The 279,815-nt window shown below is 53.9% G+C and overlaps 6 protein-coding genes and 1 long non-coding RNA gene across 31 annotated transcripts in view; 3 read left to right on the forward strand and 4 right to left on the reverse strand.

Moving 5' to 3' along the window:
* Positions 1-433: 433 nt before the first annotated feature.
* On the reverse strand, positions 434-36,305 carry PML (PML nuclear body scaffold). 13 transcript variants are annotated; one of them, XM_010977908.3, is made up of 9 exons: positions 36,063-36,305; positions 33,886-34,352; positions 20,446-21,026; positions 19,343-19,413; positions 14,338-14,457; positions 13,693-13,951; positions 12,614-12,666; positions 3,995-4,145; positions 434-2,996 (listed from the first exon to the last, which is right to left on the reverse strand). In XM_010977908.3, the coding sequence occupies exons 1-9, from the start codon at positions 36,201-36,203 to the stop codon at positions 2,212-2,214; spliced, it is 2,628 nt and encodes an 875-aa protein (XP_010976210.2). In that variant the 5' UTR covers positions 36,204-36,305; the 3' UTR covers positions 434-2,211. The 13 variants fall into 13 exon arrangements, with proteins under 13 accessions (XP_010976210.2, XP_031296714.1, XP_031296718.1 ...); XM_031440854.2 differs by having other exon boundaries at positions 2,848-2,991; positions 36,063-36,303; XM_031440858.2 differs by lacking the exon at positions 434-2,996 and having other exon boundaries at positions 4,006-4,145; positions 13,697-13,951; positions 36,063-36,302.
* A 103-nt stretch (positions 36,306-36,408) lies between these two features.
* STOML1 (stomatin like 1) lies at positions 36,409-47,370 on the forward strand. 6 transcript variants are annotated; one of them, XM_064480716.1, is made up of 7 exons: positions 36,409-36,427; positions 40,207-40,313; positions 41,377-41,526; positions 41,806-42,009; positions 45,087-45,282; positions 45,744-45,953; positions 46,465-47,370. In XM_064480716.1, exons 2-7 carry the CDS (start codon positions 40,275-40,277, stop codon positions 46,656-46,658), a joined length of 993 nt encoding a protein of 330 aa, XP_064336786.1. In that variant the 5' UTR covers positions 36,409-36,427; positions 40,207-40,274; the 3' UTR covers positions 46,659-47,370. The 6 variants fall into 6 exon arrangements, with proteins under 6 accessions (XP_064336786.1, XP_010976211.1, XP_031296723.1 ...); XM_010977909.3 differs by lacking the exon at positions 36,409-36,427 and adding an exon at positions 38,412-38,626; XM_031440863.2 differs by lacking the exon at positions 36,409-36,427 and adding an exon at positions 38,412-38,626 and having other exon boundaries at positions 45,747-45,953.
* A 15,013-nt stretch (positions 47,371-62,383) lies between these two features.
* LOXL1 (lysyl oxidase like 1) lies at positions 62,384-85,817 on the reverse strand. Its single transcript, XM_031440862.2, has 7 exons — positions 84,306-85,817; positions 70,600-70,708; positions 67,609-67,746; positions 67,016-67,172; positions 66,451-66,546; positions 64,754-64,869; positions 62,384-62,721 (listed from the first exon to the last, which is right to left on the reverse strand). The coding sequence occupies exons 1-7, from the start codon at positions 85,483-85,485 to the stop codon at positions 62,715-62,717; spliced, it is 1,803 nt and encodes a 600-aa protein (XP_031296722.2). The 5' UTR covers positions 85,486-85,817; the 3' UTR covers positions 62,384-62,714.
* On the forward strand, positions 84,351-199,351 carry LOC135319576 (uncharacterized). 7 transcript variants are annotated; one of them, XR_010378322.1, is made up of 9 exons: positions 84,351-84,414; positions 166,969-167,101; positions 177,986-178,015; positions 179,719-179,767; positions 179,973-180,121; positions 181,020-181,198; positions 182,720-184,229; positions 197,387-197,498; positions 199,225-199,351. It is a non-coding gene; the product is annotated as an uncharacterized LOC135319576 (long non-coding RNA). The 7 variants fall into 7 exon arrangements; XR_010378323.1 differs by lacking the exons at positions 197,387-197,498; positions 199,225-199,351 and adding an exon at positions 185,260-185,868 and having other exon boundaries at positions 182,720-183,435; positions 184,047-184,229; XR_010378325.1 differs by lacking the exons at positions 197,387-197,498; positions 199,225-199,351 and adding an exon at positions 185,260-185,868 and having other exon boundaries at positions 84,352-84,414; positions 182,720-182,802; positions 184,047-184,229.
* On the reverse strand, positions 114,020-125,943 carry TBC1D21 (TBC1 domain family member 21). The gene is made up of 10 exons (XM_010977912.2): positions 125,768-125,943; positions 119,815-119,922; positions 119,591-119,694; positions 118,608-118,702; positions 117,780-117,880; positions 116,785-116,881; positions 116,366-116,466; positions 115,292-115,408; positions 114,540-114,623; positions 114,020-114,166 (listed from the first exon to the last, which is right to left on the reverse strand). The coding sequence occupies exons 1-10, from the start codon at positions 125,825-125,827 to the stop codon at positions 114,134-114,136; spliced, it is 900 nt and encodes a 299-aa protein (XP_010976214.1). The 5' UTR covers positions 125,828-125,943; the 3' UTR covers positions 114,020-114,133.
* Positions 199,352-223,422: 24,071 nt separating the features above from the next.
* INSYN1 (inhibitory synaptic factor 1) lies at positions 223,423-235,524 on the forward strand. The gene is made up of 3 exons (XM_010977913.3): positions 223,423-224,358; positions 224,771-225,477; positions 234,741-235,524. The coding sequence occupies exons 2-3, from the start codon at positions 225,322-225,324 to the stop codon at positions 235,458-235,460; spliced, it is 876 nt and encodes a 291-aa protein (XP_010976215.1). The 5' UTR covers positions 223,423-224,358; positions 224,771-225,321; the 3' UTR covers positions 235,461-235,524.
* An 18,250-nt stretch (positions 235,525-253,774) lies between these two features.
* The window catches only part of CD276 (CD276 molecule), a 28,994-nt gene continuing 2,953 nt past the window's right edge, over positions 253,775-279,815 (reverse strand). Inside the window, exons 1-10 of one of the 2 annotated variants that reach the window (XM_064480717.1) lie at positions 267,472-268,549; positions 267,107-267,234; positions 263,883-264,221; positions 263,392-263,706; positions 262,450-262,788; positions 261,977-262,273; positions 258,176-258,310; positions 257,516-257,557; positions 256,094-256,129; positions 253,775-254,219 (exon numbers count right to left, since the gene is read on the reverse strand). In XM_064480717.1, the coding sequence (XP_064336787.1) occupies positions 254,197-254,219; positions 256,094-256,129; positions 257,516-257,557; positions 258,176-258,310; positions 261,977-262,273; positions 262,450-262,788; positions 263,392-263,706; positions 263,883-264,221; positions 267,107-267,179 (1,599 nt within the window). In that variant the 5' untranslated portion in view covers positions 267,180-267,234; positions 267,472-268,549 and the 3' untranslated portion in view covers positions 253,775-254,196. Of the gene's footprint in view, positions 254,220-256,093; positions 256,130-257,515; positions 257,558-258,175; positions 258,311-261,976; positions 262,274-262,449; positions 262,789-263,391; positions 263,707-263,882; positions 264,222-267,106; positions 267,235-267,471; positions 268,550-279,815 lie in introns of those variants that run through there. The other variant, XM_031440869.2, reaches the window with a different exon arrangement.

Genomic DNA, 279,815 nt, shown 5'->3' on the forward strand with positions numbered 1-279,815 from the left:
CTGGCTCTCCACCCAGGCCAGGGTTGAAGAGAGGAACTTATTTCCACACTGCCCGTGCCAAGGGAGCCTCTGCAGGTACCAATGAGAATTCCATCTGTGACACCCAGGGTACAAGATTACCCAGCCGGGGTTAGAGGTAAAGTTCCTACAGACCCTGGTCTCTGGTCCCTGACTCCCTCTAGGAGGTAATTCTTGAAGCTGTGCTTCTTTCCCTTTGGGGATGATCCCAGGCAGGCCCACCTTGTTCTCCCCACTCAGAGTGGGGGTTCACATCCTTGAGGCCCTCAGCACTGAGCAACGAGGGGCTCTCAGCTCTGCCGAGTCCTGAAGACTCCCACAGAGAACAGCTGTGCCGGCAGGTGCCCGCTGTCCAAGAGGCCGCTCCGTGGCGCCTGGTGTGGGCCAAGCCGAGTTTGTGATTGGCGCATCAAGCTTTGAAGATTCACATCTTTATTAAAGGCTGCGACAGTGAAGAGAGGGCAGAACAGCCCTTTGCTGTACAGCCTGGGATCAACTCCATCTGAGGATAGCAAGCATCGTGGGGCTGGGCTTGGAGCTGGAAGTCAGCGGGCACTGCTCAGTCCTGGGGCGGGGCTGCTGAGGGGAAGATGCTGTGAGAAGCGGCCCAAGCGCTGCCCTGCTGCTGCCTAGATGGTCATCACATCCAAGCTGGGGCTCCAGCCTCTTCCTCCCCTCGCCCTCCAGCCTGCTTTTGACGAACTTCAGAACCAGCGCCTGCTTTAAATCAGAATCTTATTTTAAATGCGTCAGAGTTCACTGTGAGAGCCAGCACTCTCCTGTCCCATCAAGTGTCTCCAGGGCACCCACTGGAGGAGCAGACTTAACCCGCGTGGAAGCCAAGGCCATGGAGGCGGGAGGCCTGGGAGGCATCTGGGAAGCATCCCAGGATCAGGGAGCCACGGGAGAGCGATGCGAGGGGGAATGGGAAAGGGACACTGGTTCGGCCAGTCAGATGAGACCCACCTGCCCTGCCTGAGTTCTGCTGCTGACCTCTAGTGTGGCCACAGAGTTGGAGACCTTAGCTTAGGGCTGGGACCAGGGGTTCAAGGATGAAAACCTCCTTGACCACAGCCTCAGAGGCCTGCTGTTCTTCCTAAAACCCCAGAATGGCAAAGCTGGGTGACAGCTCTGGGACCAACCAGCCCATTTTACAGGTGGGGATGTGGAGGCTCAGGAAGGGGCCCTTTCCTAGATTCCACTCAGTGCACACAGTCAGGGCCAGGGCCAGAACTCTCTCTGCTGCTCCTCGGAGGAGAAGCCATCTATCAGAGCAATGGTTCTGAAATTTGGTGGGCATCAGTCATCTGGGGAACCTGCTACAACAGCTTGCTGGGCCCTGCCCCCGAGACTCTGATGCTGTGGGTCCCTGAACTCCAGAGAAAGCAGCGCTGGGTTTGAGGACACTCCTCAGCGGGGCTGGGGAGGGGGAGCGGGGCCATGTTGAGAGGGGTTGGTGCCTGAGGACCAAAGGCAAAGTCTTGACTGAGGGGAGGCGTCTTTGCGGCCAGGAGGGAGGCAGGCTTGGAAGGGTCAGAAAGTGGAAGCAGGGACAGGAAATGGAGCAGCAGCCCCTGTCTCCAATGACAGGAGGCCCTTTGGGGATGAAAATGCTCCAAAGGGGAGGTGAACAGAGCCGGTCTCCAGGCAGGCAGAGGCTGGGAGAACCCAAATCCACGAGGGACGGTTTGGTTTGAAAGGCACTTTGATACCCATAGGGCTGCAGTCATTGCAGGCAGTGTCTGTGAGAGCTGTCAGCAGGTCCCCTGGGGCTGTGGCGGGGGTGGGGGTTGTCAGGGAAGAGCAGCAAGGACTTGGGTGGGAGTGGTAAGTCAGGCGGCCGGGGCACGATGGGGGCCACTTCAAGAACTCAGCGCCATGCCTCCTTCACTGGGGGCCTCCCTAGTTCTGGCTCCTGGAGGGGAGGGGCCTGGGGTCTGGTGAGCTCACTCATAGGTGCTCCCAGGGCCTGTACGGGGATCTGGTGGCCCCTGGCAGGTGGCTGCTTGGCCTTGAACTTTCTCTGTGGGATTTTTAGAGAAGGGGAATTTGGTCCCAGAGAAGAACTGATCCTGGACCTAACGACAAAGCACTGGGGACCTAGACCTGGGAATGCTGTGATGGGCAGGGCCTGGCCCAGGGACCCTGATCCTTCTCTGTCCCCACAGAGGCCAAGCCAGTCGTCCCCTCCTCTCAGCTCTCCTGGGGGGCCCTTTCTGCCAAGCTGCGGCCAGCAAGACGGGTAGCGATGCCTTCTGACTGTGCCAAGGCCGGCTCCTCCAGCAGGCCTTCAAAGTAGGTGCCCAGAGCCTGCACGTTGAGAACAGACTGGGTGAGGGGCGACGAGGGGGTCTGTGGGCTCAGGAAGTGGTTGTATTTCTTCAAGCCCCCCTGCGGGTCATGGCGGTGTGCGGTCAGCAGCTCCATGAAGCTGACCTTGTGGAGGGCCAGCAGGCGGGCCTGGGCCCGGGGCAGGAGGGCCGCCCGCACCAGGGGCTGCAGCGACGCGAAGCACTGCAGGCTGCTGAAGGGGTAGATGTGCGGGGCCAGCCGGGGGCCCGGAGACACCTCGAGGAGGCGGCACAGGTCACGCATGGCCAGCACGGCGGCCAGGGCACTGCGCTCGTTCACGTTTCTCGCCAGGTAGGTCCTGGCCAGACTCTTGAGTTTGAAGCTGCTGGCCCCGGGCACGCACTCCTGGATGAGGGGCAGGGCGGCCAGGAAGCCCGAGATGGCCTTCTGGAACTCCGACAGCCTATTCATGTCCTCCAGGGCCTGGAAGAAGCTGGGGAGGCTGGGCCCCCACAGCTGATAGCAGGCCAGCACAGGGCGGTGCAGGCCGTCCAGGAAGCGCAGGAAGTGCTGCAGGCCCACCTCCAGGGAGACGGCCTTGGAGTAGATGCCGAAGGCCTCGGGCTGGATCAGCGCCCGGAACTGGCTTTCCTGGTTCACAGCCGCCAGCTGGCTAATCTTCTGGGCTGGGCGGGAGAGAAGGGCAACGTGAGGCCCCAGAGGCACTGGCAAGGGACACTGTCCAGGTACAGGGGGTCATCTAGGGTTCCCGACCCACTGCCCAGAGGTCCCACGTTGGGGCCCGCTGGCAGGAACCCAGCATTAGCCTCAGGTGCGGCTCTGACCCTGGCTCTGATGGGGACAGGGTCAGAAGGGGAGGGGGCTGCCCTCCAAGCACCCCTTGCTCCCCTTTTGCTCTGCCACCTGCCCCAGTTCGCCGAACTCTTTCGCTCCAGGTCCCTCCTGTCTTCTGCCAGCCTCCACCCACCCACACTTGAGCTCCCTCACTGTTTCTGCCTAGGCCCCCTGGCCTCCAACCCCATCAGTCACTTAGCTAAGCCATCAGCGCCCTGGGTCAGACAGCACACCTGCTCAGTCCACTCCACTCAGAGCGCGGCCCCGAATCGCCCAGCGAGGTCTGCAAATTGCTCCCCTGTCCACTGTAAACACCTGCTGCTGTCTGCCTGGGCTGGCCCCATGCTAAGTCCAGGCCACAGGGCAGGGCCTGGCCTTCTGCAGGACCAGGGCAACCACCGTGGAGCTGAGGGAGAAGGGGTCATATCTCTCTGTGGCCTGGGCTCTGCTGGCCTCCCTGTGGAACAAACGGGCTCTGTACTCAGCAGTGTGCAGTCCCAGCCTAAGGCCATGCTTGGATTGTTGGTCTCACAGCAGCGAGTTTCACATTGTGTTTCGGTTTAGAAATGTGCTCCCTAAGAGAAGCGCTGGTCAGGAGGAACCCAGGGAGGCTCTCGTCCCACACCTCAGGCACTGATCAAAGCAAACATCCTCATTCAAACAACCAAGTTCAGACAGCTGGGAGGCCAGTGCTCAGCGGCACCCTCTGGCTGCAGCCACCGGCCAGAGCCCCAGGCTCTCCTGGGCTCACAGGCGGCTCTGCCTGTGCTTATCTTGGGGACACAGGGACTAAGCTAGAAAGGGGTGGGGTGGTCACTGGAGAACCCACTTTCATTGTCAATCTTGAGGTCGAAGAAAACCAGGGGTCTGTCTTCTGCTTGAGACTCAGCAAGGCTTTTGTCCAGGACCCCGAGGGAGCTGGGCCCCTCCAGCTGGAGGTCACCAGACTCACTGCTGCTGTCGTCCGGCTCTTGGGAGGGCTGAAACACAGAAAACCAACAGGTCAGGGGTCTGGAGGGTGGGAGGGAGCTCAGTGGCCATGTGAGCACATGCCCGTGAGCAGGTGTGCGTGCATGAGTGTAAGTGTGCATGGGAACACAAGCACGTGGGTATGGTGGGGGCATCTGTGTGCACATGAGGGAGGACATGTTACTGGGAAAGGGAAGGCGGGCTTCCGAGCCAGTGCATGGACGGACGTGAGTGTGCACGTGCAGGTGTGAGGGTGGTGTGTGTGAACCAGGGCATGTGCCTTAGTGAGTGAGTCGGATGAGATCACGTGGGCAAGTGTGAGTGTGGGTGAAAGCACATGTGGAAATGAATGCAGGTGTGTGTGTGTGTGTGTGTGCATCTGGGTGTGCATGAGGGGCTGTGGACTTGGGGACCTGTGTTGGCACAGTGGGTGTGAAAGTGTGAGGCCACGTGGGTGAGTGTGTGCACGGGCGAGCAGGGCTAGGTGTGGAGGTGCAGGGCCGGAGGTGTCTGCTCCTCGCTTCGTCTCTCTGGGCAGACTCAGAAGAAACATGAACCTGGGACAGGGGGAAGCAGCCTCATCTAGAACCCCAGGTGTTTCCCTGGAAGAGGTCAGATGCCTGGCTTTTCTTGTCCACCAAGCCAGCCAAGATCCCAGTGTCCTGCACAAAGGGGAGGCGAGGGCTGCTTGGCCTCAGAGGCCACATCTGGGGGACACACAGAACTTGGCTGTGAGAGCAGTGGCGAGAAGCCTCAGAACCTGGGGGCCCTCCATCATTTGGCATCCAGGAACTGGCCGCTTAGGGAAATCTGAGGCCAGGGGTCCTCTAGGCTGGGCCCCTGAGGCTGTGTTCTCTCCAGCACCAAGGCAAGAACACAGTTTGAAAGACCTCCGAGGTGGGGGAAGGGCTCTGGCTCAGAGTTTCACCAGGAGCTGGGGCTGCAGTGGGAGGTGGAGCCTTTCATAATATACTGTTAATTGGTCATCATTTGTACACCTACCAAAGCCAGATGTTCAGTCTTTGGTGGCCTGCTCAGAAGCTCCTGTGAATGCCACTGAGGACACTAACCAGAGACCCGGAGGAAGGGCCATGGCCAGTGTCATGGGGCCGGCTGGGGGCACTGCTGGGACAAAGTCCAGAGCAGGCCTCGGGCCTTTCCCCCTTACGGCTGCCCCTGCAGGCTGATGGAGTCAGCCTCGGGGCCGACAGGCCTCGCTGAACTGCAGCCTCTGGCTGATGTCCCTGGTCTGGGACAGAATTAGCAAACTCTCTTGGGCACTTCCACTCTCCAGGTGAAACATTTGACCAAAACTTCAGCCAAGAGCAAAGTTTTACTAACCACAATTAACAAGTGCTGGATTTTCCTGGGAGTGGCTGATTTTCACCTTATTTGCATTCCATAGCCTCCTCCGGGCTCACCAACTTCCTCCTAGTCACTGATATAGAAACAGACATTTGCTGTGAATCCATCTAGAGCTGCTTTTGCTGAGAGAAACCCGTGAGTTCTGGGACGTTATCCCTGAGGCTCTAATTTGTCAGAAGACTTTGTCAAAGGCCTTGCATCCTCGGCTGGGCCACGCATCAAAGCCTGCTTTGGCGTGTCGTGCTCTGAATCTGTCTCGCTGTCACTGATCCTCTGCCTCCCTGGAAGGAGCCTTCTCCAGGTGTCTTCCTTGAAGTTGGCAGCAGGTGGATGGGAGGGTCCAGCTGTTTCCTATCTCCAGTCTTCCAGGGCTGTTCTGTTCACGAGGCCGGGGTGCTCTCACACTGGGGCTGGTGGAAAGATCTGGGCTCTCCTTGCTATGTCCTCCCCTGGGCCTCGGCTGAAGAGCCGTCCCCTCGGCCGAGTCCTCTTTGCCGCCCACTGACATGGCATCCTGGGCTTTCCCTTCTTCCGTCTCCTCTTCGCTCCAAACGCAGCTGCAGAGGCGCTGGCAGCGGCCCCGAGCGCTTCCACCTGTCTTCCTTCTGGCAGCGTCCCTTCGGGCTGTAAGGCCAGAGTCTTCTCTTTGGACATTCTCTTCCAAGAGCTGAGCTCCCTGGAGGGGGGCACAGCTGCATCCTTGGGCCAACGCCCCCACCTTCGTAGCAGAGTCACTTATGAATGGTCATGAGAACTCATTCTTTAGAGCCCCCCATGGTCCCTGGGGTCATTTTCTCTATGATAGTGATGGAATTGTCCTTGTCCTGAGTGTACTGAAGGCCCTGCTGACTCCCTCAGGTAAACGACGGCCCTTTCGGCTGAGCTTGCCAGGGAAGGGAAGGCTGGATCTTCCAGCCCTGACTCCCCTTCCTCCCAGATTCCTCTTCCCTTTGGGGATTTCCATAAAGAATGGCTACCCCTGGGGCTGGTCTTACTGGAATGCCTTCCACTGAACTCCACCCAGCAGTAAACGAAATTCCCCTTCGCTGCCTTAAATCCCAGCAACACAGCTGGGAAGTACTGACCCGTTTCCAAAAGACTTTCCTAAGACCCAGAGTTAACAGAAGCAGCACACAGACGCCTTTCTGGCCCTGCTCACTAAGGGAAACCCTCATGTCCCACCCCCCACACCACCCTCCCCGACCTTACTCCGCACTCAGGATGACGGAGGGGGCATCGAGAGGGACAGTGGTGGAAACCAGGAGCCAAGCTTCCAGGAGAGGGCCTTTTACTGGAAAGGGCTGTGATGTGCTGGGAAGGGAAAAGAATGGCGGCAGCAGGAGCAGGAGTGGGGAAGAGACCAGAGCCCACGTGCGAGGACTGGAAAGTGAGAAGTCGGAAAACGCTCAGAGGGCCAGGGAGTGGAAGATGACGAGGGCTGGAGGGACGGGCAGAGGATGTAGGGAGTGCGGCTCTGAGGTATGAGCTGGAGCGGACTAGCTGGCTAGCGGACTGTTTCTTTGACCGCAAAGCTGTGCTCAGACTCAGCCACGGGGGACCCAGGGCTCTTTCAGGACACCCAGGCAACCAGGACACGCACGCAGCCGGGCTCACGAGCGGTATTTCACCTATTTTCATCACAGTCAACTTAACAGATCAGCCGCATCCCAACTCAACAAGGCCGGTGCAGTGGCTGTACCAAGGGTGCTCGTAGGAAGCACGGGGGTGACGTCCTATCACCTTCCAAAAGCCTAGGAAGTTCATCTGGGAAGATCCGGCGCCTCCTCTCCCCACCTGGATCATGTCCCGGCATGTCCACGTCACCTCTGTTCAAGGCTGATACACACACGAATTGGCATTTCTCTGACACAGATAAGCAACTGAATCCCCCCAGTTTAGTGCTTCTCTACTTTGGTTGTGCATGAGCAGCTGAAAAGAATCTTGCTGTCCAGGCTGCACCTCAGACCAAGTCAGTTAGAATCTCAGGGGGTGGGACTCAGGAATCTGTCCTTGGTAGCCCACCCCCCTCCAACTAGTGATTCCAGTGTGCAGCCAGGGTTGAGAACGACTGCCCTAATTATGGATTCATTTCACATTCGGGCATCAGCAAATCAGAGGGGCCAGACTCTTTGATACGCAGCATCATCACCCGAAGGTACCTATCCAGCGTCCGACGTAAATGCTATCAATGCAATCAAGAGTCCCCAGCTCCCGAGGAACTTTCTGATCACCTGAGCTTAAGCAACAGCTGGGATCAGTTTGGCAAGACACAAGCACGGCTGTATTTTGCAGACACAGAACCCCAGCTCTTGCAACGTCTGAAGGCGCCAGAGATGCCTCACATGTTATCTGTGAACTGAACCATCTCGTTAGCCAGCCCGTGGCCCCTCGGCAGGCTGCTGCCGCCCATCGGAGGGCACGGCTCCCAGCTTCTCAGCCAAGCAGCTGCTTCTTTTTCTGATACACACACTCACCAGCATCACGGCCCCTCCCCTGGATCAGCTGCTCCTCACAGGCCTCCTTTCCACTGCCGGTCACCATGGCCACTTCTGCCAGGGGCTCTCCCCTCCCCCGGCTAGGCCCCCTCCTGCTTCCACTGGGTCCTGTTGCTGCCGGACACTGGGGCGAGTCATCTGTCGCAAAAGCAGGTGAGAACATCTACCTTTTCCTGCTCCGGACCCTACCACAGGGCGCGCAGTGTTTTTTTAGGCACAGTCTGCACCCCAGGTCTCCACTGTCAGACCTGGGCCTCGCCCCTCCACATGACTACTGTCCCGCTGGCTCTCCAGCAGGGGCGAGCTCTCCTACAGAGCACCCCTGCTGCTCAAGCAGCCTCTCCCCGAGCCCCGCCCACCAGGCCAGGTCTGTGCCAGAGCCCCCAGACACGTCTGGGTTCCAGCCACTGCACCCTGAGCGGGGGTCCTACGCGGCCTGAGACACGTGGAAAACGTGGTGTCTTAGCAGGCCAGTATTCCACAAGTCTCACGCGCTGGCAGCTCAGGTAAAGGCCACAGAGGGGAGGACATGGTTGCCTCGGGCGCCTGCAAATGTCACCCTGCGCCCTCCCTCTAAGGGACTCTGGGAACACCAGAGGTCTGGAAGGGGGCGTGGAAGGTGGGTGAGAGATGTACCTAATTGGGGGGGGGGTCTAACCTTTCTTTTTAAATACTTTATTCCAGTAAGTATTGCACTCCTGAAATGGTTAATTTTAAAAACGTGGGTCTGAAGAACACCTGCACAAAGGCAGTGACCCTCTGGCTCCTTCGCCTCCAGGCCTGGTCTCTAAAGGTGAGCAGCTGCTTCTAATCATTTAACTCTTTGTAACCTGCAATGCACTTCTCCCTCCTGAGTTGATCGACCTCCGACGTCACCTAGTGGCTCCCTGACGCCCCTCCCCCAACACTGCTGATTTCCATGCCTCCACCTGACTCTCCTGATGTCCGGCGGGACCAGTGGCAGCCCAGTCCTGTCCTTCCCAGGCTTCTAGTTCTACCCAGGGCCAATTTGTTTTATTTTTCTCAAGATTATGGGAGTGAAAGAAGTGCCCAGATTTCAGAGGAATTTAGAACATGGAAAGAAAAGACTCAAAAATTGATTGGCTGTGAAGAATAATAAAAAAGAGGGGGGCGTCCCAGGCAGCTCTGGGGTCTTGGCTCCTATAACTGGGCAGATAGTGCGGTTTACCAAGAAGGGAGGAGAGAGTGGAGTTGATTCTATGGGGCATCCGAGTGGGCAAGTCGGGAGGCCACTGGCTGTGCTGGCCTGGCGGGCAGGAGGGAGCCCATGGTGAAGCCATGGGCTTGGCTAGATCACGGAGAGAATGTCCAGACTAAAGAGAAGAGGGCCCAGAACCTGAGCTGGACGAACAACACTTAAAAGAACAAAGAGACTTGAAGGGAGAGTGAGGAGGAGCAGCGAGTGCGGGAGGAGCCGTCCCGAAGCCGAGGGCGGCAGTCTTTCAGGGAGTCAGGACTGAAGGTGACCGCTGCACTTGGAGGCATGGGGGTGTCCCCTGGTGCTGGTGGCAGGGCTCACTGGCCTGGCGGGGAAGGGCAGGGGGGTGGGGTGAGGCAGGAGCGCCGAGGGGGTGAAGGCTGAAGGGTAAATGCGGGGCGGGAGTTGGCAAGATGGGAAAGACTTTCTTCAGGGTGCTGAGCTGCAGCTCAGAGGAAGCACCTGAAGATGCGGATGAGGATAGGGAGGTGGAGGGAGGCCCCCAAGGAGGCAGGAGGGCTGGGCCAGGAGGAGGGAGAGTGAATCCTCCAGGGAGGTGGCTGTCTTCATCACCCTAACAGAAGGGATGAGGGGGAAGGAGGAAGGATGTGATGGGGTCAGGTCAGTCTGTCATCAGAGTGAGATGTGGGCCACTCCACAGCACCTGTCCTACTGTCCTCCTAGGGCAGAAGGTGAAGCCACCTGCTGTGAGCGAGGGTAGGGATAAGGGACCAGCGCTAGGAAGTGGAGGTGTGGGGAGCCGCTGTGGAGGAGGGGCATGCTGAGGCAGGAGTGCCAAGGAGCCCCAGACCTTCATTTGAAGCTCTCCTCCTCCCCTTGACTTTTCTCCCACAGAAGATGGCCTCCAGGTGGCAGTGCAGAGGAGCGACGCTACCAAATCCTTCCAGGTCTGTCTTTGGAGGGTAGCTTACCCGAGGCCAGGGGCGGGGGGCAGGGGGTGTGGGGTGGGTGCTGAGACCCTCGTGGCTGAAATGGTGGACTCTGCTGGCTGCTGGGTAGAGGTTTAGGCAGGAGGAGCTGGAAGGGAGAGAGTGGAGGTCCCGAAAGTAAGTGACTGAGAGCTTGAGGAACAGGAGGCTGTGGTCAGAGTGGAGTGGGCCAGCTGAGAGATGGAAAGTTCTCAGTGATGGTGAGGTCCAGGGGAGGGGGTGGGGATGGGGCTGGTAGCTGCAGGGGAACAGGCTGAAGATCCCTGAAAGGTCACGGAGAGGAGAGGCCAGGGTGGTGGATGCTGAAGTCACCCAGGAAGGCGGCCAGACTTGGGTGGGGAGAGGAACCCTAGAGGCAGGTGCCTGAGTCTCCCTACAGCAGGGGGGTTGGGAGGATGTCTGACACGAGCTGGGTAAAGCAGGTTCAGCTGGAGAGCTGGAACCTCAAAGGCACAGAGGGCCTGGACCCCACCTCTGATACTCACAGGATGGGGGAAAGAGGGATATGTTGTTCCACAAGTGAACCAAGTGTCAGCGCAGGGAGGAGACAAAAACCACCTGCAGGGAAGGGCTAAGCCCAGCGGGGAATCTGATGGTTACGGAAGGAGGTTTGCAAGGGCGATGGTTCAACAAGTGTTTATTGAGCAGCCCACACCTGCCAGGGCCTGGGATCGACACAGGCCCTGCCCTCGTCGGCTTACATCCTGGCAGAGACCCAGTGGAAAGGCATGGGGTCGGGATGGAGGCAGTGGGAGGTGCAAAGCATGAGAGAAGCTTCCTTTTCTTGGGCAAAGAGGCCCGAGGATGCGAGGAACGATGGCCTGAATCTCAGTCACGCCCTCCTGGCTGGGGAGGATCTCAGTCTCTCTGCCCAGAGTTCCACGGTGCCGTTCATTGTCTGGCTCACTCCCTGACCAGATGGACTGGACGCCTACTGTGTGCAGAGCCTTCAGGTGTGCAGGCTGGGCTGGGCTGGGCAGCAGGACGGAGGGGGCTTGGGGAGCAGGGAGTGGGTGCTGGCCTAGGAAGGTGACCAGGCTCAGGGTTCAGAGTGTGAGCCGGGTTGGGGCTGTAGAGGAGGGAGGCAGCTGGGGCTCTCAGAGGCTTGTCTCGGGGAGCCTGCGCTGGTGGGAGGCCTCTGCGGGGCGTGCGGCGGTGGGAGTGCATTTGGAGGGACTTCCAGTGGCAGCTGGACTGGGGGTTTCTCCCTGGGAGCTCTGCCAGAATCCCCAGGGGAGATTCCTGCCCCAAGAGTTGGGGTTGTGCCTCTCCCTACACCCCGGCTGAGAGAGGCATCGAGCTGGGGAGTCAGAGAGGAGAAAGGAAGGGCGAAGAAGTTGTTGAGCCACTGGGTTACTTGGGGTAAGCCCCGGAGGGAGCGGCTGCGGGATCGCGCTGGCCCTCGCGCCCGGTGGGGCTGGCTGTTGGCCCTTTGGAGGCGGGCAGGAGACTCCTGGAGACTGGCAGGATGGCTGGCAGGCGCTGTGGTGGCAGGGGCGGAGGCTTGGACCGTGGTGGTGGGTAGACAAGTCCACATCGGGGTACAACACGCTTTGGGGGGCTGGCGGAAGGCATGGTGAAGGCGCGTGGTTCTTTGTGCTCCGCGTGACAGCAGGTTGATCCCGCGGTGGACGGCAGCTGGCTCCTGGTGACCGGCGGGATGGCTGGGATACTCGGCTTCGGGCTCGGCACCTTGCTGGGCGGGATGGTGGGGAGGCCAAGCCGGGGAGCGGCATGTGCCGTAGGGCAGACGGGAGGCCCGGCAGGGGCGGGACAGTCGGCGAGCTCTCGGTGGGGGGTGGACTGGCGAGGAGGGTGGTGGCACCATGGTCTCCGTACGCTTTCCAACACAGAACCTCAGACTGAGCGCTGGAAGGGACCTCAGGGGCCACCCAGTCCAACCTTCCACTCTATTCCGATCCCTTTTTCCCCTGAATGAGTGACAGCCCAGCCTCCATTAACAAACCTCCAGGGACAGGAGGGCCACACCCTATAAGGCCACTTGGTCCATGGTGGGATGGCTTTAGAGTCACAGCTTGCATGTCTGGGCCCTGTCGGTGCTGCTCTGCGCCCTCACACCCCTGCACTGGCCCTCCCTAGCTGCAAGTAACCAAGGAGTGGGTTCTTGTCCGCCCTCTTCTTTGAGGACTTAGGAGGGTGGAAAATGCATGAGGAAGCTCCAGACAGGGGCACTGGCTAGTCCAGAAAGGAGACAGGGCTCTAGAAGGAAGCCCTCTCTCCGCTTTTCAGAAGAGCACATATGGTCACTGAAGGCCCCTGCCCTGGGACAGAGGGAGGGCTGGTATCCTCTGGACAGCCTACAACTCATGCCTCGCTGGTAAATGCCCCTGCTGCAAGGGAAGTCTGAGAGTCACCTGCTGTGGCTGTGACCCCTGGGACCTGGAATGGGGGCAGGCAGGAGTCCTGGGCCAAATTTCCGGGCCACTCACCGAGTTTTCAGCATCTGAGTCTTCCGAGCTGCTGATCACCACGATGCGTTCCTCTGAAAGGGGGCAGGGGATTCAGTGTTAGGCCCTGCCAGGGGTGCTCACCCAGGGGGCCTGGGGTGTTCTCCAGTGGGAATCCCTGAAGGCCGGCGGACTGGGCAGGTGGCGTGTGCCCTGCAAGGGGGCAGCGTGGACCTGCTTGTGTAGAGGGCTTATTCCAGGTGGCTTTCCATCACCACCTGCTGTCCCTTGTCTGTGAACACTTAATTCAGCTGTTGGCCCTGGATTCAGAATCTATTACCTGTAGGAGGGAGTGACAAGCACCACTTGGTTCGGAATCTTTTGCCATCCTAATGCAGTACACTGGTTTGTTCCAATTCTCAGCCTCATGAGATGAGATGTTTGAGTTAAAAGGTACTTTATCTAGGTTAATCAAAACCTTTTGATTACCAATAGCATTTGTGAGTAAAGACTGTCAGGGCTGAGTATGTGAGCAGGGTCAGGGCTCCGTCTGAGACCTAGAATGAAAATAAAGCTGGACTCTGGGTATGACAGATCCAGGAAGAACTGTCTTGAACATTCCAGAATTCTGTAGGTTGACCTCAACTCATGTAAAAGGACTCCCTGTAGCCATAAAAGGTATCCTGGACAAATGAGGTACCTTAGGTGGTTGGCCTTTGCAGAAAAATCTGGGAACTGCTGGATGTGGACTTTACCCACATCCTCTCTGGGTACATGCTAGGCACCTCACAGCAAACATTTCTTTGGGAGACCCGCCCTGTGCAGGGGCTGGGTTCTGTGAGTATGTTAGGGGACGGAGCTAAGGAACTGGGGTCTTCAGCCCTTCATGCTCCCTCCCCACACTGGCATCCCAGCAAAGCACTTGGAAGACTATCCACTCTCACCCCCAGACAAACCTTGGGCCTTCCCTTCCCCATTTGGTCGGGGCTGAGGGCAAGACACACTAGGAATGCTACCGGCTTTGGGCTTCCTGAGTGGGGCCAGGATGCAGAAGAGGGCCCCACCCAGCCCCGAAGGACAGCCTACAGGCCTCAGCCCCTGCGGCCTACCCACCTCCCTACCTGCCTCCCCAGGGTCGCTGGTCGCATGGTTGCTGTCAGGCAGGAAGGTCTCATTTCTTATGATGGGGCTCTCGGGGGTGGGGGGCCCGTCCAGGCGGGGCGGCGAGACGGCCGCGGAGGTGCTGGGCCTGGGCTGCTCGGGGGAGCTCCGAGCCAACCTTGCCTCCTTCTCCTCCTCAGACTCCATCTTGATAACCTTCCTGGGGTACTCGGTCTGGCAGGACTTCCTCTTCTGTGGTGTGGCTGTGTTGGAGACCTCCTGCGCAGTAGGGAGTCACAGGGCAGGGTCAGGGGCCTCCAAGGCACTGGGGTGGTGGGCGGCAGGGACCAGTGCGCCCCCGTGCCCTTTGCTCCTGCCCTGCCCTCTGCTATCTGCTGTGCAGGTCATGCCTCTCTCTACACAGGATGCCCTCTCAGGCCGCCATGCACACTGGCCCTGCCTGCTGACCTCGGGCCTCTGCTAGCCTCTGCCTGCCCTGGGAGTGGCTCATGCTCGGAGTGGGGCTTCGTGACAGGGAACCAGGAGCCAGGAGGGCGTAGAGTAGGTGCTGGTTGAGGACTGGATTCTTACTCCAGCTCCACCTCTCTCTGCCTGGTGGGATGTGGGCCCTCGGGAGGGGAGGTGGGGGCTGGGGAGAGCCTTACCTCTCTGCAGGAGGGGTCCTTCATGGAGTAGGCGTACACTGGCACTGGGTGTGCCCCTGGCACCGGCTGTACTGCAGCCAGTCCCGAGGCCTGCACCTGGGCCCTCTGCGCCACCTCTGGCTGCGAAGTCAGGAAACAAGGGTAGTCAGAAATGATGGGCTACAGCAGGACGAGGGCCGGGACCTCAGCCTGGGGTCAGCCCAATCCCCAGGGCCTCACCCAGACACAGGTGCAGGCTGGCCGGCCCGAAGCTCAGAGCCCCTAGGGACCAGGAGTCCTCCCCACGGCCCCCATGACTTCACCCCTCTGTGAGCCTGAGGTGCTGGTGTCCAGGGACCACTTCAGTTCCTGTGCATCCTAACGGGGCTGGAAGGTGACCTCAGGGACCACACCACCCAATGACCCCTCCAGGCTCGCTTGATAATCAGGCCCGCCTAGACAAGTCCAGGGACAAAACAGTCGCTCCTAATGGAAGCAGCTCCTCTGCGGCTGCAGAGCTGTAGCAGGGAGGAAGTCTTCCCTGAGCTGACGCTGGCCTCCCTGCCACCTTCACTCTGCCTGGGGACTTAATTCCCCCCGGGTCAGAAGAGCAACTGCACACATAGGACAAATCACTCAGAACTCCCCGGGCCTCAGTCCCCTCTGTGAAATGGGAATAATAGTAACATCCCCGTCACAGGGTAATGTGGACGAAATGTGACCACAGGCAAAGTGTTTAGAAGAGCACCTGGCGCTTGGTGAGCGCCACTGATGATGCTGTCCTCTGTGCCATGCAGTGCTGAGTGCCTGTCCCAGAATGAAACGCGGGCAGATCCTCAGAAAGTTCAACACAGAACTTCCATATGATCCAACAGTTTGACTTCTAGGTATATACCCAAAGGAACTGAAAACAGATGTTCCAACAAAACCTGGCATGTGAATATTCCAGCAGCACTCCTCACCACAGCCAAAAGGTGGGAACCACCCAAAGGTCCACCCACTGATGAATGGATAAACTCAATGTGGGACTGCCACCCAGGGGACCGTTATTCAGCCATAAAAAGGAATGAAGTTTGGCACACACGACATGGAAGGACTTGGAACACATGAAAAGCAACCAGCCATGAAAGGATACATACTGTATGATTCCATCTATGTGAAATATCCAGTTTCTAAACGCACAGAGAGCAGGTGGGTGGTTGCCACGGGGTGGGAGAGACGGAAACGAGTGACTGCTTCTTGAGTATGGGGTTTCCTTTTGGGGTAATGAAAATATTCTGTCTCAGAGAAGGAAACCGAGGCACAGAGAGAGGAAGTGATGTCCTCAGGTCACGGACCCAGTAAGGGCCTGGACTAGGGTGTGAATCCAGCGATATCAAAATGGAACTTCCTTTCCTGTCCCCGTGGGTGCCCCCCTTTCTTTACTCACTGTCTCCTTCATGTCCCTCCACACCATCTTTCTCTATCCTGTGAAACTGAAGAGTAAGCCGGACCTCTTGCTGAAACCAAGTGGGTGATGCGGGAAGCGTCCCTCTGAAAGGGGTGGCACAGACTCGGGGGCTCAGTCCAGAGGCCCTGGCCTGCCACTCCTGCCTCCCATCCTGACCCCCTGGTGCCCCACACTCCGCGCGCGCTCAGGGGACGACCATTCATCAGGAGCCTGTAGTCTGTCCACCCAGTGACGGAAAGGGATTCCGACACAGCTGGAGGAAGCACTCCGTCAAGCAGAGCTGCATCGGGAAAGCAAGGCACCGGGCAGGGAGAGGACGGGGCCAGGGACAAGCTCTGTCCCTCCTGTGTGGTGGGAGCTGTGGGCAAGCTCTCTCTCTCTCAGGGGGGACACCAGGGATTACCTGGCCAAGCCCGGGCTGGGAAGGCAGGAGAAGCCCAGCAAGATGGGGCACGCGCTGGAAATCAGGACCCCGAGGTGGGGCTCTTCTTGGTGTCAAAGGCTTTCATGTGAAATGTGGGCTCCCAAATCACTCGCTATGGTGGCCTGGCTTCTTTTCTCCTCCCTCCTGGGTGGGAGGAGAGCTGTCTCTCTGGATGAGGGTGGACGTGGTGGTGGTGGGGGCGGGAAGGGATGGTCTCCCAGGGTCATCTTCTCCCAGGCTTCCAGAAGAAGCACACAATCTCCACTGCCAGTGTTTTTGAAACCACAGCCTGTGACCCATTAGTGAATCATGAAAGCAACGTCATGACTGGCATTTTTTGGTACGACATAGACTAGGATAGAATAGAAAGTATCAGAGTACCTCCCACATTTATAAGCGTAATTTGTTTTGCAAAATTGTCTTAGCTACAGGTATGTGTGTGTGTGTATGCTGTAGGTTAGATGTAAAATATTTTTTATAGCGGGTGGTTGTCAAAAAAGTTCCAACCACCTCACACTCATTAAGATGGTCACGTTATTTTAAAAAAGCGTGAATTAGAATGTGGAGAAATTGGAGCCGCTGTGCACCGTCGTGGGGAGTGCAAATTGGTGCAGCCATTGTGGATACTTGAATGGTAGTCCCTTAAAAACTAAAAACAGAATTACCATATGATCCAGCAATTCCAATTCTAGACAAATTTTATATGTATTGGATCACCATTAAAAATTAAGGGGAAAAAAAAGGTTTAAAAAGATCCTAGTCTATTCTTCCTTGTGTGGCTCTGCAACTGCTGGTATGTAAGGGAACCTCCTCCCAAGTGGGCTGGGAACTCCCCGAAGGCAGGGTTGAGCTCTTCTCCGCTTCTGTCCCATCCTCTCTGACCCCCACACCATGTTAATGAAGCGGGGAACACACATGAGGGCTCAGAAAAGAAAAAAAACAATGATGACTGATTTATAGTTGTTCTACGACTTTAAATTTTTAAATTTTTTTCATTTAAGTATTGTGACGTCATTGCAAAAAGAGCCTCTGAGAAGTAGAGGAGGGAAAATGCCCCAGCTGCTGTCCCACCCAAACACTCCCAGTTAAGCCTGGTGGTGTGTTTCTCACCCTCTTCGCCTAGGCACACAGTTTCAGGAGGGATGAGTGCTGGCCAGCTCCTAGCTCCAAAGGCAGGAACATGGGTCTAAGAGTTGCCTTTCTCCTGGCACAGCTGATGGACAGGACTTTCTCCTGGGACAGCCAGACCATGCCTGCCTCCCTCAAGTGGCCACACCTGTCCTTTGCACTCACAGTGTGTGACCACTTCCATCCCCCAGTTCTATCTACCCCTGCCCCCAAGCCTACTACCAAAGTGAAAGCAAGAGACTTTGCACAGAGAGCATTCTTCCGATGCTTCAAGTTCAAACTGCCTAGTACCTCGGGATTGAGAGGACACAAGGCAGAGACCTGGCAAAATGCCTTGACCTCATTCACACAAGCCAGTACAGGCTCTCTTGCTGTTCATTAAACAGCAACGAGCACCTGGAAGACAGCCAAGCTCTGTGGACCCAGGGCACTTTCCACTATCAGTCACATGATTTCTTTGGGGACATCATTCATTCTACAATATCAGAACACCTAAATATGCATCAACAAGGAACTGGCTATTAAAGCATGCTACATCCATTCAAGGTACCACTATGCAGATGCAAAAAGGCATTAGGAAGCTCCCAGCCTACTGATAGGGTAAGAATTCCTGAACACTATTGTGTATATTTGGTACTGTACCAAAAGAAAAAAAAAAAAAGGAAAGGAAAGCAAACATATATAATCATATTTGCTTGTAGTTACATAAAGAAGTTCTAGAAGGATATGTAAGAAATTAAGACAGATAGATATATGGGCATAAGAACTGGACACAGAGGACGAAGTGGGAGTGAGACATTATCACTTTTTTTGTTTTTACTTCCGACCATGTGATTGTATCACGTATCACCAGATTTTTACTTTTGTATATGTGTACAAGGTAATGCACTACCCAAGGCAGTTAGAATTGGCTTCGAGTTCTGTCCCTAGCTTGCTGTATGGCCTCAGGTTAAGTCACACCCCTCTCTCTTCATCCTCCATGAGAGGAGGTGAGATTCCAAGCTCTCTCCTAGCTCTAAAACTCCCAGATCCTAAGTTCAGCCTCCTCCAAGAAGCCTCTCCTGATTGCCTCAGCCTGTAGCAATTTCTCTCTCCTACAGACCAGAGCAAAGCTGGGAAGGCTGACTGCCCTCACCATAAGACCTGCTTTCCATGGGGGACTAGTCAGTCCTGGGCCCAGATCCTTGACAGGCAGGCACACCTGGATGACCAGGATGGGGAGGAGCCCAGAGGCCAGGTCCAGGAAGGAAATGAAGCAGCTTATCCTGGCGGAGAGGAGCCATGCATGCAAGCACTAAGGGGGCAAGTTAAAGGGATGCCAGTGCACTTGCACCCGGGGAAGCACTCTACGGCAGAGCAGTCCAGAGATGGGGTGGCTGCCTCGAGAGTACGCAAGCTCCCTGTCCCTGGAGGTGTGTGCATGGAGCTGGACAGCCACGGGTCATGGTGTGGCAGAGGGAATGCCGACATTAGAGGGAGTGTGGGTTCCTCACAACCCTGAAAACTATGGTTCTTGGAGCTATGCTGGCCCTGAAATCACACCGATGGAAGAAAACAGGCTGCTGCGATCAAGGTCTGACTCTTGGACCCATTCTCCATTCCTCTCCAAGAACCACATGTTGGGGAAGACGATGAGAACGTCCACATGTTGCCCCAGGGAAAGGCTCACATATCTGGGGTGGGGCACGTGGAGAGGAGAGTCATCTGCCTCATCCATCAGGGCTGCTTAGCAATGACCACCTCCTTCCCCACCCGTCCATCCCTGGGTCTGACCTCTCCTGAACCTGTCAAGAGCTTACTTTGGCATTTAGGAGCCCGGAGCTAGCTGGCCAGCCCTTCCTTTGCTCCCTCCCACTGAAGGCTCCAGTCCAGCTCCACTGCCCTTCCCTCATGTGCCCTCGCTCTTCTGCTGCCTGCAGACACACAGACAGCAAGACTCAGTTTCCTTCCTGACACGGGGGAACTCCTAACTGCCTGACCTGCTGGACATACCGCCTCCCCTTCAGACCTCAAGCCCATCTCACCAGGTCAATGTCAAGAGGGTCTCTGGGAGAGCTGGCAGCTGCTGGGCTGGCTTTCTTGGATGGAGCTGCATCTGGAGAACACAGAGAAGGTCACAGGCAGGTCAAGGACATCCCTGGTGAGAAGCATCCTGGCTTGCGACAGTGACAGAGGGAAAATCCCTGTTGCTTTTCCTAGAGACCCATTCTCCCTGGGGCAGCTCCAGAGGAGCTATAGTTGGAAAGAAAGGTCCCTGACTTCAATGGGCATGAACTCAGCCAGAAGGAAGAGAGGGGTGGCATTAGAGAGTGCTTGCCTTTGGCTCCACACCCCAAGCGCAGCTCTCTTCATCCCTGGGCTACTATCAAGGCGGACAATCCTAATGGCGTTACTGCTCAGACTTCTCTGCACGCAGTGAGAGCCCATGATATTCTTCTGACCTGCAGCTTGTTTTTATTAAGATTCAGATTGCAGAGCCAGGCATTGACTCATTCTCCAGCTGCGTCATGTGCCACAGCCTTGTCTCCCAGTTGGACTGGACAACTCCAGGTCAGAAACTGGTCTGCTGTCTCCCCACTTCCCAAGAGCCCAATACCGGGCAGGACCCGCAAAGCTTGGCAGCTGGTCCAGATGGCAGGCCATCCTAGGGGCAAAAGATCTCTTCCACTGAGCCCTAGCATGGTTTTGGGTAAGCATGCCACCACCCCAGGGGTTCTTTTCATCCCCACCGTAACCTCATGTTCCAGCTGACTTCTCTAATGTTGGACACAGGTGGTTTAAGAGAGCCTCCTGGAGTGGTTGGTCTCTCAGGAGCTAAAATGATATGGGGTCTGGTTCTCAGCTTTGTAGCTTCTTAAACTTCCCCCAAAGTTACAAGATTGCATCTAATCCATAGGGTCTTGTAAATCAGTCAAACGTGACCCTTCCAGGTGGCTGCCACCTTGTGTCAGTGCCTCCTCTCCCCCAGATTTATCCTGTGCCCTAGAACAGGATGTGATCAAACCTAAGAGACTTATAAAAAACCCGTTTCCTTTTCTGTCACACCGAACTGATCTTTTCTACCCCGCCTTCCTCAAGGGGCACAAGCCCTTAAATGGTAAACAGACCAGCCATGAGGGTGGCTTACCTGTGCCTTGGGTGATGCAAGAGACGAGGTCCTGCAGGCGCATCTTGAATTCGTCGAAGCTGTCGGTGCGCGTGGCGGCTTGCAGGTTCTGGGGCTCCTCCTGGCGCAGATGGTGGAGTGCCTTGCATAGGAAGCCATGCATGTCCAGCACCTCCTGGTCGGAGGCGTAGCGCTTCATCCTCTGCACCAGCACGCTGCCCGTGCGGATGCGCTGCAGCACAGCGTCCAGGCGGCCCAGCTGGCCCGCTATCTCCTCGTAGTTGCGCTGGTACCGCGCATTCACCCCGGCCAGCAGCTCCTGCTCCTGCGCCAGCACGTGCGCGACCACCTGCTGCACCCGCTGCCGGATCAGCTCCTCTGTGCAGCTGCGCACGCGGCCCAGCTGGCTGACTGCCGAGCGCATCTGCGCCTGCGCCGCGCCGAAGACGCTGTCTTGCTCCTGCAGCGCCTGCGTCATGGCGTCCAGCTCCTGCTGCCGCTGCTGGATCTCCGCGCTGATGTCGCACTTGAGCTCGCTGTGGCCCCGATCCAGGAGCGCGCAGGAGCAGCACAGCGGCTTGGAGCAGCCTCGGCAGTAGATGCTGTGGACACGCAAGGCGGGCCTGATTTAGGGCTCTCCCGCTTTTTTCCCCCCTTTAAATGTTCGTTATTAAATTCCTCTTCAAAAATTACAAAACTCTGAATCATGGTATGTTTCTGCGTTCGTGCTTTTCCCAGTTCAGTTTGTGGTTATGGTAATAATATCCAAACTACCAATAAAACATTGTAACATAAAAAGTTTCTTAAGTAACAACAGCCAGCCTCCACCCGTGAAACAATGCAAAGATGTACAAAAAGAAAGTTAATCATCTCTTCCCACGGCTTCTGAATTTCCTTTCCCCACTTCAAGGTGACCAGGTGAGCACCCTGGGTGCATCCTTCACACCTTCCTCTACTCAAACCACTACAGAAATATCCAGACTGCAGCTGCTTGCGAGATTCTAAGGACTTGATACATTTCATCCCATTTAAGCTAGCAAGAGTTTCTTAGGCGAGAAGTATTGTTATCCTCATTTCACAGATGAAGAAACTGAGGCATTCAGAGGTTAAATGATTGGCTCAAATATCTACAACAATTTTGGGGGGGTTGATGTTCTTAAAAAAAAAAAAAAGAACATCGTGCTAAACCATTAGTTTGTAACATCTTCCTCTAATTTAACTTCTCTTCAGGACACTCCTCTAGGTCTATCAGCATGGACTTAGGTATTCTATTTAATAGCTCCATTCCATTCCATAAGGACCACACTGATTCAGTCATTCTGTTAATGGACATTCCAGCAATGGACAATGCTTTATGTAACCTAATGCATGGACCCTTTGGTTTCTGTGAAATAGATGACAAAATAATGGGATTGCTATTGCTAGATCAAAGAGTGTGTATATTTTTATTTACTTAATGTATTTTAGCCAGCAGACACTTCCATAGCGTTTACTCTGTGTCACTACTAAAAGCATTTGAGAAATATCAACTTATTTAACCCTCCTAATAATCCTATGGAGTAGGAATTATTATTATCCCCATTTTAAGGATGGGGAAACTGAATAAGAGATACAATAATTTGTCCAAGGTCACACACAATTAGTAAGTGGTAGAGTTCAGATGTAAATTGTAGTAGGTGGAATAATGGCCCCATCCAAGCTCCAATGCCGGGAACCTCAGTGTGTTACCTATACGGCAAAAAAGACTTTGTTGGTGTGATAAAATTAAGGCTCTTGAGATGGGAAGATTATCCTGAATTATCTGGGTGGAGCCAGTGTAATCACAAGAGACCTTATAAAAGAAAGTGGGGGAGGTAGGAGAGAGAGAGAAGGAAGATGTAATGCTGGAAGCAGAGGTCAGAGTGACGCTATCCTACAAGGAGGCTTTGAAGATGGAAGGGGATCATGGAACCCGCAATGCACGCAGCCTCTAGAAGCTGGAAAAGGCAAGGAGATGGATTCTCCTCAAGAGTCTGCAGAAGGAACAGAGCCCTCCTGACATCTTGATTTTATCTCAGTGAGATGCATATCAGACTTCCGACCTCCAGAGCTACATAACAATAAATCTGTAATGGTTTAGGCCCCTAAATTTGTGCTAATTTGTTACAGCAGCAATAGGAAACTCATACAGAAACCTAAGCAGTCTGGCTTAGAGTCCACGCTCTGAAACGTGGCAGTGAAGCCTCTTCAAATGTTACCTGGAAAAGCATTAGTTACTTCCCTAGAAATATGGCTGTAATTTACTCTTATCAGCCATGATGATAAGTCAGCCCACCTGAGGCCAGGAGAAAGCATCTTAGCTGGGGTCACTTTGGCCTCAATTACTGAGATCAACGTGTCCCACAACTGCCAACAGAGAGCCTGCTGGCCAACGCAGTTCCAAAATCTTGGCACCAGGTACCAGTCCTCAGCTTTGCGGGCTTTCAACCTTTCCAAGTCACCCAAGGTGGTCAGGTCCCAGGTCTTGATCCTCCCACTCAAACACAGGAGACTTATTCCACGCTAGCAAAAGTTTTCTGCAGAGCCTAGCATGCGGGAAAGGGAAATGGGGGTTGCCACTCAGTCATGAGCCTTCAGCTCCTCCAGCCTTGGGAAATCTGACCTAAGTAACAGAGACCTATCCCCCAGAGGCTGGGCCAGTGCCTGAGGTAAGTGGCAGGTAGAGCAGAGGAAAAAGTTGGGCAGATGTGGGTCTGACCTCAGCTCTGTGCCTTTCCTTGGCAGGCCACTTAACCTCTCTGCACCTCAGTTTTCTTGTCTGTAAAACAGGGATAATTCCCATCTCATATGGGAATGCTGCAGAGGATCAAATGAGATTAAGTCTACATAAATGTTTTTAACAAAGACTGATTATAATTGACAGAAATATTAGTGCTCACCAATGACATTATTAATGAGAAGTGCTAAGCAATTACGAAAAGAATGAGTAACTCTACAGAGGGCAATTTGGCAGTAGTCATCAAAATTTAAATATACTTATCCTTTGGCACAGCACTCCCCCTTCTAGATATCTATTCTGCAGCTCTAGCTCCACATACAAAGTAACATCTTCAATGTAACACAGACCATCACAGCAAAGAATAGAAACAACCTTAGGGCCCATCACTAGGCAATGAGTTACATAAATGATGATGCACCTGTACAGTGGAGTACTATGCAGCTGTGAAAATGGGAGGAAGTTCAGTATATGGAAAAATCTCCCTGGCAAAATAAGGATAATAGGAGTATTAAGAGGATTAAATGAGTTTACATATATATATATGTATATGTGTATGTGTATGTATATATATATAGTTAGAATAATGACTAGTGTATAATAAGTGTTCATATTTATATTACAACATATATTTTAAGTAAAAAAATCAAAGTGCAGAAATATAGGCACAGGATGCTACCTTCTATGTCAGGATGGAGAAAAATAAGAATATATTCATATTAGACTGCATTTGAATAAAGAAACTGGAAAAGGGCACAAATTACTAAAAGCAGTTACGGGATGGGGCAGTGCAAAGTTGGAGCAAGACATTTCACTGTATGCCTTTTAGGTTGCTTTCATCTTTGAACCTTGTGAATGTGTTCCCTACATTTTTAATTAAAGAACAGAATTCTATTAGATGTGAGCAGCTAGACAGTGTAAGAAATAAAGGGAGAAGCAGAACCAGTTGTCATTTTCCCTGCTTTGGATCCATAGGAGAGGGGCTGAGTCCGAGGTGGGCTTCCCTTCCTTAGAAAGAGTGCTCCACGCCTGGGAAGGGAGCTCCTTGGGCGGCCTGCCTGGAGGGACGGCAAGACTTGCTGGGTGGACCACAGTCTTTGCTGAGTCCTGTTCTTAAGCCCCTTCTGCCCTAAATGGAGTCTCCCCAGGGAAACCAGCCCCCACTCCCCCTCTAGATGGAAGCAGACAATTGGCAGCAGGTCTCTGTGAGCTGGCTGGCCTGAATGAGTCCCCCTGGGTCTCAAAGCCCCCAACTTTCTGTTAAATTGAGGGGCAGACCCTGAATCAGAATGACCCATCATGGGGCTGCCACCCAAGACCAGGAATGACTTCCTTGGCCTAGGGTTCCGTCACCCTCACTGAGCACCCACTGTGTGCACTTTCGGGGGAGGCAGAGGTGAGGTGGACACCTGCCCACATGGAGCTCCATGACAAGGACCAAGACTTAACAGAGACAGAGAGGTGCAGCTCTGGAAAGGAGCTCCTGGAACACTTGAAGGGATGAACTAAAACACCACAGAATCAATTAGAAGTTGCTTAGAAAAGTGGCTGGATTACATCAGAATTAAGAAAGTAGCTCAATTCTGTCCCAGCAAAACAAGTGAAAAGAAATATGGAAAACTTTTCCATGTTTTCATTCACTACAGCAATTTTTTAAATGCTAAAACAAAACAAAACAAAACAAAAAAAACCCTAACCATAATCCTAATAAGAAAATGTAGAACTCATATGGAGAAAAGGATAAAAATCCACTGAAAAAGTCTAAAAAACAGAAAAGTGTAGCAAGGTCCTGACTGGAGAGACAAAATATAATAATAATTTTCCTCAACTTAATATAAAGGTTTAAAGCAATTTGAGTTGAATTACAAAATGAGATTTTGAAACTTAACCAACTGATTCTAAATTTCACATGAAGGGGTAAATACATCAAATAGCTAAGGAATTTTTTGAAAAATCAGTGTAAGGAAGGGGATTTTCTCTACCAGATAATAACATTATAGAACTACCATTATTAAAAGTGTGACACTAGTCTAACAGTCAAGAGAAAGATCAGCATAACAAACCACATAGTCCGAAAAGAGGCCCTGGCATCTATCAGAATGTAATAATTTATGTAATAAAGCATCCCAGACTAATGGACCTTAAAGGAGTTTTCAACAATTGGATCAGGAAAACTGGCTACAGGGGAAAAAAAAATCAGGTTAGAGCTTTGCTTCATACACTACACCAAGATAAACTTTTGATGAATCAGAGTTAAATGTGAAAAATACTACCATGGAGATATAATAGTTGACTATTTACTCTCATGACAGTAAAGACCTTATAACCACTGAAGAAACGGAAAAAATCATACAATCAACAGATGCAGTGGCCTAAAAATTCAAAACTATCTGTTTTTTAAGAAAGACACTCATGACCTCCCAGTATAAGAAAAGCACACTTTGTAGCATTAAGTATTGTCCATTCTGCTTTAGATGATTATCAGGGCAGCAGGAAGGAAAGGCGAAAGTCTATACTGATAGTAGTTACAGCTTCTCTTCCTCCCTCCCCGTTTTACTCATTTAGATTTTCCAAAAGTTTCCATAATCAATTCCAAACAAAGGAGTTGGAGTTTAAATGGGAAGCAATGGGGCATCCTCAAAGAACATCTCATCTGGGAATTGCGACAAAGCTCTCTCGTCTCCCTTGTGTATTGTCTGGCTCATCCCTATCCCTTATCTTGGTTCCCAAATCTGTCACATCAGTTCCCACTGCTGCTGCCTTTGCTCTTGCCTCACTATTGGCTTCTCTCCTTTAGCAAGGTCTCCTAACAGGCCTCCTTGCCTCTGGTCTCTCCAATCTGCCCTTCGCAGTGCCACTACATGGTATTTCTAAAATGTGATTATTGTCATATGCTGACGTGATTGCAACGATGCCCCTTGGAAGCACAGTCAGAATAGTATCAAGTTCAAGAAATATTTCAAGTATCACTTAAGTTATATGTTAATGAAGCAGAGTCAAATTTTGGAACAAAGTTAGATCACTTGGCAAATTCATTGAGGTTTATAATAATGCACTATAATTATATAGTGTTGGATATTCATGACTATGAACACAATTTGGATTTACAAGCCAGTAAATGTTTCAAGACAATAAGACAAAGTTTATCTCATCGATAAGTACAGTGATTATCAAGGTATTTTATTTAAATCCAACCTAATTTCAAGAAATGAAATGGCAAAAGAGATGGAAATAGCCGAAAAAATCAATTAACTAAAGCCATGAATAAGAAAAATATTTGATCATCAAGGCAACAATAAATTAACGCCGTAATTAGTTAAATATATGGCATAAAGAGGCAGCTCTTCTATTTAGTCGTACCAATCTCAAAACATCTCACCAACGCTAACAGCTTCGGCAGAACAAATCCAAATTGTAAAATACTCCAGAGCAGGAAGTTGTTACAAAATTCAATGACTACAAAGTTAATCATTAAATGTTAATCGAATCTAGAGACATAGAAAACAAGCAGTAACTCCTTATATGACACAATTTTGATATTCTCAAATACTTTTATAAAAATGTGTATAAAATGATTTTCTATGCAGCTTTGAGTGTATACTGTGGTTGTGTTCTTTGTTACTCATTCAATACTCATTAAATACATAAGTTCCCCCCAAACTGTAGTAGTACTGTTAAGATTACTAATCAGAAAAAAAATTAAATCATGAATTAAAAGTTGTAATACTAATGGTAATAGAGCAAGAGAAAACGAGGAGGGAAAGGCAGAGGAAGAAAGGAGAGAAGGAGTAATGTAAGAACATTTCATTGAAATAAACAGAACTTTCAGGCTGAAGGAGCACGCCAGGTTCCAGAATAGTTTGGTATGAAATGCTCAACACCAAGACAACTTGGTTAAATTAATAAACTTCAAGAAAAATATCTTCAGGCATTAAGACAGAAAAAGCAAATAAATTTGGCCTCAGACCTCTCCTGGTGAACATCTGATGCTGGAAGGCAATGCAGCAAAGTCTACAAAGCTCAGAGGAGAGGGTGTGACCAAGTTTATTATACCCAGCCAAGATGCCACACAAGTGTAAGAGCAACTGATAGACATTCTTGCCACCAAGAGACCCCAGGAATTCAGAACACAGAAGTCCTTCTTGAGAACAACTGCTGATTGACAACATCCATCCAACTAAGAGCTGAATCAAAACAAAGAGTCTGTGAAATGTGGTAACAGAATGAAAGGACCAGCGCTGTGCATTAGAGCCATTCTGACTTGGAACCAAGGGAGTGGACCAGCCTGATCTTTCACAGCAAAGAGCTACTACTGTCCAAAACGGAGGTGTTTCCTTAAAAAGAAACTAAAATGACTCCAGTCTCTGAATATCTTAGTAACATTTTTGCTCACTCCTAGAGAGTTCTTTTAGGAACTATTTTAGGATGAAGAAATATTTCTCTGAAGTTTAGCAAGTCCAATTTTACTTCAGTATCTTTTCTTCTGTCAAAGTCAAGGAAAATTAAATTTAACATTGCTTAAATAGCAAGCTTCCTTTGAATAATCTAATTCTAAGGGAAAATACGCTCTTAAGTTCCAAATAAGCAACTTGTAGAATCCTTTTTTGCAACTCACTCAGTTGTTAATGAAGACTGCCTGCATGTGGAGGTCGGCAGACCAGGAAAGGTGACCAGACCGGTGTGCAGTCAGGAAACCCTGCATCCTGTTCTGGCCCTGGCTCGGACAAGGTCTCCTATTTGGGGATGAGCTCCCATTAACGCTCTGGCCTCTCACCTCCTTTACACCATGGGGAACAGCTCTCTCTTCCTCAATAATCTTATAGGAGGGTTTGGGAACTAAGATAACAGCACAGGAAACACATCTCAAAAAACCGTAAAGTGTTTTATTGTGTTAAGAAGAGGTCAAATGCAACCAGAAGACCCCATTCTCTGACCATACTGAAAAAGGGAAAGTGTCCTATTGAAGGAGGCTGCCCAGGTGCCAGGGGGTCGGGGAGCTTCACTTGAGGCTGGCTTCAAACCTGTCCTCTGCACTCTGGTTTCTGCTCCAAGCATTCCACACGCCTGGAAACTTCCCCTTCTCTGCTTCCACTTGCAGTGGTTGCTGGACATTTTTCTCCCCAGCACACACAATGAAAAGGCTGGCAGCCACTGTGACCTCCAGGTCAGGCACGCCATGGCATTGTGAGACTCTGGCCGTCTCCCCACCCCTCCACCTCTGCATTCTTGCAGACCTCAACCCACCAGCCTCATGGCCTCAGCCTCCTAATGACGCTCCCTTTTCCAGGGTTCAGATTCTTTGCTTCAGTTTCCATTGGGTCATATACAGTATGGTGATAAATCTCAAATTCCTTATGGAATACGGTGAAATATAAATAAGCATGCAGCCAAAAGATAAAAACCTGGTCCCCCTGCTCCCAAACTCACCGACTTCAATCAAAGTACCAGAGTGCAGAGAGAGAATCTGATTGTCCCACTCTCTGCCTTAACACCATCAGTGGGTTTCCACCAGAGCCCCCCATAGGTCCATTCACATTGTGTTCTACAGGATATTCACTGGTAAAACAGAGTAAACTGCATGAAAAATGGGCAAGCTGAAAACATTCTGTCCTGGAAATCGTGGGATGGAATCCTAACTCCTCCAACTCCCCTGTGTCTGACCCTCGCTCACCCTTCCAGCCCCTGTCCTCCTGCACAGCCTCTACTCCCAGTCCCGGAAATGCAGCACACTTGCTAGTGCCTCTGCCTTTGCATGTGTGCCCCCCTTTCTGCTTCCTTCCACATCAGGCTAAGTGTGACACCCTCATGGAAGCCGCCTTCCCCAGCCAATCCAGGCTGGGCAGGTGGCCTTTTCTGAGATCGCCTTTGTGCCTGCCTTCCTTCTTCCTTCTGCCCTTAAATAACTGACTGAGCATACACCAGATGTCAGCCCTGTGCCGGATGGGAATACTGGCAAGGGAAAACATGAGGGGACAAACGTAAGGGCAACTATTGGCACAGAGTGACACCAGTGAGCAGGCTTCCTCGAAGCACTTTGCAGCCTTGATTGGTTTTCTCAGGTATTTTTTTTTTTTACCCATCCAAGCATAGTTGATTCAGCCTTGACTGTTAATTGCAGATCTGGCTCCTCCACCAGACTATGACTTCATGGAGGGCCAGGGTTGTACTGTTCATATTTACACCCTAGCACCTAGCACCATGGTCCCAGGGAGGACACTCCCAGGCTGAGTCCTAGGTTTAAAGCCACTGCTGATGCTGCTCCCAGTGTGAGCCCTAAGTCAGCTCACCGTCAAAGGATGGAATGGTTATTACTGACTTGTAACTGAAGGAAGTCGTGGGTTGTTTATGACACTGAGATTTTGTGCAGAAGAAACGAGTTGAGTTTTTCTAGTAACCAGTTGTGACTGGTAAATTGTGAAACAATGTGAATTGTGACTGTGTGCATACGATTTTTAAGCAACATGGTTGGGTTTTTTAAGCCATCCATCATGCTCAAGGAAAAAGAATCCTGTCCTCTTGCTGGCTGGACCACCACGTCCATTGTACCTGGGGAGAAATCCACCCCGACCCCTACACTACAAGTGATCCCCTCTGTAAGCTACCAACATTGGGGCCTCTGGGAGGGGGGCCCTGTCCTCACCGCAGGGAGGGATTAGTCAATGGCGGTTTCTACAGTGGCTGCCAGCCCATATCAGCTGCTAGAACTGTGCAGCCCAGATGTCCACATTTACATGTGTGCAGCCACCCAGAACCACAGGCCCTAAAAAGAGAATCAGCAGCCAAAATGGGGACCCACTGATTCTCAGCCCCCACTGAAAAAAAGGGTAATATAATATAAATCTTCTGAAAATTCTAAGTTTGTTTTTCAGGGAGCTTTAAGAACATACTTAGAGAAAATAAGAAAAGGCTGACAAATAGAGCATCCTGAGAAGACTGACCGTGTTTGGCAATTAGAAAAACATGATTGCTAGAGGGAAAAAAAAAAAAAACAAAACCCAAACTCAACATAGGTGATAAATAGTGGAAAGAAGCGTCTTACAAAACTGAGTTGGTGAATTAGAAAACCAATTCAAATACCTCTGAGGATCTGAAAGAAAAAAGGCAAAGTAACAGAATTTATGAAAGAAAGATAAAAGATAGGTTTGGAGTTCCAATCGTCATATAACAATAACTGTAAAAAGAAAAAATAAGCAAATGAATGGAAATCAATATACAAAAAAGTAGAAGACAATTTCTTAGAGCTAAAGAAAGACTTGAATTTTTAGTACAACAATGTCAGACAGAATTATTGAAAAAAGAAAAGATATATAGCTTGATCAATCATTTTCATGATAAAAACAAAACGATTAATTAGTAAAAAGGAAAACACTGGTATCAGTAAGCTGTAAGAGACCGAGAAGCTAGTGCTTTGAAAAGATCACTAAAATAACCACAAATATACAGCATTAGCAAGAAGAAAGAGCATACAGTGGTAAGTATAGAGGTTTTTTAATTATGAAAGATAATTCAGGGTGAACTAGAAAACTCTCCAGAAATCTGATTCAAGATCCAAAAACAAAGAAAAACAAAAACAAAAAAAACTACTTCCAAAAAATGCACCTGTCTCAAATAGTTTCTCAAGAAATTTCTGTAAGCTTGAACTGCTTCTATTCTTTAAACTGTTCCACAGCTAAGATAATAGAATTTTAATATTTACTGAGTGCTTAATATGCACCAGACACTGCTAAGCAATTTACATATATTCTCATGTTCAAAAAAGCTTCCAAACTCATTGAAAGAGGTTAGTGTAAAATGGATAATAAAACTTGACAAGGAAATCATACATATTCATAAAAATTGATCACGTGTATAAATATAGATAATCATCTAAATAAAACAGTGCTAAGTGGAATCTAGCTATAAAGTAAAATACTAGTATATTATGACCAAAGTTTTTCCTCCTGGTAATAAAAAAATGGTTCAACATCAAGAAATCTATTGATATAATTCATCATAAGGGACACCCTTATGGTCCAAAAGAACACCTATTCCTGAGTTAAAAATAACAAAATAACAGCAACAACAAAACTCTTAGTAAACTAGAAGTGGGAGGCAACTTTCTTAATGTGATTTTTAAGTTACCTAAGGAAGTCAATAATAAACATCATACTAAACAAGAAAACATAAGCTTTCTCATGAAAGATAGGTACAAGATAAAGCTGCCTTTTCTAGCCAGTTCTTCGCATTATTCAATATTGTCCTGGTAGTTCTGGCCAATGAAGCAAAGCTTCAAAGAGGTAATATGTACAAATACTAGAAAGAGAAAAGTTTTTATTATTTGTAGGCGATATGACTGTTTACCTAGAAAATCCTGAAAATCAACTGAAAAGAATAAAAGAGCTCAATCAGTTGGATAGATATAATATAAAGATACATAAATTAAGAGCATTTGAATGTTAATGATAAAACCAGTTAGAAATTATAATGGAAAAAGATTCCAGTCACAATATTATTACATAGTATACATTTAACTATAATTTAAAAGTTCAAGATGTTTGTGAATAAAACTGTAAATTCCAAAAAATATAACCAGAGATGAGGCCAATTCTTCCAAGATTAAATGCAATTTCAATCAAAATCTCAATGAGTATGTAAGTTTTGAAATGCACAAAATTGTAAGAGCAAAAGAAACTGCACAAATTGTAAAAGCAAAATTATTTTCGAAGAATGGGAATTTGTCCTTTCAAATATAAAGCTTAGAGAATTCCTTACAGCAGTAAGGATTGGTGTAGGAATAGTCAGATCATTGGTGCAGAACAGAGACTTACAAACGTAATCGTAACTACCTGGACATTTAGTACAAGATTAAAAGGGCATTTCAGATCAAAGCAAGAGTGAATTATTCATAAACTACAAGGATATATTGTACAACACTGGGAATACAGCCAATATTTTATAATAACTATAAAGGAGATATAACCTTTAAAAATTGTGAATCACTGTACTGTACACCTGTAACATATAATATCGTACAGCAACTATACTTCAATTTAAAAAACGGGAAAAACAAACAAACAAAAAGTGGATCATTCAATAAAAGTTATTGAGAATTGGCTTTCCATTTGGAGAGAAATGTGAAGTGAGGGTTCCTACCTTATACCAGGCACAAAATTAAATTCCATGGGATTAAAGATTTAATTATAAAAATAAATTACTAAAATGGAATATAAGTAAATATTTTCAACATTGGCATGGGAAAAAAATCTTTCCTAAGATGATCAAAGCCAGACACCATAAAGGAAGAGATTGACGGACTGAACTAAAGAAAACTAAAAACTTAAACACAACACCTCAATTAAATGAAATGACAAAGGTGAACATAGGAAAAAATATCTGCACTATAACAAGCTCTTACAATTAAAGACGAATTCCTCAAAGCAAATAAACAAGCAAAGGACCTCAGTAGGCAGTTCACAAATGAAGAAGCACAACGGCCGATAAACATATGAAAAGCCACCGAACCTCAACCTTAAAAAATCCAAATTCAAACAATAATAGCAGATGTCGAGGAACCTGGTAGCCCAGGTGGTAAATCTCCAAGCAAGAAGCAAGCCACAGTCAGCTTAGCATGAAGGGAGCTCTGTCTGAGTGTGTCCCCAGTGGGCAAAGAATACATTCATTTTGCAAGCAGATCCTCAAGAATCTCATACAAGCAATCTACTTGGCGGGTTTCTTAGAGCTAAAGAAAGAATTGAATTTTTAGTTCATGTAGCCGGGGAGGGTATAGCTCAAGTGGTAAAGCACGTGCTTAGCATGCATGAGGTCCTGGGTTCCATCCCCAGTCGCTCCTCTAAAGCAAATAAATAAACCTAATTACCTCCTCCCCCTCAAAAAAAGTAATAAAAAATAAAATAAAGTTTTTTTAAAAGTTCACATAGGTATGCTACCTCTTTGGTTGAAAGGGGGTAAAATAAGACCTTGTAAGATTATATACTCCTATCTGTGTATCTATTCACAAAGAAACTCTGGAAACATTCAAAACTAGTAACAATAGTTAACTGTGGATGGGGGGGTTGGGAGAAGTGGTGGGTATTAGACAGATGGGGGCAGAGTGGAATGGAGACTTTACCCTCTATAAATTGTCTGCAATTTTTGAACCATACAAATGTATTGTCTATCCAAAAAAAATAATTAAAATCCTATGCTATTTAGTAAAAATAATTATAATTGGACTTCATTTTTTTTATAGACACTCCCAGATAGCATGGTGTTCTGGTTTTGACTTTTCAGACATAAACTAACCACCTGCATGTTAACCTAGAATCTAGCTTTACCAAGACTCCACATTGGTACTCATAGAAAATTCCACTATAAGACTTTCTAAAGGGTAGTTTGGTAACATGTAACAAAATGTAAAACTTTCATACCCCTTCTCCTAGCAAAGGCATTTCTAAAAATGTATCCTGAAGAAATGACTGGATATGGGTGCAAAGATGATTCTGCAGCATTATTTCTTGTAAGGGAAAATTGGAAACTTTACTATCTATCCATTCGCATGGGACAGCGGTCATCACTACTGATCCTGCTGATCTGTGGTCCACACTTTGTTACAAGACATTAGAAGATCCTGGTCCCACGTTCCTAGCTGTCGGACTTTGGATCTCTGCTCTCCACACCCTCTACCTCGCTCTTGGCTGCGCCACCCCACCCTGGGCCAGCCTGCTCACCTAGTCAGCGTGGGGCTGCGGTGATTCGGGTTGGAGCAGAAGATGTTGTTGGACTTGCGCGTGGCATCCAGGAACTCGCTCACCGACTGGCTGCGGAGCTCCGCCAGCGGCCGGGCCTCGTGCTTGAGGAACCACTGGTGTGCCTCGACGCACTTGACGCAGAGGAGCTGCTCGCACTCGAAGCACCAGAAGTCCGCCGGCTCCTTGCAGCGGGTGCAAAGCGCCTGTGCGTCCACGATCTGCCGGTACACGGACAGGCGCCGCTGCAGGCTCTCGAAGAAGACGTTGTCCAGGGCCTCGGCGTCAGCGCCTGGGGGCCAGGGCGCCTGGCAGATGGGGCACTGCCTGCCCGACTCCTCCAGGCATCCTGAACACAGCGTGTGCAGACAAGGGAGCAGCTTGGGGCACTTGGCTTCTGCCCGGCAGCCCTGGCAGTGCAAGAACTGGAACTCTTCCTCCGTGGCTTGCTGGGGGACCAGAAAGGGAGGTGAGGCCCGAAGTCCCAGGAGTCCCCCCACCCAACGGTCTCCTGCTCCTATGGCTGGAGGCTGAGAGTGGGACTTCCTAGTCCATACCGGGCAGTCACCGGATGGTGCAATACCCAGGCTTATCAGTACCCCAATCCTCCATTTACTCAGGCCTTCCCGCCCTCACACCACAATTTATTCAATCTGCTTATCACAGGACACAGTGCTACCAGGCCCTGAACTACAAGGATGTACAGGATACATCCCTGCCTTCGAGGAACTTAAGTTTAGGAAGGAGATTCATTAAGTGTTATGTCATATAACCTCATATAAAGTGCTTAATACAGTCTGGTGGTTCCTCAAGAAGTTAGACACAGAGTTACCATACGACCCAGCAATTCCCTCCTAGATATACAACCCCAAAGAACAGAAAACAACGACCCAGAGATACTTGTACACCCGTTATTCTAGTCACCGCATCATTCATGATAGTGAAAGGGTGGAAGCAACCCAAGTGTCCATCAACAGATGACTGGATAAACAAAATGTGGTATACACATACAATGGAATATTATTCAGCTTTAAGAAGGAAGGAAATTCTGATACATACTACAACATGAATGAACCCTGAAGACATGCTAAGTAAAACAGGCCAAATACAAAGGGACAAATATTGTATGATTTCTCTTATATGAAATATCTAGACCAGGCAAATTCAGAGACAGAAAGTAGATTACAGGTTACTAGGGGCTGGGGAAAGGCAGGGAATAAGGAGCTATTGTTTACAGGGTCCTGACTTTGTATGAAAAAATTCTGGAAATAGACAGTGGTGATGGTTACACAACACTGTGAATGCACTTAATGCCACTGAACTGTACACTCAGAAATGCTAAGAATGGTACATTTTATGTTACGTATATTTTATCACAGGAAAAAAAGTGCTTAATATAATACCTGGCACATGAGAGAGACCCATTCATAAATGTTAACTAGTATTGCTAATATTATTGCTAGGAGTAATAATGCAAATAAAAGTTACTGCTATATGGTGTTATTTGTACTTTCATAAAGGGCAATAAAAAAGCTCTAGATAACATAGAGCAAGTGATCTAAGTAGTTCCTTGGGGGGTGGGCTGGGGAGTTTGTGCAGGAGATGACTAGTAAACCCCCAATAAGCCCCTTGGGGATGGGGGTTGGGGGGGGTGAGGTGTTCCTAGGGGAGAAACCACAGTAACTGTGAGGCCTTAGCCAAGACACCTCCCCCCACCCCCGTTTCCCACTTTCTGATCTGGGAACTTGGGTTCTGGTTTTCCCCCACCTGAGACATGCCCCGGGCTCCCAGGCCGGTGGAATAGGGCTCCTACCTCCATTCTCCCTAATAGTTGGTCCTTCATCTGAGGCAGGGGCTAAGAGGCAAGTTGCCAGCGTGGGCGGAAAAGTCTGGTCCCGAATGCCACTGACTCAGCGTCTTATCCCCCTACTCGTGGAGACTCGCAGCCCAAAGGAGCCCCCCTAACTCATCCTGGTCCCCTTTTCTACTTTCCGCGACCCTACCCCCCTAAGAAGGTCAAGACCGTCGTGCCTGGTCTTCCCTCTTTGGGTCTCTCTTTAAGGTATTTGGCCAAGTTATCCTGTCCCTCCCCGCAACCCCCCACCCCACCGCAGCAGATCAACAAAGCCCAAACCCCATTTCCCCAAAAGCAGTAGTACCTCTGTGGGGCTGGGGCTGGGGCTCGGGCTGGGCTGGTAGCCTTCGGAGGGGGGCTCCGGGGGAGGCATGGTGGGGGCGTAGGGCAGTGCGGGGTCCTGCTGGGGCCCGGGAGATCCGGCGGGCGCAGGTTCCTGCTGCATGGAGTCCAGCTTAGTTTCGATTCTCGGTTTTGATCCCGGAAGGCGGGAGAAGCTGAACCAGAGAAGTGCGCCAGAGGGCTGAGCTTCCCGAGCAGTCCGAAAGGGGAGGTGCCGGCTCAGGGCGCGCCTCCCGAGAGGAAGTGAGACACCAGCTGGGGGCGGTCCGAGGGGCGGGGAGGCCGACTGTGGGATTTGAAGACGCGCCCAGAGCGGGGAGGAGAGAGGTACGAGCACAGCTGGACTGGCCAGGGCTGACCGGGAGGGAGGAAGCCCTCGCCCTCGGCTTTGAAACAGTCATTCAGCTCACACTGGCGCAGCTTTGTGCCAGCCTTCGGCTGGGAGCCAGGGCTGCACGGATGAGCCACACGTGTCCCCTGTTTTGGAAGAACCCGAGATATAATGGAGAACCCCAAACGGAGATTTTCACACCGTATTGAGACTGGCAGGAAAGGCAATCCCTTAGCTGGGACTTAAAGGAAAAGTGGGAATTCGCCAGGGATTCAGAGACGGGGGCGGGGGGGGGGGGTGTGCACTTTAAACAGAGAGAACAGCATGTGCAAAGGCATGGAGGTTTGAAACAGGGGGGGTCGGTTTAGAAACTAGTTTTGGTTAGTTTTAGATTTAAGAGGGGACCCATGAGTAATGTTGGCCCAGGAATGAGCTGGGGCAAGATGGTAACTAAGGACATAAACCAGTATTGTGAACAGCAGAAAGTCCGTGAGGGATTAGGAAACAAGGAACAACGTGATCCACTGTGACAACCTAGGGGCAGGTGGCCTGGTTCAGGACAGTGGCTGTGGGACGCAAGGGAAGGACCTAAGTCAGAGACACTGGGAGGACAGTGAGTGGAGATGAGGGGAAAAGGATGATGTCTTGTGTGACAGTTGGAAAGGCTGGTGGATCGAGGCAGGAGGGAGTGAGGATGGGATGGGGAGAGGAGTGAGGAATCAGCAAGTTAGCTCTTGGCCAAAGGAGAAGCCCCAGCCCCCAGCTGGTGATGGGAGAAAGCACAACTTCAGGTGGCATCACTGGGCCGATGCCCCTGACTTCAACCTTCAAAGCATCCTAACCATTGTGCTGACTCCCGTGTACCCATTCTGTGCTCAGTTCCAGCTTGGGACAGACTAGAGGGATGGTGACAGTGCCTGGTTCTTGTAAATCTTATAGTCCGTGGGGAGAGTGATGGGGGGAGAACTAACTTCCCAGGGACAGTGTGGAGCCAGGAGCCTAGCTGACCCTCCAGCTTGCTCAGTGTCCCCAGGGCTTTAGAATCAGGCCATCAAACTAGTAAAAGCCAAAGAGGGTAAGCAGCCATCTGCACAAGGGACCTGGAAGTGGGCTATGGCTGAGGGGCATGACGGGGCAGGCCTGGCATGTGTGAGACAAGGAAAGCTTTATTTCTTTGCCTGCTTTGGAAGACAGCCTGCCCAACACCTTGGAAAGTAATGCTTCTCAAAGTAAATCCACCATTTGGACTTGGGTTTTCTCAAGCCATGGAGAAGCAAGTGACCTGTGGGTACCTGGATCAAGGGGGCGGCTGTTTCTGCCTCTGCAGGACCTAAGATCTCACCTTTGTGATGCTCTGGAGGGCTGCGCTGGGATAGCGCTGTGCAGTCCCCTCCTTCCTTACTCGGCCGTGCTCCCTGAGGTCTGCACATGAAATTTCTTTCTTTTAATGCCCAAGTTCAGGCCCTCCTGCCCCACCTTGACCCACAGTGACCTGGCTATCCCTTCATTCAACCGATAAGCCCTGAAATCCACTCTGTGCCCGGCCCTGCTTGTTGGGCTAGGGGGTGGGGGTGGGGGGATACAAAGAGGAATAATTTGCGGATCATGCCTTGGAGGAACTCTAACTCTACATAAGGGCAACCTCCCCCAAATTCCGTCCCTAGTTTGTGAGTTTGCGCTGAGAAGGCTGGTAGTATTTCCTTGATTCTGGAAAAGATTCTGCTCCTGAACAACCCCTTACAAAGTTCGACTTTCCTTCCTGCTCCTTTCCTAAGGCCAAGTGGGAGCCGGGCGTAGGAGGAGAGGACTGACGCGGGCTCCTCGGAAGGCAGACTACGGTCCCTCTTCCCACGGCGGGCCGCAGTTCGGTCCTCCGAGCGCAGGGGGCGCTGTGGAAGGGCGGGAGCCGGGCGGGGCCTGCCTCCTCCTGCGCGCGAGCCTCCGCCGCGGGCCGCGCAGGCGAAACCGGAAGCGGCGGCCGGCAGGGGCGGGGCAGTGTAGCGGCCCGCTAGTCAGGCTCTGCGCCGCGCCGGGGCGCGGGGCTTGCCCCCTGACAAAAGCCATGCTCGGCAGGTCCGGGTACCGGGCGCTGCCGTTGGGGGACTTTGACCGTTTCCAGCAGTCGAGCTTCGGCTTCCTGGGCTCGCAGAAGGGCTGCTTGTCCCCGGAGCAGGGCGGCGTGGGGCCGGGGGCCGGTGAGTGGCCGCCCAGCACAGCGGACCCGGGGGGACCGGCTGGCAGCCCCGAGCCCGAACTGTCTGCCTCTCGCGAGCCAGCCGGTCTTGCACCCTCGCACCCTAAGAGGAGGGGCCGAGAGGGGACATGACGTGGAGAAGGGCCTGGATCAGCCGCTGGGATGCTGCTGCTCATCCGCCCTTCCTAGGGCTGCATCTTCCAGGAAGCCTCGCCTCACCTCGTTTCTCCTCAGCTTTTATCAGCCCAGAGGTTTCAAGTTTCCCTTCTGCCTAGGAAGAACTACGGTCTAGGCATAGGAGGTCACCAGCACAAGGGCACTTGGCTGCAGAGAAATAGCAGAATCTTCACCCCAGGGGGCACTTCTGGACTCCCTGATCTTCGGCATCTCCCTGTTTCCTGGTTGAGATGCGCAGGCCAAAAAAAGCAGGCTCTCAAGTGCTTGTGTGCTCAGGCCCTGTCTTGCTCCAAAGCTTTGAGTGATTCCTTTGGCCCACAGACCAGATCCCACATGTCTCAGCCTGACAACCAGACCCCAGAGGATTTGGTCCCTCCCTGACCCTTCTGTAATGACAGCTGCCCCTATCCAAGGATTCCTTTCCTGCAGGGGCCACATGTGTCAGAACTAGGCTGAAAAGGAGACTTAGTATCCTGGGGCTTAGAGAGCCCAGAGGGTATGGGATTCCTGGATGGGTGGAGCAGAGGATCCTGTCTGCTTCCTGTCCAGGACTGGAAGGGGATAGAAGGCAGAGAATAACCTCATTCCAGATTCTGGGGCTTTCTCAGATTCCTGGGCTCCCATCCGGGGCACCTGGTTCACCGGGGGCCAGGACCTCTGGCTCAGATGAGTTTTCCTAGTTCCGTCTTCCTAGTTCCCCCTCTGCCACCTCCCACCTGAAGCTACTTCAGGTGAAGCATGCATTTGATGGTCCTGAGGGCATCAAAGTGGGGTAAAGAATTGTGAGCTAGGAAAGAACATCTTAGCTCTCACCTCTTTCTCCTGCTGATGAGCCATTGATGCTTCATCCCCTTAGGTTAAGGTATTATCTCCAAAAGGACTCCTTGAAAGCACATTTATGGGGCTGCTGGTAGGGGAAGTGTTATGGCAGCAGCGTTCAGTTCAACCCAGAGTGTATTTACATATGCTTAGGTGCTCCCAGTTCCGTGTGTGGGAGGCAATATAAATCAGACAAAAGGATTGACTCCTGCTCAGCCTAGTGAGGAGAGCATCACGTGATTAGCTTCTCCGCTCCACTGGCTGTTGCCTAGCAGAGAACAGGCCTTGTGAAGGTGGGACTTGGGACCGATTTGTTTTGATGCGTGGGAGGAAGGAAAAGTCCTTAAGTAGCCCCTTCCCAAAGATTAAGGAGTAGTGTTAGGCAAGGCAAGTATTTGTTGGTCCTTAAGGCACTAAAGTAGGTGAAGAACTGTGAGCTGGGAAAGAACATCTTAGCCCTGAAAAGGAAGGAGCCACTGCAAGGGGAGGTGGGCAGAAGGTACACCTGGCCGAGTTCACTCAGTGTGCGGCTGTCCTGCCAGACCCAGTTGGTATTCCTTGACTGCCTCTGCTCTCTTGTCTCAGATGCACCTCAGAGCTGGTCCTCCTGCTTCTGCCATGGCCTTATCAGTTTCCTGGGTTTCTTGTTGCTGATGATCACCTTCCCCATTTCTGGCTGGTTTGCCCTAAAGGTAAGGCTGGCTGGGTCAGCCCCCCGGGGTGGTTGGGCCACATTGAGAGCTTTGGCATTGGTGGATGGATTCCTTATCCTCTGCCCCTCCCCCTAGATATTATCACACCTCTGTGAAATGGGCTGGGCAAGAATTGTTCATTCTCACCTTTCAGATGAGGAAATTGAGGCTCAGACTTGTCCAGAGTTATACTGGGAACCAGTAAGTGGTAGAAACATGTCTTCCCAAACTCCCAAGTCTGGGGGTCTGGGCACTGGCTTTAAGGTGCACACAGATACCATTGCCAAATCTTTGTCCTTTTGGGTTAGGCTAAATTAGAAGTGAAAAACACTCGACTTGGCCCAGCAAGTGATGAATAATAGGAGTTCAGGCCTTGTTTTCAACAATGGATGGTGCAGGTGGGAAAGGATGTGCTATAGCTGAGAATCGCACCTGACAGCTGCAGTGAAGCCTCCCTTTGTGCGGCCCCAAGCAACAGTCAGCTTCTGTAGAAAGCTCGGGGTTTGGTGTGGTCTGGAAGGGAGTCCTTAGTAGGTCCTAAATCCTAGTCCTAAAGCTGCTAGTGAAACAAATATCACGTGGCTTTAGGCAAGTCACTGCCTCTCTGGGCCTTCATTCCTAATTTGGACACATTTCCTTCTTTGAGGACTCCAGGAACCTAAAGTTGGCAAAGCCCTTTGCTTGGGTTGCTGTTAGAGCAGCCCAGCTTTTCCCTTAAGTATGACAAGGGCAGACGGTTTCCTGGTTTGAGTCATGTCAAGCTTCAGACACATGGGTGAAAAGTTTTGCTGAGGATCAAGTCAATACAGTGAGGCAGGTGAGAGCATGACTTTTGGAGTCATTCAGAACTGCATTCATATCTTGCCTGTTTCACCTGGGGACTTTGTGATTTTTGAGCAAGTCACTTAACCTCTCAAAGCCGTGGTTTACTCGTATGAAAACAGAGCTAAGGATACCTGACACTGAGCAAGGCCAGGGGAGAGAACGAGGGAGGGACCTGGGCAGATGTCATTGTCAGCATCAGCTCAGCGCTTTCAACCCTTTCCCTCACTACCATGGACAGATCGTGCCCACCTATGAGCGCATGATCGTGTTTCGACTGGGCCGCATCCGCACCCCTCAGGGACCCGGCATGGTTCTGCTCCTGCCCTTCATTGACTCTTTTCAGAGGGTGGATCTGAGGACACGAGCCTTCAGTGTCCCTCCCTGCAAGGTGAGGGGCTTCTCGGCTCTCCTGGACAGAGGAGTGGGGGCTTGTGCAGGGTGCAGTATGGGTGCCAGTACCTTGGCCAATGAGTAGTCATCAGGGGCGGGGCATGGGAAAGACACCAGAAAAAGGAGGAGGGAGGCTGGGAGGACATCCTTGCTCCATATACCTAACCTGGGGACAACATTTTGCTCTTAAGAGCTAGAGACCAGGCAGGCGGGCAGGTGGGTCAAGCTGGGTGCTCTCAGCGGGCCTGGCCTCCCTCTTTCACGGCCCCCCCAATAGCTGGCCTCTAAGGACGGTGCTGTGTTGTCCGTGGGAGCCGACGTCCAGTTCCGCATCTGGGACCCAGTGCTGTCAGTGATGACGGTGAAGGACCTGAACACAGCCACGCGCATGACGGCTCAGAACGCCATGACCAAGGCCCTGCTCAAGAGGCCTCTACGGGAGATCCAGATGGAGAAGCTCAAGATCGGTGACCAGCTCCTGGTAGGCAGCTCCGCACAGGACAGAGCTGGGCGGCCGGCAGCCGGGCCCGGCTCTGCCTGCCAGGGCGCTTTGAGCAAAGCACCAGATCACTCTGGGCCTCAGTTTACCTTATGTCCCAAGTGGGCAACAACTTTTGAAGAGCCTGTGGTCTGAGTGGGACTGTTAGTTGAGAGCAGGAGGATGGGCACAGACCATAGTGACCTTGGGCAAACCTGTCCCTGAGAGGTGACGGGGCTGGGACAGGGGAGTGGCCTGGCAGAAATTATGGGGCCTCCCCCTGATTGCCCTTGCTTTTATCCTCCACTGCTGTGCAGCTGTTACCATGACAACACCACGCCTCAGAGGCACTGAGCATTCTCATGGGGGAAGCAGGTGGGTGAAAGGAGTAGGGCCCTCCTGGCCCAGTCACCCTCTAAGAAATTCCATGCTCCCCAGGACAGCATGTGCATTTTTGTGGTTTTGTGTTCTTTGTTCTGAACAGAACAAAAGGGACACGAGGACATTTGGACTTTTTTTTACTGCCTCTTCTCCATGTGTGAGCAGTTATCTGCACTGGAATTCACCTCAAATCCCTTCTGTGACTAGATGGGGTAGTAATGAACATACACGTGGCAGCGTGTCCCCAGCTCCCCACGCTCCCCGTGGTTGAAGTTTCCCCTCCTTCCCCTCAGCTCTGCTTTCCCCGGGATTAGAGGACAGCAGGGGGCAGGGGCGGTGCCAGTTCTGGTCGTTCCAGTCCCTTCAAGAAGTAAGTCAACCAACTGGGTGAAGTTCTCAGGAAGACTGTTTGCGATGGTAAGGGTCGCTCTCACGTGTGTAGCATTTTGTAGTTTAAAGAGTCCTCTTGCCTGCTTCAGTGTACCTCAGCTTTACATTTTACTGCAAGAAGGCCAGTGTTACTGTTTTATTTTGGAGGAAGGACACTGAGGCTCAGAAGTTATTTGACTTGCCTCAGAGAGCCATGGTCACGGGCAGAGCTGGAATAGCTGCCCCGCCCCCAGCCCGGTGTTCAGTCTTACACAGCTCTGATCACAAGCTGGGAACAATTTTTATTCGTGAAACCACATTTCGTTTAAATTTACCTTTAAGAAGAGAACACTGATCTCGGCCTCACTGCACATTGCTTTAGTGCAGCAAAGCCAGGAGAGGCAGTTTGGGGAGTCAGTCCCACACCAGAGCGTTAGAGTCGTGTGGGGCCATCCCCAGGCCGAGCTGGCTCCTGGTAAAGTGGGGTCAGCGCCTGGTTAAAATGGAACTTCGGGAGATCTAGCATGCTCTCTGGTTCAGGCAGACATTTCTCATTCTCACTCCCCCTTCTGCCTACTTCTCATCTGGAGAGATTGCACACTCTCCACCTCTTGCTTGCTGGGCCCTCCTTGGCCGCTTACCCACTCATGCTCCAGGCCAGCCGCTTCACCCCTCACCACCCTGGCCCAGCCGCCCCCACTGCCATCCCTACACCCCCTTCACCACAGGCCTTGCCTCTTAATCCTCAGGAGAACACTCGAGGACCAGAATTCTTTCAGCTTCCTCCAGCATCACCCCTGCAAACGCATTTACGTCTGTGCTATTTTTCCTGCCTCTCTGGAAGCATCTGCACCGGGCAGTGCTCTGGGCCCAGGACTCGGCTCCCTCCCTCCACTCATCGTCCTCCTTGCCTTTCTGCATAGACACACGCTCTCCCTTTGCCCCAGTCCCTCTCTGACTCACCCCCTCCCCCGTTTCCTTCCTCCCCCACTTCCTTCCTCCCCTCCTGTCCTTAGTCTAGTCTCCCCTCCAGGCTCCTAAGACAGACTACACTGCCAACCTCATGGTGACCTCCCTCTGGCCCACACAGAGGGCACTTCTCAGTCCTTCCCTTCCTTCCTTCACCTGGTGGCAGCCTTGGACTCCCTGCACCCATCCTTCTCTTTCTCTCGGATCCTCTGCTTCCCCGGGCTTCTGTTATTCTACACACCTGGTTATTCCTTGTTCCCAGGTTTCTATCAATGGCCTCGTCTCACCTATGACCTTCAGGGATTGCTTATCCACCCAGGACTTTCTGCTACTGCTGGACACCAATTATTCATAACAGTGATCCAGCCTGACTCTGTCCTATACCCTGAACTCACATATCCAACTGCCTATTGTCTCATAGACACCTCAAGCTTAATGTATTAAAGTCATCATCCCTTGCTACCCACCCCCAAACCTGTGCCTTCCTCTGTGTGTGGTCTCTGGGTGAACACCCACACTCACGGTCCACGCAGGGACCCACGCTGGAAACCTGACTCCTTCGACTCCTCACCACCTCCCTGTCTCTGCACGTCCGGGCAGCTACCAAGCCCAGTGGTTCTGTTTCTCTAGTGGTTCTGTTTCTCCTTCTGCAGCTTAATACTGTTTATGGAGTTATGCCCCTCCCTTGGTGTAGCTTGGCTCACAGCCGCCTCTCTGCCTGACACCAGATCTGCATCATTTCTGCCTGCAATTGGAAACATCCTACCTGATCTCCATGCCTCCACCCTCTGCCCCTCCAATCCAGTGTCCACCCCACCAGCCAAGAGGATCTTTCCAACCAGTAAGACTGCTCTGTTGCTCTCCTGTTAAACTCCCCTCTGGGGCTCTTTGTGCCTCAGAACAAATCCAAGTGAGCAGGAGCAGCCGCCTCGGGCCTCGCTGGCCCCACCTCCCAGCCCAGGTGAGGTCCAGCTAGGTGGAACTCTGGTTACTAATGCCAGTTCCCCAGGCATTCCTGGTTCTCTCTGGGCTTTTGCACATGCTGTTCCCATTGCCTGGGAGGGTCTTCCTTCCCTTTATGCCACTTCACCTGGATAGCTCCTCCTCCTCCTGGCCTCACTCTCTCCTCCCTGCTCCTCACTCTCCCAGACCTCCAGGTAGGTCAGGCCCTCTCCTGACTGCTCACTACCAACTGCCTACCACTAGGTTGTAATTGCCCCCATCCAGGCTGGGAGCTTCTCAAGGGCAGGCCTGGCACCTCATGTGCCTCATGTCCCTGTGTGGCCATACCAGCCCACCTAAAGAAGGTGTCTGGAATGATTTGTTGAATGAGTTCCATTTCTCCCCACACTGTCTTCCAGCTGGAGATCAACGATGTGACCAGGGCTTGGGGGCTGGAGGTGGACCGCATGGAGCTGGCGGTGGAGGCCGTGCTCCAGCTGCCCCAGGACAGCCCGACTGGGCCCAACCTGGACAGCACCCTGCAGCAGCTGGCCCTCCACTTCCTGGGAGGAGGCACGTCCTCAGCGGCAGGAGGTGCCCCGCACCCTGGGCCAGGTGAGGGGCCTCAGGGAAAGGGTGAAGGTGCTCTCCAGGGCGCTCAGCTTGGTGTCCAGCGCAGGCTCAGCTTTGCTGCTTGCTCCCTTAACCAGTCACCTTGTGCAGTGCTCACTCTGCCCAGCTGTTCAGCCCACTCCGATTCTAGAGCTGACTAGCGCTGAGCTGGTGAGAAGAGTCCAGGTGTCTGAGTGTGTGGAGTCCTTTGGGAGGCTCCGTGGGAGGAAGCAGCAGCATCCAGAAAAGAGTTTTGGGTTCAAGGCTGGAGGAGCTTAGAATGGGGTTTGGGTCATGGCTGAAAACTCTGTGGCAGCTTCTTAGCAGACAAGGAAGCTGAACACAGGCCTGAAGGGGATACGAGGGAACTGCTGTAAAGGTACAGAGGCCAAGGTGATCCTGACCTTGGCAGCATATTGACCTTCTCTCTGCCTCCCCGCCCCCATCCTGTTGGCCACCCCCAGCAGATACCTTGGAGATGGTGAGTGAGGTTGAGCCGCCTGCCCCTCATGGTGCCGGGCCCAGCCCCAAGCAGCCTGTGGCCGAGGGGCTGCTGACCGCTCTGAAGCCTTTCCTGTCTGAGGCCCTGGTCAGCCAGGTCGGGGCCTGCTACCAGTTCAATGTCGTCCTGCCCAGTGGCACCCAGAGCATCTACTTCCTGGACCTCACCACAGGTGCATCTGCCCTCCCTGCCCTCTCCTTCCCACCCAGGCTGCTCGTGGGCTCCCACCCACCGTGGTCCCTTTTCAGACTGGGCCCTGTTCCCGTTAATAGTCGAGGGTGAACCCATAGCAGCCAGAAGCTCAGACACAATTTGCAGACTGTGGCTCTCCAGGCCTCCGTCTCCCTGCCCTGTCCTCGTCAGCAGCACAGCTCAGGTGGCCACGCCTCCTATACCAAGAGCTCCTGCTCGTGCCAGGCTCTGTGCTCGGTGCTTTTTGTGCACCTGCTTCTCATCAGGAGCCTGTAATTTAGGGATTGTCATCATCCCTGTTTCACCAATTGGAAACTGAGGCTCTGAGTGATCACACAGCCAATGGGACTTGAAGCCAGGGTACTAGAATCTGAGCTCTTAGCCACTAGTTTCCACCCATCCCAGTGAGTCATGCTAACCCTCCCTGCCCCCGCCCCCGCCCCCAGCACAGCTGTCCCCCTACTAATGCTCAGTTTTCTCTCCCCCTACAGGGCAAGGGAGGGTGGGACACGGGGTCCCTGATGGTATCCCTGACGTGGTGGTGGAGGTGGCCGAGGCAGACCTGCGGGCCTTGTTGTGCAGGGAGCTGCGGCCCCTGGGCGCTTACATGAGCGGGCGGCTGAAGGTGAAGGGCGACCTGGCCGTGGCCATGAAGCTGGAGGCTGTCCTCAGGGCCTTGAAGTAGCAAGCTTGGCTGACTGGCCATAGCCCAGCCCTGGGCCTGGTACCGAGCCAGGGGGGCGCATCTTGGAGGAGGAGGCATTGGCACTACACCTTGGATTACTGAGGCCCTGAGAAGTTTCAGGCTCAGCGGGGGCCAGTGAGTGGGGGCTGGGAGAGGCCAAGTGAGGCGGCCCTGCCCTTCTCACCCACAGTGGTTTTCTGGACAAGCCTTTGCCCACCCTGGTCCTCTGCCCAGGGCCAGCCTGAGCTGGGTACACAGCGCGATGACAGGAGAGCCAGGCCTGTTCTGCTCTGCTGGCCACCTGACTGGAGAGGCAGGGCCAACAGAAACAGCCTGACAGCAGCCGGTTTGGAACCAGTGTGAGGGAGCAATGCATGTGGCTCAAGCTCAGAGCTCAGGGTGGGAGGGAGTAGGGAGGGTCGGAGAGGCAGCCACCTAGAAGAGGTCCCTGTGGTGGGAGGGCTCTGGCAGTTGGGCTGGGCCCACCTTGCTGATTGCAGTCCAGGCCCAGGCTAGTGGGGGGTGGGGGTGGGGAAGAGTAGGGCCTGGCCCTCCCCTGGTCCTGCTCCTGAAGGGATCTTGAGCCTTCTGCCAGCTCTGTCTTGCATGCCTGGCGGGCTGGGCCGCAGGGCAGCATGAAGAGAGCCCTGCCATTCCTGTGCTTCCTACTGGAGGTTTGAAAACATCAAATAAATGTGGCGTTTACAACTTACTGGAGAGAAGTGGGTTGTGAGGGTGGGTAAGGGCCCCCAAGGTGAAGCCCTGCTGCCAGGCCGGGGCCCCATCCCTGAAGGTTGACAAGCCCTGACACAAGCCTTGAATCACCCACAGTCCCCCTTCCTGCCAAAGGTCTTGAAGCCCCTGGGAGAAGAGCAGGGCGCGCTGTTCCTCTTTATGGTCAGGGGAGAGGTTTGCCAGGAAAGAGTAGGTGTGGGTGTGACGGAGCTGGTCTGGCAAACGTTAACCTGGTGAGGGGCAGGGCGGGGCTCCTGCCACTTTCAGGAGAGGAGTCAGGCCGGGGTCAGCTGTCCCTCCTGTTACACCTCAGGTCACTGTTTCCCCGCTGCTCCCGCCCAAGCCCCAGGCGCCCTAGAGAAGGGGGCCTTAGATGTTGAAAGTTCTAAGAAATGAATCTCACTTCCTGGAGAGGCTTGTGAAAAACCCCTGAAATATGAGCCTCGTCTTTGAGGAACAGCTTCTGGCTTGTCCTCTGGCACCAGGCCTTCCCCCTCAGGGCCTCCCCAGCTGCCTTGGCACCGGGCTCTACCCAGTTTGCCCTTTTGTTCCTGCCAGTGTCTGCTTTGTCCCTTTTCTCGTAGGTCCTCATAGTGTGGACCAAACCGCAGTTGAGTTCAGCTTTCAGCCCCAGGGCCCTTCCCTGGAGGCCAGAACCCCAGGCTGCTGCCCCCGCTCTGTCCCTTTCTCCACTTCCCTGGAGCCGCCCAGCCAGGGCTGCCTGTTCAGAAGCCTTCCCTCCAGTCCCACGGGTCACACTCCCACCGCCCATGAGCCCTAGTGGGACGTGGTCTCCTGTGCTCTCACCTGGGCTCTCCTTCTACTTTGGGACTGTCATCGTGCCCATTTCCCACTGTCTGTGTCACTGTTCTTGCAAAAGTGCCTGCCCTTCCTGCTGGACTGTGAGCTTCATGCCTGAGCCATTTGCAGCTCTTCCCTCTGCTGCTGCGGAACGCAGTGCCCCAGGTGTCAGAGGGGGAGCCCCAGGCATCTTCCTCCTGAAGGCTTAAGGAAAACCGAAACTCACGTTCTCTCTTTGGTTCAGAGGGTCTGTGTAACCAGGGGAAACTGAAACTTCTAGATGTCTGTGTGGGTGGAGAGCAGGGCCTGCCACCAGCCCGGCAGCCTTTAATACCCTCATCCTGTTGGGAGCTCATTGTTTGGTGAGGCCAGCCCTCCAGGAAAGGGAGCCCACAGGTTCAAGGCCTCTGAACAGACCTTGCAGTCCACAGCGGGTGACAAGGGGACAACCAGGCCTGGGTGTAGGGAGGGAGGGAACAAGTGTTGATCAGAGGAGGTGATGCCAAGACCGGCAGCTGTGGGGATGAGAGGAGGAGATGGCGGAAGGGCACTGGGCGGAGAGGAAAGCCCCTGCGAGGGCGAGGGCGAGGGTGCACAGGAAGAGGCAGCCCGGCCCCAGTCTGGGGAACTGGAACCTGAAGTCTGAGCGGGCCTGTGCAGGGGTTTGGGGAGAGAGGATGAGCAGTAGGTGTTACTGGTGCCGGGTGTGCCCTGCACTGCTGTAGACACTGCGTTTTTCCCTTGAGGTAACCTGATGAATGATGATAATGAAAATAGTTACCGCACGCTGTGTTGGTGTATAATATATAATGGATTATTCTGATGTCATTTTTAAAATAAGTCATTTTGAATAGGTAGTACAGTCACATGGTTGGAACGTTTTAAAAGATGAAAAAAGCACGCTGTGAAAAGTGCCCCTCATCCCCCTGACTCCACGTAGTTCCACCCTTCCTTCAAACAGGAACCCCTGGTATTAGTTTCTTGATTATTCTTCCAGAAGTTGGGTTTTTTAAAAAAAATACATTTACAAGAAAATCTAAATATTATTTTCTGGGGCTTTTTTGTTTTTTGGTTTTTTCTTTTTTACACAAATGACAACACACTGTTGATTCGTTTGCTTCCCATTACACTTGAGAATCTTTCCAGATTAGCACACCTAGACTTCCCCCGTTCAGTTTTGTAGTTACATAGGATTCCATTGTGTGGATGTATCATAATTAATTTAACATGGCTTGCGTTGATGGACATTTAGATTATTTTTTATGTTTTTCTATTTTGAACAGCGTTGCAGTAATAACCTTTCACATATGCTATTTCAGCTGTGGTTGAAGTTCACCTGTGGGATAAAGTCCTAGAAGAGAAATTTCTAGGTCAAAGTATTTAATTTAATAAATATTGTCCAAATGCCTTCTTTGGAGGTTATTCCAATTTATACTCGTGTCATCAGTGATTGAGAGTCTGTTTTTCCTCGTAGCCATGCGAACACAGTATGTTACTAAACTTTTGGATTTTTTGACAGTCTGGTAAGTGAAAAATTATATCTCAGTATAGTTTTTTTTAATTGCTCAGTTGTTTATTGCTTTTTTATTTTTAAATGTTTTTAAATGTATTTTATAAAAATTTTTTGTGAGTGGGCAAGGGTAATTAGGTTTATTTATCTTTAACAGAGGTACCGGGGATTGAACCCAGGACCTCGTGCATCCTAAGCATGCGCTCTACGACTTAAGCTGTACCCTCCCCACCTATTGTTTTTTAAGACTTGGATTTTCGGTCCCACTAAAAGCACAAGGTTTTTGCTGTCTTCCTCCAGCATTTACTTTTTTTAAACGTATAATTTAATATAATAAAATGCACCCACTTTAAATGTGCTTGATGTGTTTTGACAAATGTGAACACCGTGTAACCACCAGCCCCACCACAATCAAGATACAGAACGTTTCCATCAACTCACATGGTTCCCTGTGTCCCTTCCACGTCAGTCCTCACTGCCCGTCTGCCCCTAACCCATTCCTCCCGCCCCCGGCCCGGGTCTCCACTTTCTGTAACTGTTGATGACATTTCACTTTTCTCGAATTTCATACAAATGAAGCCAGACCATGTGGACCCTTTCTTGTCTCGCCTCTTTCTCTCCCTGGAGTGTTTTTGAGAGCCGTCTATGTTACTGTGTGTGTCTGTAGTTTGTTCCTTTGTATTGGTAGTGACACTCTCTTTATGGATAGGTGCACAATTTATTCTGCTGTTGATGGATATTTGAGTAGTTTTCAGTTTTGATTATCGAAGCTCTGAACATCTGTCTGTGCATGAGTCTTTTATGGACATACGTTTTCATTTGGGTAAATACTTAGGAGTAGAATTTCTGGGTCAAGAAGCTGCCAAACCAATTCCAGAGCGGCTGTGCCGGCACTTGGTGGCGTCGATCTTTCCCAGCAGGCGTGACGGGTGCTTTTGAGCCTCTCTTCACGTGCCCATTGGGCACGTCTTCTTTTGTCAAGTGTCTGGTCAGACATTTTTTTCTCCACTTAAAAAATGGCTTATTTATCTTATTGGCATAGTAGTGGTATTAGCTTTAAGAGTTATTAGTATCTCCTGGTTACACGTCTTTTAGCAGATAAGTGTATTTGTTTTATGTGCCCCCAGTCTGTAGCTTACCTTTCTAACTTAATGCTTTAACTTGAAAAGCAACAGCTTTTAACTTTGATGAAGTCCAGTCTGTGATTTTTTGATGGTTAGGGTTTTGTCTTGGAAAGCTCTACTCATCTTAAGGTCTTGAAAAATTTCCCCCTATGTCCTCTTCTAAAAGTTTATAGATTCAGCTCTTACTTTTAGGCCTGTGATCCATTTTGAGTTACTTTTGGTGTATGGTATGAAATAAAAGGTTGAGATGTCCCTCCTCCATGGGTATTCAGTTGTTCTCGAACTTCTTGTTGAAAAGATGTATTTTCCCTATTGAATCACCTCAAAACTTTCCAATTTTCATTTCTCTCATTTTGACTGAAGTTGAACAGTTTGTAAGACGTCGAAAAACCGTTGCGCTTCCTTCCCTGTGAACTGTTACTTCATCTACTTTGTCCACTTTTCTAGTGTTGGTTGTTCCTGTTTTTATTTTGACATCTGGGAGCTCTTTAAATATTAGGGACAGTAGATGTTTTTTGATGTGAATCGTACCTTTTTTTACCCCATTTATTTGTGTTTTGACTTTGCTCATGATATTTTTCCAGGAAATTTAACAAATGTATTTGAATTGATATATATTTGATCTTATGGCTTTTAGATTTTTAATTTCCATTCTGAGATCATACAGGAATTCCAGGTACTCCCATTATTTTGTTTTTTACATGTAGCTGTTTGACCCACTTGGGATTTAAATGAGCATAAAATATAGCTCCATGTTTTTTTCAACACCATGTATTTCTGTTTGTCTTGGGGCCTCTATCTGGGCTTTCTGTTCTGTTCCGTTGGACTAATGTTTGTCCGTGTACTGGGGCCACATGGTTTTAATTATTAAGACTCTATAAAATGTGTAGTATCTATAAGATTCTTTTCGGTGCTTGAGAACTTCTCCCTGCCTATTCTTGCTGTTTTTCAAATAAACATTAGAATTACCCAGTCTAGTTAAAAAAATTTGTATCTATTGGGATCACATTAACTGTGTGAAGTAACGCAGAAAATTGCAGTCCTTATGATACTGAGTCTTCTGATCCATGAACGTGGCTTGTTTTTGTGTCTTCTGTTCAGAAGTTTTACAGTGTTCTTCGTATTGGTCTTGAACATTTCTTATTAAGTTTATTCCCAGGCACTTTATCTTTTCTGATACTCCTATAAGTGGGGTCTTTCCTTTCATTATATTATCTGACCAGAATGCAATGTACTGCTCTGTAGGAATTCTGTACCTTACTAACTTAATTCTTCCCTTACTATTTTTATTCAGAGGGCTTCATCCTCAATATACAATCACCTGCAAATGTTGATAACGTCGCCTCCTTATTTCAGTGCTTTAAAATGCTTTCTCTTGTGTGGTTGCATCAGCTAGCATGGAGGTGGGTATTTTGAAGATGGAAGCGAGAGGGTGTGATGCTGATTCGAAAGACCTAGTAGGGAGGGTGAGAGGGAGATTCTAGAGGAAGAGAAGGGAATAGGTCCCTGAGCCCTGATGGAGGAGGGAGTAGCTGTGGACAAAAAGAGTGATATCTCACCCTGGAGAAAAAGGGAGGAAGTGAGGGTGGAGGCAAAATCCACCCTGCACACCCTGCGCAGCCTAGCACGCGGGGTGCGGCTCCGGGATCGCCATTAACTGTAACAGTTTCAAGGAAAAGAAGTGCTGCTGGTAAAGCCTTAGTCCTCGGGTCACTCACACAGGCCTTCCTGGGTTAGCCCCTCGGTGGAGCCTCCAAGCCAAAACCATGACGTGAGAGTGAAGGCCGGGGTGCCTGGGGAGATCTGGGTATCAGATGAATGGAAGCTGGAAGGAGAAAGTTTCTGGCTCCTCCTGGTGAGTGGTTCTTGATTCCCATCCTAGGCCAAGTGGAGTCCAGCTCCCCAGCCTGGACAGCAAGTCTTTTAGTGATGACCTCAGGCCAGCGTCCTCAAGACTGACAAGGAGAAGCTGGGAGTGCGAGGTGAGCCTCCAGGGCCAGGCAGAGACAGTCCTGGAGAACTGCAGGGCACAGAGCTGGAAGGGAGCTAGAGATGATCCATCCACAGGTGGAAAGACTGAGGCCCAGAGAAAACCTTCCCAGAGGGATTTGTGGGAGGGCTGGGCCCCAAACCTTTGTCTCATGGCCTCTCAGCCCATGACTCCGACAGTGCACAGTGGGGACTCTGGGGCAGTGGGATTGGCTTAGAATAAACGTCCCAAGATCCTGGGGCTTTGTGTTGCTCTGCTGAGCCCGACTCCACTGTACCGGGGTATGTGTGGACGGAGCAGGGATGGACAGAGGCACATTCTCCATCTGCTGCCCCAGGTTCTCTGCCTCTCAGCCAGGAGACAGCCCGGAGAGAGAGGATGGGAGAGGGAGGGAGGGGAAGGGGACCCGCCCACCACAGCCATCTGCTGGGAATGTCTTCTGCTGGACTGTGGCTCCTGTGTGCTTTCATTGCCTTTCTGTGTGTCAGGCACCGGCAACTGGTTTTTACCATAGACTTGTTGAATAAGATGAAGGAGCATTAGATTTGCTGAGGCAGATGGAGGTAGAGAGAGACAGACGGAGGACAGAGGGAGAGGAATGGGGTGGGGAGAGAGGAGAGGCAGAGAGATGGAGAGAGGATACAGAACAGCAGGGGAGACAGGCACAGCGAGGGAGTAGGAGCCAAACCCCTGCGCCTGCCACCGGGGTGCAAACAGAGCCCCGAGGGACACCCCAAGGGGTAGAGTCGCCCCCAGGAGCAGCAGATGCTGTGAGGAGGGCTCCCAGGGGCCTCCTGCGGTGCCTTGTCCTCCTGGTCTGAATCCCCTCTCCCTGAACAGGGGCCTTAGAAGCCCAGTCACGGGCTTGTGGCACCACCTTGTGGCGATTTGGGCGATAGCTGGCTTTCTCCTTCCAGATGCGCTCTCAGGGCTGGGAAGCATCTTAGGGGGCAGTGGGGTTCCCTCCCTGCAGAGAAGTGAAGAGCAGATCCAGGACCAGGGAACGTGCACCTTGCCTGGGGTTCCCATACTCATTCACACGTGCTCACATCCCTGCATCCTCCCCGGCCAGGGCTGGGCAGAGTGGCGATGGGGAGCTGCGCAGGGAGGGAAGTGGGGAGCAGGAAGGTGAGGATTTGGCCAGGAGAACTGGGGGAGGTTGACTAGCACAATTGGGAAACTGTAGACCCTGGATTTAAATCTGTGAAATGGGGCTAATTATACCCAAGGCCATTTTAAGACCTTCCTAGGATGAGATGCTGTTAGTTTTGGAGGTTCCTCCCCAAATCAATTATTAAAATGCACAGAATTGCTGCATTAAATATAACATATTACTGTAAAATAATATGAAGTGATTTTTGTAGGTTTATCTTGGAGATTATCTGGCTAAGAATAATTCATTCACAGTGTAATTATCTGCAAGTTCTCAGCGCTCTGTGGGCATTCATTTGCATTCTGGAAGTAGTCTGAGAGTTTAAGAATGAATCCACAAATTAATTCCAAATATAATGAAACTCTTATGAACACTGCATTTAATAATTAAAGAAGATGACACAGAATTAATGACATAAATGAACCACTGACAACATTTTGTAGATATTTGATTAAACATTTATTAATTCGGGTTATTCTATAGTTTTTGCATTTTGGAGCCAGACTTTTCTCAGGTTTTAAACATTTATCTAGGTTCCTGAGACGCTCTCAGACTCTGGGCCCTGTGTCCCTTGGGACCACCTTACCTGAACAGTAAGTGGCCCTGATAACACCTACTCTGTAAGGGGGCTATGAGGGATACAAGTGGGATGACATATGAAGGCATTTAGCACAGTGCCCAGAGCCCCAGGCACCCAACAAAAGTAGTTGATGTTATCAAATACATCTGCACACACTCATAATCACGTATTCAATCATTCGTTCTAAAACGCTGTATGGGGCACTCACTCTGCTAGACGAGGCGACATCACACGTGCTGAGTCGTGGGCAACAAACAGACCCAGGTGCCTGTCCTTGCGGAGCTGACGTTCTAGTTGGGAGAGACAGACATAAAGAAGAGGCGCTAAACATAGGAAAGTCATGCAGTACATTAGAAGGCCATCAGCGCCTTGGGAGAGGGCCTGGCATGTTCAGGAACAGCAAGGAGGCCAGTGTGGCTGGAGTGAGAGCAGGGGAGAGTGGGGGCTGAGGCTGGAGTTGACAATGGAGCCAGTTCACACGGAGCCTTGGAGCCACTGTAAGGACTCTGTGCTGTGGGCCGCCACTGGAGAGTTCTAGGAGAGGACGGCAAGGGACTGAATGTACAAGGGGACAAGGCCAGACCACCCGTAAAAATAGAGCTCTGATTCTTGACCCACAGCAGCCTGCCCGGGACACCAACCCCTTATCTACAGCAGGAGCCGCCTGCTGGAAGTCAGACTTGCAGGAAGCCAGCCTGCTACCTTGAGTGACAATCCAGGAAGCTAAAGGGTGACTTCCATAGCAATCAGCCCCAAATGGTCAGGACTCAATTAATAACTGGCAGCTTCACAATTTTTGTCCCTGCTTCCAACTTGGGACTGGGCAGAGAAAGCCAGATATGCTGCTGCCCACCCCCCACTTTCCCAGGAGGAAGATTGAAGGCAGAGCAGGAGGAGTGGGTGAGGGAAGAGACCCCCTTGTTGGCACAGACGAGCAAGAGTTGATTGGCTTCTGCTGGAAGGCGGGCTCACAACGTCATGTACTTTTCCAGAGGCAGTTCTCTCACAGCCACCGGAGGAGAGGGGTGTGGGATGAGGTGCAGTAGACTGGTCCCAGGGCTGCTGGAGGAGAGGCAGGAACTAGATCCACTGCTTCTACGATCTTGGGACATCTAAGGATAAAAGTCAACGCCCCGACTTGCCCCTGTGGGAGAAGCAGGAAACGTTCTCCTGTCCAATACCTGCCAGAGATACCAGGCGAGAGTCGGGAACACGGCCAAGGCCGACTCTCTCTGTCCCAGGTGCACAGGCTCGTGAGGGGGAGCCAGGAGGACCGAGAAACAGCAGCAGCAGTCTACCACTAGGGGGCGAGCAAGAGCCTGCAGAGGGACCCGCTCCTTGGTGGAGGCCTGCACCAACCCCCAAAAGCCAACAGCAAGAAACCCCTCTGGAACCCGAGGTAATCTACAAGAAACCCATTTTAAATATAAAGACCTGGGTAGGTTAGAAGTAAAAAGGAAAAAAGACATGCACTAAGGCAAAGCTTAAGTGTCTATATTAACACAAGACAAAGTAGACTATGGGACAGAGAACATTTCCAGGGATCCAGAGGGACAACACACAATGAACAAGAGGTCAGACTCGTCAAGAGGGATGACAACCTCAAAGTGCACACACTGGAGAGCTGCACTTCAGGACACAGACACGTGTGACTGGAGGAGCCGAAAGGAGACATAGGCAAGTCCACTTCCCTTCCAATGTTCGACAGAATGAGTGAATAGACGGAAAATCAGCCTGGACATGGATAGCTCGAACAGCACTATTAACCAGCTCACCCTGATTGGCATTTATAGGAAAGCCCACCCCACAAGAGCAGGATGCACATTCTTTTCAAGGCGTATGGAACTGCACCAAGATACACCATATGCTGAGCCGAGAAACAAATCTCAACAAATTAAAAATAATTAAAATCATGCAAGTATGTTCTCCCATCATAATAAAATTAGACTATAAATCAATAACTGAAAGATATCTGGAAAATCTCCAAATAGTTGAAAATTAAACACACACTTTTAACTAACTCATGATTCAAAGAAAAATCATGAGAGTCATTAGAAATATTTTAATTAAATGAAAGTGAAACCACAACATACCAAATTTGTGGGACACAATTTAAAGCAGGGCAGAGGGAAATTATAGCATCACATGTTTATATTAGAAAATAGAAGAGAGTATTTTTTATGATCTTGTTTAGGTAGAGATTTCTTAGATAAGATAAACAGTACAATCCACACAAGAAAAGACATGATTATATTGGCTTTCACCAAAATGAAAACCTTATGCTCCTCCAAAGGTACTAGTAAGAAAATGAAAATACAAACCACAGACTGGGAGAAAATGTTTGCAAACACGTAATCGATAAAGGGGTTGTATCCAGAATAGATGAAGAACTCTTCCAACTCAATAAGACAGATAAGCCAATTAAAAGTGGGCAAAGGATTTGAAAAGAAACTTCAGCAGACATGAGATATGATGGAAAATCTGTATGTGAACAGATGCTTGACATTACTAACATTAGGGAAATGAAAATTTAAACCACAATGAAATACCATTACATGCCTACTAGAATGACTTTAAAAAGAAAAAAGACATTACAAAGTGCTGGCAATAGCTATTTTGTGGGACAATAGCCACTTTGGAAGAGAGTTTGGCAGTTTTTTTGTACAGTTAAACATACACTTATCATATGACTCAAACCTCATTCCTAGGTATTTACCCAAGAAAAATGAAAATGTGTGTCTACTCAAAGACCTAGGTGTGAATATTGACAGCAGTTTTCCGGCCCCAAACTGAAAACAACCCAAATGTATATCTTCTGATAAATGGAAAAACAAATTATGGTCCACACAGTGGAATACAACTTAGCAATGCAAAGGAACTATAGATACACACAACATGGATGAATTTCAAAAGCCTTATGTTAACTGAAAGAAGATGGATACAAAAGGCCATATATTATATGATTCCATTTATATGAGATTCTGGAAAAGGCAAAACTATGGGGACAGAAAGCAGACTAGTGGTTGCCAGGAATGAGGATAGGGGTAGGAAATTACAAGTAAGCACAGGGGGACTTTTAAGGGTAATGGAAATATTTTACATCTTGATTGTCAGGGGTTTTCTGCGACTGCACATGCTTGTCAAAACTCATCAAAATGTATGCCTAAAATGGCTGAATTTCACCGGGTGCAGATTATTCCTTAATATATCTGAATTATATTTTAAAAGTGAAAGAGACAATGGCTGTAGTCAGAAATGAGATGGCCTTTTAGATCACATATCCTGGAAATAAGAGTCATGCGCCCTCTGGTGGCTTCCAAGGGGCAGTGACAGTCTTATTTCCTGCCTGAGAAGCTCCCGGGTTGCTGGGACTCCAGACAGAGGCTAAGCCCTGCTTCTCTTGTCTGCCATGGGTGCACTGCCAGCTGGATCAAGTCCCTTGGGCCCAGGGTTCTGTTGCCCAGGTCTCTGCAGGCACCATCCCTGAGTTTTTGGAGGGTATGCATATTGATACAGCGAAGAGGGAGTTCCACCAGGACTTGACTATTTAATCAGATGTTACCAAGCGCAGCAGGGAGAAAGACTGTAACTTATTTAAAAACAAACAGTTAAGAACTTCTCAAAAAGGAAAAGAAAGGACAAATTATCAACCTAGCAGGTTATTCCAGCTGACCACAAGTTTCCAGCAATAATTCAAGCTGTAGCCTTTTTGTATTTCTGCAAGTTTTGCACACCTGCCCCATTTGATTCTGTCTGCTTCCTGAGAGGGGCACCTAGGACTGCACAAAGGAAGTGTGTGTACAGATTGTCTGGACATGGATATCAGGTCTGGTTTTCCCCCAGCACAGGTCTGGGTTATGGGAAAGCATGCCAAACACTGGGTGTTGGACAATTGTGGGCAATGCTGACTCTATTAGGCAGCAAGATAATACAGGATTCCATTTGCTGGCCTTTGGTCCAGGGTTTTACACCCACTGGCAAGAATGAAACTGGTCTGTGGTTATCATACTGAAGGTGCGTGGGGTAGGATGCCTGTTTCTGTCAGATTTGGGTGTCGGGAGCTCAGTCAGATCAGTTTGGAAGCACAAAATCCATCCATCATTTCCCCCATAGGCTCTGAAAAAGTTTAAATAGAGAAGTAGAAATAACCTGTTTTTCCAGTTTGAAAGGACTCATGCTAAAACTCTACATCTCGTGTCTTTTCTAGAGACAACTTATAAAATTTCTTCTGTGGTTACAGGTCTTTCACTCATGGAGGCAGTTTTGGCAATTAACACGTATACCCCTAGAATGTTGTTACTTCATGTTGCAGCACTCTGTAAGTATGGAGCTGGAGGTACTGTTCTCTTAGATTTCGAAAGTCATCTGCATCGCTGTGCTGATATTCCCTTTCTAACCTCGTGTTTTGTGTCATTGTTTTTCTTGACTAGACCAGTTGGTGGGTTGTCTATTTTCATTTGTCTCTACCTTCCCCTTCCCGTAAAGAGCAATCTAAATATGAATTATACTACTTCGAGGAGGAATTATGCTTCTCTGCGCCCAGCCAGTTTTTGAGCTGCTGTTTCCAGGAGTCATGAATCCAGAGAGCTGCGGAGGAAGGAGATGAAGGTTTGAATAGCGCCCTGGCTGTGCTTCAAAGCACAGGCATGTGGCTTTTTGTCTGGTCTCAGATGCCTTTGAGGATCTGGTGGAAGCCACTCCCCTGTCTCCAGAAATGTGCCTGCGATTGAATCCCGGCTCTCCTATTTACTAGCTGAGGGACCTGGGGCAAGTCACATGACCTCTCTATGCCTCAGCTTCCCCACTTGCAAAATGAGAATAATTACAGTGCCCCCCTCGCAAGGTCAGTGTGAGAAATGGGCAAACCTTTTACACAGCATTTAGGGCTGAGCCTGGTGCATGCTAATTGCTGGCCCCCTCACGCCCCCCCCCCCCCGTCAAGCCCCCAAGAGGTCCTTGTGCTTGTGCTTCCCCACCCCAAGGGCCAGATCTGAGGTCGCTTCTGTGAGCCGAGGCACACTGTGGGGTGATGGAAGGTTGCCCAAAAGAGGAAGAGGAAAGGAGTGAGGAGTTAGGGGGATGGTGGTGGAAGTAGGCAGAGGAAGGAGGTGGGGACAGCTTCCCCCAGCCGAGGGGTATGCGGGCTGTGGCCATGCTACACAGTAGCAGGGACAGCCTGCTGCTCCTGGTGGTGCCCTGAGGATGTATGAACCTTGAGGGACATGCTGTGTGGTGCCCTTGTGCCGCAGCTTTACAGGAAGCTGAGACACCCACCCTCAGGTTCAGTCTCTGAGCCTGCGTGCAGTGACTGGAGGGAACCAAAGACCACAGAGCTTCTCTCTGATCTTCTGGACTTCTCGAGGCCTCCAGGGTGGGAGTAAAATGACTTAGGACATTGAATCTCCCACCTGGTTGCCAGGGGCTCAAAGCAGATTAAATTTAATTTAAAAAATTTTTTTAAAAGAAGTGATTTTACATAGCCAGGGCATGTGGGAACCGAGCTCCTTACCGGCTTCACCTGCCTTCCATGCTTTGAGCTTTGTTAAAGCTTTGTCGGGACTTTCTCATTCTTAGGGTGTTCCACTGCAGCTTCCAGGGTGATGTGTCAGGCATGCCCTCGAGTCCTGGCTTCTGGCTGCTCTCCTGACCGGAACCCACGGGCTTCAGTGAAGTTTCCGAGGTGCGGCCAGTGCCTCTCATTCTGCCTGGCCGGCTGATGCCAACCCTATCGCCGGACTCTGCCTGCAGGACTCAATCTGGGGGATGGCAGGGGGTTTGTGGGGAGGTGTGCGGGGCTTCCCAGCAAATGCTGTGGGTGGGCGTGTGCCGGAGGCAGCCACAGTGAGGAGCAGCTGGGGAGGGCCCATCCCTGTGGGTGACCAGTGGGGCTCAGAGGCTATGGTGGGTGGCCAAGGGGGCCTTGGTATCGACCATGAAGGAGAGAAAGGAGAGATACCTGCTGGGAGCTGGGGAGTAATCCCCCAGCCCCAGGCTAGAGGGGCACGTGTCATTAATCTCACTCAGTCTGGAATCAGCGGGGCAAGCAGGAAGCTTCCTCAGGAGGCTGGCCCAAGAGGCAGGCATCAGGTGTGGGGCCAGTGTGGATGCTGCAGAAGGCGGGAGAGGGACCTCCACCTCGGAGGGGAGGGGCGGGGCACACAGGCATTGCTGTGGACCGAGAGGGAACCTTTTTGTACCAGCCCCTCACCAACCAGGCAAGCCCCATAATGTGACTTCTAAGGAATAACCCTTTTTTGGTTCAGGCACAAAGGTGGTCTTCTCCTTCCCTCCTGCTCCTCCTGCTGTGGTCTCACTCATCCACACCGTCCGGCCCCCTCCAGAGCCGGGCAGCCCCCGGCCCTGCCAGGAGCACTGTGCCTCCCCACGAGCCTCCCTTGAGCACCTGCTGAAGCCTGTGGCCTCAGACAGGCTCCTATCCTGGGCTTCAGCTTTCTGACCTGGGAACTGGGGACTTTTGCTTCAACCCCCCAGGGTCCTTCTGACAGTATGGAATTTGGTGACCGAGTCTGAGCCCTCCCTTGCTCTCCTGGGGGCACCCAGGGGTGGGGCTGCAATTAGAACAGCATGTCTGAGACTCTGTAGGTTCGGGTGCAGCAGAACCAGGGCAGGGCTGCCGTTCTCACCCTGGGCCAGGAAAGAGCTGAATCCAGCAAGACTCAGTGAGGGAAGGCAAGAGGGGCTGCAGCCACATTCCACTCCATCCTCTGCCTGGGCTGGTGAGTGGCCCAAGGGCTACAGTAGGCTGGGGCCAGGACCTTCTGGAAGCATAGCATGGCTCCAAGAAGCCCTCCCTCTCCACCCTTTGGGACCCTGAGGCGTGAATAGTGTGATGGCCATAATGGCTGGGGGCGCCCCTTCTCCTTGGAGGAGGCTGGGTGCAGCAGGCTGGGGAGTCCACCGTGACCTGGGGGGTCCGACACCCTGCCGCTCGCCCAGGACCTGCACCTGCAGCAGCAGCTCAGTGGCTCTTTGTGTCAGCATGTGGGCCAGCCAGGAGAGCATTCCCCTTTTACTGATGGGAAAACTGAGGCACAGAGGTATAGTATGCCTTGCCCAAAGCCACACAGCCACTGAGCAGGAGAACTGGCCCTGGGAACCCAGAGCCCTGGTTCTTGGACCAAGTTTCTTTCCCTTTCTCACTAGTGTTACTCCCCAGGGAAGGAAGGGAGCTGGCAGGAGGCAGGTGGGTGCAGATTATTCAGTATCCAGAGCTCGGGGTACCAATGCCAGGGCGGGAGCGAGAGGGCCACCTCCCACCCCACCCCCATCAGCCTCTGCCAAGTAAACTTTTCTTTCCCTTCCCAGGCAGACACCACCCCCCCATGTGACAGCTCCACTGCTGCCCCAAAGGGCTATCACTAGGTATGAGTTCACGTTGAGGGGTGCACCCCCCATCCTGTTAGCAGGAACTGATTTTCTGGTGTGTGCTCTGCACCAGCATGGGCCCCGCGATCAGTAGGCGCTCAATATGTGAGTAAGGGAGCAAGTGGCTGGTGGAGTGGGTGACTGTGTGAGAGAGCAAGGGGGGTGGGAGTGTGCGGCTGCAGGGGGGATGGGGGTGGAGGATGAGATACCTGCGCCCCTCCCCTAGTGGGGCGTGGGCCTCTTCCCTCGCAGCAGGCTTGGCCCCGAGATAAACCCTGCGGGGTTTCCACAGTGGGTGTGATGCCCTCTCGGTCAAGCTGTGGTCCTGCAGGGCTGTGGCTGCCCTTTCCGCATTCTGCTAGGGCAGGATGAAGCCCAAGGATGTCCTCTGAGCCCAAGCTAGTCCTGGCCAGCCCGACCAGCAGGCCACTTGCAGAACCACAGAGTAGAAAAACCTTGTTTTATTCAGCCCAGGCCTGGGCAATCTTGCTGTGGTGTGGCCAAAATATAAAAAATAAAAACCAACGACCGACAAAATAACGTTGTAGGGGAAAGTTAAGTACACAGTTGGGCCTGGCATCCGGAATCCCTGTGGTTTCAGTCCACGTTCGCTCCCTGAGGCGGGCAGGGAAGGATGCTCTCGGGGTCCAGCTGCCCCTGCCTGTGGGTGGTGGGTCTGGGCCCCCCGGCCGGGCTTGTCCTGGCGGGAGGCTGCCTGGGGAGCAGGGCCTGCTTTGGGAGGTGGGGAGGTTGGCCGTCTGTACACCCTCCACGAGATCAGGACCTAAGGAAGGAAAGAGAGCAGGCTCAGGGGTAGCGCCCCGGCCCAACTCAGCAGGGCCCCCCAACTGCCTCCCCGGCAGAGCGCTTCCCTCCCACCGCCCAGATCCCTCGTGGGAGGGCAGCCCAGGCCTCCACCTCCCTCAGTGCTCATGGCTCTGGGGACGGGACCCCTCACCCCCAGCTCCAAGAAGAGGGGTTTCGTGGACTCCCACCCCACCCCCATGCCCTGAGTTCCAAATTGTTTTCTAGGCCATTAGCAGAGCTGCTACTGTTTGGAAATACTTTCTTGTTTTTTCTATCTCAATACTTTTGAAAAAAAGGCCTCTTTTTTCCTCTTCAGAAACATGATTGAAACCCACAGGCGTCAGTCCCGTGGCCTTTCTGGGAAGGCTCCGTCCGGCTTCCTGTGTGCTGGCCCAGCCGCCCGCCTGCGGTCAGGGTCGTGGAGACGCGCTAATGAGACGCGAGCCTTTCCAAGCACTTATGTAAAGGGCTCGGAAGGAAGGGCCCCGGCGTTCCCTGCGCCCGCAGGCCCCAGGAGGGGGGCTCGGGGATGCTGCTGCTCTGTCCGCCTCGCTGAGGGGCCCAGCCCACGATGCCACCTGGGAAGTGGGGTGCTGTTTGCACCTTTCCCAGCAGCAGGACAGGAGGGGAGGCGGCTCCCGGCCTCCCTGCACCCCTCGGCCCCCTTTGCTCTTGTCCGCCCTCCCCTCTCTTTCCCTCACGCTTCTTCTCCAAAAACCTCTGCCGTTTAGGTGAGCCCTGGATTTTAAGTGAACAGAAATAGGCCCTGAGAAGTGAGGAGGTGCCGGAAACCCAGGCCTGCGAAAGGGCTAAGCTGCCAGGGATGGGGCGGGATTCTGTCGTTTCAAACACCCTGTGACCTGGATGACTCTGTTCTCACTCTGCTGACGAGGAACCTCATCTCTGAACTGAGCCAGAGGCTACTGTTCCCACGGAATGGTGGGGGCTGTGAAGTCAGCTTAGTGGTAGCAGCCAAGGGGAAAGGGCCGTCTCTAAACACACACTGAGCCCTGACCCTGGCCACATGCTGAGCCTCAATCCTGGTCACATGCAGCCCCGACCCTGGACACACACTGAGCCCTAATCCTGGGCACACACTGAGCCCTGACTCTGGTCATAGGCTAAACCTCTCCTTCCTGTCGGCCATTCATAAGCATACATGTTTGGGGAAAGATGTGTTTCTGGGCCTTAGAATCTCTGCCATTTGTCCCCCCAGCTGATGGACTAAAGCTTTAGGAGACTACTCCATTTTTCTTTACTTTTGAAATGGAAAAGAGTTGCTTTGACCTGATCAAACATTTAAAATTCACATGGAGTGGAGTAGGGTTTTTTAGTGAGTTTGTAAGCAGGGGGTCCCTCTGTAAAGTACTTCATGTGGGGAATCAGGAGAGAGGCAGAAGACAGCCAGCCCCGGGCAGGGACAGCTCAGGACCCTGCCCAGGAGCCACGAGCCAAAGGCGTGGGCCCAGAGTTTATCCACTCCCCCCACAACCAGGCCCAGGGGCTGATGACGGCTCATTCCACGCAGAATCACTTCTAGTCTGGCACTGCTTAATTCAGTCCCCCTGATAAGGACACCAGTGATCACACAGCCGCCATTCATGGAGCACCACTGATGGGTTCCAGAACACACACAGACATCAGGCCTTTAAGTCCTCCTCATGAACCTGCGTGGGAAGTGCCTAAGAGATAAATAGCTCAGAGAGGCGAGGCGAGCTGCCCAACGTCACAGAGCGAGGGAGTCACAGAACCAGGACTGCAGAGCCCACGCGACTCCACCCAGCAAGCTGGTTTCCACCCGAGGAGGCCTGGGGCGCCCGCCCTACTGGCCCCGCTGGCCCCGCTGCGAGCACGCGGCCTGGGCGGGGCACGCTCAAGGCCCCGCCACTCGGCCTGTGGGCCAGACCCAGCTGCAGCTGTGTGCAGGGATCCTCCGTGTTCACCCGGCCCTGCCTGCTCCTCAGGTAGGGGAGGGGCTGGGGCGGGGAGGAGGGTGGGCGAGCACTTACTGGACGATTTTGCAGTTTGTTGTAGAAACGTAGCGACCCGTGTAGTGGATGTTACATCTCACCACATTGTTGGTGAAGTCCGACTCCAAAACAATGTACTTCGGGTTCACGTGCACCTGAAGGGGAAGAGGAACAGAGGGAGAAGGGGTCTGGTGGGGGGACTGTGCCTCCACAGGGAAGCTGGAGAGGCCGACAGGCGGATGCAGAGGAGACAGGGAGATGGAGAAAGACCAGGAGAGCGCAAGACACAGAGACAGAGATACACGGATGCAGAGATGGGGGACATGCAGAGAGGGGAAGGAATGAAGAGACAGCTCGTAGTCAGGGAAAACCTCATCGGAGCATCCTTATGGGAGGATGGGAAGCTCCCTCAGCCGCAGACCCCAGGCCAGGGGGACCCTGCATGGGGCATTCATGGTCAGAGAGGTTGAACCACTGCCCCAGGGAACGCAGCAGTGAGTGGGGGCTGAGCAAGGATCCTATGCCTGGCCTCCCTGACTCCGAGGCTCACACCCTTTCACCGTGCATGCCTGCTTAGATGACCTGTTGAAGGCCTGTCTGATGCCAGGTGGCATCTCCTACCCTGGAGCGTAAGGCACGTGACACTCACTGAAATGACGGCCCAAGCCTAACGTGTAAGAGGAGCTGCTGGGACACAAGGAAATCTTTTAAATGTTGGACTGATTGGAATAGGGGAGCTCCACTGGGGCAGACTATATCCAGCCTTATTTGCAGTACATTAAAAACAGGCGCAGTGGTGTTGCATTTAAGTTACGTTCCTTAGGGGCAGGAACCGCGCATTACTTATGTGTCTTGAATCCTCAGTGTCTAGAACTCAGAGGGGCCTTTGTAGGAGTTTGGTGAGTGGATGAACGAGAGAAGGAGAAGAATACCGTTGACAGCCCTGGCCCTGTGTGAGGCTGGGCAGAGGCCCCACCGAGCCCGCTGAGGGGATGGGGCTGCAACCAACTGCTTCCAGGTTGCTGGGCTCTGAACGCAGCCCCCCAGCAGCCCGTCTTCATGCTCCCAGTTAAAGCTCCCAGGCCCAAGCTCTCTGCTCTTCCCTTACTCTGGCGTGGAGCAGTGCGCCCCACCCTCACTTTGCACCTGCAAGGATGAGGCTGAGATTTGGCTTCCCTGGGGAAGGTCACTATGATCTGCCCCCGCCCAGCCTGCCTGGATGTACCACACTGGGCTATGCGTCCTTCACGGGCTTTTCTACTTGTTGCCCCCAAGGGGAGGGGCATTGGAGTGAGTGTACGTGGAGGAGGGGTTCAGGCCAGAAGGGACTACTGGTAACAGGAGCCCTTGACTTTTCAGGGGTCCTGTGAGGAGCTGGGGGTCTCTCTCAGGGAAGGGCAGTGGTCTCTGCAGGATGGTACAGAGCTTGCCCTGCCCACAGACAGGGGGATGGACCACATGGCTCTCCAAGTCCTCTGTCACTTAGGGAGGACAGAGTCACCACCTCCTCTAGCATCACCACATCTGGGCTGAAGATTCCTTGGTGTCTTTGTGGAAGAGGCTGTGTCTGTCTGAGGCGAAGACCCTCAGATGGGAGGTGTGGCCCCCCAGGAATGCCAGCAGCTGCTCAGCGGCTGGGGTGGAGGGAACATGCCCGGAGGGTGAAGCCCATCTCAGAGGCGGGGACGCTGAGCGTGAGCATGGGGTTGGAGGAGTGCCCGGACCTACGGCCCTACCTTGAGGATGTAGTTCCCGGGCTGCACATCAGTTATGTCAATCCACTGACAGTCGATGTCTGCGTTGTACGTGTCATAGCAGCCCGGGCTCAGGCCCTAGGGAATGGGACAGGAGCAGAGGCTGGGTGCTGTGCGCCCCTCAGGGCCGCCCCGCGCCCCCTGCCGCAGCCCGGGGCCCTCCTTGCTCTGTGCTTCGTCCTGACCCTGGCCCAGGGTGGCTGCTCAGACACCCCTGGGAATGATGTAGGACGGGGCCTGGGGGCGGAGGGGGGGTCCCCGAGGGGCCCCGTGATGGCCCGAGGATTGGCGTGACCCACACTACGGCGGAGCTGAGCGGCCAGGAGCCTTGGCAATGGCCCATCTTCCGCTTGGCCCGGCCTCCGCACCCTTGGCCAGGGCTTCCCCGCAGCCTCCCGATCCCCCGCCTGCCTCCCAGCCCAACCTGCGTGTGAGACCACACTACGGCCCGCCCGAGCTGAGCGGGCCGGGAGCCTTGGCACTAGCCCCACCCTTGGCCAGGGCTTCCGCGCAGCCTCCCAAGCCCCCGCCTGCCTCCCAGCCCGACCTGCGTGTGAGAGGTGCAGGCGTAGCGCTTGAGGTTGCCGAAGTCGCACGTGCTGTCCTCCAAGCAGAAGCTGGCCTTGTGGCCCTCAGCCACCTTCTTGCCTGTGGCCGCGTCCAGCAGGTCGTAGTGGCTGAACTCGTCCATGCTGTGGTAGTGTCTGGGGGTGGGGAGGGGGAGAGCAGGGTCGCCCGGCCCTCCCATCCCGTCCCCCTCCTGAGGCGGGCCCGGGTGACCCTGCTGTGACGCCACTCCTGACCAGTCTGGGCTCCTTAGTCCCTGTGTCCCACAGGTGGCATCTCTGCTGTCCCCACTGAGCCAGTCACCCTAGGAGGGCTCTTCCTCAGGACCCCTCCCTCCTTCTTGGGCTCCCGCCCATACCACCTCCCGTATTCTAGACACTTCCATCCTGTCAGAACCCGTCTTTCTCTGTCTCGTCTTTCAGTCCAGCTTTCGCTGAGACTCCTCTGAAAAGCTCTTCCCCGGTGATGGCTCCTGGGCAGAAAGTACCTCACGGGCCGCCCCACCAGGACCGCCCCTCCCGGGGTGCCCAAGGGGAGGGGAGCACAGGGCCCGGGCCCGGGCCGCCCACTCACTGGTGGCAGCTGTGCCACTCCCAGGTGTGCCGCGGCCGGTTCGGGAGGAAGTCTGCGGTGCCCTGGTTCTTCACGCGCTGGGGGAAGCGCAGCAGCACCCGCACGTCGTAGTCCGTGGCTTCCGGGGCGTAGGCTGTGCTGTGGGGACGCGGGAGACCGGAGCGGGGTCGGGTGCCAGGCACACACATCCAGCACGGAGAGCCTCACGGCTGCCCCTGAGGCGGCCAAGGCTCGGGCCTCTCCTCCCCTCCTTTCTGCCCCCACCGTGTGGCTGGCGGCCACCAGGGGAGTCTTTCTAAAGCAGCATCTGGCCTGACGATGACCCTGTGAGGGTCCCTGATGCCTGCAGCGCCTCTCAGCTGGGGACAGCTCCTGAAGGTGGGGGCACATCAAAGTCTTTGGAGGGCTTTTTAGAAATGGCCATATCCAGGAGATTCTGACAAGTCTTCCTCTGGACAGAGCCCTAATTGTTGTCCAAAGTATGCCGTCTCGGGCGTGGGCTTAAGATACGGGTTCTGGCTCTTCAGTGTCAAAAGCCTCTTCACTTCCCTGGTCCTGTCTGCCCATCTGCCCCACACCCTGGGTTCCAGTTTCAAACACTGTTTCCCAAACAGACAACTTTCACTAAACTATTCTTCCGACTGTGCTGTTCACTTGACCCAGAACTCACCCAGACTCCTAGACCCACATCAGGTCCCCTCCTCCAGAAAGTCTGCCCTGATTGCCCCAGTTAGAGAAATCTTGACTGCCTGTGAGCTCTAACAGCACTGCCTGCGACCCCCCGCCCCGAGCTGGGTTCGTGTGATGAGGCCACCTCTCCCTGATTGTGTGGCTTCAGGCCAGTGACCTGCCCTTCTTTGTTTGGGGAGTACAGGTTTGGAGCAGGTTGCCTGCTCACAACTCACTTGCTGATCCCAGCCGCCCACTGAGATGAGCCTTGTGAGGGGAGAAGGGAAAAGAGAGAGACGCGTGGGGCGGCAGGGCGGGACGCGTGCGCACACCCCTTGGAGGAGCCCGGCTGGCTGGAGGCTCCTCCCTCTCCAGCTGACCGCTGACAGCTGTCTTGGCCAGCCTCAGGGGCACTTCCCTGGCACTCATTAAGGTCTGGGTCCTAAGGCCAGAGGCAGGAGGTAGCCCGTCATGGGGATTAGCTCTCTCTGAGAGGATGTCTGGACACCAGGCGGTGCAGGCTTCTGTCTGCCAGGATGTAAGGACCTTGGCCTTGTCTGAGGGAGGCTTGGAATCTGTCTGTGTCTGTGTTGGAACACAACATCCTCCTTCCCTCTGTTCAGTTAAATCCTGCCCTTCTGTTCGGCTCAGCACACCGTGGGAAACCATCAGGGTCTGGGTTCTAGGCCCAGCTTGGCCACAGACTCCTGGGGAGACCTGGAGCCAGTCCCTTCCCTCATCTGGGTTCCGCCTGCTGTCTGTGAACTGGCGCAGCCTGCAGCCCACACTTCCGACGAGCTCCGAGGGCTCCAGGGCTTAGTTCTGCTGCGTTTTCTAGGTCTGATCCCACGCCCAGCCTCCGCTGATGCCTCGGTCCCGGCCAGCTGCTCCCTGCGCTGACCTCACACAGCTCCTGCCTGCCAACTGTCCCTTCTAGCTCTCCTCCCACTCCCTGTCTCTCGGTTCGGTCGCTCAGCCATGGGTGGGCCACTCTCTCCAGCTAGACCAGGAGACCCACCCCCAGGGTGGGGCCCCAGCTGCCTCCTCCCCAGCCTGTCCAGGAGCTCAGGTGTGGGCGCACAGGATGCTCCGTGAAGATGCGGTGACAGTTTGGTTTTGACTCAAACTCCTCAAAACTCAGCCTCAGTGGACTGCGAGAGAGGCCGAGTCCCTCCCCACTGGAGGGATCCTAGCAGGAGCAGCACCATGACGCCCTCTTCCCAAGGATAAGACCTAAGTGGGCAGGCTGAGTGAGTGGAACTCATGTGTGGGCCCTGGGCTGGTGCCTGGCCGCTGTCTGTGGCCCGTCTGTAATGAGACGGGAACCTGCACCAGCACGCTAATCAGCTGCATCGCTCGTCACACTGTCTGGTTCAGCTGACACTTCTTTTTTTTGAAGGGAGACTTTCTTGATAAGGAAGCAGTGAGCTGAGTTACATTCTGGTGCAAGCTCCTTATCTTGCTACAGATAGGTAACAGTTTGTGGTCAGCTATTCTGAGTGGCAGTGAACTGGAGGTTCCATAAGTGAGAAAATGTTTCAGTTCCAAAGGGCTTCCCAGATACTAAAAAAGTGAAGGTAAATAGAGCTCAAATGTTAAAAAAAAAAGCAAATAATTAAGAAAAATAGGTGCTTTCAACACAGAGGGATGTCAACAAAAGAAGGTGGCCAACGTAATCTTTAACTAGTTCTTTTAGCACAGGAAGATGTCCCCAAAACATACATCTTTGAACAGAATATTCACTAAATTTAGAAGCCAGCTCTGTGAGAGGCAGAATCACCCAGGAATAACAGAGAGGTGGCTGTGCTCACCTCCCAGGTTTGAGTAAACTGGTGTCCTTCCCTTCTCTCTAGTGCAAACACATAACTGAGGTCTCGCTGTCACCCATGCCCACTGCCCCTGCTGGACAGCCACACCTGTCCTCTGTGGAGATGGCTCCTTAATCCTGCCCTCTAACCTGAAGGCTTACCCCCACATACGACTTTCCTGGGCTCCCCAGGAGGAATCTTCTGATGAGGCAGCTCAGATCAGAAGATTTTAGTTCCTCTCACTGACAGGGGAACACATACCTTTGGGGCTGGTGTGAAGATGAAATGCCATTAAGTTCCTCATGTAATAACATAGACAGAAATGCTGGATCACACACATTCCCTTCCCCACATGACCCCCCTGGGGCAGGCAAGGGCCACAGATGAAGATGCCAGGGTCCTGAGAGGCTCAGGCACTTGGTCAGGGTCATGCAGCCCGCAGGCAGCCGGCCGGCTTGAGCACGGGTTCTGGATGGCTCTGAGGGGCTGTCTGCGCTTCGTCCTCAGTCCTTACCTGGCCAGACACTTCTCCTCTGCAGCACAGCGCAAGGAGTACAGGTGGGCTCTCTGGACGTAAGTGGATGCTTGCACATAGTTGGGATCTGGGACCAAGTCAGGGAGACCTGCAGTGGGCAGAGGGAGAGGGGGAGGCGTGCTTGGCATTGGAAAGGGTCGGGCCAGTCATGGTTAAGGCCCAGAGGCCTTCCCAACCCCAAATGCCCCTTGCCATTCTCCTTCCTCCCGGAACCCAAGCTGTTGCCTCCTCCTGGAAGCCTCCCAGCCTGAGCTAGGTGTGTGATTTGAACCATTCTCCCTCAGCTCATGTGTGGCGTCAGGGCGTCAGGAGCACGGGGCTCACCTCTGGAGCTCCATGCTGTGGGAGCCGCTGAGCCTCCTGGAAGAGCTGGGATGGGAGCAAGATCTGAGCCCAGGGGTAATTTGGAGAGCAGAGAAGATACAAGGGTACTGTTGGCAGGGGGAGTAGCCTGAACAAGGGCCTGGAGGCAGGACTGAGTGAACCAAGTAATTCCTGGCTGAGACACTCTCCGTGTCCTTATTTCCCGGGCCTCTGGGCACCACCCCCAGACGCCCTCTTCTCCTCTCACCCCCGTAGCTGGTGTTCTGTGAACTGCCAAGAGAGAGCCCTGGGCTTCTGGTGTGAACTGGGCGGCAGAAGGCTCCGAGGCAGAGCCAGGTAAAGAGTGGCCGGCAGAAGTAGGGGTGGCCAGGACGGGAAGGGCTCACGGGCGGCGAATACCTCCCCAGAGCAGGCTGCTAAGCGGCAGGATTCTGGCCTGCACGCCCAGCCCCGCCTTCTCAGGGTTCCTTTCTTCCTGTCATTGGCCCCCAGACCTGACCCCACCTTCCCCTATCTGCAGCTTCTGGCCTCCAATCTGAGTAAGGTCTGGCTTCCTCCCCTGCAGGGCCTAGGGCCCAGTGCCAGAGGGAAGTCTGGGGTCTGCCCCCCGCCTCTGGGACTGCTTGTCCCCCAGGACTTGCTAGAGCCCGGGATCTGCTCATTCGCCTCCCCCCTCTCCATACATAACTTAGCCCTAGTGAGAGTTGTTAGGAATAAACAGAAACCAAACTCAGGTGTGCAGATCCCATCTGCATGAGAAATGGAGGAGAGACTTTGATGCTGGGAGTGTGGGAGTGGTGGGGGGTGGGGGGACTCCAGAGCCCTGGGCTCCATCCCAGCTCAGCCACCGACTTAAAGGGGAATGGGCCTGGGCCTCTATGTCCCCTCCCCTCTCAGGCTGCAGGGATTTTGGCAGATAAGTGATAAAATGAAGCTGTAAGTTTCTCTTAGCTTTGCAAGCCCTCTGCTCTTGGGGGACAGGCAATGGTGAGGGGGCTTGAGTCACACGGACAGGATTCCAGCCCCCTCTTCCCACTGCCAAAACCCTCTTGTCAGCTCACAGGCCCAGAAGATGAGGCAGAGGATGGAGCTCTGGCTTCTCAGCCTTCCACGGAGGTGTCTGCCTGCACGCCACCCCTCACAAACACATCCCTGGGGCTCCCAGACCCTACCCCTGCTCGCCCGGGCCTGGGCCTCACGCAGGAGCCGCCAGCGTGACCTCACCTACTCGGAATGAAGAGGAAGCTCGAGCACAAGGGTGGGTGGGGATGAGGTGGCTCCTGGCTGATGGGGGCTGCTTGGCCAGCCCAGGCCCCATTACTCAAGCCCCCAGGAATGCCTGCAGTCACTTCCCAAGGGATCCTCAGGCCCTGATAGCAAGGGGCCACCTTGGTATCAAGCTGGTTCTCACTCTCTGGTCCCCAGAAGCTTGAGGGGGAGGGGGTGAAGAAGACAGGAATGGTCCCCTTTCCCATCATCTAAGAGCCTTTCCCTCAGCAACATATGGCAGTGGGTCAGCTGGGCCTGAAGCCTCAGGAGACCCTGCATTTGGCACCAGACGGGCTGCAACCCCCACCCCAGGCCCGGTTTCAATAAACACTGCACAGATGGCTCCACAAAGCTTTTCTGGCCCGACCCTTCCTCTCTAGGCCATTTCATGAGTTGATTTATGCAGTCCAAGGAAGCTGGAAGAGCCAGTTAAGAGGCCAAGGGTATTCAAGGCCGGTAAGGGCTGGTGCCACTCTTGGCCTTTGACTGAGCCCTGACTATGACCACATACTGAGTCCTGATCCTGGTCACACACTGAGCCCTGACCCTGGTCCTGTACTGAGCCAAAGATGACCATCCTTCTCTTACTGTTGAGGAATCTCAGGTTCAGGCAGGTGCCTCCTGCTCCAGGAAGTCTTCCCTGATTGGCAGTGACATTCCAAGCTACACACACTTCTGTCTCACTACTAGATCTGTATTGATCTATAATTATATTTCATCATATTTACCTGTGTCTATTCCCCTCCAGACTATGCGCTCCCAGAAGGCAGGCCTTGGGTCCCAGTCACCCGTCAGCAGGGTAACTCCCCATGCTCCCAGGCTGACTGACTTCCCTGTCCTGTCAGCCTGTCAGGCAAGCTTCTTTAACGATTAGGGGCTTAATATTTTACTGTCCAATCATCCACGAAAGTTCATGTCACCCTGTCCCTTGCAAGATCCTGGAGCACACAGAAGTGCTGAAGGGAACGGAAGCTCAGAGAGGGCAATGAATTTGCCCACAGTCACATAGCAAGTCAGGTTGGCCCCAAGAGGAGCTCCCAGGTCCCAGCCTCCTTCCAGGATACCACTTGCTATTCTTCTTTTTATAAAAATGAGGTTTCGAAGTATAATCTATATATAGTCAAATGCACAGATTTTAGGCATACGGTTTGATAAGTTTTAACAAATGTATACACGGCGTAACTACCACAACAATCAAACTATGGATTTTTTTCTGCCCTCCCTGAAAGTTCCCTCCTGCTCCTTCTCAGTAAATCCCCCTCCTACCCCCACCACCCCAGGTAACCGTTTATCTGCTTTTCAATCACTTCAGCTTCGTTGTGCCTTCCCCGGAACTTCAGTGGAATCACTCCAACCATTTTATGGTTCTTCTGTTCTACATCTCTGACCATCACAAGGGTCCTGTGATGTCCCTAACAGGCTCCCCTTGCCGGAGCTCTGCCTCTGTCACACCCTCACTTTTCTGGGGGAAGCGGCTGGAAAAGACAGCAGCCTAGAGATTTCGGGCTGGGCCCCCCCCCCCCTTTCAGGATCCCCTGCTGAGGTCCCTGGGAACAGCAGGCCCCCTCCCTCAGCTGGTATGTTTTTCCAGGAAGGAAAAATGCCTCCTTCTCCGCCCACCTTCCCAGGAGGCATTCCATCAGCAGCCAGGCCCGCAGGCTTGGGCTGTCGGCCCCTCCACAGAGGCCTGGGCAAGCCGGTGGCTTCTGTGATGTTGGAAGGGGGATGAGGGCAGGCTTGAGTGGGGGCTTGTGGATGGAGGGGTAGGGGTGCTAGTCTGCTCTCCCTGGTTTGCGGGGTACAACGAGGCCTCTAGGCAGAGTGGCCAATGTTGGGTGAAGTCCAGTTACAACCAGACCCTGTGCTCACCTTCCCTTCCCAACGTCCCAAGAAAGTGTGCATTTTAAAGGAAGGCCCTGGAGACAGGGTAAGGGTTTCTGAGAAGACAGGGAGAACCATCAGTCAAGGGACATAATTTTGTGGTGGGGGCTGGGATCTCTTATTTGGAGCACACAGAGTCATCAGCCCCTGGGCCTAGCACCAAAGATGTTAGAAAGCAGGTTCCAATGGGAACTTTTTCCAGAGACACCTGTTTTTATGAATGGAGAGAACTGAACTTATCATCATTCTCATTTCAGAGCAAACTAACCATTATCACTGGTCTCTGCCAGGCTCCACTCATAATTAAATTTTTTTAACCATCACCCTCACCCTGACCCTCAGACATACCTTTGACATCTGTTTGTCTGTATAACATCTGCAGTGATTTGGAAGTGAGTATATATTCTTAAAGTATATAAATGACTTTGTCCTATAGAACTCATTTCATTTCTTGATTTTTCACTCTGTAAACTTTTAAGATCTGTCTAGTTCATTGTTGTCATTGTGAGATAGGGTTACACAGCATGCCCTCTCCGTGGCTGATCCAGCCAGACTCCAGAGGCTGCACCCCTGGGGCCGTGGCCGACCGCTCAAAGGCTAGATGGATGGTCTTGCTCAGATTACCCAGGGAAGCCTGGTCACTATCAGCCTCCTGCCTTCTGTGCCCAGGAGGTAGGCAGGAGCCTGACTTCTCGCCCTGCTCCGTCACAGACCTCTGTGGCTCTGGGCAGGCCTGGCCCCTCTCGAGGCCTCATGGCCTCCATTTATGCAGATGGGTTATCTTCTACCTCACTCATGCCCTGGAGCCTGGGTCTGAGCCCCTGGGAGCGCTTCCCCAGAAGGTGTGCTGCTCACGGAGGTTCAGGCTGCAGGGAACCTGGACCAGGATGGGGGGGAGGGGGCACTGAGTCAGGGCAGCAAAGGCCCCTGGTGTGACGAAGCCAGGCTGCTTGGCTGGGGAGGGGTCAGGTGAGACTGAATCAGGTCCCGAGGCCATCTGCAGGCGGCCTCTGGTCTTGAGGAAGCCCTTCAGCCTTGGTGGCCTCATCAGACCCTCCAGGGAGGTGAAGACACAGCACTCTGCTTTCCCGTTCTGCCCCCAGGCCTTCCTCTGCTGGGGATTCAGGGCCCCTTCACACTGCCTCTCGAGGGGCCGACGTGCTTGGACCAGCCAGCCCCGTCCTCCTGCCCTACTCCCCGGGCTGGGCCTGGAGCTGCCGGCTGACCCACGTGCCAGCCCGTGGAAAGCTAAGCACTGTCCTCCCCTTCCCTGGCAGGGCTCAGCTGGGGCCTTCTTATGGGAAAGACTCCAGCAGGCGACTTCGCCATCCTGCCCAGTGCCCCGTTGTCCGGGTCCCTTTCGCATTCTTCGGCTCGGTTTCCCCACGTGGATGGTGGGGAGATTAGACTAACTGTCCCTTGAGTGCAGGTTTGATGGCTCCATAAACATTTGGAGATTAAAATATTTTCAGGAGCTATTCAGTCCATTCCCCGGCTCGGGCAGGGGCCCAAGACCTCTCACAACCTCTGCAGACGATACTTCAGCAGCCAGGAAATTCTCCCACCATCTGACCTAAATCCTTCCTGCTTTAGGAGAAATCTGTTCCCTCCTGCTCCGCGGTTCCTGGAGGCTGCCCAGCTCCCAGGGTCTGAGGTTGCCTTCCCGTCGCTTGCCTACACTTCACCTGCTTTCCTTTTGGCTTCCCCTTTTTTGTGGGTTCCATACACCCTGTCTCCTCCAAAATCTTTCCTCCCCAGGCCTCCTGCTCACAGGAAGCAGACGAAGGAAAGCGGCATGCAAAAGAGCCCTAATCTCTTGAGCCTGCGGGTTGTGAAATACGTGCAGAGCGGGGCGCTTTGGCTCACGCCACCAGACGCCAGCAGAGCCCCCAGGTGGGGAAGCAGAAAGCGCAGAGAGCACGGCCTTGAATAAAGATGAGCCAGGAGGGCCTCCAGGGCAGGAGCTGGCAGCTCCGTGCCCTGTAAAATTATCATCTAATAACCAGGACATTAAATTGTCAGCGCAGGCCTGGCGGTGCCACACCTGCGTGATGGGCAGGCAGGCAAGTGGCTGCAGGATCCGTGTGGCCCCCCCATGAAGGGCAATCCCAGCCCAGGCAAAGGAGCTAGGATGGCCGTAAAGCCTGGCCCACAGCCTTCAACGGCGGCCCCCATTTGCTGCAGTTTCAAGCCGAGACTTCTCAGGGTGGCAGCTAAGGCCTTCTGTGGTCAGGCCTCAACCTGGCCTTCCAGAGCTCTTAATCCTAAGGGTCAGTAGGCAGATCCCTAGTACACCTAAACTTCTCTGCCCCTGACCTCTGACCCACAGTGCCCTTGTCCTGGAGCTCCCTGCTAAACACACACACACACGTGTGCACATATGCCCTCACTGAGGAATACAGTCTTTAGGCCCCAAAGCCTACCTTGTTAGCCCCCCTCTGCCCCTACTGGTGCTCCTCCCTCATCCCTCTTCTGGCACACACCTGCTGCCCCCACCAGCTGGGACAGGCAGTCCGGGACAGCGATGGCCTTGCTCCTCTGGGTGGCAGGACCTGACTCAGAGGAGGGGATCCGCGTTTGTTCCATTGAGCAAACTGCCCAGGAAGCAGCTGGGGTGGGGCTGGGAGGAGGCCACTGCTCACCTTTGGGGGAGTAAGCTACCCTTCCCTCTGGCCGAGCCTTCTGCCGCCTCCTTGCACACCTCACTCACTCACACTCTTCCTGGAACACAGCCGCCACGCTCCCACTCGGCCCAGCCTGCAGGCCCGGCTTAGTGCCCCTGACGTCAGGGGCCTCTGCAGATCCTGCGGTGTCCTGGGTTTCCTCCCTGCCCCTCAGACCCTTCAGTCACCTGAGCTTTTGATCTTTCTTATAAAACCTGCTCAGCCCACAGCCTTTCCATCCCAGCTTATAGCAACTGCATCCTTTCGGCTGCACAGGCATAACCTTTTCTGTTCTGCCTGACCTCTCTCTTTCTTTTACACCCCACATCCAATCCATCTGGAAATCCCATCAGCTTTAGCTCCAAAACACATCCTGAATATGACTGCCCACCACCTCCATTGTTACCTGCTGCCCAGCCACCATCATCTCGGCCTGGATCTCTGTACCAGCCCCCTTTTGACCCAACTGCCTACCTCCCCAGCATAGCAGTCAGGGACCCTGTTTAAATGTCACTGCTCAGCTTAAACCCTGCTGAAGCTCCCCAATGCATGGAGGGTAAAGGCTAAAGTCCTCACAGTGGCCTACAAGCCCTCCATGGCCTGGGCCCTGTTGCCTATTAAGCCCCTACTCCCCCGCCACACTGCTCTAACTACACTGGAGCACACTTGAGAACCACAGGGCCGCAGGGCCTTTGCCCTGGTTGTTCCCCATCTGGGATGCTCTTCTTGCTGACAGCTGCATGGCTCACCCATCTGCCTCCTTCAAGTCTTTGCTCAAACGTCCCCTGCATGAGGCCCACCCTGGTGGCCTTTGCAACCTCCCTCAACATTCCAGGTCTCCCTTACTTATCTCCATTCTCCCCACAGTACTTACCACCTTCTACTTTATTATGTTACCCCATGAAAATACAAGATCCACCAGGGCAAGGATTTTGTCTCCCTCTCCCTCTCTCTCTCTCTTTCACTAGTGAATACCCAAGCTAGACCAGCACCAGCACACAGTAAGGCGCTCAATGAGCGTTTGTTGAATGGCTGAATTTCCTCAGGAGAGGCTTATCTGCTCTCCTCAGCCAGACGAGAGCCCCTGGGGGCAGGGGAAGGTGAGACTGTCCTCTGCCTGCCACCTAGCTGCTGGCCCAGCAGGACTCAGGGTACAGCGTGTTCTGAGAGCCGGAGAGCCGGGCGAGATGGAAGTGGGCCTGACCCATGACATCCTGCCTGCCTGCTTTCTTGCTGTTGGCGGGGACCTCGGTGAGGACAGGGATGGGTCCAGGGCACCCCTGAATTTTCTGTACCCAGCTCAGGTCCTGGCCCCTGAGTGCCCTCAGCAAGCACTCGCACAGACACCGGCACCCCACAAAGGGCCTGCTGGCACTGCCTGTGCAAGCACAGCCTTCATTATCAGGCAGAGGCTGGGACTGACTCCAAAAGCCCTTTCTTTTGAAAAAGGATTAGCTTTGGGGTTGGAAAACCTGTGGTTCCCATTGGCCCACGAAGGGGAAGGAGGGTGGGTTGTCTCCTGAGATTTTGGTGGCAAAGGCCCCCCAGGCCTTGACTTTCCCATCTGAGTACCTTCCTGCTCTGGTATTCTGACACCCTCTCTCCATTTTCAGGTGATCCCGAAATGCCCGGTTTCTGGGTGCTCATCAGTAAGAGGGAGAGGGACCCAGGTGCAGCCCCTGTAATCCCAAATCCAGACAAAAATGCCCCCTGGGTCCAGCTACCTGTGGTGAGGCCATGAGGTCAGGGCAGGGGAGCGACGAGACCCAGAGACCCAGCCTCTCCTTCCGGCCTCCCTCCTGAGCAGATCGCTGCCCCGCAGGAATGCTGGGCACAGAATTGGAAGCAGGTGTGGGCTGCCTGGGCGGACCACCCGCTCCTCCCCCCGCCGCTCCTTTCCTGCCGTTCCAGCCACTGCCCTGGGGAGTTTTCCATGTGTTCTTGGCTTGGACAGGAGTAGGGTGGACTTGGGCTGGGACTACTGGGGAGAGTTGCCCCTTTGAAGGTTAGCGGGCTTTGAGATGGGGGCTCCTGGGGTGAGGAGAGAGGGAGGGGAGGGGACAAAAAGTCAGAATCCCCCAGGCCAAGTGCAGCAGGAGCCTCGTGCCTGCAAAGCCCTAAGGAACCTCCACCCTGCTCTGCCACCACCCTGAAAGTCTCTGTGGGACCTGCAAACTCAAGGCAAAAACCCAACTTTTGGTGTCCTAGGGGTTTAGACCTGAGAGAAACAATGAACATGGAGACATGCCCTTCCCTGAGTAGAGGGAAGTGGAGGGAAGGCTGGGGTGGTTCAGTGGGGGACAGAGTCAGCCTGGGTCCAAGCCTGGCCACTGATGAACTCTGAGACCTTGGACGAGTTACTTGCCTCAGTGGCCTCCTCTGTAAAATGGGGATAATACCATTTACCTCACAAGCTTGCTGGGGGATTAACTGAGGAAATGAAAGTGAAATGCTTGGTATAGTGCCTGGGACATATTAAGGGTTCAATAAATACTAGTTGCTATTATGATTATTTGAGGTGGGAGCTAGCTCTTATTGCAGGAATGGTCCAGTCTGAGAGCAGGGGAGAGAGGACGTGGCCTTGCAACTGGATGACATGAGAGGAGACAGGAAGTCAGCCGCCGGCGATGAGGCCGCCCCGGACACAACTTGTTTGTTCCGCCACTAGTGACCTTCGATTGCCAAACAGGGAAGTAGGAAGAGGATCCAAGTCCCTCTGTCTCCACAGCTGTCTGACCCTTTCCCACAGCTTCCTTGGCCTAAAGACCCCATTTTTTCCTGAAGGAGCAACTTGAGACAACTTCAGGGAAGGAAAGAGAGGTGCTGAGCTGTGATTCTGCCTCCACCAGTCACCAGTTACGTGACCTTGGGCTCCACCTCCAAGGGCCTCAGTTTCCTCATCTGCAAAATGGGGATAATAGTTATGATGAAGGACTTTAATTGTAAAGCTCCAAGAACAGTGTCAGGCACTGAGTGAACACTGTTTGCCGTGTAAAGGTGTTTGTTAAACAAATGTTCTGGAGTCTGGAGTGGGAATGACAAGGCTTCACGCTAGCACCACACTGGGCAAGTGCTCGTTGCTTCCGGAGCCAGGCGCCCTCACTGTTCCATCTCACTGTCGCAACTAGTGCCCAGGCCATGGTACAGGTCAACTATGTGCTGCATGACCAAATGGATGTGCAAGGCAAAGCCTAATACATGAAAATTGGGGGGGGGGGGGGAAATAATGTATGATGGTTAAGCACTCAGGATGGGGAGTCATACAGACTCAAACCCTGGTTTCACTACTAAGAGACTGTGTGACAATCAGCTAGTGAGCCTGTCACTTTATCTACAAAATAGGACAAATAACAGCCCCTGGCTGGTGGGGTGGCTGTGGGAATTAAGGGAGATGACATAGAAAGTGTCCAACCTATGCTTGCAGAATTATCCCCCCTGCCCCAGGGCCAATTGGGGGAACCGAGGCCCAGGCTCAAATCCTGCCCCGCCTGGCTCGCAGGTAGAGGGAAGGTCTTATTGGGTCAAACCAGGGCCAATGCAGAGACGACAGATTCAGTCTGAATTCTGGCTCAGCCGCACCAGCTGTGACACCTCCCTGGGTCTCAGTCTTCTCATCTGTACCAGAGGGTGACAAGCCCCCACCACTCTAGGAGGCCGTGTCAGCGAAGCTGCACATTCAAGCCACTAAACTCAGCATGTGCTGGTCAGTAAGTGGCTGAGGTTGTTATTGTCCCCGCCTGGGGGTTCTAACTCTGGATGCTTGTCAAGGGGAGGTCTGCTCCATCCTTCCCGGCATTTACTACAAGCTTTGTGGGAGTGGGTGGGTGTCCTGAGGCAAGGAGGCCACCAAGGGGAGGGGGGCAGGCAGTGGGAGCAGGGCTACCCTCAGGGGCTCCCTCAGGACTCCTGGGTGCAGGGGGCTGGATGGAGAGCGGAGCATCCTACAACCCCTGTGTGGGACACAGGGAGATGGAACAGGAGCAGCAGGCCCTCATGGGGCTGTGGAGGCCTGAGAGAGGAAGCAGGGAAGGAGAGGAAGGAGGTGCCTCTGGTTCTGGAGCGGTAGGCTAAGGTGTTGAGATTGGTTCTGAAGCCCTTGGGAGCCACAGAAACTTCCTGAGCTGAAAAGTAACATGCTCAGCAGCGCAAGAGTGTATCTGCCCCGTGTGTAGGGTGTGGACTGTAAAGGGAGAAGCTGGGGGCCAGTGACCAGGGAGGAGGCAGCCACAGCTCCCTCCTGGCCTCCCACTGACTGTGTGAGGGCAGGGATGGAGGACTCATGCCAGGCAAGGCTGGCACAGCCACCACAGATGCCCTGGGAGGACAGCCGGGGTGGCCTGTTCCATGTGACCTTCACAGGGTTGCCAGAGCCAGTGAATCAGGCTGGGTTGGGGTGTAAGGGGGATGCCCTGCAAGAAGAACTGTGGTCTTCTGGGGTTGGGGGTCATCTTAGGTGAATGGATACCATCAGCTCAGAGAAGCTGAGGCTGTGGGGGGCAGGAGTAGGGGTGAGGAGGCCAAGAAAAGAGGGCCTGGCCACGGCAAAGGGAGAGGCACAGCACAGGGGATGCCACCGGCCACCCTCCAGACCTCTGCACAGATTTGCTGTGACAGCCAGGCCAGGTGTATGACCCTCTCTGGGCTTCTGTTTCCTCGCCTTCCCTCCAGTTACATTTCAGGGACAATGAACAGCACTGCAGGAGTTCTTGGGCAGCCCCCACCCAGGAAAGGAGGAAAGAGGGTGCAGCAGGAGCCCAAGGAAGAAACCAGGCTCCCGACAGGCATTTGGAAACCGCCCAAACATGGAGGGATGTAGGCGGTGCGCACATGTGTTTGGTGTTGTGAGGACACATCCACGCCCACACACACGCCGGCTGCCAGCGCCCAGCCTCAGACCCCTGGGTGTGTGGCCAGGAGGAATGAGGTCAGTCTCGGAGAATCCGCCCTGGACTCCCGCACCAGGCCTGGGGGTCTGATCTCAAGCACAGGGTTTGGCCTTCCCTGAACTGAGATTTTCCATGGGCCCGGCCTAGCAGGGTGGGAAGAGGAACAAATGATGGAGAAGGTACTGCTCCCTCTCTGGCCTCTCTGTGAGATCCGAATAGGCCTGCACTCTGCTCCTCCCCCAACACCATCCCCCCCATGACTTGGGAAGGGGCACCTGGAGGATGCAGTGCTTGGATGCCTCCTATTCTGGGAAGTCCTCTCTGAGCCCTAACCCTCTGACTGGGGAGGCCCTCCCCTGGGCTCCCCCAACCCATCTGCCACATGCCTGCTCCATCACAGCACTAAGGTGCCCCCTTTTCTATGCCTCCCCAGGGCAGGGCCTGGATTCAGCTTGGCATTTGGTATACTACCTTCAGGGGAGAAATGTCTAATCTCAAGTGAACCCTGGGGCTCAGGGGTAATGGCTAGAGGCCTTGCTAAGCACCAAGCAGCCCCATTCCAGATATGGCTTTGCCCTGGCCAGTCCCTCTCTGAACCTTAAGAACTTTTAGGCCGAAGAGGAGCCTTAGAAAACCCGCTGGCTTCAACGCTGAGTCCCAGGCCTAGCTCTGCCAGCAGGGCTATTTGAGGCCTCGGTTTTCTCCTCTGCCCAGAGTTAGACCGCTTCTGGCTGAGCCCCACTCTGCAGTCTTGCATTCTAAGAAAAGCTGCCACGAAAGTTCAGCCTGTAGATAAAATGTGCTCTCCTCCACGGAGCTCTAGGACTAGTTGGCGCACAGCTGTAACGTGCCCTGCTGCAGGGATGCAAGTCCTGGTGAGGTCCAGATGTGGGTGGGGCCACGGTGGCAGGAGGACGCATCCGACGTCACATCACAGAAGGGCCCTCCATCTAGCTCCTGTCCTGAGCTCCTGCAGGTTCTCAACTGGGGTGCTACGCCTTGGATGTGAGGGAGTGAGTGCTACTAGTGGGGACACTCCTCTCCAGTAGCCCCTAGAGAGATAGGAGTCCCCGCCTCTCCACCCCAGAAGCAGCCTCTCACCCAAGGACAGTATGGCTGGAGACAAGGCAGTGCCCCCGTGCGGACACAGTCAGAGAAGCAAAGGCTGGGAGTGCAGTACCTGTGCCCCTGGGCCCCCGCAGTGCTCAGTCCTTACCGCTGGGCCCAGCACAGCAACCTTGGTGTGGAGCAGAGAATCAGGGCATTAACTGCAGCCTGAAAGAGGCAAGGCTGGCGTGGAATGCATACACACTGGGGGCTGAAAGGAAAACCTTGACCAAAGCTGACTTTGGACTTGCAGACAGGAGCAGGAAGAGGGGTTCTAGGACAGAGGTTAGGTCAGTGGCCACTCAGCCCCGGCCGGACCGCTAGTGGGCCCTTGCAAGGCAGCCCGTCTGCTAACAGCATGTGCGGAGGTGCCCGTCACAGGAAGGAAGGCTGCCCTTCTGCTGCGTCCTCGCAAGCAGGTGGCTGGGCTTTCCCAGGATTAGGTCATATCTTCACCCCCACCCCGTCCACAGCTGCCTCCTGGGACTCTCCCCTAGGGCCAGGACTAGGGTGAACTGAGTGAAGAGAGTGAAGCACTGGCTTGGGGTGCAAAATTTAAGAGGGTGCCTAAAAACTCAGTAACTAAGAGAAGTAATATTTGAGGCAATATTTTAAAAAAAATCAAAATTAACGCAAAAAAAAAATCTGACAAACAAAACATCAAAATTTCAAATGAGGACTGACCAGTATTGACGGTTTTTCAGTTTGCCTCAGGCTCGCCTACACCTTGGCATGGCAACATCACTGATTCTGTTTAGAAAGGGATGTGTACTTTTTTTTTTTTTAATGGAGGTCCTGGGGATTGAACCCAGGACCTCTGGCATGCTAAGCACTGCCACTAAGCTATACCCACCTCCCCCACCCCCAATTCTATTTAAAATTTGGATATTTTGCTCATCTTTTCTTGCATTTTTAAATCTAAAAATGCATTACAATATTACTTACCTCAATTACTAAGGTTTTTTGGCGCCCAGGCCAGTGCCTCACTCGCCCTTCCAGTCCGGGCCTTGCAGTGTCCCCCTGAAGGAACTCTTGGTCTTCTAGTCTGGACTCCTGTCTGGGGCCAGAGCCTCTCTTTAACCTCCTGCTCATTCAGGCCAAGCTCACATATGCCCAGTGACCAGGAACCTGCCACACCCCCAGAGCCATCCCCTAAGGCCTTTCTGACTGTGATGCTCCTGATTCACCCTGTGTGGCTGGCAGAGGGGCACCTCCAAGAGTGGAGGACATGCCCTGATTGCAATGAAGGAGAGGTCGGGAGAGGGGCTCCTTTACTTTATCCTTGGATGACCCAAGCCGGGTCTGGAAGGTGCCTCCTTGCAAAGCCTGTCCAGTCCCTCCACTCCCTAACCCCCAAGCCAGGGTCAGAGCCCGGGCCTGCCTGGCCAAATCCTGGCACTGCTGGTGGGGCCTGGAGAGGGGAAGGCTGGGTGGGAGGTGGGAGCCCGGGGGCTGGGGCTGTCGATGGGGGCGGGGCGGGGGTCGTTCGTTGGCAGCTGTGAGCCGCGTTCCCGTACAGCACGGAGGAGGGGCTGGGCTCCAGGGACCTACTCACCTCGACCGTTCTGGTTGGGCCGGTACACGCTGCCCACACTGAGGCGGCCCTGCTGCGCGCCGCTGCGCTCGGAGCCCGGCGGGGGCGCGTCGGAGCTGCGCACCGGCAGGTAGGGGGGCTCCAGCACGCGGAAGGGGGGCTGCGGCTCCACGGCGCGCGGCGGGCTGTAGGCCTCGGGCGGCACGTTGCCGTAGGGCGGGTACCAGCCGAGGCGGGCGTCGCCGCCGTAGGCGCCGCCGCCGCCGCCGCCGCCGCCGGGCTGCGCGGCGTCGGGGCCCGGGTCGGGGTAGGCCTGCTCGAGGCCCGCGGTGCCCTCGTGGTACAGGCTGTGCGAGTAGCGGCGGTCCAGGCCGTCGGCGGGCTGCGGCGGCTGCGGCGCGTACGGCCTCTCCGGGGCCGGGTAGAAGCCCTGCGGCGGGTACTCGGGCTGCTCCTCGCCGCCGCCGCCGCCGCCGCCGTACTCCTCGTAGCGCGCCCGGGGCTGGTAGGGGTAGACGACCCCCGCCGAGGCCACGGCCGCGGCCCCGGCCCCGGCGCCCAGGCCGCCGCCCGGCGTGCGGTAGTACACGTAGCCCTGGTCGTAGGTCCGCGACGCGGGGTCGTACGTCTCGTACTGGCTGACGAAGGGCGCCTGCGGGTAGGGGAACTGCTGCGGGAAGGAGGGCGGCTGGCGGTAGGTGGTGGCGAAGGCCGAGGCCGAGACCGAGGCCGAGGAGGCGGGGCCCCCGTGCCGTTGCTGGGAGACAGAGGTGCGGACCCGGGCCATGCCGGTGCTGTCCCCGACGGCCACCTCGCGCCAGTTGTCGGGCACCTGGCCGAAGCCGAAGGGGTGCCGCGCTTGGCCGCGCACTGTGTCCGAGCCGACGCGGCCGGGCAGGGGCAGGGACGGGGCCTGCCGACGCCGGAGGCCCCCCTGGCTGCGCCGCTGCGGGGCCTGCGGGGCGCCCGCCAGGAGTACCCGGGAGTTGCCCTCAGAGCGCTGCGGCCCCGCCGGCACGTACTCTGAGCCCGAGTTGAGCAGGCTGTACACCTGCCCGTTGTTCTCCCACTGGATCAGCTGCCGCCAGCGCCCCTGGTCTGAGCCCTGCCCCGGCTGCGCCTGCTGCCCGTGCACCAGAACACAGAGGCAGGCGCCCCACACCAGGGCTCCCAGCTGCCAGCGGGCTCGGGCCAGAGACATGGTGGGTCCTCTGCAGAGGCCTGGTGGACCAGGAGGCTCTCAAGAGCGGCCCCCTGTGCGTGCTTCTCTTCCCACGGCCTCGAGGACAGGACGGCTCCTTGCCTGCCCGAGCTCTAGCTTTGTCCATCCTGGCCTTGTCCCGAGCGGGACCGCTCCTCCGATGACAGCATTTCGAGGCCAAGGGGTCAGGGCAGGGCAGGGGCGGTGCCCAGGGCTGCACGAGGCTCTCCGCAGGGCACCGGACAGGCAGGACCGCCTGCGGGCCTTACATGGCCAGCCCGGCACTGGCTGGCCGCTGGTCTGGCGCTTTCCCACTCTGAATGAATAAGCAACAGGCTGAGAGCATTGGGAGGTTTCGAGCAGCCTGGTCCGCCTGCTGAGGCCTCCTCCGCGGGGCCCTACGGCCCGCCGGCTTTTAGCTATGTGGTCTGTCCCCCAGCTGCTGGGCTCCTTCAGTCCCTGCAGCTCCCAGCCAAGCCGCAGACCTGCCTCTGAGGAAGGGAATGAAGTAGGGAGTAGGAGGGGGCCTCTGGGGACTCAGGCCTGTTGAGTGGGGCCCTGGCAGGCATAACAGGGCCGAAGTGTCCGCGTCACTCTGGGCATTTGTCTCTACTTTGGACCCAGCATTCCTGGTCTCACCTTGCTGGCTTCCTGTTTGGGCTTGAATGAGCCCCTGACTCCACTTCAGCCTCTTCCCAGGACCCCTGGTCTCCTGTTCTTCAAAGCCACTGCTGCGACACTCTCCTTGTATCTCTCAGCTGAACTACCCTCTAACTCTGGACCTCAGGTGCACCTTAGTTCATTGGGCCTGAATGCAAAGAAGCCAGAGCTTCAGCTTTTTTCCCTCTTGGCACACCCCCGGGCCTTACTCCCCAGTCTGTAGAATGGGAGTACGCCCTGTGCTGAATAGAACTTGTGAAATCATGGGAGAGAGATCAAGTTCCCACCCATCATCTGCCCTGCATCTCTGGGGTCGACATAGCCTATTAATAACCCGAGTGTGCACATGGATAAAATGAAACCCAGGGGCTGTCTTTGATGTGGGAGAGGGAGGCACCGTGTGCTGCAAGCATAGAGCAGCAGAAGGGAGGATTCGGGAGAACGAGCCTAGTCCATTTGCTGTGATTAAGTTGCTGGGTGATCTTGGGGAAGTCCTTTTCCCATTCTCATCCATTCACCACATTTGATCAATGGAGGATTAGACCAGATGGTCCCCAAGAGTGCTTTGGGACGTTATTCTCTCAGCAGTAAAAGGAGGGGCCTCAGAAATTTGAACACTTTGGCATCCAAGAAATCACCCTCTGAATGCCTCCCTTGGGCTGCTTTCTCACTTGGCCATGGGAACTGGAGGACAGAAATTCCCCTCTTGTGCTTGTACACCAAGGAGGAAGAACCTGCCCCTAATGTGGTCTCTCCAGAGTCCCCTTCTACTTTGGAAATACCTGGAGCCCAGATTGGGAGGAGAGAGCCAGAGTGGGAATTCTTCAGAGACCCTGGACCCCGCCCCCCATCCTTGCCAGCCAGCATTTGTTGCCCATCACACCCTGGTTCAGGGTGAGGCTTAGTTCAGGTGACTCAGGGCATCTGTCTACCCCCATAATCCAGCCAGCAGCCTTTCAACACAGGTCCCTCAGCTCCCCTGGGGTGGGGCCTGATCTCAGACCCCTGGTAAGAAGCAACTGGTTTGGCTCAGGACAGGGAGCCAGGTGCTGAACAAGGCTTACTGAGGGCCGGCACCAGGAGGGTTAAACCTTCCGTCCCTCTGGCTTGCCCCCTGCAGTGCAGGCCTCAGCTGCTTGGAATCCCTGGGGTCCTGTAGGGCCCTCCCGCCAACCAGATGGGCAGCAGCGCCAGGAGAGGAGGAGGAGGAGGAGAAGTGGAAACAGGCCTCCTCAGGGTACCCCCAGGCGGGGATGGGGAGGGAAGAGGAGGAACAGAGGGAGAACAGAGCATGGCTGTGAGGTAGGGGAGCCCCACTGGCAGAATGGAGGAAGCAGGACCACTCCTCTCGAGCCAGGCAGTGGGCAGGGGCTGCCTCAGGGCTTCGGAGCTGCGGGGAGATCAGGGCACAGGCCATCATGCTCAACTGGCCTCTGCCTGGGAGCCAGCTCTTGGTGTGAAATCCTACCCAGTGCTGGCTCCTGCTCCTCTTTCTTTTTTCTTAATAAGGTCGAATCAGAGTGAGTCAGAGGAGCCAAGTTTCCTGTTAGGCTCTGTTTGAATAAACTCTGTTCTGAACATAGCTTGGGCCTCTGCACGGACTCCCTGGGCCAGGCCTGTGGCCCTGCCAGCCTTCTCTGCTGAGGCTGGAGACCTGGGGTCCCCAGGATGACCGAGCCAGCGTCCTGGCCTGGCCCCCAGCCACTCCCCAGGGAAGCCTGGTAAGCTCTTAGAGCTTCAGAGTCTCCATCTATGACTTAGGGGCAGTAATACCTTTCTCGTGGTACGTTTGGGAGGATGAAATAAGAGGATTATGGAAAGTACCCAGCACAGTGCCAGGCATGTGGCCACTATTTTTTCTTTCTTCTGGTGAAAGAAGGGAGGGGTTCATCTCCAAGGGTGTTCCCCCCAATTTTCTCTATTTCTTTTATATTTCTATCCTTCCTTGCACCCAGCCCAGAGCAAACCCCGGGGGTTCCCTCCTCTCCACTCCCTCCCTCTGCCTTCTTCTCCCTTCCAGTTTGTGTCTCCTGAAGTTGCTGACAAGGCCCCCTCAGCTCTGTGAGCCCAAAGGAGCCTGCCTGGTTCCTCCTCTCCACGCTGGAGGTCTCCTGGCATCCTTTGGCTGGAACCTGTAGAGGGGGGGCCCGAGGGAGACCTGGGCAGGCTGCAAAGGGTGCAGAGCTGAGGTCAACTGAGGGCTTCGAGTCACTGGGCTAGGCTGGGCATGAGTTGTCTAGAGGTGAGGGGGTGGCAGGCAGCTCCTCTCTAGGCCCTGTCCCTACGGGCTGTGTTCACACCCACAGTTTTAAGACCTAGCCATGCGGTTGAGGCTTGTTGCCAGTCCCTGGCACTAGGAACCTTGGAAGGATTCTTGCAAGGCCACGGGTATAGGGCTGAAAGAGCTTGTAAGTAGTGTGTGACTTTATTAAGAGCCTACTGTGTACTCAGCTCTGGGATGGACTGCTCTGTCTCTGGGCTTCCCAAGAGGCAGCCGGTGTCCTGGGACCCCTGATAGAACTCCAGGCTCTGGAAAATCCACGGGGGAGTGAGGAGACATCAGACCTGATTAGCAGCGGGCTTGGGGAGCAGAGAAAGGACAGAAGCAGAGGGATGCCTTACCACATTGCAGAGGAAAGGACCAGGAGGCCCACTGTGGGTTGGGGGGAAAGGATGAGGCAGGCTCTGGGTGCCCCTGCCCTCTGTCCCCCACATGGGGCAGGGCTGGGTCTCCCCCACCAACCATGATCACTGGCTGTTAAGCCGAGGCCCCTGCACCTGGGTGGGCAGCGCAGGACAGGCCATTGATGGGATTTATGCTGAACGGGGGATGGAAGCCCCAGGCCGGCCAGTGCTGGACTGTGCGGGCCCAGCTGCTGCCTCTGGAAAGTGGGCTGGAGGAAGTGCCGAGTGAGGAGGCCTGGCGAGCTGGCACAGAATGTGCTTACTCTGCAGGGAGAGGACCACCGAGTGACCGCTGCCAGCTGGGCCCTGCGCCCACCCCTCCCCCGCGGCCACATCTGGCGCAATGGTGGGGGAGACAGGGGGGCTTCAGTCCCTAGAGCCAAGGCAGCCGTGGAGGGGCCCACGGAGGGGGCTGGGGCCCTTTGGTTTGGAAGTGCCTCTCTTCAGGGCTGGAGCTCCGGAGAAGCCCGGAAGTGGGGGAGGTGAGGTCAGAGCCTTTTTGAGGGACAAATCGAGTGGAGAGAGGGAAGGAACCCACCCTTCTCTGGGGCCCAAGGGAATTTGGTGGCTCTGGTCACCCTCCCAGCTCTCTGGGGCCCCTCCCCTGTGCTTCCCTGGGGAACTGGAAATACCAGCGCTGATACAACAGTCTGGGCTTTAAGGCAAAGCTCTGTGAGGCAGGAAGCCTCCTGGATCCCCTCGGCCACCAGCCCAGCCAGTTTCTCCCCTTCCTGACTGTCCCCCCCTCCGGAGAGGCTGGGCAGGCGTGGCTCTGCGGCCTGCTGAATGGTAACATTCCCTGTTCCCCGTACCCCGCCCCCCAGCCCCCCCTTCCCAGGGTCCGGAGCTGGCAGAGGCAGGGAGGATCATTACTACAGGAATGAGGAGAGGGGATCGCATCCCAGGGGCCTTCCTCAGTGGAGGGATTTTGTTGAAGTTGTTGGCTGGGGCTTGCTGGGTGGGAGAGCCCCTTACATCAAGGTTGTGGGGGGCTCTCAGCCAGCATGTGGCAGGAAGAAGGAGGTAACAGAGTCCCTGCCCAGAGGAGAGAGCTGGTCAAGGCCAAGAAGGACGCCAGTCCTTTGGGCTGCAGCCCCGCAAACCCGGGACAGCTGGCAGGGAGACTGAGGCAGGAACCCTGAGGTTCTAATAGCAGCCTGGTGGAGCTGAGGGGAGGCTCTTTTCTCTCTCCGTTTCTCTGCTTTTGTTGTTCTGCCTCTGTTATCTTTAACTTTCATTTGGGTCTCTCTATATTTTTGTGTTTTCAATACCCTCATTTTCTCATTCATTCATTCATTCATTTTCTCTGTCTCCGTCCGTTTCTGTGGCTTGCAGTCTCCACTCTCTGTTTCTGATCTTTCACATCCCTCTTACTCACTCCATCTTATCTGTGTCTCCCAATTATTCCTTCATTTGTCCACTCATTCAGCCAGCATATTCCCTGGGTGCCTGCTGAATGCAGGCCCTGTGCTGACTGTGGGGTCCCCAAAGAACTTGCGGTCTAGTGGGGGTGACACAAATAAACAGGCAGGAACATAGTGACTAGTCCTGAGTAGAGGTGAATCATTGTGCTAAGTCTGCATGATCTTTGAGTCACTCAAATATTTGTTGAATAAATGAATGAATGGTGAAATTCCTGGACTATTTTCTGTTGCAACATTCGTCTGCTTAGTATTGATTTATAGGGTGCACTATATTTAGCATCTTTTCACATGTCCTGTTACATTTTGTGCCAGTGATCTTTAAAGTTTGTCATTTGCATCAATATTTTAATACTTCCCTGATGTACCAAAGTGCTTCATTTTAAGCTGTCATATTATTGGCTTTTCCTTTATGATCTCAGACTCCATTGTTGTATGACCTTTGCCTTCACCAAGAATATATGTTTTCAATTAAATTTCCTGCCAAGATTTTATAATTTCATTCATATTTTTATTTAACTCTTTATTTTATCTTCATATGTGTTTAGGGGTAAGAATATAACTTTAAAACAAGCCACTCTCCCCACATGAATCATAAATGAATCCATGAATGAGTTGCTAGTGATCTACAAGGCCCTCTTATCGTATACTCCATGTTCTTCTATTTGACTGGGCTTTCTATTCTGTTCCATTGTCTTATCAGGTCATTTTTACACTATTGCCCTGTGTTAATAATTGTGACTTTTAAATAAGGGTCATTAACTAAGAGTACAAGTCCTATTTATTTGTTTAAAAATTCTTCTTTCTTCTTGTCATTTGGATGAACTCTAGATTTTTTTTTTTTTTTGGCCAAGTTAAACAGAAACAAAACAAAATATCCCTCTGGGAATTGGAATTGGATTAAATTGTTAGATTAATGTAGTGATAATTAACTTCTTTGTAACATTGAGTCTTTCCATTCAGGAATATGGTGTATCTTTCTATTATTAAGGTTTTTTTTAACTGTTGTTCTTCAGTGAAGTTTGATAGGTGAGTATGTGTTTGATGCTTCTTTTCATGAAACATGGCAATGGCATCAATGTCTGAAATGTTTCTCAGTGGTCCTTGCTAGTCACGCCCTTGTAGAGTCTCTGTCCTTTGTGTGTGGGCGGGACCTAGTGACTCACTTCTGATGAACAGAATGTGGCAAAAGGGATGGGGTGTTACTTCAGAGACTAGGTTGTGGGAGACTGTGACTTCTGTCTTGCTGGAACTCTCTTTCTGTCACTTGCCTGCTCTAACGAAAGCAACTGCCAAGTTGTGAGCTGCCTTATGGGAAGCCTGTGTGGCAAGGAACTGAGGCCCTCGGTCCAACAACCATGTGAGTGAACTTACCTGTTTGAACCTTCAGATGAGACCTCAACCTTGGCTAATTACTTAAGTGTTAGCTTTGTGAGAGATCCTGAGACAAGGAACTCAGCTAAGCCACACCCAGGTTCCTGACCCACAGCAACTGTGAGATAATAAATGTTGCTATTTTAAACCACTAAGCTTTGGGGATAATTTGTTCTGCAGCAATGGATAACTAATACAGCATCTTTATTTATTTTTGCATAGTATTTTCTAACAAGTTATCAGGAAGTAGAGAAGATACTAACTTTTTTGTTGTTATTTTATAGCTGGCCACTTTATTAAACTCTTTTGGTAATTTTGTGGTTTTTTTCCCCTAGTGTTTCTAAGAAGACAATCACATTTGCAAATACTTATAATTTGTTCTCCTCTTGTTATGTTTTTCTAATTGCATTAACTAGAATCTTTAGAATAATGTTGAATAACAAGACAGTAGAAATTTTTGTCTTGTTCCCACATTTAATGAAAATGCTTCTTGCATTTCACTATTTTGGTGGTAACTGTGGGTTTGAAAGCTAATATTTTTATCATGTGAAATAAGTATACTTCAATCTCTAGTTCACTGGAGCTTTTTAAAAGAAAATCAAGAATGGATGTTGAAATTTACCAAACATCTTTTCAGTGTGTAAAATGATCTTCTTCTCCGTTGACCTATTGCTGTGGTCAGTCAGTTTCCTGCAGTTTTGACATAGCATCGTCCATGCATTCTAGGAATGGTTGCTCACAGTGACTTCTTTTAATGGTTCTAGGAACTTTCACTATAAGCATCTTTGCCACAAATGTTTACGTCGCATAGCTAATTGGCTGTAAGGCAATTTCACCATAAAAGATGAAATAATGAAAAATAAAAGAGGGGCATTAAACAGGATAGAAACATGAAACATGAAAAATGAATAACAAAATTAAAAAGACTTTGTTGCAAAATACAGGATACTTGAATACACCTAAAGTGTGTGCAGGTTTGTGGCGATCCCCTCACATCACTGACTTTTATTTTGTGGGCTGTACCCGTGTGCTTGTCTTCCAAGTCTGTCATTCACAGTATTTTGTACTTTTGCTTGTTGATTCGTCTCCTCCATCGGCATCGCACTTTTTCTTTCTTGCTAAAATGTCTTCCTTCGTTAGGAGAGGTATCCGTTTCCAAATCCTAGGATGCGCATTAGTACCTGAGCTCTGTGTTGAGCTGTGAAAGCTTCTACACTGTCCTTTGTTCTTGGCACGATGTCACAGGTCCACTGATAGTCATTCCAGATTCTGTGGGAAAAGTGGGCTCAACTCAAGGCCCTCGAGGCCTCCTTCTCTTCCAGTGGAGTGTGTTTCAGAATAAGAAACCACCTCTTGAGACACATTGTTGTCATCTGTCAGATCCGTGAAGCCATCTACAAGGTTGCTAACTGGAAGAAGTGTTAACACATTTCAATCAGTGGAAACTAAGCTGTCAGACCAAAAACTGTCAGTCAGTTACTTTATCTTTCTCAGCAAAATTGCCTTACGGCCAGTTGGTTATACAGCAAAATGTTTGTGGCAAAAAAATGCTTTCAGCAAAGGTTTCTGCGACAGAGATGGTTCCAGCGAAAGCACTGGACGCATTCTTTTAATAAGTTGTTGGACTTCAGTCTGGTTAAATTTTTATTAGGTCCTTACATCTATATAAAGGAGGCTAGTGTATGACTCATCCATTCATTCTGTTTTCCTGTGTGCCACTTGTCAGGTTTTAGTATTAGGGTTGTTATGGCTTTACAAAAAGAGTTGAGAAGTGCGTGAATCAGGGTCCTGGCAAGAAACTTTTCTCCAAGATGGTTTAAATAAAGAGACTTTAATGAAGGGACTCCGTACAGAAGTGTGGACAAGGTGAAGGGAACAAACAAGGGATGGCGAGGCCCCTAGGGACTAGCGTCAATGGGGAGGTGTCCCCATCCCCAGGGCTGCCGGGATGAGGGAGGAACCCAGGGAGAGCTGGCACCTTGGAGAATAGGTCCAGGCAAGAGCCAAGGTTGGGGACACTGCTGCTGCCCAGGAGGGCACTAAAACAGGAAGAGAGCAGCAGGAATACAGCAACCCTTACCACCTCCCACCCTCCAGTCTCCTGCCCCACCTCCTGTGATCAGAGCCCAGCCAGAAGCTGGAGGGTCAGGAGCCCCGGGGATGAATGCGGTTTGTGGAGGTCAGCCCCCTGGGGCTTGGGACGAGGGGGGAAGGATGTGGTTTCTGCTGTGGTTTCTATCTCATGATGGGACTCAGGCGGATACATGCATAATCGTGTCTAACAGGTTTTAAATATTCACTTCCATGTCTTTATACAACAACTCGTCCCTACTGATTTTTTGTTTGTTTGCTGTGATTTTGCTTGTTTTGATTGGCTGCTGCTTGCTAAGAGTGCATCCCTGAGCATTTTCCCCCCACGGAAGGTAGAACCACACGTGGCATGTATCCTGAGTCGGGGTGTGCAGGAAGCCTCTTTCTGTTGTCTTCCTGCATGAGTGCACCTTGCAGGCTGCTGGGATTTTGGGTCACAACTGTGAGCTCTCAAGTCTGCAGAAGAGCAGTTCCCAAAGTGCGCCCGCAGAGCGGGTCTCACCACGCAGCCCGTGGAGGAGGGTCTCGTCGTTAAGTAAACTCGGAAGCCTGTGCTTGCATGTATCGCTGATCTCACAAGATGCATGGTTAATTGAAAAGCCCTGAGAAAGCCTCAGTCTAGGATCTTGTCTTGTTTGGCTTCCTTCAGCATTTCGTAGGTTGGTTTTACGACAGACGCTTTCTTCTCCGGCATACGTACTCCCAGCCTTCCATGGAACTGCTCTTCCACACTTACATTTTTCAGAAATGTTGTAGGTGTTTCCCCATTTCCCCCTCTGCATGGGTGCTTACAGATTACTTCCTCATCCTTACAATGGACAAAACCCCGCATGGCATTTCTAAGTTTTTTCATTATTAATTTGACTCGGGTAAAAAGGAACCTTTTAAACGTACAGGCTCAGGCTTCCCATCAGCTCAGGGCTACCACCCTCTCTCTCTTTATTTTTTTAATTCTTGCTTTTGTTCCATTTGTTTGGTTTCTTCTTTGGGCCTCGATGTCCAGTATGGTCTCTCCCTTTGCTTTTATCCCCCGGGGCTTTTCCTCCGCCTTCTCAGAGGACTTCTCGTGTCTGCCTCCACATTTACAGATTCACTTTTCTGTAGTTTCAATTCCATTCTTTACCGTTGTGATGCAATTTTAAACACGCCTGCTGCCTCTTTAGTGTCGTTACAGCCTTCCGTCCCTCCTCCTATATGGTTTGCTTTTGATTTCCACCTGCCTCTCCGCCAACAAGCTTCTCATTTCATTCTTTCCGTCTTGTCTTTCTGACTCCCCTTTCTTAGAGTTCGCATTTCAATTAAATGAGGTGAGTACAAAGCAGATGTGTCTGAAAGTCATTTATGTGTCTGTGATAAATCAGTTTCAAAGGAATTGTTTTCCTCTGCCCTTTTAGGGCCTCGGTTTCTCCCCTTCATGATACAGAATCTTTTGAAAGCCTCTGTGTGCTCGCAGGCATATTTGTGTGCATGTGGGTGTATGTTTGCTTTTGCTCCTCCTTAGAAAATTGAGTGTTTTGTGAAATCTTATTATTTCCCCCCAAACAAGAGGGGAAGAAATGGATTCTCTTTAGCTCACCATGTACCTGGATGTTTTTCCAACTGTCCTGTCATATTTTAGGCTGAAGGACTGGCTAATGCAAACTCATGTCACCAGTTGGCCGTGAACACAAAGTGCCTGCGACATATGCGCCCCACTCAGCTCCAGAGTTGACCTGTGGGTCTTACTGGCCGTAGGGTGCGCGCGCGTGCGCGTGCATGTGCACGCGTGCCCTGTTCTTTCTCCATTCAAGCAGAGCCTTCCAAGGGCCGTAACCAGCTCAGGGATCTAGCTGAGGGGAAGGAGTGGGAGTCGGTGGGGGCAGGCCCTGCGGGGACCCTTGCCTCTGCACCAGGGCCAGCTGTGTGCTGGGCAGCTCCTCTAAGTACTTGATGTAGCCGTGACAAGACTGTCGCCCACCCCGTGGTATCAGGGCAGAACTGATTTAGGGAGGAGATCCCCCCAGTTACCCACTCGGCCTGGCAACCACACGCACCCCAAGGCCTCCCTGTCACGCTGTTGACCCACGGCAGTGAAAGGGCTGCCAGGTGATGCGCTCTTTGCAAGCCCACTTCCCGCCCCCTGCCCTCCAAGTTCAGAGGCAGTTGGCAAATGCTGCCAGGATCTCATCTACTTATTTCTCATGAAGGAACTTTTGCTTTCTCAAAAACTGGAGTTGTGAACCCGTCCTTGGGGTCTCCCTTCAGTCTGAATCCTGCATCTTTTCCGCAGGTCCCCAGCATCCTGGCACAGGAACCTGCCTCCCCTGGCTTCCAGGCCAACTCAGGCTTTCTTTTCTTTTCTTTTCTTTTCTTTTTTAAAGTGAAAGCAATTTACATATATATTTATTTACTTGGGCTTCCCTTCCTTTTATATTCTTTTGATCAGTTCAGCTGGGCTCTTGGGGGGAGGCGAGCCCTGCACCAGCATAACAGGGTGCTGTGTGGGACTTGACCTCCTGTTCTGGACGCAGCTAAGACCCCAGACTGAGTACAGAGGACATCGGGGCCCCTGTGTCCCTACATTCAGAGTTGCCAGTGAGTGACCAGGATCTCACAGCATCTCCCTTCCGGGAGGGCTTGCGGGGGGGCTGGACTGACTCTTCCTGATCAGCACCACGGCCGCCCACAGGGACTGGAAGGGGAGCCAGGGTGGGGAGTCCTTTGCCGTATGGGGAGTGCAGTGCATGTGGCCGAGGCGACTCTCTCCCCTCCTGAGGGGAGGAGGAGGGTGCTTTTCCTCCCTAAAGACACAGGGAACCTCTTGCAAGGCAAGAGGAGCATGGCACCCCCAGGTGGGGCCTTCTTGCCCTGTGGACTCCGTGGCACAGCTCTGGGCTGCCTGAGTAGGGGAAGGGGAAATAAGAGCCAGATGGCAGGGCCGGGGGAGAGAGCACTGTGGGAGGTGGCTGGGCTCAAGCTGACAAGCTGGTGCCTCGCCCAGGAGGGCCTCGCTCTAAGGCTTCAAGGAATGCACAGGCCCTGGGGTGGGCGGGGTGTCAACTTTTAAGCAGAGGGTGGGTCGGAGTAGCCAGAGAGGCTGTGGCAGTCCAGTCAGGAGACAACAGGCCGGTGGGATTTGCCTCCACACCCCACTCCTGGCCCCCTAGTTCCTAAGACCCCCCAGAGGGGAAGACAGATCCAGAGCCAGGTTCCCCTCCCTCAGGGCCACACAGCCGGGGTCGCAGCTCTGCCGGAGCAGGGGTGGGGGTGACTGGAGGAGGGGAGCAGGAACGAGTCTTGATCGCTGAAACTAGGCTGTTCTAATGGATGGAAGTGGTCGGGGAGCTGGGCGGTGCAGCCCGGCTGTCATTAGGAGCCCTGCACCCGCGGGAGAGGGGGTTTCGACAGATCGTAGCTGGGAGGGCAGCTAGCTGTTAGGAAACAATTTCATGTTCATACTCCAACAAATTGAGACTCTGTAATAATAAACATATTATACTTGAAAAGCTCTTTCTTAAAAGCAAAAGGGGAAAAAGCAGCTTTGGAAACTTTCAGGGGTAGGGAATGTATAAAAGTATGGGATGGGAGCGTCTGTGAGTGAAGATGGAGAGGGGCACCTTCAGCAGGGGACCAAGGGGGTCGAGGAGCACGTCCCTGGCTTTTTGCTTGCAAGTGACAGAAGCCCAACTCGTGCTGGCTTAAGCGGAAGTGGGGACTCATTGGAGGGATCCCAGCGCATCTCAGAGTCCAAGTGAGAGTTCAATGGCTAAGCCAGAGGAGGGGTGGAGATGCAGGTGCACGAGTGACACCTGGAAGCAGCCTCTCCCAGCCCTCGTTTTTACTTCCTGCTGCAGGTCAGCCCTGTTCTTTCCTCTCCCTGTACACTGGTTTTGTCCAGAAGACAGAAAATATGGCCACTGACAGCTTCCAAGTGTTGTAATGTGGAGGTTCTGCCACGAGAGGGCACTGACTCTCAGGGGCCTCAAGTCTGAAAATACCAGAGGAGGGGCCTCCCTGGCCAGGTCGGGCCTGGACGGTCAGCCCTGCAGAGGAGCAGGGAAGGCGCAGCCCAGGAAGAAGAGGATGGGTGCTGTCAGGTGGCAGCAGTTGGTGTTCCTGGCAGGAATCTGACTGTCTGACATTGTGGCCTCTTTAAGGATGGGGCTCTGACGACCCCACCGTCCCCACCCACCGGGTTGCCAAGCTGGCTGCGGAGGTTCTGATGACATTGTGCCCCTCCCCGCTCGGGAAGCCCACGGCAAGGGAAATGAGCACAGAGATCACAGTAGCTGGTATGTGTCGTGCACTTACTATGTGCCAGGCCCCGGGCTGTGCTCTATGTGAATTTTCATTGAATCCTCGCAGCAGCTGTATTGTTTCCATCCATTCTGAGGATGAGGATGTGGAGAGGTTAGGAACCCAAGGTCACACAGCTAGTGAGGGCTGGTACTGGCCCTCTGTCCAGGTCTTTCTGGCTCCCAGTCCACGTTCCTTTTTTTTTTTTTTTTACCATCCAGCTCTCCTGCCTCTAAGAGAAAAGATCTGGGCTTTGGTGTTTCCAGAGAAAGTGGAAGAGTCTTCCTGGTCTGGGGTAAAGCCTGTCGTGTGGACTTTCAGGCTTCATAGCCAGAGCCTGAGAAACCCCTGGGGCCTGGCTGTGTCACTGTGAAGTCCGCGGGAGGTCGTGATGCGCATCTGAAGGGGTGACTGCTGTGAGCAGCTACTGCGGTTGGTGGAGGCGCTGCATAGCTGACCCTCCATTCTGGCGGCTTTGATGGTAGAAGGGGCCCAGGCTCCACTCTTCGCTTCTCCCTCTGTCCCCCATCTTCCTTCTCTCCTCCCTTCTGATTTTCCCTCTTCCAGCACTGGAGGGAGGAGAGTTCCCCTCTGTACCAGGGCTGGCTGCTCAGGCTCTAGCTAGGTCGGATGTGGGCTGCAGGCAGCGCCACCGTCAGCAGAGGGCGCCAAAGCCTCTTCACAACCCAGCGCCCAGGACCGGAGAGCAGAGAGGCAGAGGGGTGGGGGATTCTGCGTGCTCCCCGCCTGGTCCTCTTACTCAGTCAGCCCGTCCTCTGTGTGCTGCACCCTGAGTCAGCAGGTGTGCACATGCCGTCCCGAGTCTTTGTGTGTGTGTGTGTGTGTGTGTGTGTGTGTGTGCATAAGGACAGATACTCTGTCTATAACAAGCCAGATTTTACAGACCTCAGTAGCACTTTTTCTGGGCAGGCATTATAATTCTAGTTTCTGTCCTCCTTTGGGACAGGCCAAGAATGACTGCGTGGAGGGAGGGGGATGAACAGTTACCCAGGTCTCTGTCTGTGCCAGGTCTTGGCTCTTGGCTTAGAAGCTTTGCACTTGTGATCCTGGTTGACCATGCCAACAGTCACGCAAGCCAGGCAATATTAGTCCCATTATAAGATGAAGATGACGTGGCTCAGGGAGGTTAAGTAACTTGCCTGAGGTCAAACAGCTTGGAAGTGGTGAAGATAAGATTTGAACCCTCATCTCTCTGAGTCCAAAGTCCATGCTGATTTCACACCTTCTAAAGGCTGCTCTCTCAAACTTGTGTTTTTCTTACATACAGAGCTCCCCGACCCCTTCAAAATTGGTTTGAGAGCAGCCAGTGAAGTTCCAGGAGCAGCAACTGGCTCCTGGTTGGAATGGCTGAGTAATGAATGTTGATGGACAGTGATGGTTTCTGGGATTCAAGGAATAAGGGCTAGTAGGCTAATGGGGAGTGAGGACCCAGATTGGCTGGGAGGAGAGAGAGAGTGAGAGAGAATGAGGTGCCCAACTGCCTGGCCTGGCTCCTCGCCTTTGAGTCAGGTCCTTGTGGCCAGCTCTGCCTGGAACGATGGCTGGTCAGCGTCTCTTTATGAAGGGGAATCCTGACTATATCAGGGCTGGTGGGACAGAGAACAGGGCTTGCAGAGGAGAATCTTCCAGGCCTTTCAGAGTGCCTTCTCCATATACATGAGCCATTCCAGCTTGGGGGTGATGGGGTCCATAGACCAACATTTGGCACAGCTCAGATTCACAGAACCGTTTCTCGGCACTGCAGCCACCTCCTGGACGGGCTGGGCTTAGGTCTGTCCCCTTGAGTAAGTGACCTGAGTTGGCCCTCCTCCTGGGCTAGGACATCCCTCTCCTTCCTCGCAAAGGGAAGTCGAGGCACATGCTCTGGGTGTGCATTGGGCTTGGTTTTCCCAAACAGCCTGCTTCCCAGAGGAACAGAGAGGTGCATTCCTGCCTTCTCCTCACACGTCTGTGGCTCTGGCCAGCCTGCCCCCCTTCTCCACCCACTCTGTCCGCCCTCCTCACGTAACCAGTTGGGCTGGAGCCTCATCCTTATCTTTAAACGGCCCCCCACCCCCATTTCACTCACTTAAAGAGCAAGGTGGAGTTTACTGACAGTTTGGGTGGAAAGACCTGGAAGAGGGTCTCACACCCCAGTGCAACACATGAGATGCTTCTTTGACATTTCTCTCCACCCTTCTCCCCTCTTAGGTCGGCCTCTCAAATCTGCCTATGCAGAGCCTTCAAGGCAGGCAGCCCAAGGGCCACCAGGCCCCAGGGCTTAGCTGCTCAGAGAGGCGTGGACAGTCACAAATAAGAGCGCAAGCTTTCAGTGCAGAAGCAGCCCAGTGGCCTTTCGGGGACCCTGAGCCCGAGCGGCCGAGGCTGCAGCCCAGGAGACCTGCTCGCGCACCCCCACCCCAGCCACCCGGCAGGTGGCACATTGCTGGCTGCTCCCCTTGCTGGGCCTGGGTTTCCTTGTCGGAGTCTTCTTCCCTCCAGACCGCGCTGCCTTGAGGGGAGGCACAAGGACCCTGGGGACAGGCGCCGGCACGTCCAGGTGGACACCACGTGTCCACAATGGATTCTGCGCTGCCCCTGAAGGAGGCTTACAGCCAGGACCTGGAACAAATGCTGGAAATCCACAGGTGTGCTCAGAGTTCAGCTCACCTGGAAGCCTTAGATGGCTGGGGGTGGGGGCAGGTGAGGAAGAAAAAGAAGGCCTGGTCTGCGGCAGTTGCCAGCTTCCTTGGCATAAACACTACCCCCATGACCAATTACAAGCTCCCAGCATGATGCGCAGAATTGGGAAGAGATGTGCAAATTTGGTTTTTTGAGCTAGCACCAGCTGACACCATCTGGCAAGGGGAAGGGCATGAATCTGGGACCGTAACCTCAAGGATGTGCTGGCTTCAGTTGGGGAGAGCCACTGAGCAAATCCCGAAATCGGCACGTCCTTTCCACAGGTAGATTTAACAAGGGAGCAGAAAAAACTCAAGGGTGTGTTTATGAGGGAATTTCTTTCAGAAACAATCAAATCACTTAGCAATTTAATTGCCTAAATATTTTTTACCTAATTTAAAAATCTCTCGTCCTGTAGTAATTGGGCAATGCATTATTGAATTACTGAGGGATTTAGTGCCTAAACTGAAGAAGCAATCAAATATTTGCATCTTTGAATCAAGGAGCTGAATGACACCTGAGGAGGTATCAACCGCGATGGCCGGTCTGGGGCGCGGGGACCCGGCCTCTCTCCCGAGCAGGTGGCCCCATGCACCAGGAGCAGGCATCTCCTGGGCCCTCACTCCCCAGTTCTCAGCTCTGTCACTGGATCCTTCAGTTTCTGCCCTTGGCTCGCTCCATTTCTGTCTTTCGTCCTCTCCATTTCCGCCTCTGTCTCCGTTTGCCTTCCCACCCTGTCCTCTTGCCTTCCTCTGTGATGTCTGTCTGTATTTGCTTTCTCTCTCTGTGTCTTTCTGTCTTTCTCGTCCCTCCTTGCTTCTTCTTTGTGGTCTCTTTGTTTCTCATGGAGTCTTTGACACACACACACACACACACACACACACACACACACACACACACACACACACACACACACACACACACACACACACACACACACACCCCCCTGGCCTTGACTTCCAGCCCCAGGCCCTCCCTTCTCTGGTTTCCCAGCTGCACGCTGGTCCCTGGCTCCTACCCGCATTTCTCTTGACGTCCTGTGGCCTGCTTTACCTTCCTCCCCCAAGCTGACTCTGCCCTTAAGGGAAGATCAGAACCAGAGCTTGTGCTAGGAACCCACAAACACACTTGGGATCTCATTACACCTGGGAGCCACAGGTTGCCGGGGTGAGGACGGGGCAAAGGCAGTGGTGACTAAAGAAAACGAAGCCCTTGCTTTGCGGCATTTCCAATGTCCGTGGTGTAGATGCTCTCACCTGGCTGATCCAGGCTCCCAGCATGTCACTGAATGCGCAAGTGGGAAGAGATGCACGTTTGGTTCTTTCGAACCAACGCAAGCTGGTTTGAGCTACTAGCAGGCAAGGGGAAAGGGATTCCTTCCTGCCCGCAGGGCCTGGGGGCTACTAAGCACAGAGCAGCCCACGGCAGCCTCCCCAGGGCAAGGTCTCCTTGGGCCTGATGGGGCTGGACTCTGGGCCAACGCCCCACTCCTTCCCGGCTGATTCTTCCTTGGAGCTGCTTTCACAGCCTGCTCACCTTAGGGAGGAGCATGGAGCCTGAGGACCGACCTCCTCAGTTGCCAAGGAAGGCTTTCAAGATGGAATGCCTGGGTTGAGCATAAGGCAGGGGTTCCGGGGAGGGAGGTAGGGCATTCCTGACAGAGGGCAGGAGCCGGAGCGCGCATGGGGGTGGAATCAGAGGGAATAAGAAAAGGAGAAGGGCCTGTGCACATAGCCTAGGACAGGGGCGCGCACCAGCGGAGGCGTCAGGGAGGAGACAGCTGTTCTGCCCGGGCTGGGCAGCCACGCCTAGAAAGATGAGGGATGCACAGAGTTAGCGAAAAGAGTGGGCAGGCATTCCTGGACCTTAAAGGCTTCCTAGCCTGCTTACCCCTTCCTGGTAACCGGGTATCACATGCCCTTGAGACTCGGGACCCACTGCCTCCAGAAGCAGTCCTTTCACAGGCAGACCCCTGCCCCCGTCCTCTGATGGGTCAGACTCCCTTGCAGGAATGGGTCACAAAGGATGCTTGGAAGAAGATGAGTGTCACACTGAGCCTCCACCATAAAGAAAGAAGGCTGCATCGGTCCCTTGGTGTCACAGGCAGCCCCCCAAAGATACCCACGTACTAACCCCCAGACCTGTGAGTGTCACCCTACTTGGCGGCAGGGCCTTTGCAGATGGGATTAAGCGAGGGCTTTTGAGATGGAGGGATTATCCTGGGCTCTCAAGTGGGCCCCAGATGTAATCCCAAAGGTCCTGATGAGAGGAGGGAAGAGGTCAAGGGAGGAAGTAGGAAGTATGACAGTGGAAGCGGAGGTTGGAGTGATGAGAGAACGGGGCCACCAGCCGGGGAATTCAGGCAGCCTCCAGAAGCTAGAGAAGACAAGGAAACGACTTCTCCCCTGGAGCCTCTGGGAGAAACCAGCCCTGCAAACACCTTGACTTCAGTCCAGCGAGACTGGCTCCAGACTTCCGGCCTCCGGAGCTGGAAGGGAGTGAATGGCTGCTGTCCTAAGCCACCGAGTGTGCGGTGGTGTGTTGCAGCAGCCCGAGGAAGTGAACGCACCCGGGAAGCAGGCTTGGTGGTAACAGTGTGCGTGTTCAGATGTGAGTGGGGCATGTCCTCGCCTGTAGGGAGTGAAGGAAGCAGAGGGGGGCAGACCAGGCAGCCGAAGGGCTATGGGGTCACCGATGATTCCAGATGGCCCTGCAGAGCGGCCCCGGATGAGCCGAGAGAGCCCTATGACCCTCGCTGAGCAGTTCCTGGTGGGGGCTGCCCTGGGCAGGGGATGTGGCCCTGGAGGGACGGTGAGCCCACAGCAGGCCACGCTCTCCCTGGTCCTGAAGGGTTCCTACAGCGGTGGTGGAGGGCGCATCTCTCTGTCTTCTTCCTTAGGTCTGCGGGCCTGGTGCGTGGACAGCTTTCTAACACCGGGACTTCCCCATCTACTCAGGAGCTCCATGGTGTGTCCGCACCTCTCCCTGAGAGAGAAATGGGTTTCTGTAACTGTCAGTAGGTGCTTGACATGCGCTGCCGGCTTCAATCCTAGGAGGAGCGCTAACTACCACCTGTGTTTTATGGATGAGCAGATGGGTACTTGGCCAGGTGAAGCGAGCGCCTAAGGTCAGGGTCAGGGTGCTCCCTAGGTCTGCCTCGTGCCTCTTCACTGCCCCGTGGCTTTGTCTCTCACCATCCACCATTTCCTTAGTAGCTGTGTCATCTTAAACAGGTCACTTAACCCCTTTTGGCCTCAGCTTTTGGAAAATGAATTCTAGCCTCTGGTGTGCCTTCCTCCCAGGGCTGTTTCCACTTGGGTCCCAGGAGACAAGGTGTCGCAGGCTCTGTGCCTGGGCCGTCCCCCTGCTGCTCTGACTCCCTGGGCCCAGCAATTGTGCCCCCACCCCCACGCCTCCCCCTCAGCCGGTCCCCTGGTACCTCTGGGCCCCTGAGCAAAGGGGAAAGGTCTCATCTCTAGCTGCTCGTGGTTTTCAAGATTGACTTACCACCTGTTAGTTGGCCTTAAAGCTAGGAATCCTGCAGGACCGCTGTAAATGGTCATGTGGTTTATGTGCTGGGGCTTGGCCAAGGAGGAGTTGGGGGTTGAAATCCAGCCCACGCAGGGCACCTCTCACCTGGCCCAAAGGCACCATCTACCAAGGGGCTACATCTGCCCAGAGCGGGCAGCCTTTTAAAAGTCTTACAAAATCCACGCATAAGCTGGCAGTGGGCTGGGGATGTGCTGGCTTTGCCGGAGCCCAGGGCTTGCGGCTCAGCCCTCAGACTCTGGAATCCAGAGTAGAGAAGGGGAGAGAGACACAAACCCCACCCAACTCACAGTTGCAGTTCCAGAAGCCACTGGAATCCCTCCGTGGGAGCTGCCCAGACCCTCCCAGACACACGCAGAGGGAGCCCAGGGGCTCCTGGGTTGGCCACCTCGAAGCCTGCAGCCCACTGCTCTCTGCAGACCTCTGCACTGAGGCCCCCACCCCAGGCTGAGCTCCCTGGAGCACCAACCACAGAAGGTCCCAGTCCACATTTTTAACTGCCCTGGAGTGGTTACTTCCTTACCTCTCCCTTCCCAGGCCTCTTCTCCATGGGCTCCAGATTAACATGCCTCAAACCCAGACTTCCTTGCATTCCTTCCCTGGCTCACACAGTCCCACTGTGTCCAGACTGGCATTCAGCACACATAATACACACACACACACACACACACACACACACACACACACACACACACCCTCCAAAGTCAACAGCTGCTCCTTTCTCTTCCCTGGTTTCCCTTTCGCTGTCGTCTCCTGTCCCCAGATCCCACCTTCAGACCTTTGCCTTCCCTCACCCTCTCTTTCACTCTCTAGACGGTAACTTCCCCTACGGGCTGCACAAAGCTCCGATGGGGCTGTGGGCCAGGCAAGAAGCTCGGTGCCTCGAGTGCCCTGAGGACTGGGTTGGAAGCAGGTGCTCAGTGGGGCCTCACCAGATGGCAGCTTCCTCTGCAATAGGGGCTCCCTGGGCAGGACTTGAGGGCCCATTGAGCTGTGAGCAGATTCCAGGTCCCCCAGAGTCTCCCAGGGCCCCCCACCTGGGAGGATCAAAGGTGGAAAACTTGCAGCTCATGGGACCTCCTGGTACCCGTTGCTGCTGCAGGGTCCCCGGGAGGCCACCGGCCTGTGAGCCAGTCTGTCAGCACAGCCTTACTGAGCCTGGGCACCAGGAGGTGACATGTGTGAGTGACTGTCTGAACACACATTGCCCTACACAGGGGCCACTCACTAGCCACGTGTGGCTACTGAGCACTTGAAGTGTGGCTCATCCCAATTACGATAAGTTGAAGTGTATTGTAATAACAGATAGTAATATTATGGTCATATTGGGTTAGATAAACATTTTCATCTGTTTTTTACTTTTTGAATGTGGCTATTGAAATCTTAAAAAATACATTTGTGGGTCACATGATATTTCTGTTGGACATTACTCGTCTTGGGTGTAGAAATCATAGGAGAAGTCCTCGGATGGTCGTTCACGCTGTGAAACAGGTAATGTTTAGATCTGGGTTAGGGAAAACAGAGGCGGCTCCGACACACAGAGCCCTGACCGTGGCAGGTGCTGAATTGGCCCGCTGCTGCCCCGTGGCCGGAGGGCGCGGCTGGTGCAGCTGCTCCCTGGTGCGTCCGGTGCCTCTGCTGGTGGGAACGGCAGCGTCCTGGGCGCCTGAGCGCACAGTGTGTGCGGATGCACAGTGTATCTGAGCGCGCGGTGTGTGCGGGTGAAGACTCTGGGCCTGGGGAGGAGGCTGACAGGCAGATCCTCTCCAGGCGGCCCTCATTACCATTCTGAGAGGTGGCTCATCCAGATTCCCTTCTCCTTGGGTCACCCTGCGTGAAGGAGGCCATCATCTGGGCCGTTAGGGTGGTTATCGCCGCTCACAGCAAATCACGCTGCACCACAGTGTGTGTGGGGAGTACGGTGGTGGGGAGGGGATTCCCAGCCAAGAAAGGGGGTGTGGAGGGGGCTTGGTGCTCACTGCACCTGCCCACAGGGCTCTGGGGCTGTCAAGAGATATTTCCAAGCTAATTGCTGGTTGCCAGCAAATCTGCAGCCAGAGTGAGAGCCACGAACAACAGCAGAGTCCCCCCCTTCTCCCCTACCAGCCTTGCAAAGCAACTCTGGCCCAGGGGGCTTGGCTCCCCTGCCACCCCTCCACCCCAGCCAGAACACAGGGGTTGGAGAGGGACTGTGGGCAGGCTGGGTGCCTCCTCCCAGGGGCGGAGTCCTAGCTCACGGAAGGGGCACGCCCTCTGCAGGGCTAACATGCAGGTGCAGGTTCCACAGTAAGGAGGAAGTGGCTTATTCTGGAGGCTGTACCTTGGGGCTGTGGGAAGCCACAGTCCTGGAGAGGCCCTGTCTCCTGTGGCTACTGCTTCTTGGGTTAAAGAATAAACGATAATGGTGCACCTGACTCCGGCAGCATCTGCCCAACAGCTGCCAGTTCTGTGAGTTGACATTTGCTGGGCTAAACACACTTATAGTCATCCGTGTTATAGTCTGTAAGGTAGGTCATTTTTATTCCTTATAGATGAGAAAACAGAGGTTCAGGGAGGTTACGTATATTGTCCAGGGGCCACACAGCTGTTCCCTGGAGTCTGACTGCAGGGCCTCTGGACCAAACCAGGTCACTCTGCAGCCTGCTTGGGGTGTAGCCTCCCAGGAGGGACACAGAGCAGACAGCTCTGGTGACCTTCCCTGTAGGGACCGAGGTGAGGTGAGGGTGACGGAGAAGTGGAGGGGATCTGGGCCCTGCTGTAGGAGCGATATCAGGACATTTTTGAGGTCCCCTGACAAGATGTCTGTCAATCTCCCGAGCCTGGCTACATGTGCTGTGTCCGACGTCACCTCTGCTTCCCCAGCTCTCAATAAGGCAGCTTCACTCTGCTGATCAGCCACCGGGTCTCTGTGGAAGGAGAGAACACTTGTTTTTCACGCTTCCTCCCATTTCACAGAGAAGGAAATTGAGGCCCAGTGGGGGCTGTGAGTTCCCCAACCACAGGTCACCCCAATGGCCACTTGCAGACCTCAGGCCCACCACCCTCACTGAAGGGGACTGGGTGATGTAGCGGAGTCTTTGCCAAGGAGAGAGAAGTCAGGACTTGTCTCTGAGATTTGTCTAGGTCTGTGGTTGGGGACCTTGTCCCCCCATCTCCGCAGACCTCGTGTCTCTTCCTCAGATTCCTTCTCTCCTTCCTCCTGCCTTTGTCCTGACAGGTTCTCTAACACCCTCGCCTGCTGAGCTAAGAGTTTTGAGATCCTGTCTTCACAGCTCTCCCTCATCACCTTCGCCTTTTCTGTCACTCCTCCATTGTCCTCATCTCCTACTGGTCAAGACAGTGACCTGACCTTCGCCACGCCCGCCCCTCCTCCACTGCCGCAGTGACTTTCGCCCCCACCATCATCTTCACTGTCACCAGCATCACCTGCATCACTGTCCTCCTCCTCCTCCGCCCGCACCTCCTTGCTGCCATCCTTCCTACCGCGACCATCATCAGCGTCACCTCTGTCATCTCCATTTCAGCCACATCACCACACCCTGTATCACCTTTGCTCACTGTCACCACCACCACCACCACCACCATTACTTCCATCATATGCACCGCCCCCAGCACCACGGCTGCCATCTCCTCCAGACCCCTCTTCACCTCTGTCATCACCTCTGGTGCCAGGATCACTCCACCCTCCCCTCCACCTCTGTCACTTTCTCAGCTATTTCCATCCCTACCACTTCCATTATTGTCTCTCCCATCACCTCCGCCACCTCCACCACCCGTCACCACCACTCTCCCCTGAGAGATCAGGGCCTGGCTTTGAACCGGGGACGTGGGCAAGGAGCCTGTTGGAGAAGAACATTCTCCTGCCTGACAGACGCCCCCTCCCAGATTTCTCAGAGAAGACCATCGGCAAGCCAGGTTCAGAACAATCCCTCCCCTTGACCCTTCCTCAGGGTACTTCTGACAGGGGACAGCTCAGCCTCCCTGTCAGCCATGCCTGTACACGAAGAGACAGCTGCTGTCTGGTTGAGGGATGGAGGCCATTAATCCGGGGCTGCCCTTGTTTGCATAATGACTGCATACATTTGCATTTCATTTGCTCCCAGCTTCTGAGTGAGACACTGTGAGTGTTTAGGTGCCATTTGCATATCACTGCAGGTGAGGGTCAGGCCTTTGAGACTTGGGCACTTATTAATTCCCTAAAGAGATTCTTTTATGTGCCAGTTCAGAAGAGAACTTGGAATGCCTAATTCTAGAGTCATTCCGTTGAAGGGCTTGGAGGTAAGGAGGTGGGGAGGTCCAGGTAAAAGCCAGTGGGAAGAGGGCAGCCAGAGGCTTAGGTGTGGTCCAGGGTGGAGCCGATGGTGCGGGGCTGGCTGCAGAGACAAGCTCTGGTCCTCAGGGTCAGTTCAGGACTGTGCCCTGCACAGTCACGCCTGTCCTCTTCCTGCTGTCGTCTCTTTGCTGTGTGACCTTGGGCAAGTCCCCCCTATCCCCTGTGGAGGGAGGTGGTAAACGACTGAGCCCCTGCCATCCAGTGTCTGCTATGAGCGCAGGGGTTCAACTCCTGACTGCACAGAGGAATCACCTGAGGAGCGTTTTAAAAATACCAGCGCCCTGGCCCTACCCCCAGAGATTCCGATTTCATCGAGGGGCCCTGGGCATGACTTATGATTAAAAGCTCCCTGGGAATTTAATGTGCAGCCAAGAATCAAAGCTGCTGCTTGTGGCTCTGCCCTCCTACCCTCCCCTCAGCCTCCTGCGGCCTCCTACGAGCCAGCTCCCTCATTTCCAGGGGCTGCTACTCTTCCCCCCACAGTAGGCTCACCTGGCCCCAGGGGCTGGCAGACAGTTTGGAAGCTAGTGCTTTTGTTGGAGCCGCAGAAATAACCCCACTCCCCCGCCAGGCCACGTGACTGATGGTCCCCGTGGCAGGGTAGCACTTGGCACTGACTGGAAATGCCCTCCCATCGCGTCTTGGTCTCCGTCTAGGTCTTGCTGAATCTTATCTCCCTGCCTGGGGCTGGCCGGGAGAGGGGTCTGCAGGGGCCGGGATGGGGAGGGGGGCTGCTTCTCTTCCAGACTCGCACGTCCGGCTCATTCCAGCCTCCCAGGCTTTGCTGCCATTTCCATGCCTGGCAGAGAGGCCTGGCAGCCCCTCTTGGCTCCTGACTCTCCGCCCTGCATGCTGATTTCCTTGCAGCCTCAGAGCCCCAGCCCAGCCCCCGTCCTGGAGAAGGAATGTCCAGGGCAGCCTGAATGCTGTCTCAAAACAAGCTGTAGTAAACATGGCTGTAATTTGGCCTTCCTGAGTCTTCCTGGGGTCATAACAGGCGTATCATGCATGGGACAGGCCAAGGAGGTGGGACAGAGCCTCTGCGTGTGCCCCCAAGGAGTCCAGCCCTGGAACATTCAGCCCACCTGAGGGTCCTCAGTGGCCAGGGGAAGAGGTGGCTTGTGAGATGGGGGTCTGCCCGGCAGAGGACCAGACAGGAGACTGGTGGCACCTTGCAGGAGCTGTGGGCAGGCAGAGAGGTGAACCCGGGGAGCTGTCCCAGGACCAGTACCAGTGTGGTGGTAACAGCGGGAGCTCTGGGGTTCACCGTCAGCGTTCAGATTCTGACTTTGCCATCACTGGCTGAGTGTCCTGTGCCTCAGGTTCCTCACCAGTAAAAAGAGGGTGATGATGGCACGTCTTCTGAGTTTGAGGATTAATGGGGGGAGGAAGCCTATAATGGGCTTAGCACCGGGCTTGGGACAGTGTCATTTCTCAGCAAGTGCAGCTACGTTACTGTGAGGATGGGGGCCACTGTGCCCTCCTTCCTGACCTCCAGGAGCTTCAGCCCACTCCTCATTGTCACACTCGCATCCCCAAGGGGTCAGTGGGAGGGTGGGGTCAGGGGAAACCTGCTGCCCTGCCCTTTTGGGGTTGGGGCTGCAGCTCCACATTCTGGGGCCCGAGGCGTCTCATCGGGGTTGGTGGTGACAGCTGCAGGAGCGCCCAAGCTGGGGCAGCCCGTCCCGCACCAGGAGGTAGTTTGGGCCCCGGTGCTAATGAGCTTCGGACCCGCAGACCCTGGCCTGAGTCCACGCAGATGGAAAAGGGTCAGAGGGCATGCTCAAGCCACATTCCCTCCCCAGTGGTGACAGGACTGAGCCAGTGGTCTGTGCAGGGGCATAAGTGGCAGGACTTGGTGATGACTGAGGGGTGTGTGTGGGGTGAGGGGGGTGGCAAGGGCAGTAGGGGAGGAGGAGTAGACAGTTCCTTTGGTCTGAATGGAGCTGAATATCCTTTTTCTGGAAGGCAGACGAAACAGACATTTGCAGTATAGTTACACCTCAGTAACAATGAAACCACCAGGGATGCTCCGAGGCTGCAGCGTGGGTGGATGGAGCATGTGCGCACATGTGCACACGTGTGTGTGGAGGCTGGGATGGGGGAGCGGCCTGGGAAACACATCCATGAGAAGCAGCAGCCTTGAGGATCAGTGCACAAGGACCACTTGTCACTTTGCCATGTTCAGCCAACACCGGTGCTCTGTCGATGGCCCCTAAGACGGCCTTAGTTAGTTGAGAAAGAAACCTTTCATTCCCTATCTCACTATCTCCCCCGATTTTCTAGAACTTCTTTTGTAATTCCTTCACTTCTGTCTCAACCCCCTTCTTCTTCCCTAGTCCTCTTGAGAGGCCAGTGCTCCCGCCTCAAGTGTGGTCACATCAATGGGGTTGAGCCCTGGGCAGTGGAGGCCCTTCCCACTCAGCCGCACCCGCTGTGTCCGTCCCCCTGGAGCAGTGGACGAAGGTCTGGGGCTCCAGCCCAGGACTGGGCTCTGCTGGCCGGCTGGAAGGCGGGTGCCGACCCCACCTCCTTTATCCCTGAGTCAGAAACGTAGACTCTGGGGCCCAGAGAACGTGGGTCTTTGTACGCGCCACCTCCGTGAGGCTGTAGGTGGATGGACAGCTGCTTTCCTGTCTCCGGGAACAAAGAGTGGGCCAGGGGTCATTCAAGGTGGCAAGAGAAGGAGGAACGAATGACCTCCAGGAAAGAGGTTTAGAACAGGAGTGAAAGGAGGAGAGTGGGGTGAGGTCATAGAAGGGATATGGCCAATCCAGGCTTTCATATCAGCCTTAGGACCAAGTTTTGGAAAGCCTGGATAGGGCCTGGGTGCCTCCATTTACTTCCTGTCTATGCTCAGGACCACTACGACTCATTTAAAAATACTACATTTAGGTCTTGCCCGTGGGAATTGTGTACACACCAGTCTTCTGAGAACGAGTTTATCACTGTTTTCATCTCCAGCATGACTGCCATCACCACCAACACCACCATCAGTATCCGTACAGAGAAGGCCCGTGTGGGCAGTTTCTCTTGACTAAATGGAGGTCAGCACTACTGTCAGCACCATCGCTGACACCTTCACCTCCACTGCGGCTGGAGTCAGCATCACACCTGTGCCGGCAGTGCCACCACCGCTGTCACCACTACACCCACCCCCGCCACCATCAGTGACATCTCACCGCTGGCACCAGCAACACCCCTAACAGAACTTGCATTGCCGCCTCTGCCACCAACAGTGCCCCATCGCACCATCAGCATTACCACCCCCGCACCATCACTGACACCACTACCGCTGTCCTCACTGACGTCACGCCCACGTCATTCACCATCGTTACCCACATCACAGCCATCGTCACCGCATCTCCGCCATTGTCACTGGCATCACCCCCACCGACGCTAACTGCTGTTTCCTCTCCTAGAGCCACGTTCCTTCCCTTTACAGCACAGAAGGAACTTGCAGGTTTACATTTGTTATGGTTCCCACTCGGCGGTGAGTGTCGTGGAAGCAAGGATTGTGTTCCTCTTTCCCCCACTGCGGAGTTCTCAGTGCCTGGACAGTGGGCAGCTCACAGTAAGGACTCGATAAATGTCTGTTGAATTAATAACTTATTCAGGCCAGCGCAGTCTCTACACTGAAGGGAACTTCATCTCTAGGATTTGAACGCTTCCCAGGAATGTCCACACAGGACCTTACCAGAGAGAAAAGTAACGCCGGGTGACGTAAGTGATGAGCTAGGCGAGGAGGGCCTGTGTGGCTCCACGATACGTGTGGCAGCGTGGCGGGAAGACGCTGGTCCCCAGCCCACCAGCCGGGAGTACAGCCGGTGGGCGTAGGGACGTCCTGCTCTTCCGAGATTTTCTTTTCCATCCCTGTATCACCTGGAATTTATTTGATCCTGGATCCATTTGGTGTCAAGACTTAATCCAGTTCATCTCTCAGACCAACAGAGGTTTTCAAGTAGGCCGGAGGTTCCTTGGAGGAAATGATGACCTTCAAGGAGGGGCCTGAGGGGGACCACAGACAGGAGGGCTCTGGGCTTTCCCCTCCAAACTTCAGCTGTTGGGTTCCTGGTGCAGAGTTTGTAATAAGGCTCTGGTGATTTTAAAATCGGGTTTGAGAACCACTGGCCTAGAAGGCAAGTGCTTGAGTCTTTTAGTTTTGGAATAGATGTTTGGCATTGTGTGTGTGTCCCAACCAAAAGTCATAAGCCAGCTAAGGCCACCAGGCCAGAGGAAGCGCTAGGAAATGCTCGTCCGCTGTTCCTACAGACTGAGGCCCAGGTAGCACAGCCACACACCTGTCACTCTGCTTCCTCGGTGAAATGAAAACACACTTTTGTTCTCAGAGAGCTGCGTTCTGTGCAGGAACCCTCATTTAAATGAACGGTCTTGGTAACAGAAATGTGAGGAGGAACGCAGTTCTGTGAATTCCGCCTCGTGCCTTCCTTCCCAGCAAACGCTGGCTCCTCTGCCCCGCAGGAAGGACCTCGGTGGGGGGCCACAGGGCCCCACCCTTCAGTGTAACCCCCTCCGGCAGAGCACAGCAGCCGAGAGACTCAGAGCCAGGCCTGGACGGGAGGTTCTTACCTGAGCAAAAGGAGGTCGGACACTAACTGGGGACACAGTGCCTTTCCCATGCTGGTCCCTGAGCGTGACAGGGTGGGAGCAGGAGAGAGAGGAGGATGGTGGTGCCTCACTGCAGAGGGCCGGATCTGCAGCAAAACCGACAGATCCCTCCCGCTCTTCCATCAGCCCCCTCAGAAAAAGCATAGCTGCTGGCCAGGGCTCTGTGTGTGTGTGTGTGTGTGTGCACTTGTCAAGCAGCTATAGGGGCACCTGGCCAGCCTCTCTGTAGGTTCAGCCCCTCTGGCCAATCCCCATGTCTGTCCTCAGGGCACCTCTCAGGGCATGAGCAGGCTGGGCGGGGGACGTCGGGCTGGGGCACAGTCTAGGGGAGCGGGTGGCTAGCGCCTCTGCTCCAGCGAGAGACTGGAGTCAGGGAAAAGATGGCATTTGCTGGAGAGATTAAGGCTGAAAAAGGGAGTTTGGCTTGAGGTGGCATTCCAGGCTGAGAATGAAGACGCAGCTGTGAGGGGGCTTTGGAACCAGGAGTGGAGCCGCCGGCTCGCCAGGGGCTTGGGCTGTGTCCCCCCGGGCTGCCGGGAGGCTCTGGAGAAACCACCTCCCGTGTGGCCGGTGTGCCGGGAGTGAGGGGAGCCGTGGGGGACAGGCCCAGGGACTGAGCACGCCCGTTAGAGAGTTCACCTTCATGTCTGCAAAGTCCGTTACACCCCGACCGCCTGCTTCCCGGCGTGGAAGCCCCGCAGCCCCCTCCCGGCGCGCCCGCTCTCCGGCCCTCGCAGCCTCTCTTCCCGTCAGACAGTCCTGCGCCTGCCCTCACGCGCCCCCCGGAAACACACTGCCCACCGCAGACCGCGACTCCAGCAGGCTGTTTCTGTTGCAGCTGTATTACCTACGCCCTCACCCCAACGCCCCATCGGACTTGATCCTGACCTCACGGTGAAGCAGCACCTTCCTACTGTCCGGTGAGGGCGTCTGTCCGCTGTGAGTGTCCTCAGAGAAGGAAATCCTTTAACGGCTGAGGAACCTGGGTGAGAGGAGGGTTCCAGCAGGTAGAGGAAGGAGGTCAGACATTGGTCTGTCACTCTTCTTCAGTTCATTCAGCCTTGAAGTTCTCCTGAGCCCCTGGGTGCCCAGCCCCGTGCCGGATCCGCCGGGATGGACACAGGGAATGAGGGACGGGGCCGTGTTCTCGGAAGCACAGTCTGCCTGGGGAGGCAGGGGGTGCACGTGCGAACGGTGGGACGACCACGTAGAACAACCCCCATGGGTTGGTGGTAGAGAATGTGGCACAAACTACGTCTCTGAAGTTGAGTACACCTACATGGGCTGGGCTTGGGAGATCAGGGAAGGCTTCTTGGAGGAGGAGGAGGAGAAGGAAGACAACTGGGGTAACTTACACCCTTTTGGATGAGCTCAGCATAAACTATGCAGGCAGCGGAGATCAGCTCGTCGGCGTCAAGGTCGATGAGGCTGTTGCAGGCCTGTGTTGGGGAAGGTGGGTCAGAAGCAGGTCTCCCTGGGCACAGTCTGGCACAGGTCGCGACTGGCCGCTTCAGGGGAACAAGGCCACTGCTCTTGGCGGTCTCTGGGGCCTCCTGATCTCTCCCCAGCCAGCCTGGCACAGTGCCTGAAACTTTACCATTGGAATTTTAAATTTTGGAAATGTGGTAAATGTGGTTTTCACACTGAGCTCTAGGGAGTCCTGAGGTCCCATGGAGTGTTTCATGGGCTTCTAGGGGACTTGCTTTATGATTGGAGTACCACATAAAATTTTTTTGAACAAAGATTTCAGTTGTTTTTTCAGAAATGTTGACAAACTCTAGGTCTTTTGTAACAGGAGGACCCTAGGGCCAAAGGGTTAACTGTCAGTCTGTCAAGTGTGACAGTTAAGAACCATTCAGGGCCTCAGTTTCCCCATATGCTAAACAGGGGTACCGATGAGGTGGTTATCAGCCCTCGGGGTCAGGCTTGTCATGAGGCTTAAACAAGCTGGTCTGTCAGAGCGCCTGGCACAGTGATCGGGGATGTCAGCTTTCATCACTATGCCCGTCCAGGGGCAGAGGGGCCACTGGAGCCCAGGGCTCTTCTGCAGGGATGGCGTGGGGGTGAGGAGCTGGTGGGGCGGGGCTGGACCCGAGGGTGCTCTCACCAGGAGGATGTCGTCGCCTGTCATGCTCTCCTGCAGCACCTGCTCCCGCACCATCTGCAGCATGCTGTAGGCCACCAGCACCTGGAAGTTCCTGCAGGGCTTCCCCGTCAGCAGTACCTGCAGGCGGCGGGGGGAGCCTCAGCCTGGGCGGTGGCCTGAGGCTGCAGACGCCCTAGGGGTGGGGAGGCTCCCACCACGCCCACGCCCCGTCAGCCCATGGGGCCTGCTGCTACTGCTGTGCTCGGCCCTAAAGTTGTTCATTCAGCCTCTGGGGTTCTGGGCACTGTGCTTTCTGTCAGGGGACTCAGAGAAAAAGGCTTCAGGGAATTCGCTGGATAGAGGGAGGGAGGAGGGAGAGAGAGCAAGAGAGGGAAGCAGGGAAGGAGGGAGCAAGGCAGGGAGTGAGAAGAGAGAGAGAAGGGCAAGAGTGACTGGGTAGCTCGCTGTAGCGTTTGAGTGGAGCTTTGGCAAAGCAATGGTTGATGGGAAGTCAGCAATCCAGGGGTGTCACCAAAGGCCTGGGGGTGCGCATGGACTTGAGCATGTGGAGACCAGCAGGCTAGGAGGGAAGGGTGAGGTGGGGAGGGTTGACTTGTGGGGCACTGAATGCCAGGCTGAGCGGTGGGTCGGGTCCTCCAGGCAGTGGCGGCCACTGGGCAGGGCAGCGGGGGGAGGTTCATCTGCTGTGGCTGGGGTCAAAGGACTGCGGTGTGACCTGTCTTTGGGGGCCCCACCTTCTCCAGGAGTAGGGGCTTGGAAGCAGCAGCACTGGGGGGAGGGGAAGACAGAGGAAGAGGTGGCGGGGGGAGTGAGAGCAGCAAGAGGCCCTCGCACAGGCAGAGGGCAGGGAGGCTGCGTGCGGACCCCTCCTGCCCGCCCTGCCCTGAGAAGGTGCAGCGGTGGGAGCGGATGAACAGGTGGACCAGCTGCTGCCCGAGGTCTTCCGACAGGGCAGAAGCAGGGGCCCCACTGAACTCCACCCAAAGCCAGCAATAAAGGGAGGCAAAGGAGAGGGCTCCCCTGCCACCTGCCCAAGGGGTGGGGCCTGCCCTCCGCCCCACGGGAGCCCCTCACCTCCCAGAGCCTCCAGATGTCGTCGAAGGACTTGAAGGCACGTTGAAAGCAGAGACAGAACCAGGGGAAGAGGGACTGCACGGCCCCAGCACCCTTCCCTTCTGCGGGGAGAGGGGCGGGACGCCAGTCAGGGGCCACGGTCGGGGGTGGAGGGGGCATGAGGTAAAGCAAAAGCCCACCCGAGAGGCTGCACCGCAAAGCCGGTAAACGCGCTTGGGAAGTTTTTAAAAACCTGGCTGTCACTTTTCCACCTGCCCCTGCAGACTGTTTAGGGTGGACTTTTCAGCTGTCCAGGCCCAACCCCATCCAGATGAACCCTCCTCCGGGGGCCTGCTCCCCCCCCACAGGACGGGGCAGTGCTGCCCCACCATGCCCGCCCTGGTTGTGGGCGGTGGCCAGCAGCAGACGGGGGCACTCACTTAAGTGCTCGGCGAACACGGGGTCCAGGAAGCTGATCAGGTTGTTGAGCATGTCGAGGTTCTTGCCCACCCCGATGTTGATGACACAGCTGTGCTCCTGGGGAAGACGGGCAGGAGGGAGGGGCGCCCTTGGAGAAGAGTCATCAGCTCCCCAGCTCTGGAGGCCTGGTGTGTGTCTGGCTCCAGGCTGGGCCCATGTCTCTGTATGAGTCTGGGTGTCAGCGGATGTCTGTCTGCAAACACACACACATCATGTCTGTGTGCGACGTGCGTGTGTGTGTGTGTGGGTGTGGGTGTGTGTGGGGGATGCGGAGATGTCTCAGGTGTGGCTCAGTGCAGTGAGCCCAGTTATTCTTCCAGACACACACCATGGGCCTGAACCAGTCAGGACAAGGAAAGAGCAGAATGCATGTCGCTGCAGGGACGGAGAGAGGGATGGGGCTGGGTTCTGGGCAGCCTCTCACAGATCACGAGGAAAGCCTTTCCAGGAAGAGAGTTCCAGGGAACAGCACCTTCAGAAGCCCTCAACCTCACAGGGTGGGAACACGAGTCCCTGGTGGGCCTGGATGCAGGTCACGTGAAGGTAGCAGTGAGAGACAAGACTGAAGACGGAGGCCTTGAATGTCTGTCTGAGGTTATTGGATTTTATTCTGGAGGCCGTGGGGAGCCATGGAGGACTTGCAAGAGTAGAGCCATGTTTTGGGAGCGGAATGCCAGGAGAGGGTGCCCACACTGGGCCTTGCCAGACCTCTCAAGGTGTGACAAGAGCTGGACCCAGGGTATCATTATCCCCCTTCTCAGCTCCGACAGTCATCACCTCCCACCCAGGACATGCCCCACTGGGGTTGGCGTTGCCTTTCTCTAGGAAAGGCTCCTCTGGGACTCAGAGGGCTGTTTCAGGGCTGGAGGAAACGGCTGGGGCTGCCAGTGCCTGCTTAGCCTCAAGGGGTTGTTTGAGGAATGAGGGGGTTCCCTCAGCCAAGCCCAGCCCTCACCGTTTTCTGTAGGAAGAACTGGAAAAGCCAGAAGGTCTCATGGTCATGTTCTACCATCAGCTGGAAAAGCATCACCATCTCATGGAAGCCCTGCTGGTACTCTGGGGTGGAAGGAGGCCAGTGAGGAGGGGCTGGGTGGGAGAGGAGGAGCCTGGGCTTGGGGTGGGGCCAGTCCCAGGAGGGAGCTGAGAAGACTGGGCAGTGGCGCACCTGCCTGGGTGTTGCAGACGTAACTCAGGAGCAGGATCTTCTCCAGCCTCTTCTTATCGATAAGGACGTTGCCCAGGGGGTCTTTGTCATAGAGTTTCTGGATGTCATGTGCTAGGTTGGGGGCAAAGGATGGGGAGGGGGTGGCACCAGATCACCTCCAGCAGAAGGTCCAAGGCTGAGTTTACTCCCCTCAACCCAAGAGGGTAGGACCCAGAACATCCTGGGAAGAGGGCTGTGAAAACATCAGCCCACCGGGCTGTACCCTCCCCACCACCTAAGCTGCCTGGGTGTTTTCCTGCCTCCAAATCTTCAACCAGGCTGTACCCTCTGACCCACCCCTGTTCGATTCAAATCCAACCTAGCTCAAGGCCAGTGGGGAAGAGATGTAGACAAACCAGCAGGAACGGTCTACACCCAGGGGTACACAGTGCTGGGCATCTAGGGACACCCGGTAGAGATGGGCAGGTGGACTAACCAAGGTTTAGCCGACAAAATTCCTGACACATGTCAGGGCAGCTCCCAGGAACAGGGACCTACCCCACAGATGTGACCGAGGGTGGGCAGGGACTTCCAACCCTGCCCTCTGCCCAGCCCGCCCCTCCCCCGCACTGGGCTCACTGATGTTATTCCGAGTCTCTGTGAAGTTCCGGTGCAGGTTTTCCAGAAGGGGCTGGATCTTCTCGTACATCTGGCATAAGGCCTCGTAGTTCTTCCTGTGAGACCACAACTGAGGCTGAACGAGGCAGCCTCCCCCTCCAGGCGAGTCAGGAGTCCCCCTTGCCTAGGCAAGCGCCCGCTACGTGTGATGCCTCCCGGCACCTCTGTCCCCACCTCCAACCGTCCTCTGATGTGCACCCTGGAGTGCGGCGTACAGACAGTTTAACCTCCTGGCTCGGCAGTCTGACCACTGCGCCTGAATCCTGGATCCACAACTTAAGAACTGGGTGTCTGCCACCAGGGTCAGGGCTTGGGGACGTCACCTTCCTCTCTAAGCCTCAGTTCCTCTCCTGTAGAACGGGGATGACACTGGCACCGAAGCCTCAGAAGTGGAGGGATTGGATGAGGCAGTGTTTTGTGCACATCATTAGAATGAGCTGAGATGGTGTCGTAGGCTGAGTGGTGACCCCACAAATATGTCCACACCCCACCTCCTGGAACCTGTGAATGTGACCTTATTTGGAGAAAGGGTCTTTGCAGATGTAATGGAGTTAAGGATCTTGAGATGAGATCATTCTGGATTACCCAGGAGGGCCCTAGATCCCCTGCTGCCCCGGATTACTCTCTGGCTGGCCCGTGTGTGAATCTTCTCCGCCTCAGGAAGGCTGCACAGGCCCTAGGGGTGGACGGCTGGGCTGGGCTGGGGGGCAGAGCGAGGAGCTGCTGGGACCAAGCCCATGCGGGCAGTGTGTGGACTGGTAAATGGGGCTGGGCAGGTCTAGGGGGGTGGGCTGGGGGAGGGGGCGGATGCCCGCCGGGTGCCGGCCCTGAGTCAGAGTGAGAAGTCTGTGTGCAGGACAGTCTGAACCTGCCAGGCTGGTGTGCGCGTGCCCGCCCTCCTGCACTGCCACCCACCCTCCCTGACAGGGTCTGGAACGTTCTACCTCCTTGTGCTGTCCACCGTGAGCCGCTCATCCTGGGAACTCTGCCATGAGTAGTAGCCGGTGAGGAACTTCCACGCTTCTGTCCTTACCACGGGGTGCAGACCCTGGGGTGGGGGAGGGAGGTGAGAGGACAAGGGCCCCCCAGATGCCTGCCCAAAGGGCCCCTCCCCCAATGCCATGCCCCCCAGGTCCAGGGTAAGGCCAAAGGTAGCTTGGGGCCTTACCCTTTCCAGGATGTTAACACAAATGAAGTCTCGTGACTTGGCCAAGTGACCATTCTCATCAAAGAAGCCATCCCATTCTGTCTTGTCAATGGGTGGTTTTCTCTTCACCTGGCAAGGACAGTCACCTCAGCCTTCCGCTAGGAACCTTTGGCTTTTCTTTAAGTGTGATTTTTCAAATGATATACTCTGGATTTTGCAACATGAATCAAAGTTCACAGCCCCTGACGCACTTCTGGAAATTTATCCTGAGGAAATTACTGAAAGTATATAGAAAAATGTTGTATGCGCAATGATTTTCATCGCACACTGCTTACCAAAATGAAAAATGCTAGTGCTCTCTGAATGTTGTGCAGTAAGGGAATAGCTAAGTAAACTGTGGTTTATGTGTTCAATGGAATATTGTAGGCATTTAAACGGATGCTTACAAGGAATGAATAATAATCTGGGAAAATACAAATGTTAACTGGAAAAAGCAGGAAGCAAAATTGTGTGTTCAGTGTCTAGTCCCTCTGCACTGTGCTCCGAGCATGTCCGTCGTGTGCTGTGGAGCCCGCTCCTTGTGTTCTTTCGTAGTGATGAACCACTAGAGAAATTCTGTTAGAAAAAAGATTGAAAAAAAAAAAACCCACCTAAAAACAAAACAGTGATTCTCTTTGATGATAGGATTGTAATTTTTCCCTTTTTCTTGTATTTTCAAACTTTTCTATAATAATATATGCTGCTTTGATAATGGAAGAATATGAAGTAAGCACTAACTAAACACATTCATGAGCTCCATGCTACCTTTCCCAGCAGAGTAAACCAGTGCCTCACAAGGGCTGGTTCACACAACATAAGGGGTGCGTATGCCTGTGCGTGTGCGTGTGCGTGTGTGTGTGTGTGTGTGTGTGTTGGGGGAAGGTGAGTGCATTGCAGGCAAAGTAATTAAAAATGCTCATAAAACAATAATTAGGAGTTGAATTCCTGTTGGAGTGGGAGCGGACTCCTAGAGGAATCTTGCACTGGAGAAAATACCGTGAAGCGCCACCTGCAGACGTGGAAGTGCCGATGGGCAGGGCTTGGCAGGTGACTGGACAAGTCTGGTGTGTGTACTCCCAACTTCCCACTAGTATAGACCTGAATGTGCACGTGTGTGACTCAAATTTAAATTTGCATACACGTCACCTGAGGATCTTCTCACACTGTGGATTCTGACTGAGGTCTGGGGTGGGGCCTGAGATGATGCATTTTTAACAAGGTCGCAGGGGATGGCTGATGCTGGCTCACTGCCCACGTGTGTAGAAAGGTGTTAGAAGTAAGACAGCCCTGGAAATTAAAAATTAGAGCCCACAGGCCCACGTCTGGGATAATTTCCACTTGCTCGGTGTTCTGTAGGGACAGATCGAGCAATTTGCTTGAATAACTCATACACGCTCCATCTTCTGAACCAAAATAGGATACACGGGCCCAAGAAGGCACAAAAAATCTTGATGTTGGCCTTACCTTAGGAAGCAGGGTCTACCCCAACACTGCCACACCCTGGCTGCCCGGACACTGTCATCAGAGCTGATCAGAACCAGGCTTCCGCCCCCGACAGCCGTCAGGTTCTCCCAGCCTACACTCAGTCAGAGGCTGCCACACTCAGAAGGAAGCGGAGGGGAACAGGCAGGGCCGGGCTGTGTCCCAGGATCCTTACTCAGAAGGGGGATTGCATGGACTTTAGAAATATATTTCCTTATGAATTTTAGTCAGTTGGTCAATTTCTACAATAAAGACACTTTGGTTTTGATGGGGATCTGATTAAACCTACAGATCAACTTGTGGGGAATTGATAACAGTATTGAGTGTTCTGACCCCTGGACACAGAATATTTCTCCATTTATTTAGGTCTTTTAAAATTTCTCCCAGCAGCGTTTTGTGGTGTTTTTTGATGTGTTTGTCATCTATTTTGTCAGATTTACCCCTAAGTATTTCATTTTTTGGATGCTATTGTAAAAGGTGTTATTTTTAAACTGTTAACTTCTGACTGTTCATTGCTAGTGTGTACAGATACAGTGGATTTTTAGGTATTGATCTTGTATCCTACAACCTTGCTAACCTCACTTATTAGTCCCAGTAGCCTTTTTTTTCAGTAGATCCATAGGATTTGATGCATAGGCCAAGGATCAGCAAACTACAACCCATGGACCAAATTTGGTTTCCAACCTGTTTTCTAAAATAAAGTTTTATTGGCACACAGCCATGCCCTTTCACTCATGTGTTGTTTGTGGCAGCTTTCATGCTTCAGTGGCAGAGTTAAGCACTCGCAACAGAGATGTCCGGCCCACAGAGACAAAATTACTTACTGTCTTGGCCTTTACGAAAAAAGTTTGCCAACCCTGAGATAGATGATCATGATTTGTGAATAAAGGCAGTTTCACTTCTTCTTTTCCAGGCTGGATGCCTTTTATTTCTTTTTCATGTTTTATGCACTGCCTCGAGCTTCAAGGGCAATGTCGAATAAAAGTGGTGAGAGCAGACATCTTTGCTTTGTTCCTAATCTTAGAGGAAAAGCATGCGGGTTTTCAGGATTCGGCAGGATGTTAACTGTAGGCTTTTTGTAGATGCCCTTTATCAGGTTGAGGAAGTTCCCTTCTATTCCTAGTTTGCTGAGGGTTTTTATCAGAAATGGATGTTGGAGTTTTTCAAATGATGTTCTGCATCTATTAAAATGATCATACAGTTTTTCCTTTTTTAGTTGGTTAATGTGGTAAATTATATTGAATTATTCTGAATGTTAAATCATTCCTTGGATAAACCCCACTGGTGATGTATTATCCTTTTTATACATCATTGGATATTATTTGCTAAAATTTTATTTAAGATTTTTGCATCAATATTCATGAGAGATACTGGTCTATAATTTTGGTAATGTCTTTGATTTTGGTTTCAGGGTAATGCTGGCTTTATAGAATAAGTAGAGATATATTTCTGCCTTTTAATTTTTAAGAATAGTCTGTGTAGAATTGGTATTATTTCTTTTTTCAGAATTTGGTGTAACTCACCACTGAAGCCATCTAGGCCTGGAGTGTTTCTTGTGGGAAGATTTTTAACTACAAATTCAACTTTTTATTAGATTGAAGGAGGGTGTCAGAAGAAATTGTTTTATTTTTGACTTTTAAACTAGAGATTTAAAGGAACAGGACATTTTACTTCTATTCACTTTGAAAGATAGAAAAGCAGGAAAGAACAAGGAATCAATAAAAGCATAAAGCATAAAAATGATAGAAACTCAAAGAAATCGATTATCAATGCATTAAATTCCCTTATTAGTTGTAAACACTTAAAAAGCACTCGATGGTACTCGAAGCACCTTATATTTACAGACTTGTTTGACCTGCACAGCCACCTGTGAGGTGGGTGGAGTTGTTCCGCTGTTTTACGTGTTAGGCAACCAGAGCCCTAGAGGGTTCATCTGTGTATCTGAAGTCACGCAGTAAATATCAGAGCTGAGATCCGAACCAGGGCTGTTTGGTGCAAGAGCCAGGGTGATCAACCCTAATGCCAGGCCGCCAGGGAGTGTGAAAGACAAGGATGTTCGGCTTGAGTAAAAGATACACACGATACACACCCTACCTCAGCTGTTAACACAAGGTACACCTTAACGAGAAATGCCATGGGAAGACGAAAAAATAAATGACGAACAAAGACAGGAAAAAAGGGTCAAATACAATGAAAGGAGGCAGAGTCATCAAAGTAATTTGCACAGAAGACCATAATAAAAGACACAGCATCAACACAATAAGGCAGAGATAATTAGGAACATCACAAAAGGCATCTGCCGAGTGCTCAGAGAATTTGCATTACTGAACCTCCACCTGCAACAGCTGGCCATCTGCCTACTTCGCCATGGCTGAATTTGTTTATAGAAAGCCCTGACTTCTCCTTCCAGCAAACTCCTTTTCTCTTTGCCCACCACCTCCCTGTCTCTCACCAAACCCAAGCAAACTACAGGCCACCCACAAGAATATCTAAGACATTTGTTAGCAAGCCACGGACAAGCACCAAAACCCTGGCCACCTGCCGAGGGCTGACGGGAAGTCCCCTCCCTCTTTTCACCACTGCGTCCACATCACCTGTCTACACCAGACATCGCAGAATCTGTGTCTGGGGTCCTTCAAAGCAATGGAGATCGTCAACTCAGTGGCCTCTCAAATCCATCTTCATTCTCTTGTATTCCTCCATTCCTTGCTCCACCAACCAATAATGCCCTGCCCACAGGCTGGGTGCAATGCCCTGTAATCCAGGAGGAGCCCTGGTGGTCTGGGAGGCGCTGGGTACTCTTCAGCCTTGCAGGAGCTCCTGTCCTCGTCTCCTGGGGAGGGCACGGCTAGCTAGAGCAGGTGCAGACCTCTCCCCCGACCTGTGTGGTGCGCCTAAGCAGGTTCAAGCTCTCCACCAGCAAACCTGGGGGAACCTTGTTCACCCTTCCCCCTGGAGAAGGGGCCAGAGGTGGGGGCCATAAATGGTTCGGTCACTCTAACAGCTTCCTACTGCTCGAGGCCTTGGCTAGAGGCATACGTCTCCCCACCCTTCTTCCCCCTCTGCATCGTTGGCTTTAAGGATTTTCTCCAGTATTTTTAGTAAAATAGGGAAGCCACTGGAGGATAAGGAAAACTTTCCACGAGGATTTGATGCCATGTTGCTCTGAATACTCATAGCAACAGAGCCCCCAAGAAAGCCTCAGTTCACCTGGGGGACAAGACATACTCCCAACAGTAACCATGTCAGTGGTTCTTACCAAGGGGAGAGGGGGTGGCCCACGGCGGGCAGGCAGATTAAGGAGGGGGGGTGGGGGACGTGTGCAACTTGGAAGTTATTCAGGTAATTTTTACCAACCCAGGTGTGGGGTGTGTGTCCTCATATAGCATAGTTATCTTTAAACATGGCTTAAACCCATGGTTCTCTGTTACCTGCACGTGAGAATCAGCTGGAGGGCTTGTTAAACCACAGATGGATGGGCCCCACCCCAGAGATTCTGGTTCAGAAGATCTGGGGCTCGAGAATCCGCATTTGTTACAAGTCCCCCGTTGACGCAGATGCTGCAGGCTCAGGCCGCACCCTCGGGGAACCCCTGATTTAGCAGACGGACTCCGCAGCCCGGGTTTAAACACCGGCGCTGCCACGTGCCAGCTGCGGGGCTGCAGCCAGGTTGCTCAGTCCCTGTGCCTGAATCTTCTCATTTATGCTATGAAGACAGCAGCATCGTCTACCTCCCAGAGCTAGGATGAGGCTGACTATAAATAAAGCATTCAGAACTGTCATTGTACATCGTAAATGCTATGTGACAGTTTGTTGTTTTATTATTGTCCTTCTCTGAGTTCAGAGAAATGAAGAGAGGTATAAAGAAAATTCAGATGAAGGCCTGGTGATAATCTGCAGTAAAGCAATAACATTTTAAACTCAGGGAGGGGCACGCCCTTTTGCATTTCTGCTTTTTTATGTATCACTCTCTAAATCACCGTGATTAATGAGACTCAAGATTGGTTAAGGTCATTATAATTAGTTACTGTGATTTTGAAAAATATACTGTGTGGAAAATTCTATCTACAGAGGCTGAATTCAAATGAATTGTGTGTCTTATTAATTGGACGTGGAACCAGTACTAACAGAAGCATTACTGCCACCTGGTGGCAGTATACCAAAATTGTTGGTAAAAGCACAGCATCTTTAGGACTGAACTTGAAAACCCAGGACTCATTAAATTTAGAATGTCACATACAGCAAAAAATTAACTTAGAGAGAAGGGTGAAAAGGGACCTTGTTTTTCAGTCCTGTCGTTGGTGATGATGCTGAGACCAAGGTTTAAGCTACCCTGTTCCACCTTCTAGGCCAACCCAGGGGTCTAGTCCTCTCCACCCAACAGGGGAAAACGGCCTCAATGCAAACCAGAGGTTGGGGAGAGAGGGACTTGGGGCCCATGAAGCGCACCCACCAGGATGAAGGAGGCCGACTGCCTGGCAGAAAGGCTATTTTCAGGAGAGAGGGTGGTCATGGCCCCCGCTGGCTGTCTTCAAAGCAGCCTCCGACCAGAGCCCTGAATGATGCTTTAGTTAAGCAGGGGAAGGTGATCTTCCCTTTGGGGGATGAGTTGCATTCCCAGGAGGAACTGGGCCTCTTCTGACCTCTTATGCTGGAACAGAGCCAGCCAGTGTGTGTCACAAAGCCCCCTGGAATCTGCATCACAGTGACCTGGGAACATGGGAGCACTCAGCTTTAGAGCTAAGACACACCCGAGAACCAAGGGGACTAAACCTACCAGTCAGCCAGAAGAATCATAGTACTTAGAGGATGTGCAGTGGGGGTGGGGATCAGAGGACATGGAGACCAGTGCACTGGGCTGGTCAAGGAGGGCTCCCTGGGAAAGGTGGCCCTGAAGCCTTTCTCCCTATCTTTGGCTCTCCCTCCTCTGGGCTCACTTCAGTTGTTATCCGGCCAGACTAGTACCCAGACCTGGAGAACATCGAGAGCAGGAGCTTCAGATTTCTCGGGTGCCACTTCTGGAGACAGAATCAGAATGTCTGGGCTGGGGACCTGGGGAACTGTATTTTGAAAACCCTCCTTGGTGACTCAGATCAGGTATTTGGATGGTAGTTTCAAGGGGTACAGATCAGTTTCATTTATCTTTGTAACCAGAGCACATAAGACAGCGCCCAAGTGACCGAATGAATACTTTAACTGGAGAGTAAGTGAGGCTATCTTAGATCTCATCCTTCTTTCCTCTCTGTACGTATGACAGGGCCTTCTATACATGCCCCACCTGCCCGCCTGCCCTGAGTTCCTTAGACCGGGGTCAGTGTCTGCCTTGTGCTTTCCCCGCTCAGTGCTGGCCCCCCCTCCTGGCCCTCGGTAGGTGCTCAGTGTCTGCTGAAAGAATCTGAGGAGCTGGCTCCTCTCAGCTCCAGCACCACGGGTTCTCCACCTTAAGCATCACCTGCATTTCTACTCAGGTCCCGGCCGTTAAAGCCATCTGGCTCTGAAGCATCCTTAGTCATTAGGAGAGGATAGTAATTAGACCAACCAAATTGGAATTAGGAGCTTGGAACTGGAATCTGGACTCTGACCTCAAATGTGGATGTTCCCCCATTCTGAGCCATGGATCCCCCAGCCATGAAATCAGAATACAGTCAACCTCTGGCTTGCACATCCTTGTTAACATAACGAATCACAGTCCATATGGAAATCTTCAGTGGACACAATTCACAGTCTCATTTACTGTTACTGTTCTGCTAGTTTGCAGCACTGCGGGGGGGCCTTTTAAATCAAAACGCTTTATTCTCTTTATTCCATCCCAACCTAGGAAAGCGTGACAGCCTCTTCCCCTTGATCTGCTGCCTCTAGGTCTTTGTGGAGCAGGAGGTGGGGCGGCTTTGAAGGGGGGAGGGGTGGAAGAGGGGTGGGCAGCCTGCCACTGCAGGGTGCCTTCCTTCCGAGTCTAACAAAGCAGATGTCCGGAGCGGGAGGCATGGGGAGGGCATTACTCACCATTTGGGGTTATCTGTGCCTCTGTTCCTCCATATTAACGACATCAACAACTGAGAATTAACTGTAATTTTGCCCTAAGAAGCTGAGGATCAGGCAGGGAGCTGGGAAATCTGAGTGCTAGATCCCACGTGGCTTCTAAAATGCACGTGATGGACATAGATCATCTACTGAAATTCTTTCACCTCTGGCTCCCTGTCTGCACATTGTGGATGATAACCCTTCCCCAAATTAGCCCGTGTAGTTTGGTCATATTACAAAAGCCTCATAGCAGCCACATGGAGGCTTAATACTCAAATGGGACTGCAGGACCCTGTGCTGGAGCAAGAAGGGTTTCTGATCCCTTTTTCTCATTTTTCTGATTCTTATAAAGGGTTTGCATGTGTCAGTCTCATTTTCTCCAGAGTGGAATGGTCCTTACCTTGTCCGTGTACTTGCCTAAGTGCCCAAGTTCTTTAGATTCTCCCGATTTCTTTTACACATTTCATCCTCCTTAATGGGAGCCATTTTCTGCTTTAAATTTCTATACGTGGGGATTCTTCAGGTCACAAGAATCCCAGGTTTTAAAACACTCTTCTTGGCATTGGAGTGTGGGCAAGGGTTGGAGAGATCTAGAATTTGCATCAAAGAAGTCCCAGCCCGTCTTTTCTCTGAGGCTCTGGCTGTCCCTTGGCTGCGGGGCTGCGGTGGGCAGGCGGGAGGGCAGGTTTGGAAGCCGGAGTTGCCGTGGGGTCTCCCCACCAGAGCCTATTGATCTAAGCCTTACAACTCACTGCATGTTTATTTGTAGTTTGTAGCGCTGATCTGTGGTACAGTTCTTCTGAGTTTCTTAAATGGAAGAAGTAGGCAAGGGAACCCCAGTGATACTGGAAACATCCATCAGTCTCCTGTACGGAAATGGTGAGAGGTGAGACGTGCCTGGGAAAGACTCTCTCATCTCAGACTTACCATGTCTGTGCGGTGAGAAGGCTCGTGGGCTTTGGTGCCAGAAAAACGCAGGTTCAAATACTGACCCTGCCACCCACCAGCCACGCGAGCTCGGTGTGCCTGGTGGGAAAGGCCACGTTGTGCACGCCGTCTTTCCACCCCGTCTCAGCCGTGTAGGGTGGGCCCTGGGCCTTGCCAGGAGATAGGGCGCCCTCACTGTCCGTGCTGGATGTGCCGCCTCGCCTCACGTGGGGACGTCTTCCCCCGTCCCAGGTTCAGCGTATGCTCTGTTGTTCTGCTTGAGCATGTGCGTCAGAGGGCGCCTGGCCAGTCCCACTGCCGTGTCTCTGCTCCGTGGGGAGGGAACAGGGTCTTTGCCCGGCCGAGGGGGACTGGTACCTAGCACTGAAGCTGATCCTGCTCTGTCTCTTCTCCGTGTGAGTAAAGCGCTGTTTCCTCCAGTGCCTGTGTGAGTCGTGCCTTTCTTGGTGACCCTCACACCTGTGAACCACAGAGTGGGCTGACATCCTGGGATGGTGGAAGGCATCGCTGTAGTGTTTGCTCTCCACACAGTGAGATTCTTCCCCTGGAGGTAGTAACAGGTGTCATTTGTTTGACACCATCTCTTACCTTTTCTAAGCTTCAGCATCCTGATATGTCCCAGGGCGGGGGGCTAATAATGCCTCATGGACGGGAGGGTAAGGGAAGCAGCGTGTGGGAAGAGCCCGGCGTGGGCTCCGAGCCCCAGCACCACCGTGAGTGTTACCAAGGCCCAGGACGTGTCCATAAAAATCTCTATAAATTAGACTTGAGTCGAGGTGCTGCCGGCTTCCAGGAGGCTTGAAGGAACATCAGTGCAATAGTTCAAAGATCCTGTGGGCCAGACAGTTTCTGCTTCTCTGCCGTTCTCCGGGAGCCTGAGGGCCATGATTACTATAAAAGCCAGTTGAGGCCAGTGTTAGAAACTGAGTGCACTCGCTCCCTTCATGTCAACGCGACGTGACACAACTGTGAAATGCCATGCGCCAGGTCCCTGAACAGTTACCAGGTAGCCCCTTCAAAGGACTCCTACCCGTGCCCGTCTAGTCTGGGGCATGCCAGTTCTTGGTATACATCACATGAATTCTGATTTTATTTCACTGCTAAGTGCCAACGATCTTTTATGCTGAAGTGGTTCTTTTCTCTTTGCCCCTCGTTGCGGGGAACAAGGATAGGTTTAGATTTTCGGCAGCAGGTTTTCTGCCCTCGCCCCCCCCCCCCCCAGAGCATAGTATTTCCGACAGTGCTGGAGACAGCTGCATGTCATGTGTCACTAGTGAGGGGAGCAGAGGGATGGGGGCTGGAGGTTGAGACAGCTGTCTTCAGAGCAGTAGCCAGCCGCAGTCCCCTCAGCTAGTTGGAGTGCCCGGGGTTATTTGCTGCACTTGGGGCCATCTCCACTGTCTTGGGGAGCCCTTACATGCTCCCCACTTCCCTTCACTCAAGTGTGGATGACACCTCTGTCACCTTCAACCCAGCTGCCGTGCACGGCAGGAATAACCCTGAGGAGCAACTCTGGGTGGGAGCCACACTGTCAGCAGAAGAGAGGCACTCAGTCCTGGGCGCGGAGGCCGAGTCCCTGCGAGCTCCCTCCTGCTCTGAAGGGGTGCTGCTCCTTGGGGTGGTCATCACTGTTCTCCCCGACTCCTGCCTGCGCCCGGGGGCGCCGCCAAGCACGTGACTCAGATTCTCAGTGAGACCAGGCTGCGTCTTTCATGCTGCCCTGTCTACAGCTCATTCGGCCCCCTGAAGCCCCCTCTTGTCCCTGGACGTCCCGACCACAGCTGCCTTCTACAGGGCACCTGCTGTATTCCTCAGGGGAGGTGCTTTCCGTGTGTCAGCGCCGACCTTGACCACCCTGGAAGGGCAACAGAAGCTCAGAGAGGTTACAGGTTACTGCTTGGGATTACCCAGCTGGTAAGTGGAGGAGCCAGGAACCTCCTCACTCTGCCTAGCTCTCCTCCCAGCCTGGCTGGCCCTGCGCCACACCGAGCTGCTCCCTTGTCCTGTTGGCAGAAGGCGTCTCTGAGCCCCTCCCTGGCTCAGGGGCCCAGCGGGGAGGAGGGGGTTTGCTGCAACTCCTTGTCCAGACTCTAAATTCAGCCTAGAACCAGTGAGCGGTGATGGTTGGGGGAGTCAGTGGGGAAGTGGCACAGCCCAGCGTATAAGGAGGATGGAAAGAGTGAAATGGAGAGGAAAAAGGACAAGGAATTCCAGCAAACTCCAGGGACTGCTAATGGAGAGAAATAATGTGGCTAATTACATCTCTGAAGGCTATCTGTTCCAAAATGAATTTTTAATGAAAAAATAATGCATTTTCCCTGCGACTTAAATCCAAGAAAGAAGGGAATGCGCAGTGTCTCCCGGCATGGGCAAGAGCAGCTGTGTGTGCCCAGCGGTGCCTCTGACCGCTTCACCTGAGCCCCGTCCCTGCGCCCCTGTCCCTGGAGTGCCTGCAAAGCAGGCCTCCCGCAGATGCCACGAGAACAAGCCGCGGGAACCTCGCGCACACGGGGCTCCAGGAACAGCAGCGCAGACCGAGGCCTGTAAATCTGACTCAGTCACTCTGCAGCAGGGGGCCTTCTCCAGGTGAGGACCTGCTGTCTCCTCTGCCCACTCCCCCTCCATTCTCCCCATCAGGGTTCATGGATCTTAAATCCAGGGCTGTAAAGCTCCTTCTGTGAAATCAAGGCTTATCTGTGGTTTGGGGGGAAATGAGCCCCATTCCTGCCTCTTTCTGGGATAATCTACAGATCAGAATGGGGAGAGAGAGGCATGAGTTTTAGAGTCAAACAGACGGAAGCTCAGACCCCAGTCTTACAACCTTGTGCTGCGTGACCCAGAGCAAGCGATTTAGTTTCCCAGGCTCAGTCTCCTCACCTATGAAATGCGGAAACAGTTTGTACTTCACGGTACTGTTATGAGGTTAAATAACGTCTGTGAAGTGCTCAGCTCAGCGCCCAGCGCAGTCTGAGTGGTGTTTGTGTTGATACTGTTTGCTACAGAGCACACCCAGTCTAACGTTGAACTTCCCTAGAAACTCTCTCCTGGGACCCCCCGGCCTCGGCCAACCCCTCGTGTCTGGTGTGGCCACCTGGGCCCGGCATCAAGGGCCACAGGGACAGCTGGGATCACTGAGCTTGCTGCTGACCCTTGACCTCAGGTGGGCTGTTGGTCAAAGGCCCGGCTCGCCCTCCAGTGCAGGAGAGGCAGCAAGGCCAGAGCCAGCAGGAGGCAAAGGAGAAGGACCAGGACGCTCAAGGGCCCGCGGGAGCCCAGCCCTCCCCGCCCTCGGGCAGCCGGTTCCCTGGGTCATCACTCTTAGCCACACGCTCACCCCTCGGTGGGTTCACATCCCCTGTCACTCAACATTTTCTCTTCATGAAAACTCCAAAATGAAGCACAACATTCCTCAAATTCAGGAGTACACGGGCACCCCTAAATGCAGGGCCACATGCTTCAGTATTCAGTCTTCCATGTATTCAGACCCATGGAAACACAAACAGCCCTATCAGCGTGCACACAAACACACCTATGATACATACCGCAGCACACGCACGCCCACGTGTTTCCCAAAACATGGCGCAGATCAACCCAGGGCACCTCACTTCTATGCCAAACTGGCTTTCTGAAGTATGTATTACAAAGGACAGGCCCGTGTGCAGCGGGGCCCCAGGCCTGCAGTGATGGAGGGGGACACGCCGAGCTGGGCCTGGGCAGGTGAAGGAGGACGCACCGACACCCCAAGTCCTCGAGGAGGAGGAGGTCCCGGTCCCTCCGGACGCCCACCAGCTCCTCACTGAGCGGGGACACTGGAAATTTTCCTTTCCCACCTCATTCCCTGTTCTTTCCCTTTTCTGGAGCAATTCTATCCTCCAGACCCTGGGAGACTCTGAGGACGCTGGCTCTGCCCTAGTGAGTAGGTCCCTGATTGTTCTGGAGACCAGACCAGACCCAGGAAGCTTATTACTGAGTGGATGCCCCGAAGCAGCGTCAGCTCACGGGTCCTTCTGGGAGGAGCAGGACGCCCGTGGCCTCTGTACCTGTCTTTGAGGCCCGCTCTCCAGGGAGCAGAACATGAGTAGAGGATCTTAATTCCTCTGTGTCTAAACTGTCACTTGTCCAGCTGGGGAGGGCCGCACCCGCGTGCGGTAGCCAGCATTCAGGGCAGAAGAGGTTTCCCAGCCCCAGTCTGGTGTGACTATAAACATGCGACATGGGGGGCAGAAGGTCCCGGGACGTGCCTCCTCCTCCCCTGCCCCGCGCCCCGTTCTCTCTTCCCGCAGCCTTCCGGGGGCAGAGCCTGCCAGCATCCCTGCCCTCTGTGGTCCTTGAGCAAGCTGGGGACAGCGCTGTCATGGGAATTGTTCCTGCCTCTCATGGGCAGTGCCCGCAGACTCAGGATGCTGCTCTGCTGGCACAGATGGGATTAAACAGGAAAACAGTTGGCCGTCGGGGTTATCGGGAGACAATTCTTCTGCCACAGGATCTGAGAAAGACAATTTTACAGTCTGAACCCACATAGAACCCTGACCTGGGAACAGGCTGGTCTTGTTTTAAACCGAGCCCTGAAATTCATAGCAACTCTACTTCATACGTAGAGAAAGGAAGCTCCAGAGTGGGGCAGGAGCTTGCTCAAGGTCACACAGCAAATCAAAGGCAGACCTGTAAGTAGAAGCCAGTCTCCTGCCTCCTGTCTTCGTATCTTTAGATCTCAACACAACGTGATGTTTTAAAGCCAGGCTTTGAAGAAAAGAAGGGGGTGCCCAGGTGAGGAGGGACGCTCGTGGGAATTTAATGAAGGAGTCAAGGAGGCTCTTACTGGGGCACGGCTTTCTGTTTCATTCTCCTCCCTTCTGAAGTTAGGCCAGGGGAAGGCCAGAAAGGGCCAGGTTCTGCTCACCCGTCTCATCCTGGAGGTGGGGAGGAGCAGAGGGGAGGCGGCAGGCCCGGGCACTGCCTTCCCTGGTGGTGCCACCGCGCACAGAGGCTGAGATAAGAAGGAGGGTTGATCTCTCTGCCGCTTCAAAGAGAATAGAAACAGTCCCTGTCACGGCTGTTGATCAAAGTCTCTGCAGAGGATCTTCTCTGTGCCCTCCCCTTCCCCACTGCAGGCCCGTGGTGGCAGCAGCCCCACACCTTGTCACACTGAGGCCTTCCTCCAAGTCTCCCTGCAAACTGGAGAGACGCCTTCCCAGCCAGGGTCCCGCAGCAGCTGCCAGGAGCCAGGGTCCCGGCTCCCCATTCAGCCTTTTCTCCAGGCAGCTCAGCCCAAGGTCACGGCCCCATTTATGGGAACTGATACTATTCTTGTGTAGACGAGAAATCGAAGCAAAGTGAAGTGACCTCCCCAGAGCCACAAGCTGGCTAGCCCCTGGGAGCCCCTCATTCTTCCGGGGTGACGGGGCACTCGCCCCCTCTGATGGCGGGGCATGCTCCTGCCTCGGAAGCTGCCTGTTTGCCCTGCGTGGGTGGATGCCAGACAGAGGCTGTGAGGATGACCTCTGTGAAGAAGGAAGGCTGGGCCCTGCTTCTGAAATGTCTCATCTTAGACAGTTCTTTAATGTTTTTTCTTCACCAAGCCTTTTCTTTATCCTGTCTGGGACTCCAAAGACATGAATGTTGGAATCTCTGATATCAGCCCACGAGCCCCCAAAACCCTTATTCATTTTTCCCTTTTTTTTTTTCCTATTTTTCAGATTAGACAATTCCTACTAGTTTATTTTCAAATTCGCCGGCGTTTTCCTCGTCATCTTCATTTTGCTCTTGAGGCTGTAGAGTGAATTCTTTTATTTCAGTTACTGAATTTTCAGTTACAAAATTTCCATTTGGTTCTTTTTTATAGTTCTCATTTCTTTTCTGAAAGTTTCTGTTTTTCCATTCATTTCAAGATAATCCTTCCTTACTTCATGGACTGTAGTTAGACTGCTGTCCTATGTGACGTGTGTGTTATGTGATGGCACAGTCTCTGTGTGATGATCCCTCATCTGGACCACCTTGCGGCCAGCGTCTGCTAATTGTCTTTTCCTTTGAGAGTAGTTGAAGTCTTCCTGGTTCCTTGCATGTGGAGTAATTTGGGGCATTTTGAATATCATGGAATATTATGTGATCAATCCTATTCGTTTTAGACCGCAAGTCCTGACCTGCCTTCTGCCTTGGGTCAGTTCTGTGCATTCACAGCTCCAGAGTGAGTCCAGGGCTTCATACAAGATTTAAGGGAGTTCCTTCTCCAGCTTTGCATGATTGCCCTCACATTCTCAGGCTCCCAGAAGTCCTTTTCCTGGTCCTTGGTCTAGAAACTTGGGGGTTTAGCCTCCCCATATTATCACACAATTCCCCTGACTGTGTTCACCTTCACGGTGAAGCAGCAAGATAAAAGAGAAACCGTTAACAGAATTTCCCCCACACTCCCCACCAGGGCCCCTTTTCTCAGTTCCTCGGGCCAGAGAGAAGGATTTTCTCTCAGAGTGTCATCCTGCACCCTCAGCCCTGCAGGAGTGCCGGTCTTTCCCTGCAGCACACCCTAGATGGTAAAAGAGAAAAATGGAGATTCTCCGCACACCCTGCTGCCAGGTCCCCGGCAGCAAAGAGAGGGGTTCTCTGGAGGTCTTTCTGCTTGTGCCCACTGCACAGTCTGGGACTCGGGCTCTGCGGAGTCTAGGCTGGGGCACGGTGGAGGGAAAGCTGCCCAGGCACCTCACTTCCATATCGGTCATTCTCTGAGTGTTCACTTCCCTCCCCAGCCCGCCATCTAGTATTTATTTTTTGGAGTCCTTAGCCAGTGCTGTACGTATCTGTCCCAGGGTTTTCGTTTGTAATCAGTGGGGGAGGGAGGGTGAAGCATGCTTACTGCAGCTGAGCTGTAACCAGAAGCCCGTAGACATGTAATTTTAAGTTGAAAGGTACGGGAGAATTTGACTAATTCTGCAAGCAGTATTGCAGTGTTTAAGAGAATGTGAAAGTCACTGTATTTATAAATTTAATTTATTAGACTTACAACAGTTTTTCCAGTACATGATGCAAAGGTTTTATTTATTCAATTAGACATTTAAGTTACTTAGGAAAATCAAGTATATTAAACGTTCAAAGGTAGTTGAAATTGTTTAAGCAAATTTAATTAAGTTGTAAATGGCACTGATTGTTTAAGTGAGTTTAGTTTTTTCAACTTGAGTTAATCAAACTTTAATTGAAGAAAAAGTGAAGGTCTTGTTCTTATTTTATTACATTTATAAATAGAACAATAAGATCAGTAAGTGGAACTTAATCCTGAAGAAAGCTACATTTTTAAATGCATGTCCTTAATAAACTGAATATTAATTTTTAAAAGGTACCTATTAAGTAGCATTTTTGTGTGCATAACCCCCACCCCCAACACACCAAAAAAGCTTCACTGATGTGGGCTCACCTCCTCCAGAGACGGTCATGTCACTCTCAGACGACTCCCACTGTTGGAAAGATGTCTTTCTTTCCACCTGAAATCCTTGGGTAGTCTAGACTGCACAAGCTTCTAGAGACAGGGTGGAAAGTTACTTTACTCCTTGGAGACTCAGTTTTCTTAGCTACACAATGGAACTGAAAAGAACCTACCTCAAAGGTTTGTTTTGAAGATTCAATAAGATGATGCTTGTAAAGTGCGTGTGCGTGTGGGTGTGGATGTAAAGTGCTTAGCGTGGAAAGTGTGACCGTCGGGGCAGAAGCAGACAGAAGCTGCTGCTGTCACGCTCACAAGTGGTTCCCAGAGGTGCCAGGCCCTGACACTGGGAGAGGCAATGAGAAAACCAAACTGAAGCAGGGGCTGGCAGTAGGACCCCCATGCCTGTCCTGCCTGCACGGCTGTTCCCGCCCTGGTCCAGCCACTCCTGACAGTGCAGGCAGTTGTCGTGTGCCAGGTGGTGGCTGAAGGCTGCAGAGAGACCACGTTCAGACCCCTGTTCTGCTTTCCTCCCGGGTGGTTTGGAGAAGTTGCCTGACTCCCCAGGCCTCTGCCCCTTCACCACCGCCCTCCCCATGGCATGAAGCTGGGGATAAGGAACTCCCTGGGGGATCTGAGCTGTAAACCAGGCGCTGTGCAGCGTGCAGCACGATGCCCAGCACGCGGCAGGCTTGTGCACACACAGTGCTTTTCCTGCATCTCCAGGATGTAAGTTTTATTCCAAAGTGGATTCCTTTGCCTCTGGTAATCCAGTTGTCTACACTGACCCAGGTTATCTGGTTAGCTTGTCTACGCTGACTCAGTTGAGGAGCAGGAGGGCCAGGTTCTAGCCCTGGGCCTTGACACTTAGGCCAAACTCCTTCTCCTCCCTGGGACTCAGTTTTCCCATCTCTAGATTAGGTGTGACAACCCCCCTTCTATCCACCCTGGACCCACATGGCTTAAGTGGCCTGTGGGTGTGGAGAGCTTAGTTCTGAGGAGGGTTGCCCTGACAGACCTAGGGGATCTGTGGACAGAGCAGAATTTTCTGGTGCCTTTTCACCCTGACAGCAAGTTGGACACCCTGTGCTTCCGAGGGCTGCTTAACTGGCCTCCCTCTGGCCAGGGCCGAGGGCAGAAACAGGACGTCTGTCCCTCGCGGGCTTGTGTTCTGGGCACCCATTCATCAGCCCAGTGCTCACTCCTTCAGGTCGAAACCAGAAGGGCCAGTCCTGGCATCAGTGCCATCCTGCCTCTGCTCCAACTCCCCTGCAGCCCCTGGTGGCTCCTCTGCTGCTGGACTTCGATGCCAGGGGTCTGTTTCTCAGCATGGGCACAGGCGGCCTCCTATGGAGTTTTGTTTGCCTGCCTTTGTGACCCATGCTCCCTGCAGCAGCAGGTCCTTCATGGTCAACTCAAACCCTTCCCTTCCTCCAGGAAGCCCTCCTGGCTCTGCCAGCCCACTCCATGTCTCCCTTCCTGGAGAGTCTGAGCCCCACACTTCAGCTCCCACTCACACTCTCTCCTCCCTGGCCTCTCACTGTTCTGCTGGTGGCTGTCACCTCATGAACACCCTGGGTGGGAGCTTCAGCAGGGAAGGCCCCGAGCACCTCCTTCTCTACCTCCTTGATAGCCCTGCCCTGGGATGGTGACTCCTGGCTGGTTGGGGGCACATGAAGTGGGGCATCAGGTGAGGGGCCAGGTCCTGGCTGTGCTCCTCAAAGCATAGGCTGCAAAGAGTGACATGAGCCCCCACAATGAGGCCCAAAGCTCACTGGGCCCACTCTCTGGTCTCAATAATGAAAACATCTCCTGTGTGCTGAGGGCCTCATGGATTCAGAAGGTTTTCTCATCCCTGCAGCCATTTGGCCAGAGTGGGCTTGATTAACCCTTACCCACAAAAGAAATGTTCAGGTACCCAGGTATCTAAAAGAAGAGTTGAACTTCCCCAGGGCACAGAGGTACCAAGGCATTTACCCTGGCTAGAGCCTCGGGTTTCAACTTCCAGCCTCTTAATCTCTGTCTCTGTCTTTCACAGAGGTGAGGTGGGAGGTGGTGTGGGAACAGTGAGTGAGCTCGTACCTGCAGCCTTTCAGTGCTTCCTTCAAGCCTCCCCTGCTGGAGGGGGTGCAGACAAGGACGGAGGCAGAGCAGAGGAGCAAAGCTGGAGACTCTGCATCAGGTCAGCGCCCATCCCCTGTGATGCACGGTATCTGAAAGCCCTGGGGGCGGGGTGGGTGTGAGTGTGGGCCTGGCGGCCCTCCACCCTGCAGCCCCTGCCCTGGCCGCAGAGACCCTGTGAACTTCTGTCCCATGCTCCTTCCTGGTGTCCCAGGGGGACACACGATCTGAGCATCTCTGGAGCTTCCAGCTCCAAAAATGAGCCTGGGGGTGAGGCTGGAGAAAGCAACGATGTTGGCTAGGGGCTACGATCTAGCTCAGAGGCCCTGGCCTCCCTTCCTGCCCTGTAGCCCACGAAGCTTTGCTCCCTAAGTGTGCACCAGGTTGGCTCTGTGGTTTCTGAAGTCTCTCATCCTTGTTTTTGGTAAGCTAGAGTGGGAAGGGTCTTCCCCTCTCTGGGTGGTTTTTCCCTGGCCCATTTTCTTCCTTTTTGCTCTTTCCACCTGGCTTTGGTGGGGAAAATACAGCCCGTCAGCGTTCCTTCCTACTGACCCAGCAGAAGCTGCCAGACAGGAGCGCACACGTGCGTGTGTCTGTGCGTGTATTGCCGGAGGATGGGCCAGGCCTCCCTCCTCAGACGGACAGGGGCCCAGCCTTGTCCAGCGGAGCCTGCAGGAGAGGCAGCTCCCAGCACCTCGCCAACCCCCCTGGCAGGTCCAGGAAATGGGGGCCCTACTGACTGCTCAGGGGCGATCGCAGCCCCACGGGTTAGTGACTGTGACAGACGAAGAGCCGCGGTAGAGTTACAGGCAGACAGGTGGACTGGGGAGGGGCGGAGAGGGGGGAAGCCTCCGTGCTTATGCCTCACATCACCCCCGAGAAGTTCAGGGCGCCTGTGAGGCTGCGTGTCCACAGAGGTTTCCCGGGCATGACCTGACCTTGAAAGGCAAACAGGACTCAAAGAGAACAAGACAGAGACAGTCATCCCAGGAGGAGAGAACAGGCTGGGCAGAGACGCAGAACATGTGTGAGGCCTCATAGAACCCCAGGGGGCTGGCAAGGAGGGGCAGAGGGAAGTGCTGAAGGACGGGGGGCTCTGTTCTGACTCCCTGTTTACCAGCCCGCCCTGGGCGCCACTGTGGACGAGCCCGCCCCTCCCGAGGCCGGCTCCTTAGCCTTCGTCGCTGTGTCGTCTCAACAATGCTTTGTAACAACCTCCCTGAATTCAGTGGCTTGAAATAATAAGCATTTAACTGACTAGTCTGTGGGTCAGCAGTTTGGGCTGGGCTCTGCTAGGTGGTTCTCTGGGTCTCATTTGGGCTCACTCCCGTCTCGGGAGGCTGGCTGGCTACTGGCTCACCTAAGCTAGCCTTGGCTGGAGCAACTAAGATGGCTTGGCTCTGCTCCACATGTCTCTCATCCTCCAGCAGGCTAGCTTGGGCATGTTCTCGCGGCGATGGCAGAGCACAAGAAGGTGGGCTCTGATGTAAAAGCCCGTTTCAAGTCTTCCGGCATCGCACCGGCCAAGGCAAGTCACGTGGCTTGGCCCAGGGTTGAGGGGCAGGGTAGGGTTGGGAAGAGCAATGCAGATTCACGTGGTAAAGGGCGCGGCCATAGGGAGGGTGAGGCACTGGGGCCGGGAGTGTGGTCCACCAGAGTCATTCTCTGCCCAGCCGTGCTTAGCAGAACACCCACATCCCTGCACAGGCGAACAGCAAGCCTGCAGGACCTGGCTCAAATCCCGCCTTCTCGGGGAACCCTCCTTGATGACTTAGCCCTCAACTTAGCTCAATTTCTTGGTCCTGTGAGGGCTCAGGTAGTCGTGTGTGTGTGTGTGTGTGTGTGTGTGTGTCAGCCTCAACCAGATGGCAGGAACTGGTGAGCACCTGTCTGTTTCTTTATCTTCCCACCGTGCTGGGCTGTGGAGCACAGAGGTGAATCAGACACACCCCTCCCCTCCAGGAGGCCCAGTTTTCTGAAGGAGACACTCCTGCCAACAGTGACAACCCAGCATGACAAGGACCAGGACACAAAGACCACAGGGCACCAAGGAGAGTCCAAGAGCAGCATGGTCTTTCTGAAGAGAGTGAAGCCTGAGCAGAGACTGAGTAGGGGAGTGGGGAGAATCCATCCTCTGCAGAGGGGATGGCACGGGCAAAGGCCTGGTGGCGAGAGCAGGTGGGCACGTTAGGAGAATGGCCATGGCTGCATGAGGCTGAACCCAGGAGGATGTGTTGGGGAGAGTGGGGAGGAGCCTGGAGAAGTTGACAGGGGCCATGTCACTGCGCCTTGGGTGTCAGTGCGGGATGAGGGAGGCAATGAAGCTGAGCTCAAAAGCCGGCTCTGGAGTGGATGGGGCAGACCAGAGGCCAGAAGATCACGTGTGACAACAGTCCGGGGGGAGATGAGGAAAGTCTGATCTGGACAGAGGTAGTGGAACCAAAGAGGAGGGAGTGGATTAGAGAGGTGGTTTAGACTATAAGGACTTGGTTACCTGTAAGATGTGGCCCCGAAGACAGAAACATCTTGGGTCTAGCATTCAGAGGTTGGAGCCGAGGGCATGGGGGTCACCTGAGGTCTCAGGGTCAGTAGGGCTGGCTCTGGGAGACTGTCCACTGGTTGGAAGACAGTGAGGCATAGACTAGGGCAGCTCAGGAGCGAGGGTCCCCCAGAGGCGAGGGTGCTAGACTCTTGGGCTGCACACAGGTTTCAAGGCCCTGACTCTGCACAGCACCTGCCCAAGGCCCCCAGCCTCCCCCTCGAGCAGCTTGGCACAGCTCATCCTCCCCCGCCTACTTCTTCTTCATCTGGTACATCCTGACATGACAGCACTGCTGACAACGAGCAGAGGGATCTTGAAAAAGCCTCTGAAGAAAGGAAGCATCAAAGCCTCTTCCCAGACCTGTGCTCTCTCCCCTCCTCCAAGCCCGCTTCACACACCCAGCTCGTGCCACGGCCTGAGGGGGGCCGGCTGATCACTGAGTCGCAGGTCCCCTCCTTGGGGGGCTTCAAAGCAGCCCTGGCCTGCCAGCCTCCTGTTTCCCGTCAGGAGTGGAGGTCTCTGTCCCGCTGGCCACCTGGGCGCCTTCTCGCCTGACCTCTGGCTGACATCGGCCCACAGAGCTTCCCTTCCTCCCCCCGGGATCCTCTCGCCCCTGGGCTCCCTCTGAGAATCTGTCACTAGCTGTGTCCCTCTGGCCCAGAGCTAGGGCTTCTCCACTCTGCCAGGGCCTGAGTCTGGCTCAGGGTGCAGGTGGCCCAGCTTGTCCTTCCTGAAGGGTTGGGCCCAGCTCTCAAACAGCTGCTACAGGCAGTGAGGCCCCAGGATGTTAAGAATTCCCCAGGGAAGAACTGTGCCCTTTGGAAGTCTTTTCTTTCCTTCTTTTATTTACAGGCAGCAGCCGGGTTTTGGAACAAGCCCTGGCTCAGAGTCAGGAGACCTGGGTTCCTGTAAGTTGACTTTGGGAAACCTCTTTGGGATTCCGTTCCTTCAGCTCTAGAACACGGCTAATAAGCCCAGTAGGCTGGTCTGTAAATCGAAGAAGGTGATACATCTGAACATGCCTAACAGTACCTGGCACACAACGGGTGCTAATTTTAAAAAATCACTAATTCAGTAATGCACATGAGACGTTACCAGGTGCCCCCTGTTCCTGGTACATGGGGAAGCCCTAGGAGTGAAGGTCCTTGAGGGGAAGGACCTCGAAGAGTTCACAGGTGTGTCCTATTAAATGTCCCTGCCCCACACCCTGTGTCAAAGAACACAGGTTAGGACACATCCACAGCTGGTACCAGGGTGGGAGAGCTCAGTGTTGAGGTCACAGGTCAAGCTTCCAGGGCTGTGGAAGCTGGGCCAGGAGACAGTGGTGTGGGTGATCAGGAAGGAGGGAAGTGAGCTGGGCCTAGCATTTTGAAAGATAGGGAGGATGGAAACAAGACATCCTCCTAAACCCAGTGTAGTGCTGGCCAGGGGCCCTTCAGGGGGCCCTCTCCCCTGGAGAGAGAAGAGTCTTTGGTCTATGAATCCTGGATCTCTTGATTGACAAGGGGCATGTCTATTGGTCTGACTAAGGGATACCAAACAGTCCTGCACTGCAGGCCCTGGACCAGGTCCCCCTGGGCCCAGGATGGTGGGGTAGCATGGCCTCTGGCTTCTTGGGCATCATGGAGCATGTGCTGCCACAGACCCACCTGGGAAACGCCAGCACTTTTGCTGCTGGAACTGGAACCCAGAGGAGGAGAAGTCCTGGGGTACAGAAACTGCGTGTGGACCAAGGGGTGGCTGGAATGTGAATCTTCTTCTTGGCCTTCAGAAGCAAGCCCTGGAGTTCCTGGGCAGGGGGAGCAGGGAGCAGAGAAGGGTAGGGAGAGCCAGAGAAAGGCAGAGCACATCCAGGGCTCCTCTAGGGTGGGGGCCTGCACATTGCTTTTTCCCCAGAGCACAGCCTGGCGCAGTGGAGGTGGGAGTGTGTGTCAAGTTGGTTTGATAAGAGAGATATAAAGTGAGATACAGTCACAGAGAGGGGGAGACAGACAGAGAAGCAGAGAGATGAAAAGACACACAGCGTCAGATAGAAAAACCTGGGGAGATAATGGAAATGGAGAAAGGAGAGAGGGGAGAAATAAAACAGCAGAGATGGAGAAGGAGGGAGAGAGAAGATAGTGTCTTCACCAAGTCCCAAAATAGCAGCTGCTGGTGCCAGCAGCCTGCCCTGAGATGGCCCCTTAATTGGGGCTGAATTCAGCATTCTCTGAGCCCAGTGCAAGTGTCTCTGAGGACGGCATGTGCTGGGCCAAGGTTGACAGAAAAGACCCAGCTGGAGCTGGAATGTACACGGGGTGTGTGGCTTCCTGCCCCAGGCTCCCACGCCCCCTCCAGCTCCCGCCCTGCACACTCAGCTCACTCACAGGATGCCGCTCTGAAAAGATGGCTCAGCTCTGGGGAGGTCAGGGCCTCTCCTGCTCGCCTGGGGAGTGGGAAAGGGATTGGGCTGAAGGAGCAAGGAGCTGGTGGAGGGGAGCGGATGCTCACTGCGTTTGGGGAAGAGGCAGTGGTTGGAAAGTTGGATACTTGGTGCTGTTATTTTAGGGATGAGTTGCACTTTCACAAAATGATCTTAACAGGCTGATTTGTCTGCTCACGTCCTCTCTTCCTGAAGCCAGCACCCACTTGTGGGGCTCAAGCAGCCACAATTTCAGGTGCCACCCCCTCTCCAACCCATTCTCCTATTGCTTAGGAAGAAGGGCTGGTCCTGTGTCTTGAGCAGAGCCTCTGCTCCAGCCAGGTTTAAAAGGAGGTCTGGCTGGACTCCATTTCCCCTTAGGATAAGATGAAAATGCCTGCTATGAAGAATTTTTGTTGGATGCCAAAAATTTTCCAGCAGCATGAAAATCAAGACTAGCATATAGGGAGACTTGAGCTGATTGACTGACCATCACCCCCCTCCCTGCTCCATCGCCTAGAAAATTTGAAACTTCTCTTGTCCTCTTATACCACATCTGTGCTTGTGATGTTCAATAGTAGGTTAAGTAAAAAGTATTCACTGACAATTATGTGGAAAGTTCCCCAGACCCAAAAGAAGGAGGGAAAGGAATTAATATTTGTCGAGCACATGTTTACATGCCAGGCACTGCACTAAACAGTTTTCCTTATGTTGCAACATTTAATCCTCATAACAGGCCTGTGATGTTTTTATTATCATTTCTGCTTCCAGATATGGGAATAGTGGCTTAAGAGATTAGGTAATTTGCCCAAGTTCACCTAGCTGATTAGTGGAAGAGCTGGGGCTCAAACTCTGAACTTGTCTTCAAAGCCCATTTTACTACTCCAGGCCACCCAGAGACTATCAGGAAAGGCTTGCTTCTGAAAGCAAACCCAAGGACTGTTGTAGAAAGTTGGGTGAGCAGTCTTTAGGCGACTGGGGAAAACCTGATACGCAAGGCTGCTGTGCTCTGCTTTGGTGGCCTGGGTCCAAGTAGGCAGATGGTGGGCAGAGGTGGCAGCAGGAAGCCTAATCCCACAGGGCCAAGACTTCAGGTTGGGCTCGCCTCGAAGTGGACCCTGAGATGATCAGTATGCAGAACGTTTACTGGGGAGCAGTCTCAGGCCCAGTGCTTGCAGGGAAGGGAAGGGAGCAGGATTGTGCCGAGAGAGAGGTTAGGCTGCAGCGCAGTCTCAGTGAAGGCCTCAGCTGATCCTGCAGAAGCTCTGCGGCTGGGATGGCCCTTCAGAGTTGTTTCGAGTTGGGGTGAGGGAGCTGGGCCCTTATACCCTGTCACTGACCAGTCATTGGGTGTTGAATGCCCTGGGAAGGGGATGTGACCTTGGACAAGGACACTTTCTTCAGCTGAGGCAATTCCCATAGAGCGTGGACAGAGGAGAGCTGTCAAAGAACCATCTTCCAGCGTCTATGAGAACAAGTGCTGTAAGGGCCACCTGGGCGGTGCAGCTCAGCATTCATGACAAGGTTCCTCAGTGACACCAGAGGACGAGGTGCTGGGGAAGACAGCCAGGCATAATTACAGACCATGGATGAGGGTTTCCTAGAGGCAAGGATCTTACAGATTATTGGAGAAAGAGAAGGAAGCTGGGCTGAGGAGTTCTGGAAGGCAACTTGAAGTCTGAATATGTCTCCTCTACTTACTGTGCCAACAATGCCAGACAGAAATGGTGCTAAGGATGGGATTCTGGAAGGAAAATTTAAACTGAGGACAGAGTCATCCCCTGGCTTACATCATCCAGAAAGACCCTGAGTGCCTAGCCCTGTGTGGAGCTTCAATGAGTGGGAGGATGAGAAGGAGGGCGGAAGAGACAAGTAAAGGACAAATTGGTCCTGTTTCAAGGAGCTTGCATTCTGGCGGGGGTGGTGGTGGTGGTGTGCATCTTCATACATGGGAGCAGGCAGAGAGCAGCACACGGTGTGCTCCCAGGCTGCCTTGGATGGTTCTGCCAGATTTGGGGGTAAATTAATTCAGAGAAGGGAGCCAGCAAGGTGGGAAAGTCAAGGAGAGAGCCTCAGAGCAGAAGACACTTAGGATGCGCCTTGAATAACGGAGAGGAGTCAGGCGCAGGCAGGGATCTGCGCTCCTGGAATGTCCTCTTACTCTCCTGCTCTGTGACCCTGGGGGGAGGGCGTCAGTATTCACCCAGGGCTGGTCCATCCCCAGATTAAGCGATGACCCAGAGAAGCACCCAGTCCTTTCTGTTGCCTTGGTTATAAACCCTCTGTGCTGTCCCAGGCACCCTGGATCTGTCCGTGGTGCTGAATCTCAGGGGGTTTGTCCAAGATTGCAGAGTTTCAGTTTTTCCTTCCGCAAGAAAGCAGCAAGATGAGCCTCTTCACAGAGGGTTTCTGCTTGGGGGCTACAGTCAACACCAGGAGATCTGCCTCTGGATACCCAGGCCCCAACTCCCTTCACTGGGCAGAGCAGGACAGGATAAGTAGAGCTGTCCAGTCTGATGGCCGGAGCACAGGGGCTGCCACATCCTTGGTGTCTGTGAGCAGAGCATAATGTGGGCAATTTAAAGGTGCACCCTCAAGGGAGCTCCTTTTTTGGTAATGAAGCTATTTTGTATCTTGGTTGTAGTGGTGTAATACAGATTTATAAATGTGATAAACTTACAGGGCTCTATATATACACATACCAAAAAAAATGAGTCCATGCAGAAACTGGTAGAAGCTGAGTAAGGTTTGTCGTCTAGTTAATTGTATTGTGCTAATGTCAGTTTCTTAGTTTTGAAATCACTGTAGTTGTCCCCACATTCCCCCATACCATTTGGGGAGCTGAGTGATGAGTACTTAGGGCCTTTTTATACTGTTCTTGCAGCTTCTTGAAGTCTACAGTCATTTCAAACCTTAAAAATAAAAAAAACCTAGTGGCTAGGCCTTCTTTAGAGCCTCTTATCACCGCCTCTTCTTCACTCTTCGTATCCTTTGGGGGCCCAGCTCAAGTTTTTTCTCCTCCGCGAAGCTTCCTGATTCCTCGTGCCAACCTCTGGGTCCCTGGAGCACTTGACGCTGTGAGCTCATAGCCAGGTCTCTGTCCCATGGGGTGTGTGTGTCTTTTTTGCCTCCCCAACCACACTGAGTTCCCTGAGGGCAAGGATCGTATCTTCTGGGTCTTTCATCTCCTTCTCAGATCCTGAGGACACACAACTGGCACTCAGTTATTACTTGGTGACAGACTGATAAATGTCTGCTTTCCACAGGACCCAGGCTTTCCCAAGCCCTTAACTGCCTCCTTCCTTCCACAACTCCTGTTAATTCCAGCTTCATGGCAGCCTGTCTCCAACAAACATGTGAGGAAGTGAGACAACATTGAACTTGGAGCCACAAGAGCCACTGCATCATAACCACTGACTGGGTATCCACATCACGACAGTGGTTAACACGCGTTGTATCTGATTTAGTCTTCATAGCAGCCCTGCAGATAGGGAGCTGCACCCTCATTTTACACATGAGGACAGACACACTATAGGAAGAGGCAGAAGTAATGGAACTGAAGACCAAGTTCTGCGTCTCAGCTTTGCCACCTACAAATCATGTAAACTTGAGCCAGTTGATTACCCTTCCTGATCTTCAGTTTCCTCACCCATAAAATGGGAAGAATAATACCTTCATCATAGGGATTTTGTGAGAGGTAATGAAATAACCTTCATAGCGTTTGTCATTTGGATTTCTCAAAGGCAGGGCCAGGCCTGAGACGTGGTGGGTGCTCACTATGTGTTGTTGAAGTAGTTAGTGAAGACATAATGATTGAAAGAATGAACAAATGCTTTTAATGTGCTCCCTCAGCTTTGAGCACAGGGTAGGAACTCTCTAAATGTTAGTTCCTTCCTATTTTCCTCTTCATTCCACACCAGCCTTCTCTGGCATGAATTCCCATCCAAACAATGCCGGCATGGTAGAGAAGCTGCCAGTCCCTTCTGGTTCCTAAGGAAGGAAAATTTGCCCCTTGCAGTTTGGAGAGTTTGGGAATGGGAAAGATACATGTTCAGGCTGGTGCTCCCTCTGCCTCTAAACTCATTCTCAGGGCTGGAGCAAGGCTGTGCAAACCAGTAACCTGGGAGGTGACCGTGGAGGGCTCTTTTCCCGGGTGCCTGGAGAGACATCTCCAAGGCTGGGAACCGCAGCCCCAATGTTCTCCCACAAAATAACCCCATACCAAGGGGTCAGGGGTCCCAGGGAGGATTGTGGGACACCCACCTCTGGGGAGAAGGCAGTAGGGCCTTAGAGCATCTGTGTGCCTGTTCCTCACCCAGAATCTTGGAATCCAAGCTTGTGAAGAATCCTGTACAACACAAGCATCAGAAGGTTGAGTCCTTGGACCAAGGAACTGGTCCAAGGCTTGAAGCCCCTAAAGGCAGGGGACTTACTACTTCCTGAGTGTGGCCATTCACTGCTCACCCTGGTGGGAAGGGAAGGGAAGACCGTTCATGCATTTCTGGAATCCAGGGATGCCTGAGCCAAACTAAGAGAGCAGTGGCTGCATAGTTGAAGGCTCCATGGCCTGTGATGCCTGGGATGCAATCTTGCATTTGCCTGAATGGTTCAAGCTGATAGGTACCTCTCTCCCTTGGGGAGAGGTAAAGCAGCTACAGAATTCACACTAAAGTGTAAATGATTGATAGGCTACGTTCTTCCCTATCTGATCAATGCCTGTCCTGCTGGCCCCAACACAGAACTCTGAGCAGCCATTCCATGCAGTTCTTGCCTCCAGGGCTGTTTGACCAGATGGGTAGACAGCACATCCCTAGTGTTCCCTTTCCCCTTGGCCCTAACATCCCACCTCCCTTTTGGCCCCAGAAGTCCACTTTGATATAGGATTTTGGGGTTTAATCCATATGTCCCTGGTTTGACATAATTCCCTTCATTCTGGCCCAGTCGTGTAGGCTCCACTCTTTCCGCCTGTTCCTAATTTCAAGAATTCTTGACACTTTTAAGGCCCTTCCCACAAATCATCACCCATGGTTGAACATGTATGGGTTAACAACCCCATTTTAAAGATGAGGGTGTCCCAAACAGGGACACAAACACGGTCTTTCTCTTTGGTTTTGGAAAGCAAGAAAGGACATACAGCCCTATCCACATGGCTTGACATGTGTCCTCTTCCTCCCTCCTGCCTCAGGACCCATCCCCGAGCAGGTGCTGTCAGGGAGGTGGGAGTCCCCCCCACCCCCAAGGAGCTCCGGGCTCTGGAGGGCAGATCAGCTTCACACAGGGGTTTGTTTTCTGTGACTTCCCTGACAAATTACTGCAAGTTTTGTGGGGTAAAACAACATAAATTCATTTCTCACAGTGCTGGGGGTGGGGGGCGGTCAGAAGCCCGGCACAGGTGTCCCTGGCTAAAATCAAAGTGCTAGCCGGACTGCATTCCCTTCCGGAGGCTCTGGGGAGAGTCCGTTTCCTTGCCTTCTCCAGCGTGGAGAGGCTGCCTGCCTTCCTTGACTCATGGACTCTTCCTCCATCTTCAAAGCCAGAAATGCCGGTCGTGTCTTTCTAATAGAGAACTCCGACATTGACTCACCTGCCTCCTACTTCTGTTTTTAAGGATCATTGTGATTACGTGGGGCCAACCCAGATCATCTGGGATAACCTCCCTATTTTAAGGTCAGCTGATTAACAAACTTAACTCCATCTGCAACTTTAATTCCGCCTTGCCATTTAATATACCGTCGTCTCAGGTTCCAGGGATTAGGACGTAGGCCTCTCTGGGGGGCCGAGGGGGTTATTCTGCCTCTCGCACCACGTAAAGAGGCTGTAGTACACCCAGCACCTACCTGGGGCTCGGGCTCCCACGGGGAGCTGGAGGCCTGGGCTCTCATTTTGGCTTGCCCCCGACGGGTGTGTGGCCTCGGACACGTCCTTTCTCTCTTAGGCCTCAGCATCTCCTTCTGTATTCGAAAGGGGTGAAATGGATAATGGCTGTGTTAACTAGTGTGAAGCTGGGCTCTGAAACATGCACACCCAACAATAATCCAGTGACTTAAAAAAAAAAAAAACCACAGTCCAGTGATGAATATTCCAGGTGAACATAGGCTCTGCTCCGTGTGGTCACTCAGGAATTGAGGTTCTTTGTCACACCTTGGGGCCTTGTTGCTCAAAGTGCTGTCCCTGGACCAACGTGTCCGCATCACTTCGGAGCTTTTTTAGAAATGCACATTCTTTGTTTCTACCCCCAGAGTTGTTGAACCGGAAACTCTTGTGGCAGGGCCCAGCAGTCTGTGATCATCCTCATGCACTCTAAACATTAAGAACCACTGCTCCAGGGCGTCGTACTTATCTGCTGGGTTGCAGCTGGGTCACAGGCATGCCTGAGTTCGGGCTCATGGGAAGGGAGGTTGGCCAAGCACACTTCCACGGCTTCATGGCCCAGGCCTGGAGGTGGTACAAACCACACCCACTGTTGGTGAGAATTTGGTCCCCTGACTGCACTTAGTTGCACGGGGGTTTGGGAGATGTAGTCCCTCGCTGAGCAGCCAGATGGATAGCTACAACTCTGTCATTATGGAAAAAGAGGAGGATGGACTTTGGCATATAACTAGCAATCCCCGCTGTAATTCCTTAGGTCCCTTCCATCTCACAGGAACAATGATTCCTTCCATCTGTCCAGGTCACAGGCCTTATCCAGTAAGCTAAATGCACCCCAGAGATGTGTCCTTCTCTATTCCAACTCATCCATAGCCTCAGTTACCTGGACATTCTGATGGCAATCACAATGCCAAGGTCATTTTCCAATTTGGAATGAGAGTGAGCCAGGGGGAGAGAAGAGAGAATGGCTTTCTAATGTCTTGGCCTGCCTAAGTTTGAATAGATAAAAGTTAGGGTTGAGGGACCACGTTTAGGATATTGGACATACTTTCTTTGATTTGCCCCCTTGGAATCCATAAAACACTGGAGGTTTCCAAGGTACCCTAAGGACAGCAGGCTGTAGAACACATTGGCTGCTGCTCCTCCTCCATCGGTATCGTCAGTGCCAATATTTATTGAGTGATCACCATGTCCCAATCCCTGAGCTGTATGCTTAATGAGAAAGTGTCACCAGTCGCTGAAAACTCAGGAAATGCTCAGAGCTTTAGGTGGGAAAAATGGGGAAACAGCCGTCCATCCTCCCCTCACCCCCCACCACTGTTCCAGAAGCTTCTTAAGACAAAGTGAGAGGTTCTTTCTTCATACTGGGCACAGCCGAGGGACAGAGGACAGAGATCCTGCCTCCCCTTGCGTTCAGAAGCCCAGGGAGCGCGTCTCCTGGTTCTCCCCCCTTAGGCACATTGAGCTCCTCCGTTCAGGTTTCCTGGCCGTGCGCGAGTGTCCTGGACGTTCGCTCTGATGGCCTGTGTTTTCTCGTCTCTCTGGCCAGTGCTGGCTGAGCTTCCTGCAGAAGCGCCGTCCTGAGCCAAGCTGTCCTGAGCTTGGCGCCGGGCCACGACTTCTGCAGAGGATCTCTGAAGAACGTGCCTGCATTTTCTGTGGCTGTCGGGGAAGACGCTGCCCGCTGTGCAGCTCAATGTACCCTAAGTAATGGCTCCCGTGATAAATTCCACTTAGAATTTAGTGCCAGGGATGTGTTTATGTCTCCTGAAAAACTGGCCTTTTGTTCTGGCAGGGAGAACACTGTATCCTTTTGGTTCCACTTGGGTCTGAGCTGCCAGGAACCTTGGAGCTCAATTTAATGATTTATGGCAACAACCTCAATATTTTCAGCATAGGATGTAGTTCTTGCTTCTTTTCCCATTCAACAGAGCTTCTCAAAGAGAGGGCTATAGATGCCTGGAACACAATCAACTTGCTAAAGTGCAGCTTGCTGGTCTGATCTCAGACCTACTGGATCAGCATCCTGGCAAGGCACGGGGTGGGCGGGAGAGGTCTGTGCATCCCAAGTCAATGCTTATGCAAACTGATTCAAACTCACCGCTATGAGTCATGTTGCTCTTTTATCTTGAGCATCCTCTGGTGAAGGTATGCTCTCCTCCAAACCACTTCAAAATGTGCTTGGATGCAGGAGGATTCTGAATGAGAAATAAAGCCTGCAGTGGAATACTATGCAGCTGTGAAAATGCATGAAGGGGCTTATTAAGAAATAAAATGATCAAGATATGTCATTAGGTGCAAAACGAAAGGAGCAGAATAGCACGTATAGGATACTAACTTTCATGAAAAATAGAGAAGAAGCATGAATACATGTTTGGTTTTGCTTATAATAAGCCTAAAGAAACACTGGAAGACTTCATAAGAAATTAATAGCAGGTTGTGCGGGGGTGGGAGGGTAGGAACTGGTTGGATCTTAGATAGGAATGAAAGGAAACCTTTTATTGTATATTTTTAATATTTTTTCATTTCTGAACTATGTGAAGATACTTTGATTCAAAAAAAATTCTAAATGATCACAAGGTGCTTCTGTGACACAACCCACGTTACCTGTGGTATTTAAGACGTGTTTGGAGCCGCAGAGTTTCTTCTGTGTGAATGCTCACCTCTCACAGCTCCATCCCAGGTCAATCTCTCCTCTGAAAGGGCCCTGGAGCGCACAGCTTTGGACAAAACCAGCTACGCCCTCAGAAGAGTGCAAAGTGGAGTAAGGAGATTACAGTATGGTTCCCAGCTTCTAAGAACGTTCCATGCTCAGTGCCCAGGCTGAGGAATGCCTCCCATCGTATTTTCTTGTCCAAGGGGGGTCTCTTGCTAAGACAGGCTCCAAGGCCATTAAATGTCAATAAGACCAATCAGAATTTGGGGATCAAGGCTTTGGATTCTGACCATGGTTTGCATCTGGGTCAGCACAGGGACAGTTTGTGGTCTGGAAACATGCAGTTTGAAACAAGGAGTTTGCGGGAAGCAGGATGCAAAGTTCGAGGCTGGCATACATCAGATGAGAGTGAAGAGAGACAGAGACAGAGAAGAAGAGAGCAGAGGGAAGAAGAGGGGCAGAAACCAGCAGCGAAGCCCCAGCACCGCCCCTGCCCCCTGGAAAGAGCAGCTCCCTTTGGGGCCCCCAGGTGAGGGGTGACTAAACGTTATCCTTGAGCTGCAGCCTCGGTCCTCGACTCCGGCTTCTCTCTGGAAGCCTGGAAGCCCACCTTCTGCCAGGCTTTGCCTTAAATGAGCGGAGGCCTCCAGGACACGGTTGCTGACCCAGTTTTCGAGTAGGGAGAAGCGTCAGTGAGCTCATCCTGTCAGGGCCCTTCATTTTACAGAGACAGTGAGGGTGTGGAGAGTGACCTAGAGTTGCCAGTGCTCCCCTGGAGCCACCAGGGGTGATGGGGTGGGGTTCCCCTGGAGCGCTCACATCCTCAGGGGATCCGGCAGGCAAATCAGGAGCGGGGCCTGATCTCCTCTTCGTCATACAGCTGAGACGCTGGGGGTCTGTTCTCCCAGGGCAGAGGCAGAGGCTGCCCCCAGGCGAGCAGTTGTGCCATGGGGTTGGGGGAGATAACAGAGAAAACACCCCCCAAAAAGGGCTTCGTGTAGGCAGACACACACGTCTTGGATCATTAGGAACGGCCAGTCAGGGAGATGGAGATGTTTTAGGAAGACTGTCCTTAAGAGGGAGAGTGGCATGAATTATGGCTTCACACCCACCAGTAAATCCCAGTCTGGTAGTTCAGTGTTCCAGCTGCAGGCACAACTGCCGGGTCTCTGACGTATGGACGGATGGTGTGCTTGAAATGATGGAGTGCTCCCCCTGTGTCTCCCCAGTCTCTGGGGTGCTGCTGCCCTGTTTTATGCTCAGTATCTATAACAAGGACGTGTCCCGTGATGAAAGATGGTCGGGGGATGGCAGGATAAACCTGCCTCCATTACATCTTTTCTGGCAACAGGACTGCGGGGGCGGCCTTGGGGCCAGAGGAGCTCATGGTCCAGCTCCTGGAGGAAGGAGAGTGCGCGGGGCACAGGCCTCCTCTCCCGCCATGTGCGTCTCACCCTATGTGGCCATCCAAGCATTATGACATCCACCTCCCCGGGGCCTGACTGACTCCCACTCTCCCAACTCTGGCCTGCAGGAAGCCCTCTGGAACTTGCTACACACCGAGCCCCCTTCCCTCTGTTCTCTTCCCAAATGCCATCTGTGCAGACTCCTCATTTGACAGTAAAGCCATTGTTATTCCCACAGCTCTTGGAGCGGTCAGGTTGTCCAGGCCCCTGTGTCCACGTCTGTCCAGGAGGGAAGTAGGTGTCCTTGGGAAAAGAAGATGATGTCACATTTACACCAATGTTCAGCCACCTCATCTTCAGGAAGTTCATCCTTGTATCCAACCCAAGTCTCTCTTGGTGTAGCTGAAGCCCAGTTTGCTCACTGTCCTCCTCAAGGCTTGGTGCCCATCCTCAAACTCCTTCCCTTGCCTCCTCTTTGCCCGCTGTGCGGCCAGGATGGGGTCACCTTGTGACCTCGCTTTAAATCTCAGAGCCTGGGGAACAGCTTTTGTCATCTCCACCGGCTGGTTCCATCTGTCTTAATTACATTCCCGGTTTTGTCATTTACCATCACTTCTGATTTCCTTCAGCGGCTGAGCGTGGCCACGAGGACCTGGGTAGGTGGGGGGCGGTGAGGGGGTTCCTGCCCTTCCTGGCCGCTCCGCGGTTCCTGGCTCCGTCTCTCAGGACTAGCAAATCGCTGGCACCTGCCCCGGGGCCCCGGGGCCCACTGCAGAGCAGTGTGAATGAGTTGCCACCCTCCCGCTCCAGCCCAACTACACAGCCTTGGCTGTGGCCCAAGGCTCTGACCCAGGACACCCCTGCAGCCAGCTCCTGCAGCCAGCTGCCTGCCCGCCTGCCCGCCTGCCGCCTGCCTGTGGGTTTCAGGGTGACCTGGGGCTTGTCTCCAAAGCGCTGCAGGAAGCTGTGAGGGCACCAGACTGCCCTGGGCTGGGCACCTGCTCAGCCGGCCTCTTGCCTGGCTCCAGCTCTCTCTGAACTTGCTGTGAGAAGCGAGGCAGGTCGCTTTGCCCTGCGCCTGTTTGCCGTCTTCTCCCAGAGGGCATAATGGGTCTAGACCACAAGTCTGGGGAAAGGGGAAAGAGAGGGCCTAGAAGAAAAAGGGTTTTGAAGGCTAAATATGATATAAATGAAGAAATTACACTTGCACTCTGATAACCTTTAATTATGGTGTATTTCCAGGAAGCTAATGAAATTGTGCTCAGGCACAGGGAGTCAGCGAGTTCAACACTCTCTCCCCATCAAAACCTGAGTCCAGACTCTGGTCCCAGACTGAGCTGTGGTCCTTGTCACGCCCTGGCCCCAGGCTGAGCCCAACCCCAATCATAGATTGATCCCTGTTCCAGTCTAATTTCTGATCCTGGCCCTGGGCTATCCTTCCACCCTGGACAGTATGGCCCGGTCTCTAAACAAGCCCTGACCCTGGCTGGCTGAGGCCCATCCCTGCATACTAAACACACACTCTTCCTAAAGGTGGGTGAAGAGGGAATGGCTGGTTGGATGTGGCACAACCCCAGTGCCTGGCACGTAGGTTCTCGTGACTGTCTTTTTCCCCGGGCTGCAGGCCTACCAGGGGCACCCCTGTTTGAAGGGTGAATGCTATGTGCCTTCCTGAGGAGGAGCCACAGGGTGGGGAGGCTGCGAGCCAGAACCAGGTACCACTTCATGACCTCGAGCCCATTGCTTGAGCGCATCCATCCCCATCCTGTCTTCAGAGTCTTGAAGCTAACGTCTCGGAGACACAGGTTCCTCCCTTTGGAGGGGTGCCTAGACCCTTGCCCAGACATCTCCTCGGCCCCCATCTGGTCTCCATTCTGCTGCAGGTGGAAAGCCTGCCCCTCTGTTTAACTGTGGCATCACACCTCTCTCCTTCTGCCCCTCGAGCTCTCAGGCAGGCTCACCGCTCAGTGCGGCTCTGGGGAAGGGGGAGAAAAGTGGCCTCCACCAGAAAGCCTTTCTCTTCCTCTCCATCTCCAGCTCTATCTCCTCCGAGAAGTCTTCTGCAACCCCTCATTCCCTCTGAGTGCCCCTCAACTTCCCTCAGCAAAGCTTCCGTGGCCCACGTTGGGCACCAGCCACCCACAGCCCTGAATGCTCTTTTGTCGGTCGATGGCATATGAATTGACACTCCAGGAATGTCAACACCACACATTCTGGAAGCGATACCTCTGAGGCCTCATTTACACTTCATGGTGCTGTGTCAGGACCCAGGCTTTGCTGCTGAAATGGTGACTTAAACAAGGTGGAAGTTTATCTCTCAGCCTTGCAAATGTCCCATCGCCCATGGCATTTCTGTGACCTCTGTTGTGATTCTCTGCCATCCTAGGAAGTTGCCTTCTCCATCATGTCCTCATCCCAGCCACCAGGAAGGGTGAGAGTGAATATTGCCAGCATTCAGCGGCTCCCCTCCCCCTCCCTTATGCTTTCACTTTATCACAGAGCCTGGAAGCCTTGATACCACATTTCTCAGACTCCTTCGCAACTAGGATTCAGGTTGTGACTTGTTCCAGGCCGTGAGCTTCACCCATGTGCAATCTGGAAGGCAGAAAGAAGGCTGAGGCCATTCCCTCCTACGCAGTGGACATGGCTGGCTTGTAGCCTCTGGCCCATGGGAGGCTCAGCAGTGGCTGGATCTCCAGTGCACTCTCTGGCCACCTTGCCTCTGTGGGTGACTGTGACATTGGAGTGGTTTCCTGGAGTGTCCTGACTTCTCTTTTGTAGCTGCCACGATGTGACCAGGAATCCTGGCAGCCTCCCCCAGCCTCCATGGAGGAGTGAGTTGACCTCTCCCTGGGCCCCCACTCCTCCAGTCTTACCTCCAGCTCACCCCTAGCCCCAGTGGGTTGTGCTGGTCTGTCCGTGGGTCTGCCTCTCCCAAAAGATGAGGTAGAGTCTGGGTTGGCAAGGACCTCGTCTGATTCATCTCTGGATTCCCAGAGTCCAGCACTGCTTGCTCCAACCCTATCCTCCATTCACATACAACCCCACCCTCCCCAAACGTGCAGGACTTTCTTCCGCCCTGGGCTCCTCAAAAATGGTGCCCTTTCACCTGGCACATCTTTTCCATACTCCTCCCTTGACTCGTACCAGCCAAGACCCCTGGGTACCATCTCCCCCAAGAAGCTTTTCCCTGACTCCCAAAGATGGACCGAGTACCTCCTCGAGGCTCCTGCAGCCTCTAAGCTCCCCTCTACTCCCTCCCTGCTCAGAGTGTGGTCAGGGACCAGCGGGGTCAACATCGCTGGGAGCTTCTGGAAAATGCAGAGTCTCCGGACTTGCCTAGGACCTCCTGAGGCAGAACGAGCAGTTTAACAACATTGCCAGGTGATTCCTGTGCACGTTCAGGCTGGGAAAGCGCCGCTCCCACCCTGCGGGTTACACAGATTAGGACCCTCTGCCTGGGGTCTCCGTGTCCTACCAGACTGCGAGCTTGTTCTGAGGGTAAGAAATGTTTCTTACTCTTTTTATCCCCTCCTTCCGTCCCCAGCAGGGTTGCCAGATTTAGCAAATAAAAATGCAGGACACTCGGGAAATTTGAATTTCAGATGAACGATGAATAATTTTTTAGTACAAATACGTCCCATATGATATTGGGGGCATAGCTACACTACAGAATGATTCGTTTTTTTAATCAGAAATTCAAATTTAATTGGGCATCCTATATTTTACCTGGAACCCTATTCCAACCCCTACTCAGTGCTTTGACCTGCACAAAACAAGTGCTCAATCCATGTTTGCTGAATGGAGGCTTGAAGGATGCGTGACTGTGCGTCGCATCTGTAAACCAGGGAAGCTTGCCTGCCAATCTACTTCCCAGGGTTGCTGCTAAAATAAAACTAGTGGAAATGCTTCAGAAACGCTAAAGCTGTGTACAAATGTGGCTTGTTATTACAGTCATCATCACCACTGCCGTCACCCAAACGGCCCCACATACGTCTGAGCTAGGCTCTGTGAGCATTTGTGTGTGTCAGTAGTTCTTTCATATTGCTCAGATCAATCTGGATTTAGCACATTAGGGCAGATGACACTATGCTATGATCATGGTATGACTGTTACTGCTGTCACTGTTGATGTTATTAGTGCAGTAAGCCACTTCATGGATCGCTGTGATTATTTTCCCTGCAGAAAATTTTATGTCCTTGCCATTGACTTCATTGTAACAATGATACGTGAGACCTTCCCCAGGGCTCTGAATGGCAGGTGCCTGGAAGCCCTGCCTCTGTCTTGGGAGCGGGAGTATGCCGGCCTTGGCTCCTTCAGGGGAGACAGAGAGACAAGGTTAATTTCTGAGTCACAATCGAGGTCAGCAGTTTCCACAGTGGGGTCCTTGGACCAGCAGCGCTGGCATCGCCTGGTAGCTTGTTAGAAGCAAATGCTTGGACTCCACTCGAGACCTCTTGAATCAGAGGCTCTGAGGGTGGGGCCCAGGAATCTGGGCCTTCCAGGGGATCTGATGCACCTAAATGTGAGGATCACTGATCTAGGTGGATGTGAGGGAACCTGGAGCTCTCAGGTCCCTGCCAACACTGTGACTGTAATTTTGCTGTGTTCCTGTGATCTAGGAAGATAGGGGCCAAGGGAGCAGGAGGTGGAGCTTGGGCACTGGGAGAGGGGATAATAGTGGCTGACCTGGCATCAGGCCCCCTGGCCAGGGCCCTCCTTCTATTCACAGTCTTCCCAGGGAAAAAGTGAATTTCCACAAGTGGGATGGGGGAAGGTGGAGTGCTCCAAGCAGAGGAATTGTCGTGTGCAAAGGCCCTGAGGCTTGGCAGCAAGGGGAAAGTTTAGGAGAGAATGGGTTTCCAGGTTTGCTGGAATCTGTGATATGAGTGGAGATGGTTTAGAGAGCCAGAGCATGGTGGCCCTTGGATGCCACAGGACCCTTCAGATTTCATCCAGTTGATTTTTGAAGGCCTCTGAAGGTTTCTCAACAGGAGGGGATCATTGGCAGGGCTGTGCTTGTACAGAATGGAGAGGGTGAGACAAGAAGCTGAGAGCACTGCAAGGAGGCTTCCGTCAGGGCTGACTGTCAGCAGCCACGCAGGCAGGCCCTGAGGTTGCACAACGTGCCACCTGTGGTCCTGGCTCCAAGAGTGAAGTTGGTATCCTTGTTTCTCCACAAAGCTGTCACTTTTTAACTAATAGCATTAAAAAGGTGAAAACAAAACAAAACAAAACAGTCCTGGCTGGTTGGACTTTGCAGCTCTCGCTGACTAGGGAGTTGGGATCTGTGACAGTGACAGCCATGACATCTCCAGCACCTGCTGGCGGGCGTTCGGTCCCAAGCTTCTGGGCAGGGGCTTTGATCTGGCTACAGCTGTTTCCGTGGATATTTGTGAGGGCTGGTTTTTTCTGGGGGGGGGGGGGAGGTTGGATGGGAATAGGGACCCACAGAGGGCATGATGGAAGAGGGACTGTTGCCCTGGCCCCTCCTTGCCTGCATGCCTGTGGGGAGGAAGGTGTCCTTGGATGTGGTCTCATTAAGGTCTGGAGAAGGAGGAAGCAGGGTAGGGGTAGGGCTCGGGGGTGAAGGAGGAGGAAGGAACAAATATTTATACCACTCCTATTCCCCATTTCTCGCTGTCTTCCCTCTGCCCCTGCCCTGCCACAAGGGACAATGGGGGGGGGTCCTCTCCTCTTCCTTCGAGGAGCACAGGGAAATACCATGCTTCGTGGCCCCCTTGTGGGCTAGCCGCTTTGGGAGTACAGCCACATGTGGCTTTCTCGTAAAAGGTGTTGGCCATGGAGGCAGCAGTGTGGTCCCCTCCTGTAGCTCCATAGGAAGTAGGCGTCACTAAGAGGGTCTCTGGCAGGAAAGAAAGGACGTGGCACTCTCCCAGTTGGTAGGAGAAAATACTCGTTCCTGAGGACAATGGAGACCCCACGGAGACTCCTAATATCAGCGTATGTGTGTTGGGGGGGCCTCTGCATAGGGCTGGTCCTTAGATGGCAAGGAGGGCAATTGCCAGGAAGGTGGCTCCATTGCGCCCCTAGGTTGAGGAGACAAGAACTAGATGTGCAAATTCTCTAGAATAATGTTGGCACCTGATAAATGCTTATTAACAAATTAATGTTCCATAAATTGGCTTGAGTGGTCACTGTGACCCAGGTTCTTTTGTGACCCTATGGACCCCTCCCTCCAACCCCTTAGAGACAGAGCCATTGATGCCTACAGGTCGTGGAATGTTTCTCCTCTGCTTTCCATGGAGATCTGGTCTCACCCTCTAATGAGGGATCCCCAGGGTTGCTCCACATATCCACTTCCTAAAGCCAAGAATTTAGATCTGGGGCTCTTTAAGATGTTGTAACTGACTCCCATCCACATAGTAGAGATGAGAAACGGATCCACCGGTGGAAATTTACTGATCCCAAATCATGAAGGGAGTCAGGGACACAGCTAGCACTAGAATCTGGGTTGTCTGACTTTCACACTAGCACTTGCTCCGCTGAGTCACGGTATCAATCTTCAGTGCCATTTCCAGAGGGGTCTAGGGAGGGTTTGCCTAAAAGAATGCCCTGACATCATGGGGCCAATACTCCAGGGTTTCAGATCTCCCTGTCCCTCCATCCTCCTGACAAAGGACCTCAGGAAGGCTATTCACATCCCTCTGGGTGGTTCGGGCTCTTGAATTACATTGCCCTTATCTCTAGAGCAGTTGCCGGGGTTAGTGATTACATCCTGGGCAGCATGGTTAAGGGCACAGAGTCTGGAACCAGACTGGCTGGATTCATGTTCCTGTTTTGCACTTAATACCTTTGTTGACTTGGGCAAGTCGCTCGACCTCTCTGAGTCTCAGTTTTCTTATCCCAAAATAGGGATGCTACCAATACCTACCTCATAGGGTTGCTATGAGGATGAAATGAATTTCTTTTTGTAAAGGACTTAGAACTGTGTCTGGCACCCTGTGAGAACTAGACGAAAGTTGAAGGTAATAAAGTACTGTTGTGGTTTGGGTTCCCTAGAAGCTGCACCCAAGACAGATTCGGGCGCCTGGGACTCGTTGAGGGATCCTTGCAGGAGAATGGGGAGGAGGGGAGGAAGACAGAAGAATATGGAGAAGACTTAAGTAAGGATATAGTCTCAGCTGGGGTCTGGCTGCTCCGCTTTGGAACAGCAGCTGCTCCATAGAAGCAGCCTCACCCTGAGGCAAGGGCAGGGGTTATGGAGAAGAGATGCAACTTTTTGCCTATTATCATTCAGTCCTTGCCTATGGGATGCTGTTAGTGCAGGGAGAGTGGAACCTCCCAGGAGAGGTGAATTCTATTTGCCAAAGACAATTCTAGAGAAGAAGGAGACTGTGAGCCATTAGCAGCTAACATTTGCAGCAGCTGGGCGATGGATGTGTCAACCCAGCAAAAAGAATCTGGGCAGGGCACCAACAGTGCTAGCTTAGAGCACTAGGACCAGACCCCTCAAATCCCCCTTTGCCCACTGAAGGGAGGATGCTGTCCTTGGTCCTGGCCCTTCCCTTCCAGTACTTCCAGCAGGGTTAGGCTTCCTCTCCTACTCCACCTCCAGCAAGGAATCAAAACTCTCATTAAGAGATAGAGAAATTCAAGGGCATTCCCAACCCCTGCACCACTTTATCAGCTCCCACCAGCCCCCTCCTAGCAGAGGGCTCTCCCAAGGGCCCCTGAGCTCAGGAGGTTCTGACTCCTGGCACTCAGACAGGGTCCAACCTTCTGGTGATATCTTAGCCCCAGCCCCTCCCCCGACCCCCGGGTCCCTGTGGTGGGGACTTAGCCGTGCAGGAATTTCTATCACACCATGAGCACCTTGGAGGAAAATCGGCAAAATTAATTGGAAATTAAAGTCACCAAATGAACACTGAATTAAGAAACCATTAACTCCAAATGACTGCTGGGAGGGAGCGGAAGTTAATTACAAAGGCCGCCTGGCTATTTTGCGTGTTTTCAGCATCACAGTTATCATCTTAGATCCTGACGTCTGAGTCTGATTAACATTCTGCAGCCGTCAGTATTGCTTTTGGTAAGACACGTGGCCCTCCCCAGGTATCCATGACCAGCTCCGGCACTGAGGAAGCCTCCCCACTGCCCAAGACAGGGCCTCCCCACAGACTCCCTGCTTGATGCACAGGAGCCTCTTCCCACAGCTGCCCCCTGCCTCAGCGTCCTCTAAGGGAAGTCGTTGCCAGTGGTGTCCCAGGGCGCCTTTGCCCACACATTATCATCGCATAATGGGCACCACCATCCACCTCATTAGGCTCTGCTGGGGATCAGGATTAAATGAGATAAAATGGAAGAAGCACATGGTTTATTAGCCAAGAGGGCTGTGGGAGAGAGTTGGGGGAGGGGGAAGCTAACTGCTCGCAAGAGAACCTCCCAGATGTACTGCCCTGAAAGGCAACTCTGGGTCAACTGTCCTCTCTCCCTGGGAACAATCTACCACAATAGGTATGACTATAGGTTGGAAGCTCCACAAAGGCAAGGGATTTTGTTGTTTTGTTCACAGTCCTATCTCCGGAGCCTAGGTCTTGCCTAGAACAATAAATATTTATTGAATGAATGAGTGAATTGGAACCCCCAAGAAACCTTCATTTGCTCATTTGCTGAGGGAAAGGAGCTGTTTGCAATGGCCATCCAACTGCTGGGAGCCAGGGTATCTCAACTGAAGGATGTGGTTGAGGCCATTACGATCTGTCACTGGTTCTGTGGCAAAGCTGGTCCCCTTCTATCTCATCTTGCATCCCTATTTCCCTCCCCCATTCTCTATATTATGTCCCAGAGTAATTTTTCTAAAACCTATATCTAATCATGCCCCTCCCCAGCCTGGTACTTTTTAATGACTCTTTGCTGCCTGCAGAGTAAACTGTAACAATATGGCATTGGAAACCCCTGGAGATGTTTAGTCCCCAGAGCTTCCCTTCCAGAATGTTGCTTCTCCAGGAAGCCCTTCCCAACCACTGTGAACCTGCGTTCTCTCTTCTGTGACCTTTGTCTTAAATTTAGCACACAACCAGACATTTTCTAATATTTTGACTCTATATTTAGTGCCCTAGGAGTGATTTTTTCCCCTCTCCATATTGATTATAATCTGCTTGAGCAAATGGATTAGTATATTCTTGGGCCTCCCACAGAAAATGCAGGAAAGGGCCAAGAACACAGAGGTCTCATTATGAAGGACACTGGTTGCTCAGTCAGTGCATTCATCAGCTTCCCCTCCTTGCATTCCCCTACCACATTCTCTTACCATAGCTTTTGGCATATCTCTGCTCGGTAATTCTCACACTGTCTTGTAAGCACTGATTTTCTCATCTGGCCTTGTCCCCTGGGCTGTGGGATCTTGGAGAATAAGGGATGAATGCCCTTTCTCCCTGAATTCCCAGCAACTGGCACAGTGCCTGGCACCCTCAATAAACAAGAAATGATTAAAATGATCCTTCCCTGGCTCTGCTTTCTCATCCTGCTCTTGGACAGAGCCTTACCTATGCATTCCATAGCATCCCCTTCATCTCTTACTCATTTATCCATTTGCTTGTTCAGCAACTCTTTATTAAACGTCAGCTATGTGTCAGGTACGAGTTTAGATACTGGAGACAGCGATGAAAAGACAAGCAGTTTAGACATCCTCATTTCTCTATCGTACAATGAGTACCTTGAGGTTGGGAACATGCCTGGTCACCTCCATGGTTCCATTACTTAGCATAGGGCTTGTCCCATAAAGTGTTCACCGAGTGTCTACTGAATTAATCAGTAGTGCATCTAATTGGCTTCATTCCCCTTTTAAGCCTGTGGTCTCTTGTTCATTCTATGAGATTTTAGAGGGACTAGAATTGCCATAAGGCTGGAGCCACACAAAAGGCCAACACATTGGGAAGACGATTTCGTTCAACAAACATTTCCTAAAAATGTCCCTACCCTCAAGAAGCCCACAGTCCAAAGGAGAAGGCAAAGATAAGCACAGAGAGATAACCTTGTGAGGTAAGTGCAAGATCAGAGGGACAGTGGGACACTGGTACAGGAGTGGTTCTAGCACAGATGAGGGGATGCTTTCTTTTTCCCTGGAGGTGGGGAGAGGGCTTCCTGGAGAAGGGGGTTCTTGATCTGGGCAGTCAATCAAAAGTGTGCCATGAAGACAAAGCGGGAAAAGCAGAGGGAATGGAATATGCAAAGACACAGTGAAGGCCTAGGACGTTTGGGGAATTTCTGGTGGAAGCTCAACAATGCTAGAGCTTATGAGATAAAAGAGAGGGTGGAGGGGCAGGCAAGATAGAGGCTATGTTGTAGCCTAAAGCCTAAGAAGCACAGGCTTTATCGTGTAAGCTGGGAGAGACTCAGATGTTGTTATAGCCTCTTGAAAAGACAGCAGAGAAAGAGAAAATGAAAATCCATACGGGAGAAATAATATGAACCCAGCAGGTGGGGTGAGATGTTTGCCTATAGGCCTTGCCTGGCCAGCGTCCACTCACCCTTCACCCTGTGGGTAGGAGCATTTTCCTCTGTGGAACAGCTCTCTGCCTGTCTGAGTTCATCTATCCAGTGGGGTTACCTACCCAACATCCACCCACCACGTAGCCCAAGCCTGGCCAATCACAATATTCCACTCCTCTGGCCAGTGATTGGCTCAGAGGTGATCATGTGATCCCACCTGAGCCACTGAGACTCAGTTCTGGGCTCTTTTGTGAGAAAGGAGGGGATGTCTCTTCTGCTGAGGATGTTGAGAGGATGTGAGGAGCTGAAGCTGTTTGCAGCCCTTTGCTAGGGCTGAATGAAGCCAATTTTGAGGAACACAGAACCAAAAGATTATGTGCCACTCAGTTCTGGTGGAATCATCTGACTGCTGGAAGCAGTAAGCTGTATTTTTGGACTTTTCAGAGAAATTTTTTAAATTAGGCTAATTTGGATTAGGCTTCTGTTATTTCTAACTAAGAAAGTCCTAACACTGAAAAAGGTTAAAAAGAAGCATGAGTTTCTTAGGGGTAAATACGAGATTCACCGCTGGCACTGTCTAAACTAAAGGCTTGGCTCAGGGAAGGTAAGCAGAAGGCTGTGTGTCTAAGATGAATGAGTTTGGGAAACACCTGTGGGAAGAAGCGAAAGAACACAACTGAGTTAGTATTTGAGAACAGTAGTTTGAATTTAAAGAGATGAGATTATATCTAGGACTCATACAGGTAGGGAAGCCTGTTTATCGAGGAATGGAGGGAGCTAGGGAAACACCCCATCCTGAGTTAGGGAGGAAAAGTAGGGATAAATGGAATCATCAATAATACAAGATTGTGCACAGAACAAAAATCTTCTGCCCTAAAGTGAATAAACTAGAGCAGGGGCTGGCAACTTATTTCCTGTAAAGGGCCAGTTAGTAAATATTTAGGCTTTGTGGGTCATATGGTCTCTTTTGCAACCACTCAACTCTGCTATTGTAGAGCAAAAGCAGCCATAGACGATAAGTAAAAAAGTGAACATAGCTATGTTCCAATAAAACTTTATTTATAAAAACAGATGGTGAGCCATATTTGGCTGTGAGTCATAGTTTGCTGACTCTTGAACTAAAGAATATAGACTGTTTAGTGCTATAAACAGAGCCATGTGAGAGCATGTGTCTGGAACTCAAAAATCATTTTCAGTTTATCCCTACCTTGCCTGCCATAGAGGAATTCTTCAGTTTTGTAACAAGGGTGATGCTAGGGTGGACTGTCATTCCCATAAAGCCCTCTACATCTTGTTTTAAAGACTCAGCCTTGAAGCTAAATAGAGACGGGCAGCAGGTTGTGGGAAGCAGCAGCCAGTACCAAGGACAGTGCCACTCCTTGGAGGGCAAGGTTGGTTTGGGAGCCCCCTGGTTCCATACAGGTAGAAAAGGCCTTTGATCAGGGGCCAACAAGGACATCTTTGCATCTCCTATTATGAGGTGGGGGAGAAGAAAATGGCCTGGAGATCCCAAGAAGTGTCCTTAGATCTGGGTGCTTGACTCCACAGGCTGACCCCGGGACCATGTAACCAGTGAGAATGAATCTTTTTCCCTAAATGATAAGCCACAATTTCATGTTAGTATGCCTAGGTGATGTGAATAAAAAGGGTGCCTGGAAGGGATCTTGGAAAGTCACTTTAGCTCATGCTGTCTCCTCTTCCTCACCTGTCAAGTGGAAATAATAATCACTTCCCTGCCTTGCTGCAGGGTCATTATGATTATCAAATGAGACAGTGGGCAGAAAAGTACTGTGAGCATCAGAAAGTACAGATGGGAGCTTAGTCCAGATGTCCAGCTCACCCTCTGACCTGCCATGACTCTCATCTCTTTTCTTTCTTATCATTAAAAAAAAAAATTGATTTTTCTTTCCAAGTGATGTAGAGAAAAAAAGCCAAACTAGTTTCAGCCTTACTACCTGTGGTAAGCATTGCTGCCTTACCCCACATCCACCCCACCTACCAGTCATTTTTCCCATGAACAGAGCTTAGGCTGTGTTCAGAGGCAACCTCCTCTAGAAGGTGGTGGGTTTCATTAAGGCAGTCATAGTGGCCCCATTTCTCTTGCCAACTGTTGTTTAGGAATGGATATTTGAACAGTTCTGGCCAATGAGATGTGAGAGGAAGACTGCTGGGAGGTATGGATAATAAACCCATATTGATTTTCTTTTTTTAAATTAAAGGGAACACGTAGGAAGGACTGATCTCTCTCAGAATAAGAGTGAAGCCAGTAGTGGAAAAGCAGAGCCAGAGCTGGTCCCGGAGCCCCTGAGCCCACCGCCCACATTTGGGCCTCTTGTTCTGTGAGATACTAAAATTTCTTATTGTTTGGTCCTGTTGGGCGAGAGGTTTCTCTTACCTACATCCAAAGGCGTCCTCACTAGCAATCACTGCTCATGAGGAGACGGCCAAGGAACGCTGGATGCTCACGGGTACACACCTCCTCCTAGAGCCTCTCTCTCCCCCCACAGTTCCTCCTCACCTTCTTTTCAGGGCTTCATCTGGAAACAAAACTGACAAGCCATATGCTCCCCAGGCCTGCATTCATCTTTAATTAATCCTTGGAGGCAGAATGCTGGAACCACGGGGAAGAGGGTTGGCTGTAAGCAGTGTGGTCCCATTTCCCGACCCTCCCCTAGACCTAAAGAATTTCCCCCGCCACTCACATGCCTCTCCACTCAGTGCTCGGGGACAGAGCATTTTTAGGGAAATATTTACTCTGCCTTGGACCAAGAATGGAAGAAGGAACTTTGTGGCTCTTGGTGTTTGTGCTTGAGAAGATCCGGGAGTTAAGGCTCATTCCTTTGGGTCACAGAGCCAGGTCTGGGCCCTTAGAGTTTATCTCAGAGCTAGGGTCTGGGATGGGTTTGTCTGAGATGGACAGCTAAACTCATTTCCAGAGTAAAGAAGCAACTAATTATGAGTTAGTCCCTCTTGGCTCCACCAGGCATCAGCTCTCCTTGAACCCAAGACTGTCAAAGCCAATGGATGCTCAAAAGCATAGAGGGTGTGGCTGAGTTAGGGGTAGGGGTATGACATGAGAGGAGCCATGGGGAAGCCCAGGACTTCCAAATAAGATGAACTAGATCAGGTGATCAGGGGTCCAGGCTGAGTCAGCAGAAGCATAAGGTGAGATGCCTGTTCTCAGGATAACTGTCACACCGTCCCCCCAGCCCCCACCCCACCCCAACAGCTCAGGTTCCACCTCCGGGACCTGCAGTGACTCAGAGATGCATCCGGCTCAGAGATGTTTTCTTTTCATCTAATAAGGAAACAAAAGAAAAGAAAAGAAAAAGGATGAGGGAAGAGAGTGTTTAAGATGCCCTCAGCTAAGAACTGCAGCCGTCCTTTCATGGTGGCTGTTAAAAGTCTGGGCACACACAGGGCCTGCCTCCTAAGGCTCAGCCTGGGAGGAGGCAGCGAGCTGAGTGGGCAGGCCAGGTGCAAGCTTGCCCGAGGGACCCTGCCACCAGCCCTCACTCGGGCCCAGCTTCCCCTTCCCTGACCTCCAGGCCCACAGCCCTGGGTTCCCATTTTTGCCCCCGTTCTCATTAGCCCAGCTTCCTTCTCCACAGCCTGGGGCACTGGAAGGAGCCCTCAGCCAAGGTCAGGAGAGCAGCTCTGCCGGGATCTGCTGCGTGGCTCTATAGACAAACCCCTCCCCTCCTGATCCCGGGCTCCTGTCCTGGTGGGGGAAGGGGGAGGTGGATGTATCCATCTCTAGGGGCCTTAGGGTATTAACTGGATCCTGTTTTTTCTCTTTGTCTCCTCTGTGTGCGTCTGGACATGCCTCAGGGTGCCTGCTCCTCAGAGCTTCATCTAAGGAAGATCTCTGCCAGCGACCTGTGGCAATGAGCACACAACTGAGGAACCTGTCCTTGTGAGACAGCATCCTTGAAAAAGTGACGTTTAAGCCAACATCCAAATGGTAAGTAGGATTAGCCAGGCGGAGAGGGAGCACAGCATGTGCAAAGGCCCAGGGGTGGGAAGGAGCTTGGAACCCTGGAATGAGAAAAAGAGCCAGTGAGACTGGACACGGCAGATTTGGAGGAGAAGGGGAGAAAGGGTCAGAGGAGGGAGCGTGGCAGGCGTGTGGGGTCTTGGAGAGGCCTCAAGACATTTGGACTTAACCTTGCCTGTTTCCTTCTATCCTCCCTCCAACTCGCTGTCTCTGCTCCCTTATGGCTTCTGCTCCTTGGTAATTTCAGCTGCACAGACCCAGCTCAGCCTGTCCGGAGGCCTCTGTCTCCTGGCTTTTCTTTTCTGTATCAGGTTTTGCTGTTAACAAGTACATGCTGTAGGAATCCCTTCCCCAGCAGCAGCATGGCCCCCATTTCCTGGGCACAGCGTCGCTGCTCCCCACAACGACCCTGAGACCATGGTCCCCATTTTACAGAAGCCAAAACCAACATCAGAGAGGTGAGATCACACACCCAAGAAAACTCAGCTGGCAAACGGCAGAGCCGGGATTGGGACCCACATGAGTCTGACACCAAACACCCCCCTGTTCCCTGCCACCCGCGTTGTTTCTCCTGATGCTAGGAGGCTGCAGGCAGGGATGTGTGGGCATAGGGGCTCCATCGTGATAGGCTCCTCATGGGAGCTGACAGGCCCCGGGCTTCTGCAGGCTGGTCTGGCGCTCTGAGAGGTGAGCATCTTCCCACAATGCGGGTGGACAGTGGGCAGAACCTGGACCCCCGGGAGCACCGAGGCAGGGCGTGGAGTCCTGGGGTGCTCGAAATGCCTGAGACCATGGCATCTGCAGCCAGTCTGCCAGCCTGTCCTGAGGGCTCCATCTTTTCTGAGCCTGCGGTCCACTGTGGAACCAGGAGCCAGTGGCATCTAAGGCCCTGCCATGGGGGTCCCCCAGCTGAACCAAAGACCCTCATAGATCTAGACAATACTTTATCTACAGGGCACCTCGGTACCACGTGCCTGAGATCAGTCTTGTCGAGTGGATGGATTTCACCCCTTGATTGTGCTTGACGTTGCTGAAGCTAAATGAGCCTGTGTTTCCTTCAGCACATTCCTTCCAGGTCATTCTGTTCACTTTTCTCAACCCTCTTCAACTCCAGCTTCCCTCTGACAAACATAAAAACCTCACACTTGCTTTTTACTGATAGATGACATTTCCCAGTGGATTCAGCGCTATCATAGTAGGCTGAGTAATAGCCCCCAAAGATGTCAGGTCCTAATCCCTGGGACCTGTAAGATTTATCTGGAAAAGGGGTCTTCGTGGGTGTGATTAAGTTAAGGCTCTTGAGATGGGGAGAGTATCCCGGAGCAGCGGGGTGGGCCCCAGACACCATCACACGTATCCTTAGAGGAGGGAGGTAGAGGGAGATTAGGAGTGATGCGGCCACAGGCTGAGGGCGCCACAGCCTCCAGAGTTTGGAAAAGGCAAGGAATGGACTCTCCCCTAGAGCCCCCGGGGGAGTGTGGCTCTGCTGAATCCTTGATTTCAGCTCAGTGTTACTGATTTCAGACTTTTGACCTCCAGAACCGTGAGGGAGTAAATTTCTGTTGTTTTAAGCTCCCTGGTTTTTGGTACTTTGTTATGGCAGCCCCAAGAGACTACTACAATAATTTAAAACAAATCAGAGCTGCAGGGAACTAAATAAACTGTTTGCAAACCTGAAAAGTCACCCTGGACGTTATGACAGTCCCCTAGGCTGAGAGCTTGATGCTATTCAATGCACCCAATTTACAGAGAAGAAAACTGAGGCCCAGAGAAAGGCAAGGACTTGCCCAAGGTCACAAAAGTGCTTACTGGCAGAGACAGGACTGGAACCCAAGAAACTCAGCTCTCAGTCCTCCTATGGCATTAGGAGCCCTTGATTCCCCTATCTGGGGAAGGAGAAGGGTCTAGAAAGGTCTGATGAATCAGAAAAGTGAGATTGAGGCCAGGCTGGAAAAAACCTGGAACAGCACATCCTGGCGTTGGCAGCTTATCTGAAAGATAAAAGGTGCAGATGTTCCAATATGTTTTCTCACTAAAAAGTAGTTTCCAGAGATGGTGAGAAGTGTCAGATCTGATTTATAAGGCCTTAAGGAAAGACTACATCTATAAACCCCTTGATGGAAATCAAAATTGGGCACCTATCAGTCAGGAGAAGCATCTGGTGGGGAAACAGTGCAGAAGGGAAGGACAAGGGGCTGGGCTAAGAAAGGGACGAGAGCCAGGGCCAGGGCCAGTGAGAGGGGCGGAATGCCAGCCTCAGAATCCGCAAACTTCCCAGCTTTGCTGAAGACTAGCCCTTGCCATGAGCAGGAGACATGGGCAGATGGAGCCGAACCCTAGCAGGTATACACGCTGCATGCACATGTGTGCTCAGAAGCACACACAGGACCCAGGCGTGTACACACACACACACACACACACACACACACACACACACACACGAGGGTTGGAGCCAAGCCTGGGCACAAGAAAGAGCTAGTCATAATTTGTCAGTTGCCCTTTGGGTTACACTTTAAGTCCAAAAGCCAAGTGGAAGCATGTGGCCATAATTTATCCCCCTGGCATCACAGCTCTAGCCTAGATCCCCAGCCACGTGGCCAAGAACCACACAGCTTCCTCTCTTAGCGGTCTCCTGCTGAGCTTACCGAGGGCCCCTGTCCCCTCCCTTATGTCACCCTGCTGGGTCCCCAGCACAGGAAACGGCAGATCCAAATCCCCATGAACCATCCTCAGACTCAAATGCTCCAGGATTTAGGAAGCACTTTTTTTTTTTTCTAACTACTTTTTAACCATTTTAAAAATTGAAGTTTGGTTAATTAAAGTGATTCAGTTTTCTAAATATATGTATGCATATATGCATACATATATATAAACACTCTTTTGTCTAACTATTTTTAAGGGGAGAGACAAGTTTTCAGCTTAGAGGGAAGAGAGGGCTCAGTATAGCAGCTGACCTGGGAAACAGAGTCTCACAGGCCTGAGCCTCCAGGCACATTTCTTCATCTCAGAATGACCGTTGTCTTGGGGAGCAGGAGAAATATACCCAAGAAAACCAGCCCAGCAACCTGGGCCAGAACAGAGTACAAGGCACACAGCAGAAGGTGAGGGCGCCCTAGACAGTGGGCCCCCTTGGCTTGGGGCAGGCAGCTGCCAACTCAGCACAGCCACTTGGGGTACAGGGACCAGAAGGAGACTCGCTGGAACCCTGGGCAGAAGGACTGGGCACCAGGGAAAGGAATGATGGTTACCACGATTCTGTGCTGAGGTTTTGCTGTGCTGTTGCTGTTCTTTGAGAACCTCCCTAAATAGTCTGGAGGCAGGCCCAACACCAGGGGAAGACCAGGGAACAGTGTTTGCTGTGCCCGGCCCAGGCTGCCGCATCCACTCAGAGAGGGAGCAGGCTCTTTCCCTGAGCAGGGACAAGCATAGGCTCCTGACAAGCAGGCCAGGACGGCTGGACTCCGGCTCAGGTCTCGTCTTGCCCTGCTTCCTTAAAAGCTTGTATGGAGACAGATTGGGTCAGGGCACGGGGGCTTGGCCCCAGCTCCCGTGGCTGGGGGTGGCACTTCCACACAGTCCAGTCTCCATTCTGCTATGTCGTGTGCTCACTGTCCACAGGTCTGTCTCCCTGCCAGGCTGAGACAGTTCTTCCCTGACCCCAACATTGCCCAGGCCCCACCTGGACCAGGGCCTGCCCAGGGAGCCCCCATCTTGGGAGAGGTGAGGGGATGCCCATCAGGAGCCCCCGGGTTCTGCATGGAGACTTCAAAGGTCCCCTCTCCTCCAGACTCAGGGACGCACTACCTTTTTTTAGGGCCCTCCTGGTGACAGAAGATGGAAACTGAATTTGAGCCAGTTAGGCACCAAGGGGATGGTACTGGGTCACAAAACCAAATGTTGGGGAAGGCCAGGGAGCCGCAAGCCCCGGGGAGACTGGCCGTGAGACTCCTGCAGCACAGGCTCCCTCTCTTGGCCTCTCCTCTCTGCTGGCTGGGGGTGCCAGCCCCCTTTTCTCATGCTAGACTTCTCTACAGCTGGAACCTTGCCCATGGGCAGCTCCAGGGTTCCCTCTGCCGAAAGCTCTCTGCAGAGAAGGAGGAGCTCTTTTTTGGGCTCTAAAATTTCAAATCCCAAGGAAGGATGCTGCTTGGCCAGGCTTCTTTGGTCATGTACCTGGCCCTTTGGGTGGGAAGTGGGGTGGAAGGTGGGAGGTGGGGGGCTCTGTGATTGGCAGCTCCCTGAGAAGCAAGGAGAAGGGCTGGGCAGAAAAAGCACTGAGTCTTAGATCACCTACAACATTCTCTCCTCCTCTGAGCTGGCAGGAGTCAGAAGTAGGGGGCGGCACCAGTGGGAAAGGGTACAGGTGACATGCAGAGGCTCTCAGGTCTCTTACTTCCCTGTCGCCTATCAGATCAGCTCTCCAGCCCTCTCTTTGGCATTTAAGTCCATTACCAGCTCCTCCCCCACGACCCTGCCTCTCCAACTCCTCCTGCCCAAACCCTCCCTCCACTCAGGTAGCTTCACTCACAGCAGAGCAGAGTGGTTACGAGCATGGTCTCTGGAACTAGACTGTCTGGGTTCAAATCACAGCCCTGCCACTTATTAGCTGTGTGACTTTGGGCAAGTTACTTAACTTCTCTGTGCCTTAGTTGTAGTGAAGATTAAATAAATGCAGGCATGCAAAACCACCTGGAGCAATGCCTGGCACACAGTAAGCTGTCACAAAGTGTTAGCTGTTACCCTGGCACCTCAGTTCACACCGTCCCCCACCTAGGCTGCCCCTCTTCTTGTCCTAAGGTGCCGCTGTGGACACTCCTCATTTCAGAATCCCTGTGGCACTCAGGGTCGGGCATCTGTGGCAAAGATTCATCTTCCCAGTGGGTCCAGGTTCCCTTCTTGTGGTGCACTCTGTCCCCAGAGCACTAGCATGTCTAGGCACACTGGGGTGTCAGAAAATGCTTGGACTCCCTTCCCCTGCAGGACAGGCCAACAGTGGAAAGATGCTGTTAGCCACCGTAGAGACCAGCACGGATGGAGGCCATTAGAGCTAAGCAAGCATGGCTCCTTCTCCCAGCTGCCGTCCCCCTGGAGGTCAGGAAGTCCCTGTACCTGTGACATCACACCTTCACCCATAAAAATAGCCAGCACATCTTAGCAGCCTGGGCACAGCCTGCTCTGGGAGGCAGCAGGTCAGCACCTGCTGGATGATGGATGACGCCCCTCCTTTCTGGCCCCAGAGCAGGGAAGACGTGCACCACTGGTGGAGGCCTCTGAGCCTGGGAGAGATGGGAGAGGCGGGAAGATGAAGTCCAGGTTTTCCAAATTTAATTCTGGAAACTAAAGCCTGTCTGGGTCCCTGTACCTGATGCGAGGTCTTGCCCTGGCTCTGGAACTGGGTCTCTGGCCCTGCCCCTGCCTTTGTTCCTCCCAGTCCCTAGCCTGTCTTGGCTACAGGAGTACCTAGGGCTGTGGGTGGCTGGGCAGGCAGAGGACAGCATGACAGAGGTTTAAGGAAGACAAACACAGATTAGTCAAGGTCTGTCAGGCCCAATTACATCTCCAAGGAGCCTGACAGTGACATTATTTAGTCTTTGGGCCCTTCTGAAGCAGATACACTGGACTCCACTGCCTCCCAGAGGGCCTCCCTTGGGCTCTGGCCACAAAGAGGGCCTGGGTGCCCCTCCTGGCTCTTTGAGTGAGTCAGGACCAGAGTAAGTGCCTACCAGTCCTTCTGGGCTTGGCGAATGGCCAGGGGCGGGGAGGGGCATCCACATGTCCTTCCATCCTGGGGGGATGCAGACAGTGGCAACTAGCAGGCTAGGGTCACCGTTGGGTCCAGGGCCCCCCAATCTTTCTGTTCCCCAGCATCTTGGAGGTTATAGGAAGCAGCAGTGGCTTGGAGAAGAGCCCCGCATGCCCTTGTGTATGTGTGTGTAGAAGCAGTGGCTTGTGACAATGGTCTGCAAGTGTCACGTGCTCTGAGGTGTATGTGTGAGCTTGAAGATAGTGCTCAGAGGTGAGTGTAGAATAATGGGGATAGTGTGTGGTGGAAGGTGTCTGTGTGTGTGCTTGTGAAGGTGAAAGCTCGGGAGGCTTCCTGGAGGCAGAGACAGTGAAGGAGGCTCCTGGTATATGTATCTGGACTAATCCCCTTTATCCTCATATCCCATTTCTATCCCTCCTGGCAAAGAGTGGGGCCAGATAATTCCAAACGCCAAGTCTATTTAACTTGGGGCCTCATTACAGAATTATTTTTTCCATCAGAAAATTTGCTGAAGCAAAACGGTGTTTGGTTTCAGCAAATATTAAGCCAGTTTGCTTTCCCAGAGCTCATGCTGGAGGGAGGGGGCTGAGGGGCCGGGAGCCATGGGAGACCAACTGGGGGCCCTATTTGGCAGGGAGAACCCTCTGTGAGCCTCCTCACTCCCCAGTGGGCCGCCCACTTCTCTACCTTTGCCTGTGTGTCGTTCCCTCTGCCTGGAACGGTCTCCTTTCCCCTCCCCCACGTGATGGACAACTGCTCTGCTGTCAGGGATTGGTTACCTGCCACCTCCGGGAAGCCATCGGATTTCCCTCCCCTCGCCACCCCCCCACTCCCGCACCCACATCTTGCACCACGTTGTCCCTGCTCCTCTGATCTGTGAGTCTATACGTCTCCCCCAGCAAACTGGGGTTTCCTTGCAGAGAGGATTCTGTTCAGTTCTCTAACCCCAGCACAGTAGCTACTTTTTAAAAGTTAGCACATACTGGCCGCCTGCTCTGCGCCAGGCACGTTACAAAGAGAGCCCCTCTTTAATTCCTCAGAACAGCCTGATCTGGGCTCCCTTCCTAGTGTGCCCCTTTCATACAGGACCCTGGGACTCGCCCTGTCTGGGAGAGGAGGTAGGCCTTGAAGCCATGCCTTTCTGACATCAGAGCCGCCGTCACGGCTGGCTCCCTGCAGAGAGAAGTTCAGGACTCGAGGTCCGTGCTGGCCATGCCACTTAGCTCTTTGTCCCCTGAAGCCCTGGCTTCTTTATCCATAAAATGCAAAGGCAGATGCCTCCAGCTTTAAAGCTCTATGCCAGCAGCAGGAAAGGCAACAATTGTGCAGTTGAGTCGACACCTTGTTTTAAAGATGATTCTCTCTGCTTTGTTTAATTACGCCCTTCTGCCCATGGCCTCCGGAAGGCTGGCTGAGCGAGACAGGTGTGTTTCCTCCTGGCAGTTTGGAGCAGGGAACAGAGCCCAGAGCTGGGGTCTCAGACGCTGGGGTTCAGCTCCCACTCTGCGTGGTCTGCACTACCCAGCCCTGGGTCTGGTGTCTGAGGCCAGGGGGAGCCAGCTGAGCCAGATCAGAGCTGGCCTCTGGGGCTGCGAGCCGGGCCGTGTGGGCTCTGAGGGGCCTGACATCCTGAGTGTCCCTAAAACTCAGGCTGAGTCCTGCACAGATCGTCCCCAGCCCCTCCAGGGGAAGCAGAAACCTAAGTCCCCAGCTAGGCAGGCTGGACCGTGGGAGGCAGTGCCCACAGCGCTGGCTGCCTGAGTGCCCAGCTGTGCCCACACTGCCCCTGAGCACTCCCAGACAAGCCCGGCCACACCACACTGGCCAGGACAAAGGAGCCCTGGAAGAATGAATCAATGGGCCGGGAGCCTCTGCATCTGAACGCTTCCCCCAGGGCGTGAATCTCTCCTCCTGCCGCCCAGTCAGCCCGCCCTTTCCCTTGTTCTGTCTCTGCTCCCTCTCCCCTCCCTCGCCTCTTTTCTTTTTTCCCTCTCTCTCCTGCACAGCTGCCTCATAAGAACTCAGGACGGTACTCCACAGCCTTGAAGTGGAGGGAAGGCCGCAGGGTCCAAGTTGTGCTGTTTGTTCTCAATCAGAGAAGGTTCTCGCTGGAGGTAACCCAGCTCAGGCAACCTGAACCCCAATCTGCAGGGACCGTGACTTTCTCACCAGCCTTTGACCTCTCATTAAAATCTCAAACATAGCTGGGAGTTTGCTGAGTTGTGAAGTCACCCCCTACGCACACACACACACACACACACACACACACACATACACACTCACATGCACACACACACACACTCACATGCACACACACACACACACACATGCATGCATCACACCCACCTGATTAGGCCAGAGGCTGAGTGGATGGATGGATAGATGTTTAAGAGATGGAGAGATGGGTGCCACCGTGGGTGGACAAACAAAGCTGGCTCAGCAAGTGAAGGCATGATGGGTGGGAGGCTGGGGGTGAATAGGCAAGCAGAAAGCTGGGGAGCAGAAAGGTGAACACAAGTGTTTTGCATTGTCCGCGTGTGGAGGTGCTGACGGGCACCGCTGGGGGCCAGGCTGATACCCCTGCAAGGTGGTTATGCCGCGCCAGCGCGTACATGGGAACCAAGCGATTACCTTGGTCAGCTTGGACAGCTTCCACACATCCAGGTGAGCTCTGAACAATCTCAGGTCAACAGGACCGGAGGGTGACAGTAGAGACCAAGGCCATAGAAAGGTGAGAGACTGGCCCGGAGCAGAGGTTGCAAGTTTTTTCTGTGAAGCATCAGGCCGCAGTTCAGGCTTGGCAAGTGGCGCAATCCAGCCACACCCACTCAGCGCTGTGGCTGCAGCGCAGAAGCAGCCACGGACCATGGGCAGCGAGTGAGTGGGCTGTGTTTCATTAAAACTTTATTTTGGAGGCATTGAAATTTGAATTTCATGTAATTTTCACATGTCACAAAAAAGAATTCTTTTGATTTTTAATCATTCAGAAATGTAAAATTCATTCTTAGCTCGTGTACAAAAACAGGCAGCGTTTGGCCCACAGGCTATAGTTTGCTGGCCCGTTGGGTAGAGAGTACCTGAGACAGATGAGGATCTGGGGTGGGGCAGGGGCATCAGGCAGTCAGACAGCAAATCACAGAGCACTCCCCCTGCCCCCCTCCCCCAGCTCTCTAATTCACTTTCTCCAAGGACTTCTGATCACCTTCTCTCGTAACTTGCTTCAGGCAGAGAAGACAGATCTGGGAGTTTCTGAGTGCCCAGACCCCTTAGAAGTTCTATTTCTCATTGTGAATTGCCAGCCCAGCATTTTTTATGAAATCTGACTTCTCATGTTACTTGCCTACTGGGAGAGGCTCTGTTCTGCCAAGGCAAACATCCGCTCCACTTGAGTAGCATTTCTGATTATAAATTAATAAATTGGCTTCAGGGTGTGTATATAAATATCAGTCCCGGTGAGCTCGGTAAATTCGCAGAGAGATGAATTGCCTAAGCACCCAGCTCCCCGAAGCAGATTCCTGTGGCTCCAAGGCTGGCGGCCAAGCCCTTGGTAATGCCACCTTGAGAAGCCTCCAGCTGCCACCCAGGCTGCTGGTCAGGAGCCTCTCCGTCCATCCTGCAAGTAGCTGGGCTGAATGGGGGGTGGGGGATGGTAGGTGGATACGTGAGTGGCTGGCTGGGCAGGATGAGTGGAGGCGTGGATGCTGCAGGGAGACTGGTGAGGGGAGGATGGGTGGATGTGTGGACAGAATGTATAGATTTCTGGGTTCAGGCACCCAGAAGGAGTGGCCCTTGTGGGTGAAAAGGCAAGCCACATGCACCCCAAGAGGTAAAGATAGAGCCAAGAACTAACGTGTTAAGGCCTGCCAGCTGCCAGCACTGGGTTCCCTCCCCCCTTCCCGCCTCTGCCCCTCTGCGTGCGCCTTGTACTCTGGCTCATTTGCTAATAAAGAGACAACTCTCTCATGTTACCGGGGCTCTCAGGAGCTAGGGGTCTCCTCCCACATCCTCACAGCTCCAGCTCTTGGTTTATTTATAGCAGGTGCACAGTGTTTTTGCCCCAAACTTCGCTTGCAGAGACAGAGACCATCTCAAGAGGATTTTACAATAATTTAAGCTTCCAAAATAGGTCCCCAGCCCACTCGCTGGCCTTCTCCCCCACTTCCCACCTTCAAAGCGGTGCTGTATCCATCCCTACCTTTGGCTCATTATGGGTCAGACTCAGTTTCTCAGATCCCTTCCCATTCTCAGATCCACAGGTCCTTTCCTCTAGGAAGCCCTCCCTGATTGCTCCCAACTGAGCCCCATCTCCCACAGGAGGTTGCAAGTCTGCACCTGAACTTCAAGTCACACAGAGACCCTTTGTGTGGGCTGTGGTTTCCGTGTATGTGTGTGTGTTAGAGGGCCCTCCCCTTGGAGCTGAGCTGGGATGAGCCCCCACAGGTGCTCCGCAGCAACCAACACAGGCCGACAGCGCCATCTTAAATGAGGAGCCGTTTAATTTTCCCAGAGAAGCTTCCCTCAGTGGACGCGCTAAGGATGCACTAAGGGAGCATAGCTGGCCGTTGGAGGAGGGAACCGCCAGGAAGTAAACACGGAGCCCAGCTATTATTACGTGTTTTGTTGTTAATGTATTCCCTTCCTGGCTTCTCATAGGCTCCAAGATGACTAAATAAACCCAGGACTTGACTCCCCGCTCCCCAAAACTCCATCTTCAGCAAGGGAGAGCTCAGTCTGCGGCATAAATTAGCAGAAGCTGGAGTGTAAAAATATGATTCTGTGAACAAACAAAAGCCTCCAGTCATGAGACCAGCGGCGGCTGAGCTGTTCCCACTGCCGTCAGCTCTGTTTCCAAGCAATTAAAGGCAGAGGGAGAAGAGACCGGCAGGGCTCCCCCCGCGGGCTGGGGGGAGGCCGGCGGCAGGGCAGACCCCAGGCTCCTGCAGCTGATGCCAGGGTGCTCTGGCCAGCAGGAGACCTGGTCTGTCTGGCATCAGCCTCTGGGGACCTTGAGGCATGGTTTTTGCCTCTTGGCCTCAGTTTCTTCATCTTTAAAATGAGCATAATAATTCCTGGTGGCTTTCTTACAGATACGTCATGAGGAGCAGACAAGATAAAAGGTGAGGAAGGGTTTGAGGAAAGATAAAAAAGTACATGAGGAGCGATTGATTGCTGGGGCTTGGGGCAAGCCGAGGGGTTGCCAGGGAGGGTGCGGCCCACCTGAGACCTCTCTTCTAATTCACAATCTCTGCCCACACCCATTCCAGAGACGCTGAAAGTGAGGAGTTTGGGTCTGGCCCATGGTCACTTTCTGGAAATCAAGCCATGTCTGCCAGACATAGATGCAGGTGGCCCCACTGCTCCCCTTGTAGTTGAAGTGTTGTTTGGTAGACCAGAAGCAGATCGCCAGGGCCAGTGTGAGGCATGGGGTGAGCTGGTGTGGTGAGAATGTGCACCACCTGGGCTGGTTCGCCTGGCCTGATCGCCATGAGGCACTGGGCAGCCCGAAGCACAGCACCTGCCAGGTCAGTTTAGACTAAAATACCCTCATCAGAGCCCAAGGGCATCAGTTCTCCGGCTTCTTGCAGTAAGATTCTGGCCACTCAGATCTAAAAGAACCCATAATGAACAAGGACACGGGAGACCCTGGGATGGCAAAACATGGTTCCTGTCCCCAAAGGGCTCCGGACTGGTGCTGGTGACAGACTCCCAGGCAACCTTCATGACCAGGGTTGGATGGCACTTCCCCTACCCAAACTACTGCTCAGGGACTCTGGAGATGCTGGAGGACAGGGCCAGCATTCACTGTGCACAGACTCAGGGCCGCGTGCCCGTCCCGCTCTCTCAGGCCAGTCCTCCCGCCCGGCTTCACGGAGCCTCCTCTCTGAGCCAGGCACACAGCAGGGAAGAAACAGACACCTCTGCCCTCTTGGAGCTTACAGTCGGGTGAGTCCAGCAAACTGTTACACAAAATGAAGGATAGGATGGTGGCAGGTGCGATGGAGAAAAATAAAGCCGGAAAGGAGGTTATGGCTTACAATTAAGGGGTCTAATTTAATCCTTAAAATATCCCTCACTTGACAGTTGAGGAAACTGAGACTCTGAAAGGGTAAGTAACTTAAGGTCAGACAGTGAGGACATGGGGAGCTAGGATTTGAATCAGAATGTTCTGATGGGGGTCGGGGGCGGTGCTCTGCTCTAAATTACCAGGCAACCATGATGCCAAATGACCCCACAGCAGACAGAAAGCAATCTGGTTGGAGGCTGCAGCAAGGAAGCCAACAGATCGAGGATTTCTGTTTATTCTATGCAATCAGGAGGACTTCTCATAGGAGGTGGAAGCACCTGAGGCTGGAAGAGAGAAGTCCCTGGGCCCTGCATCAGAGGCTGCATTGAGCCTGGGGGAGGGTGCCGGCGCAGGCAGGGGCTGCCTCGGTTTCCCTGCCGGCCAGCCTTCCCTTTGCCTGGACAACCAACCAGATTCTCTAGCCAACCTCTGCCTTGCGGAGCCGACTTGGCTTGAGAGGCAGGCAGAGATGGGAATCCCTGCTGGTACCAGTCTATGGCAGACCCTTAGCCAGCCTGAGGCCGTTGCCTGCATACAGCAGAGGGACCCCTAGCCCTGAGCTCTGGGCAGCAGGCTGCTGGGCCCGCAGAAAGACTGCTGGCGGAAGTTCGGCTGAGAAAATGTAGAGTGAGGGAATTGATTTTTTTTTCAGCTACACAGTCGTGAACATAAACTGGAAGATACATCTCTTCCTTTACGGGAGACAATCGAACACACAATACAAGTTTATGGAGAGAGTATGTCTTTCTTTCACAGGATATTTCCCCCCGAACGCTTGGCAGCCTGGAACCACTTCATTCCAGAGGTAAGTAATCAAGTGGCAGAGGCAAGGCGGGTCAGGAGGAGCGCCCAGGGCTTTATGAGCCGGAGGCCTTAGTCAGTTAGGGATGGCTCTCCCTCCATTTCCCGCTCCCTGAGACCCAGTGCGGTCTGCGCTGAGCCCAGGGGCCCAGAGTCAACCTTCAGCAGCCAAGACCAAGGCTGGGTCATCACCACACTGATTCTCTCAGTGCAGCTTCCCTGGGCGGCCCCTCTGCCAGGCCCTGTGCTGGGAGCCGACGACGGACAGACCAGGCCCGATCCGCACCGCTGAGAAGCCCGCCAGCAGAGAAGGGATGTGTGGGCAACTGATGCTGACCAAGAGCAGAATGAATTTGGAGTACGTAGATCTCTTGTCCTTCCCCTCCTCCTTCCCCTTGTCCCCACTCCAGGGCACCCAGCTAGGCACCTGCCAGGAGCTGCTCCATAAAGCTTGTCCTCTGGATCACTGACTCAGGGCCTTCTGTGGCAGCAGCAGTGCCCAGAATTTGGTGGCTCCAAACCAAACACACCAAACAGTTCCAGCTTAGCCACACTGAAGAGTGGACAGTTCTCTGACAGTTCAGCGTCCACCTCAAGCACCTGGTGCCTGTCTTTCCACTTTCTTTCTAAAGCCATCAGAGCTGGGCTCATAAGCAAGGGTGATCCAGGAGGGCATAGGGATGAACTCCCCTCTGGGGCACCCCACCACCCCCCAATGGGGGATGGGAGCCAGTGGGTAACTGTTCCAGCCTTCCATCTCTTAGGCAAACAGTTCTGGAGGTCCCAGGGGAGTAGAGACCCCCACCCCAACCCCTGCCAACATTGGCTTCTCTGTTAGTGCTCCTTTATGTCAGTTTTTCTGCCTCCTCTCTCTCTCTCCCCACCTCCCCCTCTCCCCCCACCCCCTCCCTGCTTCCTGAGATCCCCTCCCAGATACACCACAGGCACCCAAGTCCTGCTTTCAAGTTTGCTTTCAAAGGAACTCAAGCTAAAGAAGCCTTTCCAACTCCCACTTCCATGCTCCCGGACACACTCTCTCTGGCCTGCCAAGCCCCTCTAGAATTGCTCTGGACAGATAGAGCCTCATGGCAAAGGAGCAGAACCCAGTCTCAGCGGGGGGAGTGCGGACAATGGGCCCCCTCCCAGCAGCTGTCCCTGCCTCCTCTCCCGACTGACCACAGATAGTGAGGCTGGGGGCCCGATGGACGCGGAGTGGGGCTCAGCTCCACCACCGCCATCCATGTGACCTTGGACAGGTCAGTTCACCTCCCCAAGCCCCGTCTTGCCTGTCTGTCGAGTAAAGGCGATAACAGCGTGTTGAAGACCTGTGAGAACTGAGTGAGATTGTGCGGAAGCAGGAAGCAGGATCCGGGCGGAAAAACGTGAACCGCTGTTTACGAACTTTGCCTCCCTAAGCAGACCCAATTCCTTGAAGGTGAGGGCCTTCTTTACTTTTTCCTGTCTCCCCCACAGCACCAGCGTGGAGCTGGTGCTCAGGAGGCTATCACTGAAACTCCCTGGATGGGTGGAGCGGGGATGGGCCCCGGGCCTGGCTCCTCTCAGACCCGCCATGCCAAGGGGCTGGGGGATGGTGCCGACTCTGAACGTGCCCTGACAGCCCAGAGCTGGCCTGGCCCCCTGCCCGGGACCTGGGGGAGGACAGGTGGCTTCCCAGCCTGGGAATGGAGAGGCGTTGGCCAGAACCCGGGAGGTGTGGCGCTAGCTAGCACAGCCATCCCCACCCTCCTGAAAAATCCAGGATGACAAGGCTGGGGGCTTCCATCAGCCCTGAACTCTCTTTGAGTAAAGGGGAAAAAATTGGATTCCACTCTGAGCCCGACTGCATTCGACATCTGGCAGCTCAAAGTGGAGTGACTCATGCAATCCTGAGATACAAGGAAGTGGGGGCAGGAGCGGGGGAGAAGGAGGAGGAGAGAACCGCGCAGAGGGAGGGAGGGCAGGCAGGCCATGCGGTGCGGCCCCAGACAAAAGAATCAGCATCCAGGGTGGAGAGCAAAGGCTGTTCCCATGCCCAGGTGGCCAAGGATGAGCTGTCCACTCTGTTCTGCTCACCCATCTCTGGGCCTGGTGTCAGGACCTCTGGCACCAGGCCCTGCTAACTTAGAGATGCAGATTCGGACCAGCACCCCCAGCAGGATGTGGAGTGATGCTACAGGTAGTGAGCAGCTTGTCCCTGGAGGCATGGGAGAGAAGCTGGATGAGCCCTGGTAGGGGTGTGTTAAAGCCTCGGGCCTAATTACCACATGTGCTTGTCTGAGGCTGAGATGATCCGTGAAGGACAGGGTAGGGGGCTGGTCTGGAGGGTGAATGAAGTCACGGAAGTTAAGGGGCACCTAAATCTTGTGCCTAAAGCCTGGTCGTCCCACTCGAGGAGCAGCAGCCATCTCTCTGCCACGCAGGTGACGAGGGCAGGCAGAATGGAGTGCAGGGGCCCTGCTTTGGCTCCGCCCGGAGACCGGCTTGGTAGACTACCCTCCGGCATGCTTGCCCTTGGATGGGTTGGCGGGTGGGGGTGGGGGAAGGGTTCAAGAGCAGCCTGTCATGGGCACATCACCTTGGGGAGCTCAGGACATGAAAGGGGAGGAGCACAGGCCTATGGAAGGACAGAGGAAGAAATCCCAATTTCACACGGTCCCCTTAATTTCATCAGAACGGACTCAGGCTGAGAGTCACTCCGGAAGAGTGAGGTTGGCAGGTAGGGGTGATCTTGGGAGAATTCTTGGAGGAAGGAGAGCCTGGAGCTAGTTCAACCACAGATAAAGGTCAAATACAAAGGAAATTTGGAGAGAGAGAAAGGAGAGGGCTCTGAGCAAAGGTGTGGACCGGGAAAGAATCTGGCCTGCGAGGGGCGGAAGCAGACGGCCAGGGACCGGAGGTCAGCCTCTGCCCTTTCTAGGCCTTCATTTATGCCTCTCTCGATTAACTGTCTTTTCAGGATTCTTCCTGGATGGTTGGAAACATCAGACAATATTTCCGGCTGGCTGTTCTCCTGGGAGGGCCACACACCAGCAGAGGGAGGTGGGGAGGCCAGTGTGCTGCCCTTCCCTGCCCGGACCTCCTATTTACCACCAGCGCAAGGGGTGTTGGGCCGTCTGATCTGCAGAGGCCCTTCTAGACTAAAGATTCTCAGTCTGTGGGCCAAAGTTAGGCCAAAGCAGAGGTCACCTCTTGGCGGACTTATTGGCATGACTGTCAGCATCTCCCTTTGCCTCAGCCAGACCAGTTCAATTTGACATTGGTCTGTGGGTCCTCAGCAGCCCTCCCCCACCAAGTCAGGGATTCCCTTTCTCTCCAGGAATGCCCCACCAGTCACCCTCACTCCAGGCCTTGCCTCCAGCTGTTCCCCCTCCTCGTAATGCCTTTGCTTTTCGTCTCTGAGCAAACTGCACATCCTGGGAGGGCCAGTGGCAAACCTGCATCATCTCCATTCGGTCAGCCTTCTGAGAGGGCAGAGGCTGTGCAGGGCCCTGCACTGGGAGCAGGTCAGGGGTGGGGTATGCTCAGTGTGTGCCGTGCTGAGTACCCCGCTCACAGGAACCTTGCCCTCTGTGCTGGAGGGGCTTTCTTCCTGGCCTGTCGCATCCTGCCCTGCTGTTCCCTATTTGCCTCTCAGGAGAGCACAGTGTGGGCCTTAGGAGCATGGGCTCAGAGGTAAGACCCCTTGGCTTGTGTGCAAGCTCCCCACCCCTATTGAGATGATCATGGGCAAGTTAGGGGAGCCCCCCTGCACCTCAGTGTCCTCATCTGTAAAGTGGGCATAGGATAGTACCTACTCCATGGAGTTCTCATGAGCAGTAAACAGATAATCTATGTAAAGCGCCAAGCATTGCCCCCAGCATATCATAGGGGTTCAGCGTTACCCAGGTGCAATGTTCAAACGGTGCTGTTGTGAGGACCCTGGCCCCTCTCCCCACTGGCCCCCGGGCTTCCCAAGGGCAGGGCTTTGGAGGAACGTGAAGGTACAGAATGTGTGGTTGAGGACCACATCATTAATGTGTATTTGATTGTTTCATCAATCCCTTGAGCCCCATGGACTCCCAGGAAAGCCTAAAGGGAAGGGACCAGGACAGGTCAGTTTTGATGTATGGAGTGTGGAGCTTGGGGCACCCTGGAGGAGTTCCTGGGCATTGGGGGTGCCTGGTAAGCCCTGGGGTGGGGGCTACTGCTAAGGGCAAAGCAGCTTTGGCCACCCTGGCCTCATTCAGCATCAAGGAGACTGAGGGAATGACATCAAGTGACAGGTGGCCCTGTCTCCTCCTCAGGCCCCAGAGCTTCTTGGGTCCTCAGCTGGATTGGAACGCCAGGCCACTGCATCTGCCTGGCTACAGACCTAGACTGGAGGTGGAGAATTTGGGATGCTGCCGGGGAGGAGGCCTGGCCAGGGGCATCTGAGAACCACACTACAGGGGAGACTTTGACCTGGAGAAAGGGTGCTCCAAAAACAGGTATTCTGTCTTTGGTCTGTTTCCTTCCTGAGATCCCCCAGTGCCCAGAATGGGGCCCGCATGTGGTAGCTGCTCAGGAAGCCCTTGTTGAATGGCTGAGTGAATGAACCAGTGAGTGAATTGGGGCCGGTGTTGGGTCACTAGACAGAGCTTGCCTAGGGGACCCTTCCCAACTCTCTAAAAAAGTCCATCCTCCCCAGTGCTCCCACCGCTCTAGCCCCTGCCCCTGCCCCAGCTGCGACCCCTAGCCCAGCCCTTCTTCGGCCCACTGCAGCTGGTCTCTGCTCCCACCCCACCCAGCCCCTACCCCTGCCTGGCAGCCCCAAGCAGGCTTCCAGGCAAGCCCAGGGATGGAAGCCAACTTGCAGGCTTTCTGTTGTCATTAGCTGTCAGGTCTCAGGTAATAGCTCCTGCAGAGGACCAGCTGCCTTTGCTGAAGAGTTTGCACATGCAGCCCTTGGTGGGGGGGCAGGCAAGCAGAGATGCAGGCAGACCTGGAAGCCTGGGCCCTTCCCTGGACGCCCCCCTCTCCCCCCATCACAAGCTGGGCAATCTCTCCGGCACTCTAGCTCCTCCTGCAGGACAGGCTGCAGAGGCCCACGCTGTCCAGCCCTGACCCGCTCCTGGCCTGGAGCTCCTCGGCCCAACCATACCCCTACCTGGTCCAGGCTACTCCTGGGCAAGGGGGAAGGCAGATGGGGAAACTGAGGCTCCGATCAGGCAAATGCCTTACTCCAGATCAAACGTCGAGCTGGAGCAGGGGGCCCAGAGCTCCTGTCTGTCTCACCCTCCGAGTGGATGAAGTATAGGCGGCTGGGCAGCATGAACCAGCGAGTCTAGCCAAGGATACAGCTGGCGCCAACAGCCCCTGCGGGTCACAGTGTTGGTCCCTGGAGGTCAAGGGGCCAGCGTGGGAGAAGGGGCTGCCCCTCCCTCCGATAGTTAGGAGGTCCAGCCACTCAGAGGGACCCCCAGGGAATCTCACTCCCCAAAACTCCCGGAGTCAAAGGCGCTAATTGCTTCCAACTAGGGTGACCAACTCTTCACCGGTTGCCTGAGGCTTTCCTGGTTTTCGCTTGGCAAGTGCTAAAACCCGGGAAGCCCCTCCGTTTCAGACAAAGTGGGACAGTTGGTCAGCCCTCTTCCACGCTGCTCTGTGTCCACCCTCCCCGCTCCCTGACTAGTCGCCTGCGCCTCCTGGGCCTGCGCCTCCCTGGAAACCACCCTAGTCTCCTGTGAGGGCCCCCCAAAGGCCTTCCACCCCAGAAAGCTCCCGCTCTGGGGCCTGTTCCGATAGAAGGCTCTAACTGGCCAGATGGAGTCTGCCGCACTGTCCTGCCAGGACCCTCTACAGCCGCAATGAGAGACTGACAAATGGGACTTCTCAGCTCACCCTGCCCACAGGCAGGCCGAAGTGCAGGGCCCTGGCCACCGAGGGGGCAGGCCTGGGGCCCGAGGCTGAGCGGCTCTGCCGCGGCATCCTCGGATAATTGGCGGGAGCACCCAGCCAGGCTCAGGCTGCCCTCCGGCCCCCTCCTCTGCTGGCTCAGTGCCCGGTCCAGCAGGGGCCGACCATCAATAATTGGGTCACCCCCACTCCCATCCCCACCATCATGCTTCCACCAGTGATAGCATTTCAGCTGCAATTAAGAATTTCAAGTTGCAATTAAAAATTAATTGGAAACCGTGGGTTGTTTATGTCTCTCTGACCTCCGTCACCTGGCTGGGGGCCGGGTGTGAAGGAGGGAAGGGCAGGTGAGCGGAGGAGGGCATTTCAGAGCAGTTAGCCGAGGGAGCAGGGGACTCCGAGCCAGCCTAAGTTGCGCGGGAGCAGATTTCTCCTGGAGGCTGAATGGAATGACATCAGCCAGTCGGCTTGGAAGGCCACGGTCCCTGAGTTCTTTGAGAGCACAGAGCATGGGGTCTGTGGATGAGAGAAGAGAGGAGTGGAAGAAACGCACGTAAAGGGACAGGTGGCAGAGCCAGGCCTGCAGGTAAAGGTCGGGGTGTCCTGAGTTCATGGTTGCTTCCTCAAGTCCTCAGCTTGAGGGCAAGGAATTGGTAGGTCAGCTTCCTGAGAGCCCCACAGAGAGGCAGCAGGTGCAGGGTGAGAAGTATGGAGACGTGAAATGGCCCACGTGCTTTCTGGCCCCGGGTCCCACTGGCCAGACCCTAGGGTGAGGTTCTCCCTGGTGTTCTCAGGCGGAGATGCTGAATTCACATTCCTTGGTCTCCCAGCGGGGCTGGGTCTGACTATGCTGTCTGTACCTTCAGATGAGGGCGTTCCTCCTGCCAGTTCCCTGTGGACCCAGAGGTCAAGGTTCCCTTAGCATTAAGTATTCTCTTAGCCGCTGTCTTCAGGTCACCTCTGTCCCCTCTGCATCTCTCTTTCTCAAGGCCTGCTACCCTCAGCTGGCCCTTTCAGGGCCAGGGTTCCCTCTTCCTCCAGAAACCCCCCTCGGATTCCTACAGGCCGCCGTCTCCTGAGATCCAGAGCACCTCCTGGCTGCGGCCCTCCATGGCCCCAGACTTTATCCCGTCTGTGCTGTTAGGAAGCCAGGCTGTGAGAGTCTGTCTTCCCCTAGGACTTGAGAAGGGCGAGTTCTGGGTTCTCTTCTCTTCCACGATGCAGAAATTTGATCTAACAGCACTAGAAGCAAAAGGCTGTCAGTGAAGCAGATTGCAGATGCCAGGCCATGGGTGTGCAACCCAGGGGCCCAGACATAGTGAGCCGCAGTGACTGAAACCTGGGGTGGTGGACCAAGGAGATGGTTGAGCTCCTTACTTAGAGAATGTCTATGACTGCTTCTCCCCCACTGAAACTGTGCGAGAGAGTGCGTGTGTACACATACGTGTCCATGCCTGCTTGCACATGTACGTGCCTGTGGAGGGGGGCCCCATCTTTTACCATATTCTCCAGAGGGGCCAGTGTATTAGTTAGGATTTGTGTTCAGGTGCTAGTAACAGAAACAGTGGCTTCAGTAAATTAAAGGTTTATTCTCTCTAAAGAGAAGCCTGGATTTAAGCAGTCCAAGGTGGTGTGGCAGCTCCATGATGATCAAGGATCTGGGTTCCTTCCGTCTTGTTCTATCCTTAGCATACAGCATTCATCCTTGAGGGTCCACAGTGGCTACTTGAGCTCCAACCATCAAATCCACATTCCACACAAACAGCAGAAATCAGGAGGCTAGTATAAAGGGGCATGTGTCATCTGTCTGTCTTCCTCTGAAAGAATATTTCCAAAAGCCCACACTACAACTGCTTATATATCATTGGTGACCTCTGGCTGCAAGGGAGTCTGAGAAATGTAGTCTTTCAGCTGAGCATCTTGCTACCTGGAATAAAACTGAGGTTCTATTACTAAGAAAAAAGGGAAAGAATGAGTATTTGGAATGCAATAAGTGAGCCATACCATATCCAGCAGCCCCAAGACCTTGAGTGTAGCTGCTGTGGGCCAAGATGTTATCTCTTTCAAGAAGGAGAGGGACTCCACACAGTCCCAGGTCCACCCCTCAGCCACCACCTCCCTGCCCATAGAGACTGGGAGGCCAAAGGTAACCTGAGTAGGTGCTCGGCCAAGCTGCCACTTAACTGGAGTTTATGGCTATGCAGGAGACAGTAGGAGGACTGGCCAGGTGAGGCCTGGGTCCTGAGATGGGGACAGGTCAGGGACTTGCTTAATTATCTCATTCTTGTATTTGCTGTTTCATTTTGCATCCTAATTGTAGGCCTCCAAATTACTCTTCTAGGAGGTGGCAGGCTCCATGGCTGCCCCTCTTCCTCAGCTCTTTTCCAATGAAACACCTTTTCCTGCCTCTAGTTCCTGCCAGGAGAGGTGCAGGATGCTGCCCAGAGCCTGCAATCACCCTGCTGTTTTAATTAGGAAAGAGGTTTCTTCTGAGGATGTCCATAGCGAGGCTGGTCATTAGGGAGCAAACTCACTGCCTGCTCTTTCAAAACTGACTTGGATACCATGGAAAGGACCGCCTTGACCAGTGCTGTTTGGAATCTCATTAACAAACTTGTTTTGAGCACTTAAGATACTCCCTACCTCATCCTCCTCCCACCCCCCCCAATACAAGTCATTACAAATGTGATAGGGGTTTTGAAGGAGAATGCAGGATGGAAGGGGAGCAGCCGTAACCTGATGGGTCGACCAGTAAGAGAGATGGAGGAGGAGCCCTCAGCCCCTCTCCTGGGGGTCTGGGCTAGGGAGAGACAGGGCTCAGGCTCATGGGACAGTAGTGGAAGCACACTCATTCATCCGGTGTTTACTGAGCACCTGCTGTATCTCAGGCTCAGTTCTAGGCCTGGGGATGCCTCAGTGAATAAACAAAGGCCTGCCCTTATGGAGGTTACCATCCAGCTGGCAGGGGCAGACAGTAAACAACTGAGCAATTAAACACAAGTGCTATAGACAAATAAAGCAGGCCAAGGAAATACGGAGGGATGGGGGCCAGGGAGGTTGGTATTTGCTGCTGGCTGGTCGGGAACTGTGCCATTGAGATGAGATGGAAAAGCCGTCATGGAGTAAGCCTTCAGGATCATCTAGGCCTACGGGCTATAATAAGCAGAAGAAACAGCACATGCAAAGGCCCAGAGGTGGGGGTGTGCCCAGCATTTGTTGAGAAGCAGCAAGGAGGCCAGTGTGGCAGGAACAGAATGAGGGAAGAGAAGAGGAATAGGAGAAGCAGTCAGTTTGGTAAAGGGAGGCAGGTCACCAAAGGCCTTACAGGCCACAGGGAGGATGCAGAGTGCTGAGCGTGCTGCAGTGTGGGGAGCAGGCTGGGGAGGCCGAGGGCAGGAGCAGGGAGACTGGCTGGGAAAATATTACAGTAATCACGGGAGGTAGTGAGTGTTTTGAACAAAACTGTCAGGTACATTTGATTTAAAAAAAAAAAAACCCTCAAAATAGTCTAAGCATGAAGAAAGGAATTTACTGGCTCATATGCAGGAATAAGTTTCAGGTATGGTTGAATCAGCTGAGGTCATCAGGAGTCCATACGCTGTTCTCTGTGTCACCTCCCCTTGTGGTGGCAAACAGTCCCCAGCAGTTCCCAGTTTACATTCTATCAACTTAGCAATGGAGGGCACCTTTCTCGCAAGGGTTCCACCAAAAGTCCCAGAGCAGGATCTCATTGGCCCAGGATGGATCATGTGACCACCGTTTGTGACTCTGACTGGTTAGGCCTGGGTGATGTGCTCATTCTTAGAACCATGGGGGTGAGGTCAACCCCACCCTGACCTCATAGAGTGAAATGAAGGGAAGTTGCATGAAAAGAAGATGGTTATGGTTTCCGGAGAAGAGGGGAACTGATGCTGGGAGAGCAAAAACAACAGGTTTATTTTGCATGGCATATGCAGAACAGAGCCAGGCTGGTGCGTAGCTGTTAGCAGATGAAAGGGAAGGAAAGAAAAAGAGAGGGACGGAGGGAGGAAGATTCAGACTTATGAGGACTCATTCCAGGGGGTGATTAAAGAGAGAAGGGCCATCAAGGAGGGCTTCCTGGAAGAGGAGGGACTGATTCAGAGGCAGGAGAAGGCCTTGCATTTGGGTAGGGAAGGGCCAGACTGATCCATTGCACGGGCAGGCACAGAGCCTGGCGGCCTAACTGTAGCAAGAAGACACTGAGTAGCAAAGGGTGAGTCTGCCTGTGCCTACCCCATGCCCTTGGAATATGTCCCACCAACGGCCTCCCTGGCCACCTTTCTATTTGTGGAGCAGTCATCATGCCCCATGTTAGACACGGATGCTGTTCCAAATGGATTATGGCAAATGATTTAATGGCCCGCGTTAGCACTCCCTGGCTCCCACGTGGGGGCCCCGGAGCATCTCCTCTCAAATCAGCCCTGGCAGAAGCTTTTCTGAAGGAGCTGCTGCCCAAATCACTACAATACGTAGCCTGCTAGGACGTGAAGTGGTCCCCAAAGTATTGTTCCTGCCCCCGGTGGGGGCACAAAAACCCAATGGGTGTGGGAAGAAAGCGATAGAACTTCTATTTTTTAATCATATCCTTTTAAAATTACCATTTTGTATCTGTTTTATAACATACAGAATACATTGGCACAGAAATGCATACATATAATCTACAAATGAATTAATGTCTATATATACGGAGGTGTCCTTAAATTTCTTATAGGAGCGAGCTGTCAAACGTTTGGGGTCTACCAAAGTGCAAATAATAATAGTTATCAATTATACGGAACTTGCCAGTTTCTAGATCGGTGCGCAGTGCTCACTTAGTCCTCACGGCAACCCATATTTACAGATAAGGAAACTGGAGCACAGAGAGGTTAAGTAACTTGCTTCAGGCTACTCAGCCTGGAAGATGCAGGGCTGGGATTGTTTCCAGTGGTCTTGCTGGGAGACCATGATGCTTTTTTGATAGAACTGGGGTCCTGGGGGCAGGAAGAAGGGATCTGGGATTACTTAGTGTATCCTTTGGTTCTGACAAGACAGCCTCTATGACACCCAGGATCAGTGGCCCAGGTCCCAGAGAAGCCCCTGCCCCAGCTCGCTCCTCCTCTCGTAGCTCCGCCTTGCCAACCCATCTGTGCCGTCCCCATTGTCCCCGCTGGATTTCAGCCCATTTGTTCTCCTTTTTCCCTCTTGGAAAATGGAGAGCAGATATGGATGGGGCAACGAGGGCTGGCTGGTGGTTGGAATTCTGTCCTCTCATCCAAATGGAGGAGAAGAGGGTAAAGAGGAAGCCAAAAAGAATGAAAGAATCCTGGAGTCCTGTGATGAAGGAGCAGAGAAGTGGGCCAGGGGGCTGCTGGGAAAGAGAGAAAAAGCTGTGGAACCCAGGCAGCAAGTGGGAGAGGACACATGGGAGGGAACCCAGCAAGCTGCCACCCAGAAGCCTGGGTCCCCAGCCCAGATCTGGTGCTGAAAGGGCCAGGACTGCAGGGCTGCTCTGTCCCCAGAGAGCACAGGCTGCAGCCAAGCGGAGTTCCCGAGGCCTCAGAGAAAAGTCGAGGTCCGTTGTCAAAGGAGTTTGACTCCTGCCCCTAAACCTTCCCTACCCCAAGCCTGCCTGCCTCCAGCTAAGTTCTCCAGGACTCAATGGCTCTTTCGGCCAGGGATGAGCACATGGGCTGGTCCTTTGACTTTCTGACCCTGTTCTGAATCAGGAAGGGGCCAGCTGTAGAGTGGTGAGCCCCACTTTTTGATAGTCCGGTACAATGGTGTGGATGTGTATGTGTGTAGAAGTGTGTGTGACAGAAGCTAGCATTTCCAGACAGTCACGTATGCCAGGCTCAAAGCCAGTGGCTTTGCATCTCATTTATACATGTCCTTAGCCTCATTTACAGGTGAGCAACTCAAGGTTTAGAGGCCAGGGCACAGCCCACCTGACTCCACAGCCCCTTCCCCTGACACTGCTCCCAGCAGGCCATCCCAGGGACCCTAGAACATTGCTCTAAGGAGGGTCAAGTCCTGGAATCAGCTTCCCGACAGCAGTCCCGGGCCAAACTCTAAACATGGTCACACAGTGAACAGACCGCCCCCCAAACCTGGTCACCCTCTGAGCCCTGCTGGATGCCCACATTCAGAATAATGGCCCATATTTGTTGAGCAGCTCATTGCAGATGGGCCCCTGGGAGCTACAGGCAGATCACAGCCTCCTCGGGAAGGGTGTGGGACGTTCTTGCCGTGTGAGATGCTGCAGGGATGCTGGGAGTTTGGCTGGGGGCTCAGGACCAGATTGGCTCTTCCAGCCATCAAGCTCTGGATCTTGGAAGACAGGCCCTGGGAGACCCACCAGGCAGGCAGCTGACAGGAAGGATGACCAGGTTGGGGAAGAGCTGCCCAGAGTTTGAGGCTTTGGGGATGGCGGTGGCTGGCAAAGCAGGGGCACAAACGGGGAGAAAGTGCTCTGTCTGTCCAACTGACTCACGAGCCCTGCCAGCTGGGAGCTTAGCCTAGTCAGTCTGGGAGAGGAGGGTCCCAGGAGCCCTCCCCAGGAGCACCGGGCAGGTCTCGCAGAGAGAGGTACCCTCCTGGTCTCCCCACAGGGAGTGGCCTTTACGTCTCCAGGCTAAGCCAAGTGCATTTCCCAGGCTTCTAGCTGGCCTGAGCCTTCCAAACAGAACCCTAGTCCCTCTCCAGCACACGCGCAGACGCTCCCGGGTCCTCCAGCAGCTCCTAGAAGGACGAGCAGGCAGGAATACCACTTCCTGTTTTCTGGATGAGGCTTCTTGGGTCCAGAGAAGGAAAGGACCCATTCAAAGCCCCGCCCCACTTCTGTAGGAAGCTTTCTGATGCCTCTGACCCTCCTAGAGCGCTCCACCCTCATCCCACAAATGCCAAAGGCCCAGGGCTTCTCCCTTCACAAGTCCGTGTTCTTCACAACGCCCAGCTATTGGCATAAGCGGTGGAATGAATGAGGAAACTAACATGTTCATCACCGGGTGGCTGGCTTGCTGTGTGGATAAGGTCTGCGTCCACATCACAGACCCTCCAAAAGACTTCCTCCCCATCACTGGGCGGGGGCGGGGGGTCCAGCTTCATTTCCCCTCTGGCCCTCCCCACAGAGAGCAGCTCACCCCCCACTGTTGGCCGGCGGGGTTGTTAAACTCCGCTGTGGCCCTGGGCAAGTCGCTTGCTTCTCTGTACAGCTCCCTTGTGGGAAATTAGGACAGCAGAGGCGCCCACCTCCCAGATTTGCTGCAAGGGCTACCACTTCTGGTGGTGCATGTGAAGCAGCCTGTGAGTGAGTGGGTCCAGCAAAGCACCTGGTACAACGTCTGGCCTTGGAAGATGGTCAGTTCAGCAGAATCCAGTCCCTGCCCTCTGCCTACCACCTTCTCTATGGCCTTGTTGGCAAGAGGTGGGGTGGGGTGTCCTTGCCTGGCCAAGGGACCCCTAACCCCCAATCCCTTATTCCCACTGAATCCTTAGACACCCGCCCCCAGCTCCCTGCCAGCTCGTTCCAGCCATTTTTCCACTGTCTCCCCCTGCTCCCCGCCTTTGCTCTTGTACTTGTTGGTTTAATGTGCACAATACAATTAGGCAAAATGGCTTTCCCATCAAATCCCCAGCAACTTCCCTCTCCCCACCTCGCCCGAGCATCACCAGGCCCTGTTCACTCCCTCCCTCGGGGACCGTGGTGTTTAATTTCAGGAAATAATTCCCTGAATAACTCTCCTCTGCGGAGCTTCACACATACCGCAGAGAACCCTTGGAAGCTGAGACGGGGTTTTTGTTGGACAGGAAGCCCCAGGAATCAGGGTCAGAGCCCAGTGAGACAGGGAGTCCATAGTTAAGACATTTCTACAGTGTAGCTCACAGTCTTCAAAGGGTTTTCTCCAAAACAGAATCTAAAACCAGAACTTGGAGGCAGGAAGTTGGAGAGCAGGAGAGGCAGCAGGGCAAGAGGAACAGCTGACATTAGGCTTGTCCTCAAGGTCCCTGCGATGGAGGGGGCTCCCTCTGCCTTGACCTCTGAGACGTGCTCAGACCATGTCCAGAACTGCTGGCTCCCGCCCCCACTGGCTGAGAGTTGTCTGGGGATGTCAGCTCCCCTGTACTTGCAGCTGCATTTGTTCACGGGCCAAGCAGTCTTCCTGACATTGCACAAGGCTCTGAGGTAGAAAGTGAACCATCTCGGGGTGTCCTCTAGCGGGGACACAGCCAGCGTGGAGTGAGCCGGAGCTTACCCAGAACCGTGCCCTGCAGCTGTGGCTGAAACCAGAAGTGAGCAGAGAAGATGTGCTGGGCACAGAGGGATGGGCTGTGCTAGGCAGTGGCATCCTGCTTAGATTTAAGTGTTTTCCTTTGGTTGGAGGCCCTGCAAGAGCGGAGCTGACAGCCTTCCTCAATCAGAATCACCTCATGCACTCACTCATTCATTCATTCTACAAACATTTCTGGAGGCATACTGAGTACCAGGCCCTGTGCTGGGTGCTGGAGTCACGGAGATGAATCGGGCACAAAGCTTTCCCTCACGGACTTAGATAAGGGGAGGAGGCAGAACCAAACCTAAGTGACGCCACAGAGGTTTGGGAAAGTGGGAGCACAGAGGAGGGAGTTAGCCTGGAGGAGTCAGGGAGGGCTTCACTGGGGAGGTGGTATCTGGAATTGGGCCTTGAAGGACAAGTAAGAGGTCATCAAACTGAGAAGTAGGCAAGGATTGTCTAGGTCTAGGGCCTGTCCACAGCACACCCCATAGTCAGCAAATCATCTTTCTAAACTCCATGTCAACCCCTTTGAGAATGTCTGCCCAGCTCTCTCTGCCCCTCCACCCCAGCACGGCCTGGGCCGGAAACTCAGATTCAGCGCTGGAGGAGGCTCCCTCTTAGACCTGAGCCACTGTCTCTGGATCCCTTTCGGAACCTGGGTCCTGCCTAAGTCTGCATTTCCCAGAGCCTGGATCTTAGCCTGTGCCTACCCTCACCCCCAACACCTATCAGGCCTCCCTGATGCCACCCTCTGGCTCACCAGGTCTCCAAGGCCACCAGCCCCATGAACCGAGTGGGGAGGCAAAAGAGTCCCGGGTACACACACCTGGATGTGGATCCTGGCACCACAGGTGCGAGGTCAGGGCCAAAGTGCCACTTTCTGAGATCTCATTTCCATGGGCTGCAGGTGAGGGTTACAGGGGAGAACGGAGAGGCCCCTAAGCACCTTGGGCAAAGGAGGAGTGGGGCAAAGGCAGGCATTATCCTTGAATGAATTATTATTCACTTGCATAGGATTGGGAGGGGGCAATTGTCCCACTCATGGACCCTGAGCTGTAGAACCTACCCAGCTGCCAGGGGACTTGCTGGGTGCGGGGCTGGACCCTAGAGCTGGGTGCTAGGAGGCTAGGCTGGAAAGGACCCTAGAGTCCCTGCCTCTGTCCCCCAGGGCCCAGGCTTGGAGTGGGTTTCCTACTGTCGACAATTTCCCCTTCAAGCTATTTCCAAATTCTCCCATATTAGCATGAGAATGGGGCGCCGGCTGGGATTGGAGGGTTCAAAGATATTTGCATTCTAAAGAGTTCCCTCTGTTCCCACAAAGCCCTCGCTATCCGAGCTGGGAGGCTGGGCTGGGATCCAGAGGCCACTGCGGGTGGGCGAGGGGAGAGAGGTGCCGCCGGAGGGAGCCGCCCCAGGCTCCAGGCGCCCCGCCCCCTGCCCGCCGCCGCCCTCCCCTCCGAGGCGCTTGCCGGCCTCTCCCCGGCGGGCCCCAGGGCCCCGCAGACCCAGCGCAAGCTGTTCTCCCCTCCCCCACCCCCGGAGTGGGCCTCAGTTGTGTGTGGGAAGCCTTTTAGTCTGAGAAACCACGTTCCTTATAATAAGTGCTTTTGATTTGTTTTTGGCCTCGACCTTTTATTTCTTTGACGTTTTCAATCCTGTACCATTAACAAGAGGAGTCTGAGGTTTGTACGCTTATCACAAGGGAGCCTGGAATTTTTTTTTAAGTTGAAAAACACTGCCCAATGGGATTAATCATAGTAACCGTAATAATAGCCAACAGTCGTGAGCGTTTACTCCTTGCCAGGCATTATGTTAACCAGTTTACATACATTATCTTTTTTAACCCTCCTAACCGCCCTGTGTTACAATCCCCATTTTACAGACGATTCCACTGAGGCTCAACGAGTAAAGCGACTTGCCTAGGATCATAAAACTGCTCAGGGACAGAACAGACCGCTGTACCAGCAGCCCCCCAGTCCTCCGACTGCCTCTCTGGAAAGGAGCAGCACGAAGGGCTGGGGGTTCAGGCACCAGGACAGGGGAGGCATGACTCCAGGCAGAAGTTCTCCCAAGGCCCCTCTCCACCCGCCCTGCTCTGGAGGTGCCTGCTGTCAGCAGGACTGGCTGGCATCCAGTTCATCGACACCCTCCAGTCTTGTGTGCAGCACGGGAGCTCCGGGCCCACAGTTAGGGTCTCTCCCTTGGGCTGAGCTCGGTGACATGCCCAAAAGGAAGGGCAGAGGAGGAGGGTGCCCAGCTCGAGGCACAGAGTCCAGGGTCACCCACAGGAAGGAATCCAGGGTGCTGGGTCTGCCCTGCAAGGATGCCCGACTCCCTCTCCCTCTCTCCTGTCGTTCTTGCCCCGACACCCTTGATACCTTCTCTTCTTTCTTTTCCCCTCCCCTCCCCCTCCTCCCTGCCACCTAGAGCCAAGGGCGCAATGGAGGCTGGGGCCACCAGACCCCTTGGGGGCAGGCCCATGACCTGCCCCCCAGACTCCCCTCTGAGAAACCCGTCCCTTGCTTCATGTTCCATCAGGATTCCGTCCTACGAACCAGAAGCCCTCATGTCTGCCTTTGTCACTTCCTCATCCAAAGGGTCCCCGGACCTAGGAGATCCTGACCACTCCTTCCACACTGGGTCGGAGCACTCGTTGTGACCCCACAGGAAGTGCTGGTGAGGGGTTCCAGGCACCAGGGAGTCCCTGCGGTCTGTGCACCCCATGAGGGCCATGCTGCCCAGGTCCCACTGCAGACCAGGGTACCAGGTCTTCCCTTGAGCCCAAAGAGACTGAAGGTGGGGGTAGGGACAGGCTGGGGGCTGGGGCCCAGGTGGGGGGGACTGAGGAGGAACAGCCTTGCCGGCCTTTTCATCTGCTCCTCATTATTCTCTGCCTGAGAAGGTAATTAAGTCTTCCTCCCATCAAAGGCAGAGGGCTGGCTTCACCCCAAGGCCTAGCTCACATGGAAGGGAGATAATGAGCGCTCTCGCCAGGCCTGGGGAGCGGGGAGGAGCCCTGCCCCCACCCCGTCACACACACACACACACACACGCACACGCACACCCGCACACGCACGCACATCCGAGAGACTGGTTTGAAACACCCCCCCCCCCACCGTGAGCGCCGCCCCGGGCAGTGGCGGAAAGCCCCGCTCTCCAGGGGGCTCTGATGGCCGAGGGGGAGAGCTGCGTTGTGCTGCACCCTGGGGTTCAGCACCCAGCCATGGAGCGCCCAGGAGGAGGGGGAGGGCCCAAGGCACTCTTCTAACTCAGTGTGGGACAGGACTCGGAAAGGGGAACCACAGATTCCCGTGGACTGGACGAGGGTGGCTAAGAGGCTGGCGTGGCTCCCTCTGCTTGAGCCCTCGGCGTGTGCCGGACACTGTGCTAGGCTCTGGAGAGGCGTTATTTCATTTAGTGAAAGCCACACCGTACCCTTTTTGAAGCAGATCCTGTTCCCTCATTTTTTTTTCCAGAGGTACAATCTGAAGCTTGGAGAGATTAACTTGCCCCAGTTACAGAGTGCAGAAAGGAAGTCTTCCCAGAGGAATGGCCTTAGAAGGATGGGAGGACGGCAGGACTGCCAAGGTGAGGTGGAGGGGAGGGCAGCAGCACTGGTGGTGCTGAGACGGTGGCTGGTCCGTCAGGCTGAGCCTAGTGATGTGGGGAGGGTGGGTGGAGGGGAGGGTGACAGCCAGAGCCACAGCCAGCAGGGAACCAGCAAGTGTTCAGGAGCAGAAAAGTCACAAGAACAGGCACCAGACCCGCAGGCACAGTGAACAGTCCTGTGGTTACCGGGGACGGGGGAGGGAGGGATAAATTTGGGAGTTTGAGCTTTACAAATGTTAACCACTATATATAAAAATAGATTTTAAAAAGTTTCTTTTGTATTGCACACAGGGAACTATGTTCAGTATCTTGTAATAACCTTTAACAGAAAAAAATATGAAAACAAAGGTATGTGTGTATATGCATGACTGGGACACTGCTGTGCACCAGAGATTGACACATTGTAACTGACTGTACTTCAATTAAAAAAAAAAAAAGAACAGGTCTTAGAAACAGTGTCGTTGGGTAGAGAGAAGGGGCCAGTGTGTATCAGTGCCAGGAGCCTATCTGACCCTGACCTCCAAAGCCCTCATTCCTGGCTCTGCTTCAACAGGGGAGGGGGTTCCTGGAGCCCAGCATGGGGACTCGGGCCCGGGAGAGGGTAGAGGCCCGTGCTAGGACGTCCGGCACCGAGCTCCCCTGCCCCTTGACGTGGTACAACCACTCTGAGCCTCAGTTTCCCGGCCTGTGAACTGGGATAATGATGGTGTCCACCTCATGGAGCTGGAGAGAATTAAGTGGCATAAAGTTTGTGTCAGAACAGACCTGCTCTGGGTTGCCACAGGTTTCTCTCAGCCAGAGGAGGTCCCGGATATGATCCCTACCATCTCAGGGATGAGCACATTCAATGGGAGGGTTTCAGGCCAACCTCCAGCTTTCAAGTAGTAAATATCTTGCCCAGAGCAGCTCCTCGGTTACCCTTAATCTTGATGATATGGAGCTGGGCCATTGCAGGCCCCCAGGCAAGTCCCCAAGCCCCGTCTACCAGTTACCCAACCCTTACAGTCCCCAGGTGACTCAGGGTGGGGGCTGGGGAGAGCTCAGGACAGCTTTTCTCTCCTGCCCCAAAATGCCTTCTAGTGCCAGTGGGTCACACTGGCAGGCTGGACGAGAAAATGTTTTGGACCAGAGACCTGGTTTGAAATTCCACCATTAGCGCTTGGCTCTGGGCCTAGAAGGCCCTTCTCAACCTGTCAGTCCCCTCTGGGCAGCCTTATTAGTCATGAGCAGCTGCCTCTAGGAGTGATTTTATTAGATCCCTTCTAACCAGCAGATCTCTGGGCAGGAGCAGGTGTGGATGGTGGGAGAACAGAGCAGAGGGTGTTGGTCTTATGAGGTGGGACAAGAAGCCAAGGACCCTGAGCCTGATGACCAGCTAGGCTGAGGCCTCATATCAAAGGCTGGACACTAGTGCCCCTGCCGCACACCTGGCTTATTACAGAAACCCCAGGAGGAAGTTCTCTAGGCGTGTGGTCACACACACACACACACACACACACACACACACACAGGCAGGGAATTCTTCCTGGCTACTTCTGGGCTGAGTGAGACTCTACACCCATCAGAGAAGAGAACGAGAATGGGAGACTGAGGCTGGTAACTCAGGCAAGGCCTCACTCGGCCATGGACTCACTTTTTCTTTCTGGAAAATGGGGAGATTTTCTGACTTCATGTGATTAACCCAGGTCCCATGTTCTTGTCCCAGAGCTGATGAAAGTACCACACAGGACCGAGCCCTGAGACCTACGACTCCAGACGGGAGGACTGAACTGTGATTGCTTCTCTGGGAAGTCTGTTCCCTTTAGTGTGGCTAAATCATATGACCAGCAGGCCAGGGCATGGTGGAAGGGAGTGGTGGGAGGGAAATTTGGGTTTTTTCTACCCAAGCACTCTGGTTTCAAGCAGATGCTGCCACCAGGTGTCACTAAAGGCCCAGAGAGGTTGACTGACTTGCCCAAGGTCACACAGGCCTTCTGATGCCCAGCCCTGGGCATTTCTTGCCAGACCTAGAGTAGATCTCTGCTCTCCCTCTGAGGTCGGGTAGGGGAGCCATGGGGAAGCTAGAAAGGACCCAAAGGTCCTAACGTCAGAAGTAGCTTCCTGGGCTCAGGGCTCAGAGGGGTAAGGATGTCCAATGCCAACAGCAGGAAGAGGAGCTCTTAGAGGGGGAGGTGGCCTGGGCTCTCTGACACTGGGTAGGGGGCTGGCTGACACTGCGGGAAGAGCAGTGTCCCCACTCATGCCACATCCAATACCCGGGTGCCTCCTCTACCCTGCTTGTCTGCACACCTTCTCCAGCCTCCAAAGGAAGCCACTTCGTGATTGGACAGATGAAGTGGGATTTTGAGGCCAGCCTTATTTAAACTCCTCTCCAAAGTCAATAAAAAGTGTTAGCAGGCTCAGGACCCACTGATGTCCAATGGGCAGCACCCCAGTCCAGGATGCCCCTTCCTCAGGGCCAGGCTCGCTTTGGCCCCTTGCTCTCCTTTCTGCCAGGCTTGGGTTGAAGCTCATTTCCCCACTGGCCTCCAGAGCCGATGGCTAATCAATTCAGGGCACCGTTAATGTTGGTTGGATGACTGTTCCAGGGGGGCATTTCCGGACTGGCTGGCTCCCACGTCTGGGGGTGCTGAGGGCTGTGTGTGCTGCCATGAATGCACACTGGTAGCATACACCACTGGTCGGTTGACCCAAGCCCCTCCACAACCCTTTCTCCCCAGCCACCTTCCCGTGATTGGCCTAGAGGTGGCCATGTGACCCGCCTCTGGCCAATGAGATGCAAGAGAAGCACTGAGTAGGGCTCCCGCGTGCTCTTGTTAAAAGAGACAGAGCTGGCACACCCAGAGCCTTTCCATCTTCTTTCTGCCTGGGATGTGGACAGAGGTCCGGCGTGGCTACAGCCATCTTGCTATTATGAGGCAACAAGCAATAAAAAGAAGGCTTTGACAATAAGGATGGTGGAGGGGGTGATGGAAGGAGCCTGGGGCCTGGGCAGCCTAGTGGAGCTTTCATACTGGCCCTGGACTTTGCACCCCTGAGCTTCTTGCTGTGTGGAACAGATGTCCTCCTCCCCCTGATGTGCTAGCACCCTACTAGGCTTCGTCTTACCTACAGCCGTACGTATCCTTAGTGGTTATACCAGCCTTCTCCAATTTAGCAGTGCTGAGCCCAGGTAGAAAGAGAGCTCTTTCCTTTGACCTCAGTATTTGCTGGGGAGGCCGGGACCCTGAGCTTCCAGTGCACTGTGAGGCCAGGACCCTCCTGGATCAGGAACTGACCTGGAAACAAGGCTGAGTGTTGAGTGTCAGTAACTCCACTAATAGACTGGATCAGGGACCACGTGGTCTCTCAGTCCCCGGTGTAACTGCACGTGCATTTCCTGTTCCCTGCACTCTCTCCCAGCTCTACCAACCTCCTGGCTAACTCTTATTTATCCTTCAAAACTCAGCCCATGCCACCTCCCCAGTGACCCCCTTTACTGCACCCTTATGATGGGTTAGACATTTTCCTTTCTGCCCCCACAATACCCTGGCCACTCTCAGCACTGCATTTATCACCCAAAGATATGATGCTCAGGTGTATGTTGGCCTCCCTCACCAGACCAGCTGTCTTTTTCCCTTTCTATTCTGGTACATATAGTGGGTGTTCCAGGCATCCAGGGAGCCATCATTCTTTGGGTTATTCCTTTGTTCAGGGTTTATTGGGCTTCCCTCATGATCCCGATGCCACACGCAGCAGCTCTGCTGTGCCAAGCTGTCACAGGGCCTAGAACATCCTTGCATGAGGGATCCCTGGGAACAGTCCCCAGAAGGCTGGACTCGGGGATGGGTACTTCCAGCCACAAGCCCAGCTTCTTAACAGCTTCACAGAGCAGGAAGGGAATGTAAGACTGGAGCCAAGATAGCAAAACAGATTCTCATTCTGGGCATTCTGCCCCACCCCCACTCAGCGCTGCTGTTCAGTGAGGAGGGAGAGTCAAGGGCAAAGGGTCAAGGGCTGTACGATGCGGGCCCCGCACTGCCGAGGCGCTGGGGCTGGAGGGGTGGTCATGGGGTTCTCTGCAGGGCCTGCAATTATAATCCCATCCTCCAGGACTCAGATTTGGGAGCTGGGGATCAGGGAGGAGCAGAAGCAGGGGCATCCCCTGTGGTTGTAACCATCTGGCCCAGAAGGCTTAGTGGAGAGGGAAGCCCCTAAAAATCTTACTTCTCCTCCTCCTCTGGACTGAGAAATGTTTCCTCTGTGCCGCCCACACGCCCAACCCCCGCATTCCCTCGTTCCCTTTCTCTCCCTTCAGAAGCATTACCCAAGTACCTGAGTACCGTCAGTCTCTCAGCACTTCAGGTGAGTGGAGGCCCTGCATGCTCTGCTTCCCCTGGCTCCCCGGGTGGCCTGAAGCCTTGGACAGCCCCTCCAGCCTCATGGGCCAACTGCCCTGCCCTAACCCAAGTCTCTCTGGCATTTCAGAGGAGCCCAGGCCCCACACCCAGTGGGGAGGCACTGGTTCCCGTCCTAGCCCTCTTAGGCTCTGATGGAGGGAGGCTGCCCAAGGGCAATGTCAAGAGACCTAAAGTGGTCCAGGCTTAGAGTGGGCGTGCCGCTCAGTTACTCCGCACTGGGAGAAAGTGACTCAGTCACTCTGCCCAGCAACCCTGCCCAGTGGGAACTGTTATTACCTTCTTAAGAAGAAGGAGGAAATTTTCTAAAACTAACATGAGAAAAAATAGAAAATAGGAGCGCTTCTAAAACTCCTAAAGACATTGCATTTATAATCAAAAATTCTTCTCACAGAGAAGATTCTAGGCCCAGGTGGTTTTCCCAGTGAATTTTACCTAATATCTAAGAAAAAGAAATAAACCTTATTACAGAAAATCTTCCAAATAATAGAAAAAGAGGAATTCTTTCTAAGTCAGTTTATGAGGCCAGCATGACCTTGAAACCTCAATTCCCACATCTGTGAAGTAGCGCCTGTCTCAGAGGCAGGGAGCAGGATCAACATTAGAGGAGTTGTATGCATAGCCCTTGGCACGATCCTGGCACCGAGCCTGTGCCCCGTGTATGGCAACTGCTTCTATGCGGCCAAGCCAGGATTCAGGCCAATGCCTGGGTCCTGTCCGCACCAGGCTGAGACCAGAACAGCATCCCTTCAGCAAAGAGAGAGAAGAGGGCTGGGGAAGTGAGCTTGTCCGGCAACAGCCACTTAGCAAGCCTGATCTCAACAACCCTAAAAAACCTCTTCAAGGTAGGTGTATCAACCCCCTTTTACAGATAGGAAAGCTGAGGCTCAGAGAATCTGGGACGGACTGTGTCAAGCCTAAGCAGGCCTGTCTGAAGATACAGCTCATGATTCTCTGAGCCTTGCTGATCAGGCAGGTGTGCTAAGCATCTGAGCCACAGCAGTGGAGATCTCTGACCTTGAGCTAAGCTGACTCTGAACTTCAGGGTCCCCATCTATAAAATGGGCAGAGGGGCTGCTCTCTGAGTTGTTGAAAGACAGAAGAAACACGTGGAGTCTCCGGGCTGCCATATCAGTTTGAAAAGTTCCCATGATCCGGCTCACCTGGGCTGTCAGACTGTCCGCTTCAGGTCGCCCCTGCCCCAGCCCTCACACAGCACGGTTCCTGGCGTGGGGAGGTGGGTCCCCCGGGGCAGAAGCATCCCACCGCTGTACAATGTTTTTATTGCACAAGCGACACATGGATACAGTCTCATTGCAATAAAAACAGAACAATTCAGAAATACATTGACTGGTAAGGGAACATGCCCCTGCGCCTCCCCCCGCCCACATCCCCCACCCGGAGATGAGCGCTTCGGGCAGCGCAGAGAGCTCCTTGCAGCCCCGCGTCCGTGCGCTCACTCGCACAGGCATCGCTGCACGTCCGCACGCGGCACTTCGAGGTGGTCTTCCACGCAACGGCGACCGTCCTGCGCGTGTTGTTCTGCCACGTGCTCTTTTCACGTCCCCATCCCACGTGCTATTTATAGCTTCTCTGCTTCCCGGGGGATTTGAGAAGGTTCACCCGAGTTCCAGAGGGCGGGGTGCAGGGCAGCCTAGAGCTGGGGCCCTGGCGTGACGCTGGCCTGGACTGATATCCCAGCTCTGCCACCTGCGTGTGGGGGCCTTGGGCCAGTCCCTAAACTCTCTGAGCCGCCGTTTCCTCCTCCGTGAAAAGGGGGTCATGTTAGCAGTTACCTCACGGGGCCAGTGTGACGTCACTGTGGAACGGCAGAGAGGGTGCTCCAGCATTTCAGCTCCCCAGCTGCGACATCAGCCTGGTCCTGCTTTCCCTACGCAGGGGGAGAAGCAAGCTGAGCTTAGTATCTGTTGCTGTCCTTTGAATAATGCCATGACCCATTCTTTCACTTCTGAGACCTGGTGGAACCTTCTTCTACCTATTTGGAAAATGGGAACCTGAGTTCAGGGAAAGTCGGAGCTGCTGAGCTCTGGCCATCACCTGGCCCAGCCCCCTCACTGGCGTGAGGAGACAGACCCTGCAGGGAAGAGAGTAACTGGCCCGCAGACTGCTCTGTACATAGTACAATCAGTGTTCGCTGGACCGGGGCCAGAGCTTTATTTAACTCTCATCCAGCGCAGTGAGGCAGGTGTTGTGGTTTCCCATCTTATAGGCCAGAAAGCTTAGGTCACTTTCTCAAGAGGACGCCACTAATAGGGGCCAGAGTTAAAGCCCGGGGTGTGAGTCTCTCTGCGCATCTGGTTGAATGTCCCCTTTGCCTCCTGCCAGCACCTCCCCTCCCTGCCTCACCCCGCTGGAAGCTCCCCGAGGAGGGCTCTCCCGGCCCCGGGGGCAGCTCTGCCCACCCTCCTGCGCCCCGCTGCTCCGTCCCGACACTCGGGACCCCTGAGCTCGCTGACTTGGTGTTGAACCTGTCCTCTCCCCCGAGACTGTGAGCCCTCGAGGAGAAAGTCTGGTTCTGACTCACCTCTGCATCCCCATGCCCAGCACAGGGCCTAGCACCCAGCAGGCAAATGTAAATCTTTGTGGAAGGAAAGGGGGTGGGGAAGGGGGAGGGAGGAATGCCAAAGCCCGTGGTCTCTCCTCTGTCCCACAGCTGCTTTTGCCAGAGTCAAGGTCAGAAGACAAGGCACCAGGCTTTACACCAAATTTGATCTCCCCCCAACTCTCATCACTGCTGCCCCTCACCCCAGTGCCCAGTCCCCCTCCCTCGTATGCCAGGGCTCCCCACTGCCAAGGGCAGCAGCCCCTCCCTGCCTCCCCTGCCACACTGCCCACAGCTCTCAGGATCCGCCCTGCCAACCTCACATCCATGAGGCCCCAGGCCTCAGTAAGGAGCCCCCCCACCAGGCCACACGCCTTGAAAAGGTGACAAGGCCTTGAGCACAAGGCCAGCAGGGCCTTGCCTCATCTTTCAAAGCAACTGAGAAAGTGGTACCTCCTCCATCAATGCCACCCTCCTGCTCAGTGGGAGCCCCTGGGGGGCACGCTCTCCCTCCAAGGTGGGTCGGGGGCTGGGGAGACTCCCGGCGTTTGTCAGCCAGAGTACTGTAGTTGGGAGGACTGCGTTTCCATGGATACAAGCCATGGGAGCTGCTGGGAGATGGGGCCATGGTGTACACAGACACAGATCCACACGGACCCGCAAGAAAAATAGCAACAGATTTGCTGAGTCATTGGCCCCACATATTTATAGTCTCTGGCAAAGGCAGACCTGCCTATCAGAGGCTAATAATACTGCAGTAGCGTGTTAATTGCAAAGACGGAGCCTTCAAGCATCCATTCAGACACCCAAGACCATTCCCTGAATAAAGAGTGGGGCCCTCCCAATGGGAGCCCGCGTGGGGGTGAGTGTGCGTGTTTGGGAGTGTGTGTGCGTGCAGGGATGTGTCACCTGGCTCTAGCAGATTAACAGAGCCCGTTGTCTCTTCAACTGGTCTGAAACCACCCCACAGCAGGGTTTGTTTTGAAGCACTCTTTAGACACCTAAGGATGTTTAGGACTCAACCCAGGTGTACAGGTGGACAGGAGAGGAGAGGGGGGCCAGTGGCTATCTCCCCGGGATGGGGGCGGGGGTGCAGCCCTGAGACCTTCATCCCACACCCGCTGGGGACAGCTCTGGGCAGCCTGGCAGTTAGAAGAAAGGGAGAGAAAGGCCTCCGCTTTCTGGGAGGTCAGCCCCAGTGAGCCACCTGACACGCACGAGACCAGATAGGGGCCCAAATATGGGAAGCAGAGTCAAGGGCAATGGACACCCAGGAGCCCGGGTGCCAACCTGAATAAACACCCAAAGGCCAAACTCAACTCTAGCAGAGTCTGTGCACCGTCGCCTCTGGGAACCAGGAAACCTATCGCGCTCTGATCCAGGCAAGTCTTCACCTCCTGTGACTTCCATCCACACCTGGTGGCTCTGCCTTGCAGCGGAGTTCATTATGTTCCTGTCCATCACCTCTGCCACTCTGGGAGCACCACAGAGACTGGGTCACATGTGCTCAGCACCTGGCGGAGAAGGCCCCCGGTGAAGACTTGTGGATGTGAAACCGAACCCCTCCGTTTCTTTGAAGGCAGTTCTCAGGTTCCCCGAGTGTTCTGAACTCCAAGCCAAATACGCCCCTGGCACAGGTTCAGGTCTCCTCCCTGGCTCTCTTCTTCTCTGGATGTGCTCTGTCCTACACTGCGCCCCCCAGTGGACAAAGCAGGCTGAGGATGGGGCCCCAAAGGGTAAGGCCTTCAGCCCCCATACGCTCACTCCTGCCCTCAGGACAGGGAGGGCAAGGATTGCTGAGCCCAGCCGCGCTTCTGGCTTCTGCTCTGGCTGGAATGCAGCACCCTGGCCTCTGCCCTCTGGTTCAGCCCAAGGGGACAAAAGCCATACTCTCCCTCCAGAGCTGGGGTTGGGGTGGCCTCCAGGGGCCCACAGAGGAACAGCAGAGCTAGGCTGTGCAGGGAGGAGGGGGAACTGGGCTCCTTACGTGAGCTGGGCCTCCATTTCTCCCACTCAAGTCCCCCAAACAGCTCAATCATTCGTGACAGCCCACAGTATTCTGAGGAAGGGAGGCGGGGAGGGCGGGAGGAGTGGGGGAGGCCGGGAGGAGGGGAGGAGGGAAGACAGGGCCAGCGTTCCAGTTCTCACTTCTCTTCAAGAGAAGGTTGACTCAAGAGCTATTATTAATAGTAAATTAAATAGTGTGGTTATTCTGAATAATAAAGAGCTCTCCTGTTCCAAGTTCTCACTGTCCTCTCTCCAGGGAAATGCCTGCTGTGGCCTGAGATGTGGCATCAGTGATGGGCATCTGTAGGATGGCGCTGGTGCTTCCACTGTGCCCACGCACAGGCTTCCAAGTCCCGCCAGGAATGCCTCTGCCACCCTAGCTTCAACTGTGCGGGAAGACGTTCCAGGTACCCGCCACGACTCCACCACGGAGCCCAGAGTCACCTCGTCGATGACGTCCCTGCTGGCAGAAAGTGGCCCTCCTGCTTGCCAGCCAGGTGACCTTGGGCAAGTCCTGAACTGTCAGTTCCCTCATCTGTAAAATGGGGATGCTGTTTTTAGAAGGATTAAACTTAATAATAATATTGTTATTACACATAAAAAGTTAACACACATCAAGGGCTCGTAACTCTGCTGGGCACCCAGTGAGCTCAGTGTAAAGGTTTGTTAAATAAACAAGAAACTGTCAGGACGTCCCCAGGCAGAGGCCAAGACCCCGGAGGGCAGGCATCGGGGCCTTGGTGACAAATGCTTACCCCCTGCAAAGAGTGCCTCCATGGACACCGGCCTGCTGGGGTGCGGGGGGCGGGGCGATCAGCAACCGCGGCATCTTACCCCGCTCAGGGCCCCAGTTTCTGCCCCAGCAGCAGGGGATAAAGCTTGTGCGGTGAGCCAGCTATGACCCAGCCTGCTCCGACCTGTGGTGTGTGTGTAACACCAGCTCACGTCAGACTGTGATCCACCTCACTGAATCCTCACCCAGCCCTGTGGGTGGGCACTCCGCTCGCTCCTCAGATGAGGGAACTGAGGCTCCGAGAGCTTAAGTAATACGCCCAAGACCGCACAGCCAGCAAGGGGTGGAGCTGGAAGTGGAGCCCAGGTCTGCCTGACGCCACAACCTGACTCTGATGCCCTTTAAGCCAAGTCACCCGACCTCTCATCAGATTCTTGTCCAGAAATACGTCGTATGACTCAGGATTGCTGGGGAGGGCGGCGGGGAGTGGTGGTGCTGGGGGAAGTCTGGGCTGCACCCCCCATCACCACCGGCGGGGCCTAGCGGCCAAGCAGCCCTCCCTTTGATACCAGCTTGCTCCAGGAGGTGAGAACTAGCTGGCCGCCTGGTGGCTGGGGGAAGGCAGAGAGGTGAGAATGGATCCTCTGGAGGATGAGCCAAGGAGACCCTGGAGGACCGGGACGAGCCCGAGGCCCGATGGAGAGGCAGAAGCAGAGCTGCTGCCGGGGCCCGGATCAGGCGTTAGCATCTGGGCTTCAGGGAGACCCGGGGGAACACGGCCCATCAAAGGCCCTCCGGCTCTGTCCCTCCATCTGTCCCCTGTCACCCGGCCCCTCCTGGGCCCACTTGGCTTCCCTCTCCTGCATCTCCAGTGGCAGCAGCTTTGGGGGAGCACGCTGTCCCCTGGGGCCCTGACGCTGCGCGAAGTTGTTGCTTAGGAGGAGGAAACAAGGCTGACTGCATTTTCTAAAGAGGCTCCAGGGAGCGGCAGCCGCCTGTGAGGCCGGCGATGGGGGCCTGTCCACACTCACTGTGGCGGAGCTGGGACACAGGTGGCGCAGGGGCTCCAGTGGGTGTGTGCGCAAGTGTGTTGACAGGTGGACTCGCTCTCAGGTTGATGGAGCAACACGTGGCGGGCAGGCCCTGAGCTGGGGGATGAGACGCCGGCGGGGAGCAGGCCGCTCCTTGGCTGCCTGGAGCTCCTGCAGGTGGATGGGCACAGAGAAACCACCTTCCGCCTGGTAAGTACCAAAGAGCCGGGGGGCTCACCCAGCCTGCCAGGTCAGGAAGGCTCCCTGGGGAGGAACTGATGTGTCCACCCTGGGGAAGGAAGATGGGAAGGGCATTCCCGGCAAGAGAACAGCGTGTGAGGAGGCCCAGAGGCACAGAAGGAGACACAGGTTTGCCACCTGCAAGGATTTCCATGTGGTTAGAGGGGAGAAGGTGGGGGCGATCAGCAGGGTTGAGGTGGGGGTGTTGGACAAAGGCAGTTGTACGAGGCCTGGGCAATGCACCTAGACGCTTGGGTTTTCTGCTGAAGGTAATGAGGAGCCACAGAAGAAAATCATCTGATCTGACTGATCTTTAAAAGATCACTCTAGGGCCAGCCGACACCCCATCCAGCTCTCCAGAGCCCCAGCTCAAGGCCCTCGGCATCACAATGGGCGTGCCCAGATGAGACTGCCTCCTGGGTTGGGGGGGTGGGGGTGGGGCCACATTGTGGGCATGCTCACAGCCACGGGATGCAGCGCACAGTACAGATCTGCTGTGTCGCCATATTTCTCTCGGGCAATGCATCCCCTCCCTATTTTACAGATGGCTATAGCAAAGATGATTATATATCAGAAAATCAGGCCATGTAATTAATCATGTCAGTTACCAGAAGGGGAAAAGTTAGGTGGCAATCTTAATAGACACCAAAGACTCATTTGATAAAATTGAACATCCATCCTGATGAAAAGTCTTAGTAAAATAAAAATAAGAGAATATTTCCTTGACATAATAAAAAAATCCATCTGCCAACAGCCAGCGTCATTCTTAGCCATAAAACACCCGCAGGAAGTGTTCATGTTTAAGTCAGAGCAGGACAAGATTGCCTGTTATTACGACAATTAGTTTACATTGTTCTCGAAGTTCTAGTCAATGCGATAGCACCTTAAAAATCAAAATAAAAAGAAGCATGACTTTCGGGAGGGAGGGAAACTGCTATCATTATTTGTTCATGATATGATTGTTCACCCTGAAAACTCAAGAGAATCAACTGAAAAACTAATGAGCCCATGAGAGAGGTCAGTAAGATGGTCAGTATCAAAATAAGTAAATCCAACAGCAAAATCCAGTTAGAATACGTAGAAGATTGGGGGTCTCCCACATGAGTTCCTCAGTGGCTCCCCACACCTTGAGAACATGGAGTGAGGAAGCAGCCCAGGGACGCTCGAAGCTCAGGACTAAGCTCCAAGCACCAGGGCCCTGGTGGGGAGCAAAGGAAGATGGGTGGAGCTGGAGAGCCAGGGCGAGGAGGAGGGTCCCCTGCAGCATCTTCCAGGGCTGGCAACAATAGGGCTTTGACTAGGAGCTGCCCAGCCTCCGGGCCTGCTTCCCAGCAGCCCTGGGACAACGAGACCAGGTCGCTCCCAATGGGTCAGTGAGCCTGGACTCACTCAGGCACAGGACCTGCCCCTGGAGGCTCCAGGCTATGCTGGACATGGGGTGGAGGGATTGCAGACTCTGATGGAGAGTCTTCATCCACTACAGGGTACAGACTCCCAGCAAGTGAGATTCCAGTTAAAAGAGTATTTCTCAACATCTGAAGCACTGATGACAAATTGTTTCTCTGGATTTGTTAAAGCAGATTTCCCAAGAGAACCTGTCCATGGCAGAGATCCACCCAGCCAACGTCCCAGCTCCACTTCGATACCAGGCGCTCACTCCCAGCTCTCTGCCTCCAGATGCCCAGCAACTGGGCTCTTCTTGCTTGGGGTGGCACAATTCCCCCGGAGGCACCCAGCAGGGCTGCAGGTGCCCAGGCACTGGCAGTGTCGCTCCCAGCGCACATTCCCACAAAGTAAAGCTTGTAGATTTCTCTTCCGTTTTCCATGGTGTGAGTGTGGCACGTTAGTGTGTACGGCTTCTCTCAGATGCTGGGAAATCTCTGGGTTTTCCGTCACTCACTGTCAGAACCCCCACAGCCAAAGGTGTGACAGCTGTGGCATGTCAGGGGAGCAGGCTCTCTCATCCCCACCCCTTTTCTCATTTGTCCTCACTCACAGGCTCCACCTGCACCAGAAAGCCACTGCGGCCACCTGCCAGCACTACTGCCCCAGCCCAGGGACGGGACAGTCATCTCCCAGGTGAGACGCGGCCATTTAGAGGGAGGTTTGGTACAAAGCGGTGGTGCTTCCGTGGTGGAATTTTAGTCACTGGGCCAACGTGTAAGCAGCATTTTAGTCACTAATTACTTGAGGATCATTTTTCAGTGCCTGAAAGCAGGAAACTAATGAGGGGCAGTGTGGTGCTTCAAACCCCCTCGGGAAGCTGTGGTGGCCCAGGGGTGCAGAGAAGGAAAGGGGGGAGGAAACAAACATGTCTCGAGCACCCACTCTGCGCTTCGCCTCTGATGGCCGTGAAATCCACTACCACTGGGCACAGGCGTTACTTACAGCTGGACTCACAGCCTGGCCACTTGGACTCCACAGCCCATGTTCTCAAGCGCCGGACCCTGGCTGATCCTTAGAAGACCAAGCTTTACATGGCAAGCCCCTGGGTGCTCACCAGATGCTAACCTTCTCCTCGCAAACCCACCCCCTGCTCCATGGCCAGACCTACCTGGGTGTCCTCATCTGCCCTGGTGCCTAGAATTACCCCATGAATGCTTTCTGTCCTTCGGATCAGAACTGCCCTCCTGTGGGTGCTCTGTGACCATCAGGGTCTCCCTATGAGGGGCCACGCTCAGCACCACGCCGTCGGGAAGGGAGCTTTTCAGGCAGGACAAGGGGTAGGGCACAGAAAGGGAAAGAGAGTACGGATCTTTTTGCAGGCTCTGTCTCGGTGCCCAGCCCCCAACCTCCCTACTTCTGTAAACTCAGTTATCTACAGTCCCCTCCTCAAGCCCAGAGTCTGGGGGAAGGTTCTGGGGAGTGGGTTTGTTTGACCTAGCTCACCGAGTCCCCCTGGCTCCTTGATCTTGTCACCACAGAAACCTCGTGGAGTCACCAGTTTCATTAAAATGGGGGAGAAACTCTCTCCCTCTGCTTGGTTCTGTGCGGGAGTGAGGAGGTCGGTGGGGAAAGACCTAACCCCATCCTCAGGGACGGAAGAGCCCCTGATGCCCGGGGTGCTGGCTGCTCTGCTCAGACACAAGTCTTCCACCTCCCTGAAGTTTCTCAGGCATCCTTGCCAAGAAGAGCGAATCCTATAGTTTTGTGCACATGCCCAGCGGACTTCACGCTGCACCTGGAGACTGGGAAGGGCTCTTCCCAGGCAATGCTGAGTAAATGCTCATCTAGCAGACTTGGGGGGCTGCTGTTAAGGAAGAGAGAGGGAGCCAGATTTCTGGACCACCGCACTCACCATCACCACCATCGTCACCACCACCACCACCGTCACCACTGCCACCATCCGAACTGCCATCCCACTGGCAGTACCACCACCCCTGTCTTCATCGTTGACACTGTGCTCACCATCACCACCACTGTTAAATGTCACCAACACTGTCCTCGCCACACGGCCACGCATCATTATCGTCACCACCACGGCACTCAGCACATCACCATCATTTGAAGGGAAAGGATGTCTCCCTTCACAAAACCAATTGATAGACTAATCAATCAGTCAATCAATTTCAAGCCCTTTAATGGAGGCGATAGAGGAATCCGTGTAGGGAGGGGCCTCTGGATTACATGGTCCCCGGTGTTACTCCCTGGGCTTCTTCATCCTTCAGGGAATCTCTCACCAGTTGTCATTGTGGCCACCAAAGTGGCCACAGGGGCTCTTTCTTTGGTGCCTCAGGACATAACTGAGACAGAGCTAGATCATTTACAATAAGTGGGACAATAACGCAAGCTGCTGGTGAGACTGAGGTCCACACAGACTTCCTGAAAGCAGTTTAGCAATACAGCAAAGGCTTTGGAAAGTGCATTTTCAGAAATTTTACTTCTAAGAACCGATCCCAAGGAAATGATTAGATAAATGTGCAAATGATTAATGTGCAAATGTGGGTGTTATAGCAAAAATTGGAAATAGCCTAAATGCATAGCAAAAAAAAGAGATGGTTTAAAGAAACCATATGGACTAATATGCAGCCATTAAAACAGAAAATATAGATGTGTCTATTGATATAAAACTATGCTAACTCTATATTGTTCATGAACAAAAGCAGGTTTCAGATCAGCATTTATAGAATAACATTCCTAAAAAAGTAAGTGTGTTCATGAAACAAGGTGAAAATATTTTATTTTAACGGCTGGCACCAAAATTCTTCTTAGACAAGGTATCGTCTTTGGGAAAAATACTTGGGGTAGCTGTTTAGACAGATGATCATTGCAAACCACTCAGCGTGAGACAAGGAGAAGAAATCCTTTTGCTCTTGAGGAAGATGGCAGAGAGGTGCAAAGATCAGAGAAGAAGGGAGAGAGACAGGGAAGCTGGTGTGGAGGAGAGAGGGCAGACACGTGCCAGGAAACCCCCCGGGGGTGCGGGCGGGCGCAGGAAGGCTGTAAGAGCTGGGACCCCTGCCCTTTGCTCGTGGGCTGCAGGATGGGCCACGCCTTCTTCTCCCCGACACCAAATGTTCAGTCAAGTCTTCTAAGTGCTCAGAGTTTCTGCACAGAATTGGATAAGGGGCCGAGTTTCAGGTCTGATCTACCCCCAGGTGGTCATTTCTGGTGAAGTAAATTATGGGTGGTGCAAATACTTTTTAGTTTTGTTTATTTGTATTTTCTGATTTTCTACAGTAAACATTAAAGGAATAATTCAGAAACCACACATAGGGAAGAGAGTCAGATGGAACGAGATAATCTGAGTTAAAAAGTGTGGGCTACACCCTCCCACCACAGACCCCCCGCTGCCTTCACGCTGTGGGCATGGTCTTGACACCTGCCTCCATTCAGGAACATCCATTCAGATGTCTCAGCACCTGGAAGACTGGTCCCAAGAGAGTAAAATTCCGGGGCAGACACAGGGAATCCCCATTCCAGTGCCTGAGCCTGGACCTATCTTCTCATTCTGGCCTCTGTCCAGAGGGCCCACATCTTCCTGCAGGGTTTACAATAGGAATGACCTCCCCTTTTAAGGGGTGTCCTGCTACTTACAAGAACTTAGACATGTGACCTGTCACAAGACAGTATCTTAAGACAACACCACGGCAGTTCCAGCAATCATATAACAGGTGCGCCCACACGGCAAGCAGGGTGGTCGTCTGGCTTGGAATACTCCCACCCCCACCCCCACCATCGCCTCATCGCCACCACAACCCTCAGCCTCCTTTGTGTCCGAGCAGTGTGCACGCATCCAGTCCCACCTGCAGCAGGGGTTAGCTTGAGGTGGGCCTGGAAGGACACTAAGAAGAAGGAAGTGGGGGAGGGTCATCGTGTCCCTGAGCCGCACAAACCCCGTGCAGTTCCTTCCCTTGGTATTCAGTGCAATAATGTAGCTGGTAATGGGTTTGTTTGCATTCAGTTGGATGACACTGTTAGTTATGAATTTATAATTTGCACAGGGATAAGGCTTTTTTTTTCCTTCAAGGCGTCAGAGAAGCTGTTGCTTACAAACTTGTAATTTGCCACTGCAAATCCGTCTGTAAATGACACTATTGCAAACTGAAACACTCCCAGGCACAAGGAATACAGCCTTAGAATTAAACTGTGTGTTTGACAAGAACCTGCCATTCTGTCCTGCCCCAGCCCTGTTGGCCCCGCCTTCCTCCTGGGCTCAGCCTTGGCTTTGGCCCCTGTGGCCCTCATTCCCCAGCAATCCAGCCCCAAGCCCCTGCTCCTCTCCTTCCACACCCAGAACAGGGTCAGTACAGCTCTCCGGGGGAAATTGCCTAGCCAGCAGGCGTGTCATCTGAGTCTGGGGGTGAACATGGAACCCCACTGTCTCCTTCTCCTAACTCTCTCTGGGTCTTTGTTTCCCCATCATTGATGGGACCCCAAAACCAAAGTATGGATAGGCAGTCTGAGTCTGCTCAGGAAAGCACCCCTCTGACCAGGACTGAGCCCAGATGGAGGGGAAGAGGGCAGGCAAGGAATGGATCCACAGCCCCGAAGGACAGAACTGAGGGGAGCAGTGAACTGGGAGAGCTCAGCCCACAGACTATATGGAGCCAAACCTCTGCCTCAACTCTGTCTAGGCTCTTGTATTTTATACTTTTCATCTTATTTCCTTTTGTGTTTCCCTCAATTATTGGCTGATTTATTCTTTTCTTAGTAAAAGTTTATTTTAAACCTTTAAGTTTCCTTAACTTAGGATGGAAATTAAAAGGAGGCTCAATCCATAGCCAGGCTGAAGATTAAAACTGGTGTCTGGCAGGAAGGCAGAGCTGGGAAGGAATTTGGGGAACTTATCAACAGAGAGTCAAATCAACAAACATCCTTAGTGCTCCAGCCCCACTGCACGCCAGACCCGGGGGCAGAGGAACATGAGACAGCGTGGCCTCTGCTTCAGAGGCCATTGTACAAGTGGCTAGGATAACATGTGATCGCTCCTTTGATAAAGGGAACCTGTGTGTTTTGGGGCTCCATGACAGAGGTGCCAAAACTAGTCTAAGAGGGTTTAAGAGGAGACCTGCTGCTGATAAGCTATGTGACCTTAAGCAAGTTGCTTAACCACCCTGAACTTCCTCAGGTGTCAGAATTTGCTGAGCACTTGCATTGTAGTCAGTAACAGGGATGTACATTCTAGCAGCGAATGTAGATGGGACATAAGTACAAATGACAGGGGGCATGGGCTAGGCTGGGGGGAGGTTCTGGGAAGGCTTTCCTGAGGAGTGAGATTTCAGCCAGGGCCTCAAGGGTGAGCAGGACCAGTGGGTGAAGAAGGCGTAAGAGTGCCCCCAGGGCAAAGGGATCAGCATGTACAAAAGTCCAGAGGCACCGTGCATCCAAGTTGCTGGAAGGAGGTCAGTATCACTGAAGGACAGAGAGTAATGGAAGGTGAGGAGAGAGGGGAGCTGAGAGAGCTCCAGGAGCTGGACCACCCAGGGACTTGCAGATGTGGTGAGACTTTGGACTTTAGGAAACTGAAACACAGGAGGGATTTTAAGCAAGGGAATGACATATCGGACTCAGAGTTTTTTGAGATCCTTGCAGCTGCCATGCGGTGAATACCCCAAAGAGGAACAGAGATCATGTGGTAGAAGGTGGATTTCATTGTTTGATGGAGAGATGATGGATGATGGTGCTTCAGACAAAGCAGGTAGCAGCAGGGAGTACTCAGATATTAGAAAACATTCAGGAGGGAGAATGAGCAAACAGGTGGATTTGGTGTGGAAAGCAAGAAGAAGGTACAAAGGAAGATTGCCAGAGTTCCTGTAAGAGCAGCTGAGATAGTGGGACACGGGGGAAGAACTGTTTAGGAAACACTCTGAGCTTAGTTTGAATTCTGAGCAGCTCAGGAGTCAGGAGGCTCTGGAGGGATCTGGGCTGGAGATGCTTAACTGGAATGGGGGCCATATGGGTAGTAACTGCAACCACGAGGGAGGTGGGTGCCATGGAAGAGGAAGAGAGAGGAGTGAGAATGAAGAGGACAGAACTGAACCCTGAGCAACTCCAGTGCTCAAAGACAGACGGGGTGGAAAGCGGGCAGAGGAAGCTGAGAGCCAGCGGTGGGTGTGAAGCCAGCAGGCTCCCAGGAAGGCGCGCGGCGCCCCTGCAGCCCAGGGAAGAGAGGTTGTGACTGAGCCACGTGCAGTGGGAAGACAAGTCAGATCAGGATTGTGAACTGAGCATCCTGGAGGTCACTGGTGACCTCAGCATTTAAAGGTTTGTTAGGGGAATGGTGGAGGCAGGCTCCAGACTGCAAAGGGAGGAGGCAAGAGCGAGAGCGGCAGGAGGGCTGGTCAGGAAGGGGGGGCGACTCCTGGAGCCAGCCTGGCTGTGGCACCGAGATGTGACAGTACTTGGACAGGGAAGTGGGGTCTTACTTTAAGATGGGAGGGTTTGGAGAGCAGATGCAAACAATGTTGAAAAGGACCAGGAGAGAGAGAGACAGAAAGACAGACAGACTGACCTGAAAGGAGAGGGGAGGGCAAAGGAAGACGGCCTGCACACGACCCCACCGAAGGCAGAGGGGAGCTAACACCGTGGCTCTCCCATGCCGAGGTAGACTAACTGGGGATTCTCTGAGTGAAAGTACTCTGCAAAATACCATCCTCCTGGAATATCCCAACATCCCACTTTTAGAAATGGAAGCAGAGGCACAGAGAGGGTGTGTGATTGGCTTAAGTCACACAGCAGGACGTGGCACGCAGGTCTTTTCTGAGCTGAGCAGGACTGCGTGTTAGAGGTTCGGGGAGGAGTGTGAAGGCTCAGGATGTGGGTTGGGGGGGGGCCCTGAGCTATGTGTCATGCCCCTTCTTTCTAGCATTTCCCATCTCGGTCACCTGAAAGTATTTTGTTTAATAAAAATGTAAAACAGGTGTGTTAGAGATTTAAATTAAAAAAACACACGTTGAGAACCGGCTGCAGCAGACCCTGACGGCACAGAGGTGGCCGCTCTCCAGCAGCCCGTGGGCCCGTGGCAGAGGGTCAGGCTCATGGTGACAATGCAGCGCGGCGAGTGCCAAACCTGCAGTGGGTGAGGGTGCTGTGGTGGCACAGAGGGCGGGCCTCACACACTGAGAGTATTTCAGGAGGGTCTGGCAGTTGGCCTGGAGGAGAAGGGTGAGAAGGGGGACATTCCAGGCAAAGAGGAGAGCACGTGTAAGGAGGGTAGTGAGGTAGAAGCATCAGGAACAAGGGACAGCGGAGAGGAGCTTGGAGAGACGAACAAAGCAAGGTCATGAAAAGACCTGAATGCCAAGCTAAGGGGACCGGACTTGCCTGGTAGGGAAGGCGAGCCATGGAAGGTCATAAACAGGTAGATCAGAGAGCCAATACCAGCCACAGTGGACTCCACAGGGTACGTCTAAGGTCGGCTGACACAGGGGCCGGGGGGCGCAGGAAAGTGCCTGGTCAGTGGTAGGGAGAGGAGAAATCCGTCTACACGATGGCAGGAGTTACAATCTGCAGGAGTTAGTGAGAGTCTAGGGTGACCTCAAATTACTGGCTTGCGTTGGGGGGAGGGCGGTGCCACTCTCTGAGATGGAGAAGAGAAAAGCGGGCACACCTGGGGGGTAACTAGCAGGTTCTGACTCGGGTGCACTGAGCCTGAGGTGCCTGCAGGACTGCCTCGTGGAAATGTCCAGCAGGCAGCTGGCAACATGGTCTGAAGATCTGGAAAGCTCTTGTCTGGAAATAGCAAACTGGAAGGCAAGAACTTTTAAGAAGTGCAAAAGGGCTCCCCTGGGGAAGGTGCATGGAGGGAGAAGGTAGTCTGAGCGGCCCTCGACCACCAGCACTTAAGGGAGCAGAGGCGCAAGACGCCGAGCCCTCTGGGAAGCAGTCCTCTGAGGGGGAGGAAGAGACTGGGGAGAAGTGAGAAATGAGCCACGGAGAGGGTGCCGGGAAGTAGGAGAGGCCTCAGCAGGGCCAAGTGCCACCAAGCCATCGCCTTGGACAGGGGAGGGAAAGTGTCTTAGCAAGAACAGGGTCTTGCCCGGTGAGGGCGATTTCAGCAATGTGGTGCTGCCCAAGACCAGGTTACAGGGCTAGAGGGCGATGGGCAGTGGGGAAGAGGAGGCAGCCCGTGTAGAAAGCTCTTTTGAGACCCTTGCCTTTTGAGGTCCTTGAGACCCCTGAGATTACAGTAGGGAAGACAATGACAGAAATGTTCCCAGATGTGGCTTCACCAATGTGAGCCCCACCAACTGTCCAGCCACAGAAGGACATATGTCACCTGGTTGTTCCGAAATGGCCCTTCCTGGGAGACTCAGATATGGACTCTTCTTAACTTGGGAACTTTCTCTTGAAAACTTTGTCTGTAGAGTTATCCACTCATCCCACCTATGTGTTCAGAAATTTTCCTGAGGCCCCAAATATCAATAAGAGTAGCTAATTTTTAATGAACACTTACTAAGCCCTGTGCTGAACATGTTATATCAACTGCTTTATTTACTCCTAAAGACAACGCTCAGGAAGGTAGTTACAGAGAGGGGAAACTCAGGCTTGGAAGATTTAGTGAGTCCCAGGGTTGGTGGAAAAGCTAGCTTATGAGCCAGATCCTTCTAGCCCCCCCCCCCCCCCCCGGGTGCTAGCTGCTCTCTTGTCTCTGTGCTCTCTCTGGAGCCTGGACATACTCACTCTGGCCCCGGCACAGCCTCCCTGGCGCCAGAACCCACTCATTCTGAGAATCCAGCTTACAGATGGAATCTCTGTTCCCTCCTGACCAATCTCAGTCCTGCGCACTCAGCCATGATGGATGGCAGGCGAACAAAAACGGCTACAGCCCTTCTCGCTGGTGCCTGCCCCGCCCTCGCCTTGGGCACTATGCTTGGTGCTTCTTGTTCCTTACCTCACACTATCCCCAAAGTAACCCTATACGGTCACTATTATTTTGCCTATTTTACACGTAAGGAACCTCAGATTCAGAGAGGGCAAGTAACTTGCTCAAGCTCACACAGCTGGTGAACAGGCAGAGCTGGGACACAAATCCCAGTCTGCCTGATGCAATAACCTCCCAAATACCCTGCCTCCTCTCTTTGGCCACAGGGCTACAGCTCCCAACCCTCTGGCTTCAGGAACTTGGGACACCCACTCCATCTGGGAACCCAACCATGTAGTCAACCGTCTATTCATCTGGTATTCCCTGACTGTGTTTTTTAGGCTCCTATTGGTTGCATAAAACAGGAACCCAACCCAACCAGCTGGAGAAATACAGGGATGTATTGGCTCTTGCAGATGGACAGGATGTTCCTGCAGCTCTCAGGACTAACAGAAGGGCTGCAGGAACCAAGGCCATGAGAGCCCAAATTGGGACTGTCAGCAGTGCTGCTAGCAAGCTCTCTAAACTACCCCACCCCTGGCCCCGTGACTTTGTTTGGATCCTGCTTTAATGGGAAAGATGACTTGTCTGCAGCCTTGGGCCTATGGCATCCAGCTTGTGCCTCTTCCTGGCCCCCACATAACAATTCTAGGGAAAGAGTTCCACTGGCTCTGCTGGGGAACGTGCCCACCCCTTGTGCCACTCACTGGTGCTGGAGGATGGCACTCTGTGATTGGTGCAGTCTGGGTCGCATGCCTACCTGCTGGCAGTGGGGTGGGGATGGGTGGGAGTAGTGGGCACGTTAACGGATAACCCACTAGGATTACGTGATGACAGAGGAATTTCCCAAAGGAAGGGGATGCCTGCAGTGGGATGATGGAAAACAGGCCAAAGTAAGTCACTAGCTGTCACACTCCACTCACTACACAGGTCCACGTGAGAGGCAGGGGCCGACACCATCTTGGGAATTCACAGCCTCACAAGAAAATAAGGCTTATAGACACAAAGCCATTAACAAGAGCTGAAGGCAGCTACCATCTATGGAGCACCGACCAGGTCCCAGACATTGGGCCAAGTATTTCCAAGTGCTCACAATAACCCTGGAAAGTAGGTACTATTATCATCTCTATTTTTCTGAGTCAAAGAGACAGTAGAAAACAAACTTTTTTTTTTTTTTGGCAAGATGGCCAATATAGGGAAAAAAATAAAAATGTTTATGGGCTCCTTATCCCTGCTCAGAGAGGTTAAATGACTTGCCCAAGGTCACACAGCTAGCACATTAAATGAACACCGTGGGAAACATTTGCTTAAGGGCCAAAAGAGTACTTCTGTTTCTCCCTATTGACTAAAGGACTAAGGAAGGCTGTCTGGAGGTGGGGGCTGGGGCTGTGGACCTAAGCAGAGATCTGAAGGATGGGGTATCTGGGCAGGTGGCCAGGGAAGCTAGGAGGAAGGGAAGATGGATGGATATACTAAGGAAGGTGAGCCTGAGCATCACCTCGCCCAGTGGCAGCCCTTTGAAGATTTACAGAGACCCCTTCTCCTAACTCACCTATTGTCCTTCCTGACCAGCCTAATCCTTCTTCACAGGACATACACACCAGTCCTCTCCCCATCCACACATACCTCCTCCACATTGGCTGCCCTCCTGTGGACATACCCAGTGAATGGGGGTCCTAGACATAGTTTTATCCACACAGATGACAGAAGAAATCTCACCTCCCTTTTTCTAAACACCATATTTCTATTAATGAGACCCAAGCTCAATTAGGTATTATTAAGTCATTACATCCTATCCTTTCAAACAAAGTGCACTGTCTCCTAACACTGCAAAGCTGAAATACATCTCCCCCATCCTGGATATGGGCAGAAGTTTCCATGGACCTAAGATGAGAAAATCATTTTTTCTCAGGCTCAGTCCATTTTGTATTTTGGCTATCCCTTAGCATCATAGCTTCCATGAAAGTGATTGGTGGGACTGTATGATTCCACTTATATGAAGTATCTAAAGTAGTCAAACTCATAGAAGCAAAAAGTAGACTGGTAGTAATTGCCAGCAACTGAGGGGGGTGGACGGTGCATTACTGTTTAATGGGTACGGAATTTCAGTTTCACAAGGTGAAAAGAGCTCTGGAGTTGGATGGTGGTGATGGCTGCAATAACGACATGAATGCCCTTAATGCCACTAACTGTACACTTAAAAATGATTAAGGTGAAAATTTTATGTTATGTGTATTTTACCATAATTTTTTTAACAAAGTGACTGGTTGGCCCTCTGGAGCCACTTTCCCAGGAGAACATCTCCTGCACCCCAGGCAGCTGGATTCACACCTTCCCAGCTTCTGGAGCACCCAGGGCCTCCAGAGGACCCTTGTGAACATACCTCTGAGAGAACTAGGAGAACAAGTGAAACCATTAGGACCCATATCACATCACTGTCCCCAGAATTCAAGACCCTGTGGGCCAGCCTCAAACCACCATCCAGCCCCACCTCCCTTGACCCCTCATCTGCCTCTAGTTCAAGATTTCTACTCCTTTGTCATCTGAACTTCTGACAATGTCACCTATACTCTCTAACACCCATTCAGCACCAACCACTCAACCCTCAATGCCCAACAGTTTGCTTCCTCCCACCTTCTTCCCCCCAAACAGACAAAAACCTTTCTCCTGCCACACTGCCACTGACTTCCTAAATACTGAGACCAGTAGATGCTTTCCGTTCTTTTCTCACAGCCACTCTCTGCAGCCCTGACATTGCTGAGTGCGTCCAGCCCTAACACTGCTGAGTACTTCCTTCCTCCTGAGCCCGTTTGATGCCCACACTCCTGGTTCCTCTCCTACCCCCCCGCCCACTCCAGCTCCGTCTCTCTTGGAGACTCTTTTCCAAGACCCCAGCCCGGACCTACTGCTACCAGTCTCCACAGTCTTCCTGATTAATTTCATCCCCTTTAAGGATGATTCAAATAAAAAAATACTCTGAAGCCCAGGCATAGATCATATGCACGATGGGCTTCAGGACATCTCCACCTGTCCCACATTAGACTCCTCTTCTTCACCCTAGGCCTGTCCTTCTAACTCAGCTGCGGGCACAACCACCTACCTAGTCTCCCAAGCTGTAAGCCAGAGGCATCCTGGCCTCCCACTCCCTCTCCAAGTTCAAGGTCTCCAAGTCTTCCCATGTTCTCCTAAATTATTTCTCAAAGCATCTCTCCACTCCATCCCTGCTACCATGCAGGCCCCTCCCCTCTCAGCTTGATTCTTGTAACTGGTCTCCTCCCAGTGGCCTAGCCCTCAGATCCTCCATCCATAATGCCCCAGAGGGATCTCCTGAGAGACAAGCAGGAGCAGATTCCTCCCCAACACCACAGCTTCCTTCCCTCTGCCTCAGGATAAAATCCAAGCTTCTAACCATGGCCTCTGAGCCTCTCAGGACCTGGTCTTCCTCTAGTCCACTTTCCACAGAGCTGTCAAAATGCCATCTCAGAAAGGCCACAGTTGGTTCAAACTTCCCTGCCTTCACCTCTGCTTCTGAACCTCTGCTCTCGCCCCCCCCCCCAACCCCACCCCCGTCCTGGAGTGCTCACCCCCACCTCCCCCGTGTTGACAGGCACCTGGGTAGCTCCTGCTTCTCCTCTGAGATGCAGCTCAGGGGTTGCCTCAAGGAGAGCCTGCGGGCCCCTGGCCTGGGTTCTCCCAGTCTCCCGCCCTTACCTTTGCTTCTAGAACTAGCCTCTGTCCTGCATTCACCACCCCCGAGTTTACTCCGGAGTGTCCCCACAGCTGAGCTTCCCGAAATGCTTTTCCTTCCTGTGACCCCAGAGGCTAGCCTGGGGTCTGGTACACAGAAGGTGCTGAATAAATGTAGAGTAAATGGATGAATATCTGAACGAAATGAGCTGTCCCTGTCATCTGCGGAACCTCCGACTCCCAGCCCTGTCCAGCCCAGAGCCTGGCACACAGTCGGTGCTCACTAAACATTGTCAGTATTCTATTCTCTGAATTAATCTGATTGAAGGTACTGTCCGGAGTACCTGAGGTATGATGGAGGGAGGGAGAGAGTCTGAATGCGAGACATTTAGCCAAAAGGCTAGCCTGGGGCTCACCGCAGTGGGGGAAGGGGCGGTGAGGGCGTTCGGAAAGGTGGGGAGGCACGGAGCCAGCCCTTCGGCCGCTGCCCCTCCGCGCACCGAGGTCAGCAGGAGTGCGCCCGGGCCAGCCCGCCCCAGGCCCGCAAGGGCAGGACGTTTCCCGGTCCCCGGGGTGGCGAGACCGCCCGGCTCGCTCTCGGCGCCGGGAGGCGTGTGTGTCGCTTTAAAAGATCCCTCCCGGCGCGCCGGGCCGGCCCCTTCCCTGCCAGCGCCGCGGCGAGCGGAGCCGGGCGAGCCGGGCGGCCTTTGAGGGGAGCCAGCGCCCGCCCGGGCGGCCCGTCCGGCGGGGGGGAGGGGGGCGGCGGCGGCGGCGGGGCGGGCCGGGCCGGGGGCGGCCGGGGCGCGGGCGGCTCGGCGCTCGGGGCGCGGGGGCCCAGGCCCCGCGGAGCCCGGCGGGGCGGGGCAGGGCGAGGCGGCCGAGGGAGGCCCAGCCCGACCCGGCGCCTGGTGGCCGCACCGGCCCGACCCGGCGCCCGGTGGTGGGGGTGGTGGGGGTGCTGGCCAGGCGGCGAGCCGAGAGCCAGCGGGCGGGAGGCGGCGGAGCGGAGCCGAGCGGAGGCTGAGAGCCCCGTGCGCCCCGGCCCCCGCCGGGCCCGCCGCGCGCCCCCTCCCCTCGCCTCGCCTCGCCTCGCCGCCTCCTCTCGCTCTTCTCGCCTCCTCTCCTCCGCCCCGCGCCGCTCCTGCGCCCGGGCCCCTGCCTCGCGCGCTCTCGGCCCGGCCCGGCCCGGCCGGGACCTGGTCCCGGCGGTCGGCACGGCCCCTCCCCCCGGGACCCGGAGATTCCGGACCTTTCCGACCGTGGACTGAGCGGCAGGAGCATTGTCGCCCCCGGCGGACCGCGGGGCTGCGCGGACGCCGCAGGTGCCGGAGCGCGGTCGTTCTGGGTCCGGGGTGAGAGCGTCCCGGGCGCCCACGGGTACCTGCTCCCTCCGGGCAGGGCAGGGCAGACCCCGGCGGAGACCGGAGCCGGCGGATCTGGACTGGACAAAGCGAATCCCGGACGGTGCCGAGCCCGGGGAATGCTGGGCGTGGGCTAAGGGGATCCCGGCGTCCTCCCATCCCTCCGACTTTGGCTCACTCGCTGGGACCGGCCCAGTGTCGCCTGGGTCGCCCTGTGCCCGGGTCACCTGTGGCCTCGGAGCCCCGGACCCGCCGGACCCTTGCTCATTCCCCACCGGGAGCCCGGCGGGGGTTGGAGGAGATTTTTCCTGCCCTCTTCCTTGGAGCGGGGAGGCCCCGCCCCCTCCCACCGCCCAGATGTCTCCGGTGGCGGCTCTGAGGACCTCCCTGAGGCCAGGGGCCGAAGGGTCCAGAGAGAGAAGCCCGCCCTAGGGAGCCTTGGGGGCCCCCCAACCTCGCCTTGGGACTTGGCCCCCGACGCTGCTCGGAAGGAAGGCCGGTGCCCCCACCTTCGGTGAGTCCGGGAGCGGAGTGGGGGTTCTGACGGAAGGCGGGGCTGGGGAAGGGAGGGTCCATTTGGGAATGAGGGCACCCTAGGGGTACCAGGAGTGAGGACAGATGACTGAGAGGCCCTCTGGTGAACCAGCGAGGCCAGGCCTGGCTGATGGGGGAGGTTTGGAGGGGAGCTGGGGCAGGGTGCCCCAGCACAGGTTGAGGACTTCTGCTTCTAAAGCAGGGGCTCCCTCTTTTCCCTCTAGAGGAGGGGCTGTGCTGTAGAGCATCTGCCCCCGCCACCCCTCCCCACAAAGAAAGAAAACAAATCCCCAGCGAGAAAGGGTGCAGGCTGGGGTGAGGAGGGAGGCAGCGGCATTGCCGGCTGGTGCTGCAGCCTGGGAGGGCTGACGCCAGGCTCGCTTTCTCTGCAGGGGGCTGCCCTCCTCCAATCCAGCTCCCTTCCCAGAGCCACCCACACCTGGAGCCCCCTACACATCTGGAAGACCCTGGCCACCAGCCCTCTGCAGGTGTCAGTTGCATCCCAAGACCTCTGCCTTTGCAACTGCCTAGGAGTTGTGAGGGGGTTACTGCTGCCTTCCCCCCATCCCAAGGGCATCTCTTACCCTTAGTCCCTGCAGAGTCATCCCCCTGCCTCTGTGTCCAGCTCAGCACACCCACAGGCACTTCAAGTCCTGGAGGCCACTCCTGAGAACCAAGGCCCCTCCCCCTGCCCTTCTATGTCCTCACCTTGACCCCCTCTGTCAGACTCTGTCTCCCTCTGGGTGTCCCATTCCCCACCCAGAGGTAGAGGAGGCGAGGTGGCAGGGGGCAGGGGCTGGGTGAGGACCACCCAGGGCCAGGGTGGGCTGGGGGGCCGTTAAGATGTGGAGCTCTGCCTGGCCGAGGGGGGCTCCGTGGAGGCAGACACAGCGTGTGCCCGGCTGGGGGGAGTATGGGCAGGCCTGCGGCCACGTGGTAAAGGATGAACATTCGGGGCACCCCGGACCTCGGGCAGCCCAGTGACGACCCCAGCAGTGGTGGTGAGCGGGAGCGGATTCGACAACGCATGAAGATGGTCATCGGGCAGCTCGAGGGCATCCTGCGAGAGCTCAAGGAGGTGGCCAAGGAGCTAAGGGAGGTGAGTGAGGGGCCGGATAGCCCCTAGACCAGTTTTCCTGGGCCTGGCACAAAGTCGTACTCACACATAGGTGTTTAAGTGTGTGTGGGCCAGCAAAGCTGTGTGCACCTGTGTCACTCTGCTGGGTCCTTCCTTCCTCTTATTCTCCTTTCCCCAAATCTGCTTTGCTAAATGTCACTGTACCCCAGCGCTGGAGGGGCCTGTGATCCAGAGACTGCTTGCTTGGGCAGCATGTTGTGGGCACAGGACTCAGGGGTTAACGCTCAGAGCTGCCAAGGTGGCCAATAAGGACCGAATCCCGCCACAGCCTCTTAGTGGAAGACATTCTGTGACCCAAGCTGACCTTTGACCCCACTATCTGCCTCCCAGACTCTGATTGGCTTATAAGAAGCCCTGGGAGAATGTAGATTGTTCTACTGAGGCCGTCCCCGCTGCTCGAGGCCCAGCGCAGAGCATTCCCCAGAGATCACGCAGATACTTAGAACCCTCGATCCTGAAAAAATTAAAGCCAGCGATGCCTCTTCTGCCCTGAGGGAGGAATGGGTCCAGGGGACTGCTCGTGGGTGTCAAAATTCCTGTGTATGTCGGCAGGGTCAGGAATCTCAGAAGGGATGCATCCACGTCCAACAGTTCTGAACGTTTGTTGCCAAGGCTGAAAAGTCACCAAGAGAACCTGGGATGTGTGCCCCTCTCTGTCTCTCTAAGCGGAGCCCAGTTTAATTACTGCTTCCCACATTGCCAGGGTAATGAGGTACACATGTCCTCAGCCCTGCCTCCTGGGCTGTGTTCGAGCCCAAAATGCATGACCAGCGTTCTGAGCTGCTGGCCTGAATATGCCTGCTGGGTGCCATTATGCCAGCCAGGTGGGCTTTAGGCAAATTTCAGCTCCTTGTAACCAGGGTCCCTGCAGAGATGGCAGGGGGAGTGATTGAACTGGAGTTATGGGCTTGAGCTCTCCCCAGCCAGCTGTAGGGGGGCACTGGGAGTGGTGGGGAGAAGGGGTGATGGTGGACTATCTCCGCCAACTCCTGACTGGCAAAGTGGCATTCCAGTCTGGCCTGAGAGCCAAGGAGCAAGGGGTGTTTGAAGGGAGTTGTGTTCAGAGTAGAGAGGGTTGTGGAGATGCTGGGACAAGAGGAGAGGTTGGGCAAGGCAGCCCCTCTGCCCAGAGTCAGCCTCATGGAGCCTACTCGGAAGTCCTTTCTCAGGAGGTGGAAATGCCTGTTGCTGTAGGTAGAGAGAAATGGTACTTCTTCCCGTGGTCTGGGCTGAACATCTTTGGGGAATACAGTTTAGAGGTCAAAGGCCAGATGCCCCTGAGCAACCCCTCCTCCCCCAACCTCATTGGTCCAGAGGACTACAGTCCCCCTCTTTGACCCTCCCCACCCCCCATCTTATTTCAGATGTTCTGTGGTTCCACCAAGGCCATGGGAACGGCCCAGAGTCTCAGTCTTTGGCAGGGGCGTGGGACTGATGCCCCAGCAAGCCTGCCCAGAAAGAGCCAGGATTGACTCTCAGCCTGGGAAGCAGCTTTGATAAGCTCAGAGCCTACTCCCAACTGAGCATCTTCCAGCACCTGCCTTTCATCTTCCCCCTAGCATAGCCGTCCAGAGCTTTAAGGCATCTCACAGGTCATCTAGACCAGCCCTGTCTGTTTGCTGTTGAAGAAACTGAAGCCCAGAGAGGGATAAGGGCTTGTCCAAAGTCACATAGCCTACCAATGGCAGAACGAAGCCTAGAACTCAGGTTTCTGATGCCTATTCTGGAGCTTCAGCAGGTGGGCTAATGGGTGACCTCTTTGCATTTTGACAGGGGCCTTCTAGAGGTGATACCTTATGCTTGTACTGTGATGCTCTGAGGGGTACCTTTTAGGGGCAAGTCAAGGAGCTCAAAAGTGCTAGGATTTATTTGCAGTCCCTTCCCAGCACAAACACTCACCCACTCCCATGTCTGGCACAGCAGAGCTTCAAATTCCCAGGCTCTGCAGCCCAGAGGCCTGAGCTGGGACAGAGAGAGATGAGTCCCCTCCCCTGGAGGCCGTGTGCCTCCACCCAAGACTTTGGCAGGTTGCTACAGCAACCAGAGTCTACCCCGTATGCCACCGCCTGCCCGCTGCCAATGACACCCAGCTGGGAGGGGGGACAGGCCTCAGAATTCCCCCACCCCCCAGGCAGGGTCTGGACATGGGGTGATGGGCAAAGGGAAGTGTTGCAGAAGGCAGATGAGTCTCCGGGAGGCCCAGGCAGAAGAGGAGATGCCATAACTGAATTCCTGTGGGATGGGATTTGTTAAGAAAGGGATTAACGAGAGGGGGGTGCCAGGCCCCAGTTTGGAGTAAAGGGTTGCAGTCCCTCTTCTCCCTGGAACCTCCAAGGGGGCCATAAAGCTGAATCTGTCAGGCTCTCCTTTGCTATAGCTTGGTGTGGCATTTGCCTTCAGGGGTGTCACAAGGTAGTAGGCTCAAGGTTGAGAGGGTGGCAGACACTTGTTCCCTCATCACTCCCCACCCCCACTCATCTCAGCGGGCAGACAAGATTCACGTGTGAGACTGCTGGGGGCTAGCACAGGATGCCTGATGGAGGAGCAAGGCCAGCAGGGAGGACCGGCTCAGCCGTAACCCCCTCTGCCAGCCTCCTCTGTCTGCTGCTCCCTTCCCCCAGCCCCAGACCCCACTGATCATGGCAGACTCTCCTCACCCTCTTGAGCACACAGCCTGGAGTTCACAGAAAGATGAGAGACACTAAAGCACTCCCTCCCCAGGACCCTGACCCTCAGTCTGCTCATGTCTGAAACGGGGATGATGCTCATTTGCACCTCAGTGCGATCTTAGAAGGGTTCACAGGGCTTGGCATGTGCTAAGGGGGACAATACCTACTCACACCCCTAAAGGATTTGGAGTCCCCACCCCCATACCTCCCGCACCCTCCCAAACCCCTGCTGCAGCCCTGACATTGGCCTGGGCGATAGAGAGCGAGTTCTGCCCCGTGGATGGGGCAAGTAGTTTAATGGACTAAGAGATGAGGAGTGTAAAAGTGCTTTGAAAGCTAAAATTGTGCTGCAGAGGGATGTGACGGTCAATCATTAATTAGCCCTCATCTCTCCTAGGTTCCCCAATACTCCAGGATGCCAGACCAATTCCAGCAGGCTCTCTAAGCTCCTCAAAATCCTAACATAGAGACACAGCACAGCCTAGGGGCTAAGAGCATGGGCCTTGCCGCCAGACACCTCTGGTTCAAATCCGAGTTCTGCCCCTGCCTAGCTATGTGAACTTGGGAAAACTACTTTACCTCCCTGTGCTTCTTTTCTCCCATCTCTAAATGAGGGTAATGAGCTCTGTGCTCCCCATCCCACCCCCCAGCCCCAAGGTGGTTGTGATGAGGGTAGGAAGGGGGCTTCCAATAAGATGGTTTTTGAACAGAGAACCAAAGGAAGTGGGGGTGATGTCTAGGGGATGAGCCTTCCAGGAGGCGGGACCAGCCTGTGCGAAGATCCTGGGGAAGAAATGTGCTCCGCACGTTCAGGATCAGCAAGAAGTGAAGTGAGGGAGGAGGAGAAAAGCAGGAGAAAGGTCAGAGAGGGAGCAGGGAGTCAGATTACACGGAGCCTTGCGGGCCACTGTGCGGAATTTGGATTTGTCCTCAGTGAGAATCCCACACGCTTTTCGGAAATCTGGTTGTGTTTCTGGGTGGGAATCTTGCCTCCCCACTGCTCCCCCTGTTCCCTACCTACAGGGGCCCTCAAGGCCAGGGATAAGGGCCTTGCCTTTGGTTTCTCAGATGTTGCGCTTACCTTGAGCAGGTACTTGGCCTCCTCCTCCACGGTTTCCCCCTCTCCAAAATGTTGCACAGCACGGGGGTTCAAAAGTGTTTCTTGTGTTGATCACTGGTGTCCCTCACATCATCACTGACTCTTGGGTAGGACATAACTTACGGGCACAGTTGCCCACTTTGGCCTGAACACCTCAGGAGGATGGAAGGCTGGGCACAAACTTTCTACAGCCAGGGGCAGTGGTGGGGGACCCCCCCACACACTCAGTGTTCTTGGGGAGCGGACCCAGTGGTGATTGTGCAGTCCCCTGGGCAAGATGCTGCCTATGAGGTGGCGCTGAAAGCCAAGGGCCGTGCGGGCACAAGATAAATGTGGCCCAGTCAGGAAGCAGCTGGAGCAGGCGAGGCTGGGGACCACGGAGCTGTGCCAAAGTGGGTCAGCTCCATCACCCGCCGCTCAGCAAGAATTGTGCGGATTTTTTCTTTTTTTTTTTTTCTCGCCTTCATTTCCACCCTTTTCCCTTTGCATTCTCCTCCTCTGAACAGATTCACGAAGCTCCCTGGCCAATTAAGCCAAATTCAGGATGAGAATCGTGAATCATGGCCACCTCGTTCCCCCCCCAACCCCTTCCCCAAATCCACAGCCCCCCAGGAAGACAATAAGTAACATAATAAAGAATTAAAAAATAATCAGTGGTCATAAATAATGCAGAATCCCCAGTTATGTAACCAGCTGCCCGGAGAGCTGGAAAGGAGGGAAGGAGGTAGCAGCTTGTCAAAGGAGGTAGGGGCCAGAGGTGAGGAGCGAGAGGATTAACAGGTTCTAGGACTCCCAGGTCCTCAGTCCTGGGGACTTAGGGAATACGGACACGCTTTCCTTGGAGATGGGTCTCACCCAGGGCCGGAGGGCAGGCTGAGGCAGGGAGTACTGGGGTGTCCAGGACCAAGGAACTCTTTCTCGAAAAAGAAGCCCCCAGCGGTTTTATTAAGTAAGCCTTCTATCTCAACGCATCTGCTCATTCAAAGCTGTATTTGTAAAGGGTGTGCCAATTCCTGTGCCAAACTGGGGATGCAGTGGTGAGCGAGGCAGACCCAGTCCTGCCCCTCATGGGGCTTCCTGTCTAATAGGAAGACAGACATCAACCGCATTATAACATATATACACATAAAATGGTAGCAGTGGTAAATACTGGAAGACAAAGGAGAGGTGCAGGGTGCTTTGAGAGCCTCTCCCAGGGAACCTATCCTCAACTGGAATCAGGGAAGACTGCCTTATGGAAGTCAGGTGGAGTGAGTAGGGAAGAAAGGAGGCGTTCCAGGTGAGGCCAGAGGCACAAGTGAGCTTGGTGGAGGAGTAGGGCTGGTGAGGAGGCCGGCCTAGCCGCGTGGAGGCTGATTGCTGGAGAGAACTGGACCTGCGACCAGGTTTGGTGTGGGGTTGTGTTTGGGAGGCTCAGGAGTTTGGGGAACTGGGAAGTGCTGGAAGCAGAGGGGTGATGTGGTCCTGCTGGCTGGAAGTTCCCCGGGTGCCTCGTGCAGCAGGAGCTAGACAGGAAGTTGCTGTCGGTGGGGAGACTGGATGAGTGCGGTGTTCAGGGGGGTGCAGCTGAGGCTGTGACCAGGACACAGGTTGTGGACACCCTTGGGACAGGGCCTGGGACCCCCAGAGGGTTTGTCATGGCCCTTAGCCCTTCCTCTCTAGTGTTCACTCTTGCTCCCTTTAGAGCAGACAATTCTTGTTCTTAAGGGGCCGGGCCCAGGAGCCTGGACCCCTGACTTCCGGGTCTCAGCTCAGCTCCTTCCTGTCTCTGGGTCTCAGTTTGCCATCAGCAAGCACAATGAGAAGGGTGGTCTCCACGGTGTCTCCACCCGCTCCCGGCTTCGAGCTTCTATGCTTTCTCTGTTCCATTTCTTTCTCCATTCTCTCTCTCCCCCTCTCTTTCCTTCTGTGTATATAATTATTTCCCTGCACTCCAAGACAATCCCAAATTACATGTAGGCAAAATGATTATTAAATCTCAGAGAGAAATCATAGATTTCAAGACAGTCAAAGCAGAGAGGCAGGTAGCCTGGGGCCTGCCCACCATCTGCCCTCCCCACTGGCCCCGTGAATGAGGCACCAGGGACAGGCAGCGGGGTTTGTGGACTGACCTGGTCCCTGCATACAGTTTGGGTCCCCATGGTACATCACTCCCCTTTCTGATCCTCATCGAGTGGCTGTGACCTGTCCCACCTAATAGGCTGGCCTAGATTTGCCTGTGAGTCTCAACTGTTTGGCTTTTAAAACCTTTTCTCCTGTTCTGTCGGGAGACAACCCTACTATAGGGAACATAGGTGCCACCCATGTGCTGGGGTTTGAAAGAGCCAATATGTCCCATTATTCTGCCACAAGCATTGGAAATGTCCCCATCACAATGTCATTCCTTTGTGAAGAACTGACTCCCATCAGCTCTTGGGCCTGGTGCCAGAGGCCTGGCCCTGTGTTAGCACCCATGGGTGCACAGTGGATACTGGTGGTCTGCATTGTTCTACATGCTTTCTGTGCATCAAGTCATTAAAGCCTGACCACAGCCCTATCAAGTAGGTATTACTAGAATTCTCCTTTGATGAAGAAACTTTAGGCCCAGAGAAGTTGAGTAACTTGGCTAACGTCACACAGCCTCTAAGTGGTAAAGCCAGGGCTGGACCTCAGGTCTGGCTCCAGAGCCCCGGTTCTTAAGTGCTTGGCTGTGCTGACTCTGCAGTTAAAGCACATTCCTATCTGTCAGATCCCTGGGGCCTGATGAGCAGAGGCGCATCCCCCTGTTTCACAGGGGAAGGAACAAGACATGAGAGAGGGAACTTACCTGCCTCTCAGGCCTCCAACCAAGATAGGGCAGACTTGGGACTTGACCCATACCACCCTCTCTTCCTCCCCTCCACACTCCAAGGATGGGACCAGAGAGGGACATTCTAATGGAGAAGAGGAAGGGCCCAAACGTGAATGCCTCCTGAGCAGGTGGCCGGCAAGGGCTTCTTGGGCAGGGTGGGTGTGTATCCAGGCCTGAAGGCTCTGGGGCTCCTGCTCCGTGAACCCTGCACCTTCCTCCCAGGGGACTGGGAGCCCAGCTTCAGGCCTGGCCTGCCCTCAGCCAACCCTGTGAGCTCACAGCCGAGTCCTTAAACTCCAGATTACCACTGAGGTCCTCCCACCCTCAAAGCAGCGGACTCTCAGCTGCTCTGCTTGATCAGGGGAGTCTGATTAGAGGGTGTGGCTGTCTCAGAGGCTCAGGGCCTCTTCTGAGGGCAGCAAGGCCCTAGGCTCCTATTTCTTCACAGCTTAAGTCCGCAGTCCCCTCGGCCAGTGGTTCTCAGTCTGTCCTTGCACCACCAGCAGCGGCAGCACCTCGTGGGAGCGTGTTGGATAAGTGCCTCTCCAGCCCCACCAGGCCCAGGGAATCGGAAACCCCGGGGAGTGGGCTGCTGCGTGCCCCGGGCTGGGAGCCCCTACTCTAGGCCAGGGCTCCCGCCAGCTTCCAGTGGGGCTTGGGTTAAGCAAGGGTTTGGGGGGGAATGTGAGCTTCTCTGAGGTGGGGGAGTCATTCTAGGGCAAGGGAGGGCATAAGAAGGGGTGGCCAGACTGGAGGCGGAGCCCTGTCCTCGTGGCCTGTCCGAGCCCAGAATCACAGCAACTCCCTATGTGCAGTGCTGCAGGGCTGGGGTGGCTGGAACCTCGGCTTCCCTGGGCCTCGGGCCGTCATCTGTAAACTCAGGAGGTGATGATCTTGTGAGTGGAAAGCCTGACACACAGTAGGTGCTCAGAGATGGGAGATGATGTCGCTTTTATACCAGTGTCCCCATGAAGCCCTTTAACTGACTTCGCATTGTTCCTCATGAAGCTCTGGTGAGGCTGGCAGGGCTGAGATGACCATACCCACTGGGTGGTGAGTGATGTTGAAGGCCGGAGAGGTTGTGTGAGTTACTCAAAGACATACAGAGCATTCAGTGTCTCAGCTGAATCAGGACCCCAGGTGTCTTGACTCCCCCAGCTCTGCCATAGGCCTCAGCCAAGTGTTCCTTCCATCCCTGGTCTGGGGTGGGGGCGGTGGGCATCCCTCGACACTGACATTCCAGAACAGCGTCTCGAGTCACTCCTGTAAACACAAAGTCCTAGAATCTCAGAGGCAGAAGGAACTTTGGAGATAAGCTCGTCACCCAACTCCCCATTTACAGATTGAGAAACAGGCCTAGAGAGGGAAAATGACCTCCAGTCCACCTGCATCGGAGCCCCGGAGTCCTGACTCAGTAGGTGTCCCACTGAGCTGGACTCCTCCTGACCCGTTGCTTCTGCCCTTGCTTTGCACTTGCACTGTGGGCCACTCAACACCCCACTCCTTGCCGAACACCTTGCACATCCCTGGACAGCAGTCGTCTTCAGTAAAGGTTTGTTGAATTAGGGACTTCATTAGTTAATGAATTAACTGACCGCTCTGACCCCAGGGACAGAGCACTGGACAGGGCCGGAAGCTGGCTCCTGGGCCTGATGACTCACCGCGTACATCTTCGTCTCTGGGTCTCTTTGTCCCTCTGCTTTGCTTTTGTTGTTTTGCTGGTTTGGATTTTGACCTGAATCTCTACTCCTCCCCTTGCTCTGTCCTCTCCCTGTGTCTCCGACTGGGTCTCCTTTTCTCTCTCACTGTCTTTGTCACTGATGCATGTGCCGACAGTGGCCTCGGCAAGGGGCTGTCCTGAGGCAGGGCCGCCTGCAGGGAACAGGGCTTCACTTCCGGCAGGACAGGCGGGCGCAGTGACCTCCGCCACTGAGCTACCCCGAGTGCATTTAATAGGCAGCTCTGGGCCCAGGATGGATGGTTTCCTTACTGCTTACCAAATAATGCTTGCTTTATTCCCTCCCCAGCAAGCCAGGATTGATCTCCACTCATCAAGGGGCCAGGAAGGGAGGGGGAGAGGAGGAGGCTCTGGGGCTGTGTCGGGGTGGGGAGATGGAGACCTCTGCGGGGTGGTTGCTGGCCCGCTGCAGGGGCTAGTCCAGGATGCTTTAGAAAGCCTGGGCAGTCTGCAGTTACCACACGTCATTTCCTTTCTGAGGGTGGGTCATCCCGCCACTGAATGGACTTGTTGGAGTCTCTTAGCCCTTTTTAAATGACCCCTGTCAATCAAAAGATCAAGCTCTGAGCACCAGGGCTGCCCCCTAGAACAGCAGCTGGCTTTGGGGGAGAGGGGCTTGTGAATGGATGGGTGCAGGGCTGGAAGGCAGTCTCCTCCCTCCCCCAGAAGCACTGAGGAGTGGAAAATGAAAATGGCCGGTTCCAGCTCTGTGCACCCTGGTCCGGTTTGGGCCCTCAACAGGGCAAACCAACCTGTGACCTCAAGTCCAGCTGTGTCCTGTAGGGTCGTCAGCCAGGGGCTCTAGCAGGGTGGGACAGGGCGCACTCTCACCTAGGTGATGCTGGCCGCTGCCTGGCCCCTGTCACTCCTCTCCCCTTCCCTGGCCAGGTGGTGAGCCAGATCGATAAGCTAACCTCAGACTTCGACTTTGAACTGGAGCCAGATGACTGGACCACAGCCACTGTGAGCAGCACCTCCAGCAGCGACAAAGCAGGTGTGGGCGGCCCCTTTGACCTGGGCCACCTGGACTTCGTGACAGCCGACATCCTCTCGGACAGCTGGGAGTTCTGCTCCTTCCTGGACATCCCCACCCCCTCAGACTCCGTGGACGGCCCCGAGCCTGCCCGGCCGGGGGCTGGCCCTGACTACCGGCTCATGAACGGCGGCACGCCCATCCCCAACGGGCCCCGGGTGGAGACCCCGGACTCCTCCAGCGAGGAGGCCTTCAGTGCCGGCCCCCCGAAGGGCCAGCTGCCCCAGCGGACCCCGGGCACGCGGGAGAGGGTGCGCTTCAGCGACAAAGTGCTCTACCATGCTCTGTGCTGTGACGACGAGGAGGGGGATGGCGTGGAGGAGGCGGCAGAGGAGGAGGCGGGCCTGTCCCCAGAGCCTCCCCACACAGAGGCCCCGGCTGGCGCCCTCAAGCCCTCCCCGGCTCCCTACAAGCCAAGGCGCTCGCTGCTGACTGGCCGCTGCTCGGGCCCGACCTTGGCCCCCGAGCAGACCCGAAGGGTCACGAGGAACAGCAGCACCCAAACGGTGTCAGACAAGAGCACTCAGACGGTGCTGCCCTACACGGCCAGACAGAAAGCCAAGGGGAAAAACTAGGGGCCCGGGAGGGGCTTGGGGCTGTGGGCACATAGAGCTATAAATATATATATATTTAAACAAATGCAGTCATAATAAAATTTTAAAATGCTAAGGATCCGGCCCCACAGGTCCCAAAGCTGTCACAGAGCTCATCTTAGGCACAGAGATGCCTGCTCACCTCTTAGGTCTCAGGAGGTGTGGCCAGAACCACCTTCCTTTCTCCTGTCAGGGCTCCTGACAGGAGTGTCCAGAAGTGTGCATATGAGGTGGGGCTCTAACCTGGGACTCCTCGTGCAGGCCCCTGAGCGCCGGGGTGGAATCGGCTGCCGGCCTGGGCTACGTCCTGAAGGGCTTTCGTCAGGAGGCAGGCTCTCAAGGAGCAGTGTCCAGGGCCAGGGCTGAGAGCCGGCGTGATCTGCAGCCTGCGGTGTGGATTGAGGGCTTGGGGCTGGCGTCACTCTAGCTGGGCCCAGGATCACTCGCACCCCTGTGCCTTCTCCTCCGAGGCAGACTTTTGCCTCTCCTTCCCAAAGGCAGACTTACCTGGATGTGTACGAGCCCGCCCTGCCCTGCTTCAGCGGGTAGAGAAGGAGCAAGCGGCTCCTGCGGGCGGGCCTCCGTGCTGGGAAGCTGGGCCTGCACAGCCCCCAGAGGGCCGGGCTGCGCCGGGTGGAGTCTTGCTTGGAGAGCCTGGGCCACTCCCAGTCCTTTCAGCCCTCATGCTCCTTGCAGTGTCTCCAATGTCTGAGAATGAGGAGGCACCACTGTCTCTATTTTATAGGCAGGGGACAGATGAGCCAGTCTACAGAAGCCGTCTGATGGGACCAAGAGGCAGAAAGGGTGGCAAACCACACAGAGACCCCAGCTCTTAGAGACAAGGTGAGGCCCTGTCAACAGGAGGAAAAAAGGGCGGGGAGGAAGCTGGAATTCAAGGCAGGCCCAGCCTCCCACCCCTTCCTCCTCTGCCCTTCCTGAGGTCCCTTTCACTGCTCCGACCCCTCCCCACCCTCCCCTGCCTCCCATCCCCCAGCTGGGGCTTGTGTGAGGGAGCTGACATTTATCAGCCACCTAGTATGCACCTGCGCCTGGGCACTGGGCTGCATCTCAGCACTAAATGGCAGATTTAGTTGTGCCCGGCACATAATAGGTTGCTCAATAATTATTTATTAAGTAAATGGATGAACCACAATCCTTATTTTACAGGTGAGGAAGCTGATGAACAAACAAGGAATTTGTTCAAAGTTGCACAGCAGGAAACTGGTGGAGCTGGGGGTTCACGCTGCTATTATTATTTACACTACATAAAAGCTGCTGTTCGTGGAATACCTATTACTTGATGCATTAGTCACTTTATGTAAATTATCTTACCTACTTTACAGCAACCCTCCAAGTCCCTGAGACTATTACCATTTTACAAATGAGAAAACTGAGGCCCAGAGAGGTGTATCCTTCCCCAAATAGCCAGCTCTGAAATGCAGAAATGGGATCTGGATCTTGACTTCGCCATGCTTCCCACACTCCTGGCTTCAGGGTATCTGGAACCCCCGGGAGTAGAAGCACTGCCAGAGCATGGATTTCCCTCGGCACAACTGACCAGCGCTCATCTGGGCCAGGGCCCGCTTCCTCCAGCCCAGGCCGCAGGCCCCCAGAAGCAAGACTTCTAAAACCAGTGGGTCTGGGTCACTGACTAGGTGACCAGCAGAAAACAGCTCCAGGTCCAAAGTGTCCTTTTCCCCTTCTGATGTCTCCCCAGAGCCAGGAAGACGACGCTGTCCTCAGCCCAATAAATGTCCAGCCCCTCTCTGGTCTGGGCTGAACTGGCATTAGTTCGGGGCTGGAGTATCTGGGAAAGGCTTTGGGGGGTGGGGGTGGGGGGAGGAGGGATTTGAAATGGAATTCATTTGCAATGGGGTAGAACTTGGTCACTTGGAAGTGGGAACGAAGGACATTGGGGTCAGGCGGAACTTTACAAAGATGGCTGGGGTGGCCTTCAGGGGACAGCAGAGAGGGGCCTTGCTGCAACAGAGGATGCACGTTGGTGCAAAGTGAGAAAGATATGCAGTGAGGGCCTAGAGAGCCCCGTGGCGCCCTCAGACCCACTCCTTCCTCTTGACTGCGGGAGGAGGAATCGGGGTTTCCCGGCTAGTCTGAGACCAGGAGAAGAGACTTAAGAATGTGTTATCCAGGAGGGACCATCATGATAGGGCCCCGCTGCACTGAATAGGGAAGAACATCACACGATCAGCACACTGGTAAGTCAAACAGACATGCCAAAGCCCCAGTGTGTCACACAAGGAGGTTAAACGCCCCTCCCACGAGGCATTCTCCCAGAACCTTTCCCCCCATGGGGTGGGGGTGGGGGCACTGGGACTGCACCGCCCCATTACAGGTGAGCCAGCGGAGATCCTGATGAGCCCTGACTCTGCCCACCTGCCTGCCCTGCCCTCCACTACACACGGTTGCGTAGCCGCCATCACCACCCAGCCCTCCCACCTTCCTGTCCCCACACGTGTCAGCCGAGGAGACCAAAGTGGGTGACCTCGGGCCCGTGCTGTCCACACCCTGGGCCCATGCCTGATGAGATCTGACGCCCTGCCAGGAACGCTCAGGCTCACGCACCTGCCTGCGGCTCTCAGTTCCCTGTTTGGGCTGCTCCCTCTCCTGTCCCTGCTGGGACGTGCAGGGACTGGAAGCTTCCCCGGGGGCACAGTAGGTGGTGCAGACCCAGCAGGGCATCCTTCACGCCACCACCTTCTTAGAAGCGCTCCGGACACCAGCTCACCTGCCTTCTCTCTACTTGACCCATCCTCCACCCCCACGGAGGTAAGCCTGGCCAGGGGTCATTACAAGGCACAGCCTGTGGAGGAAGTGTGGTAGGAGGCCTGGGGTCCTGATTTTTATGGGATTTCTTTGTGGCCAGTGGTAGGGCCTTTCCAGGAGACCCCTGTAGGGACAGAATTTTCCCTGAGCCGAGGAGTAGACCGTGCTGGCGTCCCTTTGGAGAGGTTGGGGAGAAAAAGAGTTCACTGGTGACCCAGGAGTGCAGAGGGAGGGCCCAAACCCTGGCGCCTGCTCTTCGCCAGCAGTCTTGGCACCATCCCTCCCCTTTGCCCCCAAGATTGACCACTCCCTCAGGGGACAGTGTTTGGAGGAGGTACACTTGCCCCAGGGACCCAGGGTGAGTGTGGAGAGTTAAATCCATAAGACCAACAATGAGAAAGGATGAGCCTCAGGATGTTTGGGGCAGTCTGTGATCCCAGAGGCAGCAAGGGGGCAGGGCAGGAGGTCCCTGGGGGAGAAGCCAGGAGCATGAGGCAGGAGACCAGCCTGAGACCCCTTTCATGGGTGAGGCACACTGAGTGTCCCTGGTGCCTGAGAATGAGGTGCTGCCCTCTTAGGATGGACTTCACTCCAGGCCTGCCGTTTAGGGTGTGTGCCCAGACATGGAGTCCAGTCTTGCCCACTCAGCATCTGGGTCTCCCTTGGGGTCCTGCCTCCCCCAAAGGAAGGCCCCATCCAGGCCCTTCCCTCTGGCTGCCTCATAGAAGAGCCCCTTGTGCTCGATCGAGCCAGGGGCTGGGGGCTTGCCTGCGAAGCTGCTCGTGGTCCTCCTGCCCCACGGCAGGTGGAGGGGGCCGAGAACTTCTCCAGCCCAGACACACCCCTCTCCGGCCTCGCTGACCCTACTTGCCCTCCATTTGCTTGGGTGCTTCTCTTTTTCACATCCAGACATTGCAAATGGGTGGCCTGCAAACTTGTTTGCTTCTCACATATAATTTTGTTTTAAAGAGGATATCACATAAAAACACAGATTTCATGTTTCTTGGGAAAATCCTCTCAATTTTGTGCAAAAAAAACTGTCTCTAAAAAAATCAATTGATCTGACAACATTGGGCTTCTACCCCACACAGAAACAGTCAGCAGAAACTGAAAAGCAGGGCCCCTCCAGGTGGGGTGGGCATCACCAGCAACCCCCAGGGGCCCTCATACATTTACAGTGGCTTCTGCAAGCAGTCTGATTCCTCTGTTGATATGACCTGTCCCCAATTCATCTTTCAACATGCCATCCCTTCCTTCTGCCCGTGCAAGTCTTTTTTTTTTTTTAATTTACTTTATTTTTTATTTTATTTATTTTTTGAAGGGAAGAGGTAATTAGGTTTACTTATTTATTATTTATTTATTTACATGGAAGTACCGGGGATTGAACCTAGGACCTCATGCATGCTAGGCATGCATTCTACCACTGAGCTATACCCTCCCCACTGCAAGTCTTAAACATACCTTCCTTCCACCTTCATAACTGCACTGAGATGGATTTTCCCCACTGGAGCCTCTCCTCCAGTGGATTGCAAGCCCCTTGAGGGCAGGAATCATCAGTGTGCTTCCAGGAGCTGGCACAGGGTTGGCACACAGTAGGTTCTCAGTGAATGTACATTGAATGAACATGCCTCAAGCTCAGGCGCTCGGTAGGCCTCCATTGCCCTCAGGACCTAAATCCCTCTTCAGGTCCACAGTGGGGGCCTTGAGCCCCAAAGTCCTCCCAGAAGGAGGGGGTGTCATTCTGGGTCTTGAAGGAGCCAAAGGGCAAGAAGGGCACTTTGCCTGACCCTCCGGCTCTTCAAGATACCAACCTCTGCTGGAAGCACTGAAGCATCCACTCAGTTTTGTTTTGCTTTGTTTGCTTTTTAATTTAAAGGCATCATTGCAAGACTGAGGGATGAATTCATGCTTTTCAATAAAGGAATCTTCAAATCAAATAGCCCTTGTAGCTGTTGCATCAATCCACTGGAGCACTAGCCACAGAGATAACTCGTTCACGAAATAACGGAGTGAGGATGGGACATTGTGAGATGTCAGTTAAGTGAATTTTTGCTTCATCAAGTGCCTTTCCCCCATAACATTTATACATTCTGAAGGCCCAGTGGATGCCAGGGAGGGATGGGCTTGGCTAGCCTGGCTTACCAGGTCTTCTCATTCCTCTCCTAAGTAAGACCCTGCTGGGATGCGGCTGTGGGAGAGCCTGGGGTCAGACCTCCCTCCTGGAGGCCCAGCAGAGCGCACCTGGACCCAGGCTGTCATTATATATTGCTCCCCTCGCATCTGGCTGCCCGGAAGCTCCGGGTTTGCAGTGAGAGCCCCCTTCACTATGGAGAATGGAGCTTCATGTCCTAGGACACCTTCCTCTCCTCCCCCACCTCCCACCCCCCAACTCCTCCTAGTCCTCCTCGATTCGCAAGTGCAAGGCAAGCATTGCCCGGTCTTCCTTCAAGAGGAAGCCGACACTTCTCTGCTTTTTTAAGGTGTGAGCTCTGGTCTGCGGACAGAACAATGGCGAACGGCTGTGTGGAGTGAATCACTCTCTCACCGGATCGCCCCTGTCAGCAGTGGCACCCCTAGGATGGCTGGATGAGGTAGGGGCTCAGCTGCGGGGCAGGTTCAGTCTACATTAGGAATTAGGGCTCAGGGAGAGGCCAAGGAGGGGACGCAGTCAGGGCAAGGGAGGGGCTCAGCCTGCTCTCCTTGACTCAGCGCCCCGATCTCCAGTGTAAACCATCCTTCACATACAAAAATGCAAAACAACGTGTCCCGCTCCTGTTTTAAAACCTCCCATGAAAAAAAGAAAAAAAAAAAAACTTCAGCGGTTCCTCGTGGCCTTTAGGATCACACTTAAGACCCTCCTAGCTTGGTCTCTGCTGGTTCTCTGCCTTCCTGGCCACTCCCATCCACGCAGCTTTCATTCAAGGCAGGTGAGCTGCTCGCAGTCCCTGAAGTGGCTGCTGCCCTCTGGCCTCTCTGTTCCCAAGGCCACTTCCCCTCCCGGGACTGACTCTGCTTCCCCTCAGGACTGTGCAGGGCCCTGAAGCTCCAGCTCTAGCGCTGAGCAAAGCCGGGTTTGATCCCTGATTTATCACTTGCTGACTGTGGGACTTGGGGCAAGTAGCTTAGCCTCATCTGAGCACAGAGGACAGTTACAGCACCCGGGCATGGGCCGGGGTCAGGTTTTCAGGGTTTTGGGCTAAAACCACAGACAGGGTATAACACTTAATACTCATTTTAATCACTCCGTTATTCCCTGTTGTGTTTATGTCTGATGAACACTGGGCATCCCATTCTTACCCCTCTCCTGGTGGCCCTCCTGGATTGCTGTGATTGGAAAGCTAAAAATGACACTTACTAGGCCCCTTACCGCTGAGGATGAGCTCAGTTCCAGCAACGCGAGGCACTTTGGCGAGACCCGGGCCGCAAATTTGGAGGCCATCTTTGGCTGCTCTGGGCCTGCAAGCCTGGTTGTGGAAATGCAGCCACATTGCAGGGTTGAGTCTTCAGACTCACGGGTGCTGGCAGGCAGCAGCATGACCCCTGCCTCCCGGCCCGGCCACAGCAGCGAGGTCCTGAACCCAGTGCCTCCAGGAATTCCTCCCTACACCCCGTGTTTCTTTGCTGCCGTAATCGAGTGCCACAAACTCACAGGCTTAAAACAACACGAACTGATTCTCTTAACTCTGGAGGTCAGAAGTCCAAAATCAATCTCATTGGACTAAAACCAAGGTGGGCAGTCCCGTGTCCCACTGGAGGCTCTAGGGGAGAATCGTTTCCCCGGCTTTTCTCGCTGCTTGATGTTGCTTGCACTCCTTGGTTCGTGGCCCCTTCCTCCATCCTCAAGCCAGATCCTGCTTCTGTCACCCTGTTTCTTTCTTTTTTCCCTGGCTCTCCTTTCCTGCCTCCCTCCTATCTAACCTCCCTTGTGGTTATATTGAGCCCACCTGGATAATCCAGGGCACTCTCTCCATCTCAAGATTCTTTTTTTTCATTGAAGTATAGTTGATTTGTTACATTGTGTTAGTTTTAGGTGTACAGCAAAGCGATTCAGGTTTGTCCTTCAGATTACATTCTACTATAACTCATTATAAGATATTGAATAAGGTTCCCTGTACTATACAGCCCATTTTTGTTGCTTACCTACTCTATGTATAGCGGTTTGTTAATCCCATACTCCTCACTTGTTTCTCCCTCTTCCCCTCCCTCTCCCCACTTTGGCAACCACAAGTTTGTTTTCTACACCTGTGGGTCTGCTTCTGTTTTGTATATAGATTCATTTGTGTTACTTTTAGATCCCACATGTAAGTGATACCATATAGTATTTGTCTTTCTCTGACTTACTTCACTAAATATAATATTCTCTAGATCCAACCATGTTGCTGCAAATGCAATAGTTCGTTCTTCTTTATGGCTGAGTAAGATTCCATTATATATATATATATATCTCCATTGTGTCTGTGTATATATGTATAATGACATAAGATTCCATAAAATGACTTCCAATACTATGTTGAGTGGAAGCGGTGAGAATGAGCATCTTTGTCTTGTTCCTGAATTTAGTAGGATTCAGCTTTTCACACCGAGTGTTATGTTGGCTGTGGGTCTGTTGTAAATGGCTTTGTTATGTTGATATATATTCCCTCTGTACCCACTTTGGTGAGATCAAGACTCTTAATCACATCTGCAAAGTGTCCTTTACCATTATAAGGTAATATTCACAGGTTCCAGAAATGAGGACGTGGGCATTGCCGGGCGAGGGGATTGCTCCAGCGTCCCACAGTGCCTCTCACTGTGGCCAAGGTAGCCGCCTCCTGGCTGGTCCCTTCTGGACTATTCTGGGAGTCATTCCTGGAGACCCAGCCCCAAGCCTGCTCCTTCAGCCCTTCCAACAATTTTGCAAACACCCTGCATGCAACCCCTTTCTGCTTAGAATCCAGTAGCTTCTGTTTCCTACACACAACCATGACTGAAATACCAATCATCCTCCACGTCTCAGTTCAAATGTCACATATTTGGGAAGCCTTCCCCAATTCCTCCAAGGTTTCTTGCTCCCAACTCTGGACCCCACAGCTCCTCCTAGATCAAATCTCCCTGGTGGATCATGACCTCTCCGTGCAACTACAGCACAGGATCAAACATAAAGGAAGGCTACATAAAGAACTGAACCAGAGGCCATCAGCTGAAAGCAACCGTCTGAGCATTAAGCCTTGGGGGTGGACAGAGACAGGCATGGCCTAGGAAGGTGGGGATCAGCCAGGGTGGGGCCTGGCTGCCTGGGCAGCTAGCAACACGAGAAGGGGAGCCTGGGATAGGAGTGCCACCTCAACCTCGCAAAACCCCCAGGGCTCAGAGGGAAAGCAGAAGGAATTTTCAGATACAGAAGCAAGTCAGCAGCTGAACAGATGTGAAACAGTACATTCTTCTGCTGCAGAGCTGCTGACCAGTCTGGGACTTCATGGCTCTGAATGCAGAAATGCAGAAACAATGGCGTGTGATGGAAGGGGCAGGCCCTGATCCACAGGAGGATGTGAAGGGTCAAATCTAGAAAACAACCAATGAGCAGAGGCTGAATCTTCCTTGGATGGAGGCAAAAAAGGAAACAGGCCAAATGATGTCCTCAGTCTACGACCAGGCCGTGACTCCAGTTCACCTGGGATGGGACAAGCAGTCTGACCCCAGAACCCAGAAGGGCATGCCCGTGCCTGGGTGTACATGGAGCAAGGAACCTGTCCCTTCAGCTGCATGCAACAAATCAAAGGGAACTCTGCGTACCCCTTAGAGGACATGCATATGAAGATGGGACAGTAGGGGAGATAGCCCTGCAGAAGACATCCCCGCCTCCCTGGCCAGCAAGAACCAACAGGCCCAAACTGGAAAGCTCAGAGGTTCTGCCCTGCGTGTGGCTGTTGCATGTCGTGACCTCAGGCAGACTCCCTGCCCTTCCTGAGCCTCAGTCTCCTCCATCTGTACAGTGGGAATAGCAGACTCTGTGCCAAAGATCTTAGGGAAATAAGGAAAACAAGAAAGCACCGTGCAAAGTAGGAGGTTAGGCAGGGCAGAGGAGTGGGAGATTCAGATCCTGCACCGTAGCAGGAAGGAGGCTCCGGCTGAGGAGGGAGGCCTGGGAGGCCTGGGGTGTCACTAATGAGGCCCCAGCAGACAGGGCTGGGCATGAGCAAGCTTAGAGAAGCAGCCCTCCTCCATCTCGACGCTCGGCACACTTCAAATTAATAATTAAAATGCTTCCTGTCAGATCCCAGCCTGACACGTAATTAGAGCAGCTCCAGGCTTTAGGCGATGGTGATGAAAACAGTTCTTGTTAGAAAGAGACTTTTCTGGGGATAAGCCGGGTGAGGATAGAAACTTCCTCCCCAAATTTCTCTGTCAAGGCCTCTCTCCATCTGCATTCCGGACAGATACAGACAGGGGTTTTCCTGCCAGCCTGGGGAGGGGCGGAGGCGTGGGGAGGAGCATTCATTTCCCCACTGTCTGCACCAGGAGGAGGTCGGGACAGGTGACATCCTAACTGACAGGAGAGGGCGGCATGGGGGTCCATGCAAGGAGGAGGGCAGGAGGGGACTCCTTGGACTTTCAAAGGCCAGACACAAATCTGGGGCCAGCTGCAGATCCCAAATGCCACCCCAACATATGTACACAAGGTATTGCTGTCAGAGCCTTTCCTCCCAGGGCTGCTGGGGAGCACCTGAGTTCAGGGGTCAGGGCCCCCCAGGCCCCTCCCTATCAACCCATGGCACCCATCACTTCCTTCTAGAGCACAGCTCTTCCTATCAACAAAGTGGGGCCTGGACCCAGCAGTCCTAGGCCCCAGCCCCTGGGCATCCCAGATCCCCGGGGGCACAGCTTGGAGGTGCTGTTCATGGTTCTGGTTCCAGAGAAGCTTCTAGTTTTCAGGCTCCTCCCCTGTCAGTTCTCCCAGGGCCTCAGCCAGGCTCATCAACCCCTTCCCCCAGAGTACAGTCCCTGAGCCTTGTCAAACCACCCTGCCTCCTCACCTGCCACCAGGCCTGGCCCCCTGAGGAAGGAAGGGGACCCCCTTCCTACTTAGCTCATTCAGGGAGAACCCCAAGTGCTCAACCCTGGGGCTTCACCCTGATGGGCCTGCCCTTAGGAGCTTGGCACTCAGAGCTCATGCCAAAGCTACCTATTAGGAGAGGAAATTCACTTTAAAGCAATGTTGTGTTGCTTCATTGAAGTTGCCTTCATAAATATTTTAAAAGTGTTTATTAGGAAAACCACAGGAGCAGAGAGGAGGCTGCTGAGGCTGTGAGGAGACATGTCCTGTGAGGCCTCAGCCGCCACTGCCGCCACCACCAGCGCAACGTCTCCCTCGGGGGCGCTGGCCCTTTGGGGGCTGCAAAGAGGAGAAGCCCACTTTGTTGGGCTGCCCCCCCCCTTGCAGGAGGTGGCTGCTCCAAGGCCATGTTCCTGTCCTTGGATTGAACCCCAGAGGGCGATATAACAGAGTCTTATGGACCCAGTGCTGAGCTGGGGCAGGAGCCTCGGGGGCTCTCCTCCGAGCACAGCTCCCAGCCGCTGGGCAGTTGCTCCCCTTCTCTGACTCAGTGGTACAAGGTAAAGAGCTGGGAGGTCCCTTCCCGGACAGGCTGACGTGCCCAGATTTGTCGATGCTTTCCTCCACTCTCCTGTCCCCACTCCCTCACCTGCTCCCCTCCCCCCATGCACATACCCATCCAGGGTTGCAGCAGAGCCAGAGCAGGTGCACGGGGCCAGACAACCATCCCAGGAGCCCCTCAGCCCAGGCCTCTCAGCCTCGCCTTGCCCCACTCCAGTGGGCAGGGAGAGCCCAGCTTGTGGCCTGGGGAGGGGGTAAGAATGGTGTCTCCTGCCCCAGCTTCCCTCTGTGGGGGTGGGGCAGGGATGGAGGTGCCATGGCTGCCTCTGACACAGCTCTTCTCCTTGGGAAAGATCCTCTTTCTCTTCCCCAAGCCAAAGCCAACAAGCCAATTAAACCCCGAGAAAGCAAATCAATCTGCAGGCCAAGGGATTACATTGATCTGCAGTGCTGGTACCCAGGGGGCCATGGCTGCCTCCCCTTCACGCCTGGAGCTCCTTCTACTGCTGTCTTCAGATGAGCGGTGAGCAGCCCTCCCCACCCACCTCTGTCCTCTACCACCCCCCTCACCCCCACCACCCACCCTCTGACTGCCTGCCTGTCCCCTCTCTGTTTGTCTCAGGTCAAATCTCTCTCCTTTGTATGGCCTGAGCCTGAGGCCATCTGTTGAGGCCCATCCGTTCACACTGCACAGTGCAGGTGAGGGGGCCCCATGAGGCCTCTGTCCTCTGGGCGATCTCTCTCCATCTCAGTCACCCAGGGAAGGGGGTGCTACTCTTGCCCCCATTTTACAGACACAACCTGCAAGGGCACAGAGTACCCAGCACCCCAAGGGTTAGCAGGTAGCGTCCCCCACCCAGAGCGTGGGAGTGGGCTAATGGAGCCTAGGGAATCTTCTCTGGTAAATAAAAAGAGAGAATGCCTTGCAATTACCATATCAATTGTTTCTGGGTAAATAGGGGCTTCTAAGAGATTTTTAAAATAGATTATTCCTTTAACTAGGTTAAGCACCCTTTGACAGCCTCATTTACATTCTTCATTTGCTGGAAAATCCTTTTTTTCAGGGATAGTGCAGAAGCAAACTTCAGCCTCAGTCTGAATCCCATTCAGACACTGGACTAAGGTGGTTTGAATACTTCCCTGCCTGCAGTGTTCCAGAGGTGAGGGGCTGCTCTGTGCCCTGGGCTGGGTGGGGGAAATCGAGACCTGATCTGGGGAGAAGAGATGAATTTCCAGAGACCAGTGAAGGAGCTGGTGCTTTCTTACGGCTGTGAAACACGGAGGTGAACCCAGAGGGCCGCACGGGAGGGAGTGTGTAGGATCCGCACAGGCACAGAAGACAGAGGGCAGACCCGCTGGGAGGAGAGCTTGAACAAAGCTTAGAAACAGGATAGAACGTGGTCCGTGCAACTTCTGCCACTCCGTCAGTCATCTCTGTCCCCTTCTCCCTCATCGCTCACCCTCCAGACAGAGCAAACTGCACCCCTCTCCCAGCATGGCAGAGCCAGCTCCACAAATGCCCCAGGTCTGGAGGCCCTGGTTGCCAGCACAGTCTGGGGCTGACCCAGATCCTCCTGGCTGCAGCGGGTGGGTGGACACTCTGAAGGGCAGCCCGGGTAGATGCCAAGGAGATCAGCAGCCTGGCCCTGCCTCCCAGGTCACCAAGGACCTCGGCATCATCAGCCAAGGAGGCCGAGCTCCCCCTGCCACCTGGCCAGCTTCGGGTTCTCAGAATGTTTGCTGAAGCAGCCACAGTGAGCACAGGGACTTCAGGGCAATTATGAAAGCTATAGGAACAAGAAGGAATGTGCTCATTCATCAGCAGCAAATTACACTAAATTCTCCTGGCAAATAAAGCAAAACAGTTCAGTGGCTGGAAGAGACACACGTTGGTCCTTACTCCCAACGCTCGGAGAGTAGGGGTCACATTCTGTAGGAACTGTTTAGAGAGGATATTGAAACATAAGAGGCAGGAAGGGAGTGAACAGGGTGCAGACCAGGACTCGGGGAGCCCAACAGTCTGTGAATTATGGGACTAGACAGGTGGACTCCAGATAGGTAAGTTTTGAGACTGAGGAAGGACTAGAGGCCAGAGACCCCGCAGGAGGGCGGCAGGAAGGAAGTGGTAGAAAAGAGATGCTATGCTCAGGTGATTCTGGATACGGCATGTCTACAGAGCACTGGAGGCCACAGGATATCCGGGGGCAGAAGCAAATTTGAGGCAGGGATGGAAGAAATTAGGAAGGGCATGAAGGCTACTTCCTTGAGCCTGGCACACGCGCACAGACTGATGGGCTGCAAGGAGCAGGACAGATGGTCCTTCCCTTTGCAGAGAACACTGTGCTGGAGGGAGGGAGCCGGAACCAGCCATGTGGCACTGCACATCTGGAAGCCTGGGGGCGATGAGGGAGGGAGACAGAGGGAGAAGGGGAGCCAGTGGGAGGAAGAGGGAAGAGCCCCCTATTTCCAGTACTCAGGCTGAAGGGGGCTGAGCCATCACTGCTGGTGCCCCCCATCTTTTCTCACTTCCCCAGAGCCCAGGTGCTTGGTCTGACTTGACCGAGGGCAGGAACTCAGGGTTCCTGCTCCCCTCTGGGCCTCACAACACAGGGAACAGGGCCTCCTTTTCTCCACACGAAACAGGATCACTTCCCTTAACCTTCCTTGTCCTTGTATTTTCTGTGCTTCCTTTAGTCGGAAAACAAACACCCCTTGGTCTGATTCAGTGACAATTAAAACAGTTGGCTTGTCTCAGGTGCCTGGTCTCAAAAGCCCCTGCTCAGGGTTGTTCCTCTGAATTCTATTTTGCATTAACTTGTAAGCCAGGCTGGAGCCCCTGGGGTATGCACATCAAATATTTAGCAATGATCCCAATCACCTGCATCAGAACTTCTGGAGATGGTGCCCAGACATCAGTATTGTTAAAAATCCAAGTGATTCTCGGGTGCAGCCAGGGTTTAGAACCACTGGACTAAGGGGACCCGGGGCTGTATCACTAGGAGCATAGTGCTCAGGACCAAGGAGGTGAGAGACTGGCCTATGATGACCTAAAACATTTCGACCCATGCCAGGGCCTCAGTCTGAAAGGGACAAAGAGGAAACATGTCCAAGGAGGGTGATGGGGCTGAAGAAACCATGTCAGGTGAGGGAAGTTGAGGGGAAGGGGTTATTTTGCGGTTCAGGTGCTGGGGAAAGGCTGGGGACAAAGGTCACAGACCCTCTGTGTCTAGGGCTGGTCTGGGTCTACCCCAGGAGACCCGTGTTTCCTGTGCTCTAACAAGCACCACCTCATTAGTGGTGCAACAGTGTCACCATAATTACCTGGAGCTGGTGGAGCCAAACGGCAGGTCATAAACACCCTCAGACACAAGTGCAGGACATTTAACTTGCCCTCAGGCACCTGCAGCCAATGAGATGCTAATGAATGTCCTGGGCGCCCCATTCATTGCGGTCAGGTGTGGTCAGAAGCAGGGCTCAGCCCACGCTTACACGGCTGCTCTCCCCAGCCCAGGAAGAGGCAGGCCTAGTCCACTCCAGGACTGGGGTCCCGGAAACATGAAGACCATCAGGTCCTGGCCTGGCGAGCTGAGGCAGCGGCTGCCACAAGGTAGGTGGTGAAGGGGAAGGCAGTGCAGAGGAGGTGGGGGAGGAAGAGATGGCCACAGGCCTCGCCTTCTGCTGAGTCGGGCTTCGCCGCTGAGGTCCCCGAGAGCCCGGCTGGGGCGGGATTCCCAGCACGACTGCTGCCCTGGGTCCGTTTTGCTAGTGGCCCTATGTGTTCTTTGCTCGCACATTCTTACTGCCACAGGTACTGGCTAAAAAAAGGCAGCCCTAACACGTGGAAGCTCTACCAATGTTTACAACGTGCAGGCCTGTGATCCTGTGATCCCACTTCTGGGCTCCATACTGTGGACTCCGGAGCACAAGGCTGCGTTATTTGTATCCAAACTATAGAAACTGGCAAAATATATTCTAGAGCAGCAGCGCTATGAAATACTATGTAGCCATTTAAAAAGAATGAGGGAGGTCTCTGGAAGAAGCTAGACCCAGAAAAGTTTACACGGCAGGACTCCATTTATATGACATTCAGGAACAAGCAAAACAAATCATGGTGCCAGCAGCCAGAGCAGTGTCCACGGTGGGGCTGTGGCCTGGGGAGGGCAGGAGGGAGCTTCCTGGGATCTGCAAGTGCTCTGTGTCTTGAACTGCGTGACGCTGTGTTCACAACGCAGTAATGGGCCGGTGACGTGGGTTGGTAAAAGAATCACCAGAGACCGAGAAAAGTTTAAGGAAGTTTAATAGTTACTCTGCTATAGGCAACAGGGGGCCACACAGAGAAGAGGTGCCTGCGCGAGTGCCACTGAGTGCCGAGGGTGGCCGTGCAGGGTCTTTTATTGGGGGGAGGGGGCTCTGCACACAAGGAAGAGGGGGCTGCATGATGAATTGGTGCACAGGTCCCTGATTGGTTGTAAGATCTGTCGGGGACTCTCTGAACAGTAGGTTTTACTTTGATTAGGTTTTACTTTGTAAAGTAGGTTTTACTTTGGGAAGGGCAGAGTGTGAGTCCTGTCCACCGAGGGTATTGTGAGCCGGGCTGTCTTCTGGGGTGAGGAGTCCGGCCAGGGTAAACACACAACAGGAGACATTTTTATCCTGCAGAAATGCAGGTGTGCAGAGGGTCCAGCAATGGCTCCAGGCACACAGAGCCCAGGAGTGGGGGTTTTCGTGAACTTCAGAGCGGCCTCAGAGCGTGCCAGGGGGCTCCCCGGGTGATGCTTACGTGGGTAAATCCACGGAGCCATACACTGAGGGCCAGCATCGTTTCCACCCCAGATGTATGCTACACCTCAATATAGAAGGTAAAGAAAAAGAACTGACTTAAGAAAATGGTAAAGAAAACAGAAAAAAAGTTGCAGGACAGTATGTACAATTTCATTTTTATCGATGTGTGAGCCTGGGGGAAAGTCTCGAAGGATTGCGAACCCTTCCTTCGTGTTGCTTCCCCTCCGAGTAGGGGCGGGGGGCTGGAGGTGAAGACTGCTGCCCCCTACGCCCCCCACATTCCCGCCGCTCATTCACAGCAGCCTCTGGTCCTGCTTCTCGGTGGGTGCCTTGCACGTGGAGGCCTGGGTTTGGGGATCCTTGGGGCAAACTTTGGCTTCACGTCTCAGTGTAAGGCTTGGGCTTTGCAACAAGAGCTTTGGATGTTGCCCAGCTCAGATTCTGCCGGGGTGTCTGCTCATGGGCCCACGCGTACCAGCATCCTGCTTGGCAGGCGCCTCCAGGGATGGGCGAGGTCAGGTGCCTCTCCCCGCACAGACCCCACGGAAGGCGCCCCTCATGCCTGTGAGCAGAAGAGCGCGTGCTAGAAGAGGAAGCGAGCCGGGGGAGAAGGCAGGCTGACTCAGGCCCCCCAGCTGCTCCGTTTGCACCCCTCAACCTGCCTCCTCCTTCTAAGTAGCCAGAGCCACTAGCTGGTCTCCATGGCCTTGGTTACAAATGGTCCTGGAGGTGAATTCCGGTCACACCTCGAGCCAGGAAAACGAACCCTTGCTCTGTCCCCTCTTTAATATGGATGTGACACCTGCAGGCTACCGCTTGTCACCCGGTAGGAATTATTTCTCCAGTAAAATGAAGGAGTTGGAGCTTTGCCCAGGAAGGGCAGCTAAAAATACTGCTCTCTGGGGCACCAGTGACTGGGGGACTGAGTGGCCACCTTCCTCACCCTTCAGCCCCCAGGAAGGCCCCACACCTGTTGGGCACCCCCCTGGAGCACCTGGTACAGCGTCCTGTCTGAGCCTCGTCCCAGCCCTCTCAGAAGGAAAAAGCCCTGGTCACCGTGCCTGCTTTACAGACGGGCAAACTGAGGTTCAGACAGCTGTGCTCCACCCACAAAACCACCAAGGGAGCAGGAGCGAGGGAGCAGGAGCATGCCACCCGACCGCAGGGAGGGGGAGAGACGCCATCAGCGTGCACCCCAGCACTTCATAGTTCACAGTGTCTTCTTCCTGTTGTCCAGTCCCCACACTATCCTATAAAACAAGAACTTGTATTGTCCCCGCCTGTAAGGTTGAAGCCTGGGGAGGTGAGAACACAGGGGGAGATAAGGGGCAAAGGCAGAGCCTCAACCCAAGGCTTTCGACTCTAAAACCCACCCAGAGCACCAGTGGTGGGACTTCAAGCAAGGGGACCAGCCACACTGACTTTACAACAAGCAGCCCAGTTTGTAAAGAATGCCACATACTTTTCAGAAGGGGACTCGTCACCCCTACTTAATAGATCAGGAAATTAAGGTTCAGAGGGATGAAGGGCTTGTCACAAGTGAGTAGCAGGTCTGGGAACAGAAGTCAAGTGTCCTGACCCCCGGCCCCGCTCCTCTGGCCGCCCCAGGACTGACTGGCAGATGGTGCTGAGACCCTGGCACCCAGGGGCAAATGACAGCAGTGTGCGCTGCAGGCTCCCTCGTCCCTGAACCCCCGAAACTGTCTGCTACCACGTTCACCCCCTCTTCTCGGTCTTTGGAGCTAGAAAGTGGTGAGAACCTCAGGCCCATTTTTCATGTAAGAAAACTAAGGCCCAGAGAAGCTAAATGCCCTGCTCAGGGTCACAAGGCAGGACCTGGTGCCCATCCCACTAGGTCAGCCAGGAACAGCCAGCAGAGCTCCCTTCCTGGGTCAGCTTCTTACTGGGCCTCAGCTTCTGCATCTGTGAAGTGGGGGCATCAGGGAGGACTTGAACAGGCCTAGGGTCTGACTCTTCTGAGACAAAGATATCAGATGACACTTGTAGGAGTGGGTGGAGCCCCATACAGTGACCAAGGGGCTTGGCTTCCTGGAGGCCAACCTCACTTTACCAAGGGGGAAATGGAGACCAGGGAGGGGGCCGTGCAGACCCGGTGACTTAAGGACGGGGAGAGTAAGGAGACCCAGGTGTCCCGACTCCAGCCTCAAATGTCCGGGAGGGAACCTTTCTGCAGAGTCCCGCCACCCATCCTGCTTCCACACATTTTGCAGAGAAAAAGCTTTCTACAAAGGCATTTATTTTCCCCCCAATACACCCCCCCCAGTTAACAAAATTCCTCAGAGTCTCACATTTAAATTAGAAAGCCCCATGTCTTCCATTCCTGGAGAAGGGAGAGATGTCAGCGGGAGGACGTCAGAACATCAGAAGGTTACTCCCCTGGGGGCCAGAGGTCAGCCAGAGACAAGCCAGGAAGTGTGGGCCCAGCCCCAGAATAGCACCATGATGGGGGTCCCTGCTCCCAGGCTTCCCCCGTGCTGTGGCTCGAGGCTCCCGGGGCCCTGCTGGGCCTGGCTGCCTGCTCCTGCCTGGAAAGATACTTTGGAAACCATCAGATTCTCCAGTTGTGGGAGAGGCTCCGTCCCTCTCTCCAGGTTTCTGCCCCCACCCTCTGCTCGGGGTAAGGATTAGGGATGGGGTGGGGGTGAGGTATCCAGGGAATTGTGGGCACAGAAGAGAGGTACACTAGGGAGCAGGCAGGAGCCCCCTCATGGACCACTCTTTCCTCACGGGTTTCCCAGCTGAAGGGCAAGCTCCTTAAGGGAAGGGCTTGTCTTGTCCTGTCGGGTCCCCAGCACCTAACACAGAGCTGACAGCCCATGGGTGCTCAGTGAACATTACTTGAATGGATAAATGAAAGGAAAGGCAGGAAAAACAGAGGGACAGAAGCTGCCCCCCAGGGGGGCCGTGCCTGCCGAGACCCCGTGTGACCAGCACGTGCTTCCCGTGGGGAGGGCGGGCAGAAGGCAGGGCTCCCAGGGCGCAGCCGGGGCAGGGGTGGTCCTCACGTGTTCCAGCACGTGCACCTGCTGTCTCCCGTGCCTGGGGGAGGGGCCCTGTCTTCACTTAGCGGGGGAGGGAGAAGGCGCCTCTAGACGCAAGGAGGTGCTCAGGCTGCAGCCGCTCTGTCTGAGGAGACAGAATCACAGGCAGGTGGGAGAAGAGGCTGAGAAGTGATAACTGTGTGTCAGGGCCATCAGAGAAACAAGGCAAGGGGTGACTGGATCACGGCTTCGGAGAAAAAAGGCAGCCAGATGGTCCGTGTTGCTTGTGCATCGGAGAAATAAGGTTGCAGGGAGGTCCGTGTATTGTGTCCATAAGAAATAAGGCAGCAGGATGGTTTGTGTGTCGTGTTCATCGGAGAAATAAGGTGGCGGGGTGGTTCTGTGTATCGTGTCCTTTGCAGAATGAGTAGACCCGCCAGAGTGGGAGCCATCTGTGGGGGCAGGGAAGCCCCCAGCCCAGGGCTCACACTGAGGCCCCAGTGCAGCCAGAGGTGGGAGCCCCGGGGCAGGGGCGGCAGCTCCCTGGTCCTTGTGGTCAGGCTATTTCTGGTCCATCATCTGCATTCCATGATGGGAAGGGAGATAAAGGGGGAGAAAGCATTAAGTGCAGGAATTTGACTCTTGGGAATGTTCCAGAACCTGGCGTAAGACAGACCAGGAAGGTGCCTGGGGGAGAGCACAGTCCTCACCGGCCTCTTCTGGATTCCCATGGGTCCACCCACCCTGCACACTTCCCTCCACCTGGCACGCTTTTCCCCTCCCAACCCCACTCCCTGCCTCGTCTGTCCCTTGACCCATCTTCCCTGACCTGGCCCACTTCCCTCCACTAGCTGGAAACCCTTTCCAACGACCCCTTCCCACGCTGATTCCTCCAAGAGCAGCGCTGTAGGGAGCCTACGGAGCCTCCTTCCCTCTGGCATCTGGTCTCCACATGGCCCAGTACCCCATGGACTCACACCTCTGGCCTTGCTCTGCTCCCTGACCTGAATGGAGAATTTAGAAGAAGGACGGGGGCATGTGTGACCCTCCCCCTCCCTCTCCCATCCTTTAGGCTCTGTCTGTCCCCAGGAGAGCAGCTCTCCCTTCTGGGGCTGCCTCTGTGCCTGTCCAGCCTGGCCAGAGACAGGGGCTCCAGGCTGCCACCCTGCAGGGCAGGACCAGGAAGCCCACGGCTCCGCACACCCAGGCCACACACTCCAGCAAAACGTCAGAAACCACACTGACGTTCTGATCTCCATCGGCTCGACCCTTCTATGCCTCATTTGGTTCAGAACAACAGGGAGACGCATAACTTATCTCCAACCCTGCAGACCCCCACGCAGGCCTCCACTCCTGCCACGAGCACTCTGCAGCACTTGGGACCTGCTTCACAGAGCACTGGCAAACGGGGCACCTCGTGCGGGAGGTGTGGCAGGATTTCACCCCATTCCCCAGACAGGAAACTCCCCCTGGAAGGTCCCGGGCAGAGACCAAAAGCGCGGTCTCCCCTCCCAACCTGGGGGGCTCTTTCTCCTGCGTGATGCTGCCTTTCATGAGAGTCTATCACCCAGCTTTTATCATGAATTCTATGCAGGTTCCCGAGGGCCCCACGGACCCCGGTCTCCGGAAGTTTCCTGAACACAGGGCCTATGTCCTTCCTCCCCTTCTCCCCAGAGAAAAGCTAAATGCAGGGGTGAGCCTCCAGGAATTCGGTGAAAGTGTATTTCCTAAGAGGGACACCAAGGCAACCTGCAAAAGATTTAAGGTTCCAAAACCTTTGATTTTCTAAGTGGAAGCCACTCATATTTAGTGACAAGTGTGCATCAAGGAATATTTTGTTCAAAATACACACAAATGTTTACTTCCTAAAGTAACTGCTGATGTTACAATAATCTGAATACTAATGATTGCTACCATTTATTAACCGCCTACTGTGTGCCAGGAACGTGGCTGCCCAGCTGAACCCACATTTCCGAGCCTCACTTGAGTTAGGGGTCATGTGACTGGGTTCCGACTAACGGATATAAACAGGAGTGACCAGCGCTGTTTATAGTCAAGCTCTAGAAAGCAATGTCCCCTCCCTCTCCTCTTTCCCCCTTACTTCTAGAGGGGCTGTGGGAGCTGACGCCGCCACCCTGGGCCCGGGGATGGGAGCTTTGAGTAGAAGGAGGCAGAAACCAGGTAAATGGAAGCTGGTTCCAGGACATCAATAGCCTTAAGATCACCTAACGTCCTGTCCGGGTTAAGCCTCTGTCATCTCTGCATCCTATCAGAGCAGCTGGGACCTTGGTTTCTCAGCCTTCTGCCATCTGCCCAGCAGAAAGTCTAGGCTGCTTTCCTGGGAGGGAGCCTCAGGGCACCCCGCCGCCAACAACCCTCCCCAGATACACACAGTCGTGAGCACACAGGTGCACAGACACAGATACACAATCGTGAGCACCACGTGTCTTTACCTTCTTTGCTTTCAGAGTGTTTCAGAGGCCGCAGGGCTGCAAAAAAGGAAGGAACACACAGTGAGGGGGGACCCGTGGAAAGTGTGGGGGGGAGGCTCAGGCGGAGGGACAGGAGCTGAGGAAGAAGTAAGGGCTAGACAGACCCGGACCCAGGAGGCAGAGGCAGGAGTGCGGGGTTGGGAGGGTATGGGTGATGTCACAGCTGCTGTCCCAGGTCCCAGCTAGACTCTGCGGCTCGTCACGCCTCCTCCTGGGCCTCAGTTTTCTGCACCTTTACAGTGGGAACAACTCCTCTGCCCTGCTGTGAGTGAGAGGTGTGGAAGTGAGCCTGCCCTACAAGGAAGGGTAACGTGGGGGGCTAAAGGAGGCTGCAGGTGTCCCCAGGTGGGCCCAGGACTGTGCAGAACCCAGACCGACCACAGCTCTAAGCCACCCTCTCCTGCCCACTCCCTCCCTTCTGCAAAAGACATCTGCCTCTGAGCATGAAAAATGAGGCCTCATCCCAGGGCTGCCCCACACCCACCACACCCACCACACCCAGACATCCAGGACAGAATTAATTGGCATAATTTACAGCAGCCCCCAGGGGTCAGTCTCCTGCCTGCCTTCTGCTGGGCTGGGGAAGGAACCCATGTCAACTGGCAGCACCCCAAATGGCTCAGTGGGACCCTGCCTCCCAGCCCAGGAGCCAGGAAAGGGAAGGCGGCGAGGCCTCCAGCGGCCACAGGGCACCAGAGCCAGGCTTGCGACCCCACAGTGCTGTGCCCTTTGCAGAGTCACTCGAGAGAGCTTCAGAACAGCCCTGTGGTGCCATCCGGGCAGGTCAGGATGACATTTTACCGACGGGAAACTGAAACCCAGAGGAACAAAGCACGTGGACCAAAGTCACACGGCCTGTAACCAGAGTGCGACAGTGTCAGACTGCAAACCCAGCCCTACCCCCAGGACTGCAGAGCGCCGAGCCCTGACAGGTGCCAGCCGTGACGCCGGGCCCTCTATGTGCATTATCTCATTCAATTTAACCCATACAGCCTATGATGGGAGGGAGGTAGGGGGAAACTGAGGCCTAGAGAGGGAAAATGGATTACTCAAAGCCACTCAGCTTTTACGAGCTGGAGCCCTGTCTCCCACGCCCTCACTCCTTCCCCAGGAAGCCACCAGACCCCACAGCGCAGGTCACTCAGGGTGGAGCAGCCCTGGGAGGTGGGTAAAGGGAGGAGGAGGAGTGAAGCAGCACCTGGACCCGCCTCCAGGTCCAACACCGACCAAAGACCAGGCTCACCTCGGCTGGGAGGCCTCAGTCCGCGGGACACACGTCATTCAAACCTTCAAGCAAACGCAGCTCCTCCAGACCCTGGAGTCCTCTCCCCGTCCCTGTGTCCATCCCCCAGCCAACAGTGCCAGCTCTTGGCTCAGACTTACCTGTCTTGGATCCTTCTCCATCCCCATCCTGGTCCTCAGCTCCTGGAAGAGTGAACAAAAAGCTTCCTCAACCCCACCTTCATCATCACACCTCTGCTCCTGGGGGCGCTGGAGCCGGTGAGTGGGGCTGAACAGGCCTGGCTCGTGGTCCAAACGCCAGACTTAGCTCGGAGCCTGAGACCCAGTGGAGCAGAGCCCTGTGGCAGGATGAAAGGGACCCCAGCCTGGAGCCCCCAACTCAGCTGACCCCTCCACCCACCCACTCACTCACCAGCCCAGTCACCCACCACCTCCAGCAGACACCCACCCGCATGAGGATCCCCATCCTTCCACAAGCCCACTCACAGACACACTCACATGACTTACACTCACCATCATGCTTGTTTGCATGGACACACTCACCCCCTTGACACACTTCAGCCTTACACACGCACCACTCACTCCCAGTCACACTCATATCCACTCTTCCTGCCACGTCTGCACACTCAGGGGCAGGCTCACACTTGTTTACACACACAGGACATGTTCAGCCTCAAGCTCACACACTCTAGCCCCATTTGCACACCCACATGCATTCTGTCACTGAAGAGTGACACACACATTGATGCCATGGACACCAACAAAACCAAAGACCCGCGCGCGCACACCCCTCTCACTCACCTGCATTCTCCTCCTCACAGGTCTGTTTGATCTTTCTCCAGCACACAAAGGCCAAGGCCACCAGCAGAACGACAAGACAGATGGAGAGCCCCACTGTCACCCACAGGGCCTCCGGGGGGAATGTCATGGGCTGCCCTGGGAGGGAAGTGGGGAGAAGGGAGAGAGACTGTCAAGCCTGGCCCCGAGTGGCCCTGAGGACAGCACCTCTGGCTCCAAAGTGTGAACGGGGGGCTCCTTCCCTCACTGGGCCCCCAGACTATGAAGAGAGCTTACTTGAGTTCCCGTGCCCCTTCCCCGCACGTCCACGTGCCCTCCCAACCTGACACAGCCGTGGCTGCTGCAGACGTGCCTCCTCCGGGGAGGGCTGAAGAGTCTGCAGTGGATGGTGCTCAAGAACCTTCCAGGGCTCTCTGCTGACGTGAGAATAAGGCTTCAATCTCCTCAGGATGCTTCCAGGACCTCTGAGATCTGGCTGCTGTCACCCCTTGCCCCCAACCCCCGCCTTTGCAATCCCACTGTACCAGCCAAACTGGTGTCCTAGCCACTCTGCAGAGACAGCTGGCCCCTCCCAGCCCCCACACCACAGCTGTCAGTTTCCTCCACCTAAAACATGCCCCCTAACTCCCCTCCGAGCTTGAGATTCCTCCGCGGGAGGCCCTCCCTGACTCCCCCAGCCCCACCTGGTGAAACCCCCCCACCTGAGATCGGGCGTCAGCCAGCTGGAGCCCATGGGCCAGATCTGGCCTGTGGCCTGTTTTCTGTGCAACCTGTGAGCTAATAATAGTTTTACATTTGTAAAGGGTTACCAAAAAAGGGAAAAGCAGCAGCAGCACAGAGATGAGATGTGGCCCACAAAACCTAAAATATGTACCATCCAGCCCTGACAGAGCATGTGTGCAGGCTCCTGCATCAAGATGAGGGTGGGCGCTGAGGGCGCCAGCGTGAAGGTTCCGGGTTCACCCCAGAGGAGACCTGCCAGGGGTCTGTTTCCGGGCGACACTGAGGCCCTCCTGTTAGCTGTCCCACGGCACAGGGAGGGTGTGGAGGCGCCCACGCCTGGGTCAGGGCCAGCGGCTGTTCTGAGCGCTCCACCCTCCAGCCCAGTCCCAGGACCTACGCGGGGTCTTGGGCAGAGACCTTGGGGACAATAAATCTCACAAAAGCCAGGGGGAAAGCCATTCCTGCAGAAGGTACCATCAAAGCAGAGACGGTGCCATGAACGCCTGGGCAGCGGGGGCCTCGGCACAGACACAGGGATTTGCAGTCACCTTCAATCGGCTCAGCTGGCAAACCTCCACTCAGGACACTGGAAGCAAAGGGACCCACCAGCCTGGTGAGCAGGAGAGGAGGACAGCAGCTAACATGAAGGGCCAGGACGGCCAGTCCGTGAAGCACATGGAGGGACCCCCGGGAATCCCAGGGTAGGGCCCTGCAGGAGAGCACGGAGCAGAGCCACAGAAATACCCAGGGGGAGGGGCTCCCGCCGCGTTCGCCCCTAGGCTCGCCTCGGTGCCTGGAACACAGGGCCAACTTGCCCTCCTTCCACTAATCAAGGTCAGAGCGGGGCTCAGCCCTGCATCTTCAGACTCTAAGTCCAGTGTTTGCTCCATAAAGCCCCCTCCACATACGGCACACGCCACTAACCTCCAGCAGGTGTGGGAGAGACCAGGCTGGAGGACTGGAAGTCCGAATCCCAAAATGTTTTACCAGGCACAGAGCTGCCCTAAGCGAAATACAGGCCAAGGGCTCCAAAGTAGGCCAGACCTGCTCTAACAAAAACAGGAGGCTGTGTGGTGGGGACGAGAGAAAATTAGGCTGAGAGGCTAAAAGCTGGGCTCTGGTTCTGGTTCTGGTTCATCTGCTCCCCGCACGGTGCTGGAGTCAAGGTCCAGACACCCATGGGAAAGTTTAGAGGGGCCACGAACCCCCAAAGTTTAAATGCAAATGATTGCATTTATCATTTATCCAGTTTTCAAAAAGGTATCTGACTCCCAAAAGGAGTCAGAGCCACTGTGGCCGTCTGTGGCCCTGGGGGAGTGCTCCCTCATCTCTGGGCTTCAGTTTCCTCATCTGTGAAATGAAAGCACTTTAAACATTAGCTACTAGAACTTTAAATAAAGGTTTTTCTTGCAGGTGGGGTAAATGTCCCCGGTAAGCAGGAGAGGAGAGGAGGACACCAGCTGATGTGAGGGGCCAAGAGGGGCCCGTCCTTGAAGCACAAGGACGGACCCCTGGGGATCCCGGGAGCACGGAGCAGAGCCACAGAAATACGCAGGGGGAGGGGCTCCCACCACATTCGCCCCTAGGCGGGTATCCGTGTCTGGAACACAGGGCAGGCTGGCCCTCCTTCCACTAGTCCAGGACAGAGCGGGGCTCAGCCCTGCATCTTCAGGTATATGAGCATAATCACATTTACACTCACAAGCCGTTCCTGCACAATATGGCAAATACCCAGTTCAGCTCAGTGTACAAATTATCACGAAGTTCACCGATCCTTCAAGGTCCCCTCGACTCCCACCTGTCCCTGGAGACTCTTCCTGAAACTCCAGCCCATTCTGACCACTCCCTCCTCTGATAGCTTCAGCCTCTGCCAATCCTGCTCCATCTGATACTTCTGATTCTCTCCTGCGGATGCACCAGACCATATGCTGCTCTCTAAAGGTCAAGGAGACCTCTTGCGACATCCAGCAGCCCAGGGCCGTGACTCCCCCACAGAAAGCACAGACCTAGGGGGTCTCCAGGAAGAGGGTGGGGTCAATCTTGGGGAATGGGTGGGCAGAGGGAACACCTGAAAGAGAAGGAGGAATGAATCTGAATTCCTAGAAGACAGCTGTGATGGGCACTGGCTCTGAGCTTGCAGAAGTGAGGCCATGTGAGGTCCAGGGATGCCCAGGGGGTGCGGGAAGACAGGAATAAGCCTCTGAATCCCGAGGCTCGTACAGAAACCGGCCGCCAGGGGCATCAGGACTTGGGTGGGCGGCAGGTCAGGTGGAAGGCATAGGAAGAGAAAACGGGAGAACCAGACAGACAAGACCTGCTGCGCTGACCCCAGAGAATGCAGGGAGGCCGCTGGGAAAGTTTTGCTGGCCCAAGGGGAGGAACTGAGGAGCCGGACTGAGGCCCAAACACAGATGGAGACTGCCTCCCCTGGCCTGAATGTGGAATTGAGCCCTCCTCACACCTCCAGGCACAAGGGGTGCCCACTGAGGTGGGTCCTAAAGGAAGGGAAGGGTGTCTGGGCTAGGACCCCAAAACCAGAGATTGAAGGAATCGCCAAATGGGCAGCGCTGATCTAGTGTTTGACCACATGGGGGCAGAAGAGAAAGCCCACCCATTACAGTTGCTGCCTGGGTCCAGCTCACCTCCAACAGGAGAGCTGACATTGATTGATGGGGTGAGGGGGGCTGACCATCAGGAGAGGGTCAGCTGTCTCTCGGGGCCTCACGGTCAGATGGCGCCCAGCATCAGATGGTGACGTAGCAACACCTTCCCAGCACCTGGAGAAGTTCCCACAGGAAAGCAGAACTCCCAGAACTCCCACACCCACCTCTACATCCCAGCCAGGTACTTAGTCTCCCTGAGACACTTGGGAGGGCAAACGCTATAAATGATTCTCATCAGCTAGACAGAGCAAGTCCCTTAAAGAGTTTTAGGGGGAGAGTTTGAGACACCTGAAATGAATGGGGGAAAAATTTTTTTAAAAAGTCTTCTGGCCACGCAAGCCTACCTAAGTTCCAGCTCAGGCGCTAGCTAAAAGGCGGGACCCCTCCATCCTTCCCCAGCTGTTCGTCTGCCTCCTACCCGTGATGGTGACAGAGCCGTGAGCGTCCTGCTGCAGCACGGGGTTGCGCACCAGGCAGCTGTACGTGCCATTCGCGCCCAGCACCACCCTCAGGACGCTGCGCACGTCGAACAAGCCCTGCTCGTTGGCCATCTGCGACGTGGTCACGTTGCCGGTCAAGGGCGCACCCTGCCCATCTTGCCAGAACACTTCCGCCTCGGGGTAGCCCTGGTAGCTGGAGCATGTGATGGTCACCGTGTCCCCGGGCCGCAGGTCCTTGTTTGGCTCCAAGGTCATGCTGGGCTTTGAGTAGGGGGCTAGAGGGGGCCAGAGGAAAGGGCAGAGGTCAAAGTAAAGCAAGGGCAGGGGGACACAGTGGAGAGAAAGGGGTGCCTGGGGCTGCGAGGACACGGGTCAGCTGGGCAGTGGGTAGGGGGCTGCGGGAAGTACCGGGGTGAACCAAGGGGAGGATGCCCCCCTTCGCGGCGCTCACCTGCCACCTGCAGGCTGACCGCGGCGCTGCCAAAGTCCCGGATGCTCACGAAGCAGGTGAAGCTGCCCTCATCAGCCACGCGCACGCGCTGCAGCCTCAGGGACGCGTTGCCCTGAGCCAGCAGGTCCGGGAAGAGCGCGGTGCGGTTGGCATAGGAGCTGCCCTGGTCGCGGCCCTCGGCGAAGCTGTGCACCAGCTGTTTGGTGTCTGTCAGCTGCCAGATGAGGTTGAGCTGTGCCAGGCTGAAGCCGGGTTCGGGTGAGAAGGAGCAGTGAAGGGTGGCGTCGGTGCCCACCAGGGCCACCACGGGGTCTTCGGGAACCTGGATTTCCACAGCGCCTGGGGGCGAGGTTCGAGTGGCAGGGCAGTGAGGAGGGGCGGGGCCACTCTGGGCCAACAACCCACAGCCTCCCGGATCTCCTCCTCCATCAACCCCCAGGTCCCATTCCATCTTCCCATTTTCTCCCCAGACCTGAAAACAGATTGAGTCCCAGCACTCCCAGACATACAGCCTCCCTAATTTGACAAGAATCACAGTAGCCTGGCCTTGCCTGACAAGGTCCATCCACAGGGGACTGGGCCTGGGCAGCCTCCAGCCCTAGCAAAACTCCCCTCTCTGCCAGGACCCGGGTCCCTCTCCTGTCCCTGCGCTCTGCTGAGATCTGAATGCTTCTCCATCCTTTCCAGAGGTTTCCAGAGCCCTGGGGTCAGGAGACCCAGAGAGCTGGGAGGACCTGTGATCATCACCCTCACCTACTCCCACTACGGTAAGGTTCCCCCATCCCCCTTGGTTATCTTTTCCATTATTACCCCATTACCAGGCATCTCACTGCTCTGGGAGACTGAAGCTAAGCACCTAGATTCAGATCCTGTGGCCCCTGCAGACAGGACCAAACCCCTCCTCCCTCAGGGGGACATTTAAGAAAAAAATAAAACAAAAACCTGTGGGGCTTCTATGGGGCGTGATGGTGACGGAGCCGTGAGCGTCCTGCTTCAGCACGGGGTTGCGCACCAGGCAGCTGTACGTGCCATTCGCGCCCAGCACCACCCTCAGGACGCTGCGCACGTCGAACAAGCCCTGCTCGTTGGCCATCTGCGACGTGGTCACGTTGCCGGTCAAGGGCGCGCCCTGCCCATCTTGCCAGAACACTTCCGCCTCGGGGTAGCCCCGGTAGCTGGAGCATGTGATGGTCACCGTGTCCCCGGGCCGCAGGTCCTTGTTTGGCTCCAAGGTCATGCTGGGCTTTGAGTAGGGGGCTAGAGGGGGCCAGAGGAAAGGGCAGAGGTCAAAGTAAAGCAAGGGCAGGGGGACACAGTGGAGAGAAAGGGGTGCCTGGGGCTGCGAGGACACGGGTCAGCTAGGCAGTGGGTAGGGGGCTGCGGGAAGTACCGGGGTGAACCAAGGGGAGGACGCCCCCCTTCGCGGCGCTCACCTGCCACCTGCAGGCTGACCGCGGCGCTGCCAAAGTCCCGGATGCTCACGAAGCAGGTGAAGCTGCCCTCATCAGCCACGCGCACGCGCTGCAGCCTCAGGGACGCGTTGCCCTGAGCCAGCAGGTCCGGGAAGAGCGCGGTGCGGTTGGCATAGGAGCTGCCCTGGTCGCGGCCCTCGGCGAAGCTGTGCACCAGCTGTTTGGTGTCTGTCAGCTGCCAGGTGAGGTTGAGCTGTGCCAGGCTGAAGCCGGGTTCGGGTGAGAAGGAGCAGTGAAGGGTGGCGTCGGTGCCCACCAGGGCCACCACGGGGTCTTCGGGAACCTGGACTTCCACAGCGCCTGGGGGTGGGGCCAGTGGGGTGGGACGGTGAGGAGGGGCCAGGACACTCCCAGCCTCCCTAGTCCCCCTCCCCTTCCGTGTTAACTTCAGGCCTTGTCCACCCCTTGTTTACGGCTGAGTTTATTACCTGTGGTCGTGGTTCAATCAACACCAGCATAGTAAGCACCTACTATGCCAAGTGTAAGGGTTAGGAAGGCCACAGAGAACACCACCACGGTCACACCCCTGCAGAGCTTACATGTTAGTGGGAGAGAGACAGAGTAGCACACAGATCCTCATTCGCATGTGCTTAGGGGTACGAAGGACGAAAGCAAGTTAATGGATAGAAAATGAGGAAAGCCTTTCTGCTTGTCGCCGTTGAGGATTACGCTGGCTGTGGGCTTGTCATAAATAGCTTTTGCTATGTTATGTTCCCTCCGTACCCACTTTGGTGAGAGTTTTTATCATAAATGGGTGTTGGATTTTATCAGTGCTTTTCCTGCCTCTATTGAGATGATCGTGTGGTTTCTGTCCTTCCTCTTGTTGATGTGATGTATCACGTTGATCGATTTGCATGTGTTGAATCATCCTTGTGTCCCTGGGATGACCCCCACTTGATCATGATGTATGATCTTTTTCACGTGTTGTTGGATTCTGTTTGCTAATATTTTGTTGAGGATTTTTGCATCTATGTTCATCAATGATATTGGCCTGTAGCTTTCTTTTTTGGTGGTGTCTGTCTGGCTTTGGTGTCAGGGTGATGGTGGCTTCATAGAGTGAGTTTGGGAGTATTCCCTCCTCTGCGGTCCTTTGGAAGAGTTTGTGAAGGACTGGTATGAGCTCTTCATTGTATGTTTGATAGATTTCCCCAGTGAAGCCGTCTGGCCCTGGACTTCTGTTTGCAGGGAGGTTTTTTTTTATTGCTGATTCTATTTCACTTCTAGCGATGGGTCTGTTCAAGTCATCTACTTCTTCTTGATTCCGTCTTGGTAGACTGTATGTTTCTAGAAACCTGTCCGTTTCTTCTAAGTTGTCCAATTTATTGCCATATAGTTGTTCACAGTATTCTCTTATGATTTTTTTCTATTTCTGTGGTGTTAGTTGTAATCTCTCCATTTTCATTTCTTACAGAATATGAAACTGAATATACGTGTATTTATGTATGACTGAAGCATTGTGCTGTACACCAGAAATTGACACAACATTGTAAACTGACTATACTTCAACTTAAAAATATTTTTAAAAAAATGAGGGAGCTTTTCACAAATCTGATAGGTATTTTACAACTGTCATGCTAGTTGCATTTCCCCATAAGTATATATTATCTTGATAAGTTGTAAAAAGGGAGTCTAAAAAAGTATACACCAGAATGTTAATAGTGGTTTTTCTCTGGATAAGAAAGAATCACAAGTGCTTTTTCTTTCTTCTTTTCCTAAACAAACATGATTAGTTTTATACAAGAAAGAAAGAATACCTATGCATTTAAATGTGGTGATGAGCCACTTTCTCCATAAAGAGATATTAAGCTGAGATTTAAAGGGAATGAAGTAGAGTCTGACATAGCCAGAGAAAGCCCCCGGGGGCAGGACCCCCTGCTTTTGGCCCTGCCCTCTACCCTGTGCATTTGCCCTGCAGCCTCCCTCCCAGTCACCTCTGCCTCCAGACTGGCTCTTCTTTGAGAGCCCTGGAAAGTTAGGCAGGAGTCCCGGATAGCCTTTCTTTCAGTAGAGTGTGCCCCCTAACCTGGCACCACCATTTTTGAGTATGGTTAGATTCAGTGTGTGATTTGGGCATCAGCAAAGCAGGCAGTCAAAAAGTGTGAAGAACAGTCTTGAAACAGAGTAACTGAATACAGCACTCATGAAAGGTTTCTCACATTTAGAAAAACAGCATTTTACAGTTAGAATTTTCATTGTGACGTAACCCAGGGCGGGGGTATCATCATCTTTGCAGTGTGAAGTTGGCCCTGGGTCTCTTGCTGCAATGCCAGGTGCCCCAGCCAGCTCTCCAGTTGGAAACCAACAGGGTGCCACATTGTATGGGGCATTTAAGGGACAAAACCTGAGGAATCACCCAGACAAAACCCTTTCTGCACAGAAATCAAAGTAGCTCTGGGTAAAGCGGTGCTTCCTCTTTAGGACCACCAGATGGCACCAGAAACTCAGCTTTGTCTTCCCAATGGAGGAAGAAGGCAATCTCCCTCAGCCCAGAAACTGATTAGGATTTGAAATATGATGATGTTATTAAAGTAGTTGCCATTACTGAATGCCAGCTCTGTGCCAAGAACTGTGTGGGAAGATTTACATCCTTTACTCCACATGGTTAGAGCACCTGCTATGTGCCTGGCATCAGTCCTGGCCCTGTAGATAAACCCTACGCTTTCAGCAGAGCAAGCAATAAGCACGTAAACATATACTCTGTCAAGTGGGGATAAATGCTGGGAGGTGGCATGGAGTAAGCTCTGGGAGAGGGGGGGTGATGTGCTATTTCGTACAAGGTAGCTGGGGGAAGGGAAAGCCTGGGGAAGGTGACATTTGAGCAAAGACTTGAATGAAATAAGGGATCAAGTCATATACACGTGTGGGGGCAGAAAGTTTCAGACTGAGGGAACAGTACGTGCAAAGGCCCTGGGGAGGAAGCACACATACAGTGTGTTCAAGAAACAGCATTATGACATTTAGTGCTCACATTGCCATTTTACAGAAGAGGAAATGGAGACCAAGAAATATACAGTAAGTTGCCTCTTGGGTCCTGAAGGTAGGGATGAGTGTGGACAAGGCACAGGGGAGACGGGAAGACGTTAGCCAAAGCCTCCCAGCCCTGCTGGACAGAGAGGGTTGGCAGGAGCCCTGATGGGAGTGGGCACCTCCTCCCCCACCTCCAGGCCCCACTCTGCTCCCCTCACCTGTGAGGCAGAACCAGAGGGCTCCCAGGGCGGTGGCCACACGCATGCCCGCGCTGCCAGGCAGATGCGGCATCTTCCCGCGAGGCAGCTGAACAGCTGGGCTCTCAGTGGTGGAAGGCTGCCCCCACCTGCGAGGAAGAGGAAGTGAGGCCTTTGTCTCAAAAGGTCCTCCCCAGGCCCTCTCTCACCTCATCCCCGACCCGGGCCAGCCTGGGGCAAGGCTGCAGCTGCCAGCTGGGAGGTACTCCCCCACACACCCCACAAAGCTCCCTGCTGAGGGATATCCTGAGATGCAGGCAGGAGCGAGTTGAGTCACTAGGGAGGCTGGACCAGGGAAGGCAGGTCAGGGGGCAGCTGGGACCCACCCATTCAGAAATAAGATGCTGGCATGTAAACACGAGGAAGTCGAGGCAAGGCAGCAAGGCAGGGCAAGGATGTGCAGAGATCAGTTTGGCTTGAGACAACAGCTGGCAGGGGAGAGTAAGACTTAGAGATTGGCAAGAGGTTGGAAGTTTATCCTAAGGCAGCTGGGAGCCACTGAAGGTTCTGGAATAGAGGAAGGATGAGGTCAGAGCTGTGCTTCATAGAGATTACTCTGACAACACCTGCAGGATAAATGAGAAGAGCTGGATGGAAGAGACCAAGCAGGTCTGGGGGAAGTGACAGCACTGTCGGGCACAGGGAGAGGGGGGACAGTCCCGGTGCCCATGGTTTTGAGCCGAGTGACCAGGTGGGTGGAGCGCTCACAGAGAGAGAAGACGGAAGGGCTCAGTGCAGGGCGTGTGAAGTTAGTGTTAGCACAGGCACTTGCGGGGACAGTTCCAGGAGACAGCCTGGTGTATGAGTCTGGGGCTCAAGAGAGAGGACACAGGCTAGCTTAGCTCACGTATACGGAGTGGCCAAGACTGGCTGGACATGGCAGAGGCCCGGACTGGGGCTGACCCCCCAGGCTGGAGTCAGGACGGAGGGAGAGGTATTTTTCTGCAACTACAGGTTGGATCTGAGCTTGGGGGGGATGACCTCCGGGGGTCCAGCCCTGCAGCCCGTCCTGGTTCCCCTCTCCAACCTCCCACCAAGCTGCCTGCCTTTGCCCTTCCTGCTGACTAAGTTTTCCCGCCACATCCTGCCACCAGGGTCGATTTTTGCTACCCAACACGATTTGACAAAAATATAAAGGGTTTCACATTCTCTGAACCACCCAGGGAGCCAAGGTGCCTGACTTTGTCTCATTTTGCAAGAGGAAAAAATTAAAGCCCAGATAAGTGAGGTGACTTGGTTTATGTGATGTGATTCGCCAGCCCGCACAGGTGAGAAGGGTTCAGTGTTCCCCACCTTCTGCCACACCTCTGCCCTTCCAGGGAGCAAACAGCCATTAGCATCAATTCCAGTCACAGGCACCCAGCTTCAGCCCTCCCCATCCCGGGCGAGCACCCTCTTCCTCCAACACCCCCCCCCCACCCCCGCCGCCAGCAGCTGAGCCGAGGGAGTCCCCCAGCCGCCGGTGCATCCTGCCCCGCTCCCAGCTGTCCGTGGCAGGGAAGCCCCGAGCAGCCACTTCCTTCCCAGACACTTCCGCTCCAAACCTGGCGGCCTCACAGCCTTGCCGCCTGCTGAGTCAGCAGCCTTCGGGCTCCATTCATAAAGCCGCGCCTGGCGGGCACTACATCCTGCCCACAGGGGCCACCGCGGCCCAGAGGAAACGCCGCCAGGCAGCAGCCTGCCGGGCCTGCCGCCCCCTGAGGGAAGCGCGGAGACTAAGCATTAAGAAGCTCCCAGATTCCAAGTCTCCTGCCTTTGCTTCACCCCCAGACAGAACCAGGGCCTGTCTGTTCCTCCTGGGCCCCCCTCACCTGTCCCACTGTGGCCTATGCCCACCACCTCCCACCCTGAACTGTGCGGCCAGCCCCCTCTGATCCCCCCCACCCTGTGACCCTCCACTCTGCTCCCGCCAACTCCACCCCCAACACCGTGTCTCCTCTCAGGACCCGAGGCAGGAATCTGCTCACACCCCTCCCCCTGCAAGAATCTCTCGTGGTTCCCCTTTTACGCCCTGAGTAAACCCTCATTCCCCTGCCTGGCATGCAAGGCCTTCCTTAGGACTGTCTCCTCCGCCCATCAAGCTAATTCCTGCCACTAGGTTTCACTCGCCAGGATCTCCTGGGCCTGCCTGCCACCTCCACAACTGCGAGGTCAGGGAGCAGCTCTCTCCTGGCCAGACCTATCAGGTTCCCCAGAGGCCAAGCTGTCCTGCTCTCCAGAGGAAGGATGAGGGCTCCCAGGGGTGAGCGTTGGATTTGCTCCCTTCAATTCCCTTTCTAGACTCTGGACCCGGGGAAGTTCGCACCCTCATGCTTACCCTGGGGAGAAGCCTGACAGCCCAGATTCAAAGACACAGAGAGACTCCCACCCCAACAGCTGGGCCCCCAGGGCCGAGGGCAGGAGGGAGCAACACACCTCAGAGACAGGATGCTGGCCGGGAATGAGAGCGTGGCCTGTGACCATCGGGACAGTTGGGCCGTCCAGTACACAGAGCCTCCTGGAGACGCACAGACCTCTTGCCACATTCGCAGTGCCCGGCCCATCTTTTCTACAAAGGGGAATTCTCATCCCCAGGCAGGACCTCCCCTGGGGCCAGCATGTGCCATCCCTCCCAGTCAGTCACCAGTCGGTCCTCCCTCCTCCTTCCCCCTGCCCCAGTCCCAGCCAAATGTGGGAACTCCAAGGACCCCTGCCAGGAAAGACCACAGGGTGCCCTGGCTTTCCCAGAGAAGCAGGAGTGAGGGGCCCAGGCCACCCTCGGCCTCAGGGCGCAGCAAGTGCATCCAACCCCAGCAGATACGGAGCCCCGGGAAACCCCCAAGAGATGACCCAAGATGCGGCCGCATGAAGCCCAAACCACAAATCAAGGGCGGAGGCCCGGCTCCGTACCAAGATGCCCCGGACTGGGGATGTCCAAGAGGAACGCCTCACCCCTACCATGACCACCAGGAGCACCCCATGTTCTCCTAACCCCCTGCCTCTTCCCAGTCCCTGCAGGGACTGTTTGACAACACTTCCCACAAAGAGGGCAAGAAGGGTCAAGCCACATAACCAGTGTCAGTCTTTGCTAACCAGCGTAGGCTAGAAGCACAGCTTCCGAAAACAGCAGCTAAGCCCCCGGATCGAGCTATGCCTGAAGCAAGCCGCACACCTAGACTGCCCAGATACTTGAGCCAATCATACTTTTTTCCCCTCAAGCCAGTCTGAGCTAAGTTTCTATTACCTGCAACTGAAGGAGCCCTTGAATATACATTCATTCACGTATTTAGATATTCACTTAACCGTTCACTGAGTGCCTGGTAAGCACCCCAGGGAGCCGGCGTTCCCAGGAGGAAGTGCACAGGAAGCACCCCAGTTCAGTACAGCGCACTATGTAAGGTAACGGTGAGGGCTATTTGGAGGCACCTCAGGGACATGATAACCCTAAAGGTGAGTCCTGACAAATGACGAGCAGCTCCCCGGGTGGACAGGCTGGGAACGGTGGCCTCTCTCCAGCCCCAAGAGACTGTCCTCCTGGCACTGCTTGTCTGCCTTGCGGCCAGATCTCTTTGGAACAGTCAAAAGTGAGCCCAGAGTTTGGGTTCCAGCCCCAGTTCTGAAACTTTACTGTGCAGTCTTACCAGGTGACGCCCCCTCTCTGAGCTCGATGTTCCTGTCTATAAAAGAAGCGCTTCACCAGATGCTGGTGGAACTTCATGTACCACACCCCTAAGGCCCAGCCGGCTAACTGCCACGCAGGCTGCACTGAAGCGTACAGAAGGGCTGTGGCAGGAACCACTAGTGTTCCCCTTACATCTGTCCTCCTCCTGTAGAACATCTCCTTAGGCACATGGCCACTAGGCTAAAGACTACAGATCCCAGCCTGCCTTGCAGCAGGGTGTGGCCATGTGACCACTTTCTGGCTAATAGGATGTGGGAGGAACTGATGCGTACCACGTCTGGGTAGTGCCTTTAAAGAGAAGGCGCACACCCTTTCTCTTATCTTCCCACTGGCTGGAATGCTGATGCGGTGAGCCCTCGAGGGCCATGCTGCCAAAGGCAATACCCTGGGGACTGCAGAACCCAGGACAGAAGGCCCCCGAGGGGTTCAGTATCAGCCTTGGACATCCTTGGACTGTCACATGGGTGAGAACAGGCATCTATTCTAGCGTCACTGTTATTTTGGGTCTTTCTTGCAGCATCTGAAGTGGCTAATTTAGGGGACCTTCCCTCCCTTCCTTTCCTGCCTTCTCTTCCCTCTCTTCCCACCCCATGAAAATTGCTACTGCTCAGAGCAGCAAAAGGAAACTAAACTAGGTGTTTCAAAGTATGAACTGAACACTGTCTCATCAGAGACGCTTAGTGATACCTGGGCCCAGCTTAGGAGAAATTTCAAGGGGAGCTGTGACCAGGCTTGGGGTTGTTTGTATGGGAAGGAGAAGTGAAAAGGGCCAAGGATGTGCTGAAGGCTTCAACCAGTGGGTGCACAGGGGCACACACAGAGGGTGGGAGACGGTTCCAAATCATCCATGCCAAAATGCCTACGGACCCCTGGGCACATGGGGCTGGAGCCCAGACGGGATGGGGGAGCTAACCCTGGAGGCCGAAGTCGGGATCACCGAGATAGGTCATAGAATGAGGAAAGCCCTCCCTTCCCCCAACAAGTTCTGGACAAACCGCAGAAGTTAACGGTCAGGTAGCCAAACGGGAGCCACTCCCACAGCCTCTGTGTGCCCCCTCTAGGCAGGGGCACCCACTACCTCCCAGAGAAGCAGCTCTCATCAGTGGAAGGCTCTACCTTTTTTGGAGACAAAACCTGCCAGCCCATTATCAATCCTCGTTCGACCCCGTGGACCACACAGAACATGGTGCCCTCTCCCGTATACCCGCCCTGCAGGCAGCTCTCCCTCCCCCTGGTGGAGGGCATCCTGGGCAGCCATGCCACACTGTTCACCAAGACAACCCAAAATAATAGACTGTCCAGTACGTGGCCAGCGACCAGAAGTCATTTGCTCCCATTGCTGCAGACCCACGTCTCTGCCATCCTCTCCTGAAAGATCTGGGAAGGGGAGGAGCTGTGCAGGATGTTTCATTTGTTACGATTACATTCTCCCTGGTAAGCTAAGTCCATCACTCCAACTGCTATGATCTTTTTTTTTTTTCCATCTGTGGCCAAATACACATAGCATGAAGTTTACCATTTTAACCATTTTTAAATGTGTAATTCACTGGCATCAAGTCCGGTGTTATGTAACCACGCCGTGATCTTTTGAAGTGCTGTTTTGATGGTTCCTGGTGCGTAGAAAGTGCTCAATAATTTTTTGGTGGATGAAGAATAGAACAAATGAGTGTCATCTGAAAAGGTCGCCCTCCTCTCCTTGCTTTGTTTCATCAAGGTCCTCGGGGAGAGGACGGGAATGGGAAAACCCTGCGGCACTAGGGTCTGCCCCGGGTCAGCCTCTGCCCGCTATTCAGGGCTCTGAGGTCACAGGTCTTCCTACCTGTGCTGCCACCCCGCTGCCCGTCTGTCTTATTCCCAAGCGTCACTGCGTCTGGCGGGGAACCGGTCGAGTCGAGAAGAACCAGGCAGAGGGCTCTTTGGAAGAGGGTGGGCTCTTCCTCAAGGGCTCAACTGATCATTGGATCCAGGGCTTTGTCAGGGATGAAGGACACGGTTACCAGTCTGTGCTTCCCATAATCTACCTTCTTCGCCATCTTCAGTCTTCCAGCATTCATTTACCCATCCACGCAACAAACACGATGCAGGCTTACAGCAGGAATTATGGGAGTGGAGCAATTCACTGGAGGAGTGGGGAGGCTCAGTGAGGACGTCACAGAGCAGGAGACAGTCCAGCTCTCTGGCTCAGGTGGCAGCACCAGCCACGTCCCAGGGAGCGAGCCCCCACAGCACACTCTGGAAGACGGGGACAGCTAGGAGAGGCTGTCAGGAGCTGAGGCAGGGAGGCTGTCAGGGGTGGGTCAGGGATCCTGGGGTGATTCTGTACACGGGGGAGGCTGTGGCGTGCTGCGACCCACACCTCCATGCCGTCTTCTGTCTGCCCTAGTCGTCCTGAAATATTCCCAGTAGCTTCTCCGAGACCTCACCTCCAAGTCCACTCAGCACCAGGACAGGCAAGCCCAGGGGCCAGAAGGTAAATCCATTTAAAGCAGATTATCACCTCCCCACCTGGCCTGAACTCCAGTTCCTTCTTGACAGCTTCTGGCCCTCCTTTCCTTGACACAGAAGCAAAATGGATGCCGAGCAGACCTTCTCTGCCTTCAGTCGTCAGTGTTGACACTGACACTTTGCTCCACACCCTTTATTCTAGAGTGCCCCTCTCTCATTCTAGGCTGGCTCCTTCTGATAACGGGTCTCGGCTTGCCTGCAGGGAACCCCGTCCACAGGGTGCGGATGGGGCTGACCCCAGCCTCAGGCTTCAGCACGTGACCAGACCTGACTTACTGGAGAACCCCTGCCCTGCCCCCGCCAGTGACTTGCGTGGGAATAAGCCTGTGAGCCTAGCCACACCGGATCAGAGACTTCCCAGGGCTTTTCTGCTGGAGCTCTCAGAAAAGACTATTTCTTGCTGAGGTGGCTAAAAAGGACGTGGTCTGGGGTTGTTAGCAATGAAGCTGTCAGCTAGCAACAATCTAAAGAACTGATCCAAACAAATAAACAGAGGCGGAGGTGAAAGCAGGAGGGACACAGAGCGCTGAAAACACATTTGCGCCCCTCTGCCCGAAGCAAGCTGCACACCGAGACCGCCCAGATACAGGAGTAATCTCTTCTTTTCATTCCTTAAGCCAGTTTGAGCTAGGTTTCTGTTACCCACAACTGAATGAGTCCTTGAATATACATTCATTCGAGTATTTAAATATTCACTTAACTATTCACTGAGTGCCTGATAGGCAGGCAGGGGAGCAGGGGACAGAGAGGTGACTAAGCTGTGTCTGTCCCCAAGGAGCCTGCATTCCCACGGGGACGTGCACAGGGATCGCCACAGTTCAGTACAGTGGGAGCTCCTGGGCAGTACCTCAGAGACAAGATAGCCCCAAAGCTGAACCCTAAAAACTGACCTGAGGTTCCCCAAGTGGTCAGGCTGGGAAAGGCCATTCCAGGCAGCAGGAGAAACCCGTGCAAAGGCTGTGCCATAGGAAGCAGACGGGAAACTGGAGGAATTGTAAGCAAATCAGGATGGGCTGACGTGGGGTTTAAGATGGTGGCCACACAAGGAGGAGAAGCTAAGGGGCAGGCCAGGGCCAGAGCGGGAGGTCATGGTGGGGTTTTGTTTGTGGGTGGTGGACGGGGAAAGGGTTTTAGGTAGAGGAGTAACATTATTGCCACAGGTAGGCCCAACCTTTGATGCACTGATCAATGTGTAATTTTAACCTTGCTGAAGAGGTTTGAATTTTAAAGGATGATTTTTTTTTTCTCATGTCTAATTTTATTTATTTAAAAAATTCTTTAAATTGACATATAGTTGATGTACAGTGTTGTGTTTGTTTCTGGTGTACAGCATAGTGATTCAGTTATACATACATAAATATTCCTTTTCATATTCTTTTTCATTATAGGATATTGAATATATTTTCTTGTGCCCTACAACAGGACCTTGTTGTTTATCTTAAAGGATAATATTTTAAAAGGGCAATGGTTTATTCAAAATAAGAGGGTGGCGGATGGAGAGGTTGCAGGCATCAGAGAGTTTTTTCTAGATCGTATCTTCCTGGACATGCTGAAAACAGCCAACTCGGCCAGTATGTGGACCTACTGCTGGTCCCGGTGTAGAATCGAGTCAGGCAGGGCTCAGCAAACTGCTTCTGTGAAGGTCTGGACAGAAAATGTCTTAGGCTTTGCAGCCCTCCCATGTCTGTCTCACCTCCTCGACGCTGCCCTTGCAGCAGGTAAGCGGCCAGGGACAGTGTATACATGATGAGCAGACCTGGGTTCCAGTAGAACTTTATGGACACTCGGAATTAAATTTTCATGAATCACATGATTTTTTTCAACCAGTAGTAACGTGAGAACCATTCTTAGCTCGTGGACTGTACAAAAACAAGCGGCAGAAGGTCTGGCCCGGGGAACAGCTGGTAGGAACCGGTGAACAGAAACACCAGCTCCTCTCTCAGACACCCAGGTGGCGACACAAACGGGAAACAGTCGGGAACTGGTACAGTAATTAGGCTGCATCTGTGTGATGGGATAGCACACAGCCTTTCAAAAGAACAGGCACTAACATGGAAATGAGCCTGTGACCCAGGTCATGCGAATAAAGTATCTTGCAGATTAGATGACCTCATTTCTGTGTTACATTTACTAAAATGTTCCCGTGGCCCCATATCTGGTCACCTACCTCTCCCCATCTCCCACCGTTCAGCGCAGGCCCGTCCTGCTCAGGCACGGAGCCCCCGGGCGCTTGCTCCCAGACCTTCTTCTTCCTTGCTAGCTACTATTTTTTCCTAGATGACTTCATCTACTCTCGTGGCTTTAAATACTATTTATATGCTGGCAACTCCCAAATTTACTTCTCCAAGTCCACACCTCTCATCTGAGCTCCAAACTTAAACCCAAGTGCCCCCTAAACATCTCTGTTCGAGTGACTCACTGCCGTCTGCCTCTGAATGTGTCCCTCTTCAGACTGTTGATTTCTCCCCTAAACCTGTTCCTCCCCAGCCCTTCCCACTTAGTAAAGGCACCGTCCTCCATCCTTGGATCAAGCCAGAAACCTGACTTCTCTCACCCTTGCAATCCATCACCAGGAACAGCCGTCCCTGACCCCAGAACATATCTCAGGGCTCTCTGCAAGCTACAAATCCAGCCCACGACCCACTTTTGTTCCCTTTACCAGTTAAGGCGGGGTTTACCTTTTTAAATGGTTAGAAAATCAAAAGAAAAAGAATATCTTGTGACAAATGAAAATCACAAGAAATTCAGATTTCAGAGTCAGTAAATCAAGTTTCGCTGGCTCCCAGCCACACTTCGCTCATGGACACAGTGTCTGTGGCTGCTTCTGCTCTACAGCGGCAGAACTGAGGAAATGCAATGGTCACAAAGCCTAATACACCACTTACGTTCTGGCCCTTTACAGAAACAGTGTGCCAGCCCGATACGGCTTCCCCCCTTTCCCTCCACCTCTGCTTCTCTCCCTGGTCTGCCAAGCCGCCATCACCTCTTGCCTGCATGACTACAAGCGCCTCGTCACTGGTCTCCCCGCCTTCTCTCTTCTCCCCAATACCCAGTTCTCCATTTCAACCGAGACTCTGCACAGCAGCCAGAAAAACTGCTAGAAAAACGAAAGTGCATCATGTCATCGCTTTCAATATCTAATCAGCTCCTCCATGGCCTTCAGGGCTGTGCCTGGTCCCGCCCTGCCCACCTCCCCAGCCTCACCTCCTCCTGTTCGCCCCTCGCCACAGTGTGCCTCTTCCAATGGGACCCTGTTCCCTACCTCACAGGGTTTTTGAAAACAGTTCCTTCTTCATAGATGACATCATAAGGGTCACACTGGCAGAAAAGCCGGGTCAGAGGTATGCCACTGTAAGGTCTGTCATAGTACGTCTACCTCCCGAGCACGGAACCATGTCTGCTTTATTTACTATTGTATCCTGACTGCTAGCAAAGCCTTGGCACATAGTGAGTGTTCAGTGCATTGTTTGATGAATGAATGAGTGAGTGAACAAGTACATGTGTGTTTAGATAAATAGAGAGCTGGGTGGATGGATGTTTGTATACAGGAAGAGGGTCTGGAGCAGTGAGAGTGAACCCAACCCTAGGGCTTAGGGATGAAGGTAAGTATCTACTTCCACCTTCTAGTTGATGCAGTTCTGTAACTCTGACAACGAGCATCTAATTCTTTTGTATTAACACAAGAAAAAGGGGAAAGAGTAACATCAAAGATTCCTGTGGGTTTTAGACCAGGCTGTGCCACTCACTTGCTAGGCTCCCTAGAGCAAGCCCGCTGGGCTCTGCACCATCTCAACCCTCAATAGAAGGTTCTGGCCACCATCCTGTGCTATGACCGTGATCACATGCGAGGCTGATATAGTCATAAGAAGCTTCATGGAAGAGGTGAGCTCTGCTGTTTTTCAGAAGACAACTCTGGAGTCAGAGATACAGGTTCAAATCCAGACTCTGCCACTTCCTAGTCATGAGATGTAGAGAAAACACCTTTGAGCCTCAGTTAGCTCATTTGTGACACAGGAATTATAAACTCTACCCTCATAGGATGATTATAGGACCCAACTGAATAGAATTATCTACACTGACCTCGTTGGTATTGGTGCCCTATAAGTGGGTGGGCATCTGTGGGAGAGTCAAGGGGATGCCCAGAGTGCCCTGGGAATCCTGCTGGCCTTCCTTTTTCCTGATAATGAGTCAGTTTGAGCCTTTTATGTTCAAGGGTGTCCACTGGGCACCAATCCCCAGCCTCGTGATCCCACCCAAGAGAAGAAATCAATTCTTCCTCTCAAAGTGATTTCTGTGTGAGTCAAGACAGCAGTGTGTCAGTAGGGCCAGGCCGGCAGAGTGGGGCCAAGGTTTTCTTGGCATCCTCGGCCTGCTTCCTTTATGGCTTTAGGAAGAACAAAGAAGAGGGAAAACAGGCAGAGCAGAGCCCCTGGCCTCCCCAAGCCAGACCATCCCCACCGAGGCACCCTCTCCACACTGACGTTGGGGCTTCAGAACTGGAGGAGGCAAAACCAGAGAGAACACAGACATCTCAGTGGCTTTTGCTGCAGCAGCTGGCCTGCCTCTCACCCCCTCTTCTGGCTACGGGGCCGCCACAGAATGAGTCTGCAGCCCCCAGGGTTCAACAGCCACTTGACAAGGCAGATGATACCATCTCAGAACCACAAGTGTATGCAGAGGCTATACGCGTGTGCACACACATGCCCTCCATCAGGAGCTCAAAACCCTGAACTCAGAAGACATCTGGCCAAAAGACAGGATTTGAAGGAGGGGGTGGAGAGAGGAAGGGAAGGCATGAGGGAGCACGAGACCAAATCAGAGGGCGGGTCCCGGGTCAGGCCCTGGCAGGCCTGCGGGGCACATCTGCAGTCACTCAACCTCCGCTCCGTCCTGCCAAGTGCCCACCTAAATATGGCTGGAAATCCCGTCCCTTCCAGAAGCCCTCACTCAAGGAAGGACCACTTCCTCCAGAGGTGTTCTGCCTAACACCTACCTCCACAGTCATTACGTCTCTACCCTGAACGAGGTTCCCCCTAGCAGAGCAAGCCTGCAGAGCCCCTCCACCTAAGCACCAGCCCCTCTGGACCTCCAGGGGTTCCTCCTCAGGAGTTTAACCGGCTCCACCAGACCTCACAGCCTGAAGGCCTCTTGGCGCTCACCTGTCCAGTGCCCATTTCCATGCCCACTGCACAGGTAGGACCCTGAGTCCGTTGCAGAGATGGGAATCTGAGCCTATAGAAAGGGGATGTGGGCGGCCCAGAGGCCCACACTCAGTCTTAAGTCACTGTCAGAGGTGACTGAGAGCCAGCTCACAAGTGCCTCCAGGCCTCAGCTCCTTGCCTGTTAGATGGAGCCATCGGGCCACCTCACCTGCACCCGGCACAGCGTGGGCTCAGGAGCAAGCAGCCCCAGGTTCACATCCTGACTCAGAAGCCTTGCTAGACACATGATCAAGTACATATGACTTAACCTCTTTGAGGTTTGATTCTGCATCCCTAAAAAAGGGGTAACAACCTCCACCCCACAGGGCTACTGTGAGAATAAAATAAGACGATACACAGAGAGGACTTAGGAAAGCACCGAGCACATGAACAGTGGTGACAATTATTACTGCTTTTGTTATTATTACCATGGGCATGGAGACAAGGCCTCCTGCGACCCTCTGCACTGAGCCTCCCCTTTGCCTCCCACCCAGTCTCCCCAGCCAAGACCTCCTCTGTCAGCCTAAACATCTAGGTCCCCGACCCCTTTCCAGCTAGAACCCCATCAGCACCCCAGCTCCAAAGCAGCAAACGCACAGTTGGGCTCCATCTCTGTGTCTGGTTTATCCCTGGTGGTCCTCTCCCCCTTCCTCCCCCCAGAAGCCAGGACACAGCCACCAAGCAGTGGGCGCGAGTGGCTACTACCCCTGCTGCTGCCGGGATCCCCCACAAGCACACATTCCGGTGTCTCCCCCACAGAAGGCCCCATTCCTGGGAGCCTATGTTGACTTTAGGGTGACCGGGGAGCCCTGCCTCCCAGAGGTAGTGTCTCTCCCTGCTCCCAGGCTCCCAACAAGAAAATGTTTCTCAGTCCCTGCTCCCAGTGGGTTCCTTCCATCATACCTTCCCTATGCTCAGGAAAGCCAAAGGCCCAAAGGCATGAGAGGCATCCATCCTCTGGACCACAAAAAGAATGAAGGATGATGGGGGCAGCTGGCTGGGAGCACTGGTCAGAACTGGAAGGAACAGGAGGGACTCCTGGAAGGCATGAGTGTGCTGAGGACCAGGCCTCTGGAAGAGTGAGATCTCTTAGCAATGGTCCAGCTGGGCTGCAGGGACAACTAGTCTGGGACACCCAGGTCAGGCCTGCCCTCTCTCCCAGCTCCCAAGACGATTCCTCTCTGCCTCACTGTGGGGACTCTTAGCACATCTTGCCAGGCTCCAGAACAAGGGGTGAAGCCTGTGCCTGCCTCCAGAGTGGCAGAAAGAGCCAGTTCCAGAGGCAGAAAACAGCTCAGCTCCA

Source organism: Camelus dromedarius, chromosome 29 (assembly GCF_036321535.1).
Source record: "Camelus dromedarius isolate mCamDro1 chromosome 29, mCamDro1.pat, whole genome shotgun sequence".
NCBI classification, from domain to species: domain Eukaryota; kingdom Metazoa; phylum Chordata; class Mammalia; order Artiodactyla; family Camelidae; genus Camelus; species Camelus dromedarius.

Bases quoted from the DNA above. Each gene is read 5' to 3' on its own strand.
- PML (XM_010977908.3), bottom strand. From the start codon at position 36,203: ATGCAGCAGGAACCTGCGCCCGCCGGATCTCCCGGGCCCCAGCAGGAC. The intron at 12,667-13,692 runs GTAGGGAGGTGG...GCCCCCTTTCAG, and splicing joins CAGCGACCCTGGGGAGGCAG to AGGAACGCATCGTGGTGATC. The intron at 2,997-3,994 runs GTGGGTTCTCCA...TCTCCCGCCCAG, and splicing joins CCTCAAGATTGACAATGAAA to CCCAGAAGATTAGCCAGCTG.
- STOML1 (XM_010977909.3), top strand. From the start codon at position 38,494: ATGCTCGGCAGGTCCGGGTACCGGGCGCTGCCGTTGGGGGACTTTGAC. The intron at 38,627-40,206 runs GTGAGTGGCCGC...CTCTTGTCTCAG, and splicing joins CGGCGTGGGGCCGGGGGCCG to ATGCACCTCAGAGCTGGTCC. The intron at 40,314-41,376 runs GTAAGGCTGGCT...TACCATGGACAG, and splicing joins CTGGCTGGTTTGCCCTAAAG to ATCGTGCCCACCTATGAGCG.
- LOXL1 (XM_031440862.2), bottom strand. From the start codon at position 85,485: ATGTCTCTGGCCCGAGCCCGCTGGCAGCTGGGAGCCCTGGTGTGGGGC. The intron at 67,747-70,599 runs GTAAGGACTGAG...GCGTCCCCACAG, and splicing joins GAGGAGAAGTGTCTGGCCAG to CACAGCCTACGCCCCGGAAG. The intron at 64,870-66,450 runs GTAGGGCCGTAG...CTTCCCCTTCAG, and splicing joins CCGGGAACTACATCCTCAAG to GTGCACGTGAACCCGAAGTA.
- TBC1D21 (XM_010977912.2), bottom strand. From the start codon at position 125,827: ATGACCACCCTCTCTCCTGAAAATAGCCTTTCTGCCAGGCAGTCGGCC. The intron at 119,923-125,767 runs GTGGGTGCGCTT...TGTCCTTGCCAG, and splicing joins AGTCGGCCTCCTTCATCCTG to GTGAAGAGAAAACCACCCAT. The intron at 114,167-114,539 runs GTAAGTTACCCC...CCTCTCACCCAG, and splicing joins CTGAGCTCATCCAAAAGGGT to GTTCCTCAGCCGTTAAAGGA.
- INSYN1 (XM_010977913.3), top strand. From the start codon at position 225,322: ATGAACATTCGGGGCACCCCGGACCTCGGGCAGCCCAGTGACGACCCC. The intron at 225,478-234,740 runs GTGAGTGAGGGG...TTCCCTGGCCAG, and splicing joins TGGCCAAGGAGCTAAGGGAG to GTGGTGAGCCAGATCGATAA.